The sequence below is a fragment of the Taudactylus pleione genome, unplaced genomic scaffold (assembly GCF_031769625.1).
Source record: "Taudactylus pleione unplaced genomic scaffold, aTauple2 ptg000092l, whole genome shotgun sequence".
Taxonomy (NCBI): Eukaryota; Metazoa; Chordata; class Amphibia; order Anura; family Myobatrachidae; genus Taudactylus; species Taudactylus pleione.
Window position 1 is genome coordinate 607,828 of NW_028284494.1, and position 288,358 is coordinate 896,185.

General features: G+C 44.4%; 1 protein-coding gene across 1 annotated transcript; it reads right to left on the minus strand.

The window, feature by feature from the left end:
• Positions 1-132,331: 132,331 nt before the first annotated feature.
• ZSWIM6 (zinc finger SWIM-type containing 6) lies at positions 132,332-229,379 on the minus strand. The gene is made up of 14 exons (XM_088469382.1): positions 228,821-229,379; positions 191,545-191,901; positions 168,025-168,173; positions 164,941-165,091; positions 152,993-153,172; positions 150,153-150,329; positions 149,790-149,936; positions 147,087-147,233; positions 142,171-142,431; positions 140,895-141,030; positions 139,396-139,553; positions 137,889-138,052; positions 136,239-136,320; positions 132,332-135,092 (listed from the first exon to the last, which is right to left on the minus strand). Exons 1-14 carry the CDS (start codon positions 229,347-229,349, stop codon positions 134,230-134,232), a joined length of 3,501 nt encoding a protein of 1,166 aa, XP_088325508.1. The 5' UTR covers positions 229,350-229,379; the 3' UTR covers positions 132,332-134,229.
• Between the last annotated feature and the right edge of the window lie 58,979 nt (positions 229,380-288,358).

The following is a 288,358-nucleotide window of genomic DNA, read 5'->3' on the forward strand; positions in this document are numbered from 1 at the left end:
CATATTAGCTCCACCAGTAGTGCTAGCCTATTTCTGCTAATGTATATAAGCTCCACCAGTAGTGCTAGCCTATTTCTGCTAATGTATATAAGCTTCACCAGTAGTGCTAGCCTATTTCTGCTAATGTATATAAGCTCCACCAGTAGTGCTAGCCTATTCCTGCTAATGTATATTAGCTCCACCAGTAGTGCTAGCCTATTTCTGCTAATGTATATTAGCTCCACCAGTAGTGCTAGCCTATTTCTGCTAATGTATATAAGCTCCACCAGTAGTGCTAGCCAATTTCTGCTAATGTATATTATCTCCACCAGTAGTGCTAGCCTATATCTGCTAATGTATATTAGCTCCACCAGTAGTGCTAGCCTATATCTGCTAATGTATATTAGCTCCACCAGTAGTGCTAGCCAATTTCTGCTAATGTATATTATCTCCACCAGTAGTGCTAGCCTATATCTGCTAATGTATATTAGCTCCACCAGTAGTGCTAGCCTATATCTGCTAATGTATATTAGCTCCAGAGTAGTGCTAGCCTATTTCTGCTAACGTATATTAGCTTCACCAGTAGTGCTAGCCTATTTCTGCTAATGTATATTAGCTTCACCAGTAGTGCTAGCCTATTTCTGCTAATGTATATTAGCTCCACCAATAGTGCTAGCCTATTTCTGCTAATGTATATTAGCTCCACCAGTAGTGCTAGCCTATTTCTGCTAATGTATATTATCTCCACCAGTAGTGCTAGCCTATATCTGCTAATGTATATTAGCTCCACCAGTAGTGCTAGCCAATTTCTGCTAATGTATATTAGCTCCACCAGTAGTGCTAGTCTATATCTGTTAATGTATATAAGCTTCACCAGTAGTGCTAGCCTATTTCTGCTAATGTATATTAGCTCCACCAGTAGTGCTAGCCTATATCTGCTAATGTATATTAGCTCCACAGTAGTGCTAGCCTATTTCTGCTAACGTATATTAGCTTCACCAGTAGTGCTAGCCTATTTCTGCTAATGTATATTAGCTCCACCAGTAGTGCTAGCCTATTTCTGCTAACGTATATTAGCTTCACCAGTAGTGCTAGTCTATATCTGCTAATGTATATTAGCTCCACCAGTAGTGCTAGCCTATTTCTGCTAACGTATATTAGCTTCACCAGTAGTGCTAGTCTATATCTGCTAATGTATATTAGCTTCACCAGTAGTGCTAGCCTATTTCTGCTAATGTATATTATCTCCACCAGTAGTGCTAGCCTATATCTGCTAATGTATATTAGCTCCACCAGTAGTGCTAGCCTATTTCTGCTAATGTATATTAGCTCCACCAGTAGTGCTAGCCTATTTCTGCTAATGTATATTAGCTCCACCAGTAGTGCTAGCCTATTTCTGCTAATGTATATTAGCTCCACCAGTAGTGCTAGCCTATTTCTGCTAATGTATATTAGCTTCACCAGTAGTGCTAGTCTATTTCTGCTAACGTATATTAGCTTCACCAGTAGTGCTAGTCTATATCTGCTAATGTATATTAGCTTCACCAGTAGTGCTAGTCTATATCTGCTAATGTATATAAGCTTCACCAGTAGTGCTAGCCTATTTCTGCTAATGTATATTATCTCCACAAGCAGTGCCAGCCTATATCTGCTAATGTATATAAGCTTCACCAGTAGTGCTAGCCGATTTCTGCTAATGTATATAAGCTTCACCAGTAGTGCTAGCCAATTTCTGCTAATGTATATAAGCTTCACCAGTAGTGCTAGCCTATTTCTGCTAATGTATATTAGCTCCACCAGTAGTGCTGGCCTATTTCTGCTAATGTATATTAGCTCCACCAGTAGTGCTAGCCTATTTCTGCTAATGTATATAAGCTCCACCAGTAGTGCTAGCCTATTCCCGCTAATGTATATTAGCTCCACCAGTAGTGCTAGCCTATTCCTGCTAATGTATATTAGCTCCACCAGTAGTGCTAGCCTATTTCTGCTAATGTATATAAGTTCCACCAGTAGTTCTAGCCTATTTCTGCTAATGTATATAAGCTCCACCAGTAGTGCTAGCCTATTTCTGCTAATGTATATTAGCTCCACCAGTAGTGCTAGCCTATTTCTGCTAATGTATATTAGCTCCACCTGTAGTGCTAGCCTATTTCTGCTAATGTATATTAGCTCCACCAGTAGTGCTAGCCTATTTCTGCTAATGTATATAATCTCCACCAGTAGTGCTAGCCTATTTCTGCTAATGTATATAAGCTCCACCAGTAGTGCTAGCCTATTCCTGCTAATGTATATAAGCTCCACCAGTAGTGCTAGCCTATTTCTGCTAATATACTGTATATTAGCTTCACCAGTAGTGCTAGCCTATTTCTGCTAATGTATATTAGCTCCACCAGTAGTGCTAGCCTATTTCTGCTAATGTATATTAGCTTCACCAGTAGTGCTAGCCTATTTCTGCTAATGTATATTAGCTCCACCAGTAGTGCTAGCCTATTCTGCTAATGTATATAAGCTCCACCAGTAGTGCTAGCCTATTTCTGCTAATGTATATAAGCTTCACCAGTAGTGCTAGCCTATTCCTGCTAATGTATATTAGCTCCACCAGTAGTGCTAGCCTATTTCTGCTAATGTATATTAGCACCACCAGTAGTGCTAGCCTATTTCTGCTAATGTATATTAGCTCCACAGTAGTGCTAGCCTATTTCTGCTAACGTATATTAGCTTCACCAGTAGTGCTAGCCTATTTCTGCTAATGTATATTAGCTCCACCAGTAGTGCTAGCCTATATCTGCTAATGTATATTAGCTCCACCAGTAGTGCTAGCCTATTTCTGCTAATGTATATTAGCTTCACCAGTAGTGCTAGTCTATATCTGCTAATGTATATTAGCTTCACCAGTAGTGCTAGCCTATTTCTGCTAATGTATATTATCTCCACCAGTAGTGCTAGCCTATATCTGCTAATGTATATTAGCTCCACCAGTAGTGCTAGCCTATTTCTGCAAATGTATATTAGCTCCACCAGTAGTGCTAGTCTATATCTGCTAATGTATATAAGCTTCACCAGTAGTGCTAGCCTATTTCTGCTAATGTATATTAGCTCCACCAGTAGTGCTAGCCTATATCTGCTAATGTATATTAGCTCCACAGTAGTGCTAGCCTATTTCTGCTAACGTATATTATCTTCACCAGTAGTGCTAGCCTATTTCTGCTAATGTATATTAGCTCCACCAGTAGTGCTAGCCTATTTCTGCTAACGTATATTAGCTTCACCAGTAGTGCTAGTCTATATCTGCTAATGTATATTAGCTCCACCAGTAGTGCTAGCCTATTTCTGCTAACGTATATTAGCTTCACCAGTAGTGCTAGTCTATATCTGCTAATGTATATTAGCTTCACCAGTAGTGCTAGCCTATTTCTGCTAATGTATATTATCTCCACCAGTAGTGCTAGCCTATATCTGCTAATGTATATTAGCTCCACCAGTAGTGCTAGCCTATTTCTGCTAATGTATATTAGCTCCACCAGTAGTGCTAGCCTATTTCTGCTAATGTATATTAGCTCCACCAGTAGTGCTAGCCTATTTCTGCTAATGTATATTAGCTCCACAAGTAGTGCTAGCCTATTTCTGCTAATGTATATTAGCTTCACCAGTAGTGCTAGCCTATTTCTGCTAACGTATATTAGCTTCACCAGTAGTGCTAGTCTATATCTGCTAATGTATATTAGCTTCACCAGTAGTGCTAGTCTATATGTGCTACTGTATATTAGCTCCACCAGTAGTGCTAGCCTATTCCTGCTAATGTATATTAGCTCCACCAGTAGTGCTAGCCTATTCCTGCTAATGTATATTATCTCCACCAATAGTGCTAGCCTATTTCTGCTAATGTATATAAGCTCCACCAGTAGTGCTAGCCTATTCCTGCTAATGTATATTAGCTCCACCAGTAGTTCTAGCCTATTTCTGCTAATGTATATAAGCTCCACCAGTAGTGCTAGCCTATTTCTGCTAATGTATATTAGCTCCACCAGTAGTGCTAGCCTATTTCTGCTAATGTATATAAGCTCCACCAGTAGTGCTAGCCTATTTCTGCTAATGTATATAAGCTCCACCAGTAGTGCTAGCCTATTTCTGCTAATGTACTGTATATTATCTTCACCAGTAGTGCTAGCCTATTTCTGCTAATGTATATTAGCTCCACCAGTAGTGCTAGCCTATTTCTGCTAATGTATATAAGCTCCACCAGTAGTTCTAGCCTATTTCTGCTAATGTATATAAGCTTCACCAGTAGTGCTAGCCTATTTCTGCTAATGTATATAAGCTCCACCAGTAGTGCTAGCCTATTCCTGCTAATGTATATAAGCTCCACCAGTAGTGCTAGCCTATTCCTGCTAATGTATATTATCTTCACCAGTAGTGCTAGCCTATTTCTGCTAATGTATATTAGCTCCACCAGTAGTGCTAGCCTATTTCTGCTAATGTATATTAGCTCCAACAGTAGTGCTAGCCTATTTCTGCTAATGTATATAAGCTTCACCAGTAGTGCTAGCCTATTTCTGCTAATGTATATAAGCTCCACCAGTAGTGCTAGCCTATTTCTGCTAATGTACTGTATATTATCTTCACCAGTAGTGCTAGCCTATTTCTGCTAATGTATATTAGCTCCACCAGTAGTGCTAGCCTATTTCTGCTAATGTATATAAGCTCCACCAGTAGTTCTAGCCTATTTCTGCTAATGTATATAAGCTTCACCAGTAGTGCTAGCCTATTTCTGCTAATGTATATAAGCTCCACCAGTAGTGCTAGCCTATTCCTGCTAATGTATATAAGCTCCACCAGTAGTGCTAGCCTATTCCTGCTAATGTATATTATCTTCACCAGTAGTGCTAGCCTATTTCTGCTAATGTATATTAGCTCCACCAGTAGTGCTAGCCTATTTCTGCTAATGTATATTAGCTCCAACAGTAGTGCTAGCCTATTTCTGCTAATGTATATAAGCTTCACCAGTAGTGCTAGCCTATTCCTGCTAATGTATATTAGCTCCACCAGTAGTGCTAGCCTATTTTTGCTAATGTATATTAGCTCCACCTGTAGTGCTAGCCTATTCCTGCTAATGTATATTAGCTCCACCAGTAGTGCTAGCCTATTTCTGCTAATGTATATAAGCTCCACCAGTAGTGCTAGCCTATTTCTGCTAATGTATATAGCTTCACCAGTAGTGCTAGCCTATTCCTGCTAATGTATATTAGCTCCACCAGTAGTGCTAGCCTATTTCTGCTAATGTATATTAGCACCACCAGTAGTGCTAGCCTATTTCTGCTAATGTATATTAGCTCCACAGTAGTGCTAGCCTATTTCTGCTAACGTATATTAGCTTCACCAGTAGTGCTAGCCTATTTCTGCTAATGTATATTAGCTCCACCAGTAGTGCTAGCCTATATCTGCTAATGTATATTAGCTCCACCAGTAGTGCTAGCCTATTTCTGCTAATGTATATTAGCTTCACCAGTAGTGCTAGTCTATATCTGCTAATGTATATTAGCTTCACCAGTAGTGCTAGCCTATTTCTGCTAATGTATATTATCTCCACCAGTAGTGCTAGCCTATAATTGCTAATGTATATTAGCTCCACCAGTAGTGCTAGCCTATTTCTGCAAATGTATATTAGCTCCACCAGTAGTGCTAGTCTATATCTGCTAATGTATATAAGCTCCACCAGTAGTGCTAGCCTATTTCTGCTAACGTATATTAGCTTCACCAGTAGTGCTAGTCTATATCTGCTAATGAATATTAGCTCCACCAGTAGTGCTAGCCTATTTCTGCTAACGTATATTAGCTTCACCAGTAGTGCTAGTCTATATCTGCTAATGTATATTAGCTTCACCAGTAGTGCTAGCCTATTTCTGCTAATGTATATTATCTCCACCAGTAGTGCTAGCCTATATCTGCTAATGTATATTAGCTCCACCAGTAGTGCTAGCCTATTTCTGCTAATGTAATTAGCTCCACCAGTAGTGCTAGCCTATTTCTGCTAATGTATATTAGCTCCACCAGTAGTGCTAGCCTATTTCTGCTAATGTATATTAGCTCCACCAGTAGTGCTAGCCTATTTCTGCTAATGTATATTAGCTCCACAAGTAGTGCTAGCCTATTTCTGCTAATGTATATTAGCTTCACCAGTAGTGCTAGCCTATTTCTGCTAACGTATATTAGCTTCACCAGTAGTGCTAGTCTATATCTGCTAATGTATATTAGCGTCACCAGTAGTGCTAGTCTATATGTGCTAATGTATATTAGCTCCACCAGTAGTGCTAGCCTATTCCTGCTAATGTATATTAGCTCCACCAGTAGTGCTAGCCTATTCCTGCTAATGTATATTATCTCCACCAATAGTGCTAGCCTATTTCTGCTAATGTATATAAGCTCCACCAGTAGTGCTAGCCTATTCCTGCTAATATATATTAGCTCCACCAGTAGTTCTAGCCTATTTCTGCTAATGTATATAAGCTCCACCAGTAGTGCTAGCCTATTTCTGCTAATGTATATTAGCTCCACCAGTAGTGCTAGCCTATTTCTGCTAATGTATATAAGCTCCACCAGTAGTGCTAGCCTATTTCTGCTAATGTATATAAGCTCCACCAGTAGTGCTAGCCTATTCCTGCTAATGTATATAAGCTCCACCAGTAGTGCTAGCCTATTTCTGCTAATGTACTGTATATTATCTTCACCAGTAGTGCTAGCCTATTTCTGCTAATGTATATTAGCTCCACCAGTAGTGCTAGCCTATTTCTGCTAATGTATATAAGCTCCACCAGTAGTTCTAGCCTATTTCTGCTAATGTATATAAGCTTCACCAGTAGTGCTAGCCTATTTCTGCTAATGTATATAAGCTCCACCAGTAGTGCTAGCCTATTCCTGCTAATGTATATAAGCTCCACCAGTAGTGCTAGCCTATTCCTGCTAATGTATATTATCTTCACCAGTAGTGCTAGCCTATTCCTGCTAATGTATATCAGCTCCACCAGTAGTGCTAACCTATTTCTGCTAATGTATATTAGCACCACCAGTAGTGCTAGCCTATTTCTGCTAATGTATATAAGCTCCACCAGTAGTGCTAGCCTATTTCTGCTAATGTATATTAGCTCAACCAGTAGTGCTAGCCTATTTCTGCTAATGTATATAAGCTCCACCAGTAGTGCTAGCCTATTCCTGCTAATGTATATTAGCTCCACCAGTAGTGCTAGCCTTTATCTGCTAATGTATATAAGCTTCACCAGTAGTGCTAGCCGATTTCTGCTAATGTATTTAAGCTTCACCAGTAGTGCTAGCCAATTTCTGCTAATGTATATAAGCTTCACCAGTAGTGCTAGCCTATTTCTGCTAATGTATATTAGCTCCACCAGTAGTGCTAGCCTATATCTGCTAATGTATATTAGCTCCACCAGTAGTGCTAGCCTATTTCTGCTAATGTATATAAGCTCCACCAGTAGTGCTAGCCTATTCCTGCTAATGTATATTAGCTCCACCAGTAGTGCTAGCCTATTCCTGCTAATGTATATTATCTCCACCAATAGTGCTAGCCTATTTCTGCTAATGTATATAAGCTCCACCAGTAGTGCTAGCCTATTCCTGCTAATGTATATAAGCTCCACCAGTAGTGCTAGCCTATTTCTGCTAATGTATATTAGCTCAACCAGTAGTGCTAGCCTATTTCTGCTAATGTATATAAGCTCCACCAGTAGTGCTAGCCTATTTCTGCTAATGTATATTATCTCCACCAGTAGTGCTAGCCTTTATCTGCTAATGTATATAAGCTTCAGCAGTAGTGCTAGCCGATTTCTGCTAATGTATTTAAGCTTCACCAGTAGTGCTAGCCAATTTCTGCTAATGTGTATAGGCTTCACCAGTAGTGCTAGCCTATTTCTGCTAATGTATATTAGCTCCACCAGTAGTGCTAGCCTATTTCTGCTACTGTATATTAGCTCCACCAGTAGTTCTAGCCTATTTCTGCTAATGTATATAAGCTCCACCAGTAGTGCTAGCCTATTCCTGCTAATGTATATTAGCTCCACCAGTAGTGCTAGCCTATTCCTGCTAATGTATATTATCTCCACCAATAGTGCTAGCCTATTTCTGCTAATGTGTATAAGCTCCACCAGTAGTGCTAGCCTATTCCTGCTAATGTATATTAGCTCCACCAGTAGTTCTAGCCTATTTCTGCTAATGTATATAAGCTCCACCAGTAGTGCTAGCCTATTTCTGCTAATGTATATAAGCTCCACCAGTAGTGCTAGCCAATTTCTGCTAATGTATATAAGCTCCACCAGTAGTGCTAGCCTATTTCTGCTAATGTATATTAGCTCCACCAGTAGTGCTAGCCTATTTCTGCTAATGTATATAAGCTCCACCAGTAGTGCTAGCCTATTCCTGCTAATGTATATTAGCTCCACCAGTAGTGCTAGCCTATTCCTGCTAATGTATATTATCTCCACCAATAGTGCTAGCCTATTTCTGCTAATGTATATAAGCTCCACCAGTAGTGCTAGCCTATTCCTGCTAATGTATATTAGCTCCACCAGTAGTTCTAGCCTATTTCTGCTAATGTATATAAGCTCCACCAGTAGTGCTAGTCTATATCTGCTAATGTATATTAGCTCCACCAATAGTGCTAGCCTATTTCTGCTAATGTACTGTATATTATCTTCACCAGTAGTGCTAGCCTATTTCTGCTAATGTATATTAGCTGCACCAGTAGTGCTAGCCTATTTCTGCTAATGTATATAAGCTCCACCAGTAGTTCTAGCCTATTTCTGCTAATGTATATAAGCTTCACCAGTAGTGCTAGCCTATTTCTGCTAATGTATATAAGCTCCACCAGTAGTGCTAGCCTATTCCTGCTAATGTATATTAGCTTCACCAGTAGTGCTAGCCTATTCCTGCTAATGTATATTAGCTCCACCAGTAGTGCTAGCCTATTTCTGCTAATGTATATTAGCACCACCAGTAGTGCTAGCCTATTTCTGCTAATGTATATAAGCTCCACCAGTAGTGCTAGCCTATTTCTGCTAATGTATATTAGCTCAACCAGTAGTGCTAGCCTATTTCTGCTAATGTATATAAGCTCCACCAGTAGTGCTAGCCTATTTCTGCTAATGTATATTATCTCCACCAGTAGTGCTAGCCTTTATCTGCTAATGTATATAAGCTTCACCAGTAGTGCTAGCCGATTTCTGCTAATGTATATAAGCTTCACCAGTAGTGCTAGCCAATTTCTGCTAATGTATATAAGCTTCACCAGTAGTGCTAGCCTATTTCTGCTAATGTATATTAGCTCCACCAGTAGTGCTAGTCTATTTCTGCTAATGTATATTAGCTCCACCAGTAGTGCTAGCCTATTTCTGCTAATGTATATAAGCTCCACCAGTAGTGCTAGCCTATTCCTGCTAATGTATATTAGCTCCACCAGTAGTGCTAGCCTATTCCTGCTAATGTATATTATCTCCACCAATAGTGCTAGCCTATTTCTGCTAATGTATATAAGCTCCACCAGTAGTGCTAGCCTATTCCTGCTAATGTATATTAGCTCCACCAGTAGTTCTAGCCTATTTCTGCTAATGTATATAAGCTAGACCAGTAGTGCTAGCCTATTTCTGCTAATGTATATAAGCTCCACCAGTAGTGCTAGCCTATTCCTGCTAATGTATATTAGCTCCACCAGTAGTTCTAGCCTATTTCTGCTAATGTATATAAGCTCCACCAGTAGTGCTAGCCTATTTCTGCTAATGTATATTAGCTCCACCAGTAGTGCTAGCCTATTTCTGCTAATGTATATTAGCTCCACCAGTAGTGCTAGCCTATTTCTGCTAATGTATATAAGCTCCACCAGTAGTGCTAGCCTATTTCTGCTAATGTATATAAGCTCCACCAGTAGTGCTAGCCTATTCCTGCTAATGTATATAAGCTCCACCAGTAGTGCTAGCCTATTTCTGCTAATGTATATTAGCTCCACCAGTAGTGCTAGCCTATTTCTGCTAATGTATATAAGCTCCACCAGTAGTGCTAGCCTATTTCTGCTAATGTATATTATCTCCACCAGTAGTGCTAGCCTATATCTGCTAATGTATATAAGCTTCACCAGTAGTGCTAGCCTATTTCTGCTAATGTATATAAGCTCCACCAGTAGTGCTAGCCTATTTCTGCTAATGTATATAAGCTTCACCATCCGCGCTCCACCCCCGGGGGAGGAGACATTTCCCTGTTCCTTCCGTAGGAAGGAACACAGGAAATGTCTGTCTGTCAGCTGCGGCTGTGCATACACTGCCCGATGCGGTCGGCAGTTTACTGGTAAATATCGCATCGGACGGGCATGCTGTACAATCCGGCATACCCGACTGTTCACAATGTCAATGAAATGCTTTTTCAAAAGTAGGCAAGTATGCTTTGTATATAAGATCCACTAATGGTGCTAGCCTATTTCTGTTATTGTATATAAGCTTCACCATTAGTGCTAGCCTATTTCTGCTTTTGCATATAAGCGTCAGCAATAGTGCTAGCCTATTTCTGTTTTTGTATATAAGTTTGAGCAATGGTACTAGCCTAGTTCTGTTTTTTCATATAAGTTTCCGCAATAGTGCTAGCCAATTTTTGCTTTTGTATATAAGCTTCAGCAATAGTGCTAGCCTATTTGAGCATTTGTATATAAGCTTCACTAATGGTGCTAGCCTATTTCTCTTTTTGTATATAAGTTTCAGCAATGGTGCTAGCCTATTTCTGTTTTTGTATATAAGTTTCAGCAATGGTGCTAGCCTATTTGTGTGTTTGTATATAAGCTTCACCATTAGTGCTAGCCTATTTTTGCTTTTGCTGGCCTATTTCTGCTTTTGTATGTAAGCTTCACCATTAATGCTAGCTTATTTCTGCTTTGTATATAAGCTCCACCAATAGTGCTAACCTATTTATTCTTTTGCATATAAGATTCACCAGTGGTGCTAGCCTAATTCTACTTTTGTACAGGATTCGCCAATAGTGCCAGCTTATTTCTGCTTTTGTATAATTATCACCAATGGTGCCAGCCTAACTCCTGTGATTTTACATTGGTGATTGCCCAGTGCTGCCTGACAGCCAGACTGGCCATCTGTCAATTCTGGCAAATATTAGATTGGCCCATCAATTACAGACATGGCTCGGTCAATGGCTGCTTACTGAGCCCCTGGTGTTAGTGTTGCTACAGAAGCTATCTATTCGGTAGTGGAGATAATATATACTAAAGTGAGTGGTTTGCTGGCATTGGAGTTTCCAATCCCGAAATCATTTTGTAATCCCCCTCCCCCCTCCCACTTACCTTAATCAATAGTTGCGCTCAGAAGGTGCTTCTGTCATTGGCAGGAGCGTTGTCCGGTCCTCTCCCAGGCCCAGCTGCAGCAGAAGAGCTGGCGTCCTCGGATGTGGCTGCTCTCAGTCACTGATTGGCTGTGAGTATGCCATGCAGTGATGATGTGTTTGCGTGGCACACTCTCAGTCTATCAGTGACTGAGAGTAACTGCATTATGGGACTCCTTTTATTCTACGGGCATCTGGGAGAACCTGAGAGGACTGAATAATGCAACTGAAATCGACAGCCCCTGGCCCAATCCACAATGCATTTTGAATCCCGTAATACCTGGTATTTTATCACTATAATCAACACATCCGGGATTGCAATCCCTAGCTGGCATGTTGTGTACTATTATAATGTAGTGGGCCAGCATGTCAGTAGCGCGGCTGTCTCCCGAGTCCTGGCAGCGGCACTTCCCTGCTGCTCCTGTCTGCCAGCCGCGGTCTGTCCTCGCTGCTCCCTCTCACTCCCAGCTGCGGGGGTGTGGATTAACAGATAGACAGTAAAAAGGTAGACAATGTCTAGATAGACACCAGATGTTAGACAGCCAATAGGTCGACTGGGACAAAAGGTCGACAGGGACAAAAGGTCGACACACTAAAGGTCGACATGTACAAATGGTCAACAGGGTCAAAAGGTCGACGTGAAAATGGGCGGCAGATCATTTTTTTTAGCCCAGATCTTCACCCTGACCCTCCCCTTGGTGCCTAACCCTAACCCTCCCTCCTGGTGCCTAACCCTAACCATCGAGGTAGGTGCCTGACCCTAATCATTCCTTCTAGTGCCTAACCCTAACCCTTCCTCCTGGTGTCTAACCCTAACCCTCCGGTAAGTGTTTAACCATAGCCCTAACCCAAAAACAAAACAAAACATGTGTCAACCATTTTCATGTTGACCTTTTGACCCTGTCGACCATTTGTACATGTGAACCTTCTTACATGTCGACATTTAGTGTGTCGTCATTTTGTCCCAGTCGACCTATTGACTGTCTAACATCTGGTGTCTGTCTAGACATTATCTACTTTTTTATTGTCTATCTATAGTCCAGCACCCCAGCTGCGGTGGTCTCCCCACTTACCTATCCGCCGGCTGGTCCACGCTGCAGAGTCAGCTGCCATAACACCTTGTCAGCTGACTCTGCTTTAGCCAATGGCAGAGCCACAATTACCCACCTGACGTAACCCAGCCTATCATGATGCAGCCATAGGTATAAATGGGATCTCTGTGTCAGGAGTCGTTGCCTGTGCCACATTACTACTAGTTCCGTCCTTAGGCTCCAGCAAAGCAGTCTGTGGTTAATCTACAGAGTGTTTGCTGTTTATTCCTGCCGAACTTCCTGGTTACTCCAGTGCTACGTTCCAAGCAACACAGTCCACGCTGAGTCCAGCTTGGTTATTGTTTCAACTTCAGTTGACACAACCCACACCGAGTTCAGCTTGGTTATTATTCCAACTCAAGTTGACACAGTCCACGTCAAGTCCAGCTTGGTTGACATATACAGGTCAATGCTCTTGAGACAATCCCTAATATGTAGAGCATTTGTTAGTTTCCAATAGATTCACCAACACTTCACAGTAGACTATTAAAAAAACAGTGCCTGGTCTGATGAATCCCAATTTCAGCTGCAAAATGCAGATGGTAGGTTTTTGGAGTAAATAACATGAATCCATGGGTGCATCCTGCCTCAGGTCAATGGTTCAGCTTGTGGTACTGGTGTAACTGTAAAGGGCAACAGAATATGCTGTCGCTATATAAGAAACTGTTATTAATAATTATTAAAACGGGTTAGCAAGGTTTTCCTTCTGCACAACAGACTTTTTAATATCAATCGAGCATTTTTTAAATACCACAGCCTTCCTATTGTTACTGCCCATGGGCATCCCTATATGGCTACAGTTTACTCCTCTTCCAATGGCCACTTCCAACATAAACCAGTGTGTCACCAAGCACACATCATCTTAAGCAGTTTCCATGAACATGACAATGAGTTCAGTGTACTCCACAGTCATCAGGGGATATATTTACAAAAGTTTGATTTTGGATGATTTTCAATTTTGGGTGATTGCAATCGAGCCAGAGAGGTCCCCACTTTCCAGGTAACCCCAGGCCAGAGCTGAAGCCTGGGGCTATTCCCCGCACCCCTGGGTGTTGGGTGCAGGGTTGATAGGTGTAAAATATAAAATAAAACTAATAATGTATTTTACATGGGGACTATAGGTCCAAGCAAGCGTCCCTCGCAAGCAGGTACTTGGAGAACCACAATTACCAGCATGCGGGACATTAAGGGGCTGCTGGTACCAATATTCTCCATGTAAAGGAAATATTAAAATAAAGACAGTAAATGTGCATTGAAAAGTAACATTTTATTACATACACTCACGCTATACTAACCTTGTCCCCAAAGTTCGGTCCTCCTCTCCAGTAAAATCCCACTATTTGGATAAAATCTATATAAAAAAAATAAATACTCGCCTTACTCTTGGTGCAGGCTGGTATTCTTTTCCAGTAGTGTCCCGGGCATGTAAAAACACAAACCAGCATCCCGAACCATAACGGACACAGAAGAGCTGTATGTGCATACACATACAGCTCTTCTCCGCAAGTGAACCACAAGGTTCCCTACACTTGAAGGGTCGCCTGCCTATCATCGGCCACTATTATAGTAACCGGTCGCTGATTGGCTGTGAGTGGCCTGGCTGTCAATCAACAGCCAGGCTGTTGATTGTTCTGTCTGTTAGCCAATCAGCTAACAGCAGGAATGCCAAAAAGATTTCAAGATGTTCTGCAGGCTAATGTACAGATTGGTACTGCCTGATCCAAATTGTATAGAACGTCTCGTACGGGTACACTGAGGGCCTTGTTCAGAGTTGAAAGCAAATGAAATATAAAATGTAGGCAGACAAGGAAAGTTGCAATTTGCAAACCTATTCAGAGTTGGCCGCAAACGTGAGATGTGACCAAGCCTGCATACTGTAGGTAGCAAATTCGCCTCCCACTGCATGTAACAGGAGCAGATGTGCCAGAAAACGACAGGAGGTGTGATGTGACTGTATGCACAAACAATGCTATAAAATGCAGTACAAAATACATATACATTAGAGTCAATTGCCAGTGTGAACAGACTATAAGTACCCAACTAGCTTGGAGCCTGCTAAATGCAAATATAAAATTTACACTTTTTTAAGTCCACACTAATAAATAATATGGGTAGACTTCCTCTACATGTTCCCTACAACACTGTTCCTTCCCCCTTGTCGTAGGGAGTCCTAAGCTCAATTTGCCAGGAAAAAAAGACACAAGTCAAAAAAAGGCACATGATCGCCTCTTACATTAAAGTCCAACTCTGAATGAGGTCCAGAGTGTACATCCTGTGATACCGTCTGAAATGGCCGGATATATGTTGGAGGATTATACAGTATGAGTGTTGTTACATCCTATATTCTGTCCACTAGAGAATTTTATAATGACAAATACATCTCTCTTACAATTCAATCATTTTAAATAACCCCTGTGTTTTGATATCTCAGTAAAATGTCACTGGAATTAACCTTAAATTTAATTGGTGTCTACTATGTTTGCTTAAAGGGCAAAGGCTGAATTCATATATTGTCTAATGATATGTCATATCCTCCACAGACATGTTAGTAGTGTCAAAAAGCAATAAATCTATAAAATATAAAAATTATTTTAGACCTAATCTCTTTCTTTATATATATATATATATATATATATATATATATATATATATATATATAATATATATATATATATAAAGACTGTGGGCGAATAAATGTGGGATTGCTGTGCCTTGTGTTATTTTAATAATAGGAATGTTATGATCTAGACCATTGATCGGCATCGTAGGGCTTTAGGATCCTTGTGGAACTACAAGTCCCAGGTCAAAGCTGACAGCGCATGATAGGATATTTTGTTCCATAACAGGGTTTTACAGACTGGTATGAAATCTATAGAGATATCAAGCGTGGGTATTGAAAACAATATGGGGTCTATTTACTAAGCCTTGGATGAAGATAAAGTCAAGTACTAGCCAACCAGCTCCTAACTGTCATTTTTCAAACGCAGCCTGTGACATGGCAATTAGGAGCTGATTGGCTGGTACTTTATCTCCTTTCACTTTATCTCCATTCAAGGCTTTCGCCGGGATGTACTAAAGGAAAAATGTGGTAAAAACCCAGTTTTCTGGGTTTTTACCGCATTTCCATATGTACTAAGGCCCGGCCGCACTTTTAACGGTGCAGAGGGTAACGCCAGAAAAACCTGGCGTTACCCTATAGAAGTCTATGGGCTTCTTACCACACCCTGCTCCCAATGGTTCACCGTCGCCTCGCTGCCCCGTCATCGCCCAGCGCTGACCCCCACTCACCTGCTGTCTATGGTCGCCGGCCCGCGCTCCTCCTGGGTCCTCCGCCTCCTCCTCCTCCTCCTAATCTTCTTCCGGGTGCACGGAGGAGGAGGAGGAGCCCGGGGCTTCCTGCACATGTGACCAGCAGGAAGCTCCTGGGGCTCGGAGGGGGCGGGGTCCCACGGAGACCCCGTCACCCGGCGTCGGCTGCTTCGCAAAGGGCAGCCCTTATCGCAAGAGCTCCCCTTTTGCGATACTAATCGCATATGTTAGTACACATGCGATTAGTAAGGTTGCGGTGACTGGCGGAATGGTCATCGCAACCATAGTACATCCTGGCCTTAGTAATTAGACCCCAATGTGAGGTATATCATTATCGGTTGGCGTTTCTTTCATTTGGGACTACAATTGAAGACACTATTAACTGTCTCTGGTTTGAATAGAGATGAGAGGCTCACTCTTGTCTGGGATCTTGTTCTCTCTATCGTTCGGATCACGTCATCTTTCAGAGGCCACATGTCAGCTTTCCAGGAATCTCAGCTCTCTTGTGTTTGGTTAGCATGTTATTTTATATGTTAGCTGAAACACGCGAGAGCCGAGATTTCTGGAAAGCTGGTTGCTAAATGATGATGTGTAACCCCGTATATCAGAAATAGTGCCTGGTCTAACCTTTCAGATTTCAGAAGCTTCCTTGCGTTGCAGTTATCAGGGCCATTTATACATCCACAGGGCTCAGGTACTAAGGGGGCATGACCACATTTGGGAGGCATTGCCACACCCACCCCCTAAATAAAAAACACAATTTGGAAGGCGTGGCCACACCCACCTCCTAAAAAACAAATAACGTAAAATGTTATGCATGCAGTGCCGCGTGCTGAACAGGGAGACACATTTGTCACTCTCAACAGCTGGTGCAGGCCCCCGCCATGTCCCTCAAATAGTCCCAGCCCAGGTAATTAGTACCTCCTACCCCTCATGGCACACCTGCAGATGCCACCGGAATTTATTCTCTTATTCCCAATTCTGATTGACATATGAAGTTGACTTCATTTGTTAAATGTGGAAGACATATGGCGCGTAGGTTTGATGATTTGTGGCAAGAAATTTTCACATATGTCGACAGAGCTGGCCCTAGCCAATTTGGTGCCCTAGGCAAAATTTGGGCTGGTGCTCCCTATCAGATAATCCCACCAAAAATCTAAGTGTTTATACGCGGATGCCAAAAATAACATATATTGACATACGTAGCCATATGAAAAATATGGTATTTCACTGTGCAAATACACCAGAGCACCCAAAGAAATCAAAAGGTGTAATCAAACCATAAAACAATATACATGCAAAAGAAAAATACATTCTCTGTCTATTTTAGGATATTCGGGATAAGTGTTATTCCACACAAATGAAAGTTCCAAGTTTATAAAATATTATGGGCCTGATTCAGAGCCGGACGCTCTGACCAGAGCGTTCGCTCTGAATCAGGGCCCTCCTCCATTAAAATGGAGCGTCCTCCTGGACGCTCGTATAGCTGTGGGTGACCACCCACAGCATATACGAGCGTCCAAAAAGATGGTCGCGATGGTCTTGACCATCGCGACCATCGGACTTGCGACAGAGACCCTGCGGTAGGGTCTTCCAGCCACAAGCCCTGGAGTGATTTTGGCTCTATCAGAGCCAAAATCACTCCCACTGACAACACTAGTGATGTCAGTGGGGCCGGCTTCAGACGGTAGGCATTCCTATGGGAACGCCTCCGTCTGGCAGGCACGCCCCCGGCACGCCCACCAAAGGGGGCGTGCTGTCAGTCACCATCGAAAGCGCGCCCCCTTTGGTGCGAGACCCGGAGCGACAGCTTGGCTGTCGCAGTCCGGGTCTCGCGCATGTGCACGACGGAGCTCCCTCCGTCGTGCGCATGCGCAGTGGGGAACATCGACCCACTTGCGAGCGTACTGCCGCTTGCGAGTGGGTCTGAATGACCCCCTATGTCCTCCTCTTCAGGGTCATTTTCAGCCAGTCAACACATATTTAGTTGAAGTAATCGCCTTCACTCCCCCAATTAATAAGAAAGAGCTGCACTGATTGGCTGAGCAGCAGCAGCGTGTAACCCAGGAAATCAGTGCAGCACTTTCTTATTAATCAGTAGAAGGAGGACTGATTGACATCTCCGCACTGATTGGATGGTTATTTGAGGCAAAAGCAGTGATAGGCCTGCAGATCAACTTGGTCAAACAGAAACGCAACAGTGGGCCTGATTCAGAGCCGGACACTATTTGCGCTCGCTCGTTCAGAAAAAGGGGCCGGCTATTTAAATTCAGCGCTCGCTCTTTGCGGTCTGTTGACGCCACTATGTCTGAGCGAGCGAATGAAACATGCGCTCGCTATTTTGTAAAGACGCCCCCTGGCTGCTCGCATCCTACGTCATCTCCGCTATTTATTAGATTAATCGAGTACATCGAAAGGCGTCCTACCGCAATCATGCGAACAGTTCAGGCTAAGAGACAACCAAGCGACGTGGCCGATGACGCTGCTTTGTTAATTATGCACACCCTTAAAACGCCCGTTTTGACCGTTTGGCACACCTGCGTTCGGATCTCCACTCCCCGTTTTCAAGCACCTTCCCCTGTTACCACCCTCAAACGCCTCATCCTGTCACTCAAATTAGCAGGCACTCGCTATTTTGCGAACACACGATTTCCGACCGCACTGACTGGTTGGCGCATGCGCATTACAACCCATACGCAGTTGTGCGAACATCGCTCAGAGCGAACGAGTGGCCGCTTACGAGCGGCTCTGAATCAGGCCCAGTGTCAGCACAACAAGCCTAAACTGGAAGATAAAAGGAACACTCCTATATATTGGGAGGTGGTTTAAACTGAATGCACTGACTGGCTGAAAATTACCCTGAAGAGGAGGAAAATATCTTTCATATAATTGGAACTTTCATCTGTGTGGAATAACACTTTTCCCTAACATCCTATTCCTAACACAGAATAGCAGGGGAGAGGGGGAGAGAGAGGGGGAGAGAGAGAGAGAGAGAGAGAGAGAGGGAGGGAGGGAGGGAGAGAGAGAGAGAGAGAGAGAAAAAAAAAAAAAAATCCGGCACTCACTGCAATAATAATATTTCTTACCCTGTTGCCCTCCGCGAGGGATGATTTTTTTCCAAACACCATGCACAGTATACAGTTATCAGCGGCACACAGGGTTTTGTATAAAGAGACGACACAAACATCAATAAAGTCGACCTTTCAATGCAGAAGCTTTTTCATCAGGACATCCATAACACAAAATAAACTGACCTTAAATAAGTGTTCCCCCTCACCACATTGCTGCATTCTCTGGCACAGCTTCCAGCTGAGCTCCCGCCAGTATTCGCATAATGATGACATCACCTAGTGCGCCCATCACCATAGGAACTATAATAACAAATAGTACATATACTAGAATCTACTGACACTGTAATAATCATACATATTTGCTAATATTACAAAAGAGATACATAGTAGAAAAAAAACACAATAATATATAGAACATCAGTGAAGCGGCAATATCACAATGTTACATTGTATATATGTAACTCTGCTGTAACGGTGACTCACCTAAAGCAGAGAGCTAATGAATGTGTTACAATCCAGGTTGAATATACCCTACACAATACTATTGCTTGTATAACAAGTACACTGCAGATATACACATATCATACAAATCTTTATCCACGGCTAACACAGGGCCAATAATGTACTGTGAGAGACACTTGCAAGATCCACAATACAATTCATAAAAAGCAATGCAATTTTTGATCTATTCCCACCGCCGTCTACCTTGTCTCCTCCTGTAGCCAGGATGAGCTTCTGTGCCGAAGTTCGTTCTGACTTGGCTCAACACAGTCACCTGACTGGCTGACTGCTGCGCTTCCCGATAGGAGCTGATCTCCATTTGTGCCAGCAGGGGGAGGCAGAGCTGCAGAGCCGTGGATGCCCCTAGGCATTCCAGTCGCCCTAGGCATTTGCTTAGAGAGCCTATGCCTAGGACCAGCTCTGTATGTCGAGCATGATCATGGTAACCTTTGAATAAGCTTGCAAATGCTTGCAAACATCTTGCAATGTTTCATTGAATGTGGTAGTTTTCAAATTCCTTTGATCATCTCCACCACTAAGCACGCCCTCTCATTCATTTGTGTCATCATTACAGCTTATATGTTTTGCTCCCCAAAAAATTCTATTTGCTATTCATGTTCAGTATTTACAGATTTTTTTTTATTTTTAAACACAATGGTTGGCACCTGAATACAGTTGTGTATTGTACTATACTTGCATTATACCTGCACCATCATGGGGATCAAGGGTTTTGCCAAAACATTGATATTAATGACTTCTGTGGTGGTGTAAGTTTTTAGATGATTGGGTCCTATTTATCAACAAGTTTTATTATTCACGAGTGATAAAACTCCTTGCATATGATAAATGGTGCTCCATTTTTCAAACAGATGACAGTTGGGAGGTGATTGGCTGGAGCACCATTATCATACACAACGAGTTTTATCAATCGTTGTGAATAATAAAACTCGTTGATAAATGAGGCCCTATATATGGCTAAAAAGCCTTACAGCATCATGTAAAAACGCCTTCACATATACACTTCCAGCACATGTACTGTTAGATGAGGATAGTGCTCAGCGCAATCTCTGTTCATGGCGCAGAGCCAGTGTGCACTAGGACCCGCTGCGGCTCTTTCCTGGAGGCCTGACCTCCACCATGCCTACTGCGCATGTGCACCTTTACCACGCATCTCCATTGGCGTCCATGCTGTATGGACACAGCCCTGATACTCTCCATTCCACGGAGTCATAGAAGGCCATACTGTGTGCCACAATACCCTGTAACACCACCTGTTTCCATGGGGAGCATACCAATACACACCACTAGGGCATACGCAATATTACTGGCCATCGCACTACAACGCCCAGCATACCCTATACGCTCCAGGCTGTATAAGGCACCATATGTGCAACCTGTACCTGTGATAATCCCTGTGTCTAACCCCAACTCTTTCTACATTATTATTATTATCCTTTATTTATATGATGCCACAAGGGTTAGGCAGTGCCTAACAAAGTACATAAAGAAATGATCAGAACAAGAAAACAGTACAAGACAATGCAGGACAAGTACATGATTTATAAACATTGCTGCATCAGCGGTCATAACAGTCAAATAAGCAGCAGGGAGGCAGAACTCAATGGTTAGGTTGGTATAAGTGAGGGAAGGAAAATCACATTGGGTAGAGTGCACTGCTCGTGAGAGCTTACATTCTAAAGGGGAGGGGCAGACAGACAGGGGTGACACAGATGGGGTAGACAGTGAGCATGGGACAGAGGGTTAGGATGAGAGATGGATGGCTTAGATAAGTGTTTCCCAACCTTGGTCCTCAGATTTTAGTGATATCCATGCTTGAGCACAGATGGTTAAATCAAAATAACTGATGTACTAATTAAGACACCTGTGCTCAATTATGGCTATCCTTAAAACCTGGACTGTTAGCGAGGACCATGATTTGGAACCCCTGGCTTAGATGAAGAAGTGGGTTTTGAGAGCCTGTTTGAAGTTTTGTAGAGAGTCTGATAGGGAGAGCGTTTCAGAGGTAGGAAGCAGCACTTGCAAAATCTTGGAGGTGGGAGGAAGTAATCAGTTGGCAGGAGAGGCAGCATTCATTAATGGAGCGAAGTGGCAGGCGAGAGTGTGAAGGGAGATAAGGTAGGAGATATAAATAAGAGAGGCATGGGTGAGGGCTTTATAACAGTGAGTGTGAGAAGGCTTGAATTGAGTTCTGAAGGGGAAGTGGAGCCAGTGTTAGGAGAGGGGAGGCAGATGTAGAATGTTTGGAGAGGAAGATGCGCTGGGCAGCAACATTGAGGACAGATTGGAGTGGAGAGAGGTGGAAGTCAGGGAGGCCAGATAGGAGGAGCTTACAGTAGCTTTATCTGCAGATGACCAGTGAGTGGATGAGGGTCTTAGTAGCATCCAGGGTGCGAAATAATCTAATCATGGAAGTATTTTTGAGATGTAAAGGCAGGACTGCGAGAGATTCTGAATGTGTGGTTTGAAGGAGTCAAGATTATCTTCAAGACAGCGCACTTGGGGGCTAGAGGAGAAGGTTGTGCCATCAATATATAATGAAATTGGGGGAAGTGAGGTTATGCAGGAGGGTGGGAAGATGATCAGCTTAGCCTTAGACATGTTAAGTTTAAGAAAGCGCTGGGAAATCCAGAAAGAGATAGCAGAGTGAGAGATACGAGTGAGGAGAAAGGGAGGAAATAATTAACCCCCCTTTCCCGAAACCTACCCCCCCCCCGTTCCCATATTCGGGCTAAGGGCCTGATTCAGACCCGCTCGCTAAGCTGCGCTCGCTCGTTAGGGGCAATTATTGCACATCTGCGCATGCTTCAAAGTACGCATGCGCGAACCAGTCACTGCGGCCGGGAATCGTGCGTTCGTAGAACACAGACTGGACGCTACTCTGAGTGACAGAATGCGCCGTTTGTGGGTGGTAACAGGGGAAGGTGCTTGTGAACGGGGGAGTGGTGGTGCGAACGTAGGCGTGTCTGAGCATCAAAACGGAGTTTAATGGGTGGGCATAATTAGCAAAGTAGCGTCATTGAACACGTCACTTGGTTGTATTTCAGCCTGAACTGATCGCACTGCTTGCGGTGGGGTAAGGTCTACCTCAAGGGCTGCGAGCAGCTCCGATGGCTCTCGATGTTACAGATTAATCAGACACTTCCTGGAGATGACGTGTGCTACGAGAGAAAGGTGGGCGGCTTTATACACCTGCGTACGCTCACTGCCGTCGCACTCTAAGAATTAGAGGGCATCCTTAAGCCACACAGTGCGATTGCGGAATTTGCATACCCGGCCCCTTTTGGCAATGTGCGATCGTGGCTTGGCGAGCAGGTCTGAATCAGGGCCTAAGTTACCCAGCAGGAGGACGATCGTTGTGGTGTCCTTCGGTGTTCCAACGACGGGATTAATATAGGCGTTGGTATTTCAACACCTATGTTAAATGCCTTGCCGGGATACCACTGTCGGGATTGAGATGGGCGGACGCCGGTCTCATAACTACATCCCGTTTTACAGTGGTGTAAATAGTGATGGTATTCTTGTTGTATATCTCAAAATAAAGTCCAGAACAACGTTCATCGTAATGCTTTAGAGCAGGGGTGGGGAACCTTTTTTCTGCCAAGGGCCATTTTGTGATATATATATAATATTATTTGAGGGCTCTGTGCAGGCCACGCCCCCTCACACGGGCGGGGCCATGATTGACGGTGATTACAGCTTTGCCCGGATCATCCTCAGGATGCTCCGAGGAGAGCTGTAAGGGCAGCGGTGTGACTGTCTGAAGTGTAATAAGGACGCTCCAGGTGGGGCTGCTGCATAGCTTCTGGCTGCAGGGTGCCATTCGAGGCACCCTACTAGCCAAATGAGGCTAGCCAAAAAAAAGCTCTGAGGGCCAGACCAAATAAACCCACAGGCCTTATACGGCCCCCAGGCCTGAGGTTCCCCATCCCTGCTTTAGAGGTACCTCCGCAATTGCATGTAGATGCTGCAGCTTAGTGCATGATAAGCTGGATCGGATTCAACCACAATGGGACAGGTAGACCGTTGGATAAAGGTTGTATTCAGGTTATATTCAAAGCAAAGGCTTGTAGAATTAACAACAGTTCCTCCGTGGTATCAAGAACAGATTTCAGTAGCAGTGTCAGGTAGGTCGTCTGACGCGTTTTCCTGTCGTGAGACAGCTTCCTCAGAGGCAACGTAACAGGGGAGGCTTTTAACAGGGGTAACAGGGGAGGCTACAAAACCCGCAGGCATGTTGGGACTGTTTTCTGGGCGTTCCATAGTGAGTCTCTGAAAATCCATACGCTGTAGTAAAGGCCTCGACAGCATAGACTCAGGGCCGGATAAAGGTCAGTGGGGGCCCCTGGGCAACAAACATGTGGGAGCCCCTATTAAATGTGATGAACTGGGGGTATGTGCAATGTGGACCTTATGCAGAGCCCCCAGTAGTGTCAGTGCCCCCAGTGGTAGTGCCCCGTATGCAGAGCACACAGTAGTGGTGCCCTTTATGCAGTGCCCCTATGCAATACTCCCATTAGTAGTGCCCCCTGTAGTTATGCCCCCAGTAGTAATGCCCCCTGTGGTAGTTTCCCCAATAGTAATGCTCCCTGTATAAATGCCCCCAGTAGTATTACCCCTGTAGTTGTGCCCCAATAGTAATGACCCCAGTAGTCATGCCCAATAGTAATGCCCCCTATATAAATGCCCCCAGTAGTAATACCCCTGTAGTTGTGCCACCAATAGTAATGCCCCCACTTCTAAAAACCCGCACATTAGTAAATATACCACCTAGAATGTTAAGCATGAAAAAGTTAACATGTAAGAAGTACAAAGTCACAGAGAGTTAAATAAAGCAAATGACTGTGGCACAGCTGTTTTCCAGGCTCCTTTAATCAGTTTGATGTGTTGGGGACATAAGAAGCGTTGTCTCGTTCACATTCCAAGAGCTCATCCAGACACAGTTTTGGCCTCTGAGGGTGTTTGAATGAGCTGGTTGAAGAGCATTCGCCCTCCTGGCCTGGCATTCAGAATGCCTTGTGCGTCAGCATGAAGATGTGAGAGCACATTGCATGATTGGAGGGCATGGATGCTCTTGAGCTTCAGAGGGAGGACGGCAATAATGACTTTTGCCACTGAAGAAGCAATTCAGCTGTATGCCACTTTCACTGACTCTGATCACTTATGAAACACTTTTTCACAGAAACCAAGTAAGCATGAGGGACGCTCTCCAGTCCTCAATCACTGGGAGCGCTCAGGCGTCTCACTGCATTACAAAACAAACAAATTTAAAATGACAGAGAGTCCCTGGAGTCTGCTATTTGGGGACTGCGGGTAATTTAAAAATAAAACTTCTTCTTTCTCAAAGGATTCGCAATCAATAAACTATATTAACTAGAGAAAATTCCCTTTAACTAACCAGTGATTTTTTTATTGATGGCTTATACATTATGTTGCATGCTTGGAATATAAACACACACGTTAGATATGAATATATACATACATTATATATATGCGTATGTATATCTGTATGTAACTATATATATCGAGAGAGAGAGAGAGAGAGATGCTTTGTTTAAAAGTTGATCGGCATGAAGATGTGGAGGACTTGCCTGGGGGTCAGGCAGAAGTCAGTGACCCATTGAACCACAGGACCAGCTACATACTTACAATATTACACTATTACAGGAAGGAATGCATGTAGAATTAGTACTATGAGTCTTTCTGCAGAACAGTCCGTTCCTTTGCCTAGATGTGCAGCACTTAAGAGACCTTAGCAGCCTTTCAGTACTAGCCTTTCAGTGGCAAACGCAGGATTTTAAAAGGGGGTTTTCAAAATCCTTGGTTACCGAACCAATGAAAAAACATCTAGCCACAAATTATAAGGGGACAGTCGTGCCCTTATATTAAGGCTGCATCTAGAAAAACTGATATCTCCAAAGAGAATTCCGAAGGGGGGGGCAGGGTGTTTAAGGGGCTACATCTCAAAAGCTATAGGAGGTACCGAGTTGGAATTTGGTAGGGGCGGGTAGAACTATTGCACGGTGCTGCATGCCAAATTTCAGGGCAAAAACATAAAAAATTAGGACATGGGAGTAATCTAAATCTCCAACTGTCACTTTTTTCTGACATTCTCAATTAGGAACCCTTTTCTGCTATAGTCTATGGGGGATTTTTGGGAAGGCATAACTCAGCGCAGGGCCGGATTGAGGGTCACATGGGCCTGGAGCTTAAAATGATCAAGGGCCTATTATGAGCAGAGGAGGTGTGACCAATACTGTGTGGGTGTGGCCAGTGCCATGTGGGTGTGTACACACCCTACACTATCAGCCCCAATGTCTGCCTAAATATGTAAAAGAAGAAAAAAAGCTTCATTTTGTGAGGTAACTAGAAATACAATTTTACTACTTATGATTTATGGCTGACCTTGTGGACAGCAGATGGCCAGTCAACATCATGCTGTCATGATGATGGGCCTATTTTTATGTGGAGGCCTGGAGCTGTAGCTCCATCCGCCTCATTGTTAATCTGGCCCTGACTCAGGGTAGGAGTGGAATTTAGACTTGGGGTTTGTTTTATTAGGTAGCCAGGGGCGGATTGGGAACTTAAAGTGGCCCTGGAAAATTCCCGGAAAGCGGCCCTATATGCGCGGCGAAGGCGCGCGACTGAAAAGGGGGCGTGGTTTTGTGGCAAGGGGCGTGGCTTTGTGCTTGCAAGCCATTCCCCCCCCCCAATTTTCCGATTTGTCATGCTAGAAGCATGCCCCCAGTCCCCTTCTCCAGTGAGAAAACAGAGCAAGCATGCATTGTGAATGAGTATTTTCTTACCTATATGATTGCTCTGCAATGGGGAGCCTCTGAAGAAATTGATCCTTTCTGGACAGGCAGCGGTGGTCACTACTCATGCAGGATATCACATGGTCTGGTATCCGCCTGTTTGTGTAGGAATAAAGCCATCATGTCAACATCATGTAGTGGCTATAAAGTCAATATTCAATAAAAGAGAGGGGTACCATGAGATGCTGGAGGACTGGAAGGTGAGTATGGAGATAGACAGGGAGAAGAGTGAGAGAAAGACGGAGCAGTGTGAGAGAAAGACAGGGAGCAGTGTGAGAGAAAGACAGGGAGCAGTGTGAGAGAAAGACAGGGAGCAGTGTGAGAGGAAGACAGGGAGCAGTGTGAGAGGAAGACAGGGAGCAGTGTGAGAGAAAGACAGGGAGCAGTGTGAGAGAAAGACAGGGAGCAGTGTGAGAGAAAGACAGGGAGCAGTGTGAGGGGAAGACAGGGAGCAGTGTGAGAGAAGGACAGGGAGCAGTGTGAGAGAAAGACAGGGAACAGTGTGAGAGAAAGACAGGGAGCAGTGTGAGAGAAAGACGGAGCAGTGTGAGGAAGACGGAGCAGTGTGAGGGGAAGACGGGGAGCAGTGTGAGAGAAGGACAGGGAGCAGTGTGAGAGAAAGACGGGGAGCAGTGTGAGAGAAAGACTGGGAGCAGTGTGAGGGGAAGACAGGGAGCAGTGTGAGGGGAAGACAGGGAGCAGTGTGAGGGGAAGACAGGGAGCAGTGTGAGGGGAAGACAGGGAGCAGTGTGAGAGAAAGACGGGGAGCAGTGTGAGAGAAAGACGGGGAGCAGTGTGAGAGGAAGAGAGGGAGCAGTGTGAGAGAAAGACAGGGAGCAGTGTGAGAGAAAGACAGGGAGCAGTGTGAGGGGAAGACAGAGAGCAGTGTGAGAGAAAGACAGGGAGCAGTGTGAGAGAAAGACAGGGAGCAGTGTGAGAGAAAGACAGGGAGCAGTGTGAGAGAAAGACAGGGAGCAGTGTGAGAGAAAGACAGGGAGCAGTGTGAGAGAAAGACAGGGAGCAGTGTGAGAGAAGGACAGGGAGCAGTGTGAGAGAAAGACAGGGAGCAGTGTGAGAGAAAGACAGGGAGCAGTGTGAGAGAAAGACAGGGAGCAGTGTGAGGAAGACAGGGAGCAGGGTGAGAGAAAGACAGGGAGCAGTGTGAGAGAAAGACAGGGAGCAGTGTGAGAGAAAGACAGGGAGCAGTGTGAGGGGAAGACATGGAGCAGTGTGAGAGAAGGACAGGGAGCAGTGTGAGAGAAAGACAGGGAACAGTGTGAGAGAAAGACAGGGAGCAGTGTGAGAGAAAGACAGGGAGCAGTGTGAGAGAAAGACAGGGAGCAGTGTGAGGAAGACAGGGAGCAGTGTGAGAGAAAGACAGGGAGCAGTGTGAGAGAAAGACAGGGAGCAGTGTGAGGGGAAGACAGGGAGCAGTGTGAGGAAGACAGGGAGCAGTGTGAGGAAGACAGGGAGCAGTGTGAAAGAAGGACAGGGAGCAGTGTGAAATAAGGACAGGGAGCAGTGTGAGAGAAAGACAGGGAGCAGTGTGAGAGAAAGACAGGGAGCAGTGTGAGGGGAAGACAGGGAGCAGTGTGAGGAAGACAGGGAGCAGTGTGAGAGAAAGACAGGGAGCAGTGTAAGAGAAGGACAGGGAGCAGTGTGAGAGAAGGACAGGGAGCAGTGTGAGAGAAGGACAGGGAGCAGTGTGTGATACAAAGACAGGGAGCAGTGTGAGAGAAAGACAGGGAGCAGTGTGATACAAAGACAGGGAGCAGTGTGTGAGAGAGAGAAGAGACAGAGACAGGGAGTAGAGAGACAGAGAGCAGTGAGAGAGAGAGAGAAATGTAGCAGTGAGAGAGACATGGAGAAAAGAAAGAGAATGTTGTTGTGAGGGAAGGACTGACTCACCCGGTTACCGATCCTGTGATACATAACACAGACAGCACAGCGGGGGCAAAGCAACAATCCCAACAAGTGATGGAGGAGGTCCAGACTAGCACGTCTGGGGCTGGCAGCCTCCTCTGGTTTTCACGCTGAGGCTGGTCACTGGGTCGTGACATCAGAGCCCCATCATCAAGCAGTGTCAGATAGGAGGAGGTAAGACGAGGGGAGGAAATGGGAGGGGAGGAAATGGGAGGGAAGGACCCTCCCCTACTCTGGCTGTACTGCCTCCCCCTGCTCCGTTATGACCTGCGGCCGCATGTCTATCCGGAAGTGCCACTCAGGCCGGTGAAACACCGTTAATAAATTTATATAAAAAAAACGAAATCTGCAGCCAGCGGCCCCATGAGCCGTCGGCCCACCGGGAAAGTTCCTGCTGAAGTAAACGGCCAATCCGCCCCTGTAGGTAGCTATTGTGCCAGGGTACATGCTTTTGTGGTTCAGGTAAATTAGAAAGTTACAGTTTTTAAACTATTACTACTGTAGAGATAGGACTTTTCAACTTGTTGTGCAGCCGCAGTAGAAGCCTCCAGCAGGCGTAATAACTGTGCCTTCACTTGGGTGCACCAAGATGGCCGTCATTTGCGAGCTTTAGTGGTGGTGGGCTCGGGGGAAAGAACCTGGCGTTAGCTGCAGCGGGAGCCAGCGGAAAGGTGCGGGGGTGTAGCAGGCATCAGCTGCAGCAAGAACCCGGGGACAGTAGCGGGCTTTAGTAGCAGGCTTCAGCAGCGGCGGTGCAGCGGCAGAGCGGGCGGCTGTAGTGCAGGCGTTAGGACCCGGGGGAGGTAGCAGCACACAGAATGCAGGCTCAGATCTGGTAGATCCATGATCCCTGCTTCTGTGTTTAATTTAAAAAAAAATGGAGTGGCCCCGCCCCCCAGAAAACAACCAGCATCGGGCTTTGGAGTCCCAGTACTGGTTGTGCTAAATACAGGGGACAAACGACATAGGCGTCCCCTGTATTAAGCACAACCAGCACCAGGCTTTTCACAACCTGTCCTGGTTGCCAAAATGCGGGGGACAAATGACGTAGGGGTCCCCCGTTTTAGCGCAACCAGCACAGGGCTCTGAGCCGTTCCTGGTTCTGGAACTACAGGGGGGAAAAATGCGTATGGTCCCCTTGTATTTACCAGAACCAGCACCGGACTCTTTCGAGTGGGGGGGTGATGCCACAGCCAGGGGAGCCCTTTCACCGGGCCCCCCAGCCACAGCATCACCCCTGACCGCTAGTCAGCCCAGGCCGGGGATCCCCGGGGAGTTGGGGACCCCCCCAATAAAGGGGTCCTCCTCCTCAGGGCAACCCAGGCCCAGGCTGATAGCCCAGGGCTATCCCCAGCACCCCCGGGCGGTGGGTGCCGGGTTGATTATGTAAAGTGTGGTGCATATGAAAATATAAATATTGTCTTTTGCTGTGGAACTACAGTTCCCAGCAAGCCTCCCCCGCATGCTGGTACTTGGAGAAGTATTAGCATGCAGGGCATTGCCGACTTGCTGGTACTTTTAGTTCCACAGCAAAAGCAATATTAAAAAAAAACACAACACACCATAGAAAAATACAATTTTATTAAAACATACATGCACACACACATGTACTCACACATGCACACACTATCTCACATACTCACCTAGTATCCCTGAAGCCAATCTGTCCTCTTCTCCAGTAGATAATCCAATGGGGAGTACCTGTAATAAATATTCCATACTCACCTCCTCCTATGCGTAGATCAGGTCTTCTTCACACAATCCGGGGTCTTGGCAAAAAAAAAAACGAGATACGTGAACCCTCGCACATTAGTAGTGCTCTAAGAACACTAGTGCAGAGCGCTCATTGGCTGAGAGAGGCGAGTCTTCTGCCTCTCAGCCAATGAGCTGTTCTCACCATTGACTTCAATGGTGAGAACCGAGCGTGCCCTTTTCCAAAATGGCGCCTCAGCGCCATTTTTGAAATTCAAAGATGGCCGCTATGAGCCAATCATGGCTCACAATGTCATTGCCCGCCCCCTCAGCTGGCTTGATTATAGCCAGCGCGAGGCCCCATCCATTCAGTCGACGGCCAGGGAGCTGGAGAGACCAACTGAAGAAAGAAGACGCCGCAGAAGCCCTGGATGGGCGACACCCGCGCAAAAGAGCTTAACGGCCGCCGCGCTGCAGGTGAAGACGCTGTAGAAGTCCTGGGGGAGTGTCAGCCATGTAAAAGAGCTTAAAGGCTGCCGTCCCACAGGTGATGGTGCAGCATAATAAAATACTTTAAAAAAACGGTGTCTGTTTCATTTCTTTTGCAGGGTTACTATAGGTGCCAGCAGGAACTTAATGCCCTGCCTGTGGTACTTGTGGTTCTTCAAGTACCAGTATGTGGGGATGCCTGCTGGGATGTGTAGTACTACTGCAAAAGACAATATTTATATTTTTCATATACACTTTACATAATCAACCTGGCACCCACCGCCCAGGGGTGCTGGGGATAGCCCCGGGTTATCAGCCTGGGGTGCCCTGAGAAGGGAGATCCCTTTATTGGGAGGTCCACAACTCCCCAGGGATCCCTGGCCTGGGCTGACTAGTGGTCAGGGGTGATGCTGTGGCTGGGGGCCTGGTGAAAGGGCTCCCCTGGCTGTGGCATCACCCCCCCGTGAGAAGGAGTCCGGTGCTGGTTCTGGTAAATACAGGGGGACCCTACGCATATTTCCCCCCTGTATTTCCAGAACCAGGACCGGCTCAGAGCCCTGTGCTGGTTGCACTAAATACGGGGGACCCCTACGTCATTTGTTCCCCGTATTTTGGCAACCAGGACAGGTTCTGAAAAACCTGGTGCTGGTTGTGCTTAATACGGGGGACCCCCCATGTTGTTTGTCCCCTGTATTTAGCACAACCAGTACTGGGGCTCCAAAGCCCGGTGCTGGTTGTCCTCTAGGGGGTCAGGGCTATGCCTTTTTTTTTGTTTTACACATTCAATTTTTTTGCTGCATTTGTGACTTATTGATTTGATTTTCTCAGGTGCATACGCACTACCAGTGAGCCCTCTGTCACCCACTGATGCCTCCTTTGCACTGCACCGCTGCCACTGCTCTACACCACAGCTGCTGACGCTACCTCACATGCCTACAGCCATCTCGCACTCTGCACCTCCCAAACCAACCTCCTCTTTTCTGTCCCCTCTTCCACCTGTGTTAGAGTACCATTTTGTTGCCCTTCTCCCCTTGCAGGCGGCCCAGTTTGCTCATCCAAACCCTTATAGTTAATACATTTTTAAAAAGCTATGAAATTCCATAGACAAAAAACCTTACGGTTTCACATGTCCCATTAAGGCTACTTAGACGTGATCTGAAATTTCACAAAACCTATTGATTTTCTGCCACTCAAACTTCAAAAAGCAATAAAATTATGATCATTAAGGCTGACGCCTTAATGGACGTGTTCCTTGCGCAATACAGATATGATATGCCATCACACCCTGTGGTTAACTGCAGATTCAGCACTCTCACAGAATGAGATTGCTGTCACTCACAAAATGGTGGAGCTGCTAATTCACAAAATTGTGTGCTCATTGGAATACACACATGCAGTCTATGCAACTGAGGTCAAAGCAGAAAATAGAGCTGTGCAGATGGGATAAAAGTGGTGTGGATGGGGGTGGAGACACAGCAGCGTGGATAGGTGAGACAAAGGCATGTAGAGGAGGGAGGGTTAAGCAGTACAGAGGGGGGTGGGTAGACAATGTAAACAGAGTGGCACGGTTTGGTGGTACAGCGACGTGGATGTGGGAAGAGAGTGGCATGGACATGGGAAGACAGAGCAGTGCAGATGGGTAAAGACAGATTGGTGCGGATAAGGGAATACAGACTAGCACAAATAGGAGATACACAACAGCAGGGATTGGGGAAGACAGATTAGTGTGGATGGGTAGGAAGACAGAGTAGTGCGGGTGGGGGGGAGGAGGCAGAGTTGCACAGTTGGGGGGGACAGAGTGGTGCAGATGGAGGAAGAAAGAGTGCCACAGAGGAAAGGAAGACAGCGGCATGGCTTAGGGGAAGGCAGTGGTGCAGAAGGAAACAGAGTGGCACGGATGCAGGGCGGTGCAGATGGAGAAAGTCAGATTGGTGCGGATGAGAGAACACAAACTACCATAGTAGTAGGGATTGGGGAAGACAGCAGTAGGGATTGGGGAAGACAGATTGGTGTGGATGGGGAGGAAGACAGAGTGGTGCGGGTGGTGTGAGGAGTCAGAGTTGCACGGTTGGGGGACCAGAGTAGTGCAGATGGAGGAAGAAAGAGTGCCACAAATGAAAGAAAGACAGCAACATGGCTATGGAGGAGGCACAGATGCAGGGCGGTGCAGCTGGGGAAAAACATTGGTGCGGATGAGGGAACACAGGACTATCACAGTTGGGAGACCACACAGTAGGGATTGGGGAATATATAGCAGCATGGAGGCATATAGGAGAAGAAAGTGTACATGCATAGGCTGAGTATGATATTTTTAAAAATAAGGGAGCTGAACGTGTATTCTAAAAGAGATAAATGTATGCAGTGAGAGGGATGTTGGAAGCCAGTGAGATTGTTTTGGTGATCAAATGGGAAAATTGTGGGCACTGAGTGGGATGTGGGAGCCACATAACTGCTCAAACCTCAGTTGCATAGACTGCATGTGTGTATTCCAATCAGCACACAATTCTGTGAATTAGCAGCTCCACCATTTTGTGAGTGACAGCAATCTCATACTGTGAAAGTGCTAAATGTGCAGTTATTCACAGGGTGTGATGGCATACCATATCCTTATTGCGCAAGGAGCACGTCCATTAAGGCATCAGCCTTAATGATCGGGATTTCATTGCTTTTTGAAGTTTGAGTGGCAGAAAATCAATAGGTTTTATGAATTTTCAGATCATATCTAAGCAGCCTTAATGGGACATGTGAAACTGTTTTTTTTGTCTATGGAATACAGATAGATAGATAGATAGAAACATCTTACACAAGATTTAGGACCACTACAGTAAAATATACCACTCAGCCTATTATTATAATTTATTATCATCATTTATTTATATGGCGCCACAAGTGTTCCACAGCGCCTTACAAAGTACATAAACAAATAAGTAACCAGTGACATACAATACAATCAGGGGCGGATTGGGATGGAAAACCAGCCCCGGAAATTTCTGCAGCAGCCCTAAATGGGAGGAGGTGGAGTCTGTGAAGGGGGCTGGATCTGATGACATCTAAATGGATCTGATAGTATATAGGGGGCAAGTGGAGGAGAGACAGCAAAAAATGTCAGAGAGATGGAGGAGGGAGAGAAACAAACGAGAAATATAGAAAGAAAGAAACGAAAGCTGTTTTTTTCTTCATCATTTATAAATGTACAATCCCATCTCCTCTATATAATAATAATGCCACATATCAGTGTGTGCTGGGGGCTGCTTTATTCCCCCTCATATATCACTCTACAGTCCCCTCTCCCCTATATAATAATAATAATACCACATATCAGTGTGTGCTGGGGATGTATTATTCCACCTCATATATCACTCTACAGTCCCCTCTTCCCTATATAATAATACCACATGTCAGTGTGCGCTGGGAGCTGTGTCCCTCCCCCCTATTATATCACTGTACAGTCCCCTCTTCCCTACATGTTAATAACAATACCACATATCAGTGTGCTGGGAGCGGACGGTGTTATTTCCCCTCATATATCATTGTATGGTCCCCTCTCACCTATATAATAATAATACCACATATCAGTGTGTGCTGGGGGATGTATTATTCCACCTCATATATCACTCTATAGTCCCCTCTCCCCTATATAATACCACATATCAGTGTGCTGGCAGTTGTGTTATTCCCCCTCATTATTCACTGTACTGTTCCCTCTCCCCTATATAATAACAATGTCACATAGCAATGTGTGCTGGGGGATGTATCACTATATAGTCCCCTCTCCCCTCTATAGTCCCCTCTCCCCTATATAATACCACATATCAGTGTGCTGGCAGTTGTGTTATTCCCCCTCATTATTTACTGTACTGTTCCCTCTCCCCTATATAATAACAATGTCACATAGCAGTGTGTGCTGGGAGCTGTGTTATTCCCCCTCATATATCCCTGTACTGTTCCCCTTCCACTATATAATAACAATGTCACATATCAGTGTGTGTGCTGGCAGCTGTTTTCCAACCCCCAGAGGGTCACTTACCAGCCATTTTCCATTGCTGGTCTCACTGCTCCCACAGTCACATCGTGGCCTTGGTAAAAGAGGAGTGGTGCCTGCTTCCTTTTGCCCTTTCAGGAACCACCAGTTAGACACTCCTCCGTGTCTCTGCCCCTGCGTTCCGATCGAAGAGCAGGAGTTCAGCCAGTGATTAATCCGATGCTCAAGCTGTGCTGTCTAATGAGGAGGAGGCCACACTGGAGTGAGACACCTAGTGGTGGGGAGAGGTAACTGCAAGGCAGTGTTAATGGCAGCCGTGAAAGACTGTGCTGTCTTTGCACTGCCTAGCCGCCTGACATCCCTGAAGGGACTGCTAATGAGAGACAATTCCGGCCCAGCGGGAAGTAGCCCGGTTTCCCGGCGGCCCAATCCGCCCCTGAATACAATACAATGCAGGACACGGACATGTATAATAAACAATGCTATATTAGCGACCTTAACACCCACAAAAGCAGCCAAGTGTTAGTTGCCCTAGTGGGGAGTAAGAGATAAATTAAATTACAGTTGGGAGAAGTACAAGAGGGTAGAGGGCCCTGCTCGAAAGAGCTTACATTCTTTAAGGGAGGGGCAGACAAACAGGAGTGACATAGATGGGGTAGGCGGGGAGAAAAGAAGATGTAGCAACAAGTTAGGATGAGAGATGGAAGGGTTTAATGAAGTAGTGGGTTTAATGAAGTAGCCTATGACGGGGTACATACACACTGACTGACACACACACATCTCTATCACTAAAAAACATGAATGCAGCAGGCAAATAAATACATCCAGCATGATTTATTAAAGATCCCCTTCCCCCCAGTAGTGCCCCTTATACAGTGCTCCCAGTAGCTCCCCTTATACAGTGCCCCCAGTAGCGCCTCTTATGCAGTGCCCCATATAGAGTGCCCCCAGTAGTGGTCCCCCTATGCAGTACCCCCAGTAGTGCCCATTATACAGTGCCCTCAGTAGTACCCCTTATGCAGTGCCCCAGTAGTGGTCCCCCCTATGCAGTGTTCCCAGTAGTGCCCCTTATACAGTGCCTCAGTAGTGGTCCCCCCCTATGCAGTGCTCCCAGTAGAGCCCTTTATATAGTGCCCCCAGTAGTGGTCCACCCTATGCAGTGCCTCTTATACAGTGCCTCCAGTAGTGCCCTTTACACAGTGCCCCCAGTAGTGGTCCCACCTAGGCAGTGCCCCCAGTAGTGCCCCTTATACAGTGCCCCATATACAGTGCCCCCAGTAGTGGTCCCCCTATGCAGTACCCCCAGTAGTGCCCATTATACAGTGCCCTCAGTAGTGCCCCTTATGCAGTGCCCTAGTAGTGGTCCCCCCTATGCAGTGCTCCCAGTAGTGGCCCCCCTATGCAGTGCTCCCAGTAGTGCCCCTTATACAGTGCCCCCAGTAGTGGTCACCCCTATGCAGTTCCCTTTATGCAGTGCCCCCAGTAGTGGTCCCCCCTATGCAGTGTCCCTTATACAGTGCCCCCAGTAGTGCCCTTTATACAGTGCCCCCAGTAGTGGTCCCACCTAGGCAGTGCCCCCAGTAGTGCCCCTTATACAGTGCCCCCAGTAGCACCTCTTATGCAGTGCCCCATATACAGTGCCACCAGTAGTGGTCCCCTTATGCAGTACCCACAGTAGTGCCCATTATACAGTGCCCTCAGTAGTGCCTCTTATGCAGTGCCCCAGTAGTGGTCCCCCCTATGCTGTGCTCCCAGTAGTGGTTCCCCCTATGCAGTGTTCCCAGTAGTGCCCCTTATACAGTGCCCCCAGTAGTGCCCTTTATACAGTGCCTCAGTAGTGGTCCCCCCTATGCAGTGCTCCCAGTAGTGCCCCTTATACAGTGCCCCCAGTAGTGCCCTTTATACAGTGCCCCCAGTAGCGGTCCCACCTAGGCAGTGCCCCCAGTAGTGCCCCTTATACAGTGCCCCCAGTAGCGCCACTTATGCAGTGCCCCATATACAGTGCCCCCAGTACAGGTCCCCCTATGCAGTGCTCCCAGTAGTGCTCCTTATACAGTGCCCTCAGTAGTGCCCTTTATGCAGTGCCCCAGTAATGGTCCTCCCTATGCAGAGCACCCAGTAGTGGTCCCCCTATGCAGTGTTCCCAGAAGTGCCCCTTATACAGTGCCCCAGTAAAGGTCCTCCCCTATGCAGTGCTCACAGTAGTGCCCCTTATACAGTGCCCTCAGTAGTGCCCTTTATGCAGTGCCCCCAGTAGCGGTCCCCCTATGCAGTGCCCCTTATACAGTGCCCCCAGTAGTGCTCTTTATACAGTGCCCCCAGTAGTGGTCCCACCTAGGCCGTGCCCCCAGTACAGGTCCCCCTATGCAGTGCTCCCAGTAGTGCTCCTTATACAGTGCCCTCAGTAGTGCCCTTTATGCAGTGCCCCAGTAATGGTCCTCCCTATGCAGAGCTCCCAGTAGTGGTCCCCCTATGCAGTGTTCCCAGTAGTGCCCCTTATACAGTGCCCCCAGTAGTGATCCCACCTATGCAGTTCCCCTTCCCCAGTAGTGCCATTTATACAGTGCCCCCAGTAGTGGTCCCCCTATGCAGTGTTCCCAGTAGTGCCCCTTATACAGTGCCCCCAGTAGTGATCCCACCTATGCAGTTCCCCTTCCCCAGTAGTGCCATTTATACAGTGCCCCCAGTAGTGGTCCCCCCTATGCAGTGCCCCTTATGCAGTGCCCCTTATACAGTGCCCCCAGTAGTGCCCTTTACACAGTGCCCCCAGTAGTGGTCCCACCTAGGCAGTGCCCCCAGTAGTGCCCCTTATACAGTGGTCCCAGTAGTGGTCCGCCCTATGCAGTGCCCCTTACATATATAAAACAAGACACACACAATATATTTACGTGAATCCTCGCTCCTGCGCCCGCCACCGTCCGCTCCTCTGTCCTCAACATGATGTCTCTCCCATCACCCACTGCAGGAGCTGGAAGGCAGAACTCATGAGTGAGCTCCAGCCTGGCTCCCTCCGTGGGTGCAGCAGCCAATGAGAGTCTGTCTCTCATTGGCTGCTAAAACAACCACCGCCGCCAGGTAGTACGAGTGTACTACCCGGCGCCGGCGTGTTTGCTACTGTGTAGCGCGGACCGCACTCACTGCATTCCACACTACACTTACTGAAACCGACGGTGCTACGCCACGGATTGGCGGGCAGGGGGGGTTTCTGGGTACTCGGAAACCCTCCATGCATGCGCGAATGCCTTTGTCTACATATATAAGAGTAGATTATATAAGAAAATCCTGGGGACATCTGGCTGCCCCCCTCCCCCCTTTTCCCCCTCCTCAGGTTCCCTTTCCAACCCCCCTCTGATTACACACAAAGTGATTATTCAATTTATATTGGTACAAAGAACAAGGGAGAAAGTACAACATAATAAATGTGGAGATGCATCAAATTGCATTGTTCAGAATAGTATAAAATTGTCTTGCAAGTGCGAATATTGGAGTCCTGTTATTTGCTGCCAGATGCTTTACAGATTGCATGACAGGAACACGTAATAATGTCACCAAAAGTGCAGCTTCCTGCAAAATTTGAGTCAGTGAAAACTTTGACAATGTTTCTTTATTAGGGCAATGTGTCCGCCTTTATTTCTAGTGTCAACATTTTACATTTGAAGTCTACATTTGTTTATGTGAACCCAGTAATGCAGCTGTAATAGAATCTCTCTGAAACACACTGACGCGCCCCGTGGCCATCTTGCCATGCTAACCCATGCATTAAACAGGCTCACAGCAGTGACGTGCGGTGAGGTCAATGGCTGGGGAGGCACACATGTTATATAACACAGTTTTTATATAAACAATGTGGAGCATGACAGGCAGTACAATAAGGGAGGGAGTATGACAGGGGAGGCTCTGCCTACCCTGACTGCACGTCCCTGGCTCAGAGACTACACCAATTTGTTGCTATATGGATTATAGCCTTTTAGCATGGGCTTAGCTATAGTAGGTGCAGGGGGTGCCATTGCTATGCAGCTAGGAGGCTTAGGGGGCCTGTGCTGAGTCACCAAACAGTCCTCCTGTAGCTAAAGTATACCCAACACTATCATAATAATGAAGTGCAGAGTTTTGCTGCTTTGATGATTGTATGTTGCCGTAATGCTGCAGTCAGCAGCGGATGGAGGTCTGTTTGTGGTATATTCTGTAAGCCAGTGATAGATGGCACAAGAGTGACCCTGGCCAGCTTAGTGGCAGTGCTACTTGAGTGGATACCTGAGAGCGAGACTTCAAATTTCACAGCTGATAAACCAATTGGTTAGTGCAAAATGTTGCCAAGGCACAAAGTACCAACCAATCAGCTTCTAACTGACATGTCACAGGCTGTGTTTGAAAAATTACAGTTAGAAGCTGATTGGTTGGTACTTTATCTATTTCCACTTTATCTCTCTCCAAGGTTTGATACATCTCCCCTTGTATTTGTTTAGCTGCCCTTTATAATCAGAGAATATTTATACTTTTACATTAGTCCTGGATATTACAATAAAATTCCCTACTAAATGTCAACCAGATAAGACCATTGAGGCAGAAACCATGGGGGAAGCCTACACAAACCTGGCAAGAACATATAAGGCAGCAGATAGTGGCATCCGGGTTAGAACTGTGGACCTGATTCAAAGCCGGACGCTCTGACAGAGCGTTCACTCTGAATCAGGGCCGTCCCTCTGAGTTTTTAGAGCGGCCTCCTGGCCGCTCGCGTAGCTGTGGGTGACTAAGACCATCGCGACCATCGGGCTTGCGACGACACCCTTGTGACAGGGTCTCGTTGCCGCAAGCCCTGGAGTGCTTTCGGCTCTATCAGAGCCGAGAGCACTCCCACTGACATCACTTGTGATGTCAGTGGGGCTGGCCCTAGATGGTAGGCGTTCCCATGGGAACGCCTCTGTCTGGGCAGCCACGCCCCCGGCACGCCCACCAAAGGCGGCGTGCTGTCACTCACCATCGACAGCACGCCGTCTTTGTAGCGAGACCCATAGCGACGGCTTGCCCGTCGCTATCCGGGTCTCGTGCATGCGCATGACAGAGCCGGCTTCCTCGTGCGCATGCGCACTGGGCCAACATCGACCCGCTTGCGTGCGCTCAGCGCTCGCAAACGGGTCTGAATTAGGCCCTGAACCCGTGCACCAAAGCTGGGAGGCATCATATGCTAACCACCATGCCGTATCTCAGATTTATGACATTTACTTGAGACAGCAACAAAACAGTGGTGAATTGTTGTAATACTGAGCAGGATGGACAGATCTCATTCGTGTGCCGAAGAACTGAAGTGAATGTAGTTCTTCTGTGGCCAAGCAGACATAGGACACATTGAGGAGCATAATAGGTACAAATGTGGACACACAATAGAAGATGATTAGACATTAAGATCATGTGGGCAAGAAGTTTCAAAACCTTGTAGAGTGGAGAAGTTTCCCATAACAACCAATCAGCTCCTACCTATCATTTTATAGAATGTACTTGATAAATGCTAGCTAGAAGCTGATTGGTAGTTATGGGGAACTTCTCCACTTGTCTTCAGCATTTCCCCCTTAGGCTTAGACCTGTGGGTTAGTGTGCTTCCCAAGTATTACAAGGTATGAGCCACAACATATGCTATGAATATTAACACTTTTGGAGGAATATAGAATATTTGTATTGTACCCTATATTCACATAATATCAGCTAAACCTATGCAGAAAGAAGCCATTGCCATTATTTGCATCCACACAGAAATCACCAATAAACCTTTTTTATTTTATTTTATTTTGTTTCATATAATTGAGTTGTAAATATAAATTTGCATTTCTACTAGGGGTGTGCACCGGCCACTTTTCGTGTTTTGGTTTTGGATCTGGATCTTTCTTCGTGTTTTGGATCTGGATTGGTTTTGCCAAAACCACCCTTCCGTGTTTTGGGTTCTGGGTTTTGTATTTTGGATCTGTATTTTTTTTTTAAAAAGCACAAAAACAGCTAAAATCACAGAATGTGTGGGTTTTTCTGCTCCTATGCTATTATTAACCTCAATAACCTTAATTTCCACTCATTTCCAGTCTATTCTGAACACCTCACACCTCACAATAGTGTTTTTATGTCCAAAAGGTTGCACCGAGGTAGCTGGATGACTATGCTAAGCGACACGAGTGGGCGGCACAAACACGTGGCCCATCTAGGAGTGACACTGCAGTGGCAGACAGGATGGCAGTTTGAAAAACTAGGCCCCAAACAGTACATACTGCAAAGAAAAAAAAGAGGTGCAAGATGGAATTGTCCTTGGGCCCTCCCACCCACCCTTATGTTGTATAAATAGGACATGCACACTTTAACAAACCAATCATTTCAGCGCCAGGGTCTGCCACATGACTGTGGCTGAAATGATTGGTTCGTTTGGGCCCCCACAAAACAAGCTGGCAATTAATCTGTCCCTGCACAAACTGGCTCTACGGAGGCAAGATGTCGTCCTCATCCACCGATTCCTCACCCTCTTCAGTGTTGTGTACATCCTCATCCTCACAGAGTATTAATTCGTCCCCGCTGGAATCCACAACCACAGGTCCCTCTGTACGTTCTGGAGGCTGGTCTCCCTGGAAGAGTTGATAATTCATTTTATGAACATCATCTTCTCCACATTTTGTGGAAGCAACCTCCTACGCCTTTCGCTGACAAGGTTCCCGGCTGCACTAAACACTCTTTCGGACTACACACTGGAGGGGGGCAACTCAGGTAAAATAGAGCCAGTTTGTACAGGGACCTCCAAATTGCTTCTTTTTCCTGCCAGTACAGGTACGGACTGTCTGACATGCCTACTTAGATGTTGTCACCGATGTAATCCTTTAACAGACAGACGCACGCTTGTCGCTGCTGCTTTAAGAATGCAGGTGCGGCTACAGCCCACACATTTCACAATGACAGAAAAAAAAATAAGAATATTTTTATTGTTTGTGGAGCGCACTTTGAGGGTTACACCACCCTTTAACAGACAGACGCACGCTTGTCGCTGCTGCTTTGAGGACAGTATCATATGCAGTGACAGTAGACTTGTCAGAAATTGTTGGCACGTCCTTCAGTCTGGACCAGATGTCCTAACCGGCCCTTGACTTATGACACAGGCGCACGCTTGGCGCTGCTACTGTGTTGATGCACGTGCGGTTACATCGCACACAAGTCACAAACACATAAAAAAAAAATTTTAATTTTTGGAGCACTTTTAGGGTTACACCACCCTTTAACAGACTGACGCACGCTTGTCGCTGCTGCTTTGAGGATTCAAGTGCGGCTACAGCCCACACAATTCACAAAGACAGAAAAAAAAAGAAGAATATTTTTATTGTTTGTGGAGCGCACTTTGAGGTTACACCACCCTTTAACAGACAGACGCACGCTTGTCGCTGCTGCTTTGAGGATGCAGGTGCGGCTACAGCCCACACATTTCACAAAGACAGAAAAAAAAAGAAGAATTTTTTAATTGTTTGTGGAGCGCACTTTGAGGGTTACACCACCCTTTAACAGACAGACGCACGCTTGTCGCTGCTGCTTTAAGGATGCAGGTGCGGCTACAGCCCACACATTTCACAAAGACAGAAAAAAAATAAGAATTTTTTAATTGTTTGTGGAGCGCACTTTGAGGGTTACACCACCCTTTAACAGACAGACGCACGCTTGTCGCTGCTGCTTTGAGGACAGTATCATATGGAGTGACTGTAGACTTGTCAGAAATTGTTGGCACGTCCTTCAGTCTGGACCAGATGTCCAAACCGGGCCTTGACTTATGACACAGGCGCACGCTTGGCGCTGCTACTGTGTTGATGCACGTGCGGCTACATCACACACATGTCACAAACACATAAAAAAAATAGTTTTTTATTTTTTGGAGCACTTTGAGGGTTACACCACCCTTTAACAGACAGATGCACGCTTGTCGCTGCTGCTTTGAGGATTCAAGTGCGGCTACAGCCCACACATTTCACAAAGACAGAAAAAAAAATAAGAAGTTTTTTATTGTTTGTGGAGCGCACTTTGAGGGTTACACCACCCTTTAACAGACAGACGCACGCTTGTCGCTGCTGCTTTGAGGATGCAGGTGCGGCTACAGTCCACACATTTCACAAAGACAGAAAAAAAAATAAGAATTTTTTAATTGTTTGTGGAGCGCACTTTGAGGGTTACACCACCCTTTAACAGACAGACGCACGCTTGTCGCTGCTGCTTTGAGGATGCAGGTGGAATCTAGATGGGATTTGGAACCGGGAACACACTACCTCCATCAATTGTCTAAATCCCACTGCACTAATGGCGGATACCGGACCCACGTCTAACACCAACATAGCAGTCAAGGCCTCAGTTATACGTTTTGCTTCAGGATGACTGCTGTCGTACTTCATCCTCATCGCTAGGGACTGTTGGAGGGTCAATTGTTTAGTAAAAGTAGTGGTGCTCCTACTTCCTCTCTGGGATGATGAACAACTCCCAGCAGCAGCAACAGCACTAGGAGGAAGTGGTTCTTGATCTTTCCCTATTTTATTTTTATCGGAGAAAGTTTGGTCCACCATTTATGTTATATTGATATATACGTGCGGCTAAAGCGCACACAAACACAGAAAATATTTTTTTATTTTTGCTGGAGAGTAGTGCACTTTGTAGGTTACACCACCCTTTAAGAAATGAGCCAGCCGGCTCTTTACTTATGGGACACAGGCGCATGCTTGGCGCTGCTCCTTTGTTGATGCACGTGCAGCCACAGTGCACACAATTTACAAACACAGAAAATATTTTTTTATTTGGTTTGAAGTGTACTTTGGGGGTTACAGCAGCCTTTAACGGTCAAGCCAGCTGGCCCTTTACTTATGACACAGGCGCACGCTTGGCACTACTTTGTTGATGCACGTGCGGCTACTGCGCACACAATTCACAAACACAGAAAATATTTTTTTATTTGGTTTGGACTGGAGTGTACTTTGGGGGTTACAGCACCCTTTAACGGTCAAGCCAGCCGGCCCTTTACTTATGACACAGGCGCACGCTTGGCACTACTTTGTTGATGCACGTGCGGCTACTGCACACACAATTCACAAACACAGAAAATATTTTTTTATTTGGTTTGGAGTGTACTTTGGGGGTTACAGCACCCTTTAACGGTCAAGCCAGCCGGCCCTTTACTTATGACACAGGCGCACGCTTGGCACTACTTTGTTGATGCACGTGCGGCTACTGCGCTCACAATTCACAAACATAGAAAATATTTTTTTATTTGGTTTGGAGTGTACTTTGGGGGTTACAGCACCCCTTAACGGTCAAGCCAGCCGGCCCTTTACTTATCACACAGGCGCACGCTTGGCACTACTTTGTTGATGCACGTGCGGCTACTGCGCACACAATTCACAAACACAGAAAATATTTTTTTTTTTGGTTTGGACTGGAGTGTTCTTTGGGGGTTACAGCACCCTTTAACGGTCAAGCCAGGCGGCCCTTTACTTATGACACAGTCGCACGCTTGGCACTACTTTGTTGATGCACGTGCGGCTACTGCGCACACAATTCACAAACACAGAAAATATATATTTTTTTGGTTTGGACTGGAGTGTACTTTGGGGGTTACAGCACCCTTTGACTGTCAAGCCAGCTGGCCCTTTACTTATGACACAGGTGCATGCTTGGCACTACTTTGTTGATGCACGTGCGGCTACTGCGCACACAATTCACAAACACAGAAAATATTTTTTTTTTTGGTTTGGACTGGAGTGTACTTTGGGGGTTACAGCACCCTTTAACGGTCAAGCCAGCCGGCCCTTTACTTATGACACAGGCGCACGCTTGGCACTACTTTGTTGATGCACGTGCGGCTACTGCGCACACAATTCACAAACACAGAAAATAATTTTTTTTTTGGTTTGGACTGGAGTGTACTTTGGGGGTTACAGCACCCTTTAACGGTCAAGCCAGCCGGCCCTTTACTTATGACACAGGCGCACGCTTGGCACTACTTTGTTGATGCACGTGCGGCTACTGCGTACACAATTCACAAACACAGAAAAAATATTATTTTTTTAGCACTTGGGGGGAGCACCCCTGATGGACAGAGCACCCCCTGGACAACACTACTGCACCCCTTTACTTTAGGACTGGGACACTGCACAGGACTTTGGAGTGGACACAGCCCCTATGGAGAACTGACTGCACAACACAGTCCAGCCAGCCCCTATGGACTTTGAAGTAGTGGACACAGCCCCTATTAACAACAGCAGCACAGCACAACACAGCCAGCCCCTATGGACTTTGAAGTAGTGGACACAGCCCCTATGGACAACAGCAGCACAGCACAGCACAACACTACTCTGCACTACACTACACTACACAGCCCAGCCAGCCCTAACTCCCACCCTCCCTCTTCACTGTCCACAGCCGAGTGAGAAAATGGCGCTGACACGGGTACCTTATATAGGATCCAAAACCCGCGAGACCCGGAAGGCGGGATGATGACGTTTTGCCTCGATTTCAGATTCGAGTCAGGCGGGAAAAGTCGAGCCTGACTCGGATCTGCCTCGGATTGGGGGGGCTCGGGGGGTTCGGATTTCAGAAATCCGAACCCGCTCACCCCTAATTTCTACATTACCAACACTTAGGGTCCTGATTCAGAAACGGACGCTTGCTATGAATCAGGGCATTTTTTTTTTTTTTGGAGTGGCCTCCTGGCCGCTCGCATAGCTATGGGTGACCACCCACAGCTATTGCGAGCGGCCAGTATGATGGTCAAGACCATCGCGACCATTGGGCTTGCGATGAGACCCTTGCTGTAGGGTCTCGTGGCCGCAAGCCCCAGAGAGCTTCTGGCTCTAATATAGCCGGAAGCTCTCCCACTGACATCACTGGTGATGTCAGTGGGGCCGCCCACAAACGGCAGGGAACGCTTCCATTTGTGAAGCCACCCCCCCGCCATGCCTACAAAACGGGGCAAGCTGTCGAGCAACATCGACAGCCGCCCCATTTGTATTGAGCCACGGAGTGAGAGATTTTCTCTCTCGCTCCGGGGCTTACGTACGCGCAGTGCGGCCGCTGCGCGTGCGCAGAGCACACCATCGGCCCGCTCGCGAACGCTCAAGCGCTTGCAAGCGGGTCTGAATCAGGCCCTTAGTTTCCTTAAATAAATGTTTTAGGCGGTACTTTGGTTTTGCACCCTGCATACATGATCAGTAATAGCTAATGTAAAATCACATTTTCTTCCTCACCCATCCTACCCTCGGTTCCAAGCTCTTGCTCATATGAGCTGACCTTCTGTGATTGCTTCCAAAAGTTTGTAGATATTTTTAAATCAAGCTTTTTTTCCTATCTCATCTGTACTCTAATGTAACAGCCTACAGGGAATGCTGCTCTAAGTTTTAAATCATACTGAGCTTCTTGAAAGGTTATACACAATCTTTCATCCATAGGAAAAGGTCAGAAAAGCTGTAAATGTTTATTTCATTTAGGTCTGGTCAGATGTTTGGGATGTTGGCGGTGTGGTTCTCTCCAAACACCCAGCTAAATGTTACAGGAATTAAACGTGTTGGAAAAAAAAAAACTTCCCGTCTTGAGAAAATCAATATTATGCATTTATTGAATGGTAATGTACTTTGTACTTAAAGTGAAATGTTACTGGTCCATTCACCAAGTGGTTCATTTATTTGTTTTTATTTCATGCATTGCTCTAAGCAATTTAATTTATATATTTTTCCAAAAACACTGCTATACCAGAGACCAGTTATAATAAAAGCACAGATATGCGCAGAGGGTATGTAGTCAGGAAGCCGGCGTCAAAATGCCGACCGCCAGCTTCCCGACAGTGAAATCCCGGCATGGATTTTAAATACCGACGCCTATCATTAGCCCCACGCCGAAATTCCGACGCCCGGCATACCGATCATAGGTAAGCCGGGTGTCGGGAGCAGATAGCCACTGGGGGGGAGGGTAGGTTTAGGGTCTCCCGGGGGGACTTAGGGTTAGGCACCTCCCGGGAGGGTTAGGCTAGGGGAAGGGGGGGATAGGGTCAGGCACCCCTGGGGGGAGGTTAGGGTTAGGCACCCCCCTGGGAAGGTTAGATTTAGGGCGCAGGGAGGGAGGGGGTTAGGTGGTTAGATTTAGGGCGCAGGGAGGGAGGGGGTTAGGTTTAGGCACCCCTGGTGGGAGGTTAGGGTTAGGCACCCCTAAGGGAGGGTTAGGGGAGGGAGAGGGTTAGGGATAGCCTTTATATTTACCCTGTCGGGATCTCCAAATGCCGGCCTTCCGGCTTCGGTAGTTCACACGCCAGGCTGACGTCCGGCGCTATAACATACCAATTCCGTGCAGAGCTATGAGCCTGATTCATAGGTCTACGCAGTCTGGGTCGGTGCTGCATTCTCGATCGCTGCGGATCTGAGAACATATGCAAATGCAGAAGGAGCCGTCTTCTGTAATGAGGTGACCACTGGCGGCTTCTCAGATCTGCTACATGGGTCTGAAGACGCAGCATTGGATGAACTTCGCGAACATCGCTCGGACCATCAAATATCTGAGTAATCCTATGGTTGCTCAGAATGTCCATCACAACTAAGCTGCCTAGGCCAATGAATCAGAGTCTGAAGATGCAGTCGCTGGCTCTGGCAAGCTCCCAAAGCGCGGGCATCATGATTGCGTTTTACACGCACATTCCCGTCACTGCACCCCAAATGCCTGCAGTCTGTCAATCGAACTGGGTCTGAAGCCACACTGCGACTAGTATCGCAAGACCATCGCGACACATACTTGTAAGCAGCGCTCAGGCGCATGCGCAGACCACAAAACATCGGCCAGTTGCGACCGAAGAAATCAGGCCCTATGTTCCAAGTTTCCATTGGGCTACAAAGGTGAAAGGATACTTTTTCATTGTTACAATTTCATACAGTACTATAGGCCTACTACATTTTGAACTATATGTTTTTACAGTTGATATGTTATTTATTATCAAAACTGTTGTACATATAACATGATACAGGTTTTGCACAGTGTGTTTTACTTTCCACCGTTCTTGCTCTGCCATTTGTCGTTCAGTTGTACTGAACCACCATATCCACATTGGGTTAAATCCACCAGGTTCTTTAAAATCCAGTAGGCATAACTACAATAATAATAACAGGAGTTGCAGCAACTCTGGCATCCCGTAGCTGTGGAATGCAGGGCTGGCCTTGGGCATAGGTGACTAGGTACTTACCTTGGGCAACCTAGTTTCAGAGGGGGCGTCTAGGGACGGGCTCTGCAGAGGCCAGGACAGGAGCAGCACTGTAGAGAGGACACCTCTGCTGCTGGCGCTTGAACTGGGCATCAGACCACAGTCCTGAAGGAAGAGCTACTACAGCAGCCAATAAGGAGCGGCCGTGGAATGCCAATAACGGCGAGCCACTTAATCTCTCCACCCACTCGCACTAGCTTTTATTAGCTAGTACGAGCAGTGCAAAAGTCAGTACGATGGTGGAGGGGGAGCATAGAAGAGGCACAGAAGACACTGCACAGAAGAGGCCACTAGGTGGGAAGAAAATCAAATGCACAATAAGACAGAAAACTGGAAGAGGTGGTAGAAGGAAGCCAGGTCAAGCTAGAAGACTTCAGGATGCCTAGGCTCTGGTGGCAAGTGGGCTCTTGCAAAAGAGCTTATACTGGCTCCCTTGCTGTTCAGGTCAAGCCTGGCAAGAGACAGGATGTAGTCAAAATATCAACAGCCAGGAAGCCGTCCGACGAAATCCCGACGTCTAAATCCTGATTTGGGACTAAAGATAGGTGTCTAAATCCCGACGCCTATCTTTAGCCCGATGACGGAATCCCGACAGACGGCTTCCCGAACGAAGGTAAGCCGGCTACTGTTAGCTCTTAGCCGTGAGGGGATGGTTAGGTTTAGGCACCCCGGGGGGACTTAGGGTCTGGGACTCCCTGGGGAAGGATAGGGTTAGGCTGTGGAGAGGGGGGGTTAGGGTTAAGCACCACTGGGGGGAGGTTAGGGATAGGTACCCCCCCAGGAGGGTTAGGTTTAGGGTGCAGGGAAGGGAGGTTAAATTTAGGCATCCCTGGGGGGGACTTAGGGTTAGGCACCACCCTGTGAATTTTAGGGTTAGGCACCACCAAGGGAGGGTTAGGGGGGTAGGAAGGGTAGGGTTAGCTGACTTACATGCCCTGTCAGGAATCATACCCATCCCCAAGAGACAAGTAGCTGGTGGAGTCAAGCCCGTGAAGAGGTCCAAGAAAGGATACAGCGCTTGGCAATCTGAAGAACGACGCTGACCCTGTGGGGATGGGTCGCATGGAGGGTATCCCTCTGTGTCTGCCACAGCTCAAATAACAGCCATTGGGTATACATTGGGGCTGTTACAAAATGTTTCTATGGGCCCACTAATATTCACCCCCCCGAAACACACACACCCTTTGCCGCTAAATAAGGACCTTTAAGGGCACCTCACTCTGAAGAAGAGACAGGGGAAGCAAGTTCATTTAAGAGAAAACTCATTGCTTATTCTTGTGTTACCCATATATGGCACTGCATATACTTGTAACTAGATATGACAATGTATATTATACCTAGCAGTGAATATGCTTCAGCATAAGCAATTACTAACATTTGGAGCTGGCTCTGAATTATGGATATTTTATATTTGCCTCTAAAGGAGCTTGCCCTGCTAGCTGTTTACCGAAGCAAAGCACAACCTGGAAGCTGCTGTGCCGCTATATGTAGCAAGCTCTTGCTCAGTGCGTTTATAACACTAAAGGAATATCTGTAGTTACCATCTGCAGTAGTAGCTACTAATCACTGTTCTTGATGTAGCAACACGCACTGGAGGAGGTGGGTGTAACAACAAAGAGTAATATAGAAAACAGAAAACTGTGAGGGTTTGTGCAATATGATATGTGTAATGTAGCTGGCAATGCAGTATATGCACTGTGGCCCTGATTCAGACCCGCTCGCAGGGTCTGTGGGCATTTTTTTTTTTCTCCAGGCCGCTCGCAAAGCTTGTACGAGCGGGCAGGAGACCGCCGTGATTATCGCGACCATCGGGCTTGCGACGAGACCCTGGGGTAGGGTCTTGGCTGCCGCAAGCCCGAGTGGACTCCCTGCTCTAATAGAGCAGGGAGTCCACTACTGACATCACTAGTGATGTCAGTAGGTCCTCCCACAAACGCCAGGTGTTCCTAAGGGAACGCCTGCGTTTGTGCAGCCACTCCCCCTCCAAAAACGGGGCAAGCTGTCACTCACCATCGACAGCCGCCCCATCTTGTAGCAAGCCCCGCAGTGACTGAAGCTCAGTCGCTCGTTGGGGCTCGCGCCGGACGCTGTGCATGCGCAGGGCCCAAACATCGAGCCGCTTGCGAGCGCTGTGCACTTGTGATTGGCTCTGAATTAGGCCCTGTGACTGGGCAGTGTAATTGTTTGTCAATGCAATTACTGGTGCAGGTTTGCTTGCTCTACTTCCACTCTGCATCTACAGACTAGGGTAACAAAACAGATAGCCCCTCTATTTAAGTACACAAACGTTTAATAAAGAAGATATGTAGACAGACATTCACTCCACCATACAGAATCTGGAATGAAATGGAACCAACACAAGTTACTGTCACTCTTTGTAATGTGGAGACCCAGGGGCGTATCTACTCATTGGCCAGGATGGCACTCGCCAGGGGCACTGACCTAGGTCTAGTTACGCTCCTGGTAAGGGGTATATTTATGAAAGTTCAATTTTAGATTCGATTTGATGTTCAATTTAGCTCACCTCAAATCGAATGTAAAAATCCCTCATCAAATCCAATATTTACTAAAATTAGATTTTAGAAGCCTTTTCTAAATCGAATTTGATTCGATTCGATTTTGCATGCACATGTACAAATTGAACACCAAATCCCACTCAAAATCAAACTTCAAATCCCCAAATGAATAGGCCTGCTTCATGTTTAAAATTTTAGCATGAGCAGGTCTAAGTGATACAGATGCATGCACACATCAGTGAGATCCATGCATACATCCAGTGGCGTAAGTTCATCCCAGACGCAAGGAGGCAAGTTATAATTTGGTGCCCCCCCCCCCGTCACAGCCGCTGACAGTGTAATATAGCAATTTGCATGCAGACAGTGTATGGTGGCTTCCCAGGTACCGGGAAGGGGTGCTATGTATTGGGCAGCCGTGACGGTACACTCCAAGTAGATAGTTACAGCCCTAAGTGGGGTGAATATGTTGTGGACAATGGAGGAGGTGCCCCCTTCTGAGCTGGAGCCCGGCGGCAGGCATCTCCATTGTCTCCCATAGTTCTGCCCCTGCATACATCTCTGTGTAAACTGCTTGTAAAGTGTTAAATTAATTAAAAAATGACGTGGGATCCCCGGCTACAAAATGAGTAGGACGGTACTTCCCAAATGATAGGCTCAGACGCGGCATTTCTCTTAGAAATGCCGGGACTGAGTCTTCATTGGCTGAGAGAGATGAGCCTCCTCCTCTCAAAGCCAAAGAACGGTTCCCACCATTGACTTCAATGGTGAGAGCCGCAAGCTAACCTTTAGTAACCTGGAGAGGGGGACCCCACCTCCCCAGGGATCCCCGGCTCACTAGTGGTCAGGCATGATGCTTTGGCCGGGTGACCCAGTGAAAGAGTACCCCTGGCTGTGGCATTACACCCTCGCTAGAAAGAGTCCGGTGCTGGTTATAATAAATACAGGGGACCCCTAATCATTTTGTCCCCTGTATTTCCAAAACCAGGACAGGATCGCTTAGCCCATTGCTGGTTGTCTTAAATACAGGGGACCCCTACGTCTTTTGTCCCCCATATTTACACAGCCAGGACAGGCTCTGAAAAGTGCGCGGTTGGTTGTGCTTTAAGGGGAGGGACCCCACATCTTTTTTTTTTTTTTAATTTTAACACTTTCGAAGCTTTTTACACACAAGTGCATGCATGGATCTCACTGATCTGTGCATGCATCTGTGTCAGTCACACCTGCTCATGCTAAAATTGAAAGCATGAAGCAGGTCTATTCATTTGAGGATTTGAAGTTCGATTTTGTGTTCGATTTGAAATCGAATATTAGTAAATAAGGGATTTGTGTGTTGGTCTATATAAAAGTACCGGTGTTTTTCCTATGTTCGATTTTGAGTGGGATTTGAGTGAAATTTGGTTTTATGTTCAATTTGACATTCGATTTTGCCTTTCAGTAAATTTCCAAACGCAAAATCAAATGTCAGATCACACTAAAATCAAAATCGAACATTAGTAAAAATACCCATAAGTATCAACCAATGTACTCTCAAACACGATCAAATCCCCATCTCAAACATGTGATAAATTCCTGAAGTTTGTATTTGTGGATATTATTGTTATTATTTATAAGAAATGTCACTGTATTGTCTGATATCACTCACAAGTTGAAAATATGCTGCTGGCAATTCGGCTGGATAGGCGGTGACATTATGGGAAATAGTAATGGTTTGCTGGAGTTGATGACAAGTGAAGGAAAGAGGAGAATTTATGGCTGGGAAGGTAAATTTGTCCCTGCTCAGCCACCACATGACAAACCTAATGAGCCCCAACCTAACAGCTGAAGGTGCCAGAGAAAGTGTGAATGAGGGTGCAACGTTAACTCTTCCACTGCCAGCGGTGACTTTGGAAGTGCCCCTGCAACTGTGAATTAACCTTTTTATTTTATTCAGTAGGATATCAACAACCTTTGGTGTCAGGCTTGATATTTGCTCCAAAGATTCAGGTCTTTTCAAGTTATTTAACCTATCCCTGGTGGTAGAAGCATCAATGCTAGCTCCCACTTTCTAAAGAGGACGGAGAGAATTTGCTGATAGCTTTTACCTGTTATTGTATGGAATAGGGGTGTGCACTGGCCACTTTTCGTGTTTTGTGTTTTGGTTTTGGATCTGGATCTTTCTTCGTGTTTTGGATCTGGATTGGTTTTGCCAAAACCACCCTTCCGTGTTTTGGGTTCTGGGTTTTGTGTTTTGGATCTGTATTTTTTTGAAAAAAAGCATAAAAACAGCTAAAATCACAGAATTTGTAGGTTTTTCTGCTCCTATGCTATTATTAACCTCAATAACCTTAATTTCCACTCATTTCCAGTCTATTCTGAACACCTCACACCTCACAATAGTGTTTTTATGTCCAAAAGGTTGCACCGAGGTAGCTGGATGACTATGCTAAGCGACACGAGTGGGCGGCACAAACACGTGACCCATCTAGGAGTGACACTGCAGTGGCAGACAGGATGGCAGTTAGAAAAACTAGGCCCCAAACTGTACATAATGCAAAGAAAAAAAGAGGTGCAAGATGGAATTGTCCTTGGGCCCTCCCACCCACCCTTATGTTGTATAAACAGGACATGCACACTTTAACAAATCAATCATTTCAGCGCCAGGGTCTGCCACACAACTGTGGCTGAAATGATTGGTTCGTTTGGGCCCCCACAAAACAAGCTGGCAATTAATGTGTCCCTGCACAAACTGGCTCTACGGAGGCAAGATGTCATCCTCATCCTCCTCATCCACCGATTCCTCACCCTCTTCAGTGTGTACATCCTCATCCTCACAAAGTATTAACTCGTCCCCACTTGAATCCACCACCACAGGTCCCTCTGTACGTTCTGGAGGCTGGTCTCCCTGGAAGAGCTGATAATTCATTTTGATGAACATCATCTTCTCCACATTCTGTGGAAGCAACCTCCTACGCCTTTCGCTGACAAGGTTCCCGGCTGCACTAAACACTCTTTCGGAGTACACACTGGAGGGGGGGCAACTCAGGTAAAATAGAGCCAGTTTGTACAGGGGCCTCCAAATTGCCTCTTTTTCCTGCCAGTACAGGTATGGACTGTCTGACATGCCTACTTGGATGCTGTCACCGATGTAATCCTCCACCATTCTGTCAATGGTGACAGTATCATATGCAGTGACAGTAGACATGTCAGAAATTGTTGCCAGGTCCTTCAGTCCGGACCAGATGTCCAAACTTGGTCCTGCCTGCCCTGCATCACCGCCAGCGGGTTGCTTAGGATACCTAAGTTTTTTCCTGGCAGCCCCAGTTGCGGGAGAAAATGAAGAAGGAGCCGTTGACGTGTCACGTTCCGCTTCAGCTGACAGTGTGTTCACCAGCAGGTCTTTGCACCTCTGCAGGCTTGTGTCGGCCGGAAAGAGAGACACCACATAGGCTTTAAACCTAGGATCGAGCACGGTGGCCAAAATGTAGTGGTCTGATTTCAACAGATTGACCACCCTGGAATCCTGGCAAAGCGAATGAAGGGCTTCATCCACAAGTCCCACATGCCGAGCGGAATCGCTCCGTCTTAGCTCCTCCTTCACTTTCTCCAGCTGCTTCTGCAAAAGCCTGATGAGTGGAATGACCTGACTCAAGCTGGCAGTGTCTGAACTGACTTCACGTGTGGCAAGTTCGAAGGGCTGAAGAACCTTGCACAACACGGAAATCATTCTCCACTGCGCTTGAGTCAGGTGCATACCCCCTCCTTTGCCTATGTCATAGGTGGATGTATAGGCTTGTATGGCCTTTTGCTGCTCCTCCATCCTCTGAAGCATATAGAGGGTTGAGTTCCACCGCGTCACAACCTCTTGCTTCAGGTGATGGCGGGGCAGGTTCAAGAGTGTTTGCTGGCGCTCCAGTCTTCGGCACGCAGTCGCTGAATGGCGAAAGTGGCCAGAAATTTTTCGGGCCACCCAAAGCGTCTCCTCCACGCCCCTGTCGCTTTTCAGAAAATTCTGCACCACGAAGTTTATTGTGTGAGCAAAACATGGGACGTGCTGGAATTTGCCCAGATGTAATGCCCGCACAATATTGGTGGCGTTGTCAGATATCACAAATCCCCAGGAGAGTCTAAGTGGGGTAAGCCACTGGGCGATGATTTCCCTCAGTTTCTCTAAGAGGTTGTCGGCGGTGTGCCTCTTACTGAAACCGGTGATACACAGCGTAGCCTGCCTTGTAACGAGCTGGCGTTTCTGAGATGCTGCTACTGGTGACGCTGCTGCTGTTGCTGCGTAAGGTGATACATCTACCCAGTGGGCTGTCACAGTCATATAGTCCTTAGTCTGCCCTGTTCCACTTGTCCACATGTCCGTGGTTAAGTGGACATTGTGTACAACGGCATTTTTCAGGACACTGAGGACACTTTTTCTGACGTTTCTGTACAGTCTCGGTATCGCCTGCCTAGTGAAGTGGAATCTAGACGGGATTTGGAACCGGGGACACACTACCTCCATCAATTGTCTAAATCCCACTGCACTAATGGCGGATACCGGACGCACGTCTAACACCAACATAGCAGTCAAGGCCTCAGTTATACGTTTTGCTTCAGGATGACTGCTGTCGTACTTCATCCTCCTCGCTAAGGACTGTTGGAGGGTCAATTGTTTAGTAAAAGTAGTGGTGTTCCTACTTCCTCTCTGGGATGATGAACGACTCCCAGCAGCAGCAACAGCAGCAGCGGCAGCAGTAGGCGTAGCAATGCAGGATCCTCCGGAGGAATCCCGGATAGGAGAGTCAGTCATGCCAGTGATATGGCCTGCAGGACTACTTCCGATCCTGACTAAGGAGGAAATTGACGAGGAGGGAGTTGACGGTGTGGTTTGCAGGCGCTTGGATACAACAGGACAACGGGATTTAGGTGTCCCTGGACTGCTTACGGTCTGAGCCAAAGTTTCTGAACTTGACAGTAACTTTTTATGAACGCGCTGCAGGTGCCGTATAAGGGAGGATGTTCCTAGGTGGTTGACGTCCCTACCCCTACTTATTTCACCTTTACATATGGTACATATGGCAAGACAGTTGTTGTCCGGATTTGGATAGAAATATTGCCAGACCAAAGAGGTGGAATGTTTGGTCTTCTGCCCAGGCATGACCGTGATGGGCTTTTTCATCCCACGGACAACAACTGTCTCCCCCGGAGCCTGATTTAAACAAACCACATCACCATCAGAATCCTCCTCGCCAACTTCCTCCTCAGCGCCAGCTACACCAGTATCCTCATCCTGTTGTACTTCAACAGTGACATCTTCAATTTGCATATCAGCAAGTGGACTGTGGGTGCTCCTTTCAGCACTTGCAGGGGGCGTGCAAATGGTGGAAAGAGCCACCTCTTCCCGTCCAGTGCTGGGAAGGTCAGGCATCGCAACCACCACCACACTTGGACTCTCCTTGGGGATTTGTGATATCTTCTTAGAAAGCACAGTTCTTCGCTGTGCTTTTGCCAGCTTAACTCTTTTGATTTTTTTAGTGGGAGGAGTGCTTCCATCGTCATGTGAAGCTGAACCACTAGTCATGAACATACTAGGGATCGACCTTAGCCGTTCCTTGCCACTCCGTGTCGTAAATGGCATATTGGCAAGTTTACGTTTCTCTTCAGCTGATTTAAATGTCTTTTTCAAGGTCATTTTCCTGAACTTTGCCATTTGGGATTGTATGTGCCCTCTACTATGACATTGGGCATCGGCCTTGGCAGACGACGTTGATGGCATGTTATCGTCTATGTCATGACTAGTGGCAGCAGCTTCAGCACTAGGAGGAAGTGGTTCTTGATCTTTCTCTATTTTATTTTTATCGGAGAAAGTTTGGTCCTCCATTTATGTTATATCGATTTGATATATACGTGCGGCTAAACACAGAAAATAATTTTTTTTTTGGTTTGGACTGGAGTGTACTTTGTGGGTTACAGCACCCTTTAACGGTCAAGCCAGCCGGCCCTTTACTTATGACACAGGCGCACTCTTGGCACTACTTTGTTGATGCACGTGCGGCTACTGCGCACACAATTCACAAACACAGAAAATAATTTTTTTTTGGTTTGGACTGGAGTGTACTTTGGGGGTTACAGCACCCTTTAACGGTCAAGCCAGCCGGCCCTTTACTTATGACACAGGCGCACGCTTGGCACTACTTTGTTGATGCACGTGCGGCTACTGCGCACACAATTCACAAACACAGAAAATAATTTTTTTTTGGTTTGGACTGGAGTGTACTTTCGGGGGTTACAGCACCCTTTAACGGTCAAGCCAGCCGGCCCTTTACTTATGACACAGGCGCACTCTTGGCACTACTTTGTTGATGCACGTGCGGCTACTGCGCACACAATTCACAAACACAGAAAATAATTTTTTTTTAGGTTTGGACTGGAGTGTACTTTCGGGGGTTACAGCACCCTTAACGGTCAAGCCAGCCGGCCCTTTACTTATGACACAGGCGCACGCTTGGCACTACTTTGTTGATGCACGTGCGGCTACTGCGCACACAATTCACAAACACAGAAAATAATTTTTTTTTGGTTTGGACTGGAGTGTACTTTCGGAGGTTACAGCACCCTTTAACGGTCAAGCCAGCCGGCCCTTTACTTATGACACAGGCGCACGCTTGGCACTACTTTGTTGATGCACGTGCGGCTACTGCGCACACAATTCACAAACACAGAAAATAATTTTTTTTTAGGTTTGGACTGGAGTGTACTTTCGGGGGTTACAGCACCCTTAACGGTCAAGCCAGCCGGCCCTTTACTTATGACACAGGCGCACGCTTGGCACTACTTTGTTGATGCACGTGCGGCTACTGCGCACACAATTCACAAACACAGAAAATAATTTTTTTTTTGGTTTGGACTGGAGTGTACTTTCGGGGGTTACAGCACCCTTAACGGTCAAGCCAGCCGGCCCTTTACTTATGACACAGGCGCACGTTTGGCACTACTTTGTTGATGCACGTGCGGCTACTGCGCACACAATTCACAAACACAGAAAATAATTTTTTTTTTGGTTTGGACTGGAGTGTACTTTCGGGGGTTACAGCACCCTTAACAGTCAAGCCAGCCGGCCCTTTACTTATGACACAGGCGCACGCTTGGCACTACTTTGTTGATGCACGTGCGGCTACTGCGCACACAATTCACAAACACAGAAAATAATTTTTTTTTTGGTTTGGACTGGAGTGTACTTTCGGGGGTTACAGCACCCTTAACGGTCAAGCCAGCCGGCCCTTTACTTATGACACAGGCGCACGCTTGGCACTACTTTGTTGATGCACGTGCGGCTACTGCGCACACAATTCACAAACACAGAAAATAAATTTTTTTTTGGTTTGGACTGGAGTGTACTTTCAGGGGTTACAGCACCCTTAACGGTCAAGCCAGCCGGCCCTTTACTTATGACACAGGCGCACGCTTGGCACTACTTTGTTGATGCACGTGCGGCTACTGCGCACACAATTCACAAACACAGAAAATAATTTTTTTTTGGTTTGGACTGGAGTGTACTTTCGGGGGTTACAGCACCCTTTAACGGTCAAGCCAGCTGGCCCTTTACTTATGACACAGGCGCACGCTTGGCACTACTTTGTTGATGCACGTGCGGCTACTGCGCACACAATTCACAAACACAGAAAATAATTTTTTTTTGGTTTGGACTGGAGTGTACTTTCGGGGGTTACAGCACCCTTAACGGTCAAGCCAGCCGGCCCTTTACTTATGACACAGGCGCACGCTTGGCACTACTTTGTTGATGCACGTGCGGCTACTGCGCACACAATTCACAAACACAGAAAATAATTTTTTTTTTGGTTTGGACTGGAGTGTACTTTCGGGGGTTACAGCACCCTTAACGGTCAAGCCAGCCGGCCCTTTACTTATGACACAGGCGCACGCTTGGCACTACTTTGTTGATGCACGTGCGGCTACTGCGCACACAATTCACAAACACAGAAAATATATTATTTTTTTAGCACTTGGGGGGAGCACCCCTGATGGACAGAGCACCCCCTGGACAACACTACAGCACCCCTTTAGGACTGGGACACTGCACAGGACTTTGGAGTGGACACAGCCCCTATGGAGAACTGACTGCACAACACAGTCCAGCCAGCCCCTATGGACTTTGAAGTAGTGGACACAGCCCCTATTAACAACAGCAGCACAGCACAACACAGCCAGCCCCTATGGACTTTGAAGTAGTGGACAACAGCAGCACTACACTACACTACACTACACAGCACTAACTCCCACCCTCCCTCTTCACTGTCCACAGCCGAGTGAGAAAATGGCGCCGACGCGGGTACCTTATATAGGATCCAAAACCCGCGAGACTCGGAAGGCGGGATGATGACGTTTTGCCTCGATGTCAGATCCGAGTCAGGCGGGAAAAGTCGAGCCTGACTCGGATCGGACTCGGATCGGGGGGGCTCGGGGGGGTTCGGATTTCAGAAATCCGAACCCGCTCACCCCTAGTATGGAATGTAGGGTAGGGGAGGGGGTTCCTGTGCTTTCTTGGACCCCACATGACAGATTCTTCCAATTATAATTTCTCCAAATAAGTGTCCTGGAATATGTGGGAGAGAAAGTGCAATATAGTGTGTATGGTACTGGTGACAGAATGACCATCCGTGTAAACTCACCCGTGATGAATGAAAAACAGGTTTCTGACCTCCTGTATTCTTCTTCTTATACCGCAGGAATCGCAGGGGAAGAAAAATGCGATGCCTCCATGGCGCAGATCAGTGTGACCAGGTTATTCTGTGCTCCGTAAATTCTACACGATATACCTCTGTAGGTTATGAATCCGCCTTGGACATTTATTTAAAAACACGATGTCCATCGGTATCGCAGTGATGGGATCCAATAATTATAATTAATTAGGAGATGTATCAAGCCTTTGAGAGAGATGAAGTGGTGAAGTGGCCCATAGGAACCAATCAGCTTCTAACTATCATTTATCTAGCACAGTCTCTGAAATGACAGTTAGAAGTTGATTGGTTGCTTTGGGCAATTACTTCCCTTTATCTCTCTCCAAGGCTTGATACAGTACCTGTCCGCTGGGGAAGTGAATCTGCAGGTAAAATCTGCCACCTGTACAAAACAGTCCCCACATACTGTGCATCGCTTACAGATAAATATTAAGGTGAATATACAGCTGTAAGAAAGAATGAAATTAAATGTGAGAAGGAGAGAAGCTGGGAGACACAACATAAAAATAAAAAAAGTATTACATTTTCTAGGGGCGCATTTATTAAAATCTGTGACCAGCCCCCGAATATTAAGACTCTTGATATTCGCATATCACGGCAATAAGGATTCTTTTTTCACTGGGATGTACCAATTTATCGGAGCCTGTGTCCCGGCGATCAGTAAGAAATAAAGTGAATGAGACAGTGATAATGACTGAGGTATGTGACCACCAGCAACACTGACATCTTTTATCCCCATACTTTTAAAATTGCTGTGTATTGCACCTTGGACATGGTTGGCCCCTCCGGAACTCTCCCAGAGGGGGTAACTATGGGCCTGATTCAGTGCCGCCCGCTAGATGCGATCGCTCGCACGATGTGTATGCAAATTGCGTAAGCAGTGCTAATGCACAGCAATGCATTGGCACGCCCGGTATTTCTTAGAGAGCGATCACAAAGTGTATGCAGACACCCACTTGTGCACATCATGTCCAGGAAGTGTATACATCAGCTAACATCGAATGCGATCGCAGCGCTTGAGGTTGACCATACCCTGCCGCAAGCACTGCGATCACTTCAGTGCAAAAACAAGCCAGGTGACATGTACTATGATGCTGTCTTATAATTATACACACACCTCTAAAACGCCGTTGAGATGCTCAGACACGCCTGCGTTTGCACCTCCACTCCCCCGTTTTTAATGACCAGCCCCTGTTGCCACCTACAAACGGTTTCCCCTGTCACTCACTCTGCTGGTCTGTCTATGCGCAGCGAGCGAATGCATTGTGAACTTTCGCTAAGGTATGCACATGCGCACAATGCATACACACTGCATACCATCGGCAGCAGCGAGAGTATGCATCTTAGCAAGCGGGTCTGAATCAGGCCCTATGTTCCATGTGTGAGTCACAGCATTTTACAGCAGTCCAGAAGAGCACCGGAAAATTCGGGTCCCTACCAGACATTCTGGGAGCGTTGTCAAATATATTTATAACACTCTCTAATACAATTATTACGGAACAGTGCAATTCTCACACAGTAATCACAAGAGTCAGGGGACACAAAAGCACACGCAGTAGTGTCTATTGGCGCTCGCCCTTCTGCCAGTTTATTAAAATGACCTACAAAGTCCTTCCCTTGTGTACATTAACGCAGCCCGCGCATGGTGTAATGCCGAATGGTGCATTCTTATATTCCATCACCGGACGCACCATAGAAACTTGCACCACCACTATGGCAGGTGCATTTACTTTGTCTGACCATGGCTACTAGGCTTGCGTCTGTGAACGCAGTCTCTTGCATTGACACCCCTGCAACACCCCCATAAATGCCCACTGAATGGCTCATTTTTGTGTGCTCTACTAGCCCCCTCCCAGTCACTGCCCAGGAACGCCTATCACTTTCCCGCCACCTTCTGATACCAAGACCCCTCTGTGTAATGCATGCACCGTAGGAGGTCTTTATAGCACACGTGCAGTTGCAAATAATGGCTCAACTACATTACAATATTACAAACTACTCACAAAGCACATACAGGGTATCTGAGCGTGAGGTGGTAATGAATGAGGAGAATGATTACCAAGTATGACAGACCAGACCCCTTCATACATTTTTTTTACTACACTCAGCAGTTTAGAGCAACTCCTACAGTACAGTGTGTTAGCCACTATTCGCTGTGGAAAAGTGGTCAGGTGTGACTGGGGTTGGTGACACCCGGTGCACCAAATAGATCCCTGAGCATGCCCGAAAAAGTGGCGTGGCCTTGCGGTGAAGGGGAGTGGCCTTGCTGCACACTCCCATTTTCATCACTCTAGGGGCGTGCCCAGCACTCCTGTAGAAGCTGGACTGCTCCCAGTGTAGGGATGGCCATCGGTGTGCTCTCCATCGATGGTTGCCAGTATTAGAAAAATAGAAGGTCTCATCGATGGTATTAAACTATGAAATGTCCTACCATTGATGTTTTTTACGCACATGCGTAGAAGAAACTTGTCCCGTGCTGATGCCAGAGACAGAATGGGCAGGGCAAGTTAAATAGATAGATAGACAGAAAGACAGACAGACAGATCAATCAAGTTATATTGATAGCAGTAGAATATAATAAAAATAGATGGATAAATAGGAAAATACTAAATAAAGATAGATAGATAGATAGATAGATAGATAGATAGATAGGGCCGAAACTAGGATATTTGTCACCTGGACCAAGACAGTAATTTGGCGCCCCTCCCCCCCCCCCCCGCCCATTATAAGATGGCCTTTTCTGACATAAATGTAATATCCCTCCCTTAAAAATATTAGTTAGGTTTCTTAACTAAAACCATCAAATGTACAAATTATTTTATTAAAATTACAAATATCAACCGAACACACATATTACACATAATATTACATATTGTAATGCCCTTTACACATAATGCTACATAATGTAATGCCCTTTACACATAATCAGTGATGGATTCAGGGGGGGGGGGGCACCCAGGCCTGTCGTTTAGGAGTTTTTCTTTTTTTTCACTTTGATTGCAGCTACACAACTTCTCGTTGTGCTTGCCTGCCGCGGCACCGTATGCCGCGTTGTGCAATGTTTTTGTTTTTTTAAGAGAGGTCCCAGCGTGAGTGACGTCCTGACATGCCGCGCCGCTGAAGAGGGGACGGAGGAGCCGGCCCGCAAGAGCACTTCCGTAATAAGGTAAGAAGGGGGGGATTGGGGGCACAGAAAGGGGCCTGCCAGGGCTGCCTGGAGAGTGGGGACTTAAAAGGTGTCTGCTGTGGCTGGCTGGGGATTGGGACTTAGAAGGGGGCTGATTTGGGAGTGGGGACTTAGAAGGGGGGGTGGCTGGAGAGTGGAGACTTAAAAGGTGTCTGCTGGGGCTGCCTGGGGAGTGGGGGCACAGAAGGGGGCCTACTGGAGAGTGGTGACTTAGAAGGTGGGTTGGCTGGGGAGTGGGGGATTAGAAGGGGCCCTGCTGGGGCTGGCTGGGGAGTGGGGACTTAGGAGGACTGCTGAGGAGAGCTGGCTGGTGAGTGAGGAACATAAAAGGCTGGGGCTGGCTGGGGAGTGGGTCACAGAAGGGGGCCTGCTCGGGAGTGGGGACTTAGAAGGTGGGCTGGCTGGGGAGTGGGGGATTAAGAGGACTGCTGGGGAGTGGGGGACATAAAAGGCTGGGGCTGACTGGGGAGTGGGGGCACAGAAGGGAACCTGCTAGGGCTGGCTGGTGAGTGGGGACTTAGAAGAGGGGCTGGCTGGGGAGTGAGGACATGAAAGGCTGGGCAGTGGGGATATAGATGGGGAGCTGCTGGGGCTGGATGTGGAGTGGGGACTTAGAAGGGGTCTGCTGGGCCTGGCTGGGGACTGGGGACATAAAAGGCTGGGGCTGGCTAGGGAGTGGGGATGTAGAAGGGGGTATGCTGGGGCTAGCTGGGGAGTGGAGACATAAATGACTGGGGCTGGCTTGGAAGTGGGGGCACAGAAGGGGACCTGCTGGGGCTGGCTGGGGAGTGGGGGATATAAAAGGCTGGGGCTGGCTGGGGAGTGGAAGACCTAAAAGGCTGGGGCTGGCTGGGGAGTGGGGACATAAAAGGATAGTGAGTGGGGATGTAGAAGGGGGGTGGCTGGGGAGTGGGGACATAGAAGGGGAGCTGCTGGTGCTGGCTGTGGAGAGAAGTCATAGAAGGGGGGCTGCTGGGGAGTGGGGGACATAAAAGGCTGGGGCTGACTGGGGAGTGGGAGCACAGAAGGTCACCTGCTGGGGCTAGGTGGAGAGTGGGGACTTAGAAGGGGGGCTGGCTGGGGAGTGGGCCCCCCTTTTAAGTCCCCAAAAATGGCTGGGGCTGACTGGGGAGTGAGGACATGAAAGGCTGGGCAGTGGGGATATAGACGGGGGCTGGCTGGGGAGTGGAAACATAGAAGGGGAGCTGCTGGGGCTGGCTGTGGAGTGGGGACTTAGAAGGGGTCTGCTGGGCCAGGCTGGGGAGTGGGGACATTAAAGGCTGGGGCTAGCGATGTAGAAGGGGGTTTGCTGGGGCTGGCTGGGGAGTAGAGACATAAACAACTGTGGCTGGTTGGGGACTGGGGACACAAAAGGGGACCTGCTGGGGCTGGTTAGGGAGTGGGGACTTAGAAGAGGGGCTGCTGGGGAGTGGGGACATAAAGGCTGGGGAGTGGATATGTAGAAGGGGAGCTCCTGGGGCTGGCTGGGGGGTGGGGGCATAGATGGGGAGCTTCTGGGGAGTGGGGATATAGAATGGGGGCTGCCGGGGAGTGGGTACATAGAAAGGGGTCTGCTGGGGCTGGCTGGGGGGTGCAGACATAGAAGGGGGGCTTGCTTGTGAGTGGAGACATAAAAGGCTGGGGAGTGGGGATGTAGAAGGGGAGCTGCTGGGACTGGCTGGGGAGTGGGGATAAAGAAGGGGGGCTGCCGGAGAGTGGGGACATAGATGGGAAGCTGCTGGGGCTGGCTGGGTATATAGAAGGGGGGCTGCCGGGGAGTGGAGACATAGAAGGGGGTCTGCTGGGGCTGGCTGGGGACTGGAGACATAGAAGGGGGCTGCTGGGGCTGGCTGGGGACACAAAAGGGGGACTGCTGGGGATGAAGACTACAGAAGGGAGGCCGCTGGAGCTGGGGACACAGAAGGGGGGCTGGCTGGGGACACAGGAGGATGACTGCTGGCGAAAGGGATATAGAAGAGAAACTGCTGGGGATGGAGACACAGAAGTGGGGCTGTTGGAGCTAGGAACAGAGAAGGGGGGCTGGCTGCAGGGCTGGACTTGCAGAAACACGGGGGGGTTTGCCCTGCATTTATTACAGTACACTTCTAACACAATCGGAGCAGCCAAGCAGCCCCGCCTCCATTGGCTCACCTGTACCTCAGCAGTGTCATGTCAGGGCAGGCTGTGAGCGATGCTGTGGGGGTCTTAGTTTGAAGGTAAGCAGTTTGATGGTTATGCCAGTTGCGATGAGTGAGGTGAATATTGAAGGAAGGGTTAGAGTGCTGTGATGGGATGAACAATAAAGGAGGGGCGGGGGGTTGTGCTGTGATATGGGGTAATCAAAGTGATATGGAGGGAGGGGGCAAATAGACAGCTATGGAGGGGGCAGTAATAGAGATACGGGCAGGGAGAGGGCAGGCTGGCAGTTGCAGATTCAGGTGGAGTGATCTAAATTATTTGACACTTAAATGCAGTTATTTATTCCCTCTCTTTTACAGACAGGTCTGAGACTTTCCAAGATTTAGACAGCTACCAACGGAGCTTAGAACACCAGCTGGCAGGTAGAACATAAATTGTCTTGGCCTTGGTTATTATATGTCATCAGCGTGATGAAAACGAGGACATGGCTCGTGGGTATGGCATTCCCTGTGAGGCCATGCCCTTGCTATGAGGACACACCCACTTTTCCAGGAACTTGCGCACCTATGGCGCGCGCAAAACACCACCCACTCCACTACCATGGTGCCCCCCCTGTCAGTTTGTTCTGGATCCACCCCTGCACATAGTGCCACATATTGTAATTAGAGATGTGCGGGTTCAGATCTCAAAAACTGCATTTTATTGGCTATTGGCTATCACATGTTTTGGATAGTCAATAAAATAAATCCGAACTAATACGAACTTGCGATAAGTTTGGCGTAAAGAACCGAGTACAGCCAAGTAATACCGAACCCGCACATCTCTAATTGTAATGCCCTTTACACATAATGCCACCTCCTTGCAGAAGTACCCCTATAGTAATGCCCCCTGTAGTTGTGCTCCTATAGTAATGCCCCCTGCAGCAGTGCCCCTATAGTAATGCCCCCTGCAGCAGTGCCCCTATAGTAATGCCCCCTTTAGTAGTGCCTCTATAGTAATGCCCCCTGCAGCAGTGCCCCTATAGTAATGCCCCCTGTAGTAGTGCCCCTATAGTAATGCCCCCTGTAGTAGTGCCCCTATAGTAATGCCCCTTGTAGTACTGCCCCTATAGTAATACCCCCTTCAGCAGTGCCCCTATACTAATGCCCTCTGAGGTAATGCCCCATAGTAATAACCCTTATAGTAATGCCCCCTGAGGTAATGCCCCCATAGTAATGCCCCTGTAATAGGGCCCATATAGTAATGCCCCCTGAGGTAATGCCCCCATAGTAATGCTCCCTGTAGTGCCGCTTACACAGGAAAAAAGCGAAACAATACTTACCTTAAACCCCGCTTCTGCATCCACCGCCGTCTGGTCCGCCTGGCTGCTCCTCGGAACTAAGGGAGAGACATCATAACGTCTCTCCCATAGTGCCCATGAGGGGAGCCGGAAGCTGGAGTTCAGGAGAGAACTCCAGCCTCCAGCTACCGCTGTGCTGCAGGGAAGGAGCCGGGCGTCCGGCATATGGAGCCTCTCTGCGGCACCCCCACCCCCTTGTTGCGGCCATGGATAGATAGATAGATAGATAGATAGATAGATAGATAGATAGATAGATAGATAGATAGATAGATAGATAGACAGATAGATAGATAGATAAAATTTAAAATTTAGCTGTAAATCTCACTGCTTAATATGTGTGTAATTATACAGTGGTGATAGATATATATGAAACAAACATATAGATTTATTAGTTATCATTTGTTAACATACAAACTCCACCCAGTTAGTACCCTGGCGGGAATTAAACCCACAGCCCCGGATGGGGTAAGATTGATGTGAGAAAGCAGACTCTTTGGGCCTGATTCAGACCCACTCGCGAGCGGCTGTCCGCTCGCAAGTGGGTCGATGTTATGGACTGAGCATGCGCACGACGGAGGGAGCTCCGTCGTGCGCATGCGCCAGACGCGACGAGCGAAGGAAAGTCCTTCGCTCGTTGTGTCCGATCAAAGGGGGCGTGCTGTCAATGTTGATTGACAGCACGCCCCCTTTGGTGGGCGTGCCGGGGGCGTGCCACCCTGACGGGGGCGTTCCCACGGGAACACCTCCCGTCAAAAGCCGGCCCACTGACATCACTAGTGATGTCAGTGGGAGTGATTTTGGCTCTGATAGAGCCAAAATCACTCCAGAGCTTGCGGTTGAAAACCTCAACCGCAGGCTCCGGCTCGCAAATTCGATGGTCGCGATGGTCTCGACCATCGCGACCATCACAATGCACGCTCGTATAGCCTGTGGGTGGTGACCCACAGCTATACGAGCGTCCAGGAGGACGCTCCATGAAAATGGAGCCCGGCCCTCATTCAGAGCGTGCGCTCTGCTCAGAGCGTTCGGCTCTGAATGAGGGCCTTTGTCAGGTAGAAAGATAGATTACATTTTCCAAAACATATTAGAAATGTAGCTATAAATCTATTTTTCTTGCTTAATATTTGAAAAAAAATGATGTGAATATTGCACATGGGTAAGGAATAGCATGGAAGCGAATATATTGCAGTCACCTAAATGTGGCATGGATAGTTAGTGAACCACTGGAAGTGTTGCCTTAGGCTCAGTAAGTTATTTTTAATCCAAGTCATAATTCAACCAAGGCAAAATGTAGCCCCCTCCTCCTAATCTATATTCCACTGCACAGCTTAATTACCACGGCTGCCTGTATCACAATGTCATCCCCTCACTAGCCTTATTTCACCCCTCACTAAGAAATATCCTCTATTTTGCTGACTCACAATAATTAGGAAAGTAAAGCAGTCGGATGTATAACTTAAATACAGCATGAAGCCGGCCAGTGTCTATTGTTCTTGCCGTGTTTGGTGGGGATGCAGGAGACAGAGATTTATTGCTCTGAATATATTATGCAGTGTGGTTCTCAGCTTTCAAATTACATTGGGAATGATAATAAAGGGAATGAGGTGTGGTGGGCTGGAAACTTCATGGCGGTAATTCTGACAGTTTTGCTTTGCAGCTACCAAGCAGCTTGCACTAGAAGGTGATGAATACAGCTTTTCAGTAAGAGATTCTGTCCTGCAGATCAAACGCATTAGCATATTTCTCACATTCTGTAAACTCAAACTCTGATACTGGATGGAATTTTGGCAATTTATCACAGCAAGCGTTTCCTGTTTTCGCAGATGTCACAGTATATTGTGTGTGGGTTTTTTTTTAAAATGTATTTATTTTACATTTCAAATTTTATGTATCCAAAATTGGAATTTCTGTTAACATTTCCAAGGCAGGAATAACGGACTGAAGGGCTGGGTAACTTCGCATGTACTGTAAGATCCAAGATGTGCAGTAAACTATGGCAACCAATCAGACGCTAGCTTTCTGTAAGGGTCATGAAGAACTGTAAATAAATGCCTCCATCCAGTGCTCTTTGTTTCACCCACCCTGACCGAGAGGCTGCCAGCACCTTATTATATGGTGATTTCTTTGAAAAGATGGCATTGGCAGCATATTTTGGAAGAAATGCTGGATATTTGGCACCCTGTCTACATTCCCGGAGTGTGCAAAGCTTTTTTCTTCTGCTCTGCTGAATACTGATCCAGGTAGCAAAGTAGTGACCTTCACTGTGTTTAGGTAATGGTCCACCTGTATATAGAATACTAATATTTATAGCTACTATGACTAATTACTATTATTTAATAGAGGATACTCCACCATCAAAATTAATGCATAAAAAGGGTTAAACTTTTTAAATTACTTGCCTGAACTTACCTTACTTACGTTGGCCGTGGTCATCTAGTGGATCTACTTTTAACTTGTTAACTTGAGTGTCCATTTTAATCTGGCGTTACAAGAAAGATGTGATGTAAAACCTAGATCCCTACACACCACGCAGTCATTTTTGCAGTACCACTGAGCAGAGCATGCACAGTAGAGAGGCCGCCGTCCTCAGGGCTGCTAAGTCATTGGGATGGGGCGTGTCTACATCCCCTTGTTATGTCCATTCCGATGGTTCACAGGGGGACTGGTTACAGTATCATGGACGAGGAGTGTTTACAACTCGTCAGCATTCCAGGGCCCCCTAGAGAGCCCCGGACCCAGGTCATTTGTACCTGCTTCCCCCTCACCCCCTATCATACTGTCAAGTGTAGCTGCCAACCTATCTACCATTTTTTTTAATAAACTAAAGTTACCTGGACACCATCTTTCATCCCGCGGGTGTGGTTACACCTCCCTTGCACTCCCTGGCCTCTTGTTTTGTTTTGTTGGTAGTGGAAACAAAAACATTTTGTATTTAGTTACAATGCTATCCCATCCACGTCTGCACATTCCAAACAGGCATAGAAGTCAGGCTACATTCCCATGCGACTCACATGATACTCCCTTGAGAAGGATCGGTTCTGTTCGATCGCATGGTCACTGCCCAGAAATAACCATTTCACATTAGGGAGATGTACTAAGCTCTGAAAAGTGATAAGCTGGAGAGTGATACACCACCAGCCACTCAACTGTCTCAACTGTCATGTTACAGGCTGTGTTTGAAAAATGACAGTTAGGATCTGATTCGCTGGTGGTTTATCACTCTCCAGTTATCACTTTTCAGAACTTAGTACATCTGGCCCAAGAGTGATGATCCATCAATGGAAATGAAATAAAAGCAATCGCTCAAAATGATCGCATTCGGCAAATCCAACTGCATCAACTTTAAAGTTTAAACCAATGTTCATGATTGGGTCATCATCAGCTTCAACCTTTGCCACAAATATTGAGCTCTCTCTTCTGGAATAATATTTTAAGATTAAGAACAAGAGTGTGTTTTTTTATGTATTATAAATCAACATGACCTGCTCTTCTCTTTGTAAGGAACACAATACCCTAAATATACAAGGAGCTTCTGTTTCTCATGGATGAGGATCTTGCTTGAGCAACTTCTTTAAGAGAACAAGACAGTTCCATTCTGTTTAATATTTAGGACTGTGTCAATAATTTTCAGTGATCCAGCTGTTTCTCTACTGTTGAAATGGCTTTTAACCATCTTTGTCAAGGCAAGAGCTGTAGTTGATTTTGTAGGAATAAAAATATGTCCAGGGATAAACAAGAACTGATAACAGATAATGATGGAATAGCACAAATACAGGGCTCAGTAATACCCAGAACCTGGAGATCAGGTCCTCTATCACTCCCCAGGAGTGCCAAACCACATGGAAAGTCCAGAAAACATGTAAAATGTCATCAATGTGACTGCAGTTGCACCAGCAAATCTTTGATTGAGTGTGCCAGATCTTATGCGGTTTCACCAGGGTAGGGTATATCCAGTGAACAAGTTTTATGAACACTCTTAAGTGATTAATGTACCAAGATATTTAAAAAAAAAAAAAATCTATACCAGTCGCTGTCTGTCAGAGCTATCTGTAAAACTAGCTCAGTGGCAAGTAGGTTATACCACAGTGAGATACTTCCCTTTGGGGTGGACAAGATAAGGTCCAGGAACAGAAGGGAGGGGAGATGACAGTCCAGCACCCACAGGGGAAAGGGACTGAAACCATTGGCAGACTTGGAGGAATTTATAAATATCTTTAGAAAGGAGGCCAATATAAAATAAAGCATATTGTACCATTTAATTGGCAGTGGATTACTGTCCGTCATCCACTTGCTCGCCTTTCTAGATCATTTCACATCAGACCTGGGTAAGTACTTTTCATTCACTGAATGGAGGCATTTTGGCAGTTTGCTACAAATTAGGGTTCACTTATCATCTGCATATCATCCACAAAATAATGCCCGGACTGGAGGAACTAGTCAGACTTGTGAACATTATTTACAGTTTAGTTTATATTTTAAGCAAGCTGATCAGTTCCTATGGCTGAATTTGTTTTCGGTAGTCCTACACATAGCACCGCACAACTCTTTCTTTGCTAATCATCATCTAAGCATGGTCTCCTCCCTATCATCCTCCAGTTCATTCCCATCTATAATGGATCAAGTCATGAACTTGCAAGAAGCTCCAAAAATAGGTATTAACCACATTGCAGAACTCCCCGATTTTTGCACAAGTTAATGCAACTACTTCTCCCACTTTCATTTGGATTCACCCTGTTTTTCACATGGCCCTTCTTAAACTTCCTTCCCAACCCATTTGTAGGATGTATTCCTTGGCCTTCTAACACTATGGGGCATATTCAATTAGGTGCGAAAAGTGCTGTACTTCTCGCATGCTGAACTTTTCGCCGTCATCGTTGGTTTTCCATGCAAAAAAGTATCGCGCGCGGCCCACGCTTATTCCTGTATTCGATTACAAATCGGCAGAAACGGGACATGGCGAACTGTAACATGCGAAAAGTACTGTCAGATTTGGGTAAATCAGCCTGACACCCCCAAAAGATGCACTGACATTGGGGATCACTATAGATACCCCCGAATAGCCCTGCTGAAGGTATTTGGGGTACATAAATTATCTCAATAGCTTCTATTTAGCGTCTTTTGCAGAAGTGGTGAAGAATAGCATTTAGCAGTGTTTTTTTGCAGAAAATAAGTAGTCCCAGCAAATTTGGGGTACATGAAAATAGGTGCTAGCATATTTTAAAATATAAAAAAATCCACAATCTGCCGCAACCACCTGCAAACTTAAAAACACCTGGGGCATACTTGGGAACCCCCCTGGAGTCTATTCCGCTAGCTTTTAAATTCGTCCCCTACACTGGACTTTTTCACCCCCAAAATGAAAGTACTTTTTTGGGGTGATCTAAAGTATTTTTTCAACTTTTTTTGACGCAGTTTACCTTTGGGGGACCTTCCCAGGGGTGCAGGGTTTTTTTTCTGAAGTTTGCTCCCCAAAACCCCAATTCTGCACTTTTTTACGACACCTATTCCTAGGCGAAACTTTTTCGCAGGTTCCAATGCATTGAGTTTCGGCCCCGGCGAAAAGTCTCCAGAATTGAATATAGAGGAAACTTTTCGCATATCAAAATGACGTCACTCGCAATACTTTATCGCAGAAAATGGCTTTTCGCACCTAATTGAATACGGCCCTATATTGGACAATGGAGAGCTAAAATCCCAAGATAAGATTCATCTCTTGTGTGCATAGATCTTTAGAATTCAGCCTCAAGGAAAGGTTTCAGTTGGAAACTGAGCGCCAAGATTGGCATTTTATTAACATGACTCTAATGAACCATCCAGAGTGGCATTTAGAGTCTACCTTGGTAAGGGGTGATGTTAGGAAGGGGTTAATCGTTCAGGCCAGCCACTCAGAACACTATTTAAATCCCATACAGTGTCTCCCCATACCTCAAGAGTATTCTTATCATTGCACCAGCATCCTTCCTGTGTTTGTCAGCTGGCTGATCTCCCTGGCTCCTAAATTCCTGGACTGTTCACATGTTGCCTGCTCTCCAGCCAACACAACTGACCCCCATTTCTGTCCTGAGCACAAAACTGTTATTCCTGCCAGTTTAATAATATGCTATGTATTACTACGTGCTGGGAATATTATATACAGAAGTGCATTCATACATTCATTACATTTAATTCCATTATGAGATTTATGAAAGACAAAATAGCACAAGGTTGGTGGGCAGGTTATCCACCTGATAAAAATAAACTGAACTGATGGAGCAGCATCATATAATATATCTTGTTATTGCATATAATGTAGCCCTGCTCTAACATGGAGTGCTGACCTCTGCCATACTCGGTGACAGATGATTTTGGAGGATTACAAGAATATATAGGTCATATACAACAGACAGTGCAGTACAAAATTAGTAGGAGAAAATAACATCAAAACAAGCACAAAGGTTATGGCAGGCGACAATATATAATGGCGAGGAACAAAGTGAAGGTCAGCAACAGCAAATGCAATAAAGAAAATAGCACTCAGGTTAGGCTACAAGAAATTATAACATTCAACTAAGTCAGGGGCAAACGCAGGATATTTAAGGTTTTTTTTCTAGTATAGATATATATATATATATATATATATATATAATATATATATTGTGATAAGGTCGGGGTGGGGGGTCCCTCTCCTGGGATAGATGGACACCTCCTTACACACAGCAGCCAGGAAATAGCACTCCAGTCGTGGATTTTCGTACAAGCTGGTCAGCGCCAGTTTTTATTGTGCAATATCAATAATCAAATAAACAAAACATAAAACTAATCCCTAGCCCGGCTGGACAGAACACTAAATAAATCCCCGTCCACAGTACCTTCTGGTTTGTAGCCAACAGTGTCTCAGAGCAAGCTAACCTGCTGGCCTGCTCTCCCAGGTATGAGACACTCAGCCCTCACTAAACCCAGCATAAATCAGCCATTTCCAGGTGCAAGCCCTAATGAGCCTGCTAGGAGGCTGAAAGGCCCAACACCTGGAGTGGCCTGCGGATGGAGCCCTCCCTCTCCTCACACCCACACTCCCAGGACCCATTCCGGCTTTTCAAAGAAGCCGACATTTCTAGTCTGCTTTATCCAACAGACTTCTCCTGGGGGTTTTAAAAGACATAAGACAGGAATCTGGGACAGATATTGAAGCCGTTCCACACTTCTCCAGTGCTTACATCACAATATATACACACATATATACACACATATATGTCAGGGGGGTTTCTGGGTACTCAGAAACCCCCCCTGCGTGCGTTACTGTAAGTGGTGCCAGGCCAGGGCTTTTATAGATGCATTTAAGGCATATGAAGTGCACCTAAGACGACACCGGACAGGTAAGTATCTTACAGTCTACACACCATATTTTGTGAAACTTAAGCTAGCCATAAACATGAACGTGTCCCAATATTGCCATGTATATGTACCAAAGTACAAGTCCCATGTCTGTAATAAATATTCATCAAATTGATGGAACATTATATTTGGCCGATGCATAAAAATGACAATTTGACAAATTACTACACATGCTATACTATGGCTGCTATATACAGTGACAGTTCCTTACCTGTCTGGCCGGGGGGTCTGCACGTCATAGGCTGCAGTTTATGCAGCCCTCTCCACCCTGCCATCCTAGTGATTGACAGCTGATGTCACGGGGGGTGGGGCTTAAGCCCAGTGGCAGTGAGGGCGGAGCTTAAATAAGATGGAGTATCTTAAGGGCTTGATTCAACAGGGAATGCAGTTGCTAACATGCAACCAATCGGGCGATTGTTTTGTTCTGTGCATGCGTATGCATAACAGTGCACGTGTGCGAACTGGCCGCTGCGATCAGGACTGCAGTGACTACGCAGATCCATTGCAGAGTGATTGACAGGATAAGCCGTTTGTGGAAGGTGACGGGGGTGTGTGTGCGAAATGAAGACTTCCCAGTGCATTCGGATGCCGTTGCAGGGGCGTGCATAAATTAGCCACTGCAATGCTGTACGCAGCCTGAGGTCTCATAGTGTGCATGGAGGTTAGCAATTTCTGAGTAAGGTCAGAGCTTGTGCGTGAGGCTGTGATGGTCCTCGATTGTACCGATGGTTTTGCAGTCTTTCTAAACATTATGGATGTGTGCTATGTAAAGTGGGCGACCTTGTGTAGTGTTGGGACAGGATAGTGATCGCAATGAATTAGCATGCTATCGCAGTCAGACTGCATGCGTAATCGCAATTGCATACGCAGTTGCGATCCGTAGTGAATCAGGCCGCAAGTCAGGTGCTGCTAGAAACCAGGCTGGCTTCCAGGGACTACGTCAGCTGCAGGCCCTAGAAGCCAGTTAAGGCTGCCAGCAGGGGTGTTGCTTCCCATGGGAAACACTATCTCTGCTATTGCAGTCCAGACTGGCAGTCCCAGGGGGAGAAAGCACCTCCACCTGGGGCTGGCTGCCTGGCTGTGATCAGCAGGGAGTGTTACCAATGAGCAGACCCTGCGGATGGCAGATTTTATTGGGAAGGCTGCAATTATGTATATATCAGTGGTGGCTCCAGAGGTGTGGGGCTGTGGTACAGTTCAAAATTGAAATAGGGGAGCCACACAACTCATACTTGTGCACACTCCTGGAGTCGCGGGAGGCTCCCGGTTTTTCGGGTAGCCCCCCGCACCCCTCGAAGTGTATGCAGATCTCTCGCATCTTGCCCAGTTCCTAGTGAAGCGGGCAGGATGGGGAGATTTAATGGGAAATTTGTAGGTCCATAGGGAAGGGTTGGGACTAAATTATGCAAATCGCTCAGTGTTGCCCCGCCCCCTCCATGTGGACCCGTGAATCGCGAGCATTCTTGGGAACTGGCATGAATCATCACCTCTCCCAGAAAGGAATTTAACGATGTCGGTAAGTATGACACAACTGCCAGTAAGTCCCAGTCAGCAGTGTTTGAAAAGACAGTTGGTGTGGCCCCCCTATTTGAGCCGCCACTGATATATATGAACATTGTCAGGAATAATTCAGTAATCATATATTCAATGCATACGATCTTAGATTAGATCTACTTGTTATGTTTTATGGATATAAGTCATATTATTAATTTACTGGATTTAGGGCCTGATTCAGACCCACTCGCAAATTGCGGCCGCACGCTGGCAAAAAGGGGCCGGATATTTAAATTAAGCGCTCACACTGGTCTCGTAAGGATGCCCCTATGTCTTAGCGAGCCCCGGCAATAAGCGCTCACTAGTGTATAAAGACGCCTCCTTGTTGTCATCTCCGGTATTTGAAGGATTCATCGGTAACATCTAGAGCCATCGGAGCTGCAAGCACTGCGAGCAGGTAAAAAACAACCAAGTGACGTGTTCAATGACGCTACTTTGCTAATTATGCACACCCATTAAACTCCTTTCTGACGGTCAGACACGCCTGCGTTTGCAGCACCACTCCCCCGATCACAAGCACCTTCCCCTACAACCACACACAGACGGCGCTATCTGTCACTCATTCCAACGGGGCAGTCTTTTCAGGGCAAGCAAGCAAAATCTGATCGCTCGTATTAGTTTGCGCACACGCACTGCGACTTATACGCATGCCGAGCAACTTAGCGTCCGGATCTGAATCAGGCCCTTAGTTAGCATTGTGTGTTCATTCACTGGTACTGTCGTTTCTACACCTCTCCTGTCTTTGCTGGTTGTAAAACTGTAAAACATTCCTTCAATCTTTAAACCAAAATAATTTTTATGTTGAATGTCCTACATACACCAACCCCTTAAATGTAACAATTCCCTTAACCATTCATTCACTGGACGATTCACGCTATATTTTTTATATATAATATTATTTTTTATAAATATTCACGCTAATTTTATTATATATATATATATATATATATATATATAGATATATATTTATATATATATATAAATTTAAATTAATTAAAAATGATAACATGAATAAGAAAAAATATGGACTTTCCATTGCACCCATAAGGAAATGCAAAATGTTTATTTTTCCCCAGAAATTTTAGGCACCTCTACAGAGCACTTGGGAGCAGATAGGAGGAAAAAAATATTTTTGGTTATCTTTTTGAACTATTTCACACTCCAGCGCTCCCAATATCACTCAGAAAACATAGGACCTCATTCAGAGGCGGTCGTTAGTTACAAGCGGTCGCACTGAATCAGGGCGGCCACTTGCATCCTGAACGGCCGCCTCCTTGTTGATCATTAAGCTGTGGGTTACCACCCACAGCTTAACGACCGACCAGGTTGATGGTCGCGATAGTGATCACCATCGCGACCATCAGGGCTTACGACCAGACCCTAAGGTTGGGTCTGGGCATTCGTAAGCCCCAGGGAGCTTTCTGCTCTGATGGAGCAGGAAGCTCCCCATTGACATCACTGATGATGTCAGTGCGGCCACCCACAAAACGGTAGGCATTTGTAAAGGAACGCCTCCATTTTGGAAACCGCCCCCCTGGCCCGCCTACCAAACGGGGGCAGCTGTCGATCAACATTGACAGCCGCCCCTTTGGTAGCGAGCTCTGGAGCGACAGAGTTTCTCTGTCACTGCGGGGCTTGCGCACGTGCAGTGCGACCACTGCGCGTGCGCAGGCCTAACAATCGAGTCGGTTACCAGTGCATCGGCGCTCGTGACCGACTCTGATTAAGGTCCATAGTGTGGACAAAACATATGTGTCATAATTATCAAGAGTATTACTATATCTATGTTATGTACATTCAACCGTCAATCGTGAACCTTTTGCAGAGTTTAATGAAATGCTGTAAATAGTACACGGAGGAGACTACAATACCGGATGACTTCTGGTGAAATACTGCGCGGTCCTGCAAATTAAGTATTATAGTGTGGTCAAATAATTGTGATTTATTACCACTACTTATTATATATTTTTAAGTATGTTTCTTTTATATAAGTGATATGTTTCATATAATAAATGTCTCTAAAACACAACTTTTTTTTATGTTTACTGGATTAATCTTTAGTCTATTTCCATCCATAATTTAATTTTACCTTTGTCCTTTAACTCTTACAACAATCACATACTATTAAATATTTAATCTACTTAACAATGTTTCTTTGCATCATTGGTCATAGCTGTGCTCAGTAAGTATAATGTATGCAGAAAAGTGTATATGGCCTAAACTAAACGGATATGATATAAATATCATTAGAAGTCGTAATTATGTCAGAATAGCCAGAGATTAGTACCAAAAGGTATAAATGAATAATTGGTTAAGATCATACGGTTTCTTATAGACAATATGAGGGATTATCTCAGTGAAGGTTTTCCCTCTGGACATTAACACGTTTTAGGTGAATGCGGAGATCAATTAAAATGTAACCCTGCATATTTAATCAAATCTCAAGTGTTGTACTTTACTGGTAAATACAGGAAACACACCATAACCTATGACTCTCCTTCAAGCACAGCCAAAGGATAAAAAAAAAACACAATGAAGACAGCTCCCTGGATTGCAGAGGGGAGCATTTAGAATGCTTTGATAACAAAATAAAAGTCAATTAGAATGATGGATCACCCTCTGGTATTCTGGAGTCCTCACTCCATTTTTTTTTCTTTTTTAATATAGCATATGTAATGTTTATTGTAGTATACCTGCAATCTAGATACTGTTGTAAAAAATGTATGATATTTTATATCTAATGTTTATACTACATAATTACAAACCATGATTCCCATTGCCTTGTTGCTAAGTTTCCTTTTATCTTTTATTTAAGGATAAATAAATCAAGGCTAGAAAACAAAATAAAGCTAAATGATTATCTGACCTTTTTAAGCACTGGAAAAATAATAAAGCAAAAAGGGAAATGATAGTGGGCAGGCAAGCAGAGCGTGTTAGAAGCTATAGTAGCCGTGCGGCTGTGTGGGGGTCATTCACTAAGCAGTAAATGATTAAAAAATAACTCCATCTAAAAATGATGCTGCCCAGGGCCGGATTAAGGTCTGTGGGCAACAAACATGTGGGGGCCCCTATTAAATGTGGACAAACTGGGGGCATGCACAATGGGGACCTTATGCAGAGGCCACAGTAATGTCAGTGCTCACAGTAGTAGTGTCCTATATGCAGAGCCCAGAGTAGTAGTGCCCCCAGGAGTGGTGCCACTTATGCAGTGCCTATTCAATACCCCCATTAGAAGTGCCACCTGTAGTCATGTCCCCAGTAGTTATGCCCCTATTGTAGTGCCCCGAATAGTAATGTCCCCTTTATAAATGCCCCCAGTGGTAGAGCCCCGAATAGTAATACCCCCCCAGTAGTAATGCCCCCTGTGGTAGTGCCACCAATAGTAATGTCCCCTATAGTGGAGCCCTCTGTATAAATACCCCCAGTAGTAGTGGCCCTGTATTAGTGCCCCCAATAGTAATGCTCCTTCTGTAATAGTGCCCCCTGTGGTAGTGCCCCAGTAGTAATGCACCGCACCCAAGTAGAGCCCCCAATAGTAATGCCCCCCTGAGAATTGCCCCCAGTAGTAATGCCCCACAAGCATTTCCCCCAGTAGTAATGCCCCCTAAGCATTGTCCCCAGTAGTAATGCCCCCCCGAGTATTGCCCCCCGTATTAATGTCCCCCCGCGTATTGCCCCCAGTAATAAAGCTGATTGCACACACACACACAAAAAAATAATACTTACCTTAAACCCCGCTCCCACGTCCGCTGCTGCCGTCCGGTCCGCTCGGCTGCTCCCCTGCACTATGGGAGAGACGTCATGTCTCTCCCATAGTGCACACTGCGTGAGCCGGAAGTCGGAGCTCTCGAGTGAGCTCCGACTCCGGCTGCTGCTGAGAGGAGAGAGCTGGGTGCACGCTGGTTACCAGCGGGCGCCCGGTAAATTGACCCTCTTTGCGGCGCCGGGCTTAGGTGGCCCGGAGGAGGCGGAACTGGTTCCGTCTCCTCCGGCGCACGTTAACCTCGACGGGTGTGGGGGCCCTTTATGTGTGGGGGCCCAGGGACGATCGCCCCTGTCGCCCCCCCCGTTAATCCGGCCCTGATGCTGCCTGATTGGTACTAAAAACGGTGAACTGCACGCACTGAGGGCCTGATTCAGCAAGGATCACAGATGCTAATACGTACGCAGACGGACGATGTTTGTAAAGTGATTGACAGGAAGTGCCGTTTGTGGGTGATTACGGGGAGCAGTCGGCCGAACGCAGGTGTGCCAGTGCGTTTGAATGCTGTTACAGGGGCGTGCAGAAATTAGCCACTGCGATGCCAAACGTAGTGTGAGTGTTCACTGCGTACAGGAAAGTTAGCAATTTATAAGTGAGGTCTGACCTGCCTTAATTGTGCGAGTGACTCCGATGGTACTCGATGTTACCGATGTTTTGGCTGGATTACAAGGTATTACAGATGTGCGAGAGGGGAAGCGGGCGTCAGCATGCTGTCCGTGCGAGTGCTTTGCAATTGACATTAACATACACTCGCAGCAGACTTGCGTACGTGATTGCAACCGAGATCGCATTAGCGATCTTAGCTGAATCAGGCCCTGAATGTTTCCATAGTTGCAGGTGTTATTGCTACGGAAGGTCTGTTATACATATCTTATTTGGCAATGGCAGAAGTGATATGTTCTTCATTGTTTGATAGATGATTTTAGGGAGAAGCCATATTTTTAAAGTTTCAGGATTTGGTCAAGTAATTTTTTGTACAGAGAAAATTATTTAAATTAGACAAAATAATTTTTGCATGGAGTTAACTCATCATAGGTACCTTGCTCATTTTGTGTGCCCATTAAATCAGCGATACCATGATACCAAGCCAATTTATGGCTATTTGCCAAGTCAAGAGAGTATGCCCAGGGGTAACTGACAAAGACTCCAGCACTTGCCAGGCTAACTTCAGTCCCCTGACTGCCCGAGTAGAAAGAGCCTCCAGTCTTATTGGAGAAAAGAAATAAATAAAATTATTATAATTTTATTATTATTACTAGCTGTTGCCCTAAGCTTCACCCATGATGAAATCGTTTCTGCCAACACATTTTTTATTTGAGGTGTTGTAGTTGTATTGCTTTGCATAGGGGCCCTTGTCGCGGGAGTGCCCCATGTGACCAGCTGCGCTATACAGACTGGTGGCAGCAACGCCTTCACCCACCACTCACACCAATGTCACTGTGTGCCCTGTGCACAGACTGCTATGAAGCCTATCCTATTCAAGTGAATGCAGGCCCAAAGCACCTCTCCCCCATACTTGCCATCTCTCCCTCATTGTCAGGAAGACTCCCTGAAATAGTAGCAATCTCCCTGTCTCCCTGAAGAGTCTAGCAATCTCCCCGATTGCACCTTACCCCCATCATGAAGCTGTTATATTAAAAAAAACAGATATATATACATTCAAATTGGATCATTAGTATAATTTCCCTGCATTGGAAAGTGTGTTTCCATCAACAAATAGATCTGACTAACTGCTTTTGGGCTCGTTTACATATGGATGTAAGTCAGGTTTATGTCACGCCTCTCAGATGTAGCAGTACACGGTAACGATACTGCCTTTTACCCTCTATATACCCCTGCCTATACCTTCTAATATCCTGCCTATAAACCTCTAAGGATGACGCTAATTTGTGTACGCAGTCATACAGTAAATAAAGACTCCAGACCTAGAACCTGTTGTTCCAAAGCACAAAGTATTATTCAAGTAAAAGTACAGCAGTTACACGCTATGATCCTCATATAATCTTAGCGCAAAGAGATTATACAGACCCAAGTACAATTATACATATGCAGCGTTCTCTGGTTCAGATGTTAGGCATCAGCAAGAAACCCCTCATCAATCAGCATTCAGCACAAAGACTAGGAACCCAGGGTCAGAGCACAAATATTTATACCCCCCAGGAATAAACAACACAATAGAGAAGTTTGTTGCTAATACCATTGGTCCTAAAGGAGAGGGCATATGTTACAAGGAATTTAACAGGTTGGTTCAAATAGACACAGTCCAGCCTCTAACAACTGGTGGTCTCTGGTTTCCCGCCTCATGCAAATCCTAACAGTTGTTCATATAATGTACATTTTGTTGCTTGAAACTCTGCGGTCCATAAGTTGAGAATGCATGTTGCGATCTCTCCATCGATATTACCGGAATACTGTTGAGAGAGTGCGCATCAGTACAATACCAAACTTGGCTCACTTATCACGTATAAAACCTTAGTTACGAAATAACTTTTATTTCCTAGCAATGATAATAAATGTGCATACTTGAATCTTATACCTTAAAGCTTATGGAACCTTGTATGTGAATATGTAATGTGTGAGTATGTGGTGTTTGATGTAAAGATGCTAGTTAACTTGGGGCAGATGCATGTGCATGAAGCTAATATTCAGCGTTTTCATACAGGATCTTATGCATTCGCTAATATGCGACTAGTTAACAGCGCAATTGTGCGTATTAATGTGTGTATGAGAAATGGTGTAAGATGCAATCGCATGATGCTAATAGTAATATCGCCACATGTACTAGAGTGTGAGTTTATCTAAAATGGCGCTTAGGCGGCCATTCGCAAAATGGCGTCTTGCGATCTCATTTCTAAGATGGCGTCTTGCGGCCAGTCGCAAGATGGCGTCTCTGCGATCCAATTTTAAACTGATCTTGTCTCGGCCAATTATCCAGCTTTGACAACGCCCACTGTAATGCATGCTCATAGGTGGTGCATTCACAATCTCCCTGAAATGCTTTTTCAAAAGTAGGAAAGTATGCTCTCCCCCCACCCCTTACCGGCTGTGCGCATGTTGACACACCTGTCTCTTGCACTGTGTTATGAGCCGCCGTCACAGCTCTCTTCCATCGCAGGTTCCGGTCATTGCAAGGCGACCGAGACGCCGCATCACGCAAGCATACCTCCCAACATGACCCTCTCCAGGAGGGACACAATGCTCTGGTCCTGGACTTCCCTGGTAAGAGGTGGGGCTGCAGCACAGTTCACAATTCAAATAGGGGAGTCACACCAACTGTCATTTCACGCACTGCCAAACATCACTGGCCGGGACTCACTGGCAGTTGGTGTGACTCCCCTATTTGAATTTTGGACTGTGCTGCATCCCCACCTCTGGAGCCGCTACCAATCATAAATTACCAGGGAAGTCCAGGACCAGAGCATTGTGTCCCTCCTGCAGCGGGTCATGTTGGGAGGTATGCGCAAGCTGCGTTATCTGGTGGTCCCAGTGGTTGCTAGGCTACCAGGAGTCTTTGCAGTCACAGTGCTTTCTGGTCCTGGCTTTGTTACTGCTACGTGCAGTCCAGCAGCTGCAATTCATATGCATACCTCCCAACATGACCCTCTCCAGGAGGTGGGGCTGCAGCGCAGTTCAAAATTAAAATAGGGGAGTCACACCAACTGCCATTTCACACGCTGCCAAACATCACTGGCTGGGACTCACTGGCAGTTGGTGTGACTCCCCTGTTTGAATTTTGGACTGTGCTGCAGCCCCACCTCTGGAGCCGCCACCAATCATAAATTACCAGGGAAGTCCAGGACCAGAGCATTGTGTCCCTCCTGGAGAGGGTCATGTTGGGAGGTATGTATATGTGTAATAAAAGTGCTGATTGGCTTTCAGTGCTGTTAAAAGACAGTCAGTTCCACACTTCCATGCTGGTGATACTTCTTCTTGGAGCCTTGTCATTCAGTCATTGTTCATGGTTGCTGTTCCTGATATCCTAGCTGTCTTCCTGAAGGATTTACTAAGCTAAGTGTTTCACTACTGTGCATTACCTCTGCTCAGGGCCGTAGCTAGGGGTGTGCGGCCGCACAGAGCGCAGACCTCTGTGGGCGGCACCGTCGACATCCCACGGCTCCTGCTTCTGACTGCTGGGTGCCTGTAACAGCGCCCTGCAGTCAGCATCACTGCAGCAGTGCTGTCTGTAGCGTCCGCGGACGCTACAGGCAGGCACCCTGCCATAATTACAGCTGCCCGGCACGCTGCTTGAACTTCACTTACCGGCAACCCTGTCTCCTTGTGCGCAACGTCATGACGTCACACGCAAAAGGGGGCGGCGCTGGCACAGGGCGCTCAGAGCGCTAGCTACGGCTCTGCCTCTGCTGATATATACTCCTTAAGCTGGGCATACACGTCCAGAGAAAATGCCTGTCATACTGACAGACATTTTATCTGGCAGCCTGCCAGCCCGTAGATGTCCGCGGCATACACTGTGAGATATCTCACAGTGTATTAGCCCTGACATCTGCGCTCCGCCCCCAGGGAGGAGACATTTCCCTGTTCCTTCCACTGGAGTACACTGCCCTTGCGGCCGACATTTTAACTCATAAATATCGCATTGGACGGGCATGCTAGACAATCCGACATGGCCGACCGAGTGATATTTAACCCACAGTCGCCCGCACACACGCTACAATTATTGGGGCGATCCGTGGATATCCCCGATAATTGTAGCGTGTTTGGCCAGCATAAGTATACTGCTGTGTGACCTTTGCATTCATTGCTGAGCAATCCACCTGTGCCTTGCTGGAATCACAGTTTTAAATACCACTGCTTTTCTATATTGAGTTGCTGTTCTATATGCTACTGCAAAATAGTGACTATGTTTAACCATTGTTACTGTTTTAAGATCCGTGGTGCAGATCTGAGTATACTATTACTTGCATTCCACCTGTGGTTTAAAACTATGTTGAACTTCAAAAATTACATTACTCTACATGAGGTCCATATTCTCTGTTGGCATATTATACCCTTACTACTACCTGTTCCAATGTACTGGACAAAACTAGTGTCAGTACTTCAGTTAACTGTGTCCTTGCCATGCTCCTGTTGCTTATACACCACTACTCCAGTCATTACCTAGTGATCTCCTGTTTGTTGCAAAAGCCCCTACTGTTTAGAGGTATAAGACCTGGCGGCTGCCTAAGTACTGGTGTGTGCGTCTAACACTAAGGGAACAGCGGGTAGTTGTTATAGGTACAATACCCTCCATAGATGGACTCTAGGGGTCTTATGTAATAGTGCAGGAGTTTCATAACACACTGATGATATCAGTACATTTTGTTTAATATTATTATTATTATTATTATTATCATTATCAAGGCCGGATTAAGACTTGTGGGGGGCCCTGAGAAACTAAGTTGTGAGGGGCCCATCAATAAAATTGCCAGGGAGAGAGATAGAGAGAGGGAGGGAGAGAGAAAGAGAGGGAGGGACAGGGAGTGAGATATATAGGGGCCTATTCATCACTTAATTTCTACAAAAGCAGGTGAAAATTATTTCACCTGCAATTGTAGAAATTAAGTCATCGGGCTGTTTATCAAGAAGGTAAAGCAGGAGATATCACAGATAGACCTCTTGCAGAATGGCCCACTGTCCCCATACACTAGTATGGGGACAGAATTCATCAAGCTCCGAAAAATACAATATTTTCAGAGCTTCAGTGCAGGAGCAATTGCCATCTTCTAGTACATATGTGATTAGTAAGGTTGCGGTGACTGGCGTAATGGTCACCACAACCTTAATACATCCCACCAAGGGAGAGAAAGAGGGATAGAAGGGGAGGGAGTGAGAAAGAGTGAGATAAAAGAAGAGATGGGGACAGGGGGAGGGGACAGAGTAGTGAAGGGAGGGAGGGAGTGAGGAAGAGAGAGGGAGGAAAGGACTGAGAGAACGTGCACACACTACTTTTTACAGTACCAGCTTTTCTAAAGGGTCGGGCACTTCTTGGCATTAGGCCCTGCCCCCTACTCATACACCCGCACGTCGCAGGATTATTTCATCAAAGGGGGTGACGCTTCCGTAGTCAGCCATGGTCATCCTGTCCATCAGTGAGGGCTTTCTCACACACCCCGGTTTTCTCCGGCCGGCAAAAAACTGTCCAAAGCTGGCTGTTTTTTTGCCGGCAATCAGTGCCTTTCACATGCAACGGCTTTGAGACGTTTTTAACGTTGTGGTTGGTTATCTTAATGTAGTAGGCAACTAGGCATGCGCAGATGGAGTTGTGGGCGGGTACAAGCTCTGAAAAGCCGGTATGTGTGAAAGGAAACATTGTAAATTGTGCTTCACTGACTTGCAGTGACAGCAGCCTTCCTTGTAAGTGGATATTCCCGGCTGTAACGCGGCGCCGTACCGTGTCCGTGCTGTCTGAAAGGATCCATCTGTTTACATACTTAATTAAATGTACTATGTAGCAAAAAAAGTGCAGGTTCTTTGCCGACCGGCGTGTGTGAAATAGCCATAAGGGTACCGCACTGCTGTGCGATGCTACCGGGAGGCGGGAGCCAGTCAGGAAGAGTCTACGGCGACCAAGTTCTGGCCAATGTTTGCTGCAGTGTGGGGGCCCCTGGGCGATCGCCCTGCCTATAATCTGGCCCTTATTATTATTATTTTTATTATTAACCACCCATCTCATTTTCTCTCTTCTAAAACTCTGCAATTCAACTTTGAACACCCAACTCTTTTCTGCAATCTACCCTACTGTACTAACAGTGGTACAGTACATCCTCCCAATGTTCACACTGAGCCACACTCATTGCTCTTGTCCTGCCACTTCCCAAATACATTCTAAGCTCCAGTAAGTAGAACCTCTGAACCACCTTCATGTCTGTACTAACTTGTATGTCCCTGCTTTATATGCTCCATTTTCCCCAATAACGTGCTTGAAGCATTGCGACGCCTAACAAATCAACAACATACTATATAATATTAGGTTATAGCGAGAGTAAAGGGCACAGCTTCTTTCCTGGGATGGTATATTTGGTGATAGCTATGGCTTTTCCTCATGCATATTATTAATGTTGTATTTTTCAAAACCTCTTGGCAGGTACACACTAAGGGGCCTATTTTTAAAGAATACTTGTGGAATATCCCAGGAAAACACAGGTTTTTGTGGAGTAGCTACAAATATGAAATATATGGGCTCTATTTACTACAATCCGCATATTGAATGCAGATTGTAGTGTGATATTACCGAGTGAATTCGCATTGCGAATTCAGGCAATATCACAGGGATTTACTACAAATCCCTTACAGGGACAGAGCTTGCGATAAAGCTCTGTCCCTGCAAATCCCCTTCGGAGCCGTATCACGCAAAAAATACCGTGATTAAGTGCCCACGCATGCTCCGACCGATCGCCGCTGCTACCCCCTCGGCGCTAATCCCCGCCCTCCGGTGTTAAGCCCCGCTCCCATGATCACGGACCCCCCCCTCTCTTAATAGCACTTACCTGCATACTCCAGGCCTCCGGTGATGTTCTCCATTCCTCCGGTCAGGTGATCTCCCATACTGCACTGGGGCCCGATCACCTGATGACCGGGCAGCAGTGCACTATGGGAGACCAGCTGACTGGAGGGGAGTCATCACCGAAGGCCCAATCACCGGTCCCTGGAGTCAGGTAAGAAAATAAATTTTTTTACTATTTTTTTTTTTTTACAGTAATCAGCTTGCGGTCTGTTTAGACCACACAGCTGATTACTGGGACCGACTCCCGGCTCTGCTCTCCCTGTTAGAGCAGGGCAGGAGGCCGGTAACCGGGGGAGACCCTGGATAACGCCACCTCAAGGTGACGTTATTATCACAGGGCTTCCCCCGGTATTTTTTTACAATTTATTTTTAGTAACTCTGGTTGGATCTCATTTCCCATTACAATTATGGGAAATGCGATCTGCTTTACTAAAAATAAGCGATACTTAGGGGTTGGAGTAGAATTTTACGAATTCTTCTCCAATTGCCCTGTAATAACTATAGGTGATACTAAAATAATGTGAAAAGGGTGTGAAAACACCCTTTTTCACATAATTTTAGTCAAAATAATGTTGATAAATAGAGCCCATTGTGTGAATCTGCTGCGATCCCCCATTTTCAATAGCAAAAGCAGCCCACATTGAAATTATGGGGGCTGCTTAATTGCTTGGCTCCAGTAGCCATTGTAGCCTATAGGCTAAGCTAGCCGAAGTTACCAGGGGCGGGATGTGCTAATACTGAAATGCAGTAATTTCAGTGTTACTATCATTTTCAGAGGTTTGTTTGCCTTCCCCATATGTATCAAGTTCTGAAAAACAAAACTTGCCAGAGCTTGCACCTACAGAAGTCTATGTGCTTCTTTTCTCAGAAATCCCCAAGAGAGATTCGCTAGCATCTTACCAGTGTCCCCGCGGCTCCGCATGCATAATAGGACTGGAACCTGGAAGTCCTAACACTGCGTTTTTAAATGCAACTGTTATGCATGCGATAAGTGGCGGGATGTATTCCATGTATTATGCAATGCATGATATTTTCCCCCAGGAGAGAGAACCGCAGGATTTGTATTCACTTTACACTTAAGACATGGCTGGTATGGGCTCCTAGAGGAGCCCCTGCATTTTAATACATCCCATCAGTACATGGAGGGAGATGTGTAAAGAGCGCAGAAGTGAACCAGTGGAGAAGTTGCCCATAGCAACCAATCAGCTTTAAGGTAGCACTTATCAAGTCAATTCTATAAATAGATAGGAAGAAGCTGATTAGTTGCCATGGGCAACTTCTTCACTCTTAACATTACTTGATACCTCTCCTGCATCATTTCTTAATGCTGCGATAAGAAATTATAATTATCATCTCTAAGACCTGATAATTAAGTGGGCCCCTATATCAGATATATGACTTACACAGTATGTATATGAGCTTCTAACAGTGGATTTACATTTGCTTCTGCAGGTGGATGTAAGCGAATAGCCTGAAAACTTATAGGGGTAAATTTACTAAAGTGAGAGTTTTTAGAAGTGGAGATGTTGCCCATAGCAACCAATCAGATTCTACTTAACATTTAACTAGCACCTTCTAGAAGATAATAGCTAGAATCTGATTGGTTGCTATGGGCAACATCTCCACTTCTAAAAACTCTCATTTTAGTAAATTTACCCCTTAGTGTTCGATTAAACAAAATGTGGGGGTTAAAAAACATTTTAGTGAGGAAAATTCTAAGGGCTCTATTTATTAACATTATTTTGACTAAAATAAAGTGAAAAAGGGTGTTTTCACACCCTTTTCACATTATTTTAGTATCACCTATAGTTATTACAGGGCAATTGGAGTAGAATTCGTAAATTATCACTTATTTTTAGTAAGCAGATCGCATTTCCCATAATTGTAATGGGAAATGTGATCCGACCAAAGTTACTAAAAATAAATTGTAAAAAATATCGTGGAAAGCCCTGTGATAATAACGCCAACTGGAGGTGGCGTTATCCAGGGTCTCTCCCGGTTACTGGGCTCCTACTCTGCTCTAAAAGGCAGAGCAGAGCCGGGAGTTGGTCCCAGTGATCAGCTGTGTGGTCTAAACAGACCGCAAACTGATCTCTGCTAAAAAATAAAAATAAAAGTAAAAAAATAAAAATTCACTTACCTGACTCCAGGGACCGGTGACCGGGGCTCCGGTGATGACTCCCCTCCGGTCAGCTGGTCTCCCATAGTGCACTGGGGCCCGGTCATCAGGTGATCGGGTCCCAGAGCAGTATGGGATATCAGCTGACTGGAGGTATGGAAGACATCACCGGAGCACTGATGACTGCAGGTAAGTGCTATTAAGGGAGGGGGAGTCATGGGGGTGGTCCGCGATTGAGGGGGGTGGGGCTTAACGATGGGGGTGGGGCTTAGTGCTGGGGGGTAGCAGCGGCGACCAGTCGGCGCATGTGCGGGCACTTTGTTATGGTATTTTTTGTGAAAATACCTTGACTAATGTGTGGAGGGGATTTGCAGGGACAGAGCTTTATCGCAAGCTCTGTCCCTGCAAGCAGTGGCGGGCTGGGCCGGGGGGCAGGGTGCCATGTGCCCCCCGGGCCGCAGCGTCATGCGGGCCGGTGCAGTCTGTGTCACTGTGTAGCGCTGACCGGACGGAGTTCGGTCAGTGCTACACTGACAAACACACAGCCGCCGGCTCCGGCAGCTGTGTGTTTGTTGTAAGCAGCAGCCAATGAGAGTCTGTCAGACTCTCATTAGCTGCTGCTGCGCCCACTGCGGGAGCCGCTCCATCTTCCGGCTCCCGCAGTGGGCAATGGGAGAGAGGTCATGATGTCATATGACGTCTCTCCCATAATGCAGAGCGGCCCGGCCCTGGAAGGACAGACGGAGGAGCAGATGGCGGTGGCAGGAGCGGGGATTCAAGTGTTTTTTTTTAGTTAGTTTTTTATATTACCTGTGTCTACTGGGGGGGGGTTGTCTGGCACTACTGGGGGCACTACAAAGGGGGGACTACTACTACTGGGGGCATTACAAGGGGGCTGGGGGACTACAACTACTGGGGGCACTACAAGGGGGGGGACTACTGCTACTGGGGGCACTACAAGTGGGGACTACTGCTACTGGGGGCACTACAAGGGGAGGGAACTACTACTACTGGGGACACTATAAGGGGACTACTACTACTACTGTGGGCACTACAAGGGGGGTGGGGGACTACTACTACTGGGGACTACTACTACTGGGGACACTACAAAGGGGGGACTACTACTACTGGGGACACTACAAGGGGGGGACTACTACTGGGGGCACTACAGGGGGGGACTACTACTACTGGGAGCACTACAAGGTGGGGACTACTACTAATGGGGGCACTACAAAGGGGGGACTACTACTACTGGGGGCACTGCAAATGGGGGGACTACTACTACTGGGGGCACTATAAAGGGGGGACTACTACTACTGGGGACACTACAAGGGGGGGGACTACTACTGGGGGCACTACACGGGGGGACTACTACTACTGGGGGGTACTACAAGGTGGGGACTACTACTAATGGGGGCACTACAAAGGGGGCGACTACTACTACTGGGGGCACTGCAAATGGGGGGACTACTACTACTGGGGGCACTACAAAGGGGGGGACTACTACTACTGGGGGCACTACAAGGGGGGGACTACTACTGGGGGCACTACTGGAGGCCTGCATAAGGGTGTTCTCTCCTGTGGCACACGGGGGCACTGCATATGGGCACTACGACAGGGGGCTGCCCTAATCTTTATTTTTACCTTACATTAATCCCATATGGACCCGCCTCCTCCCTGGAACACTGGAGGGGGGGGCGCCGTAGCACGCATATTCTTCAGACACACACGCTACTCCTCTGCCAGGGCCGCCTGCATGCATTTGCCCCCCAGGCTAAAAGTTGCCAGCCAGCCCCTGCCTGCAAGGGATTTGTAGTAAATCGATGTGATATTGCCTGAATTCGCAATGCGAATTCAGTCGATAATATCACACTACAATCTGCATTACAAATGCGGATTGTAGTAAATAGAGCCCTAAATGTTTGAAATTAATGAAGTTTCCACCACATTCTGCAATGGACTGTGGGCCTGATTCAGCGCTTGCGAGCGGGTTGATGGTGTGCTCTGCGCACGCGCAGCGGCCGCACTGTGTGTCCGCAAGCCCCAGGCGAGAGAGAAACTCTCTTGCTCCATGGCTCACTACAAAAGGGGCGGCTGTCGATGTTGATCGACAGCTCGCCCCATTTTGTGGGCTTGGCGGGGGGGTGGCTTCACAAACTGAGGCGTTCCCATGCGAATGCCTGTCGTTTGTGGGCGGCCCCACTGACATCACCAGTGATGTCAGTGGGAGAGCTTCCAGCTCTATTAGAGCCAGAAGCTCTCTGGGGCTTGCGGCCACGAGACCCTACCACAAGGGTCTCGTCGCAAGCCCCGATGGTCGCGATGGTCTTGACCATTGCGACCATCATCCTGGCCGCTCTCAATAGCTGTGGGTGGTCACTCACAGCTAAGCAAGCGGCCGGAAGGTCGCACAAAAAAAACCCAAAAACGCCCTGATTCAGAGCGAACGCTCTTTCAGAGTGTCCGACTCTGAATCAGGGCCTGTGTGCATATCTGATTCTGTGCTGTTCTGCTATGCAAGGGCAGTGATGGCTATAAAGTATATTTTTTCATATTGCAAAACCCCATAACTATCCACAAAACAGATATAGGACTCTGTTACTGGATACTAAAGGTCAGCGATTTCACAGGGGAAAGAACCAGCTTCAAAGCACTAATGACCAGAAATGTCTTTGATGTAAGAAAAGTTGGTTTTAGGGAACCTCACGCCTTGTGGAAGAATCTCAGCTCCCAGCAATAGAAATCTCTGCTCAAAAAATGCCGACATAGAAGCTCACTTTAGAGCTAGTTTAGGACACAGATGGGCCCACGGGAATTCTACTATTTATTTAGTAATATTTATATAGGATCACCATAGTACGCATAAATGTACAGAGAATATTTAATTATCCAGTACCCTTTGCTCATTTGGAGCTTTCAGTCTAAATTTCAACAACCAGTAGTGCTTTGGACCTACTGTCCCATCTGATAACTGACATAAACGTCATGAGATACAGGGAAGTAAAATAAAAATTACTTGAAAAAATGCTTTAGAAACTACATTCAATGTATGTTGCAGCGGAGCCATTAGTAAGTCATGTGATGTGGAGTGAAGCTGAGAAAATGGTGAGACTAAGGGGTGTGAGGTGATGAAGCGGTAAGATTATATGGTAGATTCTTTGGCCAATCGGATGTTCTTTCAAAGAAAGAAGTAAAACCCACCTGCACTAGTTTACCGTAGAATGACAAACTCTTTACAAATGTAGGGGTTGCTTTTCCTTTAGCAAGTTTCTGTGCAAAAAGGCATTTTCAAAAATGTCAAGCAGGGCACTAACTATGGGTGGATGAGTAGGGCCTAGGAGGCAGAACCATTGCTGACCCGTGGCATCTTCATTTGGCTTACAGGGTGCCAGGAACAGTTCTCTACAGCCTAGAGAGCTACTGCAGAACTGATTGGAGACACTTCCTCCTAATCCAGATGGCCCTGGGCCCTTGTCGTTATGTCATGATGTCACATGTTTGGTGGATGGGAAGGCACAGGGTGGATTATAACAATAACAAATTGTGCCACCTGCGAAAGGATTCCCGTATCACATCCGAGGGGGAACAGCCTGGCCCTAGTCTCTGTTTACTGCCTCTATTTTTAAGACAATTGCCATATTCTATAAACATATGATAAATAATACAAACCACATATAAAACAAAGCATAAGGATTAAGAATTGGGGGGGTTGGGGGATGTTACGTTGAATAGGGGGGGTGTATATACACTAAAAAACCCTGGTTACCATATCAGATTGAATTTTTGCTGTCCTAATATTAAAAGACGTCATATATTCCATAAACAGAAAAGAGGTTATATAGGAAGCACAGAACAATCACTATGCGGTGGAAAAAAAAACAGTATTCTACCCAGTGTGCACCTTGATTTGTACATGTGCCCTAGATTTGGGCAAAGTGATGGTGCTCCCAATAGAGTACAGAAGAGGTGTACTGCTGCACCTCATTTTGAGGACAAATGCAGAGAGAACATTTTCATTTTGTAAAAACAGATTATGTGATGGAGAGGGCACATCTTCAGGGACATTATATGCCATGTAGACAGGTGCATGATGATTTCCGCTCTTCAAAGGGTTTTGAATATTGAATATTAGGCCCTTTTATGTGTACTCAATGTAGTAATGTGTCATACTCATGCAAATATCTACGGCGCTCACAGGACTTTGTACCAATAATAACAGAGAAATATCTCCACTTTAATTCGACGTTTCGGTTTATTCAACCTTTGTCAAGAACAAAAAAATAGGATAAAGAAAGTCTCATTAGGTGAATCCATTCTGCTTCACACTGCAATAATTTTCGATCGTGATCACCCCCTACAGAACCTTATCTATAAATTTGTAGGTCACACATCCAAGATCAGGTAAACGTATGTCCATTAAACATGTGGTCGCGTGCATAACCAGCTATGTCATGTACTGTACAAGTGCCCTTGCAGCCTGATGTACATCGGTAAAACCAGCTGTGCCTTTCGTGGAAGGATGGCACAACATCGGTCAGCCATCCGTATGGCATTGGCTGGTAAGGTAGTGGATCAACCAGTCGCCAATCATTTAAAAAAAATAAAACACTCCCTTGCCACTTTCAGGGGCGCAGAGAGGGGGGGAACGGGTACAGTTTACCCGGGCTTTTAGAGGGGCTCGGCGTGGGCCCGGGTCCGGCGCTGCCCCCCGCTCCTCCCTCCCTCCACAGCAGCCCAGCACACAGCGTGTGGGAGATTGCTTGCGGCTGATAAGCAGCAGCCACAGCAATCTCCTATGCCTGAAGAGGGGAGCGATCACACTGATCACGCCCCCTCTGGCTTTACGCTGGGCTGAGGGGCTCACAGCGCCCCCTCCCCGGCGCTGCAAAACAATGTTTTTTTGTGGGGGTTTTTTCAAGGGGGCGTGGCCACGCCTCCCGCGATTAGGCCATACCCCCTCTTTACCGGGGCCCAGCATGGCTCTCTATGCCCCTGGCCACTTTGACCTACAAAATTATAGACCATGTTCCAGTTTTGAAACGAGGTGATCCCGATCAAAAATTATTGCAGTGTGAAGCAGAGTGGATTCACCTAAATTTCTTACCATTTGCATTGAATGAGACACTTTCTTTATCCTGTTTTTTGTTCTTGACAAAGGTTGAATAAACTGAAACGTCGAATTGAAGTCTAGACATTTCTCTGTTATTATTGGTACAAACAAAGTTCTGTGAGTATCGCCGATATTTGCTTGAGTTGCATTTTGGGGCTTGGAACAAGATCCCTGGAGGGCACCTGGGCAAGTAATTATTACAATATATGGAGTGCTGGCCTGTCTGTTTATGTATAAAAAATATATATATATATATATATATATATATTGTGACACAGTCGGGATAGGGGTACCCCTCCTGGGGTAGACAGACTCCCTCTTTACACACACCGCAGCCGGAGAAACAGGACACAATTCTGGAGTTCTCGTACAAGCTAGTCGGAGCCAGACTTTATTGTGCCAGGTACATAAATAAAACAAACATAAACAAAATCCTAACCCGTCTGGGTTCTAACTAGACAGTAAGTTCCCTCACTATCAGACCACTAAACAAAATCCCCATCCACAGTACCTTCTGGTTTACAGCCAAGAGTGTCTCAGAGCAAGGTAACCTATGGCCTGCTCTCCCAGGTATGAGACACTCAGTTACCACTGAACACAGCTTATATCAGCCAGTTCCAGGTGTAAGCCCTAATGATCCTGCTACCAGGCTGAAAGGCCCAAAACCTGGAGTGGCCTGTGGATGGAACCCACCCTCTCCTCACATCCACACCCCCAGGACCCAAACCGGCTTTTCCACTCTGGTCTGCTTACAAAACAGACTTCTCCCTGGGGTTTTTAGAACACATAGGTCAAAAACGTAGGACAAATGTACCTGCCATTGACCACTACCAGTGCTTCTATCACAAAATATATATATATAAATATATAGATAATATATATGATATTAGAATATAATATACAGATGGAGGCATCTATGAGAAAGACTCCTCCTGTATGCATCAGCCTGGCTGTCACTGAGCCTGGCTTGGGATGCCTACAAAAAGCGGGTGTCATGCCCCCATTTTGTACAACGGTCCTGGTCTTTGCCTCCCCATTGGGTTTGCATAGAAATCTGAATCGCGTCCAGTGTCTTCACATTGATAAACATAAATGTTCCATAATAAATATAGTGAAATGTCAACACATATACAAAATACAAGCTAAATTCATTTAAATACAAACAGTTGTTGTTTCCCCCATTTAAAATGTAAAGAGCTTCTTCTTTCCAGACGCAGTCCAAAGAGAAATTACAAGTAATACAAAGAAACGTCCACAAATTCATATAGTAACCACAGTAAAGATCAGCTAGAGTGTTCACTTCGTTGTACAGTATGTAGGATTCATTTGGTGGGGTTGGGTACACAATCCCGGCACATAGAATCCCTATGGTTGATATATCAAGACCTACAGGTAAGTAATTAAACCCTTCCCGTAACCCACCTTTATCACAGCCTAACCCCTCCCCCAGCCTTATCCTAACCCCCTATCCCGCAGCCGAACCCTCCCCCTAGTGCAGGGGTGGGGAACTTTTTTTCTGCCAAGGGCCATTCATATATATATAACATTATTTGCGGGCCTGGTGCAGACCACGCACCCCTCCGTGTGATGTCATACGGGGGCGATACTACAATCGCCGGTGATTAGAGCAATGCCCGGAGCATCAGGAGGATGCTCTGGGGAGTTGTAAGGGCAGCAGTGTGACCATCTGAAGCGTCCTAAGGACGCTCCAGACAGTCTTGCTGCATAGAATCTGGCTGCAGGGTGTCATTCTAGACAACGGCTAGCAGAAAAAAGCTCTGAGGGCCAGACCAAATGATTCCGGGGGCCTTACACGGCCCCTGGGCCTGAGGTTCCCCATCCCTGCCCTAGTGCCTAACCCTAAACCTAAAACTTACCTTCGGGATCGCACCCACTGGGACTGTCAAGCCGGGATTGTGACCCCTGTCGGGATTCCGGCGCCGGGTTTGTGAGCTCTGGCATTCACCACGCCGGGATGCCAATTACATCCCATTTGGTGCACGTGCACTCCAGCTCTACATGAGCCCTTTGTGTCTATTTTGCTCCTTAAATCCCAAAAAAAAAAAAGTTAAATAATTCCACAAAGCAAACTGATACTTTAATCTTGGCTGCCTCCTTTGACAATATTTCCCCCATTCTCCCTGTCTAGTTTCTCACTGAAGAGCTTTTGCAGTAAGAAACCTCCTGGATGTGGAAACTGATAACAACATACAATAAATGACCAGGAGCTTGAAATAGTGTCCCGTCTCAATTGCAGAAACCACAATCACTCTTGCAGGAACAATGCCAGTAAAATGAAATTGTTTGAAGCCAGGAACTAGCCCAGTCAGCTCTCAGAGATTGTCCTTGGGATAAAGCAGGACACCATTAAATTCTTCTGGATCTGAAACGATGTGATCTCACAGAAATGACAAGGTTATGAGTGACCTCTTGGCACCACACTTTCTTCTATCAAAGATATAAAACGCTTAGTAAAGCAAAGGGAGATGAATGCATATCATATCAGGCTTGTGGAACTAAAGGTGAGAGGATCAATTCAATTGCATAAAAAAATTTGGCACAGGAATAACATTTTGTATGAAATCCCACGCACTGCAAAATCTTCCAGCCACACTTTCAAAATATTTTGCTGGTGTTTAAATCCAAAACACGTTTGAAAGTGTGTAAGAAGATACATTCATGTGGCAGGTTATACTATGCATGTTATGTACATGTTAAGCTGTATGTAATTTATGCTTGTACGGTATGTTTTAAAACTAAAATAAAAAATTTACTCAATTTAAAAAAATAATTAATATTTGACATTTTAATTTTCAGCATAATTTTAAGAATAAATTAATGCATTATTATTATTATTATTATTATTATTAATCTTTATAATAGTAGCTAGTACTAAAAGAAGTTACAAAGGTGAATGTATTTTTAAATTCCCTTTTACAACTGTAATATCTCTGCGGCATATAACTGTAATACATCTGTAAGCATGTTATTGTAAACCAGCCAGGTTTAAGGCTTCTTAAATTCGGTGACTGCGCTCTGCAATAGGGACACCCTTCAGTGCCGCAGTAACATTACACAGACACAAAGGAAAACCTGGAAGATTACTGTTATTATAAGAGCATAACAGGATGTTCCATTCTAGGGTGCACTATTATGAATATTTCACCAATATTAACATTCGAAGAACAATAAACATTATATGCACAAATGTTTAATGTGACAAGGTAACTACTTGCTCAAAGCAATATTAGCAACCTGATTTGTAAACATATCTTGCTCTACAGACAGTAAGCTGGGACCCAAGGTGAAAGGGACTGTCAGTGTTATCTCTCTATTATACCCTTGCTAACCAATATCCTGGCTGCATACAGTATTATACATTTGACCACCAGTAACTTTGTAATAGTAGATAGCACTTAAATTATGAGGGTGAATTGTATTTTGTCTACCAAGCAATTAGCTCTTTATCAGACACTTGCCACCAAGGACTGATCTCTAAATCTTACATGGCCATCAGACAATAGGATTTGTACTGTATACTGCTCACCAGGAAATCTTCTTTTTTATGTATTCTAGTCCTCAAGCTGTGGGTCCTGTTTTGTATATACTCTACCAGAGACAGGGGCTCTATTGTACACCAGCTACCAGACAGTAAGGGGTATATTTACTAAAGGTCAATTTTAACAATCGATGTTCAATCAACATCGACATGTTTCTGGGGCTAAATCACACAATTACTAACAAATGCTTGTTGTTTGGTATTTTAAGATATTAGTACATGTGTGATTTAGCCCCAGAAACACAACGTCAATGTTTATTGATTTTGAACAATTTTCATTGATTTTAAATCAAAATTTAATAAAATCAATTACTCAGGGTAATTTACCAACTACATAAATATCAAATCAGCAGTTCTTATTTATGTATGCAAGTGCAACTACTTATCTACCCAGTGCTTTATAAGTGAAAACCATATTGAAAAATAGGGTAGGTATCTAATCCGTGTGCTTAACCTGCTGCCTCCTCAGTATATAGAATGAGATAGCGGTACCACTCCCCCTAATATATACAAACTATACAACTAAAGGTGCTCCTGGTGTGAGATGGCGCTGGTAAGGTGAGACAAGATATAAATAACCAAGTAATGAATAATTACTTACATTTTCATGATGTATGTTGCAGACCAGGTTTTTCACCAATGTTCGTAACCCTCATGGAGTCATAATTGCCATAAGAAACCTTTGATGTACGTGGCCAAAAACTCGCTAACAGTGAGTAGGGTTCACCCTTGTTTTCTATATTGAATGTTCTAAAAAAAACAGTATATGAAGATCTAAGTGTTAAGAAAGACACCTTTATGGGCCGGGTTTTACCCCCTCTGATTGTTAGTGGGGTTTGCCTATATTCCACAGTCATTGATAGAAATCATTGTCAGATTTATTTCTGAAATTTCATTTATTAAGTTTTCCATTGTTTTTGTTTTCTTTTTGAACAATTATGACTAGGGGAGGGTTACGGACATTGGTGAAAAACCTGGTCTGGAACATACATCATGAAAATGTAAGTATTTATTCATTACTTGGCTATTTATATCTTGTCTCACCTTACCAACGCCATCCCACACTCAGAGCACCTCTTGTTGTACAGTGCATTATAAAGTCCACACTTCTGGGTTATTATAAATACTTCCCATATAACAATCTGTATCTAGCTGGGCCTGTTGGCAGATTCTCGGTAACATTGACATGGTGCAAACAGTAATAAATATATTAAGCTACTGCAACTGTAGGAGCACAGCTTCTATTTCTGTTCTTCTCCTTTAATACTGCTTTATTTAGCTTCATTTACAGATACAACTAATCATGAGAGGAGACTGGGACGTATCACTATTGTGTGTTACATAAAGCTTAATATATGAATTGAAGTGTGCTAAGAGGACACTTTCCTATATAAGAGGGCAGAGACAATATATAAACATAGGGATGTAACCTAATCTCCAGGATCTCATGGAGAGCCCCTTTCCAGGGAGAGATGGACTGTGCCCCTCGCAGAATCAGGAAAGGCCCTGTATCTCTCTCTACCCCTTTATTTATATCATTCTGTCCCAGATAATGACATTTTATTTTCTCTGTCAGTCAAAAGTAATCAGCACTCGTTCCCTAATCCACACTTAATAAAGAATTTGCCCGATGCATCTATATCCAGCAGACTCTTGCACTCCTATAAATGCCACCTTCCTGGCATGCATATCCTTGTGCCTCCCTGTAACACTGGGTACAATTACACAAAATTAGGTTCATGATTTCACAAATGAGCATTTGACTATTTTGACTAAAGGTTTGTAAATGAGCCTGTAGGAGTCCTGTATTGTACGCTGGTGACAGGATCCAGTTCTGCACATGTTCATTGCAGTGATGTATTGGATTCAGGCACTATTGTGTATAATGGGGAGGATTCAGCGTTTGGAGCAAAGCAAAAAAAAAATGGGGGCATGGTATATTTTGTCGACATTGACAATGTCAACGTTCATTAGGTCGACATGTGACTGTCAACATGATCGTAATGCCGACAAGAACCATTTTGACATTTCTCATGTTGACACTGATGTGATGTAGTGTAATTCTATCCCTAATGGTAACCCTAACTGTAACCTTATCGCTAACGCGAACACTAAACGTGAGACTAATGGAACTAAATTATGAAAATGTTGACTTTCTTTTAACCATGTCGACATCATGAATGTGACAATGTCGATATTTTGAATGTAGACATCGGGACTGTATACCAAAAAAAGTAGCACCTTTGCAAAACCATGTTACATAAAACTTTTAAAATATGTGAAAGCAATGAGAAAATGACATGGTGATGCCGAGGAGCATTATCTCACCGGGGACTGGGTTAATTACACAAGTTATATGGAATGCCATTTAATCCCCCGATTATCGTGAATCTGCGTGTGTGCAGGACTTGTTCTGTGCATGTGCAAAACGGGTCCTGCGTCATCGCACAAAGGTCCACTTATGCCTCTGCCTGATTGACAGGGTTTACGGGGCGGTGCAGGGGAGGGAATGGCCTGTGTTCCCGGAAATGGGGGTGTGCCGTCCTTGTTTTCCGGGAGTGGCAGGGACCAGTGTCCATGGAGGCTTACTCAGCTGGGCGGCGCCATCCAACATTGTGACCGATGGTGATCGCAGCACTGGGATCGCAGATGCAGCAGGAGGTGTCAGACACCATTTTAGCAAGGATGGAATTGCAAAGCTGCTTGTGTGCGACTTTGCAATTCCGTCCTCTGTTGAATCACCCCCTAAGTTCAACTGATGGAGGCTGCAAGTTTAACTGTCTCTGCTTCCTCTGCTTTAACTGCCCTGTTTCCAGCAGCAAGCCAGTTAATACAGAAAAATGCCGGGTTGCGTACAGTTACTCCAAACTGACAGATGACCAGGAGAATGCCAGTGCAGCAGAGGGCAATAGCCTCCTCTAAAACCAGCAGAGGAAGGATGCTCAGTAATGAAAACTGGGGAAGGTTGGTTGCCAGCAGATGACTACAGTTACTGGTTCATGTCTCTTGTCTCCACCTCTCGCTGTCTTTCCTCATTCCAACTGTGGGCCTGATTCATATGTGGCTGGTATTACACAGCTGCAAGGCAGCGGCTGTGCAATAACATCCAACTAAATGCAAATGCAACAGGAGGCCAGGAAATCAGTTGGGATCACCATCGCGACCAGAATGGCCAGGAAATCTGCACCCTATGACACAGTCCTTGGCACTCCCAGAAAATGGAGGCAACACGCCTAGTTTCCAGGAACGTAGCTTGGCGCCGCCACCTCCCCGTCCCCAAGTGGCAGCTTGGGGGGGGGGGGGCACTGCGAGCTGACACGCAGGACTTGTTCTGCACATGCGTTGACCCACAAACATCGGATGTGTTCGTAAATGATCGGGTTTACTGACATATCTGAATGGCCCTGAACTAGCACCAGAGAAATGCCAGTTACCATTGGTTGCTTTATTACTAGTGGGGAGTTTAGTTTCAGTAGCCACACACACTTTATCCTCCATTAGATGTTAATTGTTGTTCCTCTATATTATATATTAGTAGTTAACCACACCACTTACAGTGTAATATGATTGGGACAGGGCCAGTCTCACTTTTTGGTTCATGCCCAAGTTTGTAAAGTGCTTTGCATCATAATCCCCTCACTATCACCACTCTACAAATGTCACACCTACTCACCTGGGTTTGGGATGTCAGATGTCTGGGGTTACATGTACCTAACCCTGTCTGCTTTGTAATTGTATCCCGCAGCAATCCTGAACACACTACATAGGTCACAGGCCCTAATTCAGAGGCGCTCGCAAAATGCGAGCAGCCGCTCTGAATGAAGGCGGCCGCTTGGGTTTTGAAGTGCAGCCTCCTGGTCGCTAGCTAAGCTGTGGGTTACCACCCACAGCTTTAGTGACCAACCAGGTTGATGGTCGCGATGGTCAAGACCATCACGACCATCGGGGCTTGTGACGAGACCCTAAGGTTGGGTCTCGGCAACCGCAAGCCCCAGGGAACTTCCTGCTCTAATCGAGCAGGAAGCTCCCCACTGACGTCACTGCTGATGTCAGTGCGGCCGACACTGGCCTACTGATGTCAGTTCCTTAAGGAACGCCTCCGTTTGTGAAACCACCCCCCTGCCACGCCTATAAAACGGGTCAAGCTGTCAATCAACATCGACAGACACCACTTTTGTAGTGAGCTCCGGAGCGAGAGAATTTCTCTCTCGCTCTGGGGCTTGCGCAGGGCCTAAACATCGACCCGCTTGTGAGCGGGTCTGAATGAGGGCCAGAGTGTGGTCACAAAGTGAAAAAACTTTTTTAATATTTACATAATAAAAGTTATATTTTATTTTCTTTATTCTTTCATATGTGCACCAACAAAGAGACAATACTTTTCTTTCATCTTCTCTTTTTGCATATTTCTATTTATTGTCCTTGGTAGCACCCGAACAGAGTGATAACATACTTGTTATAATTTGTCTAATTGGGGCCGTTGTATATAATAATCTAACTAAGCCTAGTGCAGAGGTGTCTCCTAAAACCACTTACCCCCTAATCCAATAGGTCACAATGTGCAAGATAAGCAATACATTATATAAGACATAGAAGGGAAAAAAAGAAAAGTGGCCACTGAATAAATAGTTCCACATGTTATTCATCCTGCCCATGAAGGTGTCGGGAAGGGTCTGGGGGCCTGCATCATGTACATGCTTTGATGGTGGGAAGGACAAGATAAAAGAAAAAGGTACTTTGGAGTGGGAAAGGATATTGGGCAAGTGGGATGGGGAAGAAAGGGGACAGGGTGGGATGGTAAAATTAGTTTTTGAGTTATGCGTATAAATCCAAAAAGCCCAAAAAGATCTTGTTCTTTCTGCATTTTCTGGGCTCATAGGGATTTAATAATACCCATTTTAAAGCCTAACAATAAAAATCATTAATTTCAATGTAAACATCCCATTCTTGGACACTGGATATCGATCCGGAATAGCATGCCGATGCACAGTAATTTAAGTAAATATGAATTGCTCCATTGTTCTTTCTGGCAATCGCATGTGGACTTTCTGACTCATTGGTTACTTCGGTATCCAAAAGTTTAGGAGATGTTGTCTCACGTCTTCCGAGTCCATAGGTGCGAATCTCCTTGACCTCTCTCTAAAAGAAGTGTCACCCATAGGGGCATATACAAATAACCCCGCGGCTAATTATCACGCTGGTCGGGATTCAATTAGCGGGGATTCCATGAGCGGGTATCCCCCGAGACCCCACGCGCGAGTCCCCGCTGTCGGACTTTACTTCACACCTCATGTAGATGCAAGGTAAAATCCGCGTGAAGCCGCCCTATTAGGCCTCGCGCAAGAGGGTGTAACACACTGATTCCGCAATACTCGCGGCATCAGTGTGTTCTCGCGTGGGAGTCCCATTCTGATGATGCAGGGAAAAAGCTATTTAATTGAATAGCTAATCCCCGTGTCGCGGGACTTTTGCCCGACAATTAATAGCGGGTGAAACCCTGCGGCTAATTGGATATGCCCCTTAGACAGAGCTTATGCTTTACTCTTGATCAATACCAGTGGAGCCAGTCTCATGAGACTTTCTGTTACACCATGATTCCATTGGGAACTATCCCATTATACAACTGAAGCTTTTTAGGGGATCAGTGCATGAATTAGTTGGATAACGGAGGCAATGGAATATTTAAGATAAGTAATACAATTTCTGGGCCTCAGGACCTGTACTCCATGTTCCCCTGAGTAACTGCTTCATTCTATACTCATCAACTTGGCAATGTACTCCTCATTTACTATATGATGTATATGATTATCTAAGAGGTATAAATGGCAAGATTCTCTATAAGCTCCTGGAATGTCCTTCTCAGGCAATACAAAAGATCATTTATATCCTCAGAAATGCCAAACCCTAAATCCAAATGAAACAATCTTTAGTGGTAACTTGAGCATTACTTCACCAAGTAGCCTGGATAACTCCCATGACTGACCCTTTAAAACTCTCTCTACAATCTTCTATTTTTTTTATTGAGTCTGAGCATTGCCATGTTTCTGCAGTCTCCATCCAAACCTAATAGGTCTTTTCTTCAGCCTGAAAGGTTCTATTCCAGAGAATACACATAATCACCTAAGCCTCCTCCATAATGAATTCTTCTGAACTCTTCAACCATTTTTCCATGACTGTCAACAACTATTTACAAGAGCCTTTCGGGCTCTTGGACCTCAATGTCAGAAGGGGCCATTTGATTCAGAGGTATCTTCGTCTTCACCTATATCAGGCTAAATTACACTTTATTTCCTAATGGTAACTAGCAATTGAAGTACAAAGTTAATAAATTCACATAATAATGATGCGTCTGTTAATACTGCACAAATATTTCCAAACTTTCCTGTCCATTTGAAAATAATCTTGGACCCTTTTAATTTCAACTTCTGTACTGCTACAAGGATATAATTATTTATTTATTACCAGTTATTTATATAGCGCACACATATTCCGCAGCGCTTTACAGAGAGAATATTTGGCCATTCACATCTGTCCCTGCCCCAGTGGAGCTTACATTCTATATTCCCTACCACATGCACACTTATGGTCAATTTTGAGGTGAGCCAATTAACCTACCAGTATATTTTTGGAGTGTGGGAGGGAACCAGAGTACCCGGAGAAAACCCACGCAAGCACAGGGAGAATATACAAACTCCACACAGTTAGGGCCATGGTGGGAATTGAACCCATGACCTCATTGCTGTGAGGCAGTAACGCTAACCATTACACCGTCTGTGCTGTCCATCTGTATCTTCACTAAAATTCTCACAAAGGGCTAGGCAGTGACGAAATGGACGTCTATTTAACTGACATATTGAGTGAACTCTGCTTTGATGATCATCTTTTCTGTTGGTAAACAGTTCTAATGTTTCGTTTGAACCCCATCATTGCCTACAAAAATATAACACCTGCTGACTTGGATTTGTGAAGTCACTTGTACCTAACATTGTTAGCTTTGTAACTGTATTCTGGTTCTTGTCAGTGCTCCAACCCAAGACTTTATTATCTTTCTAGTAGGTCCATAGGTTAGCTTGTGGAAACCCTTATGCTTATTACATTTGTGTGATGAACCTTGTTCCCCACCCGTTCCCAATGAATAACAAATAGGTACACAGAAAAGAATATGAAAACACAAAAGGATGTTTGTGATTTATTAAAAGGATAGAAATAATAAGTTAATATAGCAACATACAATTACTTGCAATAAGCCTTTACATTATTGACTTCTGTTTTCCCTTATTATACTATTGAATAAAAAACCCTTACTAAAATTGTTGCCTAGATGCCCTGTAAACTCCTTCATTTATACACATCTCTAAGACTGGTACTTCTACTATACCCAATACACCAACTATTTATATAATCACACTAGCAATGGTATACCTAAATTGACAGTTACATTAAAATGTAGTATTACACATTTATTAAACATTAAAATAAACTTACCCAATATAAATTTCCATCCAATTACCCTTTACTGACATGTCACATCTTTTATAAACCCTGAACCAATCATTAAACCCCCCCTTCATCCATACATTAGACCCACATACACACTCTAAATATTAATACATAACATACATTAATTAGAACCAACACCACATATAGCTAGTTAAATGATGGCCAATGTTTTGTTAGTGCACTTTCAGAAATGTTGAACCTCAGTCTTATGTGGAGTAAGAATAAGCAGTGCTCTCCTGACATTGCCTTTCTATCTTAGGTAACTCTTAACGCACCTTTGTACCTGGCCTCAATTAGGTTTGAGGAAAAAATAGTGTTGCACCTCTCTGTTCTGTACCTACACTTTGCTTGGCAAACACTTAGAGAATAAACTGGATTCATTTTAGTAACTGAAGAGCGTATTTCTCAGTGGCTCCTTAAATATTATTTTGACTCTCTCTGGTACAGCAAGCACTTTGAGTTTACACTAGTTTAAATTTTGTGGTTGCAGAGCAGAATAGTCTGTGCCTCTCAAGCTTCCGAGGCACTGTCTGTGCTAAACAGAGGTAGTCTCTCTTTGACTTCCTCATTCAGCTTCAACTCAATTCTGGTCTGTGGGTAGGATATCCAAATGCTATCAGCAACACTAGCCTGCCTTTCACATTTCTCAGACTTCACAAATAAAGCAGGTCTGGATAATCAGATGGCAGCATGTAATTCCTCACTTTTTGGTCAACGACAAGTATGGTGCTAAGCTGGACTCATCCACACGCGGACTTACTCACTGGCTGTCTGAATAAGCGTATGTGTCTAGTTTGATCTTGAGCTACCCTTCCATTCCCACTCACCCCGCGAGAACCTACCAGACCCTTCAAAGCTTGTGCTGGTATGGGGTACCTTCAGCACATGCAGCTAATCAGGTGGCAGCCACATTAACGATCCCAAGTGTTGCCATGACATCTTGAGATAGAGTCCCACAGTGCTGGGCACTGTGTTAACCCTATCACTGCCGATTCCATTTCACATTAAGCAGTAGGGTTGCATGAACACTGTAATTTATGTACAATATTGATGACCTGCATCAAAATATATTTTATGCATGTAGTCATTTTGATGCAAACATTCCTCATTGAAGTATTTGCGCACTTCCTCTAGATTAGACACATATAGGGTGACTAGGGGTGCTGAGAAGTAAGGAGGGGGGGGAGTGGGTACTAATTACCTGGGTCTTGGCTTGGGGTGGGGGCCCGGGTCCAACACTGCCCCCCTCTCTCTTACCTGTCAGCAGCCCAGCACACACTACTGCTGTGTGCTGGGCTGCAATGGGAGACTGCTTGCTGCAGCAGTGCCCTCTACCAGTGGGGTGAGCGATCCCACTGATCGCCCCCCCCACCCCCTGGATTTGCGCCATGCTGAAGAGCGCCCGCCTCCACAGCGCAAAGCGGCACTGCAAAAGCGTTTTTTCCTAAGGGGATATGGCCACACCCCTTCCCTGGACTGGCTCACTGTGGCCCTGATGGTGATATTTAGTAAAGTGATTGCATTTAATAGTTTGTTTTCTTTCTTTGCAACCTTTCACAAAACTTGCCCTTTAACACACAACTTATTTAACCTTTATTTGACATATACCAGATGTGTTGTGTCTCTTCCTCTGGGTGCCTGTATTTATCTGATAAGACTTTATTACTTGTTTGTTAAGCCATTGCCCTGACACATGGATCATCATTCACATTATGAAATTATGAAACGCTGATCCAAATAAAGGTGTGTTTGACCTCCAAAAGCTTCTCGTATAATTGTGACAGGAGCCTCACATCACTGCTGTGGAGACTCTGCTCCTTCCACTATCTAACTCTAAGGGGCAGATTCACTTAAACGTGGAAGGGGCTCCAGCAGCTTCTCCATATTAACTGCAGAAGGCGGATCCTTTGGAGGTGCGAGCAGAATCTGCCGATCATAATAGCCCTTAAACACTCGTAATATAATTACACGGATAGACAAGTCACTACCTCTTACACAGGATCAGCAGGCAGGGGAATTCCTGCTGTTATGGATATTCTGATCAAAGTAGTTAAAAAACCAAAATTATAATATTAAATGATGCAGGTTGATAGATTGTGTGGTGAGGACCAAATCAAACACATTTTACATCTCATACCTCCCAGAACGTTTGTGAGATTTCCAAATTTCAGGAAGTTCTCCCTGATTCACGGGAGAACATGGAAATTGCCCCAACCGGCCTATAAGTGCAACAGGGGTGGGTTTATGATGACATGAATTGTATCACCATGCCACTTGGGCCTCCCTTATGGGTTCACCTGGAGGGAAGGTCCCAAAAGTCTGCAAGTAGGACATATTTACCCCAAGGTGGTTACATAAAATGGGAATATTACATAATTACCCCAGGGCGGTTACACAAAATGGGAAAATACCTGTGCCTGGCCGTTGTCTCAATGGTCCTTATAATTACTGCTTAGTCCTGAAGAACAGAGATAATCTCTCCAAAACTTTCTTTTTAAAATAAACTGTCGAAATACAACCACTAAATGCTTCAGTTCTCCACATTATACATTGCTATAATTAGAGTGATATTGCTACAACAAAATGTCACACAAAGTTAGTCTAAAAGTTCCAGAAAGAGACACTGTTCTGGCAAAATAGCTAAAGTAACTACATCACAATTTTGGACATTTTCTGAGGGTCAGCACTATGGTCAGACGGAGGGCAGGGGCGAGTAAAGGTGTTCCTAGTGAGGCACCGTGGTGCTCATGTATTATGGAGCAGTGCAGAAGCAAGATTCCAAGAACAAGGTTATTCAAATAAAATGGGTGCTGAACATAAGCAGGAAGTGCATTACCCAACCAGGGCCATAAAGAGGGGTGTGCAAGGATTGTCATTGCGCAGGGCTCTGGGGGTGGCACCGTTGCCTGGAACGACACCCTGCAGACTGTCAACCTCGCCCCTCTGTGCAACATCAGGGCCATCTTAGCAGCTGCCCAGGGCCCCATGAATTTAGGGGCCTTCGAGAAGGGGCTGGCTGGGCCGGGGGAAATATACATGGAGTGTGTAGCCGGTCGCTCCGCGCATAGGGCCACCAGCTGAGGGGCAGGTAGAGTCAGATGCTCCCCGGCTGCTCAGATTGTGTAATACACACAATCAGAGTGGCCAAACAGCATTCTCTACCGGCCTCCCAGCCTGCAGCTACAGAGCCAGATTTAGGGGGTGAAAGCTCAATCCCCTGGGCCCCTCTCTCCCAGGGTATCCCTACACTTTAATCACAGCTGCAGGGAAGAGCAGGAACTCCACTGCGAGCTGGAGAAGAGAATGATGTGGAATCCATAGTCCACACTTTACATCATGGTTTTTTATGTTTAAATTTATTGGTATCAAAATCAATGTTTAAAGATTTAATTTACCGTTTACATTTGCATTCTCGTGAATGGGTGGGTAGGGGCCCCAGTGCATTGCTTTGCCCGGGACCTACAATGCTCTTAAAACAGTCCTCATCATGCACTTAAGGGGGTGGGGCCAGCACAGGGCGCTCAGCAGTCCTGTAATGCTGCTGTAGCTGACACCCACTGTGGAATATATAAAACACTTACAGAATTGCCACCTACAATAAAGACAGTTACCATACACATTATTAATATAAAGTACATATGGAATATTTAGTTAATTTTTTGCCCATTCCGTATTAACACTGGCAATGCCATGGTACAGTGGAAACATCATATTTTTGCTTTTTTATTATTTTAAACACAGTACGACGTTATTGAAGCAGCAAAAACAATTAAAAGTCAAATGGTTAATTATTTACAGTTGTTCAACTTTGAGATCCATTTTCTCAAAACTGACTCTCATGGATTTGGTTTACTTTAACTCTGAACCCTCCATGTAAGGAGGATAAGTTAAAATAAATATTTTATTTTATTGAAGGGTGTGATACTAATGAGCCCACTTTCTGCACAATGAGGGGCATTTCTAGTTTGCAGTGACAACTTCTGAGAGCAGATCACTAGTTGGACCTTCAAGGAGCACCGGGCTTGATTCAGACCCGCTTGCTAGATGCATTCGCATGCACCCAGCGTATGCAAATTTGGCAAAGGCAGGGGATCGCAAGGCATAAGCACGCCCTCTATGTCTTAGCGTGCGATCGCTCTGTGTATGCAGAAGCCCACCAGTCTGTCTTAAGACAGCGCATTTCATCTCCAGGAAGTGTATGCAACCATCGGTACCATCGGATGCGATCGCAGCGCTTGTGGCTGACTATACCCTACCGCAAGTACTGCGAGTGATTCAGTGTAATTTTTCAACCATGTGACATGTACTATGACGCCGCCTCTTAATTATGCACGCCTCTGAAATGGCGTTGACACTCAGGCACGCCTGCGTTCGCACCTCCACTCCACTCCCCAGTTTCTAGTGGTCAGCCCGTCACCACCCACAAACGGCTTCTTCTGTCACTCAATCAGCCGGGCTGTCTATGCGCAGCGAGCAAATGCTTCCCGATCGTTCGTGCACTGTGATGCATACGCATGCGCAGAATGCAAACATCGGCTGGCTGCGTGCGAACACAGCCTAGTGAGCGGGTCTGAATCAGGCCCTCTGTGCAAAACTATTGTGAATGTTACTATGCACTTCAGAAATATACTCCTCTATTTTCAACCCCAACATTGGGCCTGATTCAGAGTTTCACACTATCGTCATCACTGCTGAGTCTTCAATGATGAGAAAATATTCCAATGCTGCAGTAGGTGTCTGAGGACAAAAGAGCATCACAGATCTGAGTTCTGCGTCTGAAGATGCAGCATCGGATTACCGCCGTGATGGTCGCAGCCATCAGTTATCTGAGCCTAAGTTTACGCAGAATGACCCCTGGAACTGCTCAGCCGGGGCCAGGAAATCTGCTTCGGGAGTTGCGGACGGAGCCTGGACTTGCTGCTCACAGAAAATGTGAACGGCGTGCCACCATTTTCCAGAATGTTGACCAGCCCCACCCATTCCCCTCCCTCTAAAAATGTCAGTCATGTCGTGGCTTAGAAGCACTGCGAGCATATTAGCAGATAGAGATCTGAACAAGCGCACTGCAGATACCTGATAACATGGATAGCTAAATTCACAGTATGCCATAGCTGTTATTATTTTTTAACTTTGCATTTATGAAGCTAACACATTACCCACAGTACTATACAATAAGAGAGGGCAATTACAATCTATATCGTAACAGTACAGTAACAATGGAATAGGTGATAAGGTGGATCCAGTATGCCATCAATAAGCTTCAATATACTCTCAATTACAGTATGTTCTTCACGTGCCATCCTTATGTCACTGCATGCAACACTGTGCTCCAACATGCCAAGTTGTGCCCATAAATGACATAACAGTACACTCCACATGCCATTACTGTACCCACACATCTTCATAGACACTTGATCGCTCACCGATCATCAGTGCGCATAAATAGGTCATAACTGTGTGACCACATGTCATCATTGGAATTACACTTTGCTACCAAGATGCAATCACATTTCATCATGAAATAAATGCGTCTTCACAGATGATCACTAATGGTGCCATACAGTTCACGCAAAGGCCACCTTTGTGCCCATCACATCAACCAGTGATATGTTCCACCAAATGACATAGGGGTAGAAGTTCTAAGTCTTGGAGAGAGATAAAGCAGAGAGAGAAAAGTAACAACCAAGCACCTCCTAACTATAATTTTACAGACGGTGTTTGAAAAATTAGTTAGGAGCTGATTGGTTGGTACTTAATCTCTCTACAAGACTTAGTACATCTAGTATATGAACTCTACACACCCACACAGACATGCCATTACTTAAACTGTGAACAATTACTGGCTACCCGTTTGCAAAAAAGCTCACTGCCGCAATACCAGCACCAACAGTGCAGATAATGTCATGTGGCGCAGACAGACGGCTCGTCGTCACACATGCTTTACAGAATACAGGGTGGCCGACTGGAGCAAACAGGCCTTTAGCTGCGTTAGCTAGGCAGTAACATGGATATGGTATTGGATTTGGGCACCAACTTGGCATCTGTGGTTGTTTCCAGGTGAAATTTAAGACCCCAAGTGTGACATTATAGTAACAAGTAAGGGTTAAGCCCATCTGTAACTCCTTCTTTTCTGGGATTTTATAAATATACCATGTGTTTGATATTTGCTGATTCAATATTGGAAATGTTATATACTTAATTAAAATCCTACCTATTCCACTCACAGCAGCCACAAGTAACATTATGGCAGGATCTGCACAAGCCCTGCTATATGCCGGCTGTCTGCCTTTCCTTCCTAACAGGATCTGAGGATGTTTTAGGTCAAAGGAAAATGTAGCTGCAATATAGTCTCCTCTCTCTTCTTAATAAGGTGTAAAAATACTTGAATTTAACAAAACTAAAATTAAGCTTCACTAATCTAACTTTACCAAATGAATTGAGAACGAAATAATGAAATTTGAATCATATGGTGGGCCTGTAACAATTAACCGGGGAAATATACAAAGTGTAAAACAAAACATGAAATAAAGCTAAAAAGTAACAAATAGCGCCTTTCCTATTCCCAAAACTGAACCAAGGTGAGAAACAACAGTTCTAGGGTATGAAAACCTGTAACTGTAATAGGAAATACTATTTTATCCATCATGTGAATGGATAGTTTTGTGTTTTCGTTGTACCTGTATCTTATGGTGCGCACAGACAGGAAGATCGACAACTATAACCATATCGTTGTTCGATCTCCCAAGTGTGCTGGACGATCGATATCGATCATCCAGCACACCATGTGTGCACGGGCAATGGTCAATAACGACCATACGTGCCCGCGCATCGCAGGTCGTTGGTGGGCAAAAAATGCATGATATGATCGATATCGTTATCATTTATTTTAATCGTACCATGTGTATGCACCATTATTCTCCAAACTATTTTTTTGTGAGTTGCTCTAGTTTATTATTGGTATTATTAAGTAATAATAATAATCTGTATACATAAATCACACAGCACATACACAGTACATGTCAAATGACCCAAAACAGACACCATGTAATTTCTGTGGAGTGAAGAATACTTTTGTATTTAACCTGTGAGATGATCTATAGACAGATTAGACATTCAGGATAAAGTATGAGAAAGTTAAGGTGTCTACAGTCATGATGGACGTGTCCGCATTTGTAGATGCAATGGACCTGGCATCACTGTATATAGATTGGAGAGCACCTGGGAGGGAAAGAATCAATCAATGTAATATAACACATTTCTGTTTACTCAGATTCTTTATGACTGGAAGTAAGATGCTGACGGAATTAATCCTAGACTGGAATCTGTAACTGCAGCTGTGTCATTCTGCCCAATGGTGGGGGTGACGCTTCCTGTCAATCATCTTAGGTCATAGTACTACTGTCCACTAACTGACAGTCAAAGTGTTCCAGTATACAAAGTAATTGCCAAGGATCAATCACAATCGTGCTGTACTGTCATTTCAATGTATTGTACAATTAAAAAAATATTTTGGGAATATGCAAAGATCCTTTCCTATCTAAACAAAAGAATTCATTTTGATACAGTATAAAAATATTATTGACATGTACGGTACATTAAATAAGGGAATTGTGGCATAAAAGTGAATATTTAGGATAAAGTAAAGAGGATATACTTAACAGTATAAAGCATGCGTGGCAAATATATAAATGACCAATGTGTGTTAAGATAATTACGGTGCACATCATCCCCGACACACATCAGTATACATTCAGAGTGCCAACAGCCAATTTTCCCAGATTTTAGGGTTCTTAGGCTTATAGAAAAACGCATAGTCAAATTACACAATGTCAACCTCCAGTTCATGTAGACATTCTGGATGTTGACATTTTTGTACCATATCCAACCCCATAGAATGACCTAGAAAGCCATCATTTTGTTTTTCTCTATTGATACAGCCTCAATATAATCTAAAACACCTCCCAATATTCCCTATATTGTCTAGCTTCCCCTCACAAAATCCAGACTCATCCCAATTTGTTGTCAGCCATCCCCAAGTCAGTACAGTGTAGAGTTAATATTAGCCACGACGGACATGACAGTGAATGGGTCGCAGCTATATAGAGTCTCTGAAGGTCATTTGCTAGCCTTAAATATGAAGGCATAACGTATGCTCACCATACACTGTCCAAAACCTGCTGGTAACTCAAACACAGGCAGCTCTGATTGTCTGACTATTGGGTCAGAAAAACACGTTCGCATGAAAAGATGTGCAATAATGTACAGGTCCGTGCAGGCAATTAGCCACCTTATAAGACAAAATGGGAGATGCACAGTATCAAACCTTCTAAAGAGGACAAGTGGAGAGGTTTCCCAAAGCAACCAATTAGCTTTTAGTTACCTATAGATTGTAAGCTTGCGAGCAGGACCCTCTTACCTTTATGTCTGTCTCTTACAATTACAACCCAGTCTTGTTCTATTAATGTTTTTTTCAAATTGTAAAGCGCAACGGAATATGCTGCACTATATAAGAAACTGTAAATAAATAAATAGTTATAGAATGTACTATATAAATGATAGCTACAATCAGATTGGTTGATTTGGGCAACAGCTCCATTTCTTTAGATGTTTGGATAAATCTCCCCCATACTGATGCATCTAGTAGTGACCCCCTATGGCATTATAATAGCTGCCATTTATAGGTGATGTGCAGTGAAAAGGATTTGAACATGAACCAACATTAGTGGCTCAAGATAGGTTATACCTTACTAGCGGCGGTCATTAGCCCTAAGCATGTCCCAGCTTGTTCAGTCACTTGTCACGCTCCAGACCCTAATAACTACCTTCTTACCACTCCAGTGTTTGTACAGGCTAGTGCTGAGGTCTGCTCGCACTGTACATTGCTCCCCGCTGGTGCTGAGGTCGGTCTATGCTGCTCCTGTCCCTGAGCATGGAGATGGCTCTCCGCAGCCCCTTGCTCACAGCGTGTCTACTCAGCATGATGGTACACAAGCTGGCTGCATGCCAGAGTTCACTCCTAAAAACCACAGTATGAGCGCAGCCATGTTGGACTTTGTCACCTGACACCCTTCCTTCACTCAGAGTGCTGCTCCCAGACCAGCTGAGAGCAGCATCCAATTCCTGGGGATCCTCCCCCTATAAATTCCATTTCCTGACTGGCTCCTGTTGCCAGTACAAAGCCGCTACTGCTGAAGTTACAGCTGAGCTCTCAGGCAGGGGGGGGAGCAGGTACTAATTACCTAGGCCCAGGCTTACTAAAAGGGCTCAGCGGGGGCCCGGGTCCACCCCCCCCTCCCTCTTACCTCACAGCAGCTCAGCACACGCTGTTGTGTGCTGGGATGCAGTGGGAGACTGCTCACTACTGCTGAGTAGCAGCCGCAGCAGTCTCCTATGCCTGTGGGGGGAGGGGGGGAACAATCACACTGATGGCGCTGGGCTGAGGGGCTCACAGTGCCCCCCCCTTTTCCTAAGGGGGCATGGTCATGCCACCTGCAATTGGGCAATGACCCCTTCCCCCCAGGCCTGGCACAGCTCTCAACGTCCCTACTCTCAGGTGCTCTGTATCTGAACAGTTCCAGTTCGTAACATTCCAGTTCCAAGTCTGGTAGTCAAGTCTCCAATTCCATCTAGTACTTCAGTCTGGTTTTACCACAGAGACTTGTTCATATCTACCGCCGTCGGTGCCAGACGATATCTCCAAACATGGGTCCAATCCGATAACTCCAAACATCAGTCCCATCCGATACCCTCAAAAATCGATTCCATCCAATATATTCAACATTGGTCTCAAACCGATGAAGTTCTTCAATTCATTAATATCAGTCTCAAACCGATCCAGCATCACTGGTCTCATAACGCATCTACTCAGCAATCCAGCATCATATGTCCCAATCCGATTCTGTCCATCTCTTCAGTATCATTATCTCCAGTTCTCATTCCAACCTGCTGTTTAATAAAGACCTTTACATTACAGTCCTCGCCTTCGGGCTCATCAATCCTCTTCAGTTCATCTACCTCCTCACATTATTCATAAGGAAGTCCTGGTTCAGACCACCCAGCATCATCCTCCCAAGTCTCCCACACCTGTTCCCACCAATTCTAAACCTCAGGCGTGACAACTTTAATGAAACAATCATACACAAAATAGAGCGCTCTGTATCTGTTGACCTGGAACACACACCTATCGTACCTGAATGATAAATATCTGTGTTACAGTTGAAGAATATAAAAGACCACTCATCACTGTATCATAGGGAAGAAAAACACAGAGACTGTCAACATTGTTGATTTTGTAGCATTTGTTAATGAAACATAACTCTCTCTCCCAGGTGCCCATTTATCAATAAGCACATTTTCAATATGATCTGGGCGCGATATTAAGCTGGATACACACTGGAGCAATTTTGTGCCGATTAGGCCAAATCAGAACAAAAAATCGTGCAATGAGTATGCATGATATTCAAGCTACCGCGGTCGCATGCAACGTCGTCCGGTTTGATGTGTTGCACCGCGGTCGCATGTGGCGCCATGCAGTGTAATGGCGGAAGGAACGAGTGATCATTACATCGTTCTGATGTGTACCCAGGATATGATATGTCGGTTGTGTACACATCACTCAGTGTGTACCCAGCATTAGCGCCCAAAATAAAAATGCAGTATGTGATAATACAGCCCAAACGTATCAAATAACACATGCAGAGACAGAGGCTCCCATCCCTGTTATGTGCTCAGAGTGTAGTGACTACGTCAGCAGTCTCTTCACTCCTCTATTGGGACTCTACGGCTGCCGTCGGAAATGATAGGACCGCAGGAGATATTGGAGATATCTGCTGCAGTCCCTCCTTCATACATTGGGGTGATACTTAATATTTGCAGGTGTTTTCAGGGGAATAGGCCACAAATATCGAATGATAAATAAGTGTGGCGATGAGGCATACAGCATATTTCTTCTGTGCCCACCATTGGTTTCATTGCCATAATATAGCACCACTGACGGTTTATGGAAAACAGTCATTTGCCTTTGTACCCAGCGGACTGAGATATGAATCATAATACAGAAAAATCCTAATCAATGCATAGAAAGATGGATGTTTTGTCAATATAGACAGTGATTTATTTTTGCATTTCTATCATTAAGTATTATTAGAAACAGAAGGCTCAGTTTAATGCCCTCCAGTAAATCACGAGACCATATTATCCAATTATGTCTGATGCTGATTTTAGCATATAACCTAGGGACATTAAAGAGTTTGTGGCCTTTTGATTTATTATTGTTTTTATTGCTACCATTTATTCCCAAGTCACATATATACGAGTGTTACTGAGAACATTTAACCGTCAGTGTTCTGGAATGATACCAGCAGAATCCAAACACCAAGATGCTTTAAGATTGGATTTTTAGATGTACAGTACTTTGTTATCTAGTAGCATAGTTCCCAGGGAAGCTTTACAGCTGTGCCAGCTCATCTGAGCAAGTCACACACAAGATGGCATAGCCAGCAAATTCATTAAGCAATCTATGATGCCGCTTAGGGTCCAGTGGGCTCTTAGGGGTCCAGATTACCCAAACCCAGAGGTTCGTAAACTCTGCAGGTGACTTAATTAGTACCTATCAATATGATATAAAGATCTGGGCTCAAGCATGGATAGCCTTAAAACCTGGACTGTAATGGCGGATTTCTTTTTTTTTTCTTTAATGGGGAGTCCAAACCAGTATTTTTATCTAAGAGCACAGAAGGGATGGGGGTAGATTTGCTAAATGTTGGTTTGTCAAAGCTGCTGATGATCAAAGCAGCAACAGAAATAAAATTATAGACCAGCATGATCCGATTCTTGTTGCCGTTTTAAAACTAATCAGTCAAAGCAACCGTTCATCAGCTATGACAAACCAAGAATTATTAAATCTACCCCGGGGTCTTAATCAGGCTTTGTACTATGTGCCGTGGCAGCATGGCAAAAAAAAGAAAGAAAATAAACTTTCTTATATGCATATACAGCGGGTAAATTAAGTATTGAACACATCAACATCTTTCTCAGTAAATATATTTGTAATGGGGCTAATGTAATGAAATTTTCACCAAATGTCAGCAACAACCCATGCAATCCACACATGCAAAGAGACCAAACCATAGATGTCCATAAATTAAGTTGTGTGTAATAATGTGAAATGACACACGCTTACTGAAATTTATTTAATACTTCGTACAAAAGCCTTTGTTGGCAATGACAGCTTCAAGACGCCTCATGTATGGAGAAACTAGTCGCATGCATTGCTCAGGTGTGATTTTGGCCCATTCTTCCACACAGTCAATCTTCAAATCTTGAAGGTTCCGTGGGCCTCTTCTATGAACTGTGATCTTTAGTTCTTTCCATAGTGTTCAATTGGATTCAAGTCAGGTGATTGGCTGGGCCATTCTAGCAGCTTTATTTTCTTTCTCTGAAACCAATTGAGAGTCCTTGGCTGTGTGTTCGGGATCATGGTCTTGCTAAAATGTCCACCCCGTTTCATCTTTAGCATCCTGTTAGATGGTTGCAGATTTTTATCAAGACTGTCTTGGTACATTTTTCCATTCATCCTTCCTTCAATCAAATGAAGTATGCTGAAAAACAGCCCAGACCATGATGTTCCCACCTCCAAACTTCTCTGTTGGAATGGTGTTTTTGGGGTGATGTGCAGTGCCACTTCTCCTCCAAACATGTGTATAATGGCATCCAAAGAGTAAAATCTGACCAGACTATATTCTCCCAGTACTTCACAGGTTGTCCAAATGTTGTGCAGCAAACTTTAAAAGAGCTTCAACATGCTTTTTCTTCAGCAATGGAGTCTTGCATGGAGAGCGTGCTTACAGGCCATGGCGGTTGAGTGCATTACTAATGCTGGGCATACACTATACAATTATCTGTCGGATATCTGTCCAATCTGGCTGGTTGGAATGAAAACCTGGTAATGTATGGCAGCAAATGTCAGTTGATCATATTGTTTTAAACACTGGAAAACAGCCAAAAAAAACAATTGTTCAAATTGGTAAAATTCATGTGTTTTAACCAAAGTGTCTGAACGACCATTTTTTGTCTGTTTTTCCAGTTTTAGTGAGCAAATAGTCGATTGTCATTTGTTCCCATCCATTACCAGGTTTTCATTTCAACCAGCCAGATTGGACAGATAATTGTATAGTGTATGCCCAGCATTACGGTTTTCTTTGAAACAATTGTACCTACTAATTCCAGCTCTGTTTGTAGCTCTCCACACGTGGTCCTTGGCTTTTGCACAACTCTTCTGATAATTCTTTTCACTCCTCTGTCAGAAATCTTGCAACAATGCTCACTGGAACATTCAGAAGTTTAGAAATCCTTCTGTAACCAATGCCATCAGTATGTTTTGTAACAATACAGTTGCAAAAGTCTTGAGAGATCTTTGCTTTTACCCAATATGAGATGTTTCTTGTGTGACATCTTGGTAATGAGACACCTTTTTATAGGCCATCAGTTGGGACTGAACCAGCTTATATTAATTTGCACTGACAAGGGGCAGGATTGCTTTCTAATTACTGATAGATTTCAGCTGGTGTCTTGGCTTTCCATGTATTTTTGCACCTCCCTTTTTTCATGTGTTCAATACTTCTTCCCTGTGTCATTTCACATTACACATAACTTCATACATTCCAACATTTCCAAAAGGGGACGTGGCTTCCAGAAAGGGGGTGGAGCCACCAAAAACAGGGCGGAGCCTGTTGGCTTCCCCCATCTTCATCACTTTGGGGGTGTGCCCAGCACTCTCCGAGATGCTGGGCAGCCCCCAGGCTCTCCGTACAGAAGAGAACAGATGCCATGCGCATGGTATCTGTTCTCCTTCAGCACACCCACTGCTCTGCTATGCAGAGCAACGGTTTGTGCTCTCCCAACTTCCCCCCCACTGCGGGACACTGCGGCCCGCGGGCGGGACAGTCCCAGAAAAGCGTATGTAACTTAATTTATGGACATCTATGGTTTAATTTCTTTGGATGTGTGGATTGCATGAAATGTTGCTGATATTTGGTGAAAATGTCATTGCAATAGCACAATTACAAATATATTTACTGAGAAAAATGTTATGTTCAATACTTATCTTACCCGCTGTACTTGTACTTGGTTCTAAAACTTTATCAGACCCATATGAAGTATATACAGACTTGCTGACTTTTGAGGTTTCCTCTCTGGGAGAAGCCCGGTAAGGAGATGCAGGCGGGAGGTGATGGGGGCGAAGCCGGACAATTCATAGAATTATATTTGAATAGGGGAGGGGCCAAACACAATTATCATAGAAATGCATCACTAGGCCCCACCCCCTCCTCTTGGACCACCGACTCCTGGAATTCCCTTAAAATTAAAAATATACATTTATTTTGCTATTCTAAAATTCGCATCAATTATGAAAAGGATAAAAATATTTTCACTTGTGTAGTTTAAAATAAGTTGTTCCCTGGGAAATGGCCACATTTCTATACAGGGTGTCCCTAAAGTCTGAACACACAGGAAATCTCATTAACTATATTTTTTTTTTTTTCTTACCAGCACACATTAAATATGAATTTGTCGAAAGAAGAATTGAAGTGGTACTTCTCAGTGGATGTGACGGATGGTCATATCGAAAGATAGCAGATGAATTTAATGCACGTCATTTCATTTTTTTTAAATGCTTTTTTGCCTGTGTGTCCAGATTTTAGGGACACCCTGTATAATCAAGCTTTCTGGCGTCCGGTGAAGTCAAGAGATATCGGAGTACTTCATGATTTAGAAATAAGACATTGTAATTTGGAGGTGTGGCTGGGCTAGAGTGGGGGAATGGTCTGACGAGACATTGGCTATAGCAGGGGTTCCCAAACTCTATCCTCAAGGCACCCAAACAGTTCAGGTTTTAAGGCTATCCATGCATAGATGGTATAGTCCAGGGATTCTCAAACTCGGTTCTCAGGACCCCACACAGTTCACATTTTCCAGGTCACCTGGCAGGTGCACAGGTGTATTAATTACTCGCTGACACATTTTAAAAGATCCACAGGTGGAGCTAATTATTTCACTTGTGATTCTGTGAGGAGATCTGGAAAACATGCTCTGTTTGGGGTCCTGAGGACTGAGCTTGAGAACCTGTGGTATAATCAAACTGACTGAGGCACTAATTAAGTCAACTGTGCTCAAGTATGGATATCCCGAAAACCTGGACTCTTAGGGTGCCTTGAGGACTGAGTTTGGGAACCACTGGGCTATAGTATAAAAGGTTATTTACATTTTATGTATAACAATCGAAGAAAAAAAAAAACAGCAGCAGTTTCTCTCTATTTCCATTATTTTTGGGGCTTTGCTGTCACTTTAACAATGTTAATTACATTGCACATTTATATAATGCCAACATTTCACAACTTTCTGCATAGTAAATAATATATGTAAAGCATTCAAATAATTATATTAACATAACAATTGCAAGCACAGACTGGCACAGTAGACAGCATTGGGGTCACAAGTTTGATTTCATTGGTGTAGATCTTATCGAGGTCCTCTGGCTTCCTTTCACACTCCAAAAAAAAAAAAAAAGGTTAATTGGATTTTGACAAAAATGTGCATTGAAGGGAATTTCGACTGTAAGCTCCTACAGGGCAGAAACTGATGCATTCCCTATGGGCAGTGCTGCATTATCGATGGCACTATATAATAAAAGGCCTGATTTCTTGCATACTAAATCAGCATGTACAGAGTTTAGGGGGGTGGTTGTAGTCTGGACAGATTAGGGATCAGGCTTTAATTCAATGATTATTTCATGTGGATTTTATATTAAATTCTAGATTTTTTTTTTCTTCAAGTATAACTGGGTGTAGGAAACATGAGAAGTCAGTGTGTATCACAAGGCAGTGTGTAGTGTAGGTGAGTGAAGCAAGGTTATAACTTGGTTGAAGATATGCACTTTTCTACACCATGTAAAGGATGGGAGACACTAATACCCCTTTCACACTTGCTGCAATAACCCAGGTTATTGAACATGCAGCAACCCGGGTTACTGTGCAGTGTGAAAGGGCCTGGTTGAAATAAGCTGGGTCGAGCAACCCGGCCTTTCAACCCTGATCACGAGAAAGGTTGAACGCAGGTTCAAGCTGGCTCGTGAGACAGTGTGAACGGGTAACCCAGGTCCCGTTCACTGCATATTTAGAGTTAGTGCTTGGAGATTATCTCACCTCAGCACGTGATGTAGGTGACATCGACCCACCACTATTGCAGAGTTGGCCCGCCAGTCCAAAAGGGGTCTCAGCCAGGTCGCACTCGGGATGGACCTGTAAATAAAAGCCCGGGTGTGATCCGGCCTTCTGATGTGGAAAAGGTATTATATACCTTTTCCACTGACCTCAAAATCCTGGGTTATTGCAGGTGAGCACGCATGAATCCAAGACTTTTGTCAGTGAAATGGGTCAACCTGGGTCCAGGGAATCCAACGCTGGTAGCTAGCAGGATTTTACCCAGAAGAACCTAGGTAGAGCACAGTGGAAATGGGTATTGACGGTCATCCAAAGTAGGTTCCCATTTCCAGCATGGAGCATTTGGCACTTGGAGTAGATGTCATTTCCAAGTGCCGCCATAAGAGTTCCACTGTAGATGCCATGTGAACTGCGCCGAGCCAGGAATAAACCGAGTCGGTGCCACAGTAAGAAAGGGGCTGGTCCAGGTCTGACCCAGTTTAGAACCATGCTTAAAATCCCAGGTCAGACTCCGGACTTTAATGTAAAGGAGGCATAAATTACAATTAGAAGAGTTTATTTATTTAATTTGTTTTACAGTCTTTACCAACAGTTCTACAACAGTTTCCATTACCTGATACTTGGGACATATGTTGAAATCACAGGCATGAAACAAACATCGCATTATTATTTTCAGTGTAAGCAGAACAAATATTTAATTTGTTCACTGTAGTGTGAGGTTGCAGTAAAGTGGTGCTTGAAGTCCTGGTAGGTAATGGTCAGCCTGTAACACTAATCAGAGGGCAGGCGCAGCACAAGAGAAGTCCAGATAAGAAGAGAGGAAGTGATATGTACAGCTCATGCAGACAGCAGAAATTACATTACTGTGCTAATTATTGATATAGCCCTTTTCTCAGAAATAGATTTAAAGCACTTTTTATTAGCGGGACAAAACATGACAAGAATTAAAGCTAAAAGGCTAACTGAATACAGAAGAGCTAAGTATTGTGAAAGTAGGGGTGCATTAATAAAATGAGTGAGGAAACCGGTAAGTCTTAAAACTACTTGAGATTTCTAGAGAGGGGGCCTGATGGTCTATGCAAGGCGGCAAGTTCCAAAGGGTATAAACTGCAAAGGCTAAACGCTTGGGCTCCAAATGAAGCATATGAAACTGTAGATACTGTTAGTAATCCTTTATCTGCAGCGCTAAGGGAGCAAGTGGTAGTATGTGGAATCTGAATCTGCCTCAGCTATATAGATTTTTTTTTTTTATTTTTTTTTTAGGGCTTTAGATGTCAATAAGCAAATCTTTGAACAGATTTGCCATCGTACCTGTAGCCGGTAAAGGTGTTGGAGAACATGTTATGTGGCAGGAACGGTGCGGATTAGATAACAGCCTGGCTGCTGCATTTTCTATTAGTTGCAAGCAGTGAATTTTTTTTTTTTTTTTTTAATAAATAGGTACAGTACATAGTAATCCAAATGTGAGGGCATAAACACCTATATGAGTAGGATAATTTTATGGGGGGAATCTAATACTGGCTATGTTCCTCAGATCTATGCTTGTGTGTCAAGTCACAATCAAGAACAAGATCACAGCTTTAAGAGTCAGCACAGAGCTTCAGGTCTGTTGCCATCTGCATAGCGGTGAAAATACAGGCCAGGCCAATTGATTATATCACCCATTTAAGTGTAGACTGCAAATAGTATGAGATGTAGGACAAAGTCATGTAATACACTGCCAGACAGGGGCGCTGGCACAGACTCATGAAGACAACAGTACAGATGTGTTTGCAGTCTTCCGTAAGATCTCGTAGGGAGGAGTTAGTGGTCTTCACACATCCCTATGACAGAGAGCAGCTGGTGCAATGGCAAAAAAAACTGACTCATTAAAATGGGTTAGGACATTTACTGCTAACTATATTCATTTGTATGCTTAAACCACCCAAAAGAGCTTCTCTATCATAGCCATCATCAAAAATAACCTATAAACACAAAGGGATATAGGAGGAGATTTATAAAGAGGACAGAGGAGGGGATCAGATTTCTAGTTATTTTAAAGAATGTATTGAGCGATGATCGCTACAGATGTGCCCTTATGCAATGTGGCTTCAGTCAAGTCAAACAGCCCCTCTTAGCGCACCAGGTCCAGGGAGACTACGCCAAGAGTGTCTCGCTGAAAATGTGAATTTTATTCACATAAAAATAAAGTGACAAAATGACTGATCAATCCGATGTGCGAACTTTGTACATTTGTGTGAATGAGTCTAATAGGGCCTATCCATTAGCAGATCTTTCTCTACGATGAAAGACAAGATTTATCCCTTGAAAATTCCTGGGGCTTTGGCGACAGGTATCTGGAGTGGATTTTTTTTTTAATGTTTCTATTAATTTTCATAAAAAATATCGTTAGTACATAGACCCCTATAAGCGGTAAATGACGAAGCAGTGATAAGTGACAGAGTGAAAAGTGATAAGTGCCAGCCAATCAGCTTCCAACTGTCATCTCACAGGCTGGCTTTGAAAAATTACAGTTGGGAGCTGATTGGCTGGCACTTATCACTTTTCACTCTGTCACTTATCACTGCTTAGTACATAGACCCCATAAACTGACAGATATTTCTAATATCTGTCAGAGATAATTGACCAACATGTTAGAGAGACGAAAGACAATTTGTCGGCGGCGGGAGTGCGCATCGGTCATCGTTCAGGGCCTATTCATGACAGATAAATTGAACAACTGAACGATATATCGTTCATCGTTCAAATTTATCTGCTAATGGATAGGCCCCTTAAAACTGCATATGAAGTGCTACAATGTAGCGGCCGCAGCGGTTTCTCATGCTAAGTTCCGTTGTCTTCATCTGTGACTTTGTACGTGTTTAATACTATCTCTTGTGCGGTTAAAGTCACAGACCAGCGTCAGTAGTGCACGGTTATTGCTCTTTTGCTGTGTCAGCGATGCCAGTGAGATGCAAAATTGTAAAAGCCAATACACTACACCTCTCAGAGCAGCTTAGTCACGCTGGGCATGTCACGGTGCATGGTGTATTGACGCGAGGTGTATGAGGACACACCTGTACAATCTGATTGGTTTCTATGGACAACACTTCCACGCGTCCTCTTTTAAAAGGTTTGCTAAATCTCCCTAATAGACTTTTGCTGCATACACCCCAAAAATAAAGATGAGCAAGGTGAAAGTGCTTAAAACACAATAGAAGAGTTACAAACCGTAATGCAGTTAAGGGCTATTTACAAGTTTAAAGCGCAGTCTTGCCACCCATAAAGAACAAGCCTTACAAGAACAAGATCACCATTGAGATATGGAACCACCACTGAATTAACCTTACAGAACCCACACGAGACCAAACAATCTACACTGTTGAATGGTTAAAATCTTGGTTGCAGGATAGGAAACAGAGTTGTAGTAAATGGAGAGTATTCACGGGAGGGAAAGGTTACCAGTGGAGTACCGCAGGGATCTGTACTTGGGCCGATGCTTTTTAATATCTATGTTGGTGATAATGCAAATGGTATTGAAGGGAAAGTATGCCTTTTTTGCAGATGACACAAAAGTATGCAACAGCATAAACACACCAGGAGGGGTAAAACAACATGACTGAGGATCTGGATAGACTAGGGGAATGGGCAAGAACATAGCAACTACAGTTTAATGTAAAAAATGCAAAATCATGCACTTGGGTCTCAATAACCTAAAGGCTGAATATAGTATCAAGGGCAGAGGAGGAACACGATTTAGGAGTCACCATTTCAGATGACTTGAAGGCAGCAAGCAATGAACCAAAGCAATGAGGAAGGCAAGTCAGATGCTTGGTTGCACAGGGAGAGGAATCAGTAGCAGAAAGAAGTGATAATGCCACTGTATAGGACCTTGGTACGGCCTTCATCTAGAATACTGTGTACAGTTCTGTAGGCCATATCTCCAGGATAAAGACACACTGGAGACAGTACAAAGGGGGGCAACAAAAATGGTGCATTGCCTACAGCATAGAACTGACCCAGAAAGACTAAAAAATCTTAATATGTATAGTTTGGAACAGAGAAGGGAAAGAGGGGACATGATAGAAATGTTCAAATTAGGGGTGTGCACCGGCCACTTTTTCGTGTTTTTGATTTGGATCTGGATTGGTTTTGCCAAAACCACCCTTCCATTGTTTTGTATCTGTATTTTTTTTTTTAAAAAAAGCATAAAAACAGCTAAAATCACAGAATTTGTGTTTTTTTTCAGCTCCTATGCTATTATTAACCTCAATTACCTTAATTTCCACTCATTTCCAGTCTATTCTGAACACCTCAAAATAGTGTTTTTATGTCCAAAAGGTTGCACCAAGGTAGCTGGATGACTATGCTAAGCGACACGAGTGGACGGCGCAAACACGTGGCCCATCTAGGAGTGGCACTGCAGTGGCAGACAGGATGGCAGTTTGAAAAACTAGGCCCCAAACAGTACATAATGCAAAGAAAAAAAAAAGAGGTGCAAGATAGAATTGTCTTTGGGCCCTCCCACCCACCCTTATTTTGTATAAACAGTACATGCACACTTTAACAAACCAATCATTTCAGCGCCAGGGTCTGCCACATGACTGTGGCTGAAATGATTGGTTCGTTTGGGCCCCCACAAAACAAGCTGGCAATTAATCTGTCCCTGCACAAACTGGCTTTACAGAGGCAAGGTGTCGTCCTCATCCGATTCTTCACCCTCTTCAGTGTTGTGTACATCCTCATCCTCACAGAGTATTAATTCGTCCCCGCTGGAATCCACCACCACAGGTCCCTCTGTACGTTCTGGAGGCTGGTCTCCCTGGTAAAGTTGATAATTCATTTTTATGAACATCATCTTCTCCACATTTTGTGGAAGCAACCTCCTACGCCTTTCGCTGACAAGGTTCCCGGCTGCACTAAACACTCTTTCGGAGTACACACTGGAGGTGGGGTAACTCGGGTAAAATAGAGCCAGTTTGTACAGGGGCCTCCAAATTGCCTCATTTTCCTGGCAGTACAGGTACGGACTGTATGACATGCCTACTTGGATGCTGTCACTGATGTAATCCTCCACCATTCTGTCAATGGTGACAGTATCATATGCAGTGACAGTAGACATGTCAGAAATTGTTGCCGGGTCCTTCAGTCCGGACCAGATGTCCAAACTTGGTCCTGCCTGTCCTGCATCACCACCAGCAGGTTGCTTGGGATACCCAAGTTGTTTCCTGGCAGCACCAGTTGCGGGAGAAAATGAAGAAGGAGCTGTTGACTTGTCACGTTCCGCTTCAGCTGACAGTGTTTTCACCAGAAGGTCTTTGCACCTCTGCAGGCTTGTGTCAGCCGGAAAGAGACACCACATAGGCTTTAAACCTAGGAACGAGCACGGTGGCCAAAATGTAGTGGTCTGATTTCAACAGATTGACCACCCTGGAATCCTGGCAAAGCGAATGAAGGGCTTCATCCACAAGTCCCACATGCCGAGTGGAATCGCTCCGTCTCAGCTCCTCCTTCACTTTCTCCAGCTGCTTCTGCAAAAGCCTGATGAGGGGAATGACCTGACTCAAGCTGGCAGTGTCCGAACTGACTTCACGTGTGGCAAGTTCGAAGGGCTGGAGAACCTTGCACAACACGGAAATCATTCTCCACTGTGCTTGAGTCAGGTGCATACCCCCTCCTTTGCCTATGTCATAGGTGGATGTATAGGCTTGAATGGCCTTTTGCTGCTCCTCCATCCTCTGAAGCATATAGAGGGTTGAGTTCCACCGCGTCACAACCTCTTGCTTCAGGTGATGGCGGGGCAGGTTCAAGAGTGTTTGCTGGTGCTCCAGTCTTCAGCACGCAGTCTCTGAATGGCGAAAGTGGACAGAAATTTTTCGGGCCACCAAAAGAGTTTCCTGCACTCCCGTGTCGCTTTTGAGAAAATTCTGCACCACCAAATTTATTGTGTGAGCAAAACATGGGACATGCTGGAATTTGCCCAGATGGAATGCTCGCACAATATCGGTGGCATTGTCAGATATCACAAATCCCCAGGAGAGTCTAAGTGGGGTAAGCCACTGGGCGATGATTTCCCTCAGCTTCTCTAAGAGGTTGTCGGCAGTGTGCCTCTTACTGAAACCGGTGATACACAGCGTAGCCTGCCTTGGAACGAGCTTGCATTTCTGAGATGCTGCTACTGGTGACGCTGCTGTTGTTGCTGCGTAAGGTGATACTACTACCCAGTGGGCTGTCACCGTCATATAGTCCTTAGTCTGCCCTGTTCCACTTGTCCACATGTCCATGGTTAAGTGGACATTGGGTACAACCGCATTAAGCAGGACACTTTTTCTGACGTTTCTGTACAGTCTCGGTATCGCCTGCCTAGTGAAGTGGAATCTAGATGGGATTTGGAACCGGGGACACACTACCTCCATCAAATGTCTAAATCCCACTGCACTAATGGCGGATACCTGACGCACGTCTAACACCAACATAGCAATCAAGGCCTCAGTTATACGTTTTGCTTCAGGATGACTGCTGTCATACTTCATCCTCCTCGCTAAGGACTGTTGGAGGGTCAATTGTTTAGTAAAAGTAGTGGTGTTCCTACTTTCTTTCTGGGATGATGAATGACTCAGCAGCAGCAGTAGGCGTAGCAATGCAGGATCCTCTGAAGGAATCCCAGATAGGAGAGTCAGTCAGGCCAGTGACATGGCCTGCAGGACTACTTCCGATCCTAAGGAGGAAATTGACGAGGAGGGAGTAGACTGTGTGGTTTGTAGGCGCTTGGATACAACAGGACAAAGGGATTTAGGTGTCCCTGGACTGCTTACGGTCTTAGCCAAAGTTTCTGAACTTGACAGTAACTTTTTATGAACGCGCTGCAGGTGACGTATAGGGGAGGATGTTCCTAGGTGGTTAACGTCCCTACCACTACTTATTTCACCTTTACATATTGTACATATGGCAAGACAGTTGTTGTTCGCATTTGGATATAAATATTGCCAGACCAAGGAGGTGGAATGTTTGGTCTTCTGCCCAGGCATGACCGTGATGGGCTTTTTCATCCCACGGACAACAACTGTCTCCCCCGGAGCCTGATTTAAACAAACCACACCACCATCAGAATCCTCCTCGTCAACTTCCTCCTCAGTCCCAGCTACACCAGTATCCTCATCCTGTTGTACTTCAACAGTGACATCTTCAATTTGCATATCAGCAAGTGGACTGTGGGTGCTCCTTTCAGCACTTGCAGGGGGCATGCAAATGGTCGAAAGAGCCACCTCTTCCCGTCCAGTGCTGGGAAGGTCAGGCATCGCAACCACCACCACACTTGGACTCTCCTTGAGGATTTGTGATATCTTCTTAGAACGCACAGTTCTTCGCTGTGCTTTTGCCAGCTTAACTCGTTCGATTTTTGTAGCGGGAGGAGGGCTTCCATCGTCATGTGAAGCTGAACCACTAGTCATGAACATAGGGAAAGACCTTAGCCGTTCCTTGCCACTCCGTGTCGTAAATGGCATATTGGCAAGTTTACGTTTCTCCTCAGATGATTTAAATGTTTTCTTAAGGTCATTTTCCTGAACTTTGTCATTTGGGATTGTATATGCCCTCTACTATGACATTGGGCATCGGCCTTGGCAGACGACGTGATGGCATGTTATCGTCTATGTCATGACTAGTGGCAACAGCTTCAGCCCTAGGAGGAAGTGGTTCTTGATCTTTCCCTATTTTATTTACAGAGAGAGTTTGGTCCTCCATTTATGTTATATTGATATATATGTACAGCTAAGGCGCACACAAACACAGAAAATAATTTATTTTTGTTGGAGACTAGTGCACTTTGTGGGTTACACCACCCTTTAAGAAATGAGCCAGCCAGCTCTTTACTTATGGGACACAGGTGCATGCTTAGCGCTGCTCCTTTTGTTGATGCACGTGCAGCTACAGCCCACACATTTCACAAAGACAGAAAAAAAAAAGATTTTTTTTATTGTTTGTGGAGCGCACTTTGAGGGTTACACCACCCTTTAACAGACAGACGCACACTTGGCGCTGCTGCTTTGAGGATGCACGTACAGTGCACACAATTCACAAACACAGAAGAAAATGTTTTATTTTTATGGAGTGCACTTTGGCGGTTACAGCACCCTTTAACGGACAAGCCAGCCGACCGGCCCTTTACTTATGACACAGGCGCACGCTTGGCGCTGCTCCTTTGTTGATGCACGTGCAGCCACAGTGCACAGAATTCACAAACACAGAAAATAATTTATTTTGTTTGGAGTGTACGTTGCGGGTTACAGCACCCTTTAATGGTCAAGCCAGCCGGCCCTTTAGTTAAGACACAGGCGCACGCTTGGCGTTACTTTGTTGATGCACGTGCGGCTACTGCGCACACAATTCACAAACACAGGGAAAAAAAAAAAATTTTTTTTGGAGTGCACCCCTGATGCACAGATCACCCCCTGGACAACACTACAGCACCCCTCTAGGACTACAGCCTTTATGGGACACTGCACAACACAGCCCAGCCAGCCCCTATGGACAACAGCAGTACAACACAGCCCAGCCAGCCCCTATGGACAACAGCAGCACAACACAGCCCAGCCAGCCCCTATGGACAACAGCAGCACAACACAGCCCAGCCAGCCCCTATGGACAACAGCAGCACAACACAGCCCAGCCAGCCCCTATGAACAGCAGCACAACACAGCCCAGCCAGCCCCTATGGACTGAGTGGTCACAGCAACGATGGACAACAGCAGCACAACACAGCCAGTCCTAGCTCCCACCCTCCCTTTTCACTGTCCACAGCCGGAGTGAGAAATGGCGCCGACGCGGGGACCTTTTATAGAATCCAAAACCCGCGAGATCCGGAAGGCGGGATGATGACGTTTTGCCTCGATTTCAGATCCGAGTCAGGCGGGAAAAGTCGAGCCTGACTCGGATACGACTCGGATCGGGGGGGCTTGGATTTCAGAAATCTGAACCCGCTCATCCTATAGTTCAAATACATGAAGGGTTTTAACAAAGTACAGGAGGGAAGCATGTTTCAAAGGAAGAGATGTACAAGAACACGAGGACATGCACTGAGACTGGAGGGAGATAGGCTCAGGAAATTTGAGGAGAAAGTACTTCACAGAAAGGGTAGTGGATAAGCGGAATAGCCTCCCATCAGAGGTGGTTGAAGTTAAGACGGTGGAACAATTTAAACACGCTTGGGATAAGCATAAGAATACCCTTAAGAGAGACATATGGAGCAAATTGGATTGAGGTTTCCAAAAGGATAAATGAAAAGGGGCAGACTAGATGGGCCAAGTGGTTCTTATCTGCCGTCAATTTCTATGTTACTGTTGCCCCACAAAAATACCTTTAACCACAACGAAAATAGAACCGGAAAGCCTGAACCTTCTACAGCATGAATCGCTGACAGCAACACAATCAGCAAGCACAGGTGACCTCTAACCTACTACACATGAAGCTACCTGTCAGTAACCACAATTTGCACCAACTATTGTGGACTATGCCTCTCAGACAAGACACTAAGGGGTATATTTACTGAAGGTTGATTTTAAATCGATTTAAAAATCAAAATAGATCAACATCGATATTGTGTTTCTGAAGCTAAATCACACATTTACTAATACTAAAAAAACTAAAATCAAAAATTGTCAGTTAGTAATTGTGTGATTAAGCCCCAGAAACCCAACATCGATTTTAATCGCTTTTGATCGATTTTAAATCTACCTTTAGTAAATATATCCCAAGTGTGCAGTATTACATGATTTTAATTGGTACAGGAGAGGATTGTTCATTTGTATTCCTTGTAATGATGCCCAAAATACATTCAATGAATGTCACGTGGAATATTTAGTATTTAAAGGCAAACCCAGGATTTTGTTGGATACAAATATGTAATACAGAAATTGAAGTTGCTCAGCAGGTGCTAGAAAGAATTTGTACATGATCTGTAGCAGCAGCCTGTTACATATATTGCAGATAAGACAGAAATATACTAGGCAGACCTAATTCTAAACGATGAGAACCCGTATATTTGGTGCATATATTTAGGTTTTCAAATTAAGAGTCAATTTATCTTGAGTTACCTACGAAATGGCAGTAAAAGGATCAGCCACTGATCGAACATCCACATTATCGAGTGATCAACTTCCATTATTGCTTGATAGGCAGCAGTTGATAGGGAGCACCATATTGAAGGATTGCAGGCAAAGGACTAACTAGTGTTGATGGCGACCAGGGCAAAGAAAAGAAAAGTGTCACCTTAAACTTTTACAATTTTTTGTACCTTTGTCATTGGTTGGTCCAATTAATGACCAACCAATAAAAGACAGGTGAATGTGCCCCAATGTAGAGACTCAATGTTTAGGGCTAGGACTCTGCAAATATGATAAGCTGCCCAATACGTCTGGGTGCTCTTTCTTACAGACACTTGCAAACAAGACTCCTGCAGCCACGCACCCCCCTCCCTGTTCACATTAATGTGCAAAATAATTTTTACACTTTCCTCTCTACATGCAAAAATGTTAGTTTTTAAAAAAATTAAAGCCAATAAATTATGTTTTGTCACTATTCACAGCGTGTGTAATTAGTGAATTAATGGACTAGAGTTAGACACAAAACAAATGTACTTAACAGTTCACATCAAATTACTACACTTACAAGTTTTTTTTAACCTGGTTCTAAAAAGCAAACAAGCGACATCCAATATAGGTTTTATTTAAGCAGAAAGAACGATAGACCAAAAGCTTCGGTCATCCATGAACATTGGGGCTCACACAAACAAGTGTTGAAAATCAGCACACATTAAATAAGAGTGTTATAAGTGCATGTCTTAATACCTCTAGGTAGCACAGTACACTACAGACCAGTGGTAATCAGTAGAATTATGTCAACAACCACTAATCGATACTAACTAGTTCAAGTGGGCCTCGTCCCAAATGAATTAGGAGCATACTGTGTCATTATATAATTCAATAATACTGTACTATACATAAAAACATTGCCCCCCCTCTCTCTATCCATTGCTGTGACAGGCTCCTGCTGCCGTTATGCACACTCATATGCTGCTTGGACTAGAAATGAGCACACCATCTGAGCATGGGATTGTGGGTTGCCAGCCTCACGTATCTTCAGTGTTTAGACAGCAATATGAGGAGATTGTACAGTCAGATTACTCATGGATTCAACATTGCACGAGGCAAATATATACTGTATCTTAGGAGCCATAATAATTGCCAAGGTGGGCCACATAGTGAGGACCAAAGCTACATACTTACGGAGCGCCTTCTTGTATTCAATTGTATTACCATTAACGATTCTGAGATGTGATTCTGGAAGATGCTATTTACTTAGCAACAGGACTTTTCCATGCTTTTCAGCCATGTTCTACGAAGCAGACTATTTTCACTGCTTTCATCGCATTCTAACCAGTTTTAAATGAAAAAAACAAAAACAAACAAAGCAGTATTAAGGTGCATCTAAGGACAAAGAAAACAACTTTTAAAATAGACACGTCTTCGTTCTCTGCTTTTCAGCCATGGCTTTAGTACACAATGGGGAAAATGCATAAAGAATCAGTGAAGATTAGTAAGTTTAGAAAGTGGAAGCAAACGTCTGAAATTTATTGCAAAAGGATGTTAGCCATAGCAACCTACCAGAAGTGTGCACTACAGGGGAACATCTATAATATACGGTAATGTTACTAGAATTGTCAACATCAAATCATTAAAAACACATAAATACAAGTGTAAGAAGTTATGAACACTACATACAATAAAGTATTCATTGAGGAAGTAACTGGATGAGCCATTAGCTCTTGTAACTTTACCATTAATATTTATATCCTTAAGATGCACTAACCCTACTTTTACCACTCTGTTAATACCCACTCTTATTTTATTACCATATTTGTTCCCAATTTTATAGAGTTGTGGAATGTTCTGGCACTACATAAGTAAATATTAACCCACTGTAGCTAGAGCTATATATGTAAAACATACATTTTGCAGCACTACGCCAAGCTTTTATAAAGGTGTTACCGACACAAATGGTCTAGAATACCAGTGTTGCTGTCCTATAGTACGTCCTGGGTAAATTCTTCTGTAGATCTTTCTTCGTAAAAACAGCTTTCTCCCAAAGGGGAGAAATTATACACCCATATAGAATATATATTGTATAAAGTATAGAATACATACAATACAGTGAGGTTAGAGTGCCTTTAAGATAAATGAACAGTCCCAAGGCAACCAGAAAGACCACCGAAATCAACTTTCAAAAAACTAATTTTAATCAAAACAAAAAAATTGATCATTAACAAGTTTATAAAACAGTGATTTAGTTACATAAATAAATTGATATCAGTGTATCAAATCTGAATTACTTTCAACTTCATGAGCATGTTTACATGGGGTGATGAAGTACAACCTTTTACCTAGTATAATAAATAAAATGAAGAGCATGAAAGTTCTCTTTTCTAAACAAAAATACTTACAAACATACCTAAAGCATGTTCTCTAATGAAGGGAACGAGACACTAGACTTTTGCACCAAAAACAAAAAAACAAAAACGGCTTTAGAAAGCACAAGGATACAGAACCATTCAGCTAAAATTAAAGACACAATATTGTAACCAATAACTTGGTATTTAATTATATAATGAACAGTTTGGTAGTTAGATCTCCAGTTTGGTTATTTTAAAGCATTAAGACAAGGCAAGATAGAAGGCTGTTTTGTTTTTGAGTTAATCTAGAGGAAGGAAAAAAAAAAAGATCTAAAAAACAAAATAAAAATTAAAGTTTGAACAGTCATACCTACACAACTTTCTGTCCTGCACAAAGTCAAAATACCTATGCAGAAATATATATAATGTTATTTGTGCACAACAGGTTAGCTTATTGTTAGCTTGCTGCCAAGGCGTCATGGATGAAAACCTATTTTTAAAAATGCGTTATTGTGTTGAATGAGTGTCTTGGAAGATCTGTCTGGTCTGAGGCTCCAAACCCCTATTTTGTGGCATATTATATTCTTAATGCTAAGGCTTGCGGCTCTGGCTGTATACAATGTCTTTTTATTTTTTAAAAGAACATGCCAGATGTGTGCATATTAAAAGGTAAAATATTCCTACCGGCTTACAAAATAAAGGCTAAAAAGTACGAAGGAAAAAAAAAACAGATTAAATAAAATAAAAATAAAAATGGGGTTTTCCAACCAGAATTAGCCCAGCCATGCAGTGAATCAAGGTGGCTTTACATAGATGCCCAGCATGTTATGATCACCACCCAAGCCAACACTGAAGCGAGGCGCACATCACACTTTTGATATGTTTTCCTCTTAAGTGTTTTAGTTTGTTTAAAACCAAGCTACTGCAGCTTCAAGTATTTTGCATTACATAGAATATTTTTTTTTTATAAATTAGTTAATGTTATACTTTGTTTTCAATATTCAGACATATACTATAATATATATACAGTACAATAAATGCTCTCATTCTTTTTATCTTGATAATCCCTGAGAATGTATGTTGACAGTCGCTAAGTTTCCACATGCTTGTGGTGCCATGCTTTATGATGAACTGCGCTGCAAAGCCACGTTAAAGTCAGCCTTAATTGCTTTTTGTAACTACAAGTATTCTTATTTTTGGGGTTCTGTGGTGTGGAGGAGTATGTTGAAATGTAAGAATGATGATATACGGAGGAGTAAAGCTGGATCCATTCGAGGTACTTGTCGCGGGATGAAGGGTTTAAGGATTTTTTTTTTTTTTTTTAGTTTGGTATTTTCCTTTTTCAAGATTTTTTGAATTTCTTTTAAAGCCATTCGCGTTTTTCTTTGAGGCTGTGAATGAATACAGAAACAGGAGAAGCTATGTGGGCTTTTGCCACTCGACAACATATACTCAGTGTAAACCAAACCTTAAACCTCTCTCTCATACACAGATAAATGAACAAAAATGAAAATAAAAACAAAGAAAAAAAAAACAAAACAAAAAAAAACACAAACTTTCACAACATGACAATTTAGTTTGCAAACTCAATTTTAACTATACACATAATACCGGTGTGGCTCTTTTTTTTTGTGTTTTGACTTTTTTTTCTTAAGTTAAAAAGGATAAAAAGGCAGGCTCAAGTAAAAACAAACCTCCCGCCCTCCCCCACCCCCATTCACACATGGTCAACCAAACCGCTCACGGACCAGCATCATCAGTTTCTTTTTCCCTTTGTAGATCTGTTTTAGGTTGTCAATGAACTGTGTAAACTGAATGTGTCCATCGTGAGCCATTAAGAAGGTCTCTCGGGCCTTGCTAAGAAACTCTATAAACTCACTGTAGTGTCGAGGGCTGATGTGTGTGAGCCGTGAATGCGTTGTGTTTATGTAGGCCCCAATTGTGGCATCCAAGAGCTGTCTCAAAGGGGATTTGTCCAGTGACATGAGCTTGCCAGAGTTCCTCCGTCCGTGAAGTCCCACCATCCCAGGAGTGGTCAGAGTGCACCTTCGCAGAATGTCTGAAAGTACTGTTGCGCATTTGACACTTGTGACCACAAGAGGTATAATTGCTGCTAGTTCATTCTTCCCAAGAGAGTGGCTGAGCGCACATGCCCACAAAACGTCATTAATGGCAGGGTGTGTATCCTGGTTGTAACTCAGGTTAAGATGCGTCATGGCCAAGGTGGCCAGTTTGTATGCCCTCATGGGGTAACCACGGTGCTCCATGTACCGTGCTATCGTAAAAAGCTGTGTGTAGCTCATGCCTGTCGTAGCAGCATCCAGGACAATTTGGTAAGCAGTCTCAAAAGCTATGTGATCCTTTTCACATAAAGTAAGTGCTGACAGGGCACAGTTTTGGGGGTCCTTCATGGCACACTGAAGCGCAAGCGTCCTAGCACTACCAGCCAGCTTTTCCTGTTGGTGACAGTCTAGATGCAAACGGACAATGGTGCTGTTGGACATCACTGTTGTAGCAACAATGCTAGTGGCCTCTGTCGGAGTGAAGAGTGTGAACCAGCTCTGCATGATGCTGTCCAGTGCATAAACTCCTGCAGACAGAAACATTTGTTACATTCGTATCGCATTTTATGGTGGGGCTGGTCATCTACAAACACTGTGCAAGCTGAACCAATCATTGTGAGGATGCAGAGTATTCAAGAGGAACCAGTGACCTCACTGAGATCCTAATTAACAGACTGAGGGGTTAATCAGTGATACAAGTGGAGACGTTGCGTAAAGCAACCCATCAGTTTGTAGCTATGTTTTTATAGAATGTGCTTGATAAATGCTACCTCAAAGCTGATTGGTTGCTATGGACAACTTCTCCACTTCATGATACATCAACCTCTATGTTGCTGCATCCTGCAAACCAATTGTCTCCATCGGGTCATTTAGGTAATTTAATAAATATTGTATTTCATCATCATGGTAAATCCTTCATACCGAATTTTCCATGAGAAATTAGTATAAGTGTTTATATAGGTATTACTGGACACTTTTCCTGTAGTTTGATGTTCACTGTTGGACTATGCAAGATTGTACATTCACTACAGCACCTTTAACTAAGCACTAAAGACATTGATATTTAGAGAATGTATATAATCATTGGGTATGACAACCTGCTTTGTTCCATACAGGAAAACAGTGGTTCTCAACTCCAATCCTCAAGTACCCCCCAAACAGGTCATGTTCTCGGTCGAGTCAGTAATTATCACACCTCTTTCCATTGATGGAACTCATGAATACCTTATCTGATGGGGGTACTTTAGGGTTTGGGGAAGGGGGTTGAACTCCGCATGATGCATGCAATTTACCATGCTGGAATAGTAAATCAAGTCCATGTACAGCGCAAGCTTAGTTTACTCACTCCCCCATAGAGGTGTGCAAGAAAACTTGCAATGCCAACTTTACTGTAAATGGCCAATATCTGTACTGCCTGGCATTGCGGTGATGTCCAGCCGCACTGGGCCAGCAACTGAATTCCCTCCTTGCAGTTTAAAAGCCACTGTAATAGATAAAGCTGACGTTTGAGTCATCCCCAGAAAATGGAATCACAATGCCACCAAGATCTAAGCTAAAACAATGCATTTGGTAGGAATAGAAGACACCTTTTAAATATAGAAAACCAACTAATATGTGAGAATCTCACTACACATACAACACACCAGACTCAAGTAAACCCTTCAGATACATACCTACTTCAGTCGCACATGTTACCAGCCATCGGACCATTTCCCGACGACGCCAGTTTAAAGTGGATAAGGTCATACGCATTACCTAAAACACACACAACTGGCAGTGAAAATACAATTGACAAAAGGCCTTTGTTCAAACCCAACGTTTGTCATTATATTTTAAATTGAAAAAAAAAAAATTCTATGATAACTGCACATTCCCATCACAAACTGATACCACAATAACTTCATAGGTAATCGACTTTAAAATTTGCAAAACCAGAATGGACAACATCCAGCTACGCAGAATTATTTTAAAGACTGACAAAAAGGACTATTTACATAAATGACAATTGCTACAGTGATCAATTACTATGAGATATGCAAATATGGCAAGGAAAGCAAATGTGATTGGTTGCTATGGTATAGTGCAAATTTGCACACTCTTTAATGCTGGTAATCAATTCATAATATAAAGAGTCAATAGTAAGATAATCCAGAGACACTACTGTGCTTTAATAGCTTTGTAAGTGGAACGGTCTTTGATACAGCCCAAGGCATGGTCTGATAACACATCTGCATCTGTTTCAGCATTCACAGATGCTCTGAATAGGAGGTTGTACCAATCTATATCTTGAAAATGTCCCAAATTCTGGTAATTGTTTTGGAGGGGCAGTGCCTACACATATATCAAAAATTCCTATTCTGCGCTGACGAAGCAGTGCGCCTACTGTCACAATGCTTAGGTATTTGGACTATGACATTTTGCTATTTTATTAATAAATGAGCATTCTACAGGGGAAATAAAGAAAAAAAGTCTAATATACATTTTCAAGCTGGAAACGTCCCCCATGAACAGTGCTGTATGCTGGGTGCTCCCAGGGATGAAGAATGCACGGATCAGTTCCTTGTAATACTCCCGCAGTACAGCTAAGAGCTTATACCATGATCATACATGTACATTGCATTTATCAGTGAAAATGTGACTCTCCTTGCAATTTATACAGAATATCTATTTTGAATGTATACCATTTACCACTCGGGAATAGAGAAATTGATTTTACACGCTGTTTGGCAATGCTATTAAGGAACCCATAGATAACCATTATGGGGAATCAATATTAAGTTTAACCTATACATCTACTCCATCCACAGTGCACAGGCATATTCATTGGCTTGTCGATGCACATTCTGCACAGTACTGTGCAAGGTTGTCAGGCAAACCAATATGCTTTCAAAGTTCTCAACAGCTGAAAAGCTCTATATAATGTCAGATTGCACTTGAGAGACTGATTAGCCCATTCAGCCACACTACAAATAATGCATCACGTTTGCAGTGTGTTACCGCCTGCAGCCCGCTGATTGACTATTCATAACAGCCCAGCAAATAGGTCGAGGTGGAATCCTCGAAACCCCAAGTGGTAAGTCGAATTTTCTATCGCTCCCCAATTGTAGGGGGTCTAATGTAAAGCCCAGGAATGCAAAAAAAATTTTCTCTAGCCAACTCCATGCCCCCAACCTCATGGTGCTAATCGACTTGCTAGGTGTAGTTTGGAATGAACACACCCAGCACGCTCTGCTGCAAACTGTTATATTTGCATATTATGATCTTTAAAAGAACAAGCAACAGAACCCTGCTGTGCAACATTTTCAATTGATTGGTCTACTAACCTGAAGGCCCAGCTCCAACGATACTTTTAGCAGTGTTATATCTGGTAAGCTGTCCATTAAAGTTGCTATTTTAAATGCATCTTGTGCAAGTTTAAATATGTGCGATGAGGAGTGAATGTTTTTCTGGATGGATTCTAACACTGTTTCCAGTCTCCTAACATCACCTGCAGATGGAAGAGGAGAGTTGTTTAATTCAAGACATCTAATACACAAGAAATTACTCATTCCAGGCACATCCCGGGAATCAGTCAAGAAAACACTTAAGAAACCATATGGCTCCTGAGCACGGCTGACCAAAGGAAGCTTTAATGCACAAACACTTAACTAGAAAAATAACATTCTGGAGAGTGAGGAGGACCTCGCCAAATAAAGTATAGATTGAAAAGCAAAATTCATATAGGAGAAGCAAAAGATGCCGGAACAGACGTAAAGATTCCTGTAATTGCTGCCACCAGGCAAGAGGCTACAGGAACATGCAGATTGCTACAAGTTATTCTCAAGCAGAGAGTGATGTAGAGGAAAGTGCTAAAAGATGTATCATAGTACACGCCTGAAATAAGAGGCGACTGGAAAGTTAGTGACAAGAGTACACATGGGGAGAGACAGATTCATAATACAGTAGGTGGCAAAAGCATACTAGCATACTAGGAAAACGCACTTAAAGGATTTTGGAAAAAATATTAATATCGAAAGGATTAAAAAAAATAAAAAATCTACATGCTTCAAGATGTTGTACATAAAGCAGCTAGCAGTGTCAGCCAGTTATACAATGCAATAAATGCTAGGTGTCTGCAGCTTGGGGACATTTATAGAAACTAGATCTCAGGTATCTGCATAAAAAAAAAAAAAAAAAGGTAGAACTCACAGCAAAAGGTTCTAACTTAAGTTTTGAAAAATCTAAAAAGCCAACTGGGATACAGTATTTTTTATTGAAATAAACTTTCTTTGAGTAATTTTTGTTAATTACATACAAAGGACCAGAAGTTACTGTGAAAAGAAAAACAAAAATGACCAAACTTTATTGTGCACCATAAACTGAAGTTACCTTGAAAGGTTTATTAGTTTGGTATACATACATATTGTTGACACTAATGCTGTCGACAGTTGTAATATTCATAGCATTATGTCATTGGAAGAATGCCGATACAGCTGTGAAGTTATTTAACACATTTAACCGAGTCGGCATTATAACTTTAATCGTGATTGTAAAGCATCAGGTTTAAAGTTATGCTGCCAAAACGGTTTAAAACCACTTTAAACATTACAACTGTGTCGGCATTGCACCATTGACAAATGTCAACATTGAGTGTTGATAGCATTAATGTCAAACCACTTCCCTTTTGTAGAATTGAAGTACATTAACCCATAGCAACCAATCAGTAATTAACTTGTAGTAAATAGGTAAAAGGAAGATTATCTCTGATTGGCTGGTAAGGGTCAGTGAAAGATTATTGCACATGGTAGTTATTAACAGTTTTTAACCATCAGGCTGGGTAACATACTGTACCTTTGGCTGCTGTCAGCATTGTTGATGCTAGCTCACACTGTTGTGACTCAATATGACTCAGGGTGAACCAGCGGGGATAACGGTTAGGAACTACTGAGGCAATGTGGTGTGGGCGGGACATGTCCCCAGTGGGAGCTGTGGATTCCAACACTAGCAACCTAGAGAAAGCAAGATGACTTTACTAGAAGACCAAAATCTAAAACTAATGCATCAACCAACCAAAGCTGATCAGAATACAGAATCACTCGAATAGAGTTAACTTAATGCAGAACTAGGGAAATGCAAGGTACCTTATTACAGTTATCTGAACAGGTTCTGCTCAGGTTTAACGGGATCACTACCCAACCATTTTTAAGTGGTGCATTTAAATGTCTTGCTGCATCATTTCCACATTACAAATGACTTGTGAATTAAATATCCCATGGTAAAAAGGACACATTAAGCAGTCACATTTATACTGAATAATAAAATTCCAATCCTGTAGCAAAAGAAATCCAATAAATGAAGGAGATTCCCAAATTGTGAAACTCCCCCTATAAAGATCCATCTGGGTACACACCTATACAATCATCGGGCCGTCCATCCAATATCGAGAGAACAGCCGTTGGATTGTATAGGTGTGTACGCCGTGCCGATGCAGGAGCGTTAGCCGATAAACGGCTTTTAACGCTCCTGCAACGGTCGGGATCGGGAGATCGCATCTTATGTGCTGTTTAATATTTATCAGTTCGACCTATGTCTGCACAGTGTGTACGTAGCTCACAGGGGGTTACACTGGGGACAGACTGTACTGCTGATAGGGACAGCTTTACCCGATCAACCTGCAATCAAAAAAGTGTGTACCCAGCTTAAAACAGTGACCCATATACAATCAAGCTAAACTGACAAGCTGGTTACACCAGAACCAAGCATAGATATGCTAAAATCGTGGCATGGTTAATAAATAAGAACTCAAATTTAAACTAGATAAAAAAATAAATTTTTTATATATATATATATATATATATATATATATATATATATATATATATATACACACACACACATATATATATGTACACACATATATATATATATAAAATAACAAATGGATATATTTTTTTCCCATTTGTTATCGTGTGTGTGTGTGTGTGTATATATATATATATATATATATATATATATATATATATATATATATATATATACATACACGCACACACTTTTTTATTTTTTATTTATTTTTTTCTGCCAAATTTAATGGCAATTTAATCTTGAATGAAAATCACGTCACATTTACAAAAACATTTTTTAGTGGAGGTAATCAGAAGCAGTTTTGCGATTACACACTGCCCACCAGAGTCAACTCTCCTGGAATTCCTAATGAATCTAGAGGTACCCCTCATTCAGGCTATGATCCTTAAATTTCCCCTGGGATCTGGCAGAAGTGATAAAAACTGCACAGCCTGTTTTAAATACACTAGGTTGCAAATCGGGATCACAGACTTGTGGATGCATACCTCATTGCTCGGAGTGCAATCTTGTATGCCAGTTCAGCATCGTGAGGTAGGAGGGAGGTGAAGAGATACTTGGCAAATGTGTGCATTGGAATACTCTCTCGATGGATGATTTCACCCAAACCACTGTACGGCCCAGCTGTGAAGACAAAGTACACATTCATCATTATCACTGTGCTGCCTCTACTCACATCATGGCCTGGTTGACATGGTAGTAAATCCTAAATAGGAGCTTGAAGAGAAAATTTAAAAGGTAGAATAGATCGTTACCATCTATTTTAAAAAAATCCATGGTGATGTAAAGACAAAAAAAAAAACCCAACAATTCTCCTGTAAAAACAAAAGCAACCCCATCCAAAATCAACTAAAGAAATTAAAGCAATGTAAAAAAATAATAAAATTAAAACAGTAACCTATATATTGCTCATTTATCCATCTATATATCTAGATTTGCAGCAGTTCTAGCTGCAGGCCCATAATAGGCATTCTGGTCTCAACGTAAACCACTTACAGGGGCGACGTAAAGAAACGCTCAGATTTTTGGGGAGAACAGGTTTTAATTATTGATTTGGAAATTTCCTCCTGAACCTTATCACTTTACTTTTCTTGCTTCCTCTGTGCTTTCAGCCAAGGTGGTTATATCATCTAGACCGAGTTACAGACTACTGTTGCCTATGCATAGAACAAAAACTGCCCTGCGGATAGACTTGTATTCAATGCATAGAACAGAAACTGCTCTGCGGATAGACTTGTATCCAATGCATAGAACAATCTGCTCTATGGATAGACTTGTATCCAATGCATAGAACAAAAACTGCTCTGCGGATAGACTTGTATTCAATGCATAGAACAAAAACTGCTCTGTGGATAGACTTGTATCCAATGCATAGAACAAAAACTGCTCTGCGGATAGACTTGTATCCAATGCATAGAACAAAAACTGCTCTGCGGATAGACTTGTATCCAATGCATAGAACAAAAACTGCTCTGCGGATAGACTTGTATCCAATGCATAGAACAAAAACTGCTCTGCGGATAGACTTGTATCCAATGCATAGAACAATCTGCTCTATGGATAGACTTGTATCCAACAATGCATAGAACAAAAACTGCCTAAAATAAGGTCCTTTGTGATAACCAAGACAAGTATAAAAAAAAAAGGTGTAGGAGGGCATGTACAACTAAATAAATACACATGTAAACACATTAAAAGGCATCTGATGGTGGTAATTTTTTTTGCTTGGGGCCCTATCTAACCCAGCACAACCTTGCTCCTCACCCTCTAACAGGAAGACTGCTTGTTTTCTGAAGATTTTCACCAGCGTATCATCCAGGTCGATTTCCTGCAGTTTAGAAATGAGCTGCTCCTCGTTGCGGCAGACCTTCTCCTGTGCATACAAGCCGTCTGGCATTATCCTCTGCTGCCCCAGTCCTATCAGCGCCACCTCCACGGCCAGCGTTAAGTAGGACTCTCCATCCTCTAGGAACTTGTGGGGAGACAGGTGTTGGTATTCCAGAGATCTGCAATGCCCAAAGCCATCTGTAACAAGGAAACACACTGATATATTCCAAGGCTGAAATGTGTAAGGAAAATCCCCAGATCACCAGATTACAAAACACATTCATTGGCAACCACCCAAAAACAGAGCACAAAATCAAAACACAATGTTATACCTATGAATGTATCCCAGGGGAATTACAATAACATAAGTTCCAGTTTACACAATACTGGTGCCATGGGTTCGAATCTGACACTGGCACTATGTAGACGGAGTTTGCATGTTCTCCCCATGTCACACAGGGAGTCCAACAAGTGCTCTGCTTGCTTAAATCAGTCCCATAAACATACAAACAAGTTAATAAAGTATTTGTTTACCTATAAGAAAAATTATATTGAAAGCTCCAATGGGACATGCATATATGTAAATGAACACTCCAATTACTGGGGAGAAAAAAAAAAAAAGATCTGAAAACATGAACTATTGGGCTGTAGTGTTCAATGTGTGCATGTAATATACTTATAAAATTATATTTTGCAGTAAAGGTATTTTTGCACTGTAGCCTTGAGAATTACTGTATGATCCACAGGAATAGGATTGAAATGCCAGCAGCTCAAATCCCGACAGCGGCTGCCCGACAGGATGAAAATGCCAACACAGGCAGGTAAGTATGCTAACCTCCCATGTTCCCGAACCACTAACCCTGCCTTAGTGGTGCCTAACCCTATCCTCCCCCTTAGTGCCTAACCCTAACCCTCCCGGTGGGGTGCCTAAGCCCTAACCTCTCCCTGTGGGTGCCTACCTCACCCCCCCCTTAGGGGTGCCTAACCCTAACCGCCATCCCCCCAACGGCTAACGAGACAGGCGTCCCGGACTTACCTCGTTCGGACAAGAGTCGTCCTGGATTCCGGCATACGGTTTATGATAGGTGTCGGTATTTCGACGCCTACCATAAGTCCCCAGCCGGCATTTGGCTGTCGAGATTGTGACCTCACATAACTACATCCCGATTCTTATATAGTACATCACTGCTCTTAGCTAGCTGATCCTCATATAGTACATCACAGCCTGCAGTTACCTGATCCTGATAGTACATCACAGCTAGCAGATCCTCATATAGTACATCACAGCCTGCAGTTACCTGATCCTGATAGTACATCACAGCCTGCAGTTACCTGATCCTCATAGTACATCACAGCTAGCAGATCCTCATATAGTACATCACAGCCTGCAGTTACCTGATCCTCATATAGTACATCAACTGCTACCTGATCCTCATATAGTACATCACAGCCTGCAGTTACCTGATCCTCATAGTACATCACAGCTAGCAGATCCTCATATAGTACATCACAGCCTGCAGTTACCGGATCCTCATAGTACATCACAGCTACCTGATCCTCATATAGTACATCAACTGCTACCTGATCCTCATATAGTACATCACAGCCTGCAGCTAGCTGATCCTCATAGTACACCACAGCTACCTGATCCTCATATAGTACATCACAGCCTGCAGTTACCTGATCCTCATAGTACATCACAGCTAGCAGATCCTCATATAGTACATCACAGCCTGCAGTTACCGGATCCTCATAGTACATCACAGCTAGCAGATCCTCATATAGTACATCAACTGCTACCTGATCCTCATATAGTACATCAACTGCTACCTGATCCTCATATAGTACATCACAGCCTGCAGCTAGCTGATCCTCATAGTACATCACAGCTAGCAGATCCTCATATAGTACATCAACTGCTACCTGATCCTCATATAGTACATCACAGCCTGCAGTTACCTGATCCTCATAGTACATCACAGCTAGCAGATCCTCATATAGTACATCACAGCTAGCAGATCCTCATATAGTACATCACAGCTAGCAGATCCTCATAGTACATCACAGCCTGCAGTTACCTGATCCTCATAGTACATCACAGCTAGCAGATCCTCATATAGTATATCAACTGCTACCTGATCCTCATATAGTACATCAACTGCTACCTGATCCTCATAGTACATCACAGCCTGCAGCTAGCTGATCCTCATAGTACATCACAGCTAGCAGATCCTCATATAGTACATCAACTGCTACCTGATCCTCATATAGTACATCACAGCCTGCAGTTACCTGATCCTCATAGTACATCACAGCTAGCAGATCCTCATATAGTACATCACAGCTAGCAGATCCTCATATAGTACATCACAGCTAGCAGATCCTCATAGTACATCACAGCCTGCAGTTACCTGATCCTCATAGTACATCACAGCTAGCAGATCCTCATATAGTACATCAACTGCTACCTGATCCTCATATAGTACATCAACTGCTACCTGATCCTCATAGTACATCACAGCCTGCAGCTAGCTGATCCTCATAGTACATCACAGCTAGCAGATCCTCATATAGTACATCAACTGCTACCTGATCCTCATATAGTACATCACAGCCTGCAGTTACCGGATCCTCATAGTACATCACAGCTAGCAGATCCTCATATAGTACATCAACTGCTACCTGATCCTCATATAGTACATCACAGCCTGCAGCTAGCTGATCCTCATAGTACACCACAGCCTGCAGTTACCTGATCCTCATATAGTACATCACAGCTACCCAATCCTCATATAGCACATGACGGCTTGCAGTTATTTGATCATCACATACTACATCACAGCCTGCAGTTACCTGACCCTCATATAGTACACCACAGATCGCAGCTAGCTGATCCTCATATAGTACATCACAGCTCACAGCTAGATGATCTTCATATAGTAAATCACAGCCTGCAGCTACCTGAACCTCATATAGTACATCACAGCTTAGTTACCTGCACCATATATAGTACATCACAGCTTAGTTACCTGTACCTTATATAGTACATCACAGCTTAGTTACCTGCACCTTATATAGTACATCACAGCTTAGTTACCTGCACCTTATATAGTACATCCCAGCTTAGTTACCTGTACCTCATAATAGATCCCAGTTACATGTGCTTCATATAATGCACCACAGCCTGCAGTTAGGCAGAAAACCATAGTACATGTCAAATCTAACCACCATCCTGTTTTACATACTAATTTTTGGTTTATTTTAGAGGCTGACTTTCAATTAAACCAACTTGTATTTTAAGTTTACAGCCCTTGCAACCTTTTCATTGAACATTTCTATCAGAAAAAAACGCAGAGTTCCAAAGCCCCATCGTTTAGCTATAATTGAACATAAGAATGTTCTACACTGGACTGTCTATTCGGCTACATAGTGGCATTAAGTGCAACAAACTCCGCAACGTTCACTACTACAAGGGTACACATCTTCCTGTAGCAGTGTCCGCTCCATAACAGATGGGAGGCAGGAGACAGATAAACAGGTGATCTGGGACAACCCTGTTACATCTTCTCAGCAAGGCTGCAGTTTCTGCCAGGGTATGTGGAAGCTCTGCAAATTATACACACTCATCCCTGCAGGAACCTCCTTGACAGAGATCAAAAGGTCCAGGGCAATACACTAGAGATTGGCAGCTCTGCATGAAATTACCCCAGAGGCATCCAAGGAAAAAGAACAAAGTAATACAGCCAAACCAGGATTCCACTAAACAAGTCTAAATTGATACAGGGGGGCAATGGGGACTGGCAAAAATAAATAAAATATTTGACTTTAAAAGATCAGGAGTATATGATGGGACTATAGTGTACTTAATACTCCTGTGTAAGCCTCATGTTCCCTCATCTATTATTATTCAATATTAGGTCATTGGCAATACAGCCACAGATTGGCACATTGACACTTGGGCGTCCCAGGGTGAACACACAAGACACAGAATTACTGCAACAGATCGTAACTGGGTCCAGCCTTGATGGAGCATCAACATTCAGAAATGTGACAAACGCTCCAAACCTTTTGCAACAAACAGCATTATTTAATGTGTACTAGTTACCTACAAAAATGAAGGACATCATGTTCCGGGCTGTAACGATATTTGCCCATCACTAGAAACTGGCGCCTCATGCCTCAGTGAGGTAACCAGTTCTGACCAATCACATGAAATAACCGCTTACACTGTGGAGCCAGTGGACACTTAAAAATACAGAAATTCCTTTATCAAATATCACGTATGGTTGCATAATTTATATTTTGCGATTTGCTATGGTCTAACACCATAAAGAGATCAAAATAAAGAATTTAATTTCCTGTTGGAAACTGCGGTCTGTGACATGAAAGCCGCACACGATGCCTCATGACAAATGTCAATAATACCTACTTAGAACTTAATAAAACTGCAGCTGGAATGGCATCAATCATTCATTACAAGCAGTGGGTATCAGTCATTTATGGAAATTATGGCATGCTGTACTGTGCGCGCCGAGCATCGACGCAATTATTTCATCAACATGGAATTTGGTTTAAAAAAAAACAAACTATCAAAAGCTCTTTTGCAAAAGGATAATGATTGGCTGCACTGTCCGAGCCATACCGTGTTACAATCAATTGTTATTAGTGTACAGTGATCGTGCTTTCAAAACAATGCGTTAAAATGGCAATGTTAAAAAAAACACCATATACTTCTATAGTAATTAAGGCTAGTACCTAAAAGCGCCAATGTTCTTTAAGTAAAACAGACTTCTTATGAACTGCAGAAGGTTGCACAAAAAAATAAAAGAAAATAAAATAAATTAAGACACTACCTGTGAAATCTGGAAACCCGTGAAATCCTTCGTCATCCACTCTGCATGCCTCGGTGAGGCTGCTAAATAGAGTACCGATCGGATCCAAAGGATGCCCCACCCAGCCTTCCAGATTGGTGATAGAGGTCATGCCTTTGTGAAGCAGCTCTGTTTTCAGATAAATAAACCAAAATTAGTGCCCATCACCACAAGACACATTACATGATCAGTGCTGAAACACTGCACAAGTCACCTGGGGGCAGCCATTTTGTGGCCAGATGCCATGTTCATCTAGTACTAACCTATGGGTGTCTGTGTGTCACGGACCTGCTTAACAAAATGGTTGCCTCTACTCTGCGTAAGTGACTGGCACATTTAAAAACAAAAAGTGAACTCTTGATCCCAATTTAAAGTAACCTAGTATATCATAAGATCAGAAAACACAGATACAGGTTTATCCAGACTACAGAAAAATTCTAATACATACAATAATATCTATATGTTTTATGAATCAGATGAAATAATAATTGGCTGGAAGCCTGCAAAATGCTGTAAGACATTGATGGGCATAAATTAAACATAACCTTCTGTGGTATCAGAATATTTATTCACTCATCACATTATGGTGCCATTTTAAGATGTGCAGAAATGTTAAAAAAAAAAAAAAAAAAGCACCAAGTTTAATTTCCTTAAACTGTTCCACGGTCATTTAAAGTTGACACACAGCGTGCCCATTTGTGGAGTTCAAAGGCTTGTGCGGCTCAGAGTCAAAGGAAGAAATCTGTCTGGAGTTGTGTTCTGTATTATTTATATGATCTGCTGAGAGAGCCACATTCATCTCCAAGCAATTGAATTACAGGCACTCTCAGAACAGATTAACCCTTTTAGTACTTGTGGATTGTAGCCGTGCAATTTAAGCCGAAATTCACTGCGTAACATTAATACTACAGAAATTTGAGGCGGTCACAATGCTGCTTGGACTTGCGCTTTACTTTTTCAAACAACTCATTAGAAATGTCTTTGTTCTGGGGCGTGGCCTGGAGTAAGCAGCTTTTCTTTAGCTCTCCTGCACAAATACTGATAATATCCTGTTTTGTTGGATATTTATGCTTCAAACTCGAAGATCTGCTGGATTACTCCCTCCTGTATGTCCTGGAGCATGGTGGCTGGCTCCTGCTGTGTCATTTCTGACAATCTTTCCCGGCAATTTGAGGTGGCCATCTGCCTTTCCTGGTGGCCTGGAGTTTCCATTCCTGCTTCTCACTACTGCCTCTCAGGATAAATACTTACCAATTGGGTTTCTCTCGGTACTCTGGCTGTGGTCCCTGGTGTTCCAGTCACTCCATCGCCGGCTGCTTGCCCAGTCTTCACTCCCAGCTGCCTTGCTCCGACGTGCGGAAGAAGACGGCCGCCATTTTGGGACCGCTCCTTACCTGAAGTAGCAGCACTGATGGTCTTGCTGACATGCTGTTTTTGCCGTTGCTGATCTTTTCTCTGCGGATCTCTCCCTATTGTTGGTGCCTCCGATCTCCTGCTGTTCCCTAAGGGATTCTGGTCCTGGTTCCTGTCTCCGGTAAACAAATTAAAGAAGGTGGCGGCCATTTTATTTTACTTTCTCCGGGCTTAACCAATTTAAGTTTTTCATGTTTTTTTCTGTGTATTCTCGGGAGGATGTATACTTTCAGGATACATCTTTAAAGTATTTTCTGTACTTTTCTACGTTTTCTTGGGTGAATGGGGATGAACTAAGCCTATACCTTGACTGGACCCTGAGGACTGGCCAGATTAATACATTTGAAGCCCCTCGTTTTGCTTTCATGATTTGTCACTTTATGTTTTATTGGTATTATCTATTTATATACAGATCAGTATGTTGTCAAGTATTATATCTGGGAAAAACGTTTCATCCTTATAGTGCGGGAGAGCTGGGTTTAGTCTAGCCTAGCTAAGGTCAACAATTTATTGCCCTAGTCAGTTACATGCTTTACTATCGTGTGTGTGTGTGTGTTAGTTAGAGTATTGTAGGTTAGTAAGGGGAAACTGGCATCCAAGTAAGCCTAGGTTGGGGTTAGGCCACACAGGGTGGGGGGTTATGAGGTGCTTTGTTTTGGAGGATTTTGCTTTGGTTTTCTTTTTCTTTTTGGCAGATTAGAATTGTTAATTTTATTGTGTATTATAATAAAAAGAAAAGTTCTCTGTTCTACCTTATTGCATTGAAGGGAAGTCCACCTATCGCCACAATTTAGTCCAGATTTAGACAAATGGTGGCTCCGCAGTTTGTTCATATTAATAGTTCCCAGATGTCTCTTGCAGTCTGGCTGTAAAGCCACACAGACTTCTAGTACCTCAACAGTGGGAGCCAATAGGTTGTCAACACAAGTTAGTTCCTGACTCTCACCTATAGCAGTTTAAGGATAATTGCCAGCTCAGGGAAACTTGTGATTATACAGAAGTGCTAAAAAACTTACAGAAAAAGGCAATGTGGCAAACCTTGGAGAGAGAAAGTGGAAAGCGATAAAGTACCAGCCAATCAGCCTTTAACAGTCATTTCACGAGTTGCATTTGAAAAATGACAGGAGCTGATAGGTTGGTACTTTCTCTCTTGTTTTGATACATCTCTCCCTTACAAGGAGGTAATATATAATTGTGACATTGACAGGACACCAGTTTTCTGCATTATTGTGGGTGAAAACGTAAGAACTTTGGCATAGAGTGATCCCATACCTTTCTTCTGTATCCGAAACACATCCATTCTTTTCTGCTGCTGTCTTCTCAGAGTGTTTACAATGGCTATGGCTAGTCTGAGGGCTTCGCGTGGGTAGCCGTGTGATCTCAGTGCGTCCACCCGCGCACATGCTGTAGGGACATGCTCTGGAAGGAAGACAGAAAGTGTTAAAGTGGTGGCTTATCCCAGCCCTTTCTAGCATCATGACAGATATTTTCCCTAATCTACAGTGGGGCCTAAGAGGAGAACAAAATCAGCTCTTATTCCTGAGTATTTCATCTGCCCACTACTCCTCCTCAGCTCCACAGAGATATGAACAAAGCAGCAAGTCACAGAGTAGTCTTTATGGCTGCGCAACTTACCATGCCAGAGTGGCCACCCACGGGAGTCGAAGAGCGAGTTCTCAGTGTCGTCATGGTAACAGTAGTTGGTATAAAGGTCGCTGCTGATAATGTGCTGTAAGTGGCTATCTTGCCAGTGGAGATCGCATGCCTCGATGGCTCGTGTGAACACTGTTCGATGAGGCCTATGTGATGAATCTGACGGCAGAATAGATTATGCACTATTAATATGGATACAGTCCTGTGCAAATTGGAACAAAGGAAGTTTTTGTGGTTTATATTTTTTCCCCCCTCATGACAGAATGGTCTGTGAGTTTACTGGAAATTGTGCACGAGTGAACAGAGACTGATCAGTTGGCTCTGTGAGCCTGCAGTTAACGGTCAGCTTAGGGTCACATTTTGTCTGGACATTATTCGATTTCTCGATCCCTGTTAAAAATAGTTTTTTCATCCTTTCTACAGTTTGGATATTACAGGCAGAGTAACAGCTAAAAATTGTAGCTCTATAACAGAGTCTGCAATATCTCAGTCAGTAATTGGTTGATATTTTGGGTCAGTAAATCTAGTGTTTCAAAGCTGTTTAAAACTCAGTGAAAGCAGATACAACAAGCAAGGACTTACAAAGACTAATTGCTGGCCATGCACCAGTCGTTCTTAATGATCATTCAGTGCATGGACCTGTAAGATAATCATTGATAGCATTAATGCGACTTCAAGTGTTTCTGGATTGCTTGATTTGATTATCGTTGCTCAGCCAACTGCACAGAGAGATGTGAGGTTGTGCCCATACATACATACTCCATGCATCGTGCAGTCTATGGAAGCACGACGATTATCGGACCTTGGCTTTAGAAGCTGGTGTTGTACTGAATGATTATATGACAGTGTGGCTCAGGCCTCTAGAAGTGGCAAGACAAATATAGAAGCAACGCCTAACAAATAAATGAAGAAGGCTCTATTGAAATGGACCAAAAAAATGGAAAAACTGGACTAATGATGATTGTATAAAGGTCATTTTACCCTGATGAGACATATTTCTAAGGGCACAGTAGGTTGTTCATTAAGGTCAGTTTGGCTCCTCCGTACATCTATAGCAGACTGAAATATTCCATAAAAAAGTAGTTTTGGAGATGTTTTACTTCTAGCAGACCTGGTAGTCTAGTTTCCATTGAGGAAGTGATGAATTCAGAAAAACGATGATTGCTGCTCCAGCTATGGAGAAGATCCTCCAAACACATGATGGAATTTCCCAGCATGACCGTGACAAGTGAAGAATATTACTGAAGAACTGAAAATAAACGTTTCAATGGCTGGGAATATCCCATGATTTAAACCCCATTAGTGACTTAAAGGTGCGTACACACTAGACCAGTGGTCTACAACGTTAATTGAGGTGTGAGCTACTTTAGAAAAATGAAACCTCCTGAAGAGCTACTAAAATTGTAGAAAAAAAATCTGGTTAAAAACCATACAATTCAAGGTACTTTAATGAAAAAAATAAATGTTTTATAGAAAATAAAAATGCATTTAATTATCACAGTGATATTGTAGTTTGTAAATAAAATGTAAGCACAGGCACATATCACTGTTAATTACTGGCTCCAAGGAGGTACGTGCAGTAGAGGAGCAAAAGATATAGGCAGGGCTGCTGTGTGATTTTCTGGCAGGTCTGGGTGGGAGTCACTTGCTCCGCTGTAGCAGACGCCATGGGTGGAACCACAGGGAAGCACGTCAGGCGATTGCTGTAGAGGCTGCGGAAATCACCTGACTTTCTTCCCTGTGGCTCCACTCAAGGCGTCGATGCCACGGGGGAGCACACTTCAGGGGTCACTTCCTCCTTTTGACTCAGCAGTACTGTAGAGCTAGGTGAGCTACCAAAATTAAGACCACAAGCTACCGGTAACTCGCAAGCTACAGGTTATAGATCACTGCACTAGACTATTCGCTCCATGAGCAAAGTTAAGGCTTGGAATGTTGAAAATATGTATGAGAATAACGCATGTATATGCCATAGCATATAAATTTATTGCAGCCAAGTGTGGTCATAGTAATATATGGATTACAAAATGTTCGCATATCATGGCACCCAAGAGTATCAGCATTTTTTAGAACACCTCTAGGGCCAAAAGTTTTATTGAGACATTCAATTATTATATTAGGTAAATTGTGCTCATCTGTCATACGTAGGTTCAGTTATGTGGCGGAGGACAGGGTTATGCTTCCGTCTATGCACATATTTTATGATTTGCAGAAGCCAGCATTGGTTTTGTTTACCACATGGACCATAAATAATTTGATTTGAAACTGGAACACCAACCCGTAACACCCCTGCAATTGCAATGGGGAACCCAGTTTGGGAACTGGATTACATGAATCCTTTAAAAAAAAACACAAAGCTTTATTACATAATACAGTAGTGTGAAAATAATTTTTAAAGGGTACAATAAATACACAAACATACTTGGTGGCAAATCAGAACCAGGGGGCTTATTATGCAGTAGCTTGTAAGAGTGGCAGCTCATCCACAGGTTTAAGCCCCCAATTAAAATGCCAATGATTTTAAGAGCAAAATGTTGTGTGTTTTATATTACAATCATTGCAGATTTAAATTCAGGGCTTAAATGCCCCCAGAAGCTGCAGCTTTTACAAGTCGCCACTTAGTAAATGAACCTCCAAAGTCGAAACTTTGAACAAATACTGAACCGGTCTAAGAAAACCCACCGACACAGGTCTGCATAGAGTATATGGAAAAATCCAGGTGCCAAAGCCACAATTATTCATGCATCCTGGAAACTGGTACCTTTAGGAAATACACTTCACTTTTGTTCGCATTCCAGACACAGTAATGTCTATTTCCTTACCCTGACTGGCGTTCCCAGCTTGAGGCAAGGCATTGGTTAAGTTTGGCAGCTCATTCCCATGGTTGCCATCTTCCCACGGGCAGACGTCCACACTGTTCCATTTCTTCAGCTGTTTCAGCCAACTGACTTTCTGCTCAGGCTTGCAGTGCGGATTTAGGACTATGCACATCCATAGAGCACCTGGCAGAAAAAGGCAAGAGATCGTCACTATAAACAGGAGAACGTGGACTACTGACTGATGCCTTATTCAAGTGCACCCATTATGCCTCATCCACAAATGCTCTTAATTGCAGAACAATGCATCGGATTGTGGAGAACATTTCAACACATTATACAGTTAAATGTGATAAGGGTGAAGTTTGTCTAAAATACTACTTTGCAAGAAACCGCTATTGACTTATCAATGAGCCATTTAAGAGCAACCAATACTATACATGATTACCATCATCCTTTATTTATATGGTGCCACAAGGGTCCCACAGCGCCTTACAGCGACTTCCAGAACAAAACATTGCAGGACAAATAAGTTGGTTATCAATATTGCTGCAACAGTGGTCATATTAAAATAAGCAGCAAGGTAACAGAACCCAAGGGCTAGATGTTGTTGTAGGGCGTATGGAATAGATTATAGTAAGGGTGGAGGGGTCTGCTCGTGAGAGCTTACATTCCAAAGGGGATGCCAGTTTTATATTAACCAAAATAAATGAGACGTGGCAGCTATTGCAATGCAAAGGCTTTAGCCAACATTTCCAAACAGACCCCGGACAGCCCACAGGTAGCACTAGTGGACGCAGGGTGTTTTTTTTTTTTTTTTTTGAGTAGCCAGAAACCCCCTAACAGACTGGAGAGCAGGCAAAATGCCACGAATCGTGGGTCAATAGGGAGGAGGCGGAGCTAATATGTGATTACATTAGAATTGCATCACTTGGCTCCGCCCCCTCCTGATTGACCAGCAAATCACGGCACTTTCCCGCTAGGGGCTGGGGCCTAATGACATGGTGCCAGCCTGCCAAGTCCCATCCTCATCTCAGTTCTAAACCTGCAGCTGCTGCAAGGTAAGTGTGTGTAATGTATGTGTGACATACAGTAGTGGTGTGTGTATAATGTCTATGTGAGTATATGTGAGTGTGGAAACCCCCTTGTAAATATCCTGCGTGTGCCCCTGGGTAATAGGTTCATATGCAAAAGAAAAACTAGTTTATATAGAAAAAGCATTGGAAGGCGTAGTACCATTACCCACATACATTAAAGGTGGCGCTACCAGCCATTACACTGAATTAATGCATTACGTACAAGGACTAAAGTTGGGTACACAATGGAGCAACCAGCAATCGTCAATTTCCGTTGAGCAGGGTTATCTTTCCATCCTTCAGTAACAAATTAGGTCGCATGCGATACTGTCCGGTTTGATGTGCAGTACATCAAGCCTGACGTCCCTAGTGACAGCGGGCATCCACAAATATTGAACGTACACTGAGTAATGTAGGCGATTTGTCGTTACGAAAAGGCAAATCTGCCCGACACCGCTCCAGTGTGTACCCAGCTTAAGCTGTAGGGAAGGGACTGAAGGGGGAGGAGAGATGTATGGAATCTTCCAAAGACGACAAGAGGAGGTGTTACATATAGCATCCGATCAGAAACCAGCTATCATTTATTTAGTACATTCTATGACAGCTACAATCTGATTAGTTGCTATGGACAACATCTCCATCTGTCCTCTTTAGGTTTGATAAATCTCTCCCTACAGCATGTTGAATAAACCAGATCCTGTTTTAAAAGAAAAAAAAAAAAAAAAAGAATCTATGTTAATTGAGCTGATGGGACAAATCCAAAAACACATTAGGTCTCGTGTACAACTGGCTGCAGAGAAAATATCCATCTCTAGTAATGTAAAGTACACATCTGCAATTATAACAATGCACACCACAACATATAACCATATATACTGTACAGTGTATCTACTTATAGTCATCAGTTCCACAAATGGCGGTTGTTCGGAGCAGCATGTACAAAAGTTATCCATGTACCAACCCGTATTTATCTATATGTAGCTCTATACTATAAACTATGGCAAACGCACACAGAAAGACCTGAGGCCATTCATTTTACTAATTACAGACACTGCACCTGCAGCAAACACAAAACAGTATTATATCATAAATATAGATCTGTCTAATGCAGCCTGCCATGGAGCAAGACACCACACTGAATAAATTACTGCAGACATACCTGAATCAAACACAACACTAATTATTCAGGGTCTTATTTACAGACCACAAGCGAGCCACCCATCATTCATCAAGAGCTCAACTGCATTTAACCGGACCAGACGACTTTTTATTGTCATTTCAGTAATTAGGTTATCCAATAAATTTGTTTAACATCCTTTTTTTCATCCCCCCTTTTGAAGAACTGCAAGAAATCCAATTTGTGCTGACATTTCACACATACCATGGGCTCACGTTCTGCCTCCCTGACACCGCATAACGTGAGCATCTGCATGCACCGAGGTCGGAAACAAGGCAATTTACACATGGACTGATTTTTTTTTTTTTTTAATCAGCTGTCTCTTCGCCGACGTGAACTCTGACAGCAGCGTGAAGATGTCTGAAAGTGCTATTCAGCCACACTTCATTTGCTCATTAAAGGATGCATTTTGCACACTTGAGGACATTTGCTCAATCAGTTGAACAATCTGCTGGAGCAGTAGATTCAGCGTGAAACTGCAAAACGGGCATTCTGAGCAAGGACATCATAACGACGGGTCCCTGGGCCTGCCGGCCAAAGACCTATCTGCAAGCAGACAGCAAATCACGTAAATGGAATGATTTGGAAAGCAAGAGCTGGATTTTAACCCTCCCAGAGCCATCAGGTATGCCGAAAGTGTTCCACTGCAAGCCTTGTGAGTTGCTGTACACATTACGCACTTTCCACCAGAGGTCACGGTTTGTGAAAGTTATAAGGGGGATGGGCGAGGACAGTGCCCACTGAAGATTCAGCAGGAAAACAATGAACCGTTATGCTATGATGGAAAATGTTGGAAGCTTGTATAATTTACACTGGAGATCTCCAGCTGACCTTGAATAAGTGGGGGGAAGATGGACATGGAATCTTATGCTTGCAGTCTCTGCATCAAGCTACCGCCATCTTCAGAGTACGGAGGATTTTCATGCAGCCAGTAATGTGTGTTACAACAGAGGCTCTGTACCTGTGTACTGCACAGTGGTGGCACAAATTCAACATCTTGCCCTGTCACTAATATACTAAGATGCATTTGTCTAGGGCCTGTGCGCCTTGCTTTATATGGGTACCCAAATTTGAAATGGCAGAGCGAAACAAAAATCTGCAGCCAAACCAGATGATAGGAATACTGACAGTCACACTGGCTCCTGTATTGTGTTGAGCTGGATGTGTGGGGGGTAGTATAGCCGATCACTGATGCGCAGGTATGTGGGAGGGATAGTGTGATGGCGTGAGGAGGGGGTGACCACAGAATAATAGAGCAAGCAGGGCATCCCAGCAGACGGGTCAGTGATGCAGAACGATTGTGGAGAGGAGAGTTATATTTCTGGGCTATTTTAATAGGTTCTTGAACTAAAACCTGCAATCACATTAGTTTATTTAAAAGAGGCTTCGGACATACAGGAACAATATGAGGCAGAGATTTCATGGGATCTGAAAACATTAGTACATAGTACAGATACCAGTGTACAGTCCAGCACCACTCACAGTATATTTCACCGTGTCCCAGCCACCTGACGTGCTGCTCTTCAGATCAAGAACCAATCATAAGCTGTATAAAGCTTAGACAAATAGAAACAATTCATTGTGCATTTGTGTGTTCCAAAATTAATCCCAAATAAGCTGACATTTTACAGTACAAACAGTAAACCATACAGGGGGAGATCAAAGCTTGTTGAGAGATCAAGTGGATCGAGACTAAAGTAGCGACAAATCATCTTCTGTCATTTTTCAAACACAGCCTATAACATGACAGAAGCCGATTGGTTAGTACTCCATCGCACTCCACGCCTTCATAAATCTATGCCATTAACATATGTACAGGAATAAAGGGGGTACAAGAATAAAGGGGACACAGTTAGGGTGGATAAACCCGACCGAAGGGCGAGCAGCCTAGTATTCATCTACTGTGGACGCTTCAAAGACAAAATAAATCAGATGCACAAGGTTCTAGCTTCCGAAAGGCACAAACACTGCTGTGATAAAACGATAGTGTGTATCAACAAACATATTGTGAAGCTCTAAAAATACTACTCCATACAGCGTAAGAGAGCATAGGAGACTTAAATATATATTATATGCGAGGTAAAATATCTATGATTAGGAGACCCGATCCAGACACTTCCTGACTGTACGTTTAACATGGAGCCAATTTCACACAAGCCTCTTTGTTACAGTAATGATTGAGAGTTGGCTTTTAAGGATTTCAAGGCATCCATGAGAGTGGGAAGCTTGTAACGAGGTCTCAATTAATGCCATTAACAGTCAGGCAAAAAAATGTTTTAAAAAAAAGGCTGCGATTTTAGATAATAATAATGGTGGTTGTGAGAAGTATTTGATGGCAGCTACATTGCTCTCCACATGCTCCTTCCTTCTGTTCTGCTGTATCCAGCTCATCACGGAAATCTCTCGGGAAAGCATCTAATAATAAAAAGACTTTACCCTACACTGGCTCTGAAAACATGTGGATGACATGCCCCTGCCAATCACATATCCCCCAGTTACATTTTAATAGGCACTCCGTTCTAGAGAACCAGATTCAGGAGACAAAAAAAAAAACCTGGCGATAACCAAGCAATAAGTCAGTGGTTGCTCCTCCTAAAGCCAAAAATCTTCCTGAATATTGGATTGAAGAATTCAATAAAGTGGAATAAATGACAGCACAGATGAGCATAGTAATCCACTAGTTAGAAGCGATAACCGGGCACAATCCGCACGTGTGATCACAATTTATATGGAGAACTCCCCACAGTTTTAAAAGTTCCAATACAGACAGAGGATCTGCTCTTCCCTGCACCTCCCAGAGCATAACACAGAGACCCCTCATAATCACACAGTTACTGAGAGGAGCACTGCTAACCGGAATTGTGGCAGGGAAATGCCAGAGGCAGCCTGGAGTAAGCGGTGTATTAGACATGGTGCTACAAGTAACGGAAAATCGTGAAATACCAAGTATGTCAGCATATGTATCCCATTTCCAAGTTTACATAATGCCAATGTCATGTAAGCCTTTGCTTTACACAAACTTGTAAGTCTGTCTTTAAGGATCCAATTTACAGGAAGCAGAAATATATAACCAATACTTAAGTATATTGAAAAAGAAAATAGGTTTGGTATATTAAATAGTCAGCAGTCAGGAGGACTCTGCTTTATAACCAAGTCACTCTCTAATCCTAACGGTAATTATGACATTTCATGCGTCTTCATTCAGCCCATGCAGACATAACTGCATATGGCAAAAACAGGGGAGGGTGGGGATAAGCACAGCAGTTTCCCATTTTTGCTCTCCATCTGCACAGACAATTTAAACCTTGAGCCGTAACTGCACCTTATCTAAAGGGACTGTGGCGATTGCCTCTTACAATGGAAAACGCCTTTATGTATTAACACGCCAAAGCTGCGATAAATCAGGGAAGCGTTGCTTTCACCTCCTCTGTGCTAAAGGTAACCCAACCAAATATGGATGCTACATCCGGATCACAAGTCACTACAAGCCTATATAAAAGGAGGATGAGGGAAAGATTAAACTCTAATAAATCGTTGGATTTTCAATAACTGAAAGTAGACCTATCCAGCTGAATGTATTCCAATGGGCCAGCAAATAACCTAGAGAAAAATACAGAAAAGATGGAACATATTCATCTGGTGTCTTGCACTCGGGGTCCTTGTGTGTGGGGTAGTCAGCTGTGCAATTGTTTTTTTGGGCACGGAGTCCCCTGAATGCAGCCTGCAGAAGGCACCAGTTCTAGGGGCTGTGTTCCTTGGAAGAACAGAATGTTTTACTTTGCTCTAATTCATTCTATTACTGAATTAAACTTTGATGTATTGGTCTTGACAAGTGCTTCATGCTGATTGTATTGTGCATGATAGTATAATCACTCCCCATGCATTTTGCACTGGCTGGCTGATTAATGCAATAGATTTTTGATGGCAAGGGGGGGGCGTCTGCTGTCCTGGAGGCTGCATTCTATTTGTGCGTGGGGGATGGGAGCACAGTTAAAACAGAAACAGACCAAACATTGTGTTGCCTCTGTGTGGTTTTTATTCATCCATATTTTTCGTCTACATTCGGGTATGAACCAAACCGAAAATGCTCTCAGATACTAGCAATATTTAACGTGAAGTGTTCTCTTGCAACGAGAGCTGATGCAATCTAATATGCTGCAAGAGTAAACCGTGCAAACATAACTCAAATTTATAGACGCACAACTGCAGGAGACCTAGCTTGTATATATTGTACAGCACAGAATCAATCATCTGGTCTGTCAATCACCATCACCTTTCATCAGGATTTTAAAGTGAATCTTCAACGTGCAGCAAAATTCTGCAATGTCTCCATATGGGATGCGTACATACAGCTGGAATCAAACTACCACAATTAAAGGTGACTGATCAAACATACTAATTTTACATTAAATAACGAGACCTGTAACTACACTTAATAGCAGATGCTACATACACGACTTCAGTCTTCCATAAAGCGAAGTAACTGACTACCCGTCTGATATTCGGCTACTTATAATTGACGCCATGTATTCGGGCAGAAGGAAGTGATCCTAGAGGGCCAAATACAGCTGTGGTCCCGATGACCACACAGAAGCAGATCTCTCACTTGCTGACCTTGGGTCTCCTTCATGTGAAATATTACGTTATAGATCAGGCACCATAAATGCATACAAAATACATGGGGAGCCATTGTTGGGAAAGAAAAAACCAAATAACAAAAAAACACCACAAAACTATGTGTCTGCCTTTGTGGTATAACCGGTGATTTGCTTGTAAGAAAATTTAGAGACTTCTGCAACAAAGATGTATTTAAAAACAAGAGGCCACTAAAGAGAATGATATACACTGGGGGTTGAAGGTGAGGTAGACTGAAGAGCTGGCAAAAACACGTTTGGATATTGCACATCCTCCACCAGTATGCAGGGCAGTATCTGTAGCTGGCTCTAGATACTGCCTCAAAAAGACGTTCCTTTATTTACTATCAAATTCAACTTCGAAGATTAAATGTAACTATTCCAGCTTTATTCAACTGTCAAACGAATAGCCCTACTTTGATAACAGTTAGCTGCACCAATTATAGCTTGCTAGAAAGTTGACAAGTATAAATGATTCCAGCGCGGCACGCAAGAAGGAATCGGAGGTTGTTTTGCATTACAGGTTAAAAAATGTGGGTGCTTTCTTCATTTAATTTGTCACTTATCTTTGGCTAAGCAGACATTTAAAATTGCTGCTATAAGGCACGTGGGGCTTTTTAGTTTAAATATAATCCCAATATTTAAATGATCCTTAATGGCCCAGTATTTGAGTGAGGAAAGCCATTGTCTTACTGAGCCCTACTGGTGACATTTGTATTCAGGTCCTGTGTTCTCCGTGTGGCTAAAGGGCTTTCCAATTTCATTTCACAGCCAGGAGCTAGCAGAAAACACCAATTAACTTGCAGATCCCATTTGCCGACAAAAGTCATTCCCTTCCAACGTCTGGCATCTGGTGGAGATCTGATTTGAGCACAAACCCTCACAAGGGCACAAGACAATTTTTTTTAATAACAGATTAAAGCTAGCATTATATTTTGAGCATTCACGGTACCTTTTTATACTACGCTGGAGTCCTCTGCCTTTAGACAGCTAGTGGACAGGTCTTACACTGCTCAATATACACATGAATAAAAGGGATTTGCAGAGTGTATAACTTAAAGAATCACAATTTAGAAGACAGAAAAAAAAATATTGTAAATACTGATTTATGGGTATAATTGGCAAAACTGGTTGCAAAATACAGAAACTTATTTCTCATGTACACAAAAAGGAAATTTGGGCCTATTCTTGATAAGTGAGGAACTTGCACATTCGTCCTCTGCAGTTTGACAGGAGGCTGCACAGATCCAGAAAAGACAAATACCCTCTCAGCTGCCATTTTCTGTCACAAATGTGGTATTACCTCCATAAGCTCGCCTAGAATTCTGGACATCTCCGCCATAAGCTGATGCCTCTATACCAGTGGTGTCAAACTCGGGCCCTTCAGCTTTTGCGGGACTACATATCCCAGCATGCCCTGCCACACTTTTAGCATGTCCTAATAGCAAAACTGTGGCACTGCATGCTGGGATGTATAGTTCCACTGCAGCTGAAGGGCCCAAGTTTGACACCACTGCTCTATACCAAAGTACTGCGGATACAAAACAGCGTGGACATTCTGTGTAACTGGCACAAAACCCCTGAAATGTGGAATGAATAGGATTGTATGTTTTTTACATTTTTCAGAACACTAAACGGCTCAAGATGCAGTGCATTTATAGAATATATCTTAAGGATAAAGAACGCCACACTAAACAAGATTTACTTTCTTTTTTTTTTTAAAAACAAAACAATTCATATCCCCCAGCCGATATAGGTTTTTCAAAAATGTTTATTAGATGCAACATTGACTCTCATTTGGGAGCAGGGGAAAAAAAAAAAATGAAAGTACAAGCTGCTCTGTTGCACTAAGAGTTAAATGTTTTGCAGAATGCTGTATCATTACTGCAATGTAAGTAAAATAAACATTAATAGCCCTGGCTGCCAGCAAAGGAGGAGGAATGAGAATGTGAGCTGGAGATTTAATGACAGTATCAGTGTGAAAATTAGACGGCTACCAAAAGTAAATAGATCGGTAACCACTTTAATAGGTGCTTATTTCTGTACCAGAAGGCAGAAGAAATGATAACTGGCAACAGCAAAGTCATCTTATAAATCTGGGAAAAGCTGTAGGAGGAACAAAAGCAAAATAATAACGTCTTGGAAGTTTCAAAATTATGGAACATTATACTTTTAGAAAAATCTCTTCTTGCAATCTCAGTGCAAATAAAACGCAGGTATTTTACAGCTACTAGTATATAATTTACCAGCTCGCCTTCTCAAAATTTAACATTGTGTTCCTCATACGTGCCCTCAGTGTTCACCCACAAGCAATTACAACTATTATTTTTGTACAATTGGATGCATAAGCAGAGTGGTTTAAGTGGATGAAAGATGGTCTCTTTAATATCACTTTGCCCCACTTCCAGGAATATGAGGTGGAGAGACGCCAGCTATTATACCCAAGCAAGTCAGGGCTGGACAGGCTCCATCATTATATCACCATGGTGACTGCATCATGTGACCTGGTGACAGATTGGTTCCCCATGACCACAGTGAACTATAAAATAAAGCAATGTTACTGTACAACAGTGCACCAAACATTTGCACAACTCCTTACCTTTGAGAAGCTTACCCATTTACACATTATGTACAAGGGTGTAAATTATAGTAATTTGTAAACTAATTACTAAAATGTGAAGAGCTGAAGATACCATCCGAATTTCCTGTAAATTCTGTTTGCTTAGAATTAAGCAATAACTTATTCTTAAGTAAAACATTATCCAACTTTATATAGTGAATCTGTAAGACAGCGTTTTATATAACACGTTCAATTCACAATAGTCCTTGTCCCAGTGGAGCTCACAGTCTGACCTCTACCAAACACACTACCATTAACCTACAAGTAGGGAGGTACAGGGGTATTTAGGCACTGCATTAGAACTGGACTCAGATTCTAGTGCAAACTCGCTTATTTTCAGCACTCATGGTTGTGTTAGGTTCAACCCCCTTCGGATACCAGTGTAGAGAAAAGCATTTATCATTACATGCCTAAGTCTATCCCACAAGGAGACCGTGTACACAATGAAAAACAGGCCAATGGAGCTTTTACATCCGGCTACTGTTCCAAAGTTAACAGTGAGGTTGACACAGTACAGAGACAGCACTTATACACGCTGGGGGGGGAGGTAGCAAGTGGATAAGTTACCCATAGCAACCAATCATTTATCAAGTACATTCTATACCAAGGGTAGGCAATGTGTCACACTCCAGCAACTGTGGCACTACATCTCCCAGCATGTCCTGTCCCAGTTTTGCTGTTTGATTATGTTAAAACTATCAAGGCATGCTGGAATGCCACACATTGTCTACCCCTGTCTTATAAAATACGTATAAGCTGATTGGTTGCTATGGGCAACTTCACCAGTCTGCTGTAAAAGGGTTGATATATATCACCCACTGAGCTGAAATCTAACCAAATACTCCGCTACTGAACAGACTGCAATAGATATAACTCAAAGGCTTGTTCACACAACATGCAAAAAAGCACTGATCGGTGTAAACCCTTCAAATACATAGCTGGGGATAAAAGGTATTTTATTGAATTTTTTTTGGAGAGACAAAAAACTGCAGACAAAAAAAAAAACCCCAAACTGATAAGTTACGCAGGGAACCACAGAAGAAAAAAAAAAAAAAAGTGCCGTAGCCATGGCAACCACAAGAGTGATGTAGTTGTCTGCAATCAAAGAAAGGGTGCTATACACAAACCCCCCCAGGTTTACTTTTATTTTTCTACAGTACTTGAACCTTTATTACCAGTTATTTATGTAGCACACATTCTGCAGCGCTTTACAGTGACTATTTGGCCATTCACATCATTCCCTGCCCCATTGGAGTTTACAATCTATATTCCCTAACACATGCGCACACAGTGAGATTCATTTATTTTTTGTTTGGAGCCAATAAACCTACGGTATATTTTTGGAGTGCTGGAGGAAACCGGAGCACTCGGAGAACCCATAAAAGCACGGGGAGAAAATACAAACTCCGCACAGTTAGGGCCATGGTGGGAATCAAACCCATGGCCTGTGCTGTGAGAAGGTAATGCAACCATTACACCAGACATGGCAACTGATTGCCATAGGATACAGGCACTATTATTGTGCAGGTACCAATGCACCAGTACTCCTAGAGGTAACACACTGAATTTATGGTTTGCAATTTAATGTCATGTCAAGTTCCAGAATACATTTAGCAAAAACAGCAAAAAGCACAATATATTTAAGAGAATAAAAAAATCAGAAATTCTAATTTCTAAATAAAGACCAGCAAATGCTTTGCAGTGCACGAAACTGTTGTACAAATCCGCTATACTGTTCTGTACAGGATGGTAAAGCCAGTCCCCTCCCTGGTAGGGGTAACAGCAGCATAAAGTAATTGATTGATCCTCCGAAAGACTAGATCACAGGCCATTCCCATGGTTGATTCAGCCCAACCGGTTGGAGAGAGGGGAGGGGGGGTTGGTTTAATGAACACAGTTCCTGTATTGTATGCCAAATAATTCCCTTAACAACTGCCAAGTTGGCTGCAAATGTGTTCATTACAATAGTAAACACATACAAGGGATTGAAAGCTACAAAACAGGAATTTAAACATAAAGCCAAATACATAAACACAGATAAGGCAATCTGTGGCCAACCCGCTTAGAATGGCTCAGCCACATGAAAGGTAAGTGCAGGCAGAGACCACCTTGCACTTTATCAAGGACACAAATGAGACTCTGTTTATAGTTTGCATATACAGTGTAAAAGGCTTTGTATATCAAAATGAATGTAAATATACCTGTTTAATGTAGGCACAACCAATATTCCTGAAAGCGTTTCACTTGATAACAAACTAGTGACATTACCGATCCACTGACCAAGAAACTGTTACTAGTATCTAATGAATACATTTGCTCCATACTCTGCTAACACAGTATACACACATCAGGAGCAACAATACCCGCCAATCGCTCAATGTCATGGGGAGAACCGGCAATGCCTGTAACAGATAAGGCAAATCAATATTTAAAAATCTCAACCATACCTAGCTCATCCCAGAGCTGCCTGTACTTGTCAGTCATCGCAGTGCCTTGTTGCCTCCATACTGAAAGGCGAGGATCGGCCATGAACTGCTCCGTTATTAATGTCAACATTCGCGCTCCATTGGAGTCCCTCATTTTTAACATCTCTCGCACCTGCCAAATGAAAGTGGGATTTCACAGTTAATTATAGAAAATGAGTAGACGGACTCAGGAGTATCTATCACATAACCCCTTTATATAGAGAGTGTTCTGCAGCCAGCATATTAGAAATCAATTGCAAAGAAAGCCAAACCTAAAGCGTAAAATACTCGGCACCAATGAACTACAAAAATCTACAATCATCTGTATGTTGATGTATCAGGAGATGATCAGAACTGAAGATACCGGAGAGAACTTGTGATCCCGATGTACACTCGGCAATGCACCTGTGCTTTACATTTCAGTCAGTGAGCTCAGACGTAGCAATTATGGCACAATAGGTTCTCCATAAGCATTATATGAACATTGTGATGCACTAAGGTTACTACACATGGCAAAAAAAGAATGGACGCTCTGCAGTCATTTTTGGAATATTATAAATACTATGGGGATTATTTTCACTTCTAAATCTCTCCTTTGAATCACACTATTAAAATAAACTGGGAATCTCTGTCCTATTTTTTTGCAGCATAACGACCACACATGACTATGGCTAACATTGACATGGGTGCCCGCCCTGACAGATCAAACCCAAGTCCAATAAAATCTCATACTGTGGGCAGCATGGTGGCACAATGGTTAGCTTGCTGCCCCACAGCGCTGAGGCCTTAGGGCCTTTGTGGGAATTGAATCCATCTGTGTTGAGTTTGTATGTTCTCCTGTGTTCATGCATACTGGCAGGTTAATTGGTTCCTGATTAAAAAAAAAACCTAACACTGGTGTGTACGTGTACCCATGCGGTAGGGTAGTTTGTAAGCTTGACTGGGACAGGGACTGATGTGAATTACTGAACATCCTCTGTAAAAGCGCTGCAGAATATGTGCGCTATATAAACAAAGACTAATAACCTACGCAATATAACGTCCAATCGCAGTCTGAATTGACTGACATGCCATCTACTATATTTTCTTTGGGTTAACTTCTACTGGTACTAGTTAGTGAATTATCCCTATAAGGGGTAAGGTTTAATGATGCAAGCACAGAAAAGATCACAACGTTATAAAAGATGGCCCCTTTAGATGTACTCAATACAATATTTTACATGTATAGTTGAGTTTTTTAGGGAAGAACCGGTTCTTGGTTAGCACCAGGCACACACCGTTAGTTGTGAATGCTCTCAGCTTCTGCTATAAGGAGGTAGACAAAAATGGAATTTGTATCTTAATTCACATTTGTTAAGTGATTGCAGCTGGCAGCAACATGAGTTTGCATTGTATATGTAGTAATAATGCATTTCATATGAGAAGAACAAAAATCTAAAACATTCTTTGAATTTTTTTTTAATTTAAGGTCTCATTAACTTGCAAAGAGTGTTTCTCACCATTCGCAAAATCTTAAAACTGTAGTTTTGTAGTAAGGTTTCCATTGACAGAAATCAAATCAGCAACATGATACAAGAAAGTCATTTATCTATGTACCCTGTACATGTCAATAACGGCTATTTAGCAAAGGGCAGCATCAATAGCTTCTGGTTTCTTTTTCTTGTATAACAGATGTGTGTATACATTTGACCTGAAGGGGGCGACTTTGCAAAGGTATTAAGGAGCACTGACATAACTGCAGTTACTCACATGAGTGAGCACATTAATACATTGGCACAACAAATTAAGTGGCATTATGAACCTGAAGAAACTTTCTCCGCTCTATAGAATCGGTGCCACAATAAAGTGCAAACAAAAAAACAATTGACCTACACTGTAAAGTAAGTTATAGGTGGAGTGATGATTAGGTTAATGGGGGTGTAAATTTAGTTTTCTACATTAAAGTGAGGACTTGCACTTGTTTTAAGTATTGCATGAGAAATATATAACAATCATATACTTTACTGCCAAGCTGCTACAGTATAAAATAGGAGATAAAATAGGATATTTCAAAAAGAGTAGAGCCTGAGCAAAGTATTTTCATCTATGCCTGTATGGCTACCAGGATTATGCAGACACTGGTTCAGGCAGAGCACGAACCTACAAAAGTTTGCACCTTTCATATATAAAGGCCACTTTAAAAGAGCACAATTTGTGACATTCACATCATTTCTTGACCCAAAAAGTAGTCAGTCCACAAAAATGTAAAATGTGGCCCAAAGACCTACAGTATGAAATCCCCCTGTGCATCTACTGTCAGACCTCTGTACGGCACAGTTGCGCCGGTTGCCAATAACACCTGTGCCTCTACTGTCAGATCTCTGGACGGCACAGTTGCGCCGGTTGCCAACACCACCTGTGCCTCTACTGTCAGATCTCTGGACGGCACAGTTGCGCCGGTTGCCAACACCACCTGTGCCTCTACTGTCAGATCTCTGGACGGCACAATTGCACCGGTTGCCAACACCACCTGTGCATCTAATGTCAGACCTCTGTATGGTGCAGTTGCGCCGGTTGCCAAGAACACCTGTGCCTCTACTGTCAGATCTCTGTACTGCACAGTTGCGCCAGTTGCCAACACCACCTGTGCGTCTGTCAGACCTCTGGACGGCACAATTGCGCCGGTTGCCAATAACACCTGTGCCTTTACTGGCAGACCTCTGTGTGGTACAGTTGCGCCGGTTGCCAATAACACCTGTGCCTCTACTGTCAGACCTCTGTACGGCACATTGTGTCCCGGTTGCCATCAACACAGGAGGGGGAAGCCAGTTCGGGCTGAATTTTGGTTACCAGTGTTTTCCTTGTAACATGGCATCATAAAATGTATTCACAGAATTGTTGCAACTGTGTGTCCATGGTCACTACAAAGGAGTCCCCAGCAGTACCCATAGACAAGCTAAATAAGCATTTGCAAGTAGTCTTAAAAAGGACTGTGCTCTGACATATCTCCGTGCATAAGCCTATGTGCAGCCTACAATTCACATCATTGTCAGGGAGCTGCCACATGTTCTTATTCTCCAACCATACCTTGGCAAAAAGCAAGTTGAGTTGCTTTCCAGACCCATGGTAACCACCTTGGGAGAGGAACAACTTGACCTGTTCCTGGACCTGCTCTTCATCCAAATGCCAGCAGTTCTCATCGTCTATACTGGCGCCAGCTGTTGGGTCTGGAGCACCTGTTGACATAAGAAGTAGTGTATTAATGTACAGATAATGTATGGAGGTGGCTGACATCTGCACTGTTCCAATAATAGCAGTTTCCAGGTTTCTCAATTAAAATCACCACCTGTGGTTCTAATAAAAAGTGGAGACAGCTGAGGCCATAGATCCAGCACACACTTTTCACTTTAAGTTTTGACCTGTATTCCACAGACGTGCGCAGGAAAACATGCTATGTCAGGTGTACCGTAACTGGCTCATCTGTGCGCAGCAATCTTCTATTTGGTAAATATTGAAATAAGTATAAACAGAAGAAATGGGCCACTGTGTATAGCGCTCAATGCATGGGGCTCTGGGTCACACTATTCAAATACTGAGAGGTTTAAACAAACTGCAACCCCCTCTCCAAAATGCTGGCGGTAACGCAGCCATTACCATTTACATATACTTCTAAACCAATATGTGCTTCCAATATCAACATGACCTGCATCTTATTTACTCCAATAGTTGTATTACCATTGTTAGCAGCGATAAAGTGTCAATAGCACACATAAATGTGTTGGCTGCCAGTTAACAGACGGTTAACTATTTCTGTCTATTCAGGCATTGACTTATATTTGTGGGACCACAAAAGGTCCTTTATATATATTAAAAAAAAATAAAATTATTGATACCGAAAAACCTGATGATCCCAGGACGACTGCCAGGTCTAACTTAGCCGGCAAGGTGACAAATGGTAATAGGTCAGTGCTTTATAAATAATAATCAGCAGCATTAAACCGTAATACAGGGCATACTCCAGTGTGGTAACTAAACCAGTTTTGCTATTGCTAGTCATGCCAAGTAACGTGTCATTAACACATTTACTTGCCATCCCACACCTTGCATGTAGCTGCCAATCTTTCATGTCAGTGCAGGTTTCCTTGCCTGCCCAGTACAGTGGTCATTGGTCCAATTGTGCTGGGTGTGTACGTTCTACCCGTGTGTGCAACATGCGCGTTAGGGAATATATATACTGCAAGCTCCAATGGATTGATGCGGGAGCTTACATGTTCTCTGCATATACACACCATATATATTAGAAATACATACACTATGCGCAAATCAAGATACAGGTTACGTAATAAGTAATTTTTTTAGGACAGTCCCGGTCAGTTTCCAACGTATCCACTGCCGGTGCGCATGCACGGCCTCATATATTGGGTTGGCGTCTTCCCCTTCTTTTGCACAATCCCCGTATCCAGAAACAGGACGATTAATATCTAAATAGTAAATGAAGGGTGCGCCACATAGTGCATTATCCAAAGCATTTATTCAAAACCATATAAAAAAAATCATCTAATATATAACGTACCGACGGTAGCAAGTGTAGGCAACATAGAACAGGTAAGGCTCTGGGCAATGCAGCTTGTTCCACCGGAGGGTTAGTGTCAGGTAACAGTCACGCTAGGCCACACCTACGCGTTTCGTCACGTGGACTTTGTGTGTTTATATATAATATCTAAAAAGTACGCACACACAGACACACACACACACACACAGAGGGGTTAACAAACATGAATGAGTATACAAATACAAGCTGCATTCTCACAGCTATCTTCCACCAACACCTCATTGCCGTCAGGAAGGGTTTCTGGTCTTTGTTCTTATTGCATTTTGTTTGCTCGTGTTTATTATAACCTGTGCTCTATAAGCACTCTCTTATTAAATGAAAGCCTTGTTTTATTAAATGACATTTGTGTACTAGTGTCTATGCTTCCAAACTGACAATTTATACATCACTGACATTCTGCAGCATTGTACAGAGAACTTTGTAAAGTCAACTAGGAGAGAGACTCGTGCAATCTAATATACATATTTGAGGACACAAACATTAATTTTGGTCTTAACATGGTCTGATGTACTCAGATTCTGAAAACAGTGTGTCAGCTTGTTTGACTGAGTTTTAAAAGGGGTAAAGTGTGGCTGCATAAACCTCATCACTGTACATACATTGGTAAGTCAGCAGTCTGATAGTAACATCACTGAATCGCTGAAGGAAAAGTGCGTTTGGTTGACTCGTGCCTCTAAAATGCATCTATCAGATGAGACAACATGGCTGACCCATTGAAACCAAAGAGGTGAGCACCTTTATTCCAGGAGCTAGCACAAACCCCCATGTATTGAGGTGGTTTATGCGTTTGGAACTTGCAATACCGCAATATCCCTGAACTTCTAAAGACTCACTTGGCTTTGAATCTCCGATTACCATACATGAGTTTTCTGACAAAAATCTAATGCTGCAATTTCATATTACTCCTCTGTAATACCTGTATTGTCACCATCTGGTGCGTGCCCAGAGCTGGTCAATATAGGCCAGGTTCCGCTTTTGCGGATTAACATTTAAACTACAAGTTTTAGTGGTGTTGCTGCAACACACCTGTGACTACTGAGCACAACCTAAACAGCTCCCATCACATACCTGAGCACTGAGCTCATAGCCCTGCAGGTAGTCTCCGAACAAAGAGCGACTGTTAGCCAAACAAGCAGCTCCTCTCTGCAAACTATTAGGACATTCTTTCCCTCTTATTAGCTCCCCCTCATTCATCAGCGAGCGTAATGCACAGCTCAGGCCGAAAAACAAAACACAAGGCAAAAGATGCAAGAGTCTACAGGGGAAAACCCATACCCTAAATTTCATCATGTGTGTAATTACAGGGAAGCTGAATCGCTGCAAAGGATTATAGTAGATGAAATGAAATCGCCCTATGCAAAAGCCTAGCTTCAATCTTTTACACAGAACATTAAAGTGAATGTGTACTGTTTATAAGGCCATAATACCATAACAAGCACTCAGTATATAAGATTGTGCCTTATGGCTTGAACAAAATCTAATATCAATCCATGACCGGCTGGATCAGTACTCACCATGTAACAAGGTTAGCAGCTGAACGCAGAGTCTCAGAATTGCACACAGGACTTATCACAAATGTTTCATCTTAAAGGCCCCCATACATCAGCAATCTATTGTGGCAATTCTGCAATCGATTGTGTATAAATGTATGGGTTTCACAGATCGCAGATTGCAACCAAAAAGTGATAGGAATGGTTAAGTTGTCCAACATGTTGGATTTCACAGATGGATTGGGGCTGTAAATTGCTAGTGTATGGACATGATCAGCAGACCGTTACTAGTAAAAGGATGGGCCTTTCAAGATTGGCAGATCTGTGTTTGCTGCAATCACTGAAAAAGATCTGTAGTGTATGGGAGCAGATTGAATGATTGGGAAACCCTAAAATCAGGCAACAAATCTTCAGATTGTTCAATTGTGGTTTTCAGATTGCTGATGTATGGGGGCCTTTAGACGAATGCATGAAGCACAGATGAATGCTCATGTATAATTGTCTGTGCCTGGGCAGATATATAATCTATGTTATAGACTGATCTACATTATGAATGCATGCGCTACAACAGAGCTTCACAAACTATTTAAAATTTCAGGGATTTCCATGCTGGGGCAAAGGGCTAAATCAAAATGACTGAGCTGCTAATTAGTTCACTTGTGCTACAGCATGGATATCCCTAAAACATGGACTTGTGCCTCGATGACAGTTTGGAAAGCAATGCATTAGAAACGGCAAAATAAGGGACAAACCTGTATGTCAGTATGTACACAAATGGAGACAGTACTCAGCTTGGTGGTGGTTTCCACTGAAATGTGACCATCAGGGCTGGTACATTCCCTCACAGACATCAGTAAAATGATACGATGATGTTATGACAGAATAGGTCAGGTCATGGTTTGTTTTCACATTCTCTAAAGTTTTCTGGTAAAATATGGGCAAAGTAAGGACTACGGGATGTCACAATAAGTAATATATTGGGCACTATTCAATATGAGGCGTCACACTATTTGTATTTTAACATGTTCCACTGTATGTATAATTACAGTTGTCACAATGCTTACAATTCACATCAACATTTGTTAGGCACCACAAGAGACCTGAAAATCCAATGCAACAGTGTGAACCGAGTATAGAATACAAACATTGCAATAAAACCATAACCAGTGGAAAGGATAGAGAGCAACTCAATAACTAGTCAGCAGGAGCTGGGGAGTCACAGAACACAATGACCCTCTACCTACTGTAAGGGCGTGATCCTCTACCTACTGTAAGGGCGTGATCCTCTACCTACTGTAAGGGCGTGATCCTCTACCTACTGTAAGGGCGTGATCCTCTACCTACTGTAAGGGCGTGATCCTCTACCTACTGTAAGGGCGTGATCCTCTACCTACTGTAAGGGCGTGATCCTCTACCTACTGTAAGGGCGTGATCCTCTACCTACTGTAAGGGCGTGATCCTCTACCTACTGTAAGGGCGTGATCCTCTACCTACTGTAAGGGCGTGATCCTCTACCTACTGTAAGGGCGTGATCCTCTACCTACTGTAAGGGCGTGATCCTCTACCTACTGTAAGGGCGTGATCCTCTACCTACTGTAAGGGCGTGATCCTCTACCTACTGTAAGGGCGTGATCCTCTACCTACTGTAAGGGCGTGATCCTCTACCTACTGTAAGGGCGTGATCCTCTACCTACTGTAAGGGCGTGATCCTCTACCTACTGTAAGGGCGTGATCCTCTACCTACTGTAAGGGCGAGCAGACAGCGTCAGAGTTGCAGAAGATAGACAGCGCACGGGAAGAACAAGATGGAGGAGAGCCCTGTGAGAGCTCAGTATACAGGAACCAGGTAGAGCAGAGGATCCCAAACTTCACCATTAGAGTCCAGGTTTTAAGGATATCCATGCTTCAGCACAAGTGAAATGATTAGTATCTTGGTGAATTGGATTTTACCTTCTGGACGTAAGCATGGATGGATATCCTTAAAACCTTGAATGTAAGGCTGGGTACACACTAAACGACCAGCAATCTTGCTGATGGTCAGGCGATTACCCTTTGCCCCGGACCATGCAAGGTTGCCGGTACACACTAGGAAGATTTAATCGATGTAACGATCACTCGTTCCGTGCTTTATAAAACTACACAGCCCCGCATGTGATATCGTGTGATTGGCTGTGCAGCATGGGAAATCACGATGTCGCATGCGACCGGCGGGTGCAATCGCAGGTACACATTAGGCGTGTCCGATATATCGTTCCGATCCGCCTCAAAACGATATATATGATGACATCTAATGTGTACCCAGCCTAAAGGCGGAGTTTGGGAAACTTTGGGATAGAGGATGAAGTAGGACTTAAGCTGGCTACACACAGATATATTGGACGATCAATTGATCGGCCAATATATCTGGTGCCCGTCGGCAAGTGTGTACCAGCGATATGTCTGTGAATGTGCCCGTACACATGCAGCAGAGCCCGCGGGGAGGGGGGACAGGTCAGTGTGTATGAACGACCATCTGCAGATATATCTGTGCAGTGTGTACCCACCTTACAATACTCTGAATGAAAACAAATCACCTTAGACAAGTTATATAGCCTAGGGGCAATATCATAATCAAAAGCCAGAATAACCGAACAATGACAGTAGCTGCTGATCCTACAACCATACAGAAGTTATATAAATTGGAGGGTGAGGATGCTTCCTTGTCAGAACACACCAGCAAAGACTGCAATGTGTTAAATAAAGTAGGATTACTACCAGGGCAGGTAGTTGGTACAGTTGTACTTTAGATTAAAAGTATTTGTTTATAGCAAACATTAACATGTTTGTTTTAACTACTTTGAGGAGATTACATTCAGCCGACAACTTGATTAAGAATCAATGCAGAAACACACATCTGGGGCTCAAGGACTAAACTTACAACAGTGCCCTGTGAGTGTGGCATAGGACGTTTTGGGCCAACCAACTGCAAGTCGCACCACGGAAAGTCTGATAAAGATATATCGATGTATCATTAGACTTATAGCAGACTGATAAAGGGAAATTTAACTTGTCCCACAGGGGTCCATTATTAATAAAAGTGCAGTGCTAACATGTCATTCTAAAATTAAAAATGGGGGCATTTCAATTCAGCGCACAGTTAATAGTGCCGGGAAGGAGTTCACAGAGCAATTCAATTCAGCGCACTGTTAAGTCTGACTAAAGCCATTTAATGGGAGAATGCCATTAGCGCGAATAAAGCTGGGTGTTAGCCGCGCTAACATGTATTCTCCGACTAAAGAGCAGGTCGCGAGGCGGTTAGAGTCCTGCTGAGTCGGAAAACAGCCTCGTGGTCGGCACTTTAGTCGTATTTCTGCTCGCACCTTCGGGAGGGTGCGAGAAGAAATCCTTTAGTAAGGCTAACAGCATGGTCAGTTGAATAGTTCCGGGAATTTCTTCCTGGGGCTATTCAACATCGCACAGAAAAGAATTGCCACCAATGAATTAAAAGAACAGTATACATTCACCAATTCTGCACAGACAAACCCTCCACACAACATAGCTGGAGGGAGATAAACAGGTAACCAGCATTCAAGTGTCAGTTATTGCTACGTCAATGGACAAACACCTTCCGTGCCACCTAAATTAGACAGTGACTTGTTTGACCAATCTGGCAATACATCGCTACAACATATTCACCAATACACAAGTCTGCCCATAAAGAGCAATCTAATCTATGTGGAAAGAATCGATCAATGAAAGAACATTTTCAGGTTTAATGCATTAAAACAAGCTTTAATCTTCTCAGCCATTCATTACAAGTGTATCATTTTAGGCCTTTGATTCATTCATATATTGTTCATTCACCAGACGTGTGTGTTCACTTGCTGGCTTTGTGCGTACAATCACTGCGGATTTCTGCACCTCTCCTGTTTTTTTGGTCGAAGGTAAATATTTCGTCAATCGTTCGACATAGTAATGATGATGGTACAGTTCTTAAAATTATTTTTTTATGTTGTATTTTGTACATACACCTTAAATAAGAGAATGCCCTTGACCATTCATTTACTGGACGATGCCCAGTTTAAACAAAATCATATGCATTGAAACCTTACCACCGATTAACTCTAGGAGAAGCAATGAAACCAGTCTATGAAATGATATAAAAGTGGCCATACGAATAACTCTTAAGGTGCCCACACACATAGCGATCTGCACACGATCCCATGATGTGTGCGATTCCCCTGCACTCTCCCCCGGCAGCCCCCCGGCAGTCCTACACACGATGAAAAAGCATCCAATCTGACTTAAGATCCATCTTAACTTTTTTTTTTCCCAGTGCATTGCGTCCCAGATTGTCAGATCTGCCCTACTGCACGGCAGATCAGACGGTGCAATCAGCGGGGACGCGCATCGTGATCGTGAGTGGGGACTCACGATTTACTCTCAATTTGACCATATTTTACACGATCTGTCGTTTCAATGTGTCGGAATCGGCCAGATCGGGTAAAAAAAATCGCTGTGTGTATGGCCAGCTTAACAGTAGTCACAGGAATGAACGACACTTTGCAGGCCTCTGGTGGAGTGGATGAAACGAGCATCTGCACGATAAAGGGGCTATCCATTACCCGACTTTGTGAACAATCCGACCATTACCAGGAGGTTTTGGTCGCATTGTTCACAAAGTCGGGTAATGGATAGCCGGCAAGGACCAGGTTCGGCATGTTCAGAGATAGGTGGGGCTCCTCACTGAATAACGTTCAGTGGGGGCAGCGCACCTGGGCGACCTGAAGGTCTGAACACTAGACGTTCAGACTTTTAGGTCACCTAATGGATAAGCACCTTTAGACTCCCACCTTCCAAATTTACAAAGGGTAAGACAAAGAGGATTCCTTACTATTTTGTGAATAAGGAATGGGTTACTGCTCTGAGGTACCTCAAGCTTCTCATTTGATGGTCTGCAACTGTCCTGTCACCCTCCCTTCAGTACCAGCAGGCCATGAAGTTATAGACCACTATAGAAAGGTTTAAAGTATAGTCACCTTAAGCCCCATTGTTACAGGAAAGAGTCTACAGTCACAAGTATAAGATACATTTGTGAGGAACCAGAATTGTTACTGCATAATTATTTACGCAAGACAGCAAATGTAACATCTAAGGCTTTTTAATGGATGTCAAATATTAAGATAGGAAAGGCATAGTCTGAAACATAACATTGGTATCAGTGTGTAGCAAAATGAAGCCTCAATATTTAGGCACTGATATTTTAATTCACAAATTATTTAGGATCAAGTCCGCTGGTTCCACCTACAAATAAAACTGATTTTTGTCTTTTAAAGTTAAATCCACTGACTTCCAAGAGATCCTAGAAACTAGTATTGATATGTTATTTATAGCAGCACTTCTATAAGGGACGGGGGTGGGGGTCCACTACAATCTGTTCCATGTAAAGCTAACTGGGGTACTCCATGGCACCTGCACCTTTCCCTACACTGCAGAAGTGGAACCCCACAACTGGCCAGTTAGTTTACACTGTAGGAAAATAATTAGATCAAACCTCATACCACAAAGCCACAAGTGAGAGGCTACAATTCAGGCCAACTTTTCAATATTGATACTAAACAAAATAAAGGGAACACCAAGCTCTCATTTCAAACATTAAGGGGAAAATTCAATGGTTTTGGAAACCCCACACTGAGCGCTTGTACGATTGGGTGCCTGACGGAGCAATTCAATTGTTGCTCCATTCGGCCGCAGGGGGACGACATTTCTTCTTGCAGACTCCTAAGGTGCGAGAAGAAATCCGTCCGTTGTTTTGGGCGCCCTAACCACGACTTTAGACAAGTTTAGCCGATTTACGCAGCTAGCCCCGGTGCTTTTAGGTGTGGTAAATACTAATGGACGCCCTAATAAAAACAATTGAATTGCTCACAAGGACAATATAAGACTGGCCAATAGAAGCTGCATCTCCAATTTTAAAGATACATATAATGCAGTATAATGTACAAGCCTCTACAGCTACACTGATCTTATAAGGTCTAATAAGGTGTAGTAGTAGTCTATTACATAGCAACACGTTAGGCAAGTCACAGTACAATCCGCCACAATGTAAAACATGTAGTACTCAATATTATAAAGCTTATATTTAACTTCTTACTAATAATGCCAAAAAAGTAACAGAATCATTTCTTAATCTCATACAAATGAAAACTGGACAACCATGATGCTAGATATCAAATATACATGAGAACATCAATAATACACATACGCGCACATTAACACATCCATCGTACATAACTAAACATTTACTTAACGCTTGCATAATTTCTTCTATAGTCACGGTTTTATACCTCAGCATCCCCTGGATGGTGGATAGCTGGATTTGGGCATACACCTGTCAAACTAACACAGTACAAAGGTGTCCTAATGGCAAGCTCAGGGCGGGCAGAAACTCATGACCATGCCAGCTCCCGATAGATTGGTTCAGCAGGTATGCAGTCGGGAAGGTGGTGGACCTAATCCCGACAGCCGGCTTCCCGACTGTTTTATCCCGGCAAGGGTTAAATGACAGGCGTCTAAATCTAGACGCCTGTCATTTTTACCGATGCCGGGAGACCGGCACCCGATCGAAGTGATGCCGGGCGCGGACAGCATGGCCTATGGTCACAAACCCACGGTGCCAATGTTCTGCATAAAACAAGACTGGTCTGAAAATGGGAACCATTCCCTTTAATTACCCTAACCCCACCCTGTTTAGGAGCTAAGCCAGTTTCAAGGCACTGAACGCTCAATGCAATCACCAGGAGCCTAACGATGGGTACACGCTTTTAGGTATATTGGCCGATCAATTGACCAGCGATAAGTCTGAAAAACGTTGCTGCACAGCCGAAAGATATATCTGCTCATCGTGCTGTGTCAGCCGACTGCACGTACACTTGCTACAGAGGCCGCGGGGAGTGACCCCCAGCCAGCAGAACCCGCGGGCAGATGACAGATTGTTGTTCAGGGTGTATAAACAACAATCTGCAGATATATCCGTTAGGTGTGTACCCAGCTTAAGGCAGTTATGAGATGGTGGCACGGACCTGCATTAAAACATATGCAGTGTTTATGTCAGCGCATGAACACAACACTGCTGACCATCATTAACATGCGAGTAACACAGATAGGAAAGTTTCATTGCCTCAAACGCCTAGTGTTACTTGATTGCCATGATTTCTATTTGTTAGATCTTAAAAGTCACTTATCAACCTACTGATTTTTTTTTAAGTGATTACCACAATTTATATCAAGACTGCACAGCAAAGCCTGCTGTAGGGGATACAACACCCATGCAATCGCATTGCCCAGGGAAAGGCGGCTGTAGCACCTGTCCTGTTCAATCACACCAAAGTGACACCACTGCAAGATTTACAAGCAGCTTAATGGAGGTCCCAGACAATGGACTTCACACCTTGGATAAAGACAAGACTATCCCTTTATCACCATTAGTGAAAGGGAGTTCAAGGCCTCAGAATAAAAGTTTCAGAAACCTGGGGCTTGATGGGCTTTTCTTTAGCACACTGCATAATCATGATTCACTGACATACCCTTTATTACCATCCAATCACCCCAGTGTCCAGCAAGTACCATGCAGAGATCAAAGGCAAGTCATATCTTAAGTGAGAGATCTGACCATGGAGAGGATAGGTGAAATGTCACAAGTACCAAATTAATTTGCCAAACAATCCCCGTCACCACCCACCCATAATTTCTGTGTTTATAGTGAAGAGTAACTGACTGATCTGATATATCCATATGCAAGTGCCAAACTTGGAAAATATATTCAGATAAAAAAAAAAACCTGTTTGTTGTCATGGTCCACATTTCACAACGTAACATTCCGTTGATTAGCAGGGCTGTAATGGGACAATGTCTCCCTGTGGTGAGACTGTCTCCATGAATTCAGTCTGTCACTCCTGTGTGTCTTCCCCTCTGCGGTCTCTATTTAGAATGTGACAAGCTGCCTAGTGCTCCTTTGTTTTGTTCTATAGTTCTGATCGCTTGTTATCTGTCTCGCTATGTGTGAATAAAGGAAGTGTCTGCTCGCATTAAGTATTTGTGCGTTTGCATAAAATGTGGAATGCAATTTGTTCAATGTACACAATGCGCAGGGACAACAGTACATGTGCAAGTTCTACATAGTGACCGTGTTACATAAACAAAACCAAGGCCAACAACAAACTTGTCTGAAAAAGTTAGAGGAAAGTTAAGCTGTGGGATGAACCGGGGAATTCTGGGATCTAGCGTGTACAAGCACCTTCCCGTCCTCTGGCAGTTGTTAGCTACCGAGGCCTTCTTTCTGCAATCCCTCATCTGTCAGCGGGTCCGCTCTTATGCTGTCAGTACCTGCAGGTTTGTTCAGGCATCTTTAGGTGGATGTGTATGCTTTGGCCAACGTTAGAGTGTTTTCCACCTCTACGGACTAAGTTTTATAGCTCTGCACTCGTGTCTCCATTTCACAACCATCTGTATTGCTGTGAAACTTTGGCCTCCACTGAGGCTCTGTGCTGCCAATGACGTAAGAGCTGTCACAACTCCCGAAGGCTGGAGATTAAAACAGGAAAGAGGCACGTCCAAGGCCCCTAATGAAAGCTCTGGTGTCAGACTAGCTATTACCAGCACATGAGCAGAGAGGGGAATGCGAATAGAGGAGAACAGATTAAAAATCAACAGACAGCAGGCCACAGTAGAAGCTGTTGCCCTAAAAGAGAACCAAAAAAAAAAAATCCAAAAAACAGCAAGAGGAACATTCTGTGCTGCTAACAGTTATCGTGCAAAGGATGAAAATGAGCCATTGAGGAGTTGGCTGTGCCGTCATTTAGAAGTTGACCTGTATGAACACAGTCAAGTCCAACTGAAATGATCAAATCAGGACACTAAACTCCCCATGGACCACACACTGAGAATATGGTCCTAAATATATATCATCTGTATGGGAAACACACTGGGGGGACAGTCCTATTCATTATAACACAAGCTCTGGTTCAGGCAATTTGGATACAGAATGTGTCCTTGCAACAAATTTATACTGTTTTTCCACCACACTAGACGACATTTTAAACTATTTTGCCTATAACGACCATTCGTTACTACAATTCTTTAAGTCGCCCAGTGTGTACGCACTGACTATGTGTGATCCTACGTGTCGCCAGCTACCTTGTCCGTCGGACCTACATGTAGGTCCAGTGATCGCAAATACGGCGCGTATTTTACCCGGTATTGAGCACTGGGGACTAGCTTTTGCAGAATGGGTGGGTCCCTGGGGGCGCGCTCCGTTGCGGCCAATCTCCTGGGTCGGCTGTGATGCTGTGCGCTGCAGCCAATTGGAACCTGCCCCGTCAACCCCTTCAAAGCTGGAGGAAATTTTCGCTGCCGCCATACCTGCTATTTGGTGGCAGAGCCAGAGACCCAGCTCATGTAGAGGCAGAGAAGCAAAGAGGCATTGTAAAGCAAGCCGGGTATACTAATGGGGTGTTTACAGAATTATGAATACAGACCTGCCAAAGCACCACTTTTCACTCTCCCTCTATCCACCGAAGCGGAAGACCGGCAGCATTACACTCCTGCCCGGCACCCGCTGACACGGACCAAGCACAGGCAGTGTGCTACATGCCTGTGTGAATAGAAACTCCGTGGCAGGCATTTACATATTGGTTCGCCCGATCACCACTATGTGACCCGGGAGTCTATTCACAGTGAACTCTGAAGGGTATATGGGGAGCTCTAAAGCATAAATGATGTGACCCAGAAATGGTCAGGTAGGAATCCATTTATTTTTTAAAGTGGCGGGTCCCTGGGACCCACATATTTTGCCACTCAGCGCGTTCAGTGAGGTCCGATGGGCGATATAGTCAGCGGGGGCCGTACTGCCATATGCATGGACCACGTCGTCGTTCCGTCACTGCCGGCATCGGCAAGTGTGTATACACTGCCGATGCCGGCACCCTGCCACTAGATAAGTCTGTACACGCTAGACATCTAATGTGTACCCAGATCTGACCGAAGATTTGGAACACAGCTCAAAAACGGGACAGTGGAACACTTCTCCTGGCCCGTCGAGATGACATCTCCAAGCGCTGAGAAACCCGGAATTCCCCATGCTGTCAGAAGACCCAGGTCACCTGTTTACACTGCAGGGTTTCACAAGTCATTCCTGTGTTATACCCTGCAAGTTACCTGGGTTGGATTCCCGGGTCACTCGACCCAGGAATCCAGCCATTGCCACTTTTACACGTAGCAGCGACAGAGGTTAACTCTGCAATAACCAGGGTATAAGCTGTTGTAAAAGGGGTATTACTGATCAAGAGAATGTCTGTTTTTTCTATACAAACCCACATACATTTGCATGAATTAAAACAGTGAGCTTTGATGTACAATGAAGTAAAAAAAAAAAAAATCAATAACTTGCATGAAAAAAAAAAAAGCATGACTAGAAAAATAGTCAGAGCGTTCACCCCTTTAAATAAGAATTCCAGAGCAAATTCATTTTGATTTCACGATGTAAGACAATTGACTGCGCAAGCATTCACATCCTTGCGGTGTGGTTTCTGTTTAGTGTTTTGCGTGTAAGTAGCTCAAGACCCTGGCCTGTACTGTATGCCTGGTCATCGTCCAGCTGGAACACAAACCTTCTCAGACCACAGGTCTCCTGCAGCAGGTTTTCCTACAAGATCTGTATAACTTATGCAACCTATTCTTCCCTAGTTTGTATTCTGCTCTCAACACCATGCTCAATGGTAGAGATTAGCTTCTTCTCTATTGCACTACACAATCACTACTTTTGAGGCCAAAAAGTTCTAACTTTACATCTATTCCTGTGTTCAGTATACAGAGTCTTCCACAGGTTTCTAAAGGAATATTTTAGACAAGAATTAGGTCATGTTCAAATAAGTGAAGATTTGCAAAAAGTAGCATGGGCTATTGTTGATACATCACCTCTCTGCCCACAGATACACACAATAGACATGGGCAACCCTCAGAATATGCCCTTCTCACATGAATAACCTTGTTTTTGGAAGCCAGAGACTGTTTAACAATTTGGAGGCCCATTCTGACCATTTCTTCATGAAGGACCAGGCAATGTTTCCTCATAGCCCTTTGAGTAACTTTCTTTAATCTTGACGCTGAAACTTTTGTATGGAAAGACAATAACTGAGGGGCCGCAGACAGGTGAATGGATTTGAAAACTGCTGAAAACAATAGTTGTGCACAGGTGGTCTCCCAATCAATATATGAACGCCAAAAAAAAAAATCGAATGTGCCAGAGATTATTAGGCGTATCTTAGCAACAACTGATAATATTTCACAAAACATCCTGTAGTTCATAAATCCATTTTGACAACACAATGTAAGAAAAATAATAGAAGTGATAGCAGTGTCAAAAAGTGGCTACTTTGCAGCAGTTTGCACAAAGGGGGGGGTATCCAATTAGACCCGAACTTTGTCCGGGCGCTAATGAATAGCCAATATTGGCGAAAAACGGGGATTTTTCGCCGATAATCAACAATGTTTTTTTTTCATCCTATTATTTTAGTCAAAATAATAGGATACTTCTCCCGAAAATACATAGTACCCGTGAAAAGCTCGTGGACCTGTGTTTTCGCCATTTAGGGGGTGAAAATACAGCACTTATGGATTTTTTGGAACTCATCAGGTACCGAAAAAATATTGACAAAAGTGCTGCCATCGGCCGGCACTTCGGTGCTAATAGGATAGCCCCGTCGCGAACAAATAGTGTTACTTTAGCTCTGCTAATTGGATACACCCCCAAAGTCTGATTGCTGTGTGTTACAACCACTTTTCTGTGCAATGTTTTTCTTCGCTTTGATGGCGAAAAATTGGATTCCCCCAGGGGTGTAGCTACCGTGGGTGCAGTTGCTACGGTGCCCACCTCCTCCTGCGCCCAGCCCACCTCAGCAGCATTACAGTGGGAGAAGTGGCCCTTGATCCCTCCTGCATACTGCTTATGTCAGGTACATACTGTGTACTGATTTGGCCAAAACGGAATGAAAAATCGTGCAGTGAATACACAATATGCGCGGTCGCATGCGACATCATCAGGTTTGATGTGCTGCACATTAAACCAGAAGATATCGCATGCGGCACCATGCATGTTAATGAAGTTCAGAACAAGTGATCGTTCAGTCCTTCATTAAATCGATGCAATGTGTACCGGCAATCATGCAATGTCCAGGGTGTCCCTGGACATCGGCATAATTGCCGGTCGCACAAGTGTGTACCCACCTTAAGTCACAGGCACACTTCAGCCTGTGACTAGGAAGCAGCTTGCTGCAGGTTCCATCAGCCTGTGACCAGGAAGCAGTTTGCTGCATGGATCAGACTGACCAGCAGCAATGCTCCTGTCCCTCCTCTGACACGACTCTCCTCACTGACTGTGGGAGGAGACGTGGCCATGCTGAGCCTGCTAGAACCACCTGGACCATGGTCACGCCTCTTCCCAGCATCAGAGAGGAGAGACGGAGCACCAAGCCAAGGAGCTGAGTAGTGTGTCATTGGGGGTGCGGGGGCTAGACCTATAGAAGCCACGTGGAAATTTTGCTATAGGATCCCCATAGGTCTAGCTATGCACCTGGATTCTACCCATAGGAGCCAAAGAATTTTGATCAAAATATTTACAAAACCTATGTTCTAGCTACCATGGATCTATGCACTACCTGAAAAGTTCCAATATATACCCAGCTTTAGGAATACCTCTAAGATCAGCACTTATGAGTAACTCATTAACATTGTTATTTGCGGGAACTTTTACTCTGTATTTGCTCATTTTTTGTAGAACCCTGGAAATCATGAGAATTGGAGGAAACATCCAAGACTGAACCATCATGGTGCTTACACCTTGTCCCCCACAGGGATAAAGCCTTGTTAGCTTGGAACTTTCTTTTGCCAGTCTATTTGTGAATATCTCCATTTGTTCACATTTCTCATTAAATTAGTTTTATCGAAACATCTCTCCTGAATCATAACATGAGGATAGTGAAAACCTGCCTTGATAGGCACATTGGCAATAAGCCCTCCATGGTGAGACTTATTCCATCTTGCGGATCCTTGTACCACAGTGGTCATAGATATAGGCCACTTCGGCTGAGTTGCTTGAAACTGTACGATGACATCCTGCAATGGTATTTTGCAATTGGAGACAGGCTTTGAATAGCACCACAATTTATTTCCTTTCGTTGCCTATCCTGATAATGGGAATCAATACACAGATTCCAAGCTACCCAAGAAACCACCTCTAGGGACGCAGCCGTGACACCGTGCACTCAGACATCTCAGCAGATCTAGACACTGTTGAATCAGTCTTAACATTGACAGAAAAGCTTTCATTTGTAACATTCCCAAATCCTTTGGCATTTTTATTTTTTAGATGGTTGCGAGATTCCCTTTACTGATAATCCAAATGGTCTGGATCTTGAAGTTAAACTATAGCCCAGGTAACACCATTGTATAATTCCTTCCAATCATAGTTTTGCTATTACTCCAATCCCTATTGTCAAGAATGTCATTGAAGCTGTTGACAATCTAAAAGGATGGCCCATGAATTGGAGCGGTCGATTGAAAAAAAAATAAAAAATCAGCAATTGGTTGATGCGATGCTCTGCTAGATACTTGAAGGTATGAACCCATAAAGATGATAGCGAGAATCCCCCACCTCCAATGCCCACAGGAAATCCCAAACTCCTGGTCCTTATACACTCGTGGTTTTGCGGATCCTGTTCTTAAGCTGCCCACACACAGCTGTATTTTACCTAATCTGGCAGTTTCCGACGCATTGGAATGACAGATCATGTAAAATATGCCAAAATCGTGAGTCTCCACTCACGATCACGATGCGCGTCCCCGCTGGTCGCACATCGCATCTTCAGATCTGCCGTGTTGTAGGGCAGATCTGACAATCTAGGACGCGATGCACTGTGAAAGTCTGGATGCAGGAGAGATCGTATGAAGATTGGACACCAAATCGTGTGCAGATCGTGTGGAGAACATGTGCAGAGCTGCCGGGGAGAGTTTCAAGGGAAATCGCACACATCAGCTGATCGTGTGCAGATCGCTATGTGTGTGGGCACCTTTACAGTATTTTCCAGTTAGGTTTTTCTACAATGAAGACCCTGGAATTGAAGCCAGTATTACTTTGATTGACAACAATGCCAGGCTGTCTAATATATCTAGGTCTTTCATATTGAACACTTGGAGGTGAAGATCTTTAAAGATTATCCCTGGATATATGAAGAATTGAAGTACACATCCTCAGGTGGCTGTTACGACTCATGTACCTGTAGACAAAGCCATTTCTCGTGAGATCATCATGGTAAACCTGAATCCACCATTAGATCCACAGACAGATATTCCTACCTTAAGATCCACCATATGAAAGGGGGGATGGTGTTGCTTCTTATTGTATACACAATTTATCCATAATTTAGCAGAGAGGTTTGTCACAGGGTACACAAAGAAGAAATGCTTCTTTGCTGGTCTCTGATGGCTTCCTAAGCAAACTCAGCATCATGTGAAGAACTTCATAGAAAGAAAGTAGGATCAGAATGAATCCCATCTACAGAAATCCCTGAGATTTGCTTACCCTGAATGGTTTCTCTTCCAATCTGATGTAACAGAAGTGGAAGCTGTAAAAAGGACAATTCTAAATTGGTGGCTTAAAACTATCATATCCGCTTATTTCAAACGCTCCTGCATGTTGAAGGCCAGCGGCCTGTAAAATCCCCACCTCTTTAGCAGAGACGTTTCTCCACTGGCATCCTCTCTTAGGGAAGCTGGTCCACCATATCTTGGCAAAGACTGCCTGAATGACGTCAGGACTTCAGGACAGAGACCACCTCCTCCTGTTAACACATTGCTTATATGTAGGGAAGCTTGAGTGTATGAGTGTGTGTGGTGGGGAAAATCATTGCTACCTAACTCTTATTGAGGAGGACATAGGACATTTGCATAGGGAAGTGACCTTAAGTAACTTCCGGAGGCATCTTCTTTCGGGTCCTGACTCAGGAGGTAGGGAGGTGTAACCCCTTGGTATCTGATGTCATGGAGGTGGATATGTGGTCCGATCATAAAATCAGATTTTACTGATCCCTTCATGATAAAACAAGGATTGAATATATGTTGAGGAATCAGTCAAGCCTGCTTTAGGGGCCTTTCCATCAAAGAACCAATTGTTTATTCAATGATGCCCCCTTGTTACAGAAGACCAGTCAACCATATTTATTGCCCAGTTAAAGACACAACAAATCCTAAGAGCTTGGCTAAAATTTCTTCTACTAAAATGGACCATATATGGGGTTACTACAAGGTCAGTGCATAAACCTTATAATAGCCATAATGGCACAAAGCAATCCTTCCTGTGATCTGTGGATGAGGACCTCAGTGAAAATGTAAGCAAATAGGTGTCATTGAGCTCTAACGGCAACAAGAGACCTACAGGGAAAAAGCATCTACCTAAGGAATCAAAATAATGTAGTCATGTTACATATGTACTGAAAATCATATCATGTATAGCGGAAATAATGCCATCCTCTCTGCTAAGTTAAAGAGTTATAATAAGGGCATACAGCACTACAGGTTATATAAAGCATCATGTAATTATCAATCCCTTCCCTAGTATAGCTTATATTCTGTGATGATGCATTCATACAACCTATGATGGCTCAGAAGCCAATATCCAGCGTGTTTTTGGACTGTGGAAGGAAGCTGAGGCCAGAGGAAACACAGCAAGAATGGGGAAACAGACTGCACACAGAAATATTCTTGGTCAAATCAAACAGCTGCAAGTCAGCAATACTATCCACCGTGATGCTGTGCTTCCTACATAAACACAACTTAATACAAAAAAAAAGGCAATGAAATCAGTTGGAAAACAGAAGTATAAAACCACACACATTTTGCGGTGAGGTCACCGGAGGTGGTTTGACCTAGGAAGAAAGTTTTAAAGTAAAAGATTGTGTTATGTCAGATAGGCTTGGTTTTTAGAATGCTATATTTATGCTGGAAATGGTTGGGTTTTAAGCAACTAATTCAACTAGGCTGCGATTCAATTTTGCATCCAGTCAGGGAGAAACTAAAGATACAATAAAAAAAAGAAAAGAAAGGAAATCCCGCACAGGACCAAAAAAAAACCCAAACTTTCAACAGTGATTACAACCAGCATATACAACTAACATGTATCTAACCATCATTTATTGTTTACTATGGCTGGAGGTGCTCCCTAGATTCAATATAAATGCTCATACGTGTTTGTGTTTCAGCCAAGGCCAAAAAATACAAGATTTTTGTTGGGGCACACTTTTTCAAGAAATTATTTTAAAATATAACCTTTATTTTATTCTCCATATAAAATAACGGGGTAACCTCACTAGAATAAGGGTGAAGAATTGGTTCTAGTCACGCCTAAATAGACATCAAATACTACAAATAAGTTTGCTCAATTCAATACATCTAAAGAAAAAATAAATACAATTGTAGTATCTGAGAAATGTAGTCTGAGGATTTATTTTCACCATTAGATGTTTAATGCTGTTAAAATTCTTGATTAATCGCAGATAATCAGATAAAAGTAAAGCAAGTGATTAATTAGCATTATTACCCATTATTTTCACCATTTATTTATTTTTTCTTTAGATGTATTGAATTGAGCAAATTTATTAGTATTATTATGATGCAAGATTTTAGTTCTGTTTAGAGCAGGTGGACGGATTTGGATTAACCCTTACACACCCATGTAAGGAGAAGATCTTGCAGTGACCAGAATTAATTATGAGCACCAAGATAGAATAATACTTGACCATTCCGCTTGTACTGTTACTTATACTGGAGCCAGTCCTGGAAACAGAAGAGCATCCACATAACATTAAGTTGCCACTGCCATATTTCATGTCTACGTGGCGTTACCTGGCTGATGTGTAGCTGAACCATAAAGCCCTGCTGGGATGTAGGACAGAAAGTTGAACTTTAGTCTCCTCAAACCACTAGATTCTCTGCCATTTGGTAGCAGCCTCTCCTAGGTGGCATTCTGAAGATTTATGGTGGAGATCAGATAGAATAAAAAAATTTTCAACCAGCGCTTCACAGCTACCCATCTGCAAAGAGCCTTTTTGTGGATGATTTGTTGATCAGGTACATTTTCTTTCATCGCAGTCGCTATCATCTATAGCTTCTTCAATGGTCACCAATGACCTTAGAGTCGCTTCCCTGACAAATAATGTTCTTGCCAAGCAGCCAAGTTTAGGATGCCCTCATCTGGGCAGTGTGGCTGTAATTTTTCTACTTCTGCACGATGGCCTGCCCTGATCTTACAGGTATGCTCAGCCAGTATCCCTTCTTGTTACGGTATCCCTGTCTTGCTGCTTCCTGTAAGTGGAATGTTTTTCTCAGGGACTCCACTATATCCATCTAGAACTTAGCCAAATTATAACACATTCTATATGGTACAATCTAAAAAATAGTGTAACACACATTTCCCCACTACCTTCACATGCAGGTCACCCATCTTAGACAGTAACACCTCCTCCAATATACGTTATAATCTTTATACGTTATAATCTTTATACGTTATAATCTTTTTTTATTCCCACACCAATACTCTTCACCTCACTCTAGCAAAATTGCTATGCTGCCTCACTCCTCAAAAACCATCCATCCCTTTCCTCAGCATTAATACCCATTCTACATCCTGGTCACCGATCTGTTCCCCTAACCAGGCATTCATCATCATAATTATTCATCTCCATTCATAACTCTCCCTATTTATCCTGCCATCCAATCACTGTATCTCCATTAAACCCTGTGCCTCATTAGAAATCCCCTCCATCACACCACCAGGCAGCTCATCCGCATTACGTATACATCAAATCCACCTTGTGTACGTCCAAGTCATCACGAACCCAGAGCCGGCTTGATCAAAGAAACCAATCTGCAATTCGTTCCCCTTTGCTAAAGTTTAAGTGTGGTGTTCCATAAGATTGGGGAGTACACCTGGTAATTTTGGCTCATCGACTAGACGACCGTCAAAGCTGGGAGCATATAACAGACACAGGAGCTCAGAAGAAAAGGTGGTTCCAGGAGTTAGCTATCAAGGTCAACTGGAGCCAATAACTTCTCAAACAATATCCCAGCATCTGCAAAGGTTTCTAATTGACTACTTTACATTGGTCACCAAGATGCATGTTAGAAATGACAGAATGCTGCAATCTCTGCTTGTGGCTTATTTCTGGTCCATGTAGTCACAGCTCCCTTGCATGTAGCTGTAAGACCAACTAGAAAAGTAGAGCTGCCCGCCCCACTCCCCCAGGATCTGGTGAACGAGCGGAGGGTAGGAGGACTTTCCCATTATCTAAATTAAGTTATTCGAGGTAGTGTACCTGTGAAAATTGAAGCTTTCAAGTACAAGGTGTATTAATGATTAAATCATGTTATTCAGTAACTTATAGAAAGGTTTTGGAATATTTTCATTTGACCAGTTTAATGCAGATCAGTGGAAATCCATTTAAAATTCAGAATCTGCAGCAACAAAGCAATTGGATAAAAGATTTGTCAGTGTACTGACATAAGGAATGGGCTATGTTTTTTTTTTTTTATTTCTTTACTCAAAAGATGTAGAATCACTGAGGCAATTCATGGGCAATTTTCCATGAGGAAGTTGTAGCTTCCAAACAAATCAGTTGTAAGATCCAAAAGACAGGGCAATGACGCACTATGGGCCTGATTCAGCAAGGAACGCACGCAATCGGTCGACTAATTCACATTGCGCATGCACCGCAGTGTGCGAACTAGCTATTGCAATGGGTACCTTGTGTGCAGAGGCAACGCAGACCCAGAGAAGTGATTGACAGGAAGCGCCGTTTTGTGGGGGTGGTCAGGCAAACGCAGGCGTGTGTGCATTTGGACAGCGTTTTAGGAGCGTGCATAATTAAGCCATTGCAGCGACGGCCGTAGCCTGACGTCTAGTTGCACACAGGAAGCGGCACACATCCTGCCTGAGTCAGATCAACCACTAATATGCTGTGTTCGATGGTTCTCGATGTTACCGATGTTTCGCGTGGTATAACCGAACGCACGTTAAGGGAAGTGGGAGGTATTGTGTTTTGCTGGGCATCTTACTCTGTGTGTGTATGCATTTATTAGCATATACTCGCAGCGGACGGGTGCGTGCGTCTGAATCCATGCATTCCTTGCTAAATCAGGCCCTATATATCACCTACATTGTAAATACCTTAAGCAGCAGGAAATTAAATTTCAAAAGGATACACAAGACAGCTTTATTTTAAATAAAGTGAAATAAAGTTAAAATAAAAATTAAAGTTAACATCTCCCTATTAAATGTAATAGCATAGACATCTCAAAAATACCATTCATTAGTAATCCTGGGATTGGCGGGATCCTGGGAATTAGAGCTAAAAACTGCGGCATTTCAAAATGTGCGGATTGGCGTGGCTTGTCTTCAACCTGGGGGCAGCACTGAGCACTAGTTCCGTCGGCCCAGACGCTGCTCCTACCGCTGTGCAGACATAATGGTCAATCAGCGCAGCCGCACATCTGCCCGCACTGGAGATTTTTTTGCAATCCTGAATCCCAGGATTGAAAAAATGAGCTGGGATTGGCTTCCCTAATTGAGGGGTTAAAACAAAACACAGTAGACCCTGGTAAAACTAGGATGGCTATACACTACGGTATCACAGCAAATGTTCTATACTTAGAAAGGCCTGAATGTGCGTGGCCTCCAAACCACAATAACAGAATACTCCTACATAATGGTATCTATTAAATCGTGTTTGAGGCCACCTTAATGATGCCATTGGACCACCTCTGCTGTAACAAATATATTTGGCTAGCAGTTATATAGCAACTTTATAGTATAAATAGTGACTTGTGGTACCCACCAATCGTTTTAAAAATATTAATCTCAAATATAGATATAGGCTACCATAAACATGCATCCACAGACGTTCAGCTAGGTTTATCCAACCTGACTAGGGTACATCTTTTCCCAAAGAGCTTTAAGAGTGACCAATGAAATGTTTTTCAAATATTTATGAAAGACTTATTTACCTCAGGTTCGCATAAGTAATACACTTATAAATATGGCTTATTTAATATTAGAAGACAAAGGTTTCTTGAAGGTGATTTTCAAATTTAAAAATCATCATATTAAATCATCATATTCCAGACTGGAAACCTGCATACATTAAACGTAACGTATTAGACTATTAATGAACAGTCGTTACTACAAACAAATAAAAATGCAGAGGTTGGAATCCCTTGAGAAGAGCTACAGGATTTCTCGAAACCTATACTTTTCGTGTAATACGGCCTTGCTGCATCCAGAAATTGTACAGCAGCCATGTTCTGCAGAAGACAAATCTTGCCCACTGTAATATTCCTACAAGCCATAAATTCCATGACGCATTGGAGAAAGGGGGTGGGGGGGTGTGAGTAGTGATCTTACCAAAACTAAGCACCACTCACCATGAACTTGATTGATTTCAGAGTTCTGTGACAGAATTTCATCTGCGAGTTTCTGAGCGGTCGGCAAGACCTCTGTGTGGTGAACGGTAATCAAATACTGTACAAATTTCTGCAGCTGGTCTCTGTTCATTTGAAAGAGTGTCTCTGAAATAGGAAGATGCAACTTGACCTGATCGGGTTTGCGGATGCGGTATAAAGATAGCGCCACCACGTGGGCGCAGTAGAAGATGTCCTTGTTCCCACAGCTGCAGGTCACTGAGGTAATCTTGCAACGGTCAAAGCTGATAGCTACATTGCAAACGGATTCCGGCTCGGACTGCATTGCAGGCTCTGTCACTGTGCCACTTAAATGGAAACCTGTAAGAAAACCAAACAGTTAAAACAGATTTCAAGATTACAGTATTAAATATAATGTACAACATCAATTGAAAATGGCAGGGTAGCTCTAAGAGTTATGAGCTTTATCAAAGATATACCACAATATCACAGGTTGAGTTATCAAGTAGTGATGAGTGGGGAAGTTGACCAGTGGAGAAGTTTAAAATAGAAACCAATCAACTTATCAAGTACAGTCTATAAAATGATCGGTAGAAGCTAACTGATTGATGTCAACCTCTAAAAATGTACATTGAGAAGATTACCTATATTACCATCTCAGTTAAAGACTTTAACCAGATGATATAAAAAAAAATATATATATATGCAACAACCAAGGCACAATTTGTCAAATATATAAAAACATTATATATATATATATATATATATATATATATATATATATATATATATACACACACACACACACACACACATTTGTACATACATACACACTACACTGGAAGTGCTACATCAGCGGTTCTCAAACTGTGGGCCACGACCCCAGAGTGGGTCGCGCCCATCTCAGCATGGGGTCGCAACTCACCCAAAGCAAGTTAAAATGCCTGGACCAGTCCAACTCCCTGGCGCCGCTGCAATGTTAATTCTCAGAGGTACACCTGCATCAGCAGTCCCCCACCGGGTCCTCCTCCCTGCACTGTGATTGACACCCATGAGATGTCCCGACGTTCGTGCGCCATGACGTCACCCGTATAATTGTAGGACGGAGTCACTGCCCTGCCCTAGCAACAGCGAGTAGCAGCTTTAAATATAGTGTTAAAAAGAAAGAACCATTTTTAATGGTAAGTAAATAAAATGTAGAACTAGGGTCATAAATTAAAGTAGGATGATGTTTATACATGTTATGCCACACAACCTCCCTTGTCCACCATCTTCACTATATTTGTTTTATGCCCATCTTATATATTTGTATGCCATAAAATCGTTAAGGAAGATGATGGTCCTAAAACAAATATAGGAAAGATGATGGGCAAAGGGGGTAATGTGCATACATTTTATGCCTCATCATTCCCCCCCCATGCCCATCATCTTTCTATATTATTATGCCATCTTTCTTATATATTCTTATGAGTATCATCTTTCTTATATATATTTATGCCCACCATATTCCTTTATATAGCATACAAATATATAAGAAATATAAATGGGCATAAATATATATAAGCAAGATGATGGACATTAAAAAAATTATATACATAAATGTTTAATTAGAAAAAGCAACATGGGCGGGATGCATCATGCCACCTTTCACATGCATGTCGATGTTGATTACGCCGGTATGCATGAAGGTGACCGCCAAGGACAGCGCTCTTGGTAAAAGCTGTCCTTTGCCAATGAGGGACTTCCCTCTGGTGTCATTCTGAGCTTGCGCAGAGCGACATGCGCTGCTAAGGGTGGTAGGAGGGATCTGATTGGCGTTAGCACTTAGGCGTTATCTGAAGATGGAGTTATCCACCACTTGGTGCATACAGTATGAGATATGCAATCAAATCCCTGATAACAGCATTTTCGGGGGTTTGAACGCATTTCTCTAATTGCTGCATCCCGCCCCAGATCTTAAAAAATGTGTTAACTATAAATATATAGGGGCATTGTTCTGCGGTAACTTCCTGGGGTCCTGTAAAAAAAATGTTTTGTCAGATGGGGTCCCAGTGCAAAATAGTTTGAGAATCCCTGTGCTACATAAAATAAATAAAACATATAGGAAATTAATCCAAGTAGAAGAATTGTAGGAGATCCATGAATATCAGTATGTACTGGGAACAGCGGCTTAATAGTATAGATACAGATCATTAAGTAGAACGATATATCCAACAAGCAGAGAGCCATTTCAAGCCTATGAAATTACATCAGTACAAGATATGGAATAATAGTTTTTAAGGTGCGAGAACCAATACAGGCAAGTCTTGACAGGAAAAGACAAGCCAATGTAGACAAGTGAGCCAGAAAAATACATATACACAGATAAAATGTACATTTTTGATTTTAAGAAGCCTACCACTGAATTCTACATAACTACGTGTACAAGTCACTTATGGATCCATGTTAATTGCAGAGTTTTTCATAATTCTTTTGACTACCAGTATTCTTATGGGGCGATTCAATCGTTTCAATTCAATATTTTTGGCCAACAAGCCCCAAGGCTGCACTTATCCTTCTTGCGGATTTCAGCTCGCACCCTCCCTAGGTGCAAGCAGAAAGAAGGGCTTCAGGGCTGGGCGCATAGCACGCGACAAGCGCGGTGCCTCCGCAAACAGTTTAATTTACTTCAGACCACTTTAGATCGAAGCCAATTCTGTCAAACAAAATCACACCTATAGTGCTTAGTGTGTACACCTGTATTTTCTTATTAGGGTCTATGTACTAAGCCATGGAGAAAGAGTGGACGGAGATAAAGTACCAATACGTACATGTCATTTTTCAGCCTGTAAAGAGACCATTAGGAGCCGACTGGTTGGTACTTTATCTCCATCCACTTCATCTCTCTCCAAGAGAGTGTGTAGTCTAGCGCCACCCCGCCCCCCAAATCTGTTATGTACATCCATTTCACTAGCGCACGGAGGGGGGGTTTCTAGGTACCCAGAAACCTCCCCCTGACCAACCAATTGTCTTTTTCTTCAGAGATGGAGACAGCCTTGTCTCCATCTCTGAAGAAAAAGTGGCCTGCGGTGACTGCTGTGCCTCTCCGTCCCGGCCTGCGGTGACTGCTGTGCCTCTCCGTCCCGGCCTGCGGTGACTGCTGTGCCTCTCCGTCCCGGCCTGCGGCGACTCTTCCTCCCCATCCCGGCTGTCTGCTGTCTCCTAACTACGGCTGCATAGAGCTCTCCGGTAAGAGAGTCTATGCGTGAACAGGGATTGCGGAGCGACTTCGGAGGGATAGTGGTGTGATCAAAAGGGAGGTGAGGCTGTGGGGGCTGGCTGCCCAGGGTGGGAGGGGGGGGGGTTCAGGGGAGCTGTGCAGAGCAGTGAGGGGGCCTCCATTTTACTATATCCATTTAACTGCATCCATTTTGTGGACTAGTATATTGTGTATAACATTTGCATAACACACAGAGCTGTGCTCCTCACCCAGCATGGTGGATGGTGGTCTGGCTCCTATACTTTCATCCTGGCCCCTAGATTGTAGAAAAATTTGTCAAGCCCTGGTGTAGACATATATAATGGAAACCCCTCCCTGAAAATCCTGCGTTTGCCCCTGCATTTACTAACCCATGTACTCGCAGGAAGAACACTAGATAATATAGCCTATCTAGTATATTGTTACAGGACTCATGCTCTATTGTACGTCTTACTAGGGACACTTACACCCAATCCCTTTCCATATTACATCTATAGGACAGAGGGGAAAGTGCTGGTTACAACTGTCGAGCCACCAAAGAACTGATGCTAACAGCAAGATTAGTATGGGTACACATTTACTCATGTAGCACAATGTTATTCTATGCAGCCAAGAACCACACCTAACTGTAAGGTAATTAGCCCTTTAACATAACCTGTATCAGAAGGCAACTTCCTCTCCGCATTACTGACAAGTGCATCACACTATTCCAGTCATGGCAGCAAGTGGCGTTAAGTGCTTAACAATTTTGTTTTTAGAAAGTGTGAGTCAGACACTCAGGGATTCAAAACAGACAGGTTCACACTAATCAGACAAAAAGGGCTGTGGTGCTATAAGGTACTCCCACAGCACCCCATCAATCAAAATATCAATGCATGTACACCCAAAATAAGCTGCAAAAAGGTCACACACGCACATTTGTCAGGTCCTGAATGTGTAACTACCGCTGACACTAAATGATGGCTGTTTGAACATTTATTATTTTGAACCACCTTCTCCTTAGCACATGCCAGCAGCTAAATATGCCTAATGCCGTGACTATATTGATCTAAATGTCTCCCGGATTAACATGTAAATATGTCTCACAATTCAGACACTCGGATAAGTAATGGGACGGCATGTGGCCCTCGGGCCTCAGCCCCGTCCTGCTTTCATGTAATGTGTACCGGCTGTCCAATATGTCGGCCAGTCGGCGGTGCAGTCGTCTGTCACATCGCTGGGTACACACATTATTAAGTATGTACCCTGCTTAAGTGCTTTAACTTCTTACCAAGATTAGTGTGTGGCCCCTGAAAAGTATCTGGCTGTAGATCACTGATGTAGATCGATAATACCAAGTACAAGACTACCTTTAGCGTCTTAGTTTTCCAAAATTCCACATAAATATGGATTGACAAAAACACAAGCTCTGAAGGAACAGTTCAAGTGAGGGTCTTCCAGAAATAACAGGTAAGCTACTATCCAGTCTGCTTGTTACAAGGTGACTACACTCACTTGATTTTAGTCTCCCGACAATTAAAGAGATATAGCGAGATGTTCTAACACTGAACTCAAAACACGTTATTTTCTCCAGGGTATAAATGTTGGATGTCAATAGTAAACTCCATAGATTAGCACGCAATTTGCACTAAAGGTATTACGGAATCGGACTTGCGTCCGGCGGTTCAAATCCCGACAGCGGCTGCCCGACATGGGTGAAAATCCTGATCGTCCCCAGGCAAGTATTTACTAACCTAACCTCCCCCTTAACCCTCCTTAGGGGTGCCTAACCCTAACCTTCCCCCCCAGTGCCTAAACCTAACCCCCCCTTCCCCGCCGCCTAAACCCAAGTCCCCCCCCGGGGGTGCCTAACCCTAACCCTCCCTTCCCCTAGCCTAACCCTAACCTCCCAGGGGGGTGCCTAACCCTAAGTCCCCACCAGGAACCCTAAACCTAACCTTCCCCCCCCCCCCCGCTGTCCGCACTCGGCATCACTTCGATTGGGATGCCGGGCGCTGGTCTCCCGGTGTCGGTAAAATGACAGGCGTATAGATTTAGACGCCTGTCATTTAACCCTCGCCAGGATTAAGCAGTCGGGAAGCCGGCCGTCGGGATTACGTCCGCCAGCTCCCCAACTGCATACCGGTATTACACCTGATACAACTTGCTTCCGAAATACACATTTTCCAGCAAAGGAAATCTGAAACCGTGCAGGCCAGTAACAGCAGCGAAGGGAACAGAGGGGACCAAAGTCACGGTACATCCAGGAGAAAATGGAAGGGAGAGATGCCCGGGAAGCCTTCCAGTAAAGGCGAGGAAAAAGATAGCGAAACGCTGATCTGCTCGTGTTACACAATTCATAGATAATTGAATAGCGCTGGGAAGGAGCTCCCGGTGCTATTCAATTCAGCGTGCTATTAAGCCCGACTGAAGGATTTCTGCGCGCACCCCTCCTGGGGTGCGAGTAGAAATCCGACAAAACTGTTGGCGCAATGCCATTTTCTGCCCTTAGTGTAGTGGAAAGAGCATCGTGCAAGGCACTTAAGTCAGAGAATGCCGGATCTCATGTTTAATGCGCGAGAACATTCTCACACACAGTAGTGTGCCGAATTGAATAGCTTCGGGAGTTCCTTCAATTCACGTTAAATTGAGCCCATAATCAGCCATCTGCAAGCCCCTGCCATACACCACAGCACCACACTATTGAAGATGATGATGCATCTCTCATTTATCAGTACATTCCAACCCAATAAGAGCAGGAATATGTATAAAACATACACTAAACATGTCTAGTGTAGCAAAACAGCCACAATCACAGTATAGTCCTGAGATTCTCTCCCCCTAAAAGCCTCTTACAGGAATATAGTGAAGCCCAAAATCTTCCCAAAGGACCGTATCATTAAAGGCCGGGAGTGGAGAAATCTCCTTTATGGTTTATAGTTAGCGCTAGTCAGGATGCTCTATTACAGCAAGGACAAAGTGCAAGGCTTTATATATACATTTATCAACTTCTCAAACTTTCCCTGCATTATGCACTTTGACTTCGCATTAACGTCTGGGCACTCAGGGGACACAAAGCGAATGCAGGTCAGTGCGCACAGGTAAGTCACTTACATTTTGCTTTACCATCAGCATCAAAAGCAATGAGTAAAAAATAAAAAAAACACCTTGATTAATCTGGATTTGATGAAGCCCTGAAAGGCAATACATTTTATTCTGCTACAGTGAGGTACATTTGTCAAAGTAGGTTTGTTGTACAGTTTTCTGGTTTACTGTAAATGTAAGATTCCTTTATATATTGGTTTCCACAATGTTTTAGAGACAAGGATATGAACACACAAAAAAAGGAAACCATGATGAAATAATGGCTCATACAAAGGCTGTCTACACTCTGACTAAACAGCTTTACAGCAGACTAGTCACTGAGGAAATGTATTATATTAGTGTGAGAGATATGGGATGACTGAGTCATAGCACACATTACTCTATCCTCACTCCTGGGCAGCTTCCATTGCTCAGGTTAGCCCTGACCTAAGGCAACTGGCACAAGACTGTAGCGCGATATGTAGCACGCCCTGTCAGAGCCATTGCATGAGCTGCTCTTCTGTGTTCTCTCCTGAGTAGGAGCATTTACATTACTTGTTATCTAGTTTGCATTAAGTATGATCTTATATACATTGAAAAAACACCTGTCACTTCAGTGGAAATATTTGTACTTCCAGTCCGCAAGGTCATGTTTTCTTGATTTCTTTAATCATGCACAGGTGAGAATCTATTTTGCTGGGTGAGTAATTATTCCACCTGCTTCCCATAGATAGAAATCCGGATAATGGGCCTAATTCAGCAAGGAACGCAGTTGCTAATACGCACGCAATCGGCTGATTGTCGCGTACTGCGCATGCATCGCAGTGCGCAAACTAGCCATTGCGACCGGGACTGCGACTATGCAAACCCATCACAGAGTAATTGGCAGAAAGTGCCGATTGTGGGTGGTAACGGGGGAGGTGTCGAATGCCGTTGCATGGGCGTGCATAAATTATCCACTGCGATGCCCTACGCAGCCTGAGGCCCGATAGCGTGCGATGAAGTTAGCAAATCCTGAGTAGGGTCAGGGCTTGTGCCAGTGTGCATGAGGCTGCGATGGTACTCGATTGTACCGATGTTTTTGCAGTCTTGCTAAACATTACGGATTTTATATAAGGTAAAGTAGGCGTCCTTATGCTATGCTGCGCCGGCATTGCAATGAATTCGCATACTATCGCAGTTGAACTTCGTGCGTAATCACTATTGCATTCCGTAGTTAATCAGGCCCAATGTGCGTTACGGGGTACCCGAGGACTGGAGTTCAGTACCACCGATATACACAACTCTACATACATTTCAGTGAAAGTTGCAATCTAATTATACTGCAATAAAAAAGGTAACATGCACAAACAATACAAAAGAGAAATATACATACACACACCCCCCAACATAAGGAACCAGAATTGTTTGCGGCTATAGGCTACACTTTAAAGATATCACCATGAAACGTTACTGATGAATCCCCCAGCCCCACAGATATGCAGTTTTGGAAAAGGACCCATCCCCCCCCCAGGTCCACACTACATTGTCCTAGGATGTAATGAGCACAGTACGTAGGTTAATGTGCTTGGCTGTGCAGCGCTCTGCCTCTCCATTGCAAGGTCACCACCGTGCCCTGTTGCCACTCTTCACTGGTCCCAGAAATCTGAAATACTGTACATCAGGGGGGGATGGGCAGGGAGAAGGGCAGTGCAGCAGCTGTAACAGAGCAAGACATTGTACTTGGCAGGAACTGTCCATGAGGAAAATGGTTCACCACCCATCCCTCACTCCTCCCCATTAAACTTACACCAAAGTTAAAGCCATGGGGGAGACAAAAAAAAACAACTTCTGATGATCACTCTTTAAAAAACAAATATATGCTGACTGATCAAAACTGGTGATCACGTTAAAAGGACTTTGGAAATCTGCACCGTTTGATGAGTAAATAAAAGATCTGGTAACTAATGTTCTGACACCGTCCCTTTCATCTTCTATTTTGATTTGAGAAACGCATACCAGAAATGTTATTACAACCATGAAAACAGTTGGAAATACCAGAGACAAGTAGAATAAAAACAGAACTCAGATCAAATAATTCATTGCTCACTGTATAACCGAAGTCTCCAAAACAAAAATACCCCCCCCCCCCACACACACACAAATCAGCAAACTGCAAGTAACAGACACAATAATGACAGATACTGAATGCAAACAAACCAGCTACAATAGGGATAGCATTCCCAAGCACTCTACATCTTGGAAAAACAATGCACAGAGCACTCTGCTGGTAGAGCGAGCCATAACGTGTATAACACCTAGGTGTGTGCACAACTTACCCAGTGCATGACAAAAATAGCCCAAGCTTATGACAATGCATTGCAGGAGGTTACTGCACAGGAATGCATATATAATACAACAATATAAATCAAAGATGATGCCTGACAAAAGCTGGAGCACTGCCAGAGGTGCCAGGATGAGACGCTAAAGAATTTCCATAGATTACCCTATAGTGCCAAACACATGTTAAGGCCACTCAGCTCAATGAGATTACAGTATGAGGGCTTGCTCTTTGAAATGTAGATTGAAGCTGTGGAATGGAGAGAAAAGCCAATACCAGCACAGGACACAAAACACTATAAAAAAGTAGAACTATATATCAAATTCAGGAATATTTCCCCCGTCACTTACAAGGACACTAGCCTAGTACCATACACATACTACACACACTACAGTAAGTTTAATGTGACAGGTCCTATTATGTCAAACCATAATCAAACCATATACCTAGATGAACTTGCATGAAACAGATGGCTAGTAGTTAGAAAACAAAAGAATCCATCTGACCAAGGGACAGGTAAGTGTTGGGTTCTTACAGTGCATATTCTTTAGCATACAAATCAATCCACTTTAACCTCGTCACTGAAGCACTGTCACCCTTGTTAGATGGTGAGGTCTATAAAGCACACTGACATGGATTAAATCTAAAGCATTCCTTTGTAATGCTTTAACAGCTTAACTGGCTTCCCCAATTAAACCGAGCAATGCTAAACTATAGGCTTTGCTGTTGTAATTAGTTTGCAAATTAGCTACAAATTGTGTTTAACACCTTTAAATTGGGAGATGCCCTTGATTTTTCCACTGCATTTATGGGGACGGCCAGTTTGTGGGCTAAAGTACAAGGGTGGCTCAATAAACAAGGTAACAAGACCTCATTATGTAAAATTATTCTATATCATATATATATATACCCATCTAAATCTATTTATCTAGGTAGAGATTTTTCCCCATACTTGTCTAAGCATTTGTTCCAATGGTACACCAAGGCATTTTTCCTGGCATAGAAGAAATCAATGTCAAGCACCTGAAGCAAAGACCTGATGGCTTGTTGAACATTACCATCTGCAGCGAAACGCTTTCCACCGAGCTGCTTCCTCAATCGTCCAAAGAGATGACAATCACTCTGTGCCAGGTCAGGACTGTAGGGAGGATGGACAAGTACCTCCCAATTTATGAGGTGCTGCGGAACACTTGTGGCGCCATATAAATTAATAATGGTAGCACCATGAACAACTCTCACATGCGGTTAGCTGAGTGAGGCCTGGCATTATCGTGCAGCAATACGATGCCTTTTCACAGCAACCCAGGTAGTTTTTGACAAAAAAATCCTCCGCAATCAACTTAATTTGTCACAATAGCGGACATCATTCACAGTATCGCCCTTAGTGAGAAAACCAACAAGAGGCACAAGCTTGATGTCCCATGAGACAGTTGCAATGACCTCCTTTGCTGATGGAGTGGTATAGAATTTCTTTGAAGGTGTGGACAATGTGTGTTTCCATGTCATTGATGCTTGCTTAGTCTCCGATAGCACATGATGCACCCACGTTTCACCGCCTGTAACAATATGCTGTAGGAACTGCACTCCCTCCTTATGGTACCGCGTCACGTGCACAAGAGACATTACCATCCTATTGGTTTTGTGAACTTCTGTGAGTTGCTTCGGTGTGAAAACGTTTTCCTGTGCCCCAGTTACTCATGAACAAGGCTGTGCACAGTACCCACTGAGATGTTCAGTTAGTCAGCAGTATCGCTAACTGGAATGCTGGAATGTGTCTGTCCTCCTGAATAAGATCTTCAACGCGGCACAAATTGTCATCTGTGGTGGATGTGCTTGGCCGGCCGGGTTCACTGCTCATCTTGAACCTCTGTTCTGTCAAAGGTAGTGCACCAAACCCAATCCTGTTTCCGTGACCTGACATCACTGTACACCTCGACAAGTTGGCGATGAATTTCAGCTCCTGATGTTCCCTTTAAATGCAAAAATCTGATCACGCTACGCACCTCAATGTTTGACCATGTTTCCACCAGCCCCGCTGTGACAATATGACCGATATGATGCCCAGTCTAAAGGCCGTGAGGGGAAGCAGTGGTCTACCTGCTCTGGGACCCCAAACGTGGCTTGAAAATCTATACAACTTCTAAGACTAATGTCGTTTTCAGGGTTGCGGATGCAGTCTTATAAAAAAATATGCAGTCTAAAAGCATCACCAAGTCCTAATAAAAATAAAATATTTAAGGGCGAATTAAATTTGCATACAACAATTGCAGCAAAGGGAACATAACCATAGGGGAAATATATAATAAAATAGGAGAGCGGAAAAAGAAGTTGTAGAGACTTGTCTGCTGCGTAACTACCAAATTCACCCTTATTGCCCTTCCTTTTTGGCAGACGGGCTCCTCTTCCAGCTGCGCTTCAGCCTAAAAAACGCTTTGTGCGGATCTCATTTGAATATGAGCTAACAGATGAGCAGCTCTATGATTTTCACCCCATTAATAGAGAGAAGAAAAAGAAAAAAAAAAAAAAAGCACATCGCTCTACATCCTGCTGTTCTTCCTTGCTGCATTGCTCCTCTCCCGTCCTCCCTTCCCGTCTCTCATGGACTATTCCGCTGAAATTAGCTATTCATTACATGTGAAGCAGCAGATTGAGCAAGGCCCTGCTGAGAGCTGCTTCTTTACATGTCAATTCCTGAACAAAAGCATCTGCTACCTTCCCGATATGTATATTTAATGTCACTACATAATGGGCAAAATGATGGGCCGCTCTCTGCTTGTTTGCTCAGCTGTAATGTACTTGTCTAGAATTGCTTTAAAATGAATCCCACTGAAATTTGGAACGTTAGGCCACGTGTGCAGGCAAAATGATAGGATTTTACCCACCGAATTTATACAATTGAGGACAATGGAAATCATATGCTTTTAAAGATCTGTTAAACGCAATGTATTAAATATCCTTTAAAAGCAGCCTACAATATAGTCTTCCCAAAAGGTAACAGATTTACATACATGCAGATGGGACCTGCCTTCTATTTCAGACAATAGAATAAAAACACAGAGGAAAGCATCCTATCAGAGTCAGCCAGGTGCCCACTGGTGTGAGATTTGTGCAGGTCAGGCTGTCAATAGTGATTACTCGCTTGCATTGGGGAGGTCATTCTGCTATGCACTTAGCTGGAATTACAGTGCCGCCAAGCGCAGGAACATAAGTAAAAGCATGAGTGGGTGAGACGACATTTAAAACTATTTGTTCTATTGTCAGACCTTTATACATGCATTCACTTTGCTTTAAAAACTCACAACACATTTACTGCCGGTGGGCGGAAAAAAAAAAAAAAAATAGTATTGAGGAATGGAGTTAGTGAACTCTAGGACCCTGCAGGATAAGGGGCAACGGAAGAGTCGCACCCGCCAATGTTAAAAGAACTGCCAAAAGTAAGGTGTCAGCAGTATTCAGGCACACTGGGTACACACGGGACGATCTGTTCAGCGAACGACATTGCTGAACGATCTCCCTTGAAAATCCCGGTGTGCTGGATGAACGATATGGTTCATCCACACACCAAATATATCATCAACGACCAACGATCGCTCTCCCATATGGAAAATAAACGATATTGTCCAGGTTGGCTTGCATGCATGGACGATATCGTTATCGTCCAGCGGGAGCACGCATCATTGGTCGTTCATTGCATACACACTGAACAATATATCGTTGAACGATATAGTTATCGTTCAAAGATATTGTCTCGTGTGTATGCACCTTAACTCCTTGAAAAGGTCTATTACTCAATTCTATTAGGTATCTAAAGTACACACCAGATCACTATTAACGCAAATATCCTTTATAGGATGTTGGATCAGGGAAGACAATGCTGCGGAACAGCCATGTCACTATTGATCTGCAAGCTCCTTGAAAGGCTGACCTTGGTGGACCTGGGCCTTTTTGCAATCTCATGACAAGCAGATCAATAAATAAACTGCACAGAAACCATTCACATGTGATCTGCATGATTTAAAGTTCTTCCCACAATGCCGAGGGCCAGGAAGAAAGAGGAGGCTCCGAAGTGGAACACACACAGGACTTCACGCTCATTGCAAATCATCAGCTAGCAAAACAATTTTCTCACTGAATATAAAACTAAGGCTATTAACGGGCAACATTGTTTCAATACGGGCTATTAATATTCACAAAAAAAGGATCTCTTTTTCAAATCAACTCAATAGTTCAGTAAATTAGTTTATACTGAGGGGGAACATGTGAGTTGTTTGGTGGTTTGGTGACAGGATTAGGGATGGAGGAGCAGGAGAAAACAAATGCAAATGGATGGGTTCCTACAGAGAAGCCCAGAGAATAAAAGAGCAAACATATTTAAAAGAAAATGAATTTAGCAAGAAGGGGACAAGGCTAGAGTGGTGCCAAGGACAGTGTTTACAAATCAGATATTTTATCACACGTTGACAAATCTGTGTCAGTGACCACACCGGCAAGTGTGAGGTGTCTTTTGCTAACCAGATTCTGCCATCACCCTAAAACCCAAAACGGATCTGTCCAAATATGGCAGGCAGACACGGATGGGCATCATTACAGACATTAACGTATTCATGAATAAAAAAAAGTTACTCACTATGAAGGAGATTTATCAAAGCTTGGGAGAGAGATAAAGTGGGTGGAGATAAAGTACCAACCAATCTGCTGCTATGGGGGGATACTCAATTGATTTCTTGCGCCCGTCACTAGATAGCGCCCACCGGCAACAATTCAATTGTTTTGCCATTCGGGCGCCCACAGCCGCGGCTACACACATTTGTGCTCGCAGCCTCCTGAAGTGGCGAGCAGGAATGTGCGATGAGTTGGGTTTAGCTGCTTATTTGTGCAGATAAGCCCGATGCATTTGGGCACGTCAAAAGTAATTGACACCCGATCAGAGCAACAATTGAATTGCTCTGACGCGTGCCCGAAAATATAAAATACTCCACCCTGTAATTTTTCAAAAACAGCCTGTAACATGACAGTTAGGAGCTCATTGGTTGGTACTTTATCTCTCTCCAATATAAATCCCCCCTAAGACTAAACCCATAACCAAGACAGTGTGTTATTTTTACATACAAATTTGTGATTAAAAATTAAATCTAATTCATCGTTCACATTTATGTAAATGCACTGAAACTGTAGGAAATTGGTAACCCAGGGCTACATGTGTGCTTTAAAGGTTTCTAGGTTATCTTTTCCAAAACAGTAGCAATCAATACTGTTCCACAGACATGGTCAGTGTAAATGTAAAAACTTTAACCTCTACGCAGGAAAACAGCACCTGTCAAAGCAAAAGAACAGTTTTATATTCAACCTACATATGCACAAGCGCTGAGCACTGCCCATACTTATGGAACACCTGGGATCACCAATGAGCAAGGATCCAGCAAAGCATTAAACATTATAGGGAGAACTGCCAAACCTTCTAAAGAGGACATGAGGTGGTGTTCCCCAGAGCAACTAGATTGTAGCTATTATTTATCTAGTGCATTCTATAACATGATAGCTAGAATAGCTGATTGGTTGCTATAGGCAACACCTCCACTTGTCCTCTTTAGGTTAGATAACTCTTCCTGTTAATGGTAAGGCATTTTAATTACAAAAGAATAACACGTGCACCGTTACACACACACACAAAGCTCTACAGATTTAAGTTCATTAATAGGTCACAATTCGAGAATGGAGGACACTATATTCTGATGCAGGAAGCCATCTCTGAACTAGAAGAACCACATACGGGTATTAAAGGAACAGAGGGGGATATAATGCAGAAAGCAAACACTAGTCTTACAAACTCGGTGAGGTTCTGTCGCAGTCTAGCAGGTTTATCTGGAGATTTACAATGAAAAAGTCTGATTCTTTTTTTTTTAAAAGCAGGATTCTCCAGCATTGTAACCACAGTATAAGTTGTACAAAGGGAACTTTGCTATCAAGTAACAGAAAGCAAACTGGTCTTTGTCCACCATGGTGGAGAAACAGCAAGAAAATGTGTTATATATAACTGGCATCAGGATGCAGCAGAGAAGCATCAAAGCTGATATCTAATGATACCCCGCTCCTCCGCTGTATTTATGCTTGGTTATCTGAGAACTTTGCATTCTGTCCTTCCTTAACCAGATCCGGCCTGATCTGCTTTGCAAATAGGAGAAATGATCCACTGAAGGCAAAAAAAATATAACAATCTGCCCACACGGTTTATATGAAAAGCATACATTCAACAACGGCTTCAAACGTAACACTGCAGTGCACACGTCCTTCCCTTCTCAGAACCACAAATATTTTAGGTATGGATCAAAAGCCATCAGCGATATCTGAATAGCAGTGACTCAGCCTTGGAAAACAGGCCGTTACACCAGAGATGCAGGAATTAGCAGCTACACAGAGGACATATTCTTCACATGATTTAATACATGGCTAGTTCCAGAGAAAGCTTTCCTACATCAATTCCAACCACCGCTTTCCTCATAGAAAGGATTTCAGCTACTTGTTCAACATACAAAATATTTTAACAGATTCGTTCATTGAATTGGAGAAAGACTCCCTAGATAAACATAAAGGAGCCCGGGTACCTTAAAATGGATGGTCAAGATGGCAAAATTTGATAAACTTTGCATTCTGACCTTTTATTTCACCCAGGCTGTAACCAAGGCAGGTTAGGATTGTTGCTGTGTGACACGACAGCTCTGTACAGCTGCATCCTAGGTACTAAACGCAGCAAAAACACTGACCAGGACATACGTTTTGGGGACAAGATGGAAGTCAGCATGCACTCTGGAAGGGTATAACCAGGTCATTAAAGTTAAAGGAAGAAACCCCATTTACAAGCAAATCATTCTCACCCATATGACATGGTATATACATTTCCATGCAGGAAAACACGACTTTACATATAAAAGGTGTGTGGTCGATTGGAGGCATCCTGGCCTTCCTGCCTCAAGAAAAATAAGGGCCATGTGGAAAAACACCAGCACACATTATGTGGTACAAGGTATGGCCTTCCCGGAGGTCTCTAGCCAAACAGCAGTAACCCACTACTATGTACACACAGAATCCCCCCACCTGCACCACAGAAAATGAACTTCGCAGACAAATATGGAATTCATTAGGGGAAGCTTATTGGTGCAAGATGCTCCCACGCCTGCAAGGGACAGCCGTCCATTCCAGACTGGTCATGTGACTCACTGATGGGGGCCATTCATTTATTGCTTCATCCAGCGGCACAATGAGAAGGGAAACTAGGAGCGTTACAGTATTTTTCCTGAATCAATACTACGGACACACCAGTATCCCTGTTCCCATATAGAGTAGTTCTTAACTCCAGTCCTCAAATATCCATCAACAGGTCATGTTTTCAAGATTTCTGCCTGTGGAAACAGGTGGGATAATTACTGACCCAGCAAAACATCAACCTGTCTGTATAGGTTTAAAGAAATGCAGAAAACCGGGGTTGCTTGAGGACTGCTATAGAGTACAGAAACTATATTGGATTTATGTGCCATTTCATGAATTTAAAAAAAAACATATACCACAACTGATCTATCTGATGGTTATACCACATGTTAAGTTTAGGCTGCTCTACCGCCTAAAGAGGTGTGTAATAGCTGCAAAGCAACTGCAGAACAACCAATAAGAAACAGTTATTGCTGCTTCTCATTAGCTCAAACGTATCAATGTCCCAGTCTTCAGACTAAGCACTGAGCCTGGGAGAGTACACTGCATGCAGCAGCCTTCATACTCTGAGGAGGCGGAGCCTATCGTGCTCCGGTTTTACCCTAGGTGGTAGGGTCTTTAACAGCTAGAAGTTTACAAATCAGCCAATTCCTGACATAGGCAACCTGTGGCTCTCCAGTTGTTGTGTAACAAATCCAAGAGTGTTCCATCAGCCCCGGATGGCTTGGTATATGCTGCATCCTTTAGTTCCGCAGGGACCACTGCTAAGCCTTCAGTATACTGGAGCTGATCTGCCTCGGTGCTTTCTTTTAAGTCTCTGCACTTATAATTCAGTGGTTGTTAAGGAGCTCGGCATCAACCAGAACATCTGGGGTGCAGACTTCCTTCCTGCGCTCCCTGGCAACAAGCCTGAAGAAGGAAAGATCCAGGATCCTCCTAATTATAAAGAATACAACCACTCCCAGAAGCCACAGCATTCAATGCAAGGCCAAAAGGGAGAGAACCCTACAGAGGAGAAAACACCCTTCACGGCTTCTTCCAATTAAGCCACTAGAGTGAAGATCCATCCCATAGCTCGGCTGCTGGCCACAAAACCAGAGGCCCTGCAAAGGAAATCACACTGTTAGGACAAATGGGTGCAACTTGGAGACTGTCAGAGAAACAGGAAGCAGTGTTACACCACTATCTATCCCCATATTAAAAGTACATGTAAAATCACCAAATCAGCTTAAAAAAAAAATTAAAAAATTGTCAGCTGCCTTAAAAGAAAAAAAAGCTTAAATCTGAACCTGCAGCTGTTTCCGCTATGCATTCAGTGCTGCTACACAATGAAATCTTGCCACAAGCAAGGCATGCTGGGAACCATTAGTTCATCACTATTATTTACTGCTGCATACAACTTCAGAAACACAAGTGGGAATCATCCACGTTTGCGAGATTAATTAAAAAGTTGGCACCATGCAACTAGCATGATGGAACATGGGGCCCGGGCACAAAATGGCTGACTCCACTGTGAGCGTCACAAGTTGTGCAGCCATTTCATGGGTAGCCTGCTGTCTCATGAATATTTGCTCAGCTCACAAAAATGGCTGCCTCCACATGAACAGGCTGCTGTACAACTGGACTACAATGCACAGGAAATTGCAAAAACAAAATCAGTTTAAATCTAGTGCACAACATCACCTAGATTAATCAGTACTTCGCAATCAACTCACATGTGACTGCACTTCCAAGCTATTTATAGGATTGCACCATAATGCAATGACTCGAGGAAAGAAAAAAAAAAAAAAGTGAAAACTAAACAGGTCATATACAGGAGGAATATACACACACACTGCACAGCTTCCTAACACCATCCAGCCACTCACACCAGGTCCCTCCCAGCCGTACTGTCAGCCTGGCCCTCAGCTGAACTGCTGGCACTGACGTCAGCTGGCGACTGAGGCAGCATTCCTAAACAGTTCAGACAAACCCACTTGTGGGAAGCTTAGAAAGCCCTCAGCTGTAGTGAAGAAAGCAAAGGCTTGGCTGGGAGCCAGACTACTGAGCTCAGCAGTTTGTAATGCACTTCCTTTTTACTTAACAGCTTGCATAATGCCTCCGCCAATCCACCTTTAACCCCTTCTCTGCACACGCTCCGTCCGGAAAGGGGAAAAAAAAAAAAATATTCAATCGGCATTTTTTCTTTTGTAAAAAAAAAAAAAAAAAAACTAATTTTGAGGCACTGGAGGTCTCAAAAAGGAGTGTGTCTGCTCTGATCTCAGGAGCAACGTTACTACACAAGCGGCAAAAGACCTCACACAGTACACCGTAATTCTATACATTTAATGCCTCTTCCATGCATAAATAGATGAGCCCAGACACTTATGTAGAAGTACTGTACAGATGATCAGGCCTAGAAAGATTTAAATATCGTCCATGGTGAAATATAAGTAGCCTTAAAGAGAATCTACAGAACACATTCTTTGCAAGAAAGGGCTCAGTGGTTAAAACACTGTTTTTGCCGATGGCGTGCGTTGCCACTGACAGCCCCAAGACCTTTAACTAGTTCACAGCACAAACATTTAAATAATAATAAAAAAACAGCAGCTACTTGCTAAAAAGGGAAAAACATTGTTCTAGAATTTGCCTTTTAAAACATCTCTCAGCAAGTTGTTAAATACACAGTGAGGCTACAGACCACCACACTTTTATAACATCCGTGTCCTCAGTTAGAGGTAAGCACTGCGGATACACGGCTATAGATAGTAAGGGTGTGAGTTCTGTATCTCATATACCTGGGCACACTGCCAGACCTAAAAAGAGAACACCGATTACACTGAGACAGTGGAAGGAGAACAGGAAACCCTGCTCACTTCCAGTACGATCACCAGCAAGTTATTTGTTAGATTGACGGGTACTGCACAACACAAGTTCACGACTGCTGAAAGTTCATGCACTGGGTTATATCATAATGTGTACTCGACTTCTTAATTACCTGCAAAAAAGTAGTTTGATTTGCATATGACAAGTTAGGTGGAGAGTAATCCACTTAATGATACTTACGACAAATCTCACTGAAAACAAAAGTTTGAAGCTGGCCATACACGCTACAATTATCGGGGCGACCCGCCTGATTTCCGCGGATCGCCCCAATAATTGTAGCGTGTGCGACGGCGACCGAGGGTAAAATATTGCTCATTCGGGCATGCCGGATTCTCCAGCATGCCCGTCCAACGCGATATTTAAGCGGTAACTGTCGGCCGCATCAGACTGTGTATGCCCAGCCGTAGCCGACAGACATTTCCTGTGTTCCTTCCCATGGAAGGAACAGGAAAATGTCTCCTCCCCCGGGGGCGGAGCGCAGATGTCGGGGCTAATACACAGATATCTAACAGTGTATGCCTCAGACATCTGCGGCTGGCATGCTGCCATATAAAAGGTCTGTCAGTCTGACAGGCACTTTATCTGGACGTGTATGCCCAACTTAAGGCAGAGGTTCCCAAACTCAGTCCTCAAGGCAACCTAACAGTCCAGGTTTTAAGGATATCCATGGTTGAACAAAGGCGTACCTCAGTCAATTGATTTAACCACCTGTGCTCAACCATGGATCTCTCTAAAACCTGAACTGTTGGAGAGCCTTGAGGACCGCATTTGGGAGCCTCTGTATTAAGGGATAACTATATAAATATTTCCCAACTCCAATCCTGGACAAGGACCCTGAAAGTGCATGTTTTCTAGGTCTCCTCACAGAATCATGTGCTATTACCATCTTTCGATTTTTTAACACGTCAGACAGTAATGAGTAATGGAGTAGGGAAACGCTGGTCTAGGACATTATCTAATGGGGCTATAGTAAGTGCTTGCAGCAATCCTGCCAAAAGTACAATAGATTGCATACATGGAATACTCAAAACTAGCATTTACAAGAGCCACTAAAACTAACAGAAGCGGACTGAGGTACAAAATGCTAGGCCCGATGCCTTCAGAAATAGACAGACTTGAAATTCCTGTATAAAACCAGATAAATCCGCCACCTTCTTCAGATACTGTGCAGCTGAAGGGACATGCAACAGGTTACATCCACACAAACCTCAGAGAAACACAAATTGCTAGACAGTTAGAACAAAGTAATGACATTTTACTGGTGCTAAGTATCAGGTTTAACCATGTGTTTATATACCATATAAGGTGTTTTGTAATGTTCCTGCCTTAATGTATTTATACACTATGCACAACATGTGTTATCATATAGGTAGGACTGTTGAAGGCCAGAAAGAAGCCATCCCAATATAAACTCAAGTACGCATGCACATTGCTTTAAAGATATTCTGATTTTAGAAAAAAATAAAATGCCTAGACATGGTTGCCTGTTCTGTGTTTATTTTTATTTTTTTTTAAAAAGGAAATCAAAATACCTCGACCTCCGCTTTCAAGAGAATGTAAAAGACTAAAAGAGAAAGAAAATAAAAAGCACTGGATATTCAAGAAAGTCAAACACGGCTTGTCAAAACACTGTCGCCTATAAAATAATAACTTTACTTCAAAAGATCAATTTTATGTTGTATTTATCTTCTGGGGCTTTGGACGCAGACTCCAACAGCTGCGAGCCACATAATTCCCATAAATCTGATCTATAGCAAAGCTCGCCTTTAAGAGGCATATTAACCCTTCCAATGAAGAAACAAAAGTAGTATCCTAGTGCTATAATATTTATTATTTATTAAACAGTTTCTTATATAGAGCAGCATATTCAGTTGCGCTTTACAAATGGAAACATTAATAGAACGCTGGGTAATAACAGACAGACATAAAGCTAAGAGGGCCCTGCTTGCAAGGTTACAATAATACTGCTAGATCAGGGGTGGGGAACCTCTTTTCTGCCTAGGGCCATTTTGATATATATAAACATTATTTGCGGGTCTGGTGCAGACCACGCCCCCTCTCCATATGACATCACAAGGGGCGGGCCACAATCATGGTGATTACAGCAATGTCCGGAGCATCCTACGGGTTCTGCGGGGAGCTTTAAGGGCAGCGGTGTGACAATCTGGTGCATCCTGAGGACGTTCCAGGCGGCACTGCTGCATAGATTTTGGCTGCAGGGTGCACCCTGCTAGCCAGATGAGGCTAGTCGAAAAAAGCTCTGAGGGCCATACCAAGTGATTCCGGGGGCCTTATACGGCCCCCGGGCCTGAGGTTCCCCAGCCCTGTGCTAGATCATAGAACTACCCTCCACATAGGCGGACCAATTCTCTGTCATTTAATGGAAAGCTGGGTCTGTTCGCTCATGGGTCAAGGTGGATTCTGTTCATTAAAAAAAATTAAAAATACATATACGCACACAAATGAAAAATGGCGAATAAAGCTTTGATGGATGAGTTACAGTTCTCATTGTAGGTCTACATTACTGCTCACCAACACAGTCTATTTCAAACAGGGTATGCCCCCAATACTTCCATGGAAAAAATGTGGCATCAGCCAGCAGTACTGCCTGTGTGTGAACCAGAGCAGGTGTGCAATGACTTATGGGAACATTTGTTTGTCACTGCATACTACATCTGTTAGACTAATAAGCAACGAAAATATGTGCATTCCACCCATAATGCTGCACAGGCTGGTCTGGAATGAACAGCATTTACAACAGAGGTCGCCACCTACATACAACAGTGGGAACATTTTCCACATTATCTCCTCAGAGGAGCGAGTGACACAACTGCAACAACAGCTGACACTTCATTCAATGCAGGGCCCACAAAACATGTACTGTGTTACAGGAGGATTATAGGAAATAAGCAGATACAAAGTGGAACATGTCACAGATGTGCGGCCGACTCCAGACCTGCTTCCGTCACTCAGAAATAATACAGGGAGCGGAAATGTCTTATTCAGTTTGAATAACTGTGTGCCAATGAGTTGGTCACCCGTTTAGGGCAACAGGCTGGCAGATATCAACCAACCCCATCCATTACTATTCCTATCTATATTTTACCACCTGTCCTAAATCTAGTGTTCAGTCTAAAAACATCCACAGAAAAAAAGAGAAAGCCGCTAACAGTTTTTTTGTAAACCGTAAAAACATTAAAAAAAAAATTCTACCAGTTTACACTATAATTCAATTACACCCAACATTAATGTACTCTCACACAACAAGCATTTATTATCCTTCCCCTACCAAAAAGGCAAAACACAAATTAGCTAGATTAAATAAAGTTTATAAAATAGACAATTGGAGGTGTTACCCATAGCAGCCAATCAGAACCTGTCTATCATTTTCGCAACTGAAATAGAGAAATGATTGCTAGCTTCAGAAGCATCAGTAAATCTACCCCAATGATTTCATCAATGAGAGGGAGACTGATTGACCAGGAACGGTACATTGCATCTGACAGCACCTATGGAATGCAAGGGAAAACTTGCAATGTTTGCACTACCATATGTGACCGATGCCTGGCAGCACATCGTGGTGGTAAGCGCCACTCTTATTGTTTTACTTTTTCTTGGCACATCACGTTGAACTGATTTGCTACCATATGATTTTAACATTTTCTGCATTTGAGGATGGGGCTAACAGCCTAATATCTCCAGAAAAGCTATTGCTCATCCCATCAAACACTATGAGGAACAGATCTATGTGGAAGTTAATACATAGCGATAAACTAGAGGCATGATGCAAGCATGCAGCAGGGTACAACTAAGAACAAAAATAGCAATCTAATTTGGACTATGTATCAGGTTATAAGAGTTACATTCAGCTGCTTTTAAACTATTTAGTACACAAACATTAAGGGCGGAATTCAACTGATTACGCGGTCCGGATCTCCCATCTAAAGTGACAGGAGATCGCGGGCAGCTATTCAATTGATGCCGTTTTTCGCGCTGATCGCGCCCATAGAGGTCAGGTCTCGCCGCCTAGAGTAGCTAAACCCGACCAAAGTGCTGGGCGCGACCGCGGAAAGTGCTGTTTGGGCGCCCAAACAGGTCACTTTTCGCACATTTCAGCTCTCATCCCCCTGGGGCTGCGAGCTGAAATGTAGCGCTGGCAGCTGATCGCGCCTGACAGGAGCAAGAATTAAATAGCTCCATCGGGCGCGATAGGGGCTGGAATCAATTGAATTCCGCCCTAAGGGTGCGTATCCACTAGCACAGGGGTCAGGGAACTTTACCTTTTACCCCAAAATATATTTAGATATGCCAACGCTACCACCCTTGATTTGAAAGGAAGGAAATCATATAGTAGTGGCCCCTATATAATGCCCCTGTACTAGTGCCCCCATATAATGACCCTGTAGTAGTGCTCTCATAATGCCCTCATATAGTGTCCGTGTAGTAGTGCCCCATATAATGCCCCTTTAGTAGTGCCCCCATATAATGCCCCTGTAGTGCCGCTTGTACAAAAAAAAAAAAAAAACCACTTGACTTAATCCCCGCTCCTGCATCCGCCGTCGTCCTGTCCGCCTGGATGCTCCTCGGAACTGTGGGAGAGACATCATGATGTCTCTCCCATAGTGTGCACGGAGAGAGACGGAAGCTGGAGTTCAGAGGAGAACTCCAGCCTCCGGCTAACGCGCCGCTGCAGGGAAGGAGCCGGGCGCCCGCTGGTAACATCTCAGCGGGCGTCCGGCTTAGAGCCTCCCTCCGGCACAGCCGGGCATGCATATGAACCATTCATTCTATAATATAGAATGATTCATATGCATGCCCGGCTGTCCGTCCATTACCCCCAGGAATTTAATTTTTTACCCCATGTGGGGTAATTTACCCCTGTTCCCTGACCACTGCACTAGCAGATAGTGCAACAATAGTACGATTGCAGCATTGTAATGGTACAGTCGTTCCTCTTCCCCTGCAGTGCCTACACTGAACGATATGTCCCACATCCCTGAACATAGTCTGTCGTTATCTGCAGAGTGACCAGCATGTTCAGGCGATGATTGAGGTCAGAAACGACCGGTGGGAGCGCACATCGCTGGTCGTTTGACATTTTCATGCCCGATTTGTGCACGATTAATGAGCGATTGAACGATATAGTTATCGTTCAATCGCTCATTTTAATCGGCAAGTGGATACCCGCCTTAAGGTTGGTGTATTCTTCTTGCAGATTAAAATGGTTCCAACTTTAAAATTAATTGTTGACAAGGTCAGTTTGCTATCAGTTATAAAGAAGTAGCATTTAGTAGCCATAATCTGTTTTGGTCTCATCTTAAAGGTTTAGTGCAAACTGTGCAAATCTTCACTAAAATATAAAAAAGTAATAATGTTCTTTAATTGTATCCAGTTGGGGAAATTAGGCCACCTGTAAACAGTCACTCAACTATTTAAAGACATTAGGTGAAATCCTGCCATCGAAGTGTCCACACACAGCGAGGGACCATTGTGTCAGCTGAACCAATTACTCAAGTCACTACAGGCCGACTGTTCATTAGGAATCTGGGGCAAGGAGGAAACACTACCTCCATGATATCACTAGTTCCTAGGACATTATCAAGTGTTGCTAATAAAATGCTTCAACGGCAGGATGATGGCAAAAGGACGCAATTACACACCCACCGCTCCATATAGTTCAATGTGAATACTTGCACAGCTGTTCAGTTCCAAACATTAAGAAAAGAAAGGAGCGTCTACATTACAGTCAAAACAAAGAAATAGATAAATACACAAGCTCAATGTCGAGACTCAGGTACGGAAAGTCAGTGAACAGATGTTCTGCCAACTCAATGGGCAAGTGGGAATTATTGCAGACTGTTAGGTCATGAACCAGTTTAAGTATACATCTTAACAAGCATACCCTTGTTATGGGAGGGGAGGGGGTGTTCAAAAGGGTAATTCAACCTTTATGCCTTAACCATTTACATACAGTATATATCAAAGAATGTTGATTAAGCGCAGTTACATAGACGCAGCTACAGAAGCCTAGATTGGAGGCATCATGAATTTGAGGGCACTTACTTCTAATGTTCTCATTGCTTAATGGTATCTAGTAACAAAACCATTATAACTCCTATACGTATCCAGGGAAAGGTTAGTTCATAAAAAGTGGAAAAAAAAAAATCAACATTTTCTGTAAGCATCTGCCGGAGGTGAGCATCGATTTACTACAAAAATCGCTCCAACATGTGCTCCCACCACTCACAAGAGCTTGGCCAAGGATGACCTTTAGTAAGTAGTACAGCAGCTCCAGCAGAATAGCGCAGTCATATCAAACATATGAAGAGAAACAAGTATTTAAAACAAACACGTTGGTAGTAAAAGATTACACCAGAATGAGAGTCTATTAGATCTCCACCACGACAAGCGTCCTAATGCATAAGCGGCATGCATATACTGGTTTAGCCCACAAACTGACTGCCATGAATGATGAGACTGGCATACCGTAACACTGCCAGAATGCAGATTTGTCACTGAAACGTATATACAGGGGGGATTCAATTATCATTTATATGGCGCCACAAGTGTATCGCAGCACCTTACAAAGTACAAAAACAAATAGCTTGACCAGTGACTTACAGTACATTATAATACAGGACAAGGACATGGATAATATACATTGCTACATTAGCGACCACAACACCCAGATAAGTGTTAGGTGCCCTAGCGGGGAGTAAGTAGTAGATGAAAGTATAGAACGAGACGCACATGAGGGTAGAGGGCCCTGCTCGTAAGAGCTTACATTCTAAAGGGGAGGGACAGACACAGGTGTGACGGAGATGGGGTAGGCAGGGAGGAAGGCGTATGTAGCAGCAAGTTAAGTTGAGAGCTGTAAGGCTTTGATGAAGAAGTGGGTCTTGAGAGCCGTTTGAAGGATTGTAGAGAGGTGCAGAGTCTGATGTGAAGAAGGTGACTGTTCCAAATGTGGAGAGCAGTTTGGGCAAAATCTTATGAGGAGGGAGTGAATGGAAGTAATCAATTGGCATGAGAGGCAGCGTGCATTTGTTGAACGAAGAGGGCGGACGGGAGAATGATGGGAGATGAGGTCTGAGATGTAAATGGGAGAGGAATGGGTGAGGGCTTTGTAAGTGAGTGGAAGAACCTTGAATTGGGGTCTGAAAGGGAAGGGGAGCCAGTGGAGAGCTTGTTGGAGAGGGGAGGCGGATGCAGAGCGTTTGGAGAGGAAGATGAGCCGAGCAGCAGCATTGAGGACAGACTGGAGAAGGGAGAAAAGGGAGTTGGGGAGGCCAGATAGGAGTAGGTTACAGTAGTCCAATCTGGAGATGACCAATGAGTGTATGAGGGTTTTAGTGAAAAAGGGTCTAATTGTCCAGACATGGCCACAGATCCTGTCTTCAATGATTTGTGCCGCTGGGCATGACTGCATGTGCTCATTATTCCAGGCTTGTGGGCACCCAAACTCATTGTGCCCACTAGCTGGCACGGGTTTTACCGCTTTACGAATAATCCAAGTGCATTTGGGCGTGACATGCACAATAAGTAATGGGCACCTTCGTCACTCACGCTCATCAGCAAATCAATTAAATATCACCCAGTCACCCATTACTTACAAGCACCCAAAAACAATTGAATCTGCCCTAAAGGTCCAATCAGTCATAGCAAGAGCAGACACATGCTTTGAGTCTTACACTTCAATTACTTTTTAAACTCGTTAGCAGCTGGAAAAGTGTTGTAAGGAGAGTGGAGACCTTCTGCAATAGAGTTTGTCAAGGGTCTTGCAGAAAATAAGCGAGGTATGCCACCATAAAGGTCATTACATCCACTATCCCATACCTGCATATTGATTAAATGTGTTCTAGAACCTTCACATTTCCTCCTTTCAAAAGGAATTTACAAAGCAAATATTTGTAAGCCAAGTAATATACAGTAACTGAAGTAATAACACGATGCATGGCTTTCAGTTACTAAAATCATATTTATCGCATTATTGTGGCTCAATATCAGAACTTACATAACTTATCCAAGCAGGTTAATAAATTATATATACATACACATTTACATGACTCTTAATTCAAGGCCGCAATATGAGAGCATAAGCTGTGAACCTGACAATATACTAATTTACACCTCAACAATCCCCATCAGTCTTATTAGTCAGATGGCCGAGCTATAGAGCCTATAGCCGTGACAGAGGGTGCAAGTCATATGAATATGTATGAGCAAAAAACAACAACAACCTTTTCAAAACCAGATCAGTGAACAAATGCGAGTCTCCCAAAGACATGTTGTACTGCTCAGCAAATGACAATTGCACTATACTGGAAAGTGACAGGCACGATGTGTCCCTACAGAATATATAGGCCACATTCTTATGCATAAACAAAATGTCTGCCTTGTGTATGCCGGCAAGAGGTACATTTTAAATGCTGGCATGACAATTTAGAGGCGCTGGTAATTCAGAGAGATGAGAATTAAACTGAGTGGAAATAGAGTGTCCATGCTTCAAAGTCAGGTATTACAGATCACATTTACATTAGAATTAAGTGTAATGAAGTATACAGATATATTTGCTGGAAAAAATTGGACGACCGCTTTGGATTCTCCAGGGCACGGAATCAATTCTACTTTGGAAATACGGGACGAAGCACAAAGAAGACTTGGATTATGATTTTGTTTACTCTGCAACCTTCTTGAATTATTAACAAATAAATTATGCAGCACAGTAAGGCTAGCAGCTAGCAGAAAGCCCACTATTATATACCAGCTGGCAGCGAATCTCTCCTGCCATGGGCGCTGCTGCTTTAACGATTAGAAAGCCCTACACTCTAAAAGCCACCTTTCTTCAAATAAATCTTCCCCATCCCAGCAGCCCCTGAATGTTTCCTGGATCACACAGGCGTGCTGTGTGCCAAAGTGTCAGAGAGCTTGAGGCGACCTCTTAAGAAATACATTTTCAAGTAGAGGACAGAAAACAAGCCCTTTTCACAAGTGGCGAGACTGCAATTTTGTGGCAAGGGGGAGGGGAAAAAAAACAAAACAAAAAACTTTAGTTCCAAAATAACTTTACAGTTAAGGGCCTGTAAGTGCTTTGCCATCACTTACACACAGTAAAGCCAGTCATGGTGGAGGTTCAGCAAATCATCAATAAAGCACGGAGCCAATGAGTTCACTAGGAACCAGCGAGACACTAGGCACTGTAGGTTTGGCAGAATACTGGTCCAGCCCACAAGATGGATCACTATTAGTGTTCATTCTATGTCCAGGGCCGGACCTAAAAAGGGTAGAGTTTCTGTAAGTTCCGCCCCTTTTAATCACTCCATTTACCGCCGGTAAATGACCGCTGCACCGCTATTTTCCCACCCATGGGACACTGCGGCCGGTGGGTGGGGACATCACCCGCAAGCTGATTGAGCGGGGCACCGCCAAGAGGGACAGGGCGCATTCTGCCCTTTAGAAATCTGGCAGGGCACGGCGTCCCGCTAAAACAGCCTAGCGGGACCGCCAACTATAATTTTAGGCTAGAGGTTCCAAACTCCGCCATTACAGTCAAGGTTTTAAGGATATCCATGCTTGAGTTCAGATGATTAAATTAAATTGACTGAGCTACTAAATAAGTCACTTGTACTTAAGCATAGATATCCTTAAATCGTGGACTGTAATGGCGGAGCTTGGGTACCTCTGTGTTAGGCAATACACAATATTAAGGGTCAATGCAATCAGAGGTCATTGCAGGCGATGCGACATTGGAACCCCAACAACTGCACTCATTTGTAGACTAATAGGTGTGGTATAAGTGCGGCCGATGTGTGCACTACATCGCCCCTAAATTAATCGTAAGGGGGGCGATTCAAATGTTTAACGAGGCCACAGCTCCTGATGCGTTATTCAATTGTTGCTGCCAACGGGCATAATGCCTCGGGCGCCCATATTTCTGTTCGTACCCACCTGAGATGACGAGTAGAAATTGGCTAAAAGTTTGTGTTTTGACCGCTCAAACTATCCTTTGGGTGCTCTAAACTGGACTTTAGACGGGTATAGCTGCTTTACGTGACTAAACTGGTGCATGTGGGTGCGACATACTCGAAAAGTAATGGGCGCCCATAGGGACAAAACAATTGAATATCACCCCATCTAAAAGTGACGGGAGATCACAGCACATAAATAATTGAAGAGTCCCTTAAACGTCTACTAGAGAAGACAGCATGGAGTCAATTCAATGACAGAAGTTGCCGCCGACGCAGTGCGTACATCAGTCAAAAGTGAGTTAGATTGTGCTGTCAGCATTCGAACACCTCAAATTGGACACTGCCTGCAATTCCACCCTAATTAAATGTACCTTCATACCTGTAATATGCAATAAATATTATATACTTATTTATATACACACACACTTACAACACTAAGTCCCGCAATCTGGCAGGAAGCAGCACTATGAGGAAGTCAGTCACATGGATGGGGTGCTGCTTCCCTAAGATAATGGGATGTGAGGCACATGAACAGAAGAGGAAGCCGGGTGTTGTCAGACATTGACAAAGAGCTGCAAAGGGACCAAATGCAATTTCTTCACTTCCCATGGATTCCTTATAGAGCTGCAAATTGGGCAACAGCATAATGAGAGCTGGTTCCACAACTACAAGTAACAGGAAGCTCATGTTCCACTGCCATGGTGAAACAAAAGCCATTCGAAAAGGATTTGATCACAGAATTAAGCAATCTTGAATAACAAATACACAGAACACACCAGAAGAACTTCTACAACTTTCACTTGCAGAAATGTAAAATAGTTTATATAGCTACACCGGGGCAAAGCAATCAGGGCTAACCAAGTTCACCAATAGCCAAAACAAGAGGCCATACCATTAAGTTGTGAAGTAATACTTTCAGGCAATGTTAATTTAACCAGGAAGCAGCAAGTCAAATGAGGAGAGACTGTACCCAGGGATTCACTTCTCAATAAACCCGATTAGCCACCTCTTTTCCATGGTATTTCCAATAAGCAAGCCGACAACCAAATTGCGTGCTTTGTTTATTAACAATTACTTGTATAGCGCCAGCATATTCTATTGCTCTTTACAAATGGGAACAAAACGGTAATAAAACAAGACTGTGTAATAACCAAAGGGGGAAATTCAATTAAATGCGATGTTGAATAGCGCCGGGAATGGAGTTCCCGGAGCTATTCAATTGGCTGTGCTGTTAACCCGCACCTAGAGGATCTCTACTCGCTGTGATGCTAGTAGCAGGCAGTTAGGACGGAGAATGCCATTTACTGCAAGTAAACCCCCGGCATTAGGCACCGTAAATTGCATGGCACAATGGGGACAATTGAATAGCTCCAGGCACTCATGCCCAGTGTTATTCAACATTGCATTTAATTGAATTGTCGCCCAAAGAGGTAAAAGGGTCCTGATCACAAGCTTACAAGCTACACATTGTGCACAGTTTAGTAAGCCATATCACAGCATTAAATAACTTGCACTAATTACATTGTTGCAAGCAAATATAAGTAGTTTCCAAATTAAGGGTAAGAATAGTAGTGATACATTATATCAATGTGAATTAGCGAGTGAGACAGCCTAGCCATAAGTCACTAAAAGTTACAAGGGGGGGCGACCTTTATAACAGCCTTGAAGAAGAGAAGAGTATTTGTGATACAAAAGAACTGAAGTGTGGTTGTTAGAAACGGCACCAGTGTCACAAGTGTGCAAGACACGGAGCCAGGAGCCTCAGTAGTGCTGTCATTAATCACTAGGCCTTGAAATCACAGAGCGAGGGGAATGCATTGATCTCCAGCGAGTACCAGGACCTCTCTCAAGGTTGAAGATAACGCTGTATTTTTGGCCAGCAGCGTATGAAAGCGATGATGAAGCAAAGCATATTTGCAAAAAGGTCACTAAAAGTGCACTGGAAGACTTCTCATAGCCTGGGAAACAACTGGGTAGAAAACACAAACCAATACACAACAAGTATTACTTTGTGTTATCTAAAGTAAATTGGTTTAGCACCACAGTGCATAGAGTGTAAACCGTCCTAGCCAGCTAAATAAAGGCCTCATGGAAATAATGTCAGTGCAGGGATTAAAAGTAATTTGGTTTCTTTTTTTGAATGCCTAGCCTCACAGTAAAGGGGTTTTAAAATCTAATGGTGCTTACACGCAGTACAGCTGTGTACACACCTAGATTTTCTGTCCAACCATCCAACTAGTTGATTGGTTGGAATGAAAATCTGGTAAGGTATGAAAGCAAATGATAATCAGCAATTTGCTCCCAAACGCCGGAAAATGGACAAAAACTGTTTGAACAAATTGTTTAGATCAAACATTTAAACTTGTCTGAATGACCATTTTCATCTGTTTTCTGGCATTTAGGAGCAAATTGCTGATCATCAGTTAAGGCCCCCATACATCAGAGATTGATTGCAGCAATCGTGCAATTTGCAATCGATTGTGTATAAAAATCTTTCCCTTTTTCAATCGATTGTGGCAATTCTGCAATCTGCATATGTACCAGATTTTCATTCCAACCAATCAACTAGCTGGATGGTTGCCCAGAAAATCTTTACGTGTGTACCCAACTTACGCCTTTCATGAACGATATCGTTCATATCGTTAACTTTTTTGCAGTCACCAACCTGACATGGACGATAAAGAGATCCATGATCATCCGTACATGCAGGCCAACTTGCACGATATCGCCAACTTTGCCTGTTCAGAGATGTGGCAGGATGATTTCACTGAAAGATATCTTTCAAGTCGTTGGTGGTACAGATCGTACAGTTTGTACGCACCATTAGCTTGCCTGGCACACGTGTGAAAGCAGTTCCCATCTGTGTACTGGTAAACGTGCAGCACGTGAGATCACCAGTGTTTCCACTTTCAAACTGCTAGATTTCCTGGCCAAATTTTGTACTTAAAATGATGTGGTAATTACATAACAAAAAACTAAACTACAGGCAACAAGAATTCAAAACTGAAAAGGAAATGCTATCCGACCAGGAAAAAAAAAAAAAAAACTACCACCTTAACATGGCAAATTTCCCAGCAAACTGGCTGCTGCAAACCAAGAAAACCCCCAAAAATGGAAAGACTGGAGATCACACCCATAATGTGTGCAGGGCGCAAACTGGGATACGTCACTCAGTGGACCCGTGAGGTAACATCTCCGATGCCTTATTTGCGCGGAAATTAATGCTTTGCAGTGGTGGAACATTTGGATAAACCATATAAATTATACCCAATATAGCTTTGCATATTTTTCAGGATGATCAAATAAAATCAGTATCTATCTTTAAAAGCAAATGTTCCTGGACAGCAACAGCTCAGACATACAAGAGTTACGACTCACTCCCACCACATGACTCAGGACCTGTGATCACCCCGACTCATTTTCTCCTCACGTTAGAGGTATATTTGCTACAGAATGGGTTTTTAGAAGTGGAGATGCTGCCCATAGCAACCAGATTCTAGCTATTATCTTCTAGAAGGTGCTAGATACATTTTAAGAATCCGATTGGTCGCTATGGGCAACATCGCCACTTCTAAAAACCCGTACTTTAGTAAATATACCCCCTTGACAGAATTTCAGGAGCAGACAAAGCCATTAGATGAGGAAAACGTTCGAGTTTTGCAGTAGATCAACTTGAAATGCACATCATAATTCATTGAAACTACAACTGAGAATATATACTTATTAAAATATATATAAAATTTGCATCTTAAATATGCATTCTGTCCTTGTGCAAATGCCCTTAAGTGCTGCTAGAGTTGCTCATATGGTTACATCAAGTACTACTTGCTCTAAACCACTACACAAAGTAGGTCATAAATAGTTGCAATTTGCAGAAACCTGCCACAAGCCATCTATTCTGAGTAGCAGAACAGACATTGTGAGTTTGTATCAAAGTCTTGTCCACACTTCATTATGTTCACATTCTCTGCAAGCATATGAGAATAGGGCACTTATTCTGTAGTAGCCACAGGGACCAATGATCCATGTGCCCACCTGCTTTCCAGATGTATATTACATGTGCTCTGCCCAGCACTAAACACAGGAAAGACATGTCCTAAGCCAGTGGTTCCCAAACTTTTTTGAATCACGGGACCCTAGAGTATGAGCATTGTTTTCACGGCACCCCTAGGCCAAATGTCTGTTATTGAGAAATTCAGAAAAAAAATGTAGTAAATTGTGCTGACCTGTAAAGGGGCCTATCCATTAGCCGATATTTCTCTACGATGAAAGACAAGATTTATCCCTTGAAAACTCATGGGGCTGTGGTGACAGATATCGGTCATGTACATGACAGATTTTTGCGGACGAACGATATTGCATGACATCATTCAGGGAGTGGATTTTTTTTAATGTTTCTATTCATTTTCATTAAAAATATCGTTCGTCGTTTACCGCTTATAAAGTGACAGATATTTCTAATATCTGTCAGTGATAAGCGATAATTGACCAATATGTTGGAGAGATGAAAGACAATTTATCAGCCGCGGGAGTACGCATCTGTTATCGTTCAGGGCCTATCCATGACAGATAAATTGAACGACTGAACGATATATCGCTCAAATTTATCTAATGGTAGGCCCCATAAGGCTCAGTTATGTGGTGGATAGGTTTGCACTTCTATTTGTCCACATATTTACATTACATGGACCATAAATAATTTGATTTTGTGCTAGACCACCAACCTGAGGCACCCCTGCAAGTGTCCCGAGGCACCCCACCCAGGATGCCTAGGCACACAGTTTGGGAACCACTGCAACTGACTGCAGAGACAAACAATTCCATCCATTATGACTCTGAATTTAAAAGATTATAACTGCAACATTGTCATTGTTTAAACTTATATACAACTTCAGCCAGCACAGAACAGGTAGGTATGAATCCATATAAAGCAGCAGCACTGGCATATTCATAAAAACTGGAAAAAGGTGCCATTGCCAAGAAGCCTTGTGCAGCTTAGAAGCTTACATCAATGCCCAATTTGCACTTTTGCTACAACCAATGTACCATGTGATTCATCCAATTTTCCCTTCCCAACGTAATCAGAAACTGGGCGTTCCCTGTCTTGCCAATGATCTAATCTACCTTACAGCTCTTATCCCCATCACAGAATAATCCATACAGAACATGCACATGAGCGTTGACAAAAACTGCAGATAAGACATCTTTGTTTACAACATGCAAATTTAGAACGTCGGTCTGTATATCCTGCGCACACGGCCGTCTGGTGCATTTCTGAGCAAAGGATGTCAACATGAAGAATAAAACATCAAAACCTAATATTAACAACTGAAACGTTCCAACAGCGCCACTGGTCAGAAATGAGCTTGTGACCTCCAAAATGTTTACATTGCATTATTGGATCGGTTCAACGTGACCATGAGAGGACCAGGGAAGAAGAAAAATGCAGCACAACCTCACATGTCACTGTATTTAAACGAGTACTAATTCTTATAACCAGATACAGGCACACCCTTATATTATCAAACGTGTGACGGGAAAGGAAATTGGCTTAGCCAAGTGCATCCAAGCATGTATTCACTGTGTAACAAGCAGCCACAACTCAGCCAGCCTGGGTACAAGACATCAGCCTTTACAATCCTATACATGTCAACACTAAAAAACAACAACAATTAGAAGCCAGAAGTCTAAAAAAGGATCAGGAAATTGTGACACTACAGGTCTATGCTGGGACTTATAGTCCCATGTCATCTGAGAGCCACAGGTCATGGATGCTCATCTGATTGCCTACGACTAGGATTGCTAAACCACTGAGAAGGCACTTGCCTTTAGTATTATCCCACACACTGATGGCAACTACAAACCAGCCAGGCCAGATAAAGTAATTACATTCTGCTTGTCCTAACAGGAAGACATGTGAATGGCAAATGCACACAGTACAGCGATCATGCGTGCAACTAAAAAGTGTATTTACCATCCCCACCATGAGCATATAACCTTAACGTTATCCTGAAGATAAAAATTCCATAGACAGGCTGCAAAATGATTCCACCCTTTAAACAAACTATTTTAGCCAGTCACAAATTTACACATGAACTTAAACTGACTCCATTCACACAAAGATGCCAAAAGGATTATGGCTATGGGATTAGTTTACATAAATGTAAACATACGGCTGCCATTTTGTTTTGTCTAATACATGGACACACACAAATCGGATATATACCAGGTACTGCGTCCACACACCCTGCAATTTCTGTACGCCGCAGAACGTGACAGGCAACAGTCTAATAAAACTATAGAAATGTATTTCTCTCTCCTAACCAGTTCTTTGAATATCGGTAAAATTTGGACCAAGCATTCAATTATAACCATGTCAAGCTGGCTTCAACCTAATCAGACACCAGCCTCCCTGACTGCAGGAAAATAAAGTTAATAGTCTCTAGAAAAAAAAAAAAGTGACCTCGCCTCCCCTGCTGAAAGCTAATGAATCACTGCTTGTACATCTGTCTCCAAAAGATTGCATCTTTTTATTTATTGCCCCCTGGCTTTATTATTACAATGAATTCCTAGCTTAGATGCAATCAGCCAAAAACTCCCTTCCCTGTGTGCGTTCCTGTCATCCCTCATTGCTCACATGCGAAGTCAGGTATAGACAAAAACTCCTCACCCATGCCAACAAGAGGTGGGTCCCTGACAGAAACCACAAATGTACCTCAGGAGTGTTTTTGTTTTTTTATTTAAACTTCCACAAGAAAAACAAAAATACACAAACCTCTCCATAGAAAACATTGGTATGAAATGATGGTTTGCCAGCAACGAAAGTCACCTCATCATTAATGAAAAAAAATAGGTTAAAATAAAGATGGTCTCCAATATAGCAGGGAGGGGGAGCAGAAAGAAAATAAATATATCATAAGGGAAGAATTTCCCCCCCCCCCCCCCAGAGATAAGGATCGTAAACACAATAAAGCTTGGTAAAAAATAATAATTATAATCTATAAGCATAACTGGCGCTATAGAAGTAAACGTTAATAAAGATAAGGATTGTGAACGTGTCAGAACTGGGAGTGTAACATCATAACTATGATTATAAATAAACAGGAACCCAATTCCGAGCAGACGACATCCTTCCAGAAAGACACCATACAGTACTACAGCTTTAAGCCCGGAGCCTGGCCAGCTTTGTCAAGTCTGTTCTATTTAACAAGCATTGAAAAGAATATATATAAAGAGCCGTCTTTGTTTGGCTTCCTTTCGAGGGGTGGCAGGAGAACTGAAGACACATTAAAACGAGAAGAAAAAATAAAATACTGAATAATGCCTGACAGCTATTTAATATGCACAATTGTCAGAGGGGAAGCTGGAACTGAAAAATAAAAATATGTTTTTCTTCTTTAAAGTCAGCATTGTATTTGCTCATCGCAGCCATTCAAAGCACCACAGTATTAAACAATTACTGCAAATGAAATGAAACGTAATATTGTTCAGGCCCCAAAAGCAAGTGGCAGGCTATGGGGAAGAATAATCTCTATGCAAGACAGGTTTGGACAGCCCTTTATTGCTTGTCTAAACCAGTAACAAAAGTTGATAAAAAAAAAATTGAGGGGGGGGGGGGTCACTAAAACCTCCATAATAAGATGGCATGGAGCAATACAAATACAGAATGGGATAGAGGCGGAGGGGGGGGGGGGGGGGACCACATGAAAGGTGGGTATTGTTTTCACTCCACTCCCTTGTCCTGACAAGAAACAGCTCCATTCTGAGCTAGCTGGCACAATGCAGCAGCAGCACAGCCCAGGGGTGTGTGATCCAGCCCCAGCCCCCCCTTGCCTGCCTCTCACACACACACAATCCTGTCATGCACCTCCAAGCAATCAGCCAGCACAGCCCACCAGGAGGTGTGACCTCTCCTTTCTCCCAGACACCCAAATCCAAAAGACAGCTCCAGGCAATTAGTGTGCGCAGTCCTGAGACAAGACAACCTCTGTGACCAGGATAAATAAGATGGGAAAGGCCTCTGGCCAGGGGGGGTGGAAAATGTGTATTCCCTATATCAGGAGGCATCAGCTATGGAATGAGGAACATAAAGAGCGATCAGAATGAAAATATATATATATATTATATATACACACACACACACACACACACACAATACATGCACCAGGCTGCCCCCAGCACTGACAAGGGGACGCCACAACCACACACAATAAGACACATAGCACAGCTCAGGCACAGGAAACTCACTCACACACTTGGGTATGCAGCACATTGTGTGTCTGCAGATTTAAACCCCCTCCTTGTGTGCTGCCCTTTAAATTCCTCTTTGTTCTCAGCCTACATTTCCTCCCCTGTCATGTGTGGAGATATGAGGAGGGGGGGGGTGACATATTGGGGTGGGGAGGGGGGGTGATGAGTAGAGGGGGACCCCCCCGGGGGGGACGCACAGGCTTTAAGGGGGAGGGGGGATGCACATTTGAGTGGGGTGGAGAGTATAGATAAGAGGGGACCCACTCTAGGGGGTGACACATTGGGGTAGAGAAGGGGGGAGTATAAGAAAAAAAGGGGACCCCCGCCTGGGGGGGGGGGGGGTCACCAGAGACTCTATGGTGGGGGACTCACCCACTTGCAGGACATTGTCCACGCAGCCGCCTTCCAGTAGAGCGATGCCCCGGCGGAAAGGGAGTCGGTTCTCGTCGCTGCTTTCCCCGACTGACACTGCTGCCGCCACCGCCGCCACAGCCGCTGTGGCCGCTACGGAGGCCGCCCCAGCCGCGCCCCCGGCCGTCACCCCCGCGGCCGTCACCCCCCCTGGGGCGGCCCCGTCCTCCCCGCCCGTGTTAAAGGACGAGTACATGCAGATCTCCCTCTCGCTCCGGGGGAAAGACCAGTAGACGATGCGTCGCTGCACGGGCTCCGGGATCCTCTCGAAGCGCTCCTCCACCCGCTGGAAGGGCCACTTCTCCGCCACCTTGCGGGCCGCGATGTCCAGCAGGGACTCCGGGTTCTGGGTCTTCCCTGACAGGCCATGAGCCGAGCCGCCGGCCCCGCACGGGGCTCCGCCTGCCCGCTGACCCGGCCTGCAAGCCGAGCCGAAGCCTGGTCTGCAGCAGAGCCGTTTAGCGGGTGGCTGCTGACCGCGCTCCGCCATGATCGCACCGCTTCTGAGCCGCCAGCGGAAGTGGCCGTGCGTTATAAACCGGGGGAGGAGCCTGCTTGATAACTTGGGCACGCCCTCTTTGACTCGCCTACTTGTCAATATTGTCACGCCCACTCCTGGTTGCGCCCACCGACGGCTGGAGACGGGGTACTGAGATTGAGTAAATAACGTGACATCACGTATGTGGGCGTGTCTATGCAGATCACCTCCCTATCGGAGACATAAGAAATGGAGGAGTGAGGCCGACACAAGTCTGGGACACAGAAGGGGAGTGGGAGGAGTTGGGGTGAGGGGAGGACGGGCTGCACTTTGAAGTTCTCTTCAGTCGCCTTTTGAAGTCGGACGTGACCAGGGGGGTGAGCGCGGCTGCTGACGGGAAAGTGAGGCGGACGCTGCGCTCTGCGGAAGGCCTGGTGGGCGTGGCCCCGGTGTGGGTGGGCGAGGCCCGCTGAACCTTGTGACCTCGGCTGGCTGGGAGTCCCTGTGTTGGAGGCGGCTGCTGGTGACGTCACGGCCTCTTTCAAAACAAAAGAAATGTGGCAGGATCAGGAAGTGAGAGAGCAGGGAGGGAGTGAGAGAGAGACATGGAGGGTGGGAGAGAGAGAGAGAGAGAGAGAGAGAGAGAGAGAGAGAGAGAGAGAGCACGGAGAGAAGGGGTGTACTTACACAGGGAGGGGAGTGCAGGCTCCACACCCCCATTCCGGTACTCGCCTCTCCTGAGGTGTAACCCCTCAGTGGCCATGTTACTGTGTCATATCAGTGTTTCATCCACAGCTGTCATACTGTATGACTGAAGCCTGCATTTTGTACATCTAGCAATGATCTAACAGGCCATATGAGCATGCAGGCATTTTCTGCAATATTCCCTGCTCCGATGGTTACACACACACACGGGTGTTCTTGGTCAGCATGCACTTATTTAGAAGATAAACTGTATTGTACTGAAGCCCCTGTCCTGTATATTGATGAGTTAAATTTGCTGGATCAATTGTCCCCATTATGTCCTCTACTACTTATAGGGGGAGCTCCAGTATCATGTCCCTTATCACTGATCTGGTATGCAATTTACAGCGCCGCTTATCGCAGTGATGCAGGATGCTTTAGCGCTGAAATTTATATAAAAGAGAGTCACTGGTGAGGTGTTACAGTAATTCACCTCTCCAGAGGTCTTTGTCCCATCTGTATCACATCAGCCTAGTGCTGATGTGACTATGGAATGGCTCCTGGGCGGTTGTGTTGCTGAGATCTCGACAAACCGAAAATCTTATTCACAGCGGACTGCGCATTCGCCAGGATGTCCGGTGATAGGAAATGTAAGTAGGCGTCACCTTCAGATGGCGCTATTATGTGTAATTTGACAAGCATCAAAAAATATGGTGGCAGCACTATTAAGCCACAGCACCATTAGAGAAATGTCTTATTTCTCCATGGTCTGCATTTTAATATATTTCAGTGAAAATGCAGAATAAAGGTATCACCGCTTGGTACACATCCCTGATCGTTAATAAATGCCATATTTTGCAAGAATGGCATCCAGACTAGTTTTAATTCTGTTATTGAATTTGCCATCATCGCTCATGGGCTATGAATTTCCACAGCTTAATAACCTTTGCAGGAGGGAGCCCCATCCTCGGCTCTTCTCTTTGTCTTCTCTTTCATTCACAGGTAATGGCGTCTCATCCTCTGTCAGAAAAATTAATGTCATGAATTAGGTAATTTTTAAGGCGCAAAGTGCACCTAGTTTTTCTACTCTCTCTTTATAATGTCACACTCACATTCAATATAAACTGGGACTGCCCACCTTATAGTGAGGTGAAGTAACTAACCAATCAGCTTCTAACTGTCATTTTTCTAGTACAGCCTGTAAAATGACAGAAGCTGATTGGTTGGTACTTTATCCAATACATGATAAATTTACCCCTATGTTTGCATCATGCTCCTTTTATGCATCCCACGATTTAATTCACCTTTGTAGTTGTTGCTGGTCACTGCTCGCTACTGCAAGGCTTTCTGTCAACTAACCTTTTCCATCTCAGTTTTCCCAGTTGCATTCTATTTAATGTGTACTGTAAGTAGCAGAGTCCTTACAATGGCATAGGTGCATAACTCTACATTAATCTATAATATGTTTAATCCACCATCGTAGCATACTTGCCTACTCTCCAGAAACTTTGAGGATACAACTGAATTTGAGCAAATTCTGCTGCCCCCACAACTTGTCTTCTATTCCAGTGAAATGGAGGATATAGGACACAATGCCGCAGCCTTAAATCGAAGGAGCAGCCCATAATGATGCAATTGATAGCATCACATCACACTCCCGCCCTTCCCTGATTAGGTATAGGCATCGGAAGCCCGCCATTGAATGGTTGCTCTGCTTCTGCCATCAAAACTTTCAAAATAACGTCACTAAAAAACCAATGCGATGGTTCACACATGCGCAAAAATACATGTTTGCACATGCACAATAGTGACCCGTAGTCTGTCTTGACGTTAAATTGCAAAATGCAGCTGCATTTTAACATTGAATGGGCATCGCTTCCACACTATTAGATGGTGGCTGCCATCCCAGATGGACTACCCCTTTCATGCATGTACCGATGGCTAAATTGAAAAAGTAGGTGAGTATGAAACCAAGTGGTCCTTCTCCTTTTAGAGAGGATCTATAGGACCTCTTGACCTTCATTTTGGCACGGACTCATAGTACAGAGGAAGCGCTGTGCTGTAGGTTGTCAGGGAAAAGAGCAATAGGTTGAGTTAAGAGCTTGCACAGTGTTGCCTGTGGCCTACTCCAAAAAGCCATAAAGCTGCAAAGCCTTAACGGGTCTCTTCACAAGGTTAAAACTAACTTCTTGGTAAAATTATTTAATCCTTAGAGGCCCCCAACATCCATTTAACCATTGGAGCCTGCTTGCCCTATGCACCTCCATTTGCGGAAATTTGCCCCAAGCCAAGTATATAACAATCCATGTCATGTATGAAGGGGGTTCGCTGATGAATTGTAATTGTAACTGAAAATCACTGCACGTTGCTTCTTGTACACTAGGATATAGTTAATTTTTAGCTTGATCTGGAGAAAACCTTTAGCAAAGTAATCTGCCATGTGAAAGGTCTCGACTTTAGACTGTACCTAAAGCGAAGTTACTGGTGATGACTCTAGAGTGAAATTGGTACTGGTCACTCATCCGAGTGCGAATTGGACCCTATTGATCTGTTGTTTATATATGCCATGTGAAAGGTGTTTCCTAGGAACCTGTGCTGTAATAATGTAGGGGCTAATAAGTATGGTTATCTCCATGGTGTCAGACACTAACTTTATTCATTGATTCAGCGAGACATGCAGTGTGCATTGTTATTTGCAAATGTTTCTCTGCGCCTCTAACGTAATATCCCATCTGGGCCTCATTGAAAGCATAGGCCACCTCTGCGAACATGGGAATAAGTGCATGATTCAAAAAGGCATTTACAATTAAGGCACCAGACCTCGTATACACTGCACCTGAAAAGATAACTTCACCTACAACTAAAAATGTATTTTTACTAGAAATCTATTGGATAAAATGAACAAAACAATATTTGCCACATTCTGGTCTCTGGATCTCCTGCGAATCTAATGGTTCCAATTTTTTTAATTTATTTTATCCAGTATTCCATCCAAAAATTTTTTTTTTTTTTTAGTTTTGGTGGAGTCATCTGTTAATAATGTTGCACCATTTGTCTCTTAGGCAGCTCACAGGAGAGTGCAAAATTACTGTGTTTTAATAGTGTGTTTATGAGAGCAAAACAGCCTTTTTAGGGTGTGTTTAGAAGACAGCCAATATAAGTCCAAAATTAATAAATATTAAGCCCTAGAATGAATGGTGGCCTGGTCATTAATGTGGGAGATGTGCCCACATCACATTGGGAATTTTGTGCCTTACCCGTAGATGTGGCGGTGCATAGTTGATAGTGAGTGGCTACACCATGCTGTGGGCATGGTTACACCTCTTTGGCAGCCTTGGTCTTTGAAACTTTATGCCTGCCCTGTCTTAGCGCCCCTGTTCCTTTAACCTCTGATGGCTTTTTTGCAACACTGTTTCGGGCTGAACAAATATTCATGAGAATCTAGCCTGTCAATTCATTAGAAACTAGTATCTCATGAATATTTGTCAGGAGTGTCTCAGATGTCACCATTACCTAGTCCTAGAACATTGAAGGGATGGCCATTGCATAGTGGCAGTGATTCCACCATCATAATTTGGCTTGTGATGGTATGTAGCGATCACAAGGAAACTAGTCTATGATTTAACCATGCTCTTGTGCAGTAGGAGCCGGGGTTACGCACATGCGTGATGGAGCTGTACTGCTGTGTGTCCACAGCGGAATGAACAGGATGAACCATTGTATGGCTAGCGGAAATCAAAATGGAATGGTGGCAACCAACGCAAACCCGATATCAAATGGAAAAAAAATCCAAACATTTTGTTATCAAATTGGGAACATTGATGGTGGCCAACCATCGATTTCTCATGTGCATTTCTAGAGCATTGTATGCAAACCCGATGGTTTGGGATTTTTTGGGGTCTGCGCATGCCAGGTCCCATGCTGCGCATGTGCAGAACGGGTCTTGCATAATCGCTCGCAGTCCCCTCTTAGTCCCAGCATAATGGACATGCTGCGGCATTTGGGGGGCGGAGCAGGGCAGCGGCCAGGACCATTCTACACCTTTGGAACTCCCTCCCTCCCCCCATCAGACTCTGCACCTCTCTACAATCTTTCAAACGAGCTCTTAAGACCCATTACTTCATTAAAGCCTTCCTGCTCTCATCCTAACTTGCTGCTACATCTTCCTTCCTCCCCACCTACCCCATCTGTGTCACTCCTGTTCGTCTGCCCCTCCCTTAAAGAATGTAAGCTCTTTCGAGCAGGGCCCTCTACCCTCTTGTGCTTCTCCCTACTGTAATTTAATTTATCTCTTACTCCCCACTAGGGCAACCAACACTCGGCTGCTTATGTGGGCATAAAGGTCGCTAATATAGCAAAGTTTATTATACATGTCCATGTTCTGCTTTGTATTGTATTGTTAGTCACTGGTTACTTTTTTGTTCATGTACTTTGTAAGGCGCTGCGGAACACTTGTGGCGCCATATAAATTAATAATAATAATACGGTACAATAAGCATGCCAAGTCCAGGGTCTGCGTCATCGGACGCAGACTTCATGGATTTGCCAGAGGGGTTCCAAAGGTAAGCTTTGGCTTACCAGCCTGGCAGGAGCCAGCGACCGATGGTCGTGATGGTGATCCATAATAGCGTCTATAGACAATGCACTCAGATCATCGATGCATGCAGGGAGACGTCTATTTACTACAGGCACCTCCCGCTACATTTTCATTTTAGTTGGATGATATTGCACAGCCGCTTCCTTGCAGCTGTGCAATACTGTCCACTTGTGAATCAGGCCCATTGTTTTTGGCAACAAAATAGATGCATAATCTGTGTGTAGCTTTCATGCCCTTATTAAGGGAATCGGTATGACATACCGCCAGACATAAGCCCAGCGGATGTAAAACCGACGACGGAAGGCAGAAGACTGAAGATCCCGACAGGGTAAGTATTTTAACTATCCCTAACCCTCTCCCCCCCCCCCCCCAGCCCTAACCCTCCCTTAGGGGTGCCTAACCCTAACCTCCCCTCCTAGTGCCTAACCCTAACCCTCCCCCCAGGGGTGCCTAAACCTAACCCTCCCGGGGGGGTGCCTAGCCCTAACCTCCCCCCGGGGGTGCTTAACCCTAGCCCCCCCTTCCCCTAGCCTAACTCTCCACCCTAAGTCCCCCCGGGAGCCCCTAAACCTAACCCGTCCCCCTCCCCCCTTGGCTGCCCACTCCCGAAGCCCGGCTTACCTTCATTTGGTATGCCGGCCGTCGGGATATCGGCGGGTGGATAATGATAGGCGTCGGGATTTCGACGCCTATCATTAGTCCCATGCCGGGATTTCATAGTCGGGAAGTCGTTGGTCGGCATTTCGACTGCCGGCTTCCTGACCGCATACCCTTTTTAAGCACATCACAAAACTAAAGATTTTGATTTAATGATCCTGATGCCGATACTACATGCAGCAAAATAGGTGTTTATTCGTGTGCTGTACCTATTCATCCTATATTGTGCTTTACTGAGACAAAACGCGAGGCACAGTAGTGAAATAACAGTGAGGCCTGTAATTTCTTCTGTCTGGAGGAGAGATTTTATAGCTGTTATACTCTGGAATCCTGAAATCCCTCCTGTTTTCTCATTTTCTGGCTAACTCCAGGAGATCAAAGCTGCAGGGTTAATTATTCCATTTGGGGGAATACACTGCGTTCTGCGGGTGGACTCAAGTATAACATTGATGAAGAATAATTGCACATGGAATCTGAAGACACACCTGAAGCTTTAATTTAGAACAGATATTATTAGCATTTCAAACAAAAATATAATACTTTATTTGAGAAAATACTGTTAATAGTTATTTTTGTTTGGTATCAGTTATCTGTAGCTACTATGTCATTAATCTACTGTAAGCAATTGGTATAGGTAGTCACAATATAATATCATTTTCAGTAAGTAGGCAACATACAGTATATGCTGTTATTATAATAGTAACTTACACAGCATGAGGGCATTCACTAACCCTACCAAAGCAATGGTTCCAAATTGGATTCCAGAGTATTCTGAAACTGTAGTTAAACCAACGTGTTCAGTTATATGAATAGAAGCACAAATAACACCAAAACATTTGTTTAGCTCTCGGATGAAATAGTACATACAGCTCAGGTATAAAATCTTTAGTATGACAAGTCAGCTGATAGACAACAGTGAAGGTGTGATTGGAGGGGGATGCTTCCAGAAAATGTGGCCACACCCCCTTCATTATGCAGACAATGGGCCTGATACAGCAGCGTACGTAATTGCGATCGCAGCTGCGATTTCATACGGTATGCAGCTGCGAAAATATGCTACTACCTGCCATAGCTCAGCCAGCATAAAGACGCCCGCTGCTGCTTTCTCATATCCGTCCACCCTCGCACTCTTGCGTATACATCGGTACCAATGAAGCACATCAGCCCGTCACGCAGCACTTACACCAGGCCAGCAGCCGCAGCCCATACCCACAACCCCACCCAGCCCAACTGTAGAAGAGATGTTGCAGTCCTCTGATATATCCTATGCACGTCAGCCAATGTGTCTATGAACGACGTCTTTCACAGTAATATCACGTCAGCTGTGCAGCAGAGCCGATGGCAGATATATCTGCAGCTATACAATACTGTGCAAAAGTTTTAGGTAGGTGTGGAAAAAAATGCTGCAAAGTAAGAATGCTTTCAAAAATAGAAGTGTTAATAGTTTATTTTTAGCAATTAACAAAATGCAAAGCAAATGAACAGAAGATAAATCTAAATGAAATCAATATTTGGTGTGACCACCCTTTGCCTTCAAAACAGCATAAAATCTTCTCAGTACACTTGCACAAAGGCAGGGATTTTGAAGGACTATAGTCAGGTAATTAACCAATCACACCAAACAGGTGATAATGATCATAATTTTCATGTGTAAGTTGATACACAGTTATTGACTGAAACAGAAACAGCTGTGTAGGAAGCTTAAACTGGGTGAGGAACAGCCAAACTGCTACAAAGGTGAGGTTGTGGAAGAGTTTCATGTCACAGGTCATACACCATGGCAATACTGAGCAAGACCCATTGTAGTTAGAAACTTGTAGTAATAAACGCTACACTTCCCAGCACTAGTAAAATATACACAAATTGTAAATAGCACCTGCTGCAAGTAATAAGGGTCTAAATAGGACCCTAAATACACAAATAGAAAAAATCTAAAAACAAAAATTACTAGGCATGGTGATATATAATTTGCATTCCATACAATCTTAATAGATATGTCAAAGTTTGCTCTCTATTCAGACACAGGAGGCTTGTTATAAATACATCAATAGGTGAAAGTCCTGGCATTCCATGGGACAAAACGCGTTGACTGTATACCCTCCAGCCACTTTTTGTTCCGGATACGTTGCCGATGCCTATTCAAGAGCTTGACATCAAATAACCGGGAACGACAGCAATAGCGGTCGCACTTAGCCGCATATACTGTCCTCTCCTATTGCCAGATTCCCTACACATCACCATCCGGTCCACGGGAACGTTACCAGCAGCAGCCGCTCAGTGCTGTATACAGTGTGTCCTGTTCCTGCACAGAGGAAAGTACCCAGTCCACAGACTCCCATAGCGTGGCTATGCGACAACAGTGGACCGTGTATGTTAATAGGTGCTACATTCTATCTGCTCATTTGGATTGAGGTAACAATATGTGGGGGGAATTCAGATCAGCGCGATGATGAATAGCCGCAGGAGGGAGCTCCCGCAGCTATTCAATTCAATGCTCTGTGTGACTTGTCAGGAAGCAGGTAAGTCAGAGGTGTTAAGGCGCAGTAAGCGGCATTCTCCAACTAAAGTGCCAGATGCGTGGCTGTTAGTGCTGCGCTAAGCTGGCAAATAGCTGCGTGCCCAGCACTTTTGTTGGATTTCTCCTCGTATCCCCAGGGGGTGCGAGAAGAAATGCTTTGCCCGCCCAAACAGCGCATTGTATTGAATAGCTGCAGGAGCTGTCTCCCACAGCTTTTCTACATCGCACTGAATTGAATTTCCCCCATTATTATTAAAGCTGTGGGGACAGTGAGATTGTAAATAGGATGCCAGTTCAACTACTAACAGCTGCTTGTCTATTATAAAAGAACCTTTGGAATTGCAACATATTCGATACTTGTTTCCTAAACAGACACTGAATAGCTAAACTACGGAATCCCTGGTATTAATTCAGCAATGAGACTTGGACTTTGACTCTTTATATAGAGAGAGAGAGAGAGAGAGAGAGCAACAGAATTCTTCTTACATTGTCCTATATTTTCTTTTAAGTGTCATTTTTGTTATGTTTGGGATATTCAAATCAGGTGAACGGTGTAGGAATTACACCGGTTTCTATATGTGCCTCCCACTTTTTAAGGGGCCAAAAGTAATGGGACTTTCAACTCAAGAGCTATTTCATGGACAGGTGTGGGCTATTCCCTCATTATTTCATTATCAATTAAGCAGGTAAAAGGTCTGGAGTTGATTCTAGGTGTGACATTTGCATTTGGAATCAGTTGCTGTCGACTCTCAATATGAGATCCAAAGAGCTGTCACTATCAGTGAAGCAAGCCATCATTAGGCTGAAAAATCAAAACAAACCCATCAGACAGATAGCAAAAACATTAGGTGTGGCCAAATCAACTGTTTGGAACATTCTTAAAGAGAAAGATGTACCGAAGAGCTCAGCAACACCCGGAAGACCACGGAAAACAACTGTGGTGGATGACAGAAAAATTATTTCCCTGGTGAAGAAAAACCCCTTTACAACAGTTGGCCAAATCAAGAACACTCTCCAGGAGGTAGGTGTATATGTGTCAAAGTCAACAATCAAGAGAAGACTTCACAAGAGTGAATATAGAGGGTTCACCACAAGATGTAAACCATTGGTGAGCCACAAAAACAGGAAGACCAGATTAGAGTTTGCCAAACAACATTTAAAAAAGCCATTACAGTTCTGGAACAACATCCTATGGACAGATGAGACAAAGATCAACTTGTACCAGAGTGATGAGAAGAGTATGGAGAAGGAAAGGAACTGCTCATGATCCAAAACATACCACCTCACCAGTGAAGCATGGTGGTGGTAGTGTCATGGCGTGGCATGTATGGCTGCCAATGGAACTGGTTCCCTGGTATTTATTGATGATGTGACTGCTGACAAAAGCAGCAGAATGAATTCTGAAGTGTTTCGGGCAATATTATATGCTCATATTCAGTCAAATGCTTCAGAACTCATTGGACGGCGCTTCACAGTGCAGATGGACAATGACTCAAAGCATACTGCAAAAGCAACCAAAGAGATTTTTAAGGCTAAAAAGTGGAATGTTATACAATGGCCAAGTCAATCCCCTGACCTAAATCCGATTGAGCATGCATTTCACTTGATGAAGACAAAACTGAAGGGAAAATGCTCCCAAAACAAGCAGGAACTGAAGACATTTGCAGTAGAGGCCCGGCAGAGCATCACCAGGGATGAAACCCAGCGTCTGGTGATGTCTATGCGTTCCAGACTTCAGGCTGTAATTGCCTGCAAAGGATTTGCAACAAAGTATTAAAAAGTGAAAGTTAGATTTAGGATTGTTTAGTTTGTCCCATTACTTTTGGCCCCTTAAAAAGTGGGAGGCACATATAGAAACCGTTGTAATTCCTACACCGTTCACCTGATTTGGATGTAATTATCCTCAAATTAAATCTGAAAGTCTGCAGTTAGAGCACATCTTGTTTGTTTCATTTCAAAGCCATTGTGGTGAATAGAGGCCAAAATATGAAAATTCTGTCAATGTCCCAATATTTATGCACCTGACTGTATCTATTAATATACATCAGCAAGGTCTCTACCAGGCAAAGATTTCAAAGCAGACTGGGGTTTCAAGATGTGCTGTTCAAGCTCATTTGAAGAATCACAAAGAAATGGCCAACGTTGAGGACTGTATAGACACAGTGGTCGGCCGAGGAAACTTGCCTTCAAAATCGGAAGATGTCCACCAGTGCCATCAGCTCAGAACTGGCAGAAAGTAGTGGGACCTAGGTACACCCATCTACTGTTCGGAGAAGTCTGGCCAGAAGTGTATGCTCAACCATCATTTGCAGATATATCTGCAGATCAGTCGATTTGCAGATATATCTTTTAGGGGGAAGCCAACAGACGGAATCCCGACCGTCGGCTTCCCAACTGTCTAATCCCGGCAAGGGGTTAAATGACAGGTGTCGAAATCCCGCTGCCTATCATTTTACCTACGCCGGGAGCCTGACACCCGTCTTACCGATCGAAGGTAAGCCAGGCGCCGACAGCCGTGGGGGGGAGGGTTAGGTTTATGGTTGCTGGGGGGGACTTAGGGTTAGGCACCCCCCCGGGAGTTTAGAGTTAGGCTAGGGGAAGGGAGGGTTAGATACTGAATCCCTTTTAGGTGTGTACTCACCTTAAGATACTTTCTGGAAGATACAGATAAGATTCATGTGCAAACCACACAACACAGCAGCATTACATCACAATTACATAAAATTGCACACACTAATAGAGTTGCACAAGGTACTAGAAGCAGAATGGCAGCTAATCTAGATCTCCATATGTCATACATGACCCAGACAGTTAGGGCTCAAACAGGCTCTACCGCTCCAAAGAGAAAATATAGCCCTACTAGAAATATTAGCTGCTCCTACTACATCCACAGCTAACAGCCAAACCACCAACCTCTGCTCTCAACACTCCCCCTAGGGCCGGTGTACGTACACGTGGTGGTCGGCCTAAAAGCCAAGGCGGGGCAGACATACAAGCCAGCCCTAACAAAATTTTTTAAAAAAATTTGTGAATGTTAATTTTGTTACTAACAATTGTCAGTTTAGTATTTTTGTTTGCAAATGTAATTTTGTCTATTTTTATTTTCAAAATTAACTTACGCATGTGTGTATATTTCTGGCAAATAATGAGTGATTAGTGAAATATGGGTTGTATTTTCTATATTGTCTACAGGGAAACATTTCTTAAAGGAAATGCTGTACTGCAATTTTACAACAAAAACACACCACATACCTATTTACCTATTAAGTGTACAATTTAAGCAAACTTACATTGCATTTTTATAACAAGTAAATACCAGTACATCACATGGGAAGATGTAAGTACCCTCTAATTAGAAAAATATTTAATGCAACCATACCTGGGTAACATATCACCATTTACAGATTTATAATATCATAAACTCACATGTGAAGTACTGGCCTATGATTAATTCACAAACCTCATTCCCCTTTGTGAATTTACAACATCCTGAGATGGTGATGGGTCAGAAGACTCCTTGCTGTATACCTCTATGTCCCCAAGATCAGACCTATCTTGTCCAAAGGCAGTATTGTTTAGCATACAGCAGGCAGTATTAAATGTCTACAAACAGCAGAACCTGCTCTTCAAAAGTCCGAAGGTGTGCTCTATAACGTTGTGTGTAGCGATGTGAGCAGCATTGTATTTATGTAGGGGCACACCACGTGGATTAGAAAGAGGTGTCATGAGCCAGGTTTGACACCCATATCCAAAATCACCTGGGGCATATCATTACAAAATTAACTGTGTAGCCTTTATATTGAACTCATAAAACACCAACCAAGTTTAAGGTTTGACTTAAACAAATAACACAAGGTTAACTTGTAATCTATTTAAAGACACTTGTAATCTGTTTAAAGACACATCACAGGAAGCATACTTAGGTGGCCAAACATTAATCCCAGCACACATGCCACAAATATAAACAAAGAATATGTTAAGCAGATTGTCTGTTCCACATTAAATACATACTCATAAGGGGCTGTGCAGTCACAAACTTTTACACAGCTGCTACAGCAGAAAAAAGTTATATAATGAATAGCAAGTACTACTGAACATATCTAATAGTTAGCCCTCTGGCATGTCTCAACCTTCAAACTTCTGCCATAGGGATGACTGGCGCAGGAAATAGGCATCATGACAAGATCGTGGATAACCTGAAACCACATTAAGAATTTGCAGGTGAACATCACAGACCCACCTGCACATTCAGGGAGTGGTATTGATGCCTATTCACATACACTTCCCCCATCAAGTGTGGTACTCTGAGCCTACTGTGGGTACAATCAATGGTTCCAAGGACATTTGGGAATCCTGCAAGCCTATAAAAGTTGAGCTTCAGGTCCTGCCACTCTGACTCAGAACTGGAGAATGAGATATGTGTACGCCATATTTTCTTCAAGAAACATAATACTTGAGTTAAATAGTTGGAAAAAGTGGCCTGTGTAATCTCCAATACCCTACATCTTACGGACTGAGAAGAGCCTGTTGCAAAAAACTGCAGGGCACACAATAATTTATGAAGACCAGACACTGCATAGTTACTGCCAGACAAAGGTTATACATAATCTCTCACTTGCTCATATAAGTTCTGGAGGTTTGTGGGGTTTAGCCTGAAAAAGTTCATCACCTCCTAATCTGAGAGGGAGTCCAGGCCCATAAATCTATAGTCACATACCCTAAAGGGTTGCTGGATCTGGTGATGCTCCTGTGCCCTCCTCCTGCGTAGCTCAACTGTCAGGAGCCCATACATGTATAGCTCATAAGAGTTCAGAAAATTCACCATTACTACACCCATACAGGTAAAATGGAGGTAGGCATGGTTTATATAGGGGTTTGATTAATGTTACTGCCCATCTTCTGTGTTAATAGGCCTCAGATGTTGAGTTACAGTAAAGTCTATTATTTCATGAGTTTATTTTTGAGTTTACGACTCTCAACCTACTAAATCCGTAGTGTTGTACAGCCATGGCCAAAAGTTTTGAGAATGACATAAGTATTTGTTTTCACAAATTTTGCTGCTTCAGTGTTTTTAGAAGTTTTTGTCAGATGTTACTATGGTATACTGAAGGAAAATTACAAGCATTTCATAAGTGTCAAAGAATTTTATTGACAATTACATTAAGTTTATGCAAAGAGTCAATATTTGAGGTGTTGACACTTTTTCAAGAACTCTGCAATTTGCCCTGGCATGCTTTCAATTAACTTCTGGGCCACATATTGACTGATGGTCACCCATTCTTGCCTAATGAATGCTTGGAGTTTGTCAGAATTTGTGGGGTTTTGTTTGTCCACCCGCCTCTTGAGGATTGACCACAAATTCCCAATCTGATTAAGGTCTGGGGAGTATCCTGGCCATGGACCCAAAATTTCAATGTTTTGTTCCCCCGCGCCCCTCAGTTATCACTTTTGCCTTATGGCAAGATGCTCCATCATGCTGGAAAAGGCATTGTTCATCACCAAACTGTTGTTGAATGGTTGGGAGAAGTTGCTCTTGAAGGATGTTTTGGTACCATTCTTTATTCATGGCTGTGTTCGTAGGCAAACTTGTGATTGAGCCCACTCCCTTGGACAACCCCACGCATGAATGGTCTCAGGATGCTTTACTGTTGGCATGATACAGGACTGATGGTAGCGTTCACCTTTCCTTCTCCGGACAAGTGTTTTTCCAGATGCCCCAAACAATCTCAAAGGGGATTCATCAGAGAAAATAACTTTACCCCAGTCCTCAGCAGTCCAATTCCTGTACCTTTTGCAGAATATCAGTCTGTACCTGATGTTTTTCCTGGAGAGAAGTGGCTTCTTTGCTGCCCTACTTGACACCAGGCCATCTTCCAAAAAGTCTTCATCTCACTGTGCGTGAAGATGCACTCACACCTGCCAGCTGCCATTCCTGAGCAAGCCTTCTTCACAACTATCGACCCTCTCTCCTTGAAGTTCTTGATGATCCGATAAATGGTTGATTTAGGTGCAATCTTACTTACAATATCCTTGCCTGTGAGGCCCTTTTTGTGCAAAGCAATGATGACTGCAGGTAATCATGGTTAACAGAGGAAGAACAAAGATTACAAGCTCCACCCTCCTTTTAAAGCTTCCAGTCTGTTATTCTAACTCAATCAGCATGACAGAGTGATCTCCAGCCTTGTTCTCGTCAATACTCTCACCTGTGTTAAAGAGAGAATCACTGACATGATGTTAGCTTTTGTGGCAGGGCTGAAATGCAGTGGAAATGTTGTTCTAGGGATTAAGGCCCTGATTCAGAGCCGGACGCTCTGACAGAGCGCTCGCTCTGAATCATGGCCGGCCCTCTGGTTTTTTAGAGCGGCCTCCTGGCCGCTCACATAGCTGTGGGTGACCACCCACAGCTATAGCGAGCGACCAAAATGGTGGTCGCGATGGTCAAGACTATCGCGACCATCGGGCTTGCGACGAGACCCTTGTGGTAGGGTCTCGTTGCCGCAAGCCCTAGAGTGCTTTCGGCTCAAACAGAGCTGAAAGCACTCCCACTGACATCACTTGTGATGTCAGTGGGGCCGGCCCCAGACGGTAGGCGTTCCCATGGGAACGCCTCCGTTTGGGCAGCCACTCCCCCAGCCCGCCCACCAATGGGGGCGTGCTGTCACTCAACATCGACAGCACACCCCCTTTGGTACGAGACCCAGAGCGACGGTTTGCCCGTCGCTATCTGGGTCTCGCGCATGCGCACGATGGAGCCGGCTCCGTCGTGCACATACGCACTGGGCCACCATCGACCCGCTTGTGAGGGCTCAGTGCTCGCGAGCGGGTCTGAATCAGGCCCTAAGTTCATTGTTATGGCAAAGAGGGACTTTGCAATTAATTGCAATTTATCTGATCACTCTTCATGACATTCTGGAGTATATGTAAATTGCCATCATAAAAACTGAAGCAGCAGACTTTGTGAAAACCAATAGTTGTGTCATTCACAAAACTTTTGGTCATGGCTGTATGTTTTTTACATGGGCAACATCAGGATGGCGTGTTTTGCCAGTGCGAAAATGGTTGTTGCAAGTTTGATGTGAGTTTAAATGTTCTCAAAGCCTATTACATATGACGAATGCGAACTCATGTGTTTTTTGCAGAGGAATTTCATGTTTTAAGAAATGGCAAAGTATTACATCACAGGTTCTCAAAGGAGGTTCTCACGACCCCAAACAGTGCATGTTTTCCAGGTCTCCTACCAGAATCGCAAGTGAAATAACTAACTCCACCTGTGGAACTTTTAAAATGTGTCAGTGAGTAATGAACATACCTGTGCACCTGCTGGGTGTCCTGGAAAACGTGAACTGTTTGGGGTCCTGAGGACCGAGTTTGAGAACTTCTGTATTACATTTACCCCCATATCTTGAATTGGGCATAATAAATATTTTATTGAATTTGGGCATTTTTAGTCAAAACAATGAAATAGCTAACTAGGGGGGAGTTATATCCAGCCTTCTAAAGAGTGGACAAGTGGAAAAGAACTCTATAAGTGCTAGTTAGTAGCTGATTGGTTGCTATGGTCAACTTATCCACTTGTCCACTTCTGCACTGTTTAGGAGGCTTGTTACATCTCCCCTTAGATCTCAGCATACAATATGTGAATAGCTTAAGAATAAACTAATACTGCTGCATTTGTGTTTGGTCTGTGCGCCAGGATCTGTTTCCACTTTGGGGTCATACATGGGTGTCTAAACTAGATAGAGGTGGTCATTTGGCAACTGCAAATGAGCAGCTAGATAACATGGGAGTCTATTAGCGCATTCGGCAAATGACCACACTCACAATCCGACAGTGGTAATCTGGTATGCCAAAAAATGTTCAAATTGACTCTTGGGCCAAACGTGGTGACATATATTTGCCAATATTGTCACCAATATTGCTGCATGTGTGGCCTGCCTTATTCTTATATCAAGCTCACCCAGGAGAACTATAGTGACATAAAGTACATTAACAGGCTGTGGTGACCCTGGGTTTTTTCCTTGCGGCAGTGTTTCAAACATATTTATTTATCACCAGTTATTATATAGCGCACAAATATTCTGCAGTGCACAGAGAATATTTGGCCATTCACATCTGTCCCTGCCCTAGTGGGGTTTACAATCTATATTCCCTACCACATGCACACACACACACACACACACACACTAGAGTTAATTTTGTTGGGAACCAATTAACCTACCAGTATATTTTTGGAGTGTGGGAGGAAACCGGAGTACCCGAAGGAAACCCACGCAAGCACAGGGAGAATATACAAACTCCACACAGGGCCGTACTGGGAATCAAACTCATGACAGTGCTGTGAGGCAGTAATGCTAACCATTATACCATCTGTGCATATCCAAATACATACATTTTAAAGAGAGATTTTCTGCTTTTTCCAAAGTCACTGCTCTGATGCTGAATAATAATAATAGTTTGTAGAAAAAAATTATTGCTGAAAGTGTGGCATATAGCTGAGATGTAAGGAGACTAGATAGGTGCAAGACTGGAGGATTCATTAACTAGTTACATCTGTGTCTCCAGAGAAGAATTAGATACATTTAGTACAAAGCTATGAAACACAGATGAAAATGTTTTGCAGGTGCTTTCGACACATTTACAAAAGATCATCATCAGAAGCCGGAGCCGGCTGGTGTTACTGAGAACTGGCAGTGCACTAGTTCAAAGTGTTGCTGCAGGATGCGGGGTCTTGTTCTGATTGTGGAGAAAAACAAAACATGTCCTTGGAGTTACTGAACATTGAGATCAGCAACATGGAGTTTTTACCTCTTGCGGCCACAAGAAAATCTTTAAAGATTGCAGACAACCTTACTCAGCTGTAATTAGCACATATTAAATGGAACCCAGCATCAAACTCTATAGCATTATTTTTCGTTTTAATTCAGTGTAGATCAGCACAGTATTTTTTAGCTAGGACAGTGGGCCTGGTTTGGGTTTGTTCGCAAACCTGAATGTTTACGTAGAAATCCAAAGATTCTGGGCGCATAACCTGTTCTGCGCATATGCAGAACGGGTCTTGCGTGATCACTCGCAGTCCCCCCATGATTGACATGATGCACCACTTGGGAGCGGCAACAAGGACTGTTCTACAAATCGGGACCTATCACCCCCGTTTTGTAGGCGTGCTGAGCCCAGTGTCTGCAATGGCGGACCCAGACTTCCTGGCCAATGGCCAGGCTCAGCAAGCTTCAGCTTATGCAAACTGGCCGAGGGCAGTGACCGTTGCGACCATCTATGGAAGCTGCACTCGGATCGCAGATGCATGCAGAAGGTGTTCAACAGTCACCTCCTGCTGCATTTGCATTTTAGTTTGATGCTATTGCAGAGCCGCTTCCCTGCAGCTGTGCACATAGAGAGCAGGCCTGGAAGAAGGGGCAAGGTCTAATCTTGGTAGGCATGGCCACGCCCCCTTTGGGAGAACAAAATCAAACATTTTGAGGGGGGCTCTGTGAGCCCCACAGCCAGGCCCAAATTCCTTGGAGGGGGCAGAGGAGATTGTTGCTGCTGCTCATAGATTTATGGATGTTTTGTTCATTCCTGGAATAGAACAATACTGTAGTGAAGTAGTGTCCAGCACCTTCATCGCTCAACGCATGTGGTGAATGGACTAGTATGTAGTGATCTGGCACTCCACCAGATCAGTGCCATGTATTGTCGTGTATTATGAAACTGATCTGCTGGACTGTCAGAGGTAAAGAAAACATTAAGAATGAGCTGTGGAGCTGTAGATGCCATAGTGCATCTGATACTAGAAGTAGGAGTCAATGCTTGTTGAGGATACTACTGGTGGCCATAGCCAGATCATTCTGCCTAGGACACGGTGCTTGGTATGTACTGATGGACACAGATTAATGCAATCCATTTCTATGGGGTATTTTTCTTGACCAATGTAGTGATGGAGATTGACCAAACCAGTAAGTAGCCTAGAGCCCTATGTGATCTTAATTAAGCTCAGTGGTGGACCTGCCCATAAAATGAGAGTATCAAACATCATTATCTAAAAATTCTGTCCTGATGGCTAACAAGAAACAGCCACTTGTGGTAACTTCAGATTCAGAGTGATGGTGCCAGAGGAAAGCCAAGTAATTGTTAGCCACCTATTCAGACCTTGGATTTTAGGCCACTCTTCTACAGCATTAAAAAGAGAGCTTAATATAGGTCTCAGCGGAGTTGAGAATAGGTTCTATTGTGAGGCCAGTGTTTGACCTGCAGGTGGCAGGTGAAAGTCCATGGAGGTGAAACAAGCTGCAGTGCCTGACCAGGTAAAGATAGGAAGGCGTGTCTCCACCTGGTGTCTAAGGGGTTGATTATGGGGAATCTGCATGTGCGCAGGACCCATTCTGTGAGTGTGCTGAATGGGTCCTGCGTAGTTACACGCAGCCCCTTCGATGTCTCTGCCTGATTGACAGGTAGAGGCATTTAAGGGGCGGGATCGGCCAGTGTCCCTGGAAAGGGGTGCGAGTCTGCCCTGTTTTCCGGGACTGGCAAGGCCAGGGACTGCGTCGACCGACACAGTGTCCTAGCTAGTCAAGCTGGCCAGCCTGAGTAAGCTGAGGCTTACTCAGATGTCTGGCGGCCCGCCACCATCGTGACCATTAACCACCGATGTTCACTATGGTGATCCCAACCTCGGTCACAGTGCTGAGATCGCAAATGCACCTCCTGCTGCATTTGCATATTAGCAAGGACAGAATTGCAAAGCTGCGTGCGTGCAGCTTTGCAATTGCGATCCTTGCTGAATCACCCCCTGTTCCGTGAGGGGCACATGTAGGACATAGCTAAGTGTAAGAGGTCTGCAGAACTGAGAGTCTAAGGGGTAAATTTACTAAGCTGACTATTTTTATTCGATGTCATCCGAGATCAAAAACGACTTGAAGTGAGGTTTTTACTTGTCCAGCATGCATATTCCAATTTATGTTCACCAAAAAGTCATGCAAAGTTCTGCACTACACATCCAGAAGGTGACCATGGTCAGCATTGTTGGCACAATGGTTAGCATTGCTACATCACTGCGCTAGGATCATTGGCTTGATTCCAATCTAGGCCCTTTCTGTGTGCATTTTCTATATTCATCCCATGTTTGCGTGAGTTGCTTCCAGTTGCTCCAGTTTTCTCACACACTCCAACATCATACATGATAGGTTGTGTCTGATGTAATTAATACTATTGAGTGCGTGTTTATTTGTGCGTGTCCACGTGGTTCTGATGTGAATGATTGCTGCATAATGTAGGTGTTGTACAAATAACTAAATAATAAATAAAACAATATATTATGTATATATAATGTGTCCTCACCCTCTTATATTTCAGCTAGTAAATAACCTACCAGGCCACTTTAAATATATGATGCCAATAATTTGATCATTGCGTTGCTATCATTTGATACTCTTCCCTGTCTCTAGCAATGCAGGTGATAGTCGAGGCCAGCTCAGTACATTATGTAGCAGGCTGGCATCTCCCATTCTGGAGAGAGGGGTGCAGGAGAGAAAAGATAAATATCCCTGCAGGCTTTCCTTTTCTGTTCCTGCCGCATTTATAGGTTCTATTTGGTAAACCAGTTCTCTATTACCGCTGCCTAATCTCCAGGGAATTGAAATGTTATTCTTTGATATGGCTTTAATTCACTGTCTGGGTCAAAAGAAGGTTACAGGTTTCCCTCAAACATTTATTTATACAGGAAAAGATATTTACACATTTATTCCACCTCTCACGCTACCTCTATTATATAAACCAGCAATTTCCTCAGTTACTGAGATTTGTATGCAGTCTGCGCCACATATTTGTCAAATGGAGCATCTCATTTGTTTCCTTGTGGATTCCGTAATGATACAGTATTTGTTCTATTAAATCTGGATTGGTGATATGCAGGCTAAATTGCCTGCATTAAAGAACAAGAAAAATGCATTGTATTATACCAGCTACATCCATGCACTTTCCACCTCCCGGGGCATCATCTCTTTCTGATGTTATTTTCAGATAAAACGATATCTTAGTAGATAGAAGCAGACTTGACACCAATAATATGGAGATTTAACATTTCATATTTACCTCAGAAATCGTCACTTTTTCTAGTAAAATGCTCCATGTTTTTTTATTAAAAGTGCCTAAGTGATGGGACTGGTCCCTCGTGTATTCATAGACTGCATAAATCAGCAGCTACATAAGAGATTGCAGCCGCACTCTGGGGATAGACAAATGTGATGGCCATCACTGTATCCCAAATAGGACATTTTACATAGGGAACTAAATAGAGCTGGAAAAAAGGGCTGCTTATGGCAACTAGCTCACAACAGGAATCTCCTGCAGCCCCTTGACGTAATCCAGGACCACAATAAAAGGTGTAGATGAAGGCAGCCTATTTGTTTATTTCAGTAGAATTAAAGTTACGGTAGTGACATTGTGCAAAATCAGTGACAAAGACAATTGGCTTCTAGGCCAACAGGTTCACATACACTACATGGCCAAAAGTATATGGACAGCCAAATATCACATGTCTTCTTTAGGGATGTGTGTGGTGTGGCCACGCCCCTAACTCAGCCTGCCCAGCTCTTCCTGGGGGCTGGCTGATAATGTTGCAGTGCTGGATTGGAGCGCCCACCGACATCACTGCCTGTGCTCCACTGCCCACAGGTAGAAGGCCGGGAGCAGTGTCTGCTGAACCCAGTACAGTCACTGCAAATTCCAGCTGGGGCTGCCTAAAGGGCCTGCAGGTGCACACCCTGCACATCCTGTACGCACGACCATGACATCATATGTCCTTGTTGGACATCTTCTTCCAAAACCCTTGGCATTAATCAGGAATTTTCGCTACAACAACCTCCACTCGTCTAGTAAGACTTTATTAGATTTTTGATCATCCTCGCTTTGTGCATGGGATACAGGCAAAGAAAAGGCCTTCCCCAAACTGTTGCCACAAAGTTGGAAGCGCACAGTTTTATAGAATGTTATTGTGTGCTGTAGCATTAGGCCCAGGCCAAACCATAACACACATAGGGCCTGATTCAGAGCCGTTCGCTATTTGTGGTCGTTCGTTCAAAAACAAGGGGTGGCTATTCAAATGATCCGTTCGCAAATTGCAGTCTGTTCCCACCTCTAAGTCTGAACGAGCGAGCAAAACATACGCTCGTTTTTTGATAAAAACGCCCCCTGGCCGCACGCACCATACGTCATGTCCGCTATTTATTAGATTAATCGAGTACATCGTACAGCGTATGAACTGCTCGCTATTCTTGTGGTTGGTGTTTTCGGCCCTCATTCAGAGCCACTCGCTAGCGGCAGTACGCTCGTTCCGAGCGATGTTCGCACATCTGCGCATGCGTACGGTTTTTAGTACGCATGCGCGAACCAGTCAGTGCGGCCGAAAATCGTTGGTACGCAATATAGCGAGGGCCTGCTATTTTGAGTGACAGAATGAGGCGTATGTGGGTGGTAACAGGGGAAGGTGCTTGAAAACGGGGAGTGGAGATCCGAACGCAGGCGTGCTTAAAGGTCAAAACGGGCGTTTTAAGGGAGTGCATAATTAATACAGCAGCGTCATTGACCACGTCACTTGGTTTTTTTTAACTCAGAACTGCTCGCAAAATAGCGGTTGAAAACACCAACCACAAGAATAGCGAGCAGTTCATACGCTGTACGATGTACTCGATTAATCTAATAAATAGCGGACATGACGTATGGTGCGTGCGGCCAGGGGGCATTTTTATCAAAAAACGAGCGTATGTTTTGCTCGCTCGTTCAGACTTAGAGGTGGGAACAGACTGCAATTTGCGAACGGATCATTTGAATAGCCACCCCTTGTTTTTGAACGAACGACCACAAATAGCGAACGGCTCTGAATCAGGCCCTTCAACCGCTATTTTGCGAGCAGTTCTGAGTTAAAAAAAACCAAGTGACGTGGTCAATGACGCTGCTGTATTAATTATGCACTCCCTTAAAACGCCCGTTTTGACCTTTAAGCACGCCTGCGTTCGGATCTCCACTCCCCGTTTTCAAGCACCTTCCCCTGTTACCACCCACATACGCCTCATTCTGTCACTCAAAATAGCAGGCCCTCGCTATATTGCGTACCAACGATTTTCGGCCGCACTGACTGGTTCACGCATGCGTACTAAAAACCGTACGCATGCGCAGATGTGCGAACATCGCTCGGAACGAGCGTACTGCCGCTAGCGAGTGGCTCTGAATGAGGGCCATAGATCATTATTCCTCATCCACCAAACATTGCAGTTGGCAGTACACATTCGGGCAGGAAGCTTTCTCCTGGCATCCAGCAAATATAGATTTGTACATAAGACTGCTAGATGGTGAAACATGATACATCACTTTGGATAACAGATTCCCACTGCTTCAGCGTGCAATGGAGGTGTTCTTTAGGCCACCACAGCAAACGTTTGGCATTGCACATGGTGGATGGTCTGAGGCATGTGTGCGGCTACTCAGCCATTGAAACTCGATCCATGAAGCTCTTGACCTACTGTTCTTGGGCTGATTTTGCGAGGCTGGCTAGAACTCGGCAGTGAGTCTTACAGATGAGGACAGCCAATATTAACACACTAAGCACTTCAGCATTTGATGGTCACATTCTGGGAGCATTTTTGTCCTCCCACTTCATGGCTGAGCTGTTGTTGCTCCTAGATGTTTCCAGTTCACAATAACGGCAAATACAGGGGGATGCAATCGGGAAGCCGGCTGACAGCATTGGCTGTGTGTGGACCTGTTTGGGCATATTGTCACTCTGAGCTGGGTAGGCCTGGCGGTGCTTCCGTTCCGCTCCGGCATGGGCACCGCCATCTTGCTTTCAGCCATGTGACCTAGTCGGCCAATCCTGGCGTGTCACACGCTCACTCTCTGACCAGTCACGGCTTAGCACTGGGTATTTAGGGGAGTTCAGAGCTCCCTTGCATTGCCAGTACAACGTGTTTCTCTGCGCAAGCTGAGAGAGAGTTCCTGAGCTTGTCCGCCTGCCTGTTGGACCTCTGCCTAAGCCTGCTTTACCAGACCTGCTCCACACCCTGCTGGAATCCCCTGCCTCCTCCTAAAGCCTCTCCCTTGCCTGAGTACCTGTGCTCGCTGTATCCTGCACCCTACCTCCTCTCACAATTCCTCTGGACATTATTCACTTCAGCCTGCAATTTACCTCAGCCTGCAATTCATTTCAGCCTCACAAAACCTGGAATCCTGGACTGCCTTCTGTTAACCCTACCTGGACTTTTTCCCATTGCTTCACTACAGTTCCCAAGTACACTTTAGTGCTAAACCCGGACTTTCTGTTTTACCACATTCATGTCTGTTAACCCACTCATTAAAAGCTCCACGTTTATTTTTAAATCTGCTTCAGTGTTTGCTCCTATTACCACCCCGGGTCCACAACAGAACCAGAACCTCACACTATTGAGGTGTGCCCCTATGATTAGGAGTACTTTTGCTGTTTGTGTTTGATTTGTCTATGAGTGTTATACATCCATCTTTACTTCAAACTTCCCAAACCACCAGTGAGCAGATATCTAGGTCTTTCCTGGGCAATCCAGTGTCCCCAGTCCTGAAAATATACTTAAAACCTGGACCGTTTGGGTGCCCTGAGGACCATGTTTGGGAACCTCTGTTCTACGCTATCTGGTCAGAAGGTCGACAGTAACCCTTATGAAAGTCGACACCACAATGTCAACATTAGAATTTCTACATGGTTCAAACTGTCAACAGGCGCCGTGTTGACATCCTCAGAATATCGACATGTACGCAATGTATACATCTGAGCTGTCTCCACGTGAAATGTCAATAGTCTGAGGATGCCGATGATTAGGTGCCGACACAAGGGTATGGGTTAGGCTGCTTGGGGAAATTAGGATTAGGCTGCGGGGAGGAGGCAAGAGATTTAAAGGGAAAAAAACACATTGGCGCTGATTCTGTGACCGTATCTATGGGCAGCTGCCCCATTGATTTTACACGAGCTGATGCAACTGTCATTAGTATTAGTATCGGCACTAGCCCCATGCTAGGCGCAAGAGATCCGTCAGTTACAGGCTTCTCTTCACATATACCGTACATGGAGCTTTAGATACACGCCCATGACACTCCCACGAGTCAGGGCAGTACTGGCCGAAACACCGAAACACACCAATATCACAGAAAGACAGATCTGGTCACAGTCTGTCTGACGCAGAATAGGACAGACATATGCCGAGAAGCATAAATTCGCCTTTGTGCATGCAGTGTGAGCAGAAATTCACACGTGTTGCCCTGTACACAGAGATCCATCCGACTCAGAGTCAGACCCATAGGCCGAACATGATTTGCTCCGAATTGCCTAGTGAGAGTGCAAAAAAACGAAGAAAAAAAAAATTCAGTTTTTAAATGCTCCCTTCACTTGGGAGAAAGAAAGTGAGTAGTATAGAGCACACTTTTCTGTCAAACTCAACAGTGACACTCTCCTCCCACACCACGCCCACTCTCCACCCTAACCCGGCCCTAAACCCGCCCATATCACTCTTCCTAACACTCCCTGTTTTACGCCCCTTTTTTATATAAAATGCCATATAAATTTTATATCCAGTATATAAATTTTATATCTTTTTTATATAAAATGTCATATAAATTTTATATCCTATTAATATTAACTGTATATAAATTTTATATGCTGTTGATAATAATGGGCTATCAAATTAATATAGCATTTATATAAAATGGGTAATTCGTAATTAATTGCGGCGTATAATGAATATTATTAACCCTTATAAGAGTAATAAGCTGATTATGTCTACAATCAAATACATCGACGCGTGACACCACACGGCTAGATGGGAAAAATGCGGATGAAAAAAGCGTATTACACGGTATTAAATCCAGGGAGTTATAGCGGCATTGATAAGTTTTATGCTGCAAATAAAGGCAGGTTTAAAAGAACCGATATTAAAAAATGGCTGCGTGATCAAGATGCTTATACTTTACATAAGCCGGCCAGGAAAAACTATAGAAGGAACATGATCTGCGTATCGGATATAAACCAGCAATGGCAATGCGACTTGGTCTCGCTCATAGATCTCGTGAAGTCCAACAATGGTTTTAAGTACATACTAACCATTATCGATATTTTCAGTAAGAGAGCGTGGGCTGTAAGCCTAATGAATAAGAACGCTACAGCGGTCGCTAATGCATTTGGAAAAATATTCCATCAGGATTACATACCAAAGAAGCTGCAAACTGATCGTGGTAAAGAGTTTCTAAAGAAAATCCTAAAAAAGCTGTTAGAAAAATATGGTGTACATCATTTTACTACCAATAACGATGTCAAAGCATCGGTTATAGAGCGCTTAATAGGACTTTAAAAACACGGATGTGGCGTTATTTCACAGCTCTGAATACATACAGATATATAGACGTATTACAGGACTTCATAATCAGCTATAATAATACATACCACAGAACGATTAAGTGTACGCCGTGTGAAGTGAACCCCTCTAACACCTTGAGAATTTTCAAGACCACGTACGGAGATTACTTTAAAGCCTGTAAAGCCTCGCCGTCGGTGAGCACGTACGCATCTCCAAATATAAGGATATATTTCAGAAAGGCTACGAACAGAATTATTCTGAGGTAATATTTGTAATACACGGAGTGAACACTAAAGGTCTTAAGCCGCTTTATACATTGACGAATCTGTACGGCGAAACTATACCAAAAAACTATAATAGAACTTACAAAGTGGAAAAGATTTTAAAAAATAAGACGGTCAGAGGTCGGAAATACGCGTTGGTCAAGTGGTGTGGATACCCCGCAAAAAATAACAGCTGGGTCGCTGCATCGGAGATAAAAGATATATAAAACACAACATCTGTTTAACAAGGAGAGATGGATGACAGATCGTTCTACATATCCTTACCCAGCAATGCCTCGGCGGACACATTCCCGCAAAATAAGATTTCTAACTATACAACAGAACTTGCAAAACCGATACACTTAAATGGCGAATGGGAGGTAGCTCTTACAGAAATACAATACCCCCACACCTGGAATACTTTGGATATACACGATTGTGTGTTGCAAATAACAAAGTGGGATAGCCAGAGCTTGGATATCACGTGGGTGTGCATTAAAGCCGGTTTTTATGAAACAATCGATGCGCTACTTGTAGTAATCAATGCAGAAATTGCGCAACATAAACTGGAGGGAGGGTTAAAACTATGGTATGATCCGCTTGAATGCAGCGTATCCTTCGACAGTAAGCCCCTGTACCAGCTCACAGCAGGCGCCAAGCTGACAAGAATACTGGGTTTACAACCTAAAACTAAGTTTTTAAAGCCTTGCGCTGACATCAACGGAGGACAATATACGTTGTACGTGTACACAGACATTATTGAACACCAGAGGGTCGGTGATAGTTATGTCCCATTGCTACGCACGGTTGAAATTAAGGGGCGTAACAACGATATGGTCACAATTCGATATATGAGAAACCCGATTATGTACCTTTGTGCAAATCACATTTTGACACTATAGCCATAGAGATAAAGAACGACCAGAATGAGAACATCGCATTTAAGTTTGGGAAGGCGATCGTGAAACTACACTTTAGACGTCGCAAAAACAATTTTTATTAACTAACAGAATGGTCGCTATTAAAAATGATGGTGATCCGGTACTCTACGCATAATATTATAAAGCGCAAGCTGGTAATGGTTTACCCGGTTATCACGGCAGCGCGTACATGTACGGCCATGGATTAGGCGGCATTTTTCGAAGCCTTTTCAGAAAAGCGGTGCCTCTTTTCCAAAGAGGTTTAGAGTTGGCTAAACCACACGTAAAGGCCGCTGCACGTAATATCACAAAAGATGTTATCGGACACGCCACAACGGCTGTGGTGAATAAAATACACGAAGCGAATCAAGCAAAACAAGATGGTTCGGGGTTAATATATACAAGGAAAGGAGCAGCTAAAAGAAAACGGAAGCGGACGACAACACTTCCGCCGTGGTGTATGCCCCTTATAAACATAAAACGGAGACGTCGCAACTTAAATAAGAAGAGAAAAGCGACGCGAGGGGTTGGTGATATTTTTTAATAATGTCTTTCATACACGCAGAGTCAGTTGAATGCGCAAAATCAGAGCTGGATCTTTTCGACGTACCCCCGACACAAACTAGCGTGGAGAAAAGTCTATATGTCGAAGTTCAACCTTTAGCGGCGTTATCCGACACAGCGCCACTTGAATTTTATATAGCAGCCAGCGGTGAACACTACTACGATCTGAACAACACTCTGTTGTACGTCACATGTAAGATCGTACGTGCCGATAACACACCGATACCACAAGGAGCACGGCCCGCCCTTATTAACTACCCCATAGCGACGTTATTCAGCCAAGTGGATGTTACATTGGGCGACAGGCTCATTTCACAATCCAATAATCTTTACGCCTATTGGGCGTTCATTGAGACTATATTGAATTATAGCTCTGATGCATTGTCAACAAAGCACACCACTGGATTATTTTACAAAGATGAGGCCGGAGAACATAACACACGTGCGCTGGATGGCGCAAATATTGGATTTAGAAAGCGCACAAGAGCAACAGCGCAGAGCCGGTCTGTTGAATTACTTGGACCCCTGCACTGCAACCTTTTTCACCAGCATAAACTAATTTTAAATGCCGTTGATTTGAAGATTAAACTCACCAGAAACAAAGATTCATTCTGCTTAATGTCAGCGGAAGTTGAACCCCTTAAAATACAGATCATCGCAGCATCTCTATTTGTGAAAAGAGTACAGGTCTCACCAGCAGTGCGGATTGGGCACGCGCAGGTCCTACTAAATGGCAACGCGAAATACGCAATTGACCGCGTCGGAATGAAAATCTACAGCGTCCCTGCAGGCAGTAGAGTGTTTAATGTAGAAAATATATTTTTAGGCCAGGTGCCGAAAACTGTCATAGCAGGATTTGTGGACAACGAAGCATTTTCAGGTGCCATTGAACCCGCTATGTTTTGAACATAAAAACGTGAACTTTGCCTCCCTTTATCTGGACGGGACGCCGCACCCAGCCTAGCCATTTCAACCTGACTTTGAACACGGTAATGCGGTGCGCGAGTACATGGCACTCATACACATCACAAATAAACAGAAATCAGATGCCGGTATACTGATTGACCGTGAGGAGTACATCAACGGCTACACGCTTTTTGCTTTTGATCTGTCGCCAGAGCAGGAGTGCAGGGAACAGCTTTCGCTGATAAGAACAGGCAATCTACGCGCCGAATTCTGATTTGCAGAGGCGCTGGACCGGACGGTCAATGTGATCATTTACGCGCTATTTGATAATATCATCGAAATTAATGATTACCTATAAGTGAAATAACCTATTTTAATATTTTTCGCATATTTTATTAACAGTCAATGCCCCGATGAAAAAATGAACACACTACAGATAAATTGCATTCTGGGCCTGATTCAGAGCCGGACGCTATTTGCGCTCGCTCGTTCAGAAAAAGGGGCCGGCTATTTAAATTGAGCGTTCGCTCTTTGCGGTCTGTTGACGCCTCTATGTCTGAGCGAGCGAACGAAACATGCGCTAGCTATTTTGTAAAGACGCCCCCTGGCCACTCGCATCCTACGTCATCTCCGCTATTTATTTGATTAATCAAGTACATCGAAAGGCATCTGAACTGCTCGCAGTGCTTGTGGTAGGTTTATCCTACCGCAATCATGCGAACAGTTCAGGCTAAGAAACAACCAAGTGACGTGGTCGATGACGCTGCTTTGTTAATTATGCACACCCTTAAAACGCCCGTTTTGACCGTTTGGCACGCCTGCGTTCGGATCACCACTCCCCGTTTTCAAGCACCTTCCCCTGTTACCACCCACAAACGCCTCATCCTGTCACTCAAATTAGCAGGCACTCGCTATTTTGCGAGCACTCGATTTTCAACTGCAATGACTGGTTGGCACATGCGCATTAGGACCCATACGCATGCGCAGATGTGCGAACATCGCTCGGAGCGAACGAGCGGCCGCTTACGAGCGGCACTGAATCAGGCCCTCTTTATGATGCACTGACCACACGGCCTGTTTTTAAAGGAACCTACCCCTGTGATATGCTGCCTGATGGTAAACTGACACACTACCAAGTGCATTTGTAATCAACACCCATACTAGCGGACAACCTGGTGAACACTGGCTGGCTGTTTATTTTAATGAGCAGGTCGTTTGTTATTTTTTGGATTCTTGCGGCCTCTCGCCGGACAGTAGCATTTTCCCAAAGACTATATTACATTTTATACATTTTAATTCAAAAAGTATTTGTCACCAAAATCGTCAGTTGCAAGATTTTTCAAGCGATGTGTGCGGCCAACATTGTATTTACTTTATATTTTTTATGTGTAAAAACTACAAATATGGGGAATTCCTGGCCCGTTTTAGTAATAATACAAAACGTAATGATCGTTTAGTTTCAAACTTTGTAAGCCGCATGCCAAGAAGTCATTGTTTGAGTCATTATACGGATAAATATATACAGAAATGTGTAACTTGTTGTAATAACCGATGTGCTTGACGTATTTTATGTACAATGCATCATAATTATGATGATTTTAAAATAAACATCAATGTTTTTAAACTTTATGCTGTTTTTTTTTTTTTATTATTCTAATCAGTGCAGTGGTAAGAAACACACAATCACAAAACACGTCTTTCTAAACCATAGTCATGTTTTATTGTAAGATAAAAAGTATATTTCAGATGCATGGCCGATGCAGAAATATAACACGGCATTTCTTTACAATTCAGCGTCATAAATCAAATAGGCTACAAAATAAACACACAATTTCTAATGTATAAACACATAAAACAGGCAAAATGTTATAGAGTCAACCAGGGGGTTTCTTGAAACAGGCCTACAGATCTTTTTTTAGATAGCAAGTAGCCATTGGGTGTTGTTAGGCCGGGTGAACTAAGGGCCTGATTCAGAGCCGGACGCTCTGACCAGAGCGCTCGCTCTGAATCAGGACCCTCCTACCTAAAAATGGAGCTGCCTCCTGGCCGCTCGCATAGCTGTGGGTGACCACCCACAGCTTATGCGAGCGGCCAAAATGATGGTCGCGATGGTCAAGACCATCGCGACCATCGGGCTTGCGACGAGACCCTGCGGTAGGGTCTCACTGCCGCAAGCCCAGGAGTGCTTTTGGCTCTATCAGAGTCAAAAGCACTCCCACTGACATCACTTGTGATGTCAGTGGGGCCGGCTCCAGACAGAAGACGTTCCCATGGGAACGCCTCCGTCTGGGCTGCAACGCCCCCGGCACGCCCACCAAAGGGGGCATGCTGTCAGTCACCATCGACAGTACGCCCCCTTTGGTGCTAGACCGATAGCGACAGCTTGGCTGTCACTATGCGGGTCTCGCGCATGCACGCGACGGAGCTCCCTCCATCGTGCGCATTAGGGCACCATCGACCCGCTTGTGAGCGCTCGCGAGCGGGTCTGAATTAGGCCCTTAAAACATTTATAAGTCTTCTTTAAGGGGCTGTAGCTGAGCAGGTGGTGTTACAATACCAACAGCAGTATCGGTCGTCTCTGATTTTAAACGATCTAGGTACAGTCTATTTGCCACTTACCAACCACAGTGGACGGGACATTCAATCCAGACATAGCGCGCATGAATACAGGCCAGCCATTCGGCATCTTGTTGCTTGAAACGCAATGACTCTGCGTAATGTTTCTTATTAAATCCAATATGTTGGACCCCGGTACAACTTTCCCTTTATACAGAAACTCGCCTTTAGTATTCCAGTTTGTGATGTGTTTAAAGCGCATAATTTTACGCTAAAGTATTTCACTGTTTTACCTATACCGTGCATTGACGCCGTCCAAAATTTCACGATAAATATCATCGCCATCAACATGCGGCTCTGCTTTAGTTGTTTCATCATCAGCTTTTGCGTCGGGCGTTAAAAGAGTTAAAGTTGACATTTCTCTATCAGACTGCTTACTCAACACCAGATATTTCTGCAGAGCTGCGGTGTAGCGTTTTGCCTTGTCATATTCCGATAAATCATTGTTTAGTATGTTTACGATCTCTATATCTAAGCCGTGTGTTGCTGTTTTACGTATATCCTCGTTTCCCGGTTTGTTGCGTAATCGCTCTATCTGTTGCTGAGGCACCAGATACATTTTCTCGGCGTATTCCATCACCGATTAGTCAGAAGTCCAGTTATTAAGGGTATAGCGAAGCCAAGCAATGAGCCAATAAATCCGCCTGACTGCTTCACCAGTCGCTTCTTTTTACCAATGCCGCATTTCTTATTACAAAGTGATTTTATAAGGTTACGCTTTTTTTAAAGGTAATTCAACTGTCGCTGTGACAGTGGTATTTTACCTTTAAGCGTATTGAGGGCAATCTCACAACTGGCTGTCACCAAATCGTATGAAGCCGTTGATAAAATAGCATTTCTTTGCAGTGGTGGCGCCTTTATTAATGCTTTTAAAAGCGCCCAATTATGACGTAACCGCGCCGGCATGTTCACAGCTGGTAGAACTATGACAAATGACTAAAAACTGTTCATTTATAGCTTTTTAGAACCACGCTTTTTAATGACATAGGCGACCGGTACATCTGGTGGAAATAAACAACTTCGTAAACAGTACTCATTAGGGGTGTTGGTTCTTAGATCAACCAGTAAATAGCCGTATGGTATGCCCGTAGCATTTTCAAAAGCTTCTAGAAAATATTTAGTTTTACCCGGATATATCTGTCTAGCCAATGTTGTTACCTGTAATTTATCCCTAGGGTTTTTAAAAAGGACCATATATTTTGTGTTTAAATGTATTGTCCTGCTCTTTTTACCCTGGCAAAATACATTTTGTAAAGTACATGATGCTGAGATTTCTATGGTGTACATACATTAGGATTTTGTTTAGAAACTCTTTACCACGATCAGTTTGCAGCTTCTTTGGTCTGTAATCCTGATGGAATATTATTTCAAATGCATTAGCGACCTCTGTAGCGTTCTTATTCATTAGGCTTACCGCCCACGCTCTCTTACTGAAAATATCGATAATGGTTAGTATGTACTTAAAACCATTGTTGGACTTCGCGAGATCTATGAGCGAGACCAAGTCGCATTGCCATTGCTGGTTTATATCCGATACGCAGATCATGTTCCTTCTATAGTTTTTCCTGGCCGGCTTATGTAAAGTATAAGCATCTTGATCACGCAGCCATTTTTTAATATTGGTTCTTTTAAACCTGCCTTTATTTGAAGCATAAAACTTATCAATGCCACTATAACTCCCTGGATTTAATACCGTGTAATACGCTTTTTTCATCCGCATTTTTCCCATCTAGCTGCGTGGTGTCACGCGTTGATGTATTTGATTGTAGACATAATCAGCTTATTACTCTTATAAGGGTTAATAATATTCATTATGCGCCGCAATTAATTACGAATTACCCATTTTATATAAATGCTATATTAATTTGATAGCCCATTATTATCAACAGCATATAAAATTTATATACAGTTAATATTAATAGGATATAAGATTTATATGACATTTTATATAAAAAAGATACAAAATTTATACTGGATATAAAATTTATATGACATTTTATATAAAAAAGATATAAAATTTATATACTGGATATAAAATTTATATGACATTTTATATAAAAAAGGGGCGTAAAACAGGGAGTGTTAGGAGGAGTGATATGGGCGGGATTAGGGCGGGTTTAGGGCCGGGTTAGGGTGGAGAGTGGGTGTGGTGTGGGAGGAGAGTGGGCATGGTGTGGGAGGAGAGTGGGCGGGGCACCAGTCACTTTTGAGTTTGACAGAAAAGTGTGCTCTATACTACTAAAGTGCAACTTGTATACAGGTTACAGGTACGTGGATAAGAGATGTCCAGCATTCTGCACTATCCTTAGTCCCAGGGAATCCCCCTTACATCACAGCTCGGATGTGTGGATTAGAAGATCTACAATATTTAGATCGACAGTCAAAAGATTGACACCACCTGGTAGACATATAATAGGTCGACAGGTATAAAAGGTCGACATGGAATGATCGACACACAAATGGTTGCCACGTGTTTTTTTGTGTTTTTTAACCCTAATCTTCACCCTAACCCCTTGGTGCCTAACCCTAATATTACCTCCTGGTGCCTAACCCTAACCGTCGGGGTAAGTGCCTAAGCCTAACTGTCTCCCCTAGTGCCTAACCCGCCTCTGGTAAGTGCTTAACCTTAACTGTTTCTCCTAGTGCCTAACCCTAACCATCCGGGTAAGTGCCTAACCATTCCTTCTAGATTCTAACCCTAACCCTTTTTAAACAAATTATTTTGTGTTCCAATGTCGATGTTTTGACCATGTCGACATTTTGTACCTGTCGATCATCATCCATGTCTGCCTTTTGCGTGATGACCTTTCACCATGTTGACCTTTTGTACCTCTCGACCTATTGCCTGTCTACCAGTTAATGTCTATCTAGACATTGTCGACCTTTTCATTGTCTATCTATTGACTGCCAACCCATCATAGGACAATCGTACATACAGCGTGCTCTTTATTAATATACTTTCTTACAAGTAGAGAGAAGAAATCTGCAATTGTTTATATGCTTAAATGCTGCACTAGACTATGTTACATATCATAGAGCATGAGAGGTTCTCCTTCGTAAATTTCTTAGTGTTGAGAACATATATATTTCTCATCGTAGGAAATGACAATGGTAAAGATTCAGCAAGTCTTATGTAAATGATTTATCAAGCCCTATTATTGCACATATTCTTTCCACCAACCACGAACGAACCTCCCTTAAATATTTGATGAGTCCCCCAGCTGCCATTATTATATGTTAAAAAAATAAAAAAGATTCTTTATGATAATTCGGAATATCATTAAATCTCACTTTCCCCTAGGCGCAAACATAAGGCTGTAAGCTCTTGGGCCAGGACTAAAATGCTTTTATAGTCTATGGATAATAAAATGTAGGAGGAATTCTTTTTATTGTTATAGCTGTAAATGAATCTTTTGTGCACTCTGGCTTACTGCAGATTTCTTCAGCAACTGGTATTAATACACGACAGAAACCTACTTTCCCTTCTGGATTTTAATTTTTTTATGATCATTTTATTTTTGGGTCCAAAATCAGGTATCAATAACATGGATGGCATTTTAAATTAGATTTTTATGGGCTGTAAAATATATAAACCATTTCAGTTTTATGATTTCGTTGGAATTCATAATTAGATACTCTTGGTAGCAAATGATGAAATAAATAAATATCTAGAGCAGATGGCTAATGTCAGTGAGCTTTTTTTTCCCATTCTTTCGACAGCAAACACATTTTAAGGAGATATGTTTTAATAAAGTTTAATTTTCCCAGTCTCCGTATAAGCTATTTGCATACAGAGCCTGTGTTCTCACATTCTGCTGCCATGAACTGTTACATAATTTAAAAATATATAACTAAATCTTTTAATATACATGTTCAGGCGTCTATACCGCTGTGACATCAGCTTCCTGGGAATGTTTACCGTTAGGTATATAGTACTTTCTCAGGCTCGGACTGGGCTGCCGGGGAATAGGGGAATTCCCCGGTGGGCCCAGGTGATTCATAGTCACGCCCTCAATTGCGGGAGGGCAGGCCTAGTACGTCCCAAACTCACCGGCGCTCTTCACTATAGGAGGCTGCACAGTGCAGCTGCTTGCCGGCTAGCCATCAGAGGCTATTGACTGATCCAGGGGCGGCTGAATGCCGCGGGCTCCATCATCACTGATTCCAGATTTACAGAATCAGCGGTGACATCAGCGCGGGGGGGGGGGAGCTCAGCCCAGGCTGCTGCAGGAGAAACACATAGACACCTTAGACTTAGAAAGGTGTATAGTGACAGAGGAGCCATCTGTTTACTGTCTGACTGACCTGCCTGGCACCTACAGGTGGCGGGTGGGTTATTGAAGACCAAGGCAGTGCACTACTGGGTAATAAATCCCTAAGCTAAGCTCTGATTTGAGGAGCCGATCACATGCTCCTCTGACCCGTGGAGATCACCAGCAGCATAGCCTAATGGGAGTGAATCATTGGGGGCGATTTAATTCAGTGGGAATTGAATAGTGTCAGGATGTTGGTCCTGGAGCTATTCAATTCAGCGCACTGTTTAGTCCGACTATTACAAGCTAAGATGGAGAATGCCAGTTCCAGAGACTTAACAAGGGGGTTTAGTCACGAGAACCGTCATTTTCCGTCTAAAGTGGCGGCTGCAAGGCTGTTAGCGCCACGCTGTCGGAAAACAGCCTCGTGGCCGGCCATTTAGTCGTATTGCTCCTCGCACCTTCAGGAGGGTGCGAGAAGAAATCATTCAGTTGGCTAAACAGCGCGCTGCATTGAATAACTCTGGGACCTATTTTCCGGCGCTATTCAACTCCCGCTGTATTGAATCACCCCCATTGTGAGGCTGTGTCCACTGCTGTTTCAGCTGACTGGTGCTGTGGTTCTGGCTGACTACAGTGAGTACTGATCTTTCTATCACCCATCATTGGCCCCTGACTCCCGTATATATAAATATAATGCTCTCAGTGTCCCCTTTACCACTCAGTGTCTCCTATCTCGTATACATCTGTTTATCTCAAATACATGTCTAAATGTCCCCTATGCCCCTCTGTGTCCTCTATAACTGTGTGTCCCCTATATATATATATATATCAGTGTCCCCTATACCTGTGTCCTCTACACCTGTGTGTCCCTTACACCTCTCTGTGTCCCCTTTACATATTTCAGTGTCCCCTCTGCCTCTCTGTGTCCTTTATACCTGTGTGCCCCGTATACATATACAGGGGACCGAGAGGGAGGGGGAGAGCGGGTACTAATTACCCGGGCCTGGGCTTGCTGGAGGGGCCCGGCGCCGCCCCCCCACCTCTTAAATCACAGTAGCCCAGAACACGCTGCTGTGTGCTGGGCCGCACTGGGTTACTGCTGACGGCTGCTAAGTAGCAGCCACAGCACTCTCCTATGCCTGTGGGGGGGAGCAATCACACTGATCGCGCCCCCCACTGGCTATGCGTCGGGCTCAGGGGGCTCACAGCACCCACCTCCCCAGCAAAAGCGGCGCTGCAAAACTATTATACATTTGTTTCCCTAAGGGGAAGCTCTTGGCGCGCCGCCTCTCAGAATGCTATGCCCGCACCTCCTCCCCGTGTCTCCCCTCTCCACTAGTGTCTCCTCTCTCTCTTCTATCCCCCAAGCAGCCTGGGGATTGTGGGAATTATGGGGGGAGAATTGTAACCAGGAGATATCTGTGCATTACATGAATGATGAATGAGTCTGACACATGATTTATACAAAAGTAGGTGGAAATGACTAGACCCCTATAGGTGATATAATGGTGTTGAAATTGGTTCAATAGCATCAAACTTTTAGGAGGGTAAATCTTGAACTGTCTAATGACCTCTGCTGTCCCTAATCATCTAAGCATCCCACCCAACCATTATTTTCAAGATTTACAGCTTGTATGGGAATATTTGCAGCTTATCTTTCCAGGAACCATCCTGCTTAGCTGAAAGTGCCGCCAACCGGAACCTGAGTGACAAGTGTAAGTTTCTTCGCATTATTGCTATGATATATAACGTAAAGACAGAACAAACAGTCCCTCGCCTTCTCACTATTAAGCAAATGTTAAGATATATTGGTTAAGGGCAGAATTGCATGAAAATGTCTTATGAATATGCTAACAGATGAAAACTAGAATTGGCTGAGAAAATAATCATGACTAACTATAGTTAAGGAAAAAAAGGGCACTTGCAGGTGACTGTTTGACTTGTGAATACTGCAGATTCTTTAAATGCCAAAGCTCACAACTCTGTTGTTGATTACAGGAAAGTTTATCTGATTTAAAGGAAATGTATTTATCATCACTGTTTTACATACCACAGTCCAGCCGATGCCATGATGCATTTGCCAAAGTTTCTACTCCTTACGCAGAGCCTGATCAGGATTGTGAGGGGCCCCAGGCTGAAAAGCTGTTGGGCCCTCTGCTCTGCAGCCAACAGCTGTTACCCGCTCCCAGAAATATGAACGTTATCCTTATATAAGATAACTCATTACAAATTAGGAATATACGTATTTTGTCTCCAAGACAATATTGAGAAATGGAGAAATTAGTCATTTAGAGTTGACCTTTGTTTTTAAATGTGCATTCATTTGTCTATTCCTGGTGGTGGGAGCCCTTTGGTTACGGGGCCCCTGGGCTGCAGCCTAGTCAGCCTACTCCTAAATCCGGCCCTGAAGCAGAAATTAACAAAACTCTTGTTTACAGAGCGTATCTTGTGTGTTTTGCTTGCATTGTGTGTGCTCTGAAACCATGTAGACACAAGTACTATTGGCACAATGTATAGTAACCAAAGAAACCATGGGCCTGATTCTTTAAGGATTGCTATTGCTAATGCGTAAGCAGATGGCTGATTGTTGCGTACTGCGATTACACAGACCACGCAGAACCATTGCAGAGTGATTGACACGCAGTGAGCGTTTGGAGGTGGTGATGGGGGGGGGGGGGGTGGTCAGAGAAATACAGGCGTGTCTGTCCGTTTGTACTCCGTTACAGGGGCGTGCATAAATTAGCCAGTGCGATTGCATACACAGCTTGAGTACTTAGTGTGTGTAACGAGGTTAGCAATGTCTAAGTAAGGTCATGGCTGCTGTAATTCTGCGTGAGGGGCCGATGGTGCTCAATGTTACCGATGTTTATCGTGGTTTGCAAGGTATTACGGATGTGAGATAATGTTAGTGGGACGCAGTGGGTGTCTCTATGCTGGCAGAGCGCCGGCATTGCGATAGCATTCATTAGCATATATACGCAGCAGACCTGCATGCGATTACGAAGCTGCAATAGCAATCCTTAATGAATCAGGCCCTATGTCTGTACCATATCTCTATCTATAGGTTTAATTGAATGGAACTTTTGGACACTATGCAATAATGACAGTGATATTAGCACTGCAATTTGCTTTGTATGTGTTAATAGCAACATTCACAGAATCAATATGCAATGGCTTATAATAAATGTAGAACTAGAAAACAAGCTTCCAGTGGTCGTCCCGCCCAGGGTGCACAGAGGGGGATGGGGTGGGTGCAGATTATATGGGCCTGGCCTGTTCAGTGGGGGCCTGCGTAAAACGGGGAGTAGGCGTAATGTCCCTTGGCATTGCGCATATTAGTAACAATATGTTTTATTCAGGGAAAGGCATAGCCGTGCCCACAAGATGGGTCACACCCCCATGTCAGCATCAGATGTCTCTGCAAGACTGCTTCCTCTACGCAAATAATTCATTTTTCAAAAGAATTATTGCAGTCTGGTTATATTTCTTAGATGCAATTCCAATTTTTTTTTATGATTGTCTTGAAAACATACAATCCCTCACCTTATGTGTTCCTTTTTTCTGATCATTTGTTATATGGCTGCAGAACCAACAATCGTAAATTCATTTTTCTTACTCTACGGTTGCTTGGATCCACAAATTATTAGAGGCCTATTCATCATCATTTAATTTCTACAGTTGCAGGTGAAAATTTTAATCGGCCATTCATCAAGAAGGTAAAGCAGGAGATATCACAGATAGATAGATAGATCTAGTAGGAGATAGATATCTTCTACTTACCTTCCTCTGGCGGAATGGCCCGCTGTCCCCATACACTAGTATCACAGATATCTCCTACTTACCTTCCTCTGGCGGAATGGCCCACTAACCCCATACACTAGTATCACAGATATCTCCTACTTACCTTCCTCTGGCGGAATGGCACGCCGTCCCCATACACTAGTATCACAGATATCTCCTACTTACCTTCCTCTGGCGGAATGGCCCGCTAACCCCATACACTAGTGTAAGAGGTGGGGGGGGGGGATGTCCCCCTGAACTGTAAGTGTGAAACCTCGGCTGCGGTGCCGGTGGACTCGGACACTTACCTCCTGACTCCCAGACTCTCACCTTCAGGTCGCCGAGTGCGCTCCCGTCGACGGTCCTGGAACATAGGTCGGACACGGACAGTCGAACTGGGTTTCCACTCCTGGCCCTGGAAAAGAACAAAGTGCTGAGGCGGGGTAACCTCCACTGGGATCAGTGGATGGTCATCATTGGCACTTTAGGCCTCAGACTGGCTACACCTACGTGCCAAGCACAAGGGTGTACCCCGAACGAAAACGCCCGACAGGGAAAAGGGAAGTTGGGTGACACACAACACAAACAGCACACAAAACAATTACGCTCACCGAAAATAATCTTGTCCCTTTGCTGGATGAGTCCTGATCTCAGCACCTGTAGATGAACACAACAGCAAGAGCCCGCACAGGACCCAATACAATAACAGATGCCTTACCACTGCCTACCTTTAATGGGGGCCTGACTGTGGGGGATACAGCGACTTACCAACAGCCTACCTTTAATGGGGGCCTGACTGAGGGGGATAACGTCCTGGTCCCAGCCCGGTCTACCTTTGATGGGGGCCTGACCGTCTGGCCAATTTCCGAACAATGCCTCTGGGGCCTTATGCCCTTGCCTACCTGCGGCCTAGCCTGACTGTTCCTTGTCCAAGGCCTAGCGCCGCATTTCAATGATCACAGCCTATCGCCGACAGCAACAACTCCTTCGACCTAGCGCCAAATTAACATGACCCACGGCCTAGCGCCGAATTACAATGAGACACGGCCTAGCGCCGAATTACTGTGAGACACGGCCTAGCGCCGAATTACAGTACCCACGGCCTGGCGCCGAATTACAATGACCCACGGCCTAGCGCCGAATTACAATGAGACACGGCCTAGCGCCGGATTACAGTACCCACGGCCTAGCGCCGAATTGCAATGAGACACGGCCTAGCGCCGAATTACAGTGCCCACGGCCTAGCGCCGAATTACAATGAGCCACGGCCTAGCGCCGAATTACTATGACCCACGGCCTAGCGCCGAATTACAATACCCACGGCCTAGCGCCGAATTACAGTGCCCACGGCCTAGCGCCGAATTACAATGAGACACGGCCTAGCGCCGAATTACTATGACCCACGGCCTAGCGCCGAATTACAATACCCACGGCCTAGCGCCGACTCCTGGTGGTCTAGGGAGGTATAAAAGACTTACCAATCCTGGGGCCTTTGGCTGAGATGAGCCTGGCCCATCCTCCGGGTGGTCTTCGCCGGAGGTGGAACAACTTCCGCCACCTCCGGGCTTCCTGCAGTCTTCACCTGGGCAGCAGTGGCCGGGGCTAGCTCTTTTGCGTCGCACACTGCTGCCCCAGGGCCTCTGGCGCCTTCTCCGTCTTCACTCCTGGTGGGCGCCGGTCTGCGGCTCTTCGTCCGGCGTCTTCGTTCTCCTGTCTTCGGGAGCTTTTCCCCGCTCCGTCCCGGCCATCGCACCTCTCCTCCCCTCCTCACGCCAGCTAATTCAATCCGACGCCAGGGGGCGGGGTGATGACGCGGCGAGCTACGATTGGCTCGCCGTGGCCATCCCCTGCTGGCTGCCGATCTGTGAGCCCTGATTGGTTCACAATCGGCGCCACATTCAAAGGGGCTCATGCTGATTGGCTGAGTCTGAATCCCCCAAGATTCAGACTCGCCATCACGCACGTGGAGTAGCGGCGGCAATCCGCCGCTACCTCCACGCCCGCTGCGCCAGATGGGGGGCAGGATCACGACCGATCCTGGCCCGCCGGCCGGCTTGCGGATGGACCCCGCCACACTCTCGAATGGGGCTGGGATCTCTCCGGATCCCACCCCACTCTGATGCCCGGGGCTCCCGCTGCCCCAAGGCACCCCCACCATCCAGGCGTGGAGGGTGAGGATGCCTAGTAGCAGGGTGAGTGACCGCACTGGTACACTCAGCCCTGCTACACTAGTATCACAGATATCTCCTACTTACCTTCCTCTGGCGGAATGGCCCACTAACCCCATACACTAGTATCACAGATATCTCCTACTTACCTTCCTCTGGCGGAATGGCACTCTGTCCCCATACACTAGTATCACAGATATCTCATACTTACCTTCCTCTGGCGGAATGGCCCGCTAACCCCATACACTAGTATCACAGATATCTCCTACTTACCTTCCTCTGGCGGAATGGCCTGCTAACCCCATACACTAGTATGGGGACAGAATTCATCAAGCTCCAAAAATATTATATTTTCAGAGCTTGAGTGCAGGAGCATTTGCCATCTTCAGATGATGTTGCTCCAGCTTGTAGCTCGCAACCTGCTCCTTTCGCCCCTGTCTGGCGTATCCAAATTTCTCCTGAGCTTATTACGTATATAAAGACTTCACTTAAAATGCTCCCTTTTAGTATGGTCAGATTTTAGATTGTTGTTAAAATCCCTTCCCACTTGAGTTAGGTGATATCCTATCAACCACTTGGCATCCCAACCTACCGCTTCATATTATTATGCTAGGGCAACTAATTTTTCAGCTCTTATTGAATCTCACCCAACTCTGACCTGTTCCGGCACCCTTATCTATACCTGGTCTGGAGTTACTTCTATGTAATGTGTTTTGTGGCCTCTGTCACAACTGTGGAATTTAGGAGCTGTGTTCCCGGACTGGGCCTTGGATCTGTATTACTTGGCGCAGACGCTCGCTGGAGGAGACTTAGCTTAATGAAGTTTCTCCGCATGAGAGGGTGCAGCGAACTGGCAGGAGTTTGAGGAATGCGGCAGTAACAAGGTAGCTAGGAAGCTACGTGGAGCGGCTGGATAGCCGTGGGTAGACGTTGGCAGCTGAGTGGCTACGTGGAGCGGCTGGATAGCCGAGGGTAGGCGTTGGTAGCTGAGTGGCTACGTGGAGCGGCTGGATAGCCGTGGGTAGGCGTTGGTAGCTGAGTGGCTACGTGGAGCGGCTGGATAGCCGTGGGTAGGCGTTGGTAGCTGAGTGGCTACGTGGAGCGGCTGGATAGCCGTGGGTAGACGTTGGTAGCTGAGTGGCTACGTGGAGCGGCTGGATAGCCGTGGGTAGACGTTGGTAGCTGAGTGGCTACGTGGAGCGGCTGGATAGCCGTGGGTAGACGTTGGTAGCTGAGTGGCTACGTGGAGCGACTGGTTAGCCGTGGGTAGACGTTGGTAGCTGAGTGGCTACGTGGAGCGGCTGGATAGCAGTGGGTAGACGTTGGTAGCTGAGTGGCTACGTGGAGCGACTAGTTAGCCGTGGGTAGACGTTGGTAGCTGAGTGGCTATGTGGAGCGGCTGGATAGCCGTGGGTAGACGTTGGTAGCTGAGTGGCTACATGGAGCGGCTGGATAGCCGTGGGTAGACGTAGGTAGCTGAGTGGCTACGTGGAGCGGCTGGATAGCCGTGGGTAGACATTGGTAGCTGAGTGGCTACGTGGAGCAGCTGGATAGCCGTGGGTAGATGTTGGTAGCTGAGTGGCTACGTGGAGCGGCTGGATAGCCATGGGTCGATGTTGGTAGCTGAGTGGCTACATGGAGCGGCTGGTTAGCCGTCGGTAGACGTTGGTAGCTGAGCGGCTACGTGGGGGTGGCTGGTTAGCCGTGGGTAGACGTTGGTAGCTGAGCGGCTACGTGGAGCGGCTGGAGCGCAGTGGGAAGGCTTGCTTAGCTAAACTAAGAAACTAGTTGCACTGGCAACTTGTGTGAGCATTGGGGGATCCTTTTATAGTGGACACTGGGAGCTGACAGGCTGAGAGAGAAGGAGAAGGCTCCTCATTGGTGGTAGTGGGGTCACATGGGCAATCCAAGATGGCCGCGCCCATAGACCGGAGGACAGCACTTCCTGGAGGTAGTCAGCGGAGACCGGCGGTCAGCAGGAGCCGGCGTGGGAGCAGCACAGCAGCGGGACCCTCCAGAGGACAACAGCGGAGACTGCCTTTGGAGAAGAGGAAGGAGCATACAGCGCGGGAGCCGGAAGACAGCGCGGGTCAGCGCCCGCACAGGTAAGGGACGGGGTCTGATTCTGGGGTCTCCAGGCCGGCGTGTGACAATACCCCCTTCTTCAAGAGTGGCCACCGGACACTTCCTTGGTTTATGAGGAAATTTCACATGGAACGCTTTGACCAGACGGGGTGCATGGACATCGGAGGCATTTATCCAGATTCGTTCCTCCGGACCATAATTCTTCCAGTCGATGAGGTATTGAAGACGGTTGTATCGACAACGGGAATCTAAGATTCTGTCAACTTCGAACTCCTCTCCCTGCTGTGTTTGAACACTAGAAGCTTTAGGCAGGACCTTCTGAAATCGGTTTAAGACTAGTGGTTTTAAAAGAGAAATATGGAAAGAACTTGGAATGCGAAGAAATGGAGGAAGCCTTAACTTGTAAGCCACAGGATTCAAGACTTTGATGATTGGGAATGGACCAATGAATCGCGGAGCAAATTTCATCGAGGGTACTCGGAGTCTTAGGTTTCGGGTAGAGAGCCAGACCATATCCCCAGGTCGGAAATTTGGAACCGCTCGTCTTTGGCGGTCAGCAAATCTGACTGGGGGTATAGGAGATAATTGGGTTGAGGCGAAGAAAGCTGAATTCAAGATTGGTTGGGGCTGTTCCATGGGTAGATCAGGGTTGCTCGTCATGGAACGGGAGAGTGCGTCGGCTTTGAGGTTTTGTGAACCGGGGCGATAGGAGACTTTGAAGTTATATCTGGAGAAAAACATTGCCCACCGGGCTTGACGAGGGTTCAAGCAATTTGCAGATTTAAGATAAAGGAGGTTCTTATGGTCAGTAAAAATGGTAATGGGGTAATGAGCTCCTTCTAGAAGATATCGCCATTCTTCGAGGGCTAGTTTCATGGCGAGTAACTCTTGATCTCCAATGGTGTAGTTCTTCTCTGCAGGCAAAAACTTCCGGGAAAAGAAACCACAGGGATGAAGTTTTTCATCTTTAAATCGCTGGGAGAGCACTGCACCGACACCTTCAGAGGATGCGTCCACCTCCAGGATAAAGGGCCGGGTGGAGTCTGGTTGCTTTAAGATGGGAGCGGAGATGAAGGCTTGCTTAAGAAGTTGAAATGCAGAGGTAGCTTCGACGGGCCATTTAGTTGGATCTGCTCCCTTACGGGTGAGGGCTGTAATCGGAGCTACCAGAGTCGAGAAACCTTTTACAAACTTGCGATAGTAGTTGGCAAATTCTAGGAATCTTTGTATGGATTTTAAGGAAGAAGGAAGAAACCAATCAAGAATGGCTTGTAGTTTTGACGAATCCATTTGAAGGCCTGTTCCGGAGATAATGTATCCCAGGAATGGTACACTTGAGACCTCAAACAGACACTTCTCTAATTTGCAAAACAGTTGATTGGACCGCAACCTCAGAAGGACTTGTTTGACCTGGTCTCGATGAGTTTGGAGGTCTTGAGAAAAAATCAAAATGTCGTCTAAGTAAACGACCACACACTTGTACAAGAGGTCCCGGACGATTTCATTGACGAAAAACTGGAAGACGGCCGGAGCATTACAGAGGCCGAAGGGCATAACGAGATACTCGTAGTGCCCATCCCTGGTGTTGAAGGCCGTTTTCCATTCATCGCCTGGACGGATACGAATTAAATTATAGGCTCCTCTTAGGTCGAGTTTGGAAAAAACTGTGGCTCCCTTGACTCTATCAAATAATTCTGTAATGAGAGGAAGAGGGTAGCGATTCTTAATAGTTATTTCATTAAGACCCCGGTAGTCAATACACGGGCGCAAGCCACCATCTTTCTTTTTTACGAAGAAAAATCCAGCCCCTGCTGGAGACGTGGAAGGTCGAATGAAGCCTTTTTTTAAGTTTTCCGTAATGTACTCCGACATGGCCTGAGTCTCAGGGAGAGATAGAGGGTAGGTTCGGCCTCTAGGAGGATTCTTTCCGGGAATCAGATCTATGGGACAGTCCCAATCACGATGGGGAGGTAACAGGTCTGCGCTCTGTCTGCTAAAGACGTCCTGAAACCCAACGTAGGCTTTGGGCAGGTCTGTAGAATCCAGTACAACGGAAGATCTGATAGGTATTACCCGCTGAAGGCAGCCTTTGAAACAATTGGAACCCCAGGAGGTTATTTGCATGGTGGTCCAATTGATTTGAGGGGAATGTCTCTGTAGCCAGGGTAATCCAAGGACTAAAGAATGAGAGGCTTTGGGAATCACTAGGAAGGATAGTTGTTTGGAATGGAGCACCCCAATGGTAAGTTTAAGTGGTGTTGTACGATGGGTGATGGTTCCACTAGAAATGCGACTACCATCGATGGCGGTTAAAGTGATGACTCGAGGCAACGCTTCCACAGGGATTTGATGCTTCTGGACAAATTCAGTAGTGACAAAGTTCTCTGCCGCTCCGGAATCCAGGACAGCTAATACAGCTTTGGAACCTTGAGGACACTTTAAATGAGCCTGGATGGTGGAATCAGACTTCCTTTGTGATTCAATGGCAACTCCTAACTTAACCTCTCTTTCATAAGTTAGGAGGAGGCGTTTCCCGGACGAATGGGACAAGTTTTAGCTAAATGTTGAGGAGATCCGCAGTACATACAGAGGTTCTGCCTCTGCCTTTTCTGCCGCTCCTCAGCCGATAAATGAGAGCGGTTGACCTGCATGGGTTCTTCGCCCAGAGGAGGATAGGGTAAGCGGGAAACTGGACGTGGCCTTCCACGATCAAATCTGCCTCTTTCCAAGGCACGCTCCCTGTGACGGAGATCCACCTTGTTGCAGAGAGAGATTAACCCATCCAAACTGGTTGGAAGGTCACGGGAAGCTAGGTCGTCTTTGAGCCTTTCAGAAAGGCCACTCCAGAAGGCAGCGATGAGGGCATCCTCGTTCCAATTGAGTTCTGAAGCCAGAGTCCGGAACTGGACTATGTATTGGCCGACGGTCCTGCTGCCCTGACGGAGGCGTAGAATATCAGCTGATGCGGAAGTGGTTCTTCCGGGTTCAGCAAAGATTTTGCGAAATGTAGCAACAAATTCGGGGTATTTTGGAGAGCAGGGGATTCGACTTCTCCCAAAGGGGCGAGACCCAATCGAGTGCTTGGCCAGAGAGTAGAGAGATGATATATGCCACCCTGGTTCTGGCCGTCGGAAAGTTGGTGGATTGTAGCTCAAATTGGATTTCGCATTGGTTTAAAAAACCCCTGCATAATTTGGGGTTGCCATCGAACTTGCTCGGAGGGGGGAGCTGAAGACGAGCAGGAGGTAGAACCGGAGGAGCAGGTGACACCACAGGAGGAGAGACGGCTTGGGAGCCAGCGGGAGCGGGATGAGCCAGTAAGGACTGAATGTTGTCCAGGCGTGACGACATATCTTGGATAAATTGGATCAGCTGAGCCTGAGAGGTCTCCTGTCTTTCCAGACGGGATAGTACATCCTGCGAGGCTTCTATCCCAGATCCTTGACCACTTGCCGAGTCCATCTGGCCAGTGCAAACTGTCACAACTGTGGAATTTAGGAGCTGTGTTCCCGGACTGGGCCTTGGATCTGTATTACTTGGCGCAGACGCTCGCTGGAGGAGACTTGGCTTAATGAAGTTTCTCTGCATGAGAGGGTGCAGCGAACTGGCAGGAGTTTGAGGAATGCGGCAGTAACAAGGTAGCTAGGAAGCTACGTGGAGCGGCTGGATAGCCGTGGGTAGACGTTGGCAGCTGAGTGGCTACGTGGAGCGGCTGGATAGCCGAGGGTAGGCGTTGGTAGCTGAGTGGCTACGTGAAGCGGCTGGATAGCCGTGGGTAGACGTTGGTAGCTGAGTGGCTACGTGGAGCGGCTGGATAGCCGTGGGTAGACGTTGGTAGCTGAGTGGCTACGTGGAGCGGCTGGATAGCCGTGGGTAGACGTTGGTAGCTGAGTGGCTACGTGGAGCGGCTGGATAGCCGTGGGTAGACGCTGGTAGCTGAGTGGCTACGTGGAGCAGCTGGATAGCCGTGGGTAGACGTTGGTAGCTGAGTGGCTACGTGGAGCGACTGGTTAGCCGTGGGTAGACGTTGGTAGCTGAGTGGCTACGTGGAGCGGCTGGATAGCCGTGGGTAGACGTTGGTAGCTGAGTGGCTACGTGGAGCGACTGGTTAGCCGTGGGTAGACGTTGGTAGCTGAGTGGCTACGTGGAGTGGCTGGATAGCCGTGGGTAGACGTTGGTAGCTGAGTGGCTACGTGGAGCGGCTGGATAGCCGTGGGTAGACGTTGGTAGCTGAGTGGCTACGTGGAGCGGCTGGATAGCCGTGGGTAGACGTTGGTAGCTGAGTGGCTACGTGGAGCGGCTGGATAGCCGTGGGTAGATGTTGGTAGCTGAGTGGCTACGTGGAGCGGCTGGATAGCCGTGAGTAGATGTTGGTAGCTGAGTGGCTACGTGGAGCGGCTGGTTAGCCGTGGGTAGACGTTGGTAGCTGAGCGGCTACGTGGGGGCGGCTGGTTAGCCGTGGGTAGACGTTGGTAGCTGAGCGGCTACGTGGAGCGGCTGGAGCGCAGTGGGAAGGCTTGCTTAGCTAAACTAAGAAACTAGTTGCACTGGCAACTTGTGTGAGCATTGGGGGATCCTTTTATAGTGGACACTGGGAGCTGACAGGCTGAGAGAGAAGGAGAAGGCTCCTCATTGGTGGTAGTGGGGTCACATGGGCAATCCAAGATGGCCGCGCCCATGGACCGGAGGACAGCGCTTCCTGGAGGTAGTCAGCGGAGACCGGCGGTCAGCAGGAGCCGGCGTGGGAGCAGCACAGCAGCGGGACCCTCCAGAGGACAACAGCGGAGACTGCCTTTGGAGAAGAGGAAGGAGCGTACAGCGCGGGAGCCGGAAGACAGCGCGGGTCAGCGCCCGCACAGGTAAGCGACGGGGTCTGATTCTGGGGTCTCCAGGCCGGCGTGTGACAGCCTCTCCCCACTGTACTCTAATTGACAAGTAGGAATCGGTTATATGTATCTCATTAACTTCTCAAGATGTATCCTTAGCATTGGGTCTGTTGTGTGAACCTACAAATTGTCCCACAGTGCATGTTCATTTCTTCAATTTCTTATTTCTATAATCCATTATTACACTTAACCAGACAGACAAGTAGACTGAAACTGGTATGACACTCGTTAGACCCAGTACACTATCTTCAGCCATGTGTTGATATAGGATGGGTCTTTCTGTGTCATGTAGCTCACCATATTATGTATACTGGCCCTGATCAAGTTCATGTATCACAGTGGATAGTCAGCAGGGGATATCCATTGACAGCCCTGGTATTCCGAATGGGATTGAAATACCGACGGATGTTTAGCCGCCGGTTCAAATCCCGACTACGGCAGCCCGGCAGGAGGACATCCTGACGCTGGCTGGTAAGCACCCTAACCCTCCCTTCTGCCCCCCCCCTAACCCTCCCTTAGTGGTGCCTAGCCCTCAAAACTCCCGGGGAGGTGCCTAACTCTAAGTCCCCCCCGGGGGTGCCTAAACCTAACCCCCCCTTCCCGAACCATAAACCTAACCTTCTCAGGGGGGGTGCCAAACCCTAATCACCCCCTAGTGGCACCTAACCGTAACCTCCTCTTCACCTAGCCTAACCCTACCCTTCCCCAGGGGGTGTCTAACCCTAAGTCCCTCGGGGGGTCCCTAAACCTAACCCCCCCCCTATCCCCGGGCTAAGTAGTATATTTACCCAGCTCTAGATGATCTGGATGGCAGGAGTTAGGCTTCTGGCGTCGGGATTAAGATAGGCGTCGGTATCTAGACGCCTATCAAGTCCCGTGTCAGGCACGTATAGTCGGGATTTAGACTACATACCCTCCCATTGCTTCTTGTCATTCAGCTGTTTGAAAGATATTTCACCGTTCACTGGGGAAGGTGGAGGGTGACCACTTCTTGTTTATCAATTATGAAAGCAACCGTTTAGTAATGTCTCTGATGTCAAACTTTCCTCCACTTTCCTACACTTTCATGTAGCTGCCACCTCAATTTGTGTAAGGACTATATGGGACACAAGTACCGTAGCCCTTTATCTCAGACCCAGCCAGCAACCTCACAGTGTACTGTGTTGGGTGACATTTATGTGGTAGAATCCATATGTTGTAGACCTATGTAAGTGCAGTTGGTTTTTTAGAGGTGGAGGAAGGTGCTAATAGGTCGAATCAAATCACCATGGAAGTGATGCATCAAAGCTTGGAGAGAGATAAAGTGGAGAGAGATAAAGTACCAACCAATCAGCTCCTAACTAATTTTACAGTCTGTGGGTTCTATTTACTAAGCCTTGGATGGAGATAAAGTGAATGTAGATAAGGTACAAGCCAATCAGCTCCTAACATGCCATGTCACAGGCTGTGTTTGAAAAATGACAGTTATGAGCTGGTTGGCTGGTACTTTATCTCCATCCATGGCTTAGTGACTAGACCCCTTATGTTTGAAAAATGGAGCTGACTGGTTGGTACATCATCTCTCTCCAAGCTTTCATAAATCTCTTGTCATATACCAATAGTAATATAAATTTGTTGTTTAATGTCACAGTAACAAAATATAAAAACTATTTTAGAGTAGAACAATATTGTCAGTTTATTATATTAAAACATTGTACATATGATTAAAATCTGAACATGTACACATGTAATAAGCATTTGCATAGTATAGTATGTAAAAAAACATACATGTGCTATAAAGATAAATATAAAAGTATAGTATGAATAAATAAATGAAATGTCCTGGGTACCTAAGTGATTTGTAACCAATCCATCAATAGAAAAGTAATAAGTCTCTCCTGAGGCACTGAGTTGGGTAAGATTCAGTATTATATAAATGTTCCCAGTCCATGGAAAGTTCAAACAACCAATACAATCGGGTAGAAGGTGCAACTCTTCTCCTGAAGCCTGTGCAGCACTGTGCAGGGTAGCGGCGAGGTATGTCCCGGAGCTGTAGTCAATATTGGTGGACTGTGTTGGTGGATACCGCTGTTGTAGATGGACAGATGCAGCTTACTCTCTGTAATCTCAGTATGGTAGGAGTTCTTCTCACCTCAGTTCTAGGGGTGGGCTAACAGGGCAGTCGCCCGGGGCGCTGGACCCTAGAGGGCGCCACTGAGTCCCTAGAAGGTAAAAAAAAAAAAATTCCCATAATAAAAACAAAAAACAGCGCCGGTCCCCACCGGGCACCCGGCTCCCTCCCTGCAAAGGCAGCCGAAGCTAACACCAGAGCTCCGGCTCCCGCATAGAGCACTATGGGAGGGACGTCATGAAATCATGACGTCTCTCCCATAGATCCGTGGAGCCAGAGCTCACTCCAGAGCTCCGTCTCCCGCATAGAGCACTATGGGAGGGATGTCATGACGTCTCTCCTATAGATCCGCGGTGGAGCCGTGGTCGGACCGGACGGGAGCGGACGCAGGAGCGGGTCCTAAGGTAAGTATTGTGTTTGTATTTTTTATTTTTCAGAAGGGAGGCATGGGGGCATTACTACTAGGGGCATGTCTATAAGGGGGCATTACTACTGGGGGCATGTCTATAAAGGAGCATTACTACAGGGGGCATTACTACTGGGGGCATTACTACTGGGGGCATGTCTATAAGGGGCATTACTACTGGGTCATGTCTATAAGGGGCATTACTACCGGGGCATTACTACTGGGGGCATGTCTATAAGGGGCATTACTACAGGGGGCATGTCTATAAGGGGCATTACTACTGGGGGCATGTCTATAGGGAGCATGTCTATACAGGGGCATTACTACTGGGGGCATGTCTATAAGGGGGCATTACAACTGGGGGCATGTCTATATTTATTTAGTAACAGTTTCTTATATAGCGCAGTATATTCCGTTGCGCTTTACAGTTGGAAACATTGATAGAACAAAACAGGGTAATAACAGACAGACATAGAGGTAAGAGGGCCCTGCTTACAAGCTTACAATCTATAGGGAAATAGGCATTGATACACAGGGATAGGTGCTATATATTGCAATTTGGACCGGCCAGAATGCAGAGTTTCTTGGTGGGCTGCATGATCCAGTCACACAGGAATGTCGGCAAAATGTCAGGAGTATGTGAAAGAAAGACAATATGTGAGGTTATGTGTGGACTGTGAGAGGGGATGTAATAAGACATGGAAGCTATGAAGGTTATGTGGTCAGCTCTGGAATCTGATAAGCTTGTCTGAAGAGGTGAGTTTTCAGGGAACGCTTGAAGGATTGAAGACTAGAGATAAGGCTTATTGTGTGTGGTAAGGCATTCCATAGAGTGGGTGCAGCCCGAAGAAAGTCCTGTAACCGTAAATGGGAGCAAGTAATGCGCGGGGATGAGAGACGCAGATCTTGTGCTTAGCGGAGAGGTCGGGTTGGGAGATATTTTGAGATGAGTGAAGAGATGTATGTTGGTGTAATTCGGTTAATGGCCTTATGTGTAAGTAACAGTATTTTGTATTGAATACGGTAGAAAACCGGTAACCAATGGAGGGACTGACAGAGTGGGGCAGCAGATGATGAACGTTTGGCAAGGAAGATAAGCCTCGCAGCTGCATTCATAATGGATTGTAATGGCGATAGCCTGTTTTTGGGAAGACCCGTAAGGAGACTATTGCAATAGTCAATGCGGGAAATAATGAGTGCATGGATTAGAGTTTTTGCAGTGTCTTGTGTGAGATATGGTCGAATTTTGTATATGTTTTTTAGATGTATGTAACATGATTTTGAGACAGATTGAATGTGGGGAACAAAGGACAGTTCAGAATCAAGGATGACACCAGGGCAGCGAGCTTGTGGGGTGGGGTGGATTGTTGAGTTATCAACAGTGATAAAGAGATCAGATTGGTAACTGTTATTGGCCGGTGGAAATATAATTAATTCTGTTTTAGAAATATTAAGTTTCAGGTGGCGAGATGACATCCAAGATGAAATGGCAGAAATACATTCAGTGACACGGACCAATACAGATGGTGATAAATCTGGAGAGGATAGGTAGATTTGAGTATCATCCGCATACAGATGGTACTGAAATCCAAAAGAGCGGATTAGTTTGCCAAGAGAGGTGGTATAGATTGAGAATAGCAAAGGACCTAAGACAGAGCCTTGCGGTACTCCAACTGATAGAGGTAGCGAAGAGGAGGCAAAATCATAAAAACGAACAGAAAAAGAGCGATCAGATAGGTAGGAAGAGAACCAAGAAAGAGCTGTGTCCTTAAGACCTAGGGATTGTAATGTTTGTACAAGAAGAGACTGGTCAACAGTGTCAAAAGCAGCAGAGGGATCTAGAAGAATTAAGAGTGAGTAATGGCCTTTAGTCTTGGCAGTGACCAAATCATTTACTACCTTAGTCAGTGCTGTCTCTGTGGAGTGCTGGGAACGGAAGCCAGACTGAAGTGGGTCCAATAAGTTGTGGGTGTTAAGAAAGTGTGAGGCGGGTGTAGACAAGTCTCTCCAGTAGCTTGGAGGGGCATGGGAGCTGGGAGATAGGACGGTAATTAGAGAGAGTGTTAGGGTCAGAATTTTGTTTTTTCAGAATGGGAGTAATCACTGCATGCTTGAACAGTGATGGAAAGATGCCAGTAGAAAGAGAGAGATTACAGATTTTAGTTAGGGTTGGGATGAGCACAGGAGACAGAGCTTTACTAATTTGTGAGGGTATAGGATCTAGAGGAGAGGTTATAGAGTAGGAGGATGAGAAGAGTGTAGATACTTCATCTTCATTTGTGGGGTCAAATGAAGAGAATGTGCCAGAGGGTTCAGGTAGGGAATTGAGTAGGTCACTAGCTGAGAAAGAGAATAACATTTCATTTAGGATATTATCAATCTTGTCCTTGAAATAGGAAGCAAGATCTTGTGCACAGATAGTAGCAGGTAGCTTGGGTGAGGGAGGGGTAAGAAACAGTTTAAATGTATTAAAAAGTCGCTTGGGGTTAGAGGCTTGAGCAGAGATAAGAGATTGGAAATATGTTTGCTTGGCAGTGTCCAGAGCAGTACGATAAGAGTTGTAGATAGACTTATATGTGAGGAAGTCACTTGGAGTGCGAGACTTTCGCCACTGACGTTCTACTTTACGTGAGAGTTTTTGTAGATGCCTTGTTAAGTTAGAATGCCACGGTTGACGTCTAAGTCTACGTGGAGTGTGATGGGTAGCTGGAGCTATTTCATTGAGGGCTTTTACTAGAATCTGGTTTAGGTGTGATGCAGCAGTCTCAGGAGAAGTGAGTGCAGAAATTAGGGATGAGCGGGTTCGGTTCCCTGAGAACCGAACCCACCCGAACTTCGGGGATCCGGGGCGATCCGAGCCCAAGCTCGGATCTCCCTGTCTGCCCCGGATCCCTCTCCCGAGGCAAAACCTCGAGATCTGCTGTCGGATCTCGAGGTTTTGCCTCGAGCGGCCATTTAAAAAAAAATGCCTTTGCCTTTAATGGGCAAAGTGCTGATTGGCTGACAGAGCCGTCTGTCACGGCTCTCAGCCAATCAGCATTATGGTGCTCATTTGCATGTAGCACGGACTCGTGAGATCCGTGCTACATGCATCTGTGTGATTGACAGTGACACAGAGCACAGATGGGTCAGTGAGACCCGTCTGTGCTGCTGTGTATTTCAATGACACAGATGCACGCACGGACCAGGAGATCCGTGCTACTTGCATCTGTGTCATTGACACAGAGCACTAACGGGTCCGTGAGACCCGTCTGTGCTGCTGTGGTAAATAAAAAAAAAAAAACCTGTGTAAAAAGAGAAAAAAATGGCGTCCTCCCCCCCAAAAAAAGAGCAACCAGCCCCGGGCATTAGTGACCCAGTGCTGGGTGTGCTTAAATACAGGGGACAAACGACATAGGGGTCCCCTGTACTTAAACACAACCAGCACCGGGCTAGTCAGAACCAGAGCTGGTTGCCAAAATACGGGGGACAAACGACGTAGGGGTCCCCCGTATTCTGCGCAACCAGCTCTGGGCTCTGATCCGGTCCTGGTTCTGGAAATACAGGGGAAAAAAATGAGTAGGGTTCCCCTGTATGTTCCAGAACCAGCACTGGACTTTTTCTAGCGGGGGGCTGATGCCACAGCCAGGGGAGCCCTTTCACCGGGCCCCCCAGCCGCAGCATCAGCCCTGACCGCTAGTCAGCCCAGGCCGGGGATCCCTGGAGAGCTGGGGACCCCCCCAATAAAGGGGTCACCCTCTCCAGGGCACCCCAGGCCCAGGCTGATAGCCCGGGGCTATCCCCGCCACCCCTGGTGGCGGTGGGTGGCGGGTTGATTGTGTGGTGTGGTGTAAATAAAGAATATCAAACATTGTCTTTACAAGTAGAACTGCAAGTCCCAGCAAGCCTGCCCCGCATGCTGGTACTTGGAGAACCACAAGTACCAGCATGCAGGGCATTAAGGGCCCACTAGTACCTGTAGTTCACCTGTAAAAAAATGTTTAAAAAAAACACAGGACACACACACCGTGACAGTATAAGTTTATTAAACATACATACACACACACACACACATGTACACATACTCACCTATGTAACCTGTAGCATCGGTCCACTTGTCCGGTAAAGTATCCATAGGGGACCTGTGAAAAAAAACATACTCACCATCTCCTATGCGAGGTTCTGTCCTCTTCGTTCCAAAGTAGGCATCCCCGGACTTGGCAAAAAAAAAAACGAAAACGCGATCCACGAACTTAGTACCGTTCTATAGAACGGTACTTCCCGAATGAGAGCTTAGCGGCGGGGTATCACCATGGAAACCCCGCTGCTAAGCGTTCATTGGCTGAGAGAGGCCATCTCCCGTCTCTCTCAGCCAATGAACGGCTCCCTCCATTGTAGTCAATGCTGGGAGCCGCAAGGTTATTAAAGTTTACCCTGCGGTTCCCACCATTGACTACAATGGAGGGAGCCGTTCATTGGCTGAGAGACGGGAGATGACCTCTCTCAGCCAATGAACGCTTAGCAGCGGGGTTTCCATGGTGATACCCCGCCGCTAAGCTCTCATTCGGGAAGTACCGTTCTATAGAACGGTACTAAGTTCGTGGATCGCGTTTTCGTTTTTTTTTTTTGCCAAGTCCGGGGATGCCTACTTTGGAACGAAGAGGACAGAACCTCGCATAGGAGATGGTGAGTATGTTTTTTTTCACAGGTCCCCTAGGGATACTTTACCGGACAAGTGGACCGATGCTACAGGGTTACATAGGTGAGTATGTGTACATGTGTGTGTGTGTATGTATGTTTAATAAACTTATACTGTCACGGTGTGTGTGTCCTGTGTTTTTTTAAACATTTTTTTTACAGGTGAACTACAGGTACTAGTGGGCCCTTAATGCCCTGCATGCTGGTACTTGTGGTTCTCCAAGTACCAGCATGCGGGGCAGGCTAGCTGGGACTTGCAGTTCTACTTGTAAAGACAATGTTTGATATTCTTTATTTACACCACACCACACAATCAACCCGCCACCCACCGCCACCAGGGGTGGCGGGGATAGCCCCGGGCTATCAGCCTGGGCCTGGGGTGCCCTGGAGAGGGTGACCCCTTTATTGGGGGGGTCCCCAGCTCTCCAGGGATCCCCGGCCTGGGCTGACTAGCGGTCAGGGTTGATGCTGCGGCTGGGGGGCCCGGTGAAAGGGCTCCCCTGGCTGTGGCATCAGCCCCCCGCTAGAAAAAGTCCAGTGCTGGTTCTGGAACATACAGGGGAACCCTACTCATTTTTTGTCCCCTATATTTCCAGAACCAGGACCGGATCAGAGCCCAGAGCTGGTTGCGCAGAATACAGGGGACCCCTACGTCGTTTGTCCCCCGTATTTTGGCAACCAGCGCTGGTTCTGACTAGCCCGGTGCTGGTTGTGCTTAAGTACAGGGGACCCCTACGTCGTTTGTCCCCTGTATTTAAGCACACCCAGCACTGGGTTACTAATGCCCGGGGCTGGTTGCTCTTTTTTGGGGGGGTGCACGCCATTTTTTTCTTTTTTTACACAGGTTTTTTTTTTTTTTTTTACCACAGCAGCACAGACGGGTCTCACGGACCTGTCATTGCTCTGTGCCAATCACACAGATGCATGTAGCACGGATCTCCCGGGTTCGTGCTACATGCAAATGGGCACCATAACGCTGATTGGCTTCCTGTCTGCCACTGCAGTGCCACTCCTAGATGGGCCACGTGTTTGTGCCGCCCCCTTGTGTCGCTTAGCATAGTCATCCAGCTTCCTCGGTACAACCTTTTGGCCTAAAAACAATATTGTGAGGTGTGAGGTGTTCAGAATAGAGTGGAAATGAGTGGAAATTAATGTTATTGGGGTTATTAATAGCGTAGGAACAAAAAAAGGCCCATTTATGTGATTTTAGCGGGTTTTTTTTATTTTTTAAGAAAAAATCCAGATCCAAAACACAAAACCCAGAACCCAAAACACGGAAGGGTGGTTTTGGCAAAACCAATCCAGATCCAAAACACGAAGAAAGATCCAGATCCAAAACCAAAACACAAAACACGAAAAGTGTCCGGTGCACACCCCTAGCAGAAATTGGTGAGAGTCGTTGTTGTGTAGAGGTAGATAGTTGTTGAAAGTTAATCACATTAATATTTCTGCGGGTTTTAGGAGGTTTGGTTGATTTCACTGACATTGAGGTTGATGTAATGGAGGAAAGTGTGCAGGTGATAAGATTGTGATCTGAGAGAGGGAAAGGAGAATTAGTGAAATCAGAAACTGAGCATAGTCTGGTAAATACAAGATCAAGGCAGTGGCCCTCCTGATGAGTAGAGGAGTCAGTCCATTGAGAGAGGCCAAGAGACGTTGTTAGAGAGAGTAGTTTGGAGGCTTGAGGAGATTGTGGACTGTCAATGGGGATATTGAAATCACCCATAATGATGATGGAGATGTCTGAGGATAGGAAGAGAGGGAGCCAGGCTGAAAAATGTTCCAGAAATTGTTGCGGTGGCCCAGGCGGGCGATAGATAGCAGCAACTCGCAGAGAGAAAGGGGAGAAAGTCCTGATAGAATGTACTTCAAATGATGTAAATGTGAGTGAAGGAACCTGTGGGAGAACTGTGAATGTGAAAGATTGGGAGAGTAATATTCCTACCGCACCTCCTTTACTATAAGGGGCATTACTACTGGGGGCATGTCTATAAGGGGGCATTACTACTGGGGGCATGTCTATAAGGGGGCATTTCTACTGGGGGCATTACTACTGGGGGCATGTCTATAATGGGGCATTACTACTGGGGACATGTCTATAAGGGGGCATTCCTACTGGGGGCACTACTATAGGGGGCATTCCAACTTTGGGCACTACTATAGGGGGCATTCCTACTGTGGGCACTACTATAGGGGGCATTATTACTGGGGTACTACTAATGTGGGCACTACTATAGGGGGCACTACTACTGTGGGCATTGTATTAGGGGCACTACTACTCAGTACTGTGGGCCTTGTGTATAAGGGGCACTAATTGGGCATTGTGTAAAAGGGGCACCACTGTGTGTCATAACATGAATAAGGGACTGATGTGTGGCGTAATTTGAATTGGGGATACTGTATTATAAAGAGAATTACTGCATGTGGCATAATGTGCTATACAGGGCATTACTGCATGTGACATAATGTGTTATACAGGGAATTACTGCATGTGGCATAATGTGTTATACAGGGCATTACTGCATGTGGCATAATGTGTTATACAGGGCATTACTGCGTGTGGCATAATGTGTTATACAGGGCATTACTGCGTGTGGCATAATGTGTTATACAGGGCATTACTGCGTGTGGCATAATGTGTTATACAGGGCATTACTGCATGTGGCATAATGTGTTATACAAGGCATTACTGCGTGTGGCATAATTTGTTTATAAAGGGCATAACTGCATGTGGCATAATGTATTTATAAAGGGCATTACTGTGTATGGCGCATTACTGCACATGGCAATTATTCACCACGAGGGGAGAACTTGGGGGAAGCCCAGCACCTTCATAAGTGCTGGGCACGCCCCACAGTTTGATGAATTGGGGGTGTTCTGCAAGGACACGCCCCCTTTCCGGAAGCGCGTGTGCTTTCAGCGCGTGCAGAGGAACGTAATCTACAAAAAGTTGTTTTTTTGTTGTTTTTTTTTGGCGGGGGGGGGGCGCAACTGTGAACTTTCGCCCTGAGCTCCACAATGTCTAGAACCGGCCCTGTCTCATCTCTCTTAGGTCTGTGCAGGTACCCCAAGTGCACTAGGGACTAACGCATTTGGTTGATATTTCTGATGAAGCGTAGTTCCCCTGGGTTATTTCAACCAAAGCAATGAGCTAAATAAAATGTAATGCCCCTTTCTATCATAACCAGTCAAAAAAAAGCTCCAAATCTCACAGACCTGATACTGCAGGATGGCCGCCTTGGCTGACATGAACATGAATTCCATCTGTTCTGGCTACAACGTAAATAAAGTCTTTTTTTTAGTGACATTATAATTTAGTTCCAAAATCTGTATTATGTGGGTTATATAAGCCATTTAGAAACTGAGGATCTCCTGCAATACCAGCTCCAAACAAAAGGTGGCAGTGCACTGTGAACACTGACATCCATTTCCACTTACTGCAATCAGCCCTTTGCTAAATTTCGAGTCACCTCTATGAAGTCTTTATAAGGCCTTCTCTGACTACCACTAAATATTTGCAAAAGCAGAGATGGAACTGAATTACTCTTTAATGCGTTTTGTT

Coding starts and splice junctions, on each gene's coding strand:
- ZSWIM6 (XM_088469382.1), bottom strand. CDS start 229,349: ATGGCGGAGCGCGGTCAGCAGCCACCCGCTAAACGGCTCTGCTGCAGA. Junction 168,174..191,544: donor TGAAATCAATCAAGTTCATG/GTGAGTGGTGCT, acceptor TTATGTCAACAG/GTGCTCCAGACCCAACAGCT. Junction 147,234..149,789: donor GTTTCGGATACAGAAGAAAG/GTATGGGATCAC, acceptor ATCTGAAAACAG/AGCTGCTTCACAAAGGCATG.